Raw genomic sequence first — 287,601 nt, 5'->3', positions numbered from 1 at the left:
TTGAGGGCAGAGGGTCAATACCATTTGGAATGTATTGTGCCCAGACTCCTCCTGAAGATCTTCAACACTATCCACTAGGCTGAGTGGCCTCTTAAGACATGTAGTCTAATGTAGTCTTGTAAATTTCTATGTTGCACAACAAAGTGCACACGTTGATGCCTCACCATATAGTCCAGCTGTCTCAGTACTACACTAAATTAAAAGGTGGAATGTAGTATTGTGAAACGTTAAGATGACAGAGATGCAATATTTAAACCTCAGTGGAATGTGTGTACAATGCCAAAGTGAGAGTTTAAAAATACCTCCTATAAACAGCACTATAAGGGAATATTCCTTCCACTCAAAAAGACTTTTATCCAACTTGTGTGAATAACAAAGGCAAAAGAATATAAAGCCAATGGTATTTTTTACACAATTACTAAAACAGCTTTTTTTTATGACCACTAATCACAACCATCTATCAATTTAAAAGCTATTTTGCATGTGTTGTGACGTCCCAGGCATAACACTTATTTCCATTTTACAGAAGAAAGTTAATACCTACCTCAGAGCAGTGTTGTGAAGATATTTTTTTTAATGCTTTCAGATCTTTGCATCAGAAGCTGTAAGTGTAGAGTATGTTTCTAATTAGTTTCAGAAGGGATCTTGGATGGTTAGGGACAACATTATTAGACACCCATTGTAGTAGGCACTATCATAGAATCATAGAATATCAGGGTTGGAAGAGACCTCAGGAGGTCATCTAGTCCAACCCCCAGCTCAAAGCAGGACCAATCCCCAACTAAATCATCCCAGCCAGGGCTTTGTCAAGCCTGACCTTAAAAACTTCTAAGGAAGGAGATTCCACCACCTCCTTAGGTAACACATTCCAGTGATTAACCACCCTCCTAGTGAAAAAGTTTTTCCTAATACACAACCTAAACCTCCCCCACTGCAACTTGAGACCATTACTCCTTGTTCTGTCATCTGCTACCACTGAGAACAGTCTAGAGCCATCCTCTTTGGAACCCCCCTTTCAGGTAGTTGAAAGCAGCTATCAAATCCCCCCTCATTCTTCTCTTCCGCAGACTAAACAATCCCAGTTCCCTCAGTCTCTCCTCATAAATCATGTGTTCCAGTCCCCTAATCATTTTTGTTGCCCTCCGCTGGACTCTCTCCAATTTTTCCACATCCTTCTTGTGATGTGGGGCCCAAAACTGGACACAGTACTCTAGATGAGGCCTCACCAATGTCGAATAGAGGGGAATGATCGCACCCCTCGATCTGCTGGCAATGCCCCTACTTATACATCCCAAAATGCCATTGGCCTTCTTGGCAACAAGGGCACACTGACTCATATCCAATTTCTCGGCCACTGTAACCCCTACGTCCTTTTCTGCAGAACTGCTGCCGAGCCATTCGGACCCTAGTCTGTAGCGGTGCATGGGATTCTTCCGTCCTAAGTGCAGAACTCTGCACTTGTCCTTGTTGAACCTCATCAGATTTCTTTTGGCCCAATCCTCTAATTTGTCTAGGTCCCTCTGTATCCTATCCCTACCCTCCAGCGTATCTACCTCTCCTCCCAGTTTAGTGTCATCTGCAAACTTGCTGAGTGTCATCTGCAAACTTGCAATCCACACCATCCTCCAGATCATTTATGAAGATATTGAACAAAACCGGCCCCAGGACCGACCCTTGGGGCACTCCACTTGATACCGGCTGCCAACTAGACATGGAGCCATTGATCACTACCTGTTGAGCCCGACAATCTAGCCAACTTTCTATCCACCTTATAGTCCATTCATCCAGCCCATACTTCTTTAACTTGATGGCAAGAATACTGTGGGAGACCGTGTCAAAAGCTTTGCTAAAGTCAAGGAACTACACGTCCACTGCTTTCCCCTCATCCACAGAGCCAGTTATCTCATCATAATGTAGTACTTCAGTGTTTATTAAATTAGGTTCTTAATTTTAGGGTATCTTCTTTACAGCCAAATTAGTCCTCTAATGACAATCACCTCCACACACATTAGTTGAGATGTCAAACACATTAATGGTTTAAAATGAATTTGATTAAGGAAGTAGGGATTGGCAACACTTGAACTTGTAAACAAATACTTGTTTTCCTAAGGATGCTATTAGCAACAAAGACTGAGGGAAGAGAATAACCGAAAATGTCAAGTATAGATGCCACTCAGAAACAATAGCTCATTTAGGACTTGATCCTGTAGTCTTAACCCAATATTGAAAGTTTTGCCTGGCTACTAAAGAGTTTGGCTTCTCCCTTCCATGCATCCAGTTAGCTTGTACTTCTGCAGGACATCTTTTGTCCACCATTCTGTACTGATTCTTGTATTAAAAAGTAACCGGATGTCTGTGGATTAACTAGAAAACTGGAAAAAGTGTGAAGAGGTGCGTGCTTTATTTTCTACTTCAACCTTCATGCATAGAAATAATATGGTTTTAAAAAAGAGTGTAGCAGGAAAGGGCTTAACTCCCACTGACCCTGTCCCCACCCAGAACTATTTCTCATTTCTATGTCTTTTTAGATGTGAGAAGGTTCGCGTCTGCTAGTACTACGTCCATCAAATGTTCACAGTGCCAACGAGAGGCCTCAGATAGTTCTCTTGCTAGGGCATAAATGTTAGAGATACCATTCCTATCTCTGGGAGATTCCTATATGTGCATGAGAGGTACTAAGTTGCCTGATCTGTACACCAACACAGAAATAGGTTAGACAAGTAGAGTTAAGGTTTTCTGCATATTCAATGACACTGTGCCCCATAAATCTTTAGCTTTAATACTTAATGTTGAAACGTCCCTGCATTTTGATTATTGGATTGTCTGCTATTTTTAATAGTAATTTCTGCTTATTTTAAGATCACTAGTACATACAGTGTTTCTGGTGTTGCTTAAAAAGTAGAAGGGGAGGGACCCCACATATTTCTTCCATACATAAATGTCTTCTGCAGTATAAACCGAGGACTCTAATAATGCAGTTTGCTTTAAAAGGCAGTTAATTTCTATGAGGATATTACTCCACCAGAGGACAGCAAGGATCTGCTCACTATTAAAATATGGGGAAGAAACTGCCATTGTACTTCCAGTTAACCAAATCTTTTAGACTTTAGTGAACTCTGGGCAATTATTCAGAGATTTGTTTTTTAAAACTTTAGTTAGAAAAATAGAAATGGGAGCTAGCTATGTCATCTTCTCAAAGCTCTCGTAACCAGTGAGCATGGGTGAAAGTTAATGCTGTTCTAAACAAGGCACATTGCACGTGTTAAAATGCCCCATTTCATTCCTGGGTTTTGACTTTTGATAAGCAGAAGTACAATGTTTCGATGACTTAAAAGTATCTAAAATGATTGACCTGACAGAATTTAAGTTGCAAGTGGAGGAATGCTGGTTAACCAAGTCAAAGGATTAAAAAAACAGACTGCATGAGAAATATGGTAGATAAATGAAAAGAAATAGGCAATGTTCTATTGCTGCTAAATTCTGAATTTTAGGACAACTGAATTTGTTTTAAAGTAATTGAAATATCCAGGACAGCACAGAAACCACAGTACTTGGGAAAGTTTTATATAAACAATAAAAAGACAGAAATAGTTAAATTATAAATATTACCCAGTAAGTGTGTCTTTTTGTTAATAAACTTATCTATGCAAGACATTTATGGTCTCAATAGAAAACTTTCCCAGCCAAAGGGAAAAAAATCAGTGCTTAAACTCTGATGCTGATGTACATCTGCTGTGTTCATATGTTAAATCCTATTCATATTCTATCATGGAAAGATGAAATACTATCACGTAAGTGCACAACTGGTTGAAAATCCATACTCAAAGGTAATTACCAATGGTCCACTGTCAAACTGGGAGGATGCATGTAGTGGAGTCCTGCAGGGGGCCTGTCTTCTGTCTGTTGCTAGTCCACACTTTCATTAATGACTTGGATAATTAAGTAGAGAGTATGCTTGTAAAATTTGCAGATGACACCAAAGCTCTGCAAGCACTTTGGAGGACAGGATAAGAATTCCTACCAAATTAGAGAATGTTTGAAATCAAGATGAAGTTCAATAAAAAGACAAGTGCAAAGTACTCTAATTAGGAAAAATAATCAAGTGCACAAGTACACCATGGGGAATAACTGGATGTGTGGTCCTTCTGAAAAGGATCCAGGGGTTATAGTGAATCACAAATTGAATGAGCCAACATTGTGATGCAGTTGCAAGAAACAAAGGCTAATATTCTGAGGTGTATTAACAGGAATGATGTATGTAACGCAGGAGAGAGAATTGTTCTGCTTTACTTGGCAGTGGTGAGGCCTCAGCTGGAGATGTGTGTCCAGTTTTGGGCACCACATTTTAAGAAAGCTAGGGACAGATTGGAGAGAGTCCAGAGGAGAGCAACAGCAATGAGAAAAGGTTTAGACGACCTGACCTATGAAAAAAGGTTAAAAAAACCTGGGCATGTTTAGTTTAGTCTGATCAGGTTTCCCCAAGTCGTCTTTTCTCCAATCTTCAAATGTGTTAAGGGCTGTTAAAAAGAAGACAATGATCAATTGCTCTCCATGTCCCCTGAAGGTAAGACAAGTAGTAAATGGCAGCAAGAGAGATTTGGTTTAGATATTAGGAAACACTTCCTAACAGTAAGGGCAGCTAAATACTGACATAGGTTGCCGAGGGATGGTGTGGAATTCCCATCACTGGAGGTTTTTAAGAAGAGGTCGTTAGCCCATCCTTGACAGGTAATGTCTAGGTATAGTTAGTCCTGTCTCAGTGGGGGGGTGGACCAGATCATCTCTCAAGGTACCGTCCAGCCCTACATTTCTATGGAAGTTTGCCTATTTTCATGATCTCCATTGCAGCTGTTCTTTGGAAAGTTTTCTTTTTAAAAAAAAAAAAATTTTTTACTTAGAATTTAGTCAAAGTGCTTTTTAAAAAAATTTCTGCCTTCAGTAGCCAGTGCATAAACTAGGGTTTTAAATACAATAAAGATGAGTTGCACAGCTGTCGTTTTATTACAAAAGGCTATTTTGCTATTATAAACTGGACTGCATCTTAGAAAAACAAGGTGGCTGAGGTAATATTTTTTATGGGACCAATTTCTGTTGGTGAGAGAGAGAAGCTTTTGAGCTACACAGTGTTTCTCTCTGATCACTCGATTACAGACCTAAAAGTCGCAATATTACAACAAAAAGACTTCAAAAACAGACTCCAACGAGAGACTGCTGAATTGGAATTAATTTGCAAACTGGATACAATTAACTTAGGTTTACTTTGTGCAATGACCCATCCACTCCCAGGCTCTATTCAAGCCTATTTCCCCATGTTTATTTCCCCCACTGCCCCTCGCACGTTCCTGTTAACTGCTGGAAATGGCCCACCTTGATTATCACTACAAAAGGTGTCCCCCCCCCCCCCGTCCCCCTGCTCTCCTGCTGGTAATAGCTCATCTTAAGTGATCACTCTCCTTACAGTGTGTATGGTAACACCCATTTTTTCATGTTCTGTATGTATATAAATCTCCCTGTATTTTCCACTGAATGCATCCGATGAAGTGAGCTGTAGCTCACGAAAGCTTATGCTCAAATAAATTGGTTAGTCTCTAAGGTGCCACTAGTACTCCTTTTCTTTTCACAGTGTTTCTCGAAAGTCTTCTCTCTCTCACCAACAGAAGTTGGTCCTATAGAAGACATTCACCCACCTTGTCTCTCTAATATCCTACGAGCAACACAGCTATACCAACATGGACTGCACCTTGACAGCTAGAAAAAGCTAGAGCAGGTAATAAAGGGAGAAATGTGTAAAGTCATGGATGTACCTCACACTTTCCAGAAATAGTAAAAAAAAAATTTTTCAAAAGCCTGGGGTAGCTTTACACTTTTTTAAAAAATGTATGTTTACACACTGAGCAATCAGGTTTCCAGCACCCTCCAAAAGTCACAGCACTGCAGCCATTTATACACGTCTAATGATTTAAGAAAGGTTAATAGAACATCAGCGTCTTATGAACTATTTTCAATTACAAGTATCAGAAAGGTAGCCAAGTTAGTCTGTATCCACACCAGACTCCTCATTGTTTTTGTGGATACAGACTAACAAAACATTATTTTCAATTACAGTTTTTTAATTATCATTGAAATAAATGTTTTTTTCCAAAATAAAAATTGTTACTTACCCAATTCCTGCCAAGTATTTCAAACTCAGCAAAGAAACACTATACAAAAGTAGGTTTCAGAGTAAAAGCCGTGTTAGTCTGTATTCGCAAAAAGAAAAGGAGTACTTGTGGCACCTTAGAGACTAACCAATTTATTTGAGCATGAGCTTTCGTGAGTTACAGTGAGCTGTAGCTCACGAAAGCTCATGCTCAAATAAATTGGTTAGTCTCTAAGGTGCCACAAGTACTCCTTTTCTTTATACAAAAGTAGACCACAGAGACTTACATTCACAAGTGATATTAAGTATTTTATTATTTATATTCTGGTGGCACTCAAGAAGAACTAAAGGTCAAGTTAGTAGTAATAAATAGATTATCACACTGAAAGTAATTTGCCTTGCATATGTGAGAGATGATCCATATAAAAAGCGATTGTGAAGTCTGCTGGCACAAGTGACCGCTATAATCAATCCAGAAGAAGTGGTGCAATTGAATTAGAGTTAAAGCCAATCTTTTTTTTTTTTTGCATTTGTCTATAGCAAGAATACTCAAAGGAGAGAAATAAAAGTGATTAGTTAGAGTTTTGTCAGTGTGGCTCCCCCCTAGGGTGCATGTGCACCTCAAATGTGTGAGCTAGAAATCTAAATAGCGATGTCTGTTAGAGTAGACTGCTCTGTTGCTGCGAATGTCCTCATGCCTTCCCACCTGATGGCATAAAGGGCAGCATAGCCACAGCCATCCTTCATTTCCCTCTTACGGCCACCAGCAGCAATTTAGAACCAGGCTGTGTCTGCCTCCTACCTCTATGGTTACATCTACACTGCAATATAAACCCAGGGTTTGAACTCCGGCTCAAGCCTAACTTCCCTTCCATCTACACACAAATCACGCTAAGCCAGGACTCAGACCCAGGGTCCCTGGCCCCCATGGGAAAGCTTGAGAAGCCAGGGTTCAAGCTGTGGTGTAGATGCAGCTTCACTGGACTTTGGGAGTCCGCCAAAAGTATCCCACAAGCCCACATGCTGTCTTTGTTCATGGTGCAGTATGGGAAAACTTGACTGTCCAGAGGACAAAGAGCTAGAGTGGCCACATTTTGAGAGGGCATTAGGAAGTCTGGGATATGAGTGGTTGGACTCAAGTCCCCATAATGCAGTGTAGATGCTGGAGTGCCAGGTTGGGACCTAGGGTTCAACAATCCCTAACCTGCGGTTACAAATCAGTGTAGCTGCTCAAGCTCTTCATTAACAACCCCCAGGTCTGCTAATTTGAGTTCTGCTCAGCCTGGGCTTACATTGCAATGTGGACATATCCTTACAATTTATTTCTAATGAACAACCCAGGTAAAATTTCCCAAAAAATTATTTCAGCTTTAAAAAAAAAAAAAAAGATCCCTATTTGATTTTGGTACCCTGCTGCTTTAACATTGGCTTCAAAGTCTTCAGGATTTAAACCCTACACCTCCTAGGATGGCCTCATCCCACAGTCATAGCTGCTGCCTGATTTGTTCAGGTGAGAACCATGTGCCTGACCAATGTTCCCATCTGCTGGGACGTCTTATCAGGAACAAGAAAATCCACAGACACAAGGCTGAAGCTGTCTTCTGGATAAATCCAAGGGGCACTTCCAACCAAGAACAAGCCCAGTCGATTCCCATCAGTCAGAATGCCACTCTCACTGCTGGTAAGAGATCTGATTCAGCATCAACACATCAGAAGCCATGGTCCTCAAAGACCAGCTGAGCACAAATGGCTGCCCTGTCACCAATTCTTCCATTCCGACTCCAAGCCAAGGTAAATCAGAGCACCAGACGGATCTTTCTCTTCCACGAAAGGGAAAATGGAGAGGTCTAAGACGAGCCACTTGCCTTCCCTCTCTTCCCAGGAATTAATCACAACGCCTTCCCATACTGCTGGGGCACGTGATTAAACTTCTGCTCCTGAACCAGGACAGAGGAGTAGCAAGACAACCCCAGTACCTACATCCAGTACCAGCTACTCAACACAGCGATGACTGGTACCTGCAACAGTGCAGGCTCCGACAACTGAAGCCTTAGTCATTCTGGCTGACTCTGAGTTGGAGGATGTCACTACGTATCCAGTACCATCCGCAGTACCAAGAGCTCTTCAGTAAGTATCGGCCTCGATGTCTGAGGTAACTTCATGCCCTTGTATGGGAGCATGCAGAGGCACAGGGCACATGCATGCTGTCCCCCGCACCCACCCAACACACTGCTATAAAAAATCCCAACAACACTGTTATGCATGAGGCACGTGTACCTCTACAGTGGGATCTAAATGGACACCTACTCCAAGAGAAAAGAGTTTCCAATCACTTAACCCAATTTAATTCTCTAACTCAGAAGTAATTGTTTCTTTAACAGTGCTGTGTATAAAAAGAACAAAAATAATGAAGCAGGAAGCAAACCATGTCCGTCTGATGATGGATCACGACAGACACGTGCCAGGGATGCAGGTTACAGCAGAAGACCTCCACAGCTCGTTTTAGATATTTGATAAAAAAATAAATAAAATGTGATATCCTCAGATTTTTATCATGGGGTCTCAAAGATCTGATTTCTCCTTGTTAACTGACCCAAGGAGATCAGCCTTGTTTTCTCATCCCTGTTCAATAAGCAGGTTCATGCTGTAACCCGCAAATCAATTCCGGTAATGATAAGAAAGAATAGACTGGATACATACAAAGGCACTTGTAATATTACAAGTCAGACTCTTCATGCCTTGCCCCTGCACAGAAATGATGCAAAACTAATAAATCAGAACACTAACACTCTTTGTACAAATATAAATAGCTACACAAGGAAGGGGGCAAGGCAATGGAGAATCACACCCAAATTCAGGCTCTGTGGAAGATGTAACTAAATGATTAGATAGGAGAAAGGTCTGCAAGGTAAACTGTTACTAAAAGTGCTCCTGTTCCTTTGGTTTACACTCTCCAAGAGCAATCTGCACCATGTGCATATACAGGACATGGAAAAATTATGGGGCTGAAGATGATACCTATTCATGTCCCATATGAAACATTTGACAGGTTTCAAAGTGGCATGTCACCATAGCCTGGTTTAAACCACTACACTCCTGGGACCATGGAGTGCCTTAAATATACCACCATATATTCGGTTTAGCCATGAAGCGTGAAATGGCAACTGCTGCAAGAGGTAGAAAGTAAGGTCTTAAATTCTTTTCTTCCCAAGGTGGCCGCACAAACTAGTTTTCCTGAAACACACTTTTGTTAAGCACTTCCATAAATCCAGTGGGCCTGCCCAGCCACTGTTTTGTCCATTGTGTATAGTCCTTTGCCCTGCTCAGAGTGGAGGTGAAGTGTTACCAGCTCAGAACTGTAGCATTTTACACCCACCTTCCACAAGCATAAATGACTTCATAAGGAGCTAGGCAGTGCAGAATTGGACCAGAATAGATACTAAAGTGATATTCCTTTTAATCTTAACCAGATGTCCTAGAAGTGATAAGTTACAAATAATATTAAACATTTGAATTATAAACTAAAATTATTTTGAGGAATTGCAGGCACTGTTACTATAGACTGTATTCGTGAAATAATAACATTAATCCTCACAAGTAGGCAAGTAAGAATTACTTCACAATTTTATCATCACTTTATAATTACCATTCTCTGGGAAATTCCAACTATTCCATTTCTTTTTGTCCCAAATGGGAATAAAAAATTAAAAATTCCTGCAAAACAAAGTTTCTGACTAACTTATTTTTGGAACTATCAAACCAACCTTTTTGAAATGCTTTGTTTTTACATTTATATTGGTGTGAATGGTATCAGTATAGCATAATGGAAGTAGACCAAAAACTCAAACCTACTCTTCAGTGAGCAGTCCAGCCTCCCCATCAATACAATTCTACCTTTAAATTAGTCATTGTGCCACTTATACACATCCTGAAGGTTTGCTTAATAGGATTTAAACTGTTACAGTTTTCCCTGAAGAAAGGTATTTGCTATGATTGCTGCTAAAAAAAATTGCAGTCAAAGATAAGTTGGCACTGAAACAAAGCAATTGGTGATGTTATTCTTCTTCTTTGAGTGATTGCATATGTCTGTTACACTGCATGCATTTCATGCACCAGTGCTGGGGAGTTTTCCCTAATGGTACGTATAGGGCAGCCATGCCTGTGTCCTGGCGCATGCTTTATGCTTTGAGCCCAGGATATAAAGGAGCAGAGCCACCTCACCCATCCTTCAATTCCTTCTTACCATCTGTTGTCAGCACATGCTGTCAGCTCGTTCCTTCTGTGAACCTGCCATTAATAGTGTTCAGTTTTGGATCACCTTTTGCTTTCTTGTTCATTCTTTCTTTTTTCTCCTACTACTTGTTCCTGCCCTCAGTAGTCAGTGGACTCTGGGGCTCCACCCAGTACCAGTATCAGGGAGTCTATGCCAAGGTCCCCTGGCTCCAGGTGTTACAAGCCAATGCTTGTGAGTAACCCTAACTCTTGCTGTCTGAAGTGCCGGCATGAGGGTCATGTCAGGGACAGGTGTCCAGTTTGCCAGGGTTTCCAGATGAGAACTAAGCAGCAAAGAGAAGAGCATCTCTGGTACATCCTCCTGGAGGCCACCCTTCGCTCAGCATCAGAACCCCTCGGGGGTCAGCTCAAGGGAGTTCTTCTTTCACTCCGTCCAGGAGTGCTCCCCTGGCCTTACCTGCGGACAGACACAGGAGAAGATCCCTCATTGGAGCAGTCCTAAAAGAGGCACAAGTGCTCTGAGCACCCTCAGCCTCTGAAGCCTGAGAAGATGACAGCTTCATCATCAAAATCTTTGGTACAGGACTCCTCAACCACAGAGGCTAGCCGCTCGGGTACCAAAGGCAGAGCACGTCCTTCGGTCTGCTGCCACCATGTTCCAATAGCTCCCTCAGAGCAAAGCTGTTGACTCTCTGGCTCCCAGACCAGGACACTCTAGGCCAGCTGCTGCTTTGGCACAGGCAGTGGGGCAAAGGCCCAACCACCCCAGAGGCCTATACAGCTGCAAGGGATCCGCTGAGCCTCCTGCTACCACCCTTACCCATCATTCAGACACAGTGCCCAGCCAGGGCTGTCACACGTGGTGCACTCACTGGCTTCCATGTTGGGACCTGTTACAGCACCAGTAACTTCAGGTCTAGTACCACTTCCAGCAATCTGTGTGCTTGCCCTGAGACCACCAGTAACCACTCTGCCTCAGTGCACAGTGTCGATAGCCAGGAAGCCCCAGATATTGTTGCTGGTACCACAGGCCCATCACAGATCACAGTCCCAATCTCTAGCACAGACGCTTGGTACTTCTCTGCCCTGTTCTTCCAAGTACTTTTCCTCCTCCTGGGAGTCCCTACATCTCCCACTTCAGGGAATCCAGGGCTTCCTTGAGGGATCATCCCTGTACTTGTAGGCATCACCTGGACAAGAGTAGATCAAAGGAATACAGTGCCTGATCTAGGCACAATTGGCCTTTGGCGTCATACTGGCCCAATCCCTGGCCCTACTGGGTACTGAGGGGGATGCCTCTGGCATCAAGGCCTCGTCTCTGCTGCACTACAGAAATCAATATCAGAGAAGGAAAGTTTCCCTGCTTGGTGCAGAAAGTCAATCCAAAACCGGTACCAGGCAACCACTACACTTGTTGGATCATATTAAAGAAGTTCTGTATTAAAATCACAAATGAGTTTGATTCCCCATAGTTTAAATTCCAGGGTATTACTAATTAAGAGGTCTCTTGGTTTTTGGTTCTGTTTCTCTCCCTCTATGTGTGAAACTTGCAAGCTGCTAATTGTGTTAGTACATTCTAAGACAGAGTCTGTTCTCAAAGCAATTCACAGAGAGAGAGACTCAAAGCAATACTCTGTAACAACAGAAACAGCACCCAGAGACTCCCCGCCCTTTTGTTGTATTAACAATTGTGATTAAAATAGAGATAGAGGATGTATGTGGATGGATGCTTGGTGTGGATAATAACTGAATGATCAGGGAGGTGCCAGCCTAAGAATCCAGTGTCCATCGGCTGAAGAAGGCGTCAAGTGGAAATAACCAGAGGACCCCCGAAGGGCAGACTGGAATCCACCCAACAGCCTCAAGAATGGGAGAACCAAAGAACAAGATAACATCTAGCAGCACGGAGCCGTCAGGAATGTGCCATCTGCTGATTGATTCAGCAACAGCATGATGAAGCAATTCCCACAGACTGGCCTAGGAAGAAATTCCTATAAAAAGAGACTCTAAAAAGTGAGAACTTTGGGGTCTGATTCTGCAAAGCAACTTCCAGGAGCATCAGATGAGCATCTGACAAGGCCCTGCTCCCTCCTCATGTCCAGGCCACCTGGCCAGTAGCTTGGCATGAGCAACTCTAAGGCTGGTTACTATGATAACTACCTTGCAGAACCTGTGTGTGTGTGTGTATGAATGTGTGAATAAATATGAGATTGAATGGAATGTTATAGCTATAACTAACTGCTTACTATGATAACAACCTTGCAGAACCTGTGTGTGTGTGTGTGAATGAATGTGTGAATAAATAAGAGATTGAATGGAATGTTATAGCTGTAACTAACTGCTTACTATGATTCTTTCTGTATTCACAATAAATGTGGTATTTTGCCTTTTTCCCTTTAACAAGATCCTGCTGGTTTTTAATTTATTGGTATAACACACTAGCCTTGAGGGAGTAACTTTCTCTACCTGATATCAACAGGCAACTCGATGTTGCTACCAAGCTCCTTTGGGGCACAGAGGATTGGGACTACCCATTACCTGCTTTGGACAGGCCTACTTTGGCAGTTCAAGACCAGCTTCAAGAAGGTTCTAAAGTGCCTCCTTTGAATACTTTGTCCTTGTCACCGATGAGGCCCTGGTAGCAGAGATGTCTCTCCCAGTACTAGATGACTTTAAGTCCTACCAAGAGCTCTTGAAAAGGATGGCTATGTCGCCAGGGCTACAGATAGAACTTGTGGAGAAGAATCAGACGTTTTACACTTGAGTACAGCAGGGAAAGTTGCTCCCTCTATAAATGAGGCTGTTTTCCAGCCTACAAAGTCTTTATGGCCAACCCCATCATCTATCATGCTGGTGGCAAACCACAAAGAACACAAGTCCCATTGCAAGAATACTAACAGTTTATCAATGCCCCAGACTGGGGCTCCTTGGTAGTGGCAGAAGCAAATGAAAGACACCGCCAAGGTAGAGCAAAAGTGACTCCCAAAGAGGAGGACACAAAGAAATTAGATATTTTTGGTTGAAAGATGTATTCAGCTGCGGGATTACAGCTACATGTAGTGAACTATCAGGCCCTTTTGGCCCATTGTGCTCCCTTGAATTGGGATGATCTGTCCAAATTCCTCAACAAGCTGCCCAAGTTTCAGTCCCTCCTGATGGAATGTCAGATGATCACAAGGTCCGCTCTGCAAGCTTCCCGGGAGGCAGCAGACTCAGCTGTCAGAGTCATGGGGATGGTGGCAATGACATGCCACTCATTTCGACCTCAGCCATTGCAGATTCCAGTAGAAGTAAAACAAACCATTGAAGATCTCCCCTTTGAGGGCTGTGCTTCTCCTCAAAGATGGACAACGCATGATGCACATTAAAAGATTCAAGGGCAGTGTTGAAAATGTCCAAAATTGGGACCTGGGCGAAAATGCATTCCACATTAAACCAGACTGCAAAATGAGATGAAATAACCAGCACCCATGCATATCTGGGGTGAAAGCCTGGACCTATGGAAGTCAATAGGAGTTTTATCATAGTCTTCAGTGGGGTCAGGATTTTACCCCTGCTGAAGGAGCAGTGTGAAATCAGCAGTGTCAGCTGGCTTCCTAAGCACAAGCCAGAGATGTGCTTGAGGGGGCGCTCAAGAGCTCCTGGAAGCCTCTTGTTCAAAATTCTGCCACCTACATTAAAGGTAGAGATGATTTCCCTGCCTTTAGCTTAATCGCCGTCTGCTCTGAATTCTGTTAGCTCACCTCTGTGAGAGATGGCTTTTATCCTAGGGCTCAGAAAAACTTCTAAAGAGCCAGGGGAGGGGTTCATATGTTTGGGCTTTGGAATGTTCCTGATTGCACAGAGCATCCAGTAATTTAAAACCAAATGCTCACCCACGAACATTTTCACACCCCTTGCACAGGTGGATTTGTTTTTGTACATAAGTTGAGCACGGCTATACAAGTAGTTATCCTCCAGTGTATGGTTCAGAAACGAAATGTAAATGTTTCCAGCACGTGGCGTTTACTTGGCAAGTGGCCTTGGCTGCTTTCTTTGTGATTTGTTGTTTTTCTTCTATTTAATGATTTCCCAGCACCTCTACCAAGCTCTGCATCCATAGAACATAAGCCAAGATTGTCAAAAAGCAACTAGTGGTTTTGGATGCCCCAATATTTTGGTACCCAACTTGACAACTTATATAATAAAAGGGGCAAATCACAAGTACAAAAATAAATGAAAATTTAAAAGTAACCATTTTTGCTTCATTAGTGTCCCCTGTACAAACACTTGACCAGGGCCTTGCAAAGAGAGTTCAGCCAATTCCAGTAGAACCAGGCCCAGGCCCAGAAAAGGCCCCTGATATTTTCGTGGGTTATTTTGTGTCCTTGCTCTTTTGTTCTGTTATGAGGCCCTAGCCATCTCCATTTAGTGCCCTGAATGGTGTAGTCAGGGCCCCATTTAGTGTTTTGTAGATTTCATTGATATGCACCATAGATGCTGACTTTTATTTTTCCCCTGTGGTGCTCCACCCCCACTCTGCCCCTCCCCCCAAGGCCCTGCCCTCACTCTGTTTCTTCCCGCCCCTGCTTCACCCCTCCCTGAAGCCCCACCCTCACTCCACCCTCCTCAAGGCCCCACCCTCACTCCGCCTCTTCACGCCCCCTTCCTGAGGCCACCGCTCACTGCTCTCCACCCTCCCCCAAGCCTCCAATCAGCTGTTTGACGGTGACCCAGATCAACTGTTTTATGGCACCCCCGATTAGCTGATCGATGATGTTGCCAAACAGCTGTGGCATTCACTGTTTGTTTGTTTTTTCTGTGTGTGCTCCAGCCCTGGAGCACCCATGGAGTGGGCACCTATGAAATGCACAACAGAACAGGGGAGGGAGTACAGAGGGTATTTTAGAGAAGTTGCACAATGATAGTTTAGATTTGCCTGATTGCAAGGAAAAAATCTATGACAACAGAGCTAACATGGCTGCAGCACAGACCGGTTCAAAAATCGAATTCAGCAGGTAAATTAGTACACTTCTTTCAGTCCCTGTGCTGCTCACTGAATCTTGTTGGAGAAGCTACCACAATGGTTGTTCCCTCTGTTGTTCTGTTTTTTGGAATTGTTTTCCACTTCTACTAAGCATTGAGATGTGTTGCAAAATCATACTAGCCTTACATTAGATGCCAAAGCATGACAGGGCGGGAGGAGGCAAGCTGCCCACTACCAAGTCAGGCTGAGGGTGTTCATCACATTTTAGACAAAAATCAAGGCTTCACGCACTCTTACGCAAGAACTTAAATCGGAAGCTGATAGCTTTCAGTGTTTTTGCCAAGATGTGGCATACTATCTTATCAAAAATTAATGTTTTCAGCAAAAAATTGCCGAGTCCAGATCGTGACAGTCAAATGGCTCACCATTTACTTGATGGCCTTTGAGATGCTTTATCAGAATGATAGTCTTCTGGGTTTGTTGCATGTAAGGAAGCTGCTGTTTCACAGGTTGAAATGGTAGGAATAACCATGCAGTTCAAAAAGACATGATCGTGAAGGAGAAAAGTAATGCCAGGTGATCCTGCAAAGGATGAAGGGTCATCAGAGCCCTAAAAAAGGTTTTTGAATGTGAGGTTTTCAACTCCATCTTAGATGCAATATTAATATAAATGGACCATAGGATGCATAAGCGTGATGGAGTTGGAGAAAGGTTTGCTTTTTTGATGAGCCAGAAACTGCAAAGTGTTAGCAGCAAAACCCTAAAGCAGCATGCTCAAAACTTAGCAAGAGCTACCCTGAGAATTTAAACGCAACGTTTTGAGACCAAAACTGAATTCTTTGCAAATTTTTGCGAGCAAATCTTTAAGGATGACTTGGAAATGAAGGTGCCCATTGATCTCCTTAGCTGTATTCACTAAAAGTTTTTAGATACAAGTTTCTCTAACACAGAAACTGTACCGTGTATTTGTTGTTGTCTTCCTGTAACCATGGCTGCTAATGAAAGGAGTTTCAGCAAGCTAACATGAATCAAGAGCTATCTAAGAACATGCATGGGGCAGAAAATGTTAAGCTACCTGGCAGGCATTTCCACAGAGAACTCAGCAGCAAGGCGGATAGAGCGAATTAATGAAATTGTTTCAGAGCTAACTAGGTAGGTCACTTGTAAAAGTACTTAGTGATGATTGTGTGTGGCTGGGGGGGGGGGGGGGGGGGGTTGGTCAGAAGGCAGGGGAGGTGGGGGCATTTGACAAGCCTACTTCATTTGTAAAGCTTTGCTGTAGAGAAGACAGTCATTCATTACTTAACAGTGGCCTGTGTCTGTCGTGAAATCCCTGTCCCATAAGGCAATTCTGAGACTTTGCCTGGCCTCCTGCCATCTCTTGTAATGTTTCTCTCTCCAGTGTGTGCATGTTAAGTTTGTTATATTTATTCACTTTCTTATTGTCATTATTGTGTTGGCCACTCCAATGCAATCACACTATTTATTGCATTTTTTAAAGCCTCAGTTCCAAGAGTCAAGTGATTACATGGGCACCTTGGTTTTCATTTTAAAAGATTACGATGACTGATAGGAGCCAAGATTGCTGTGGCAGGTGTAATGTAATTTCATGTGAGCTGAAGTATCGTTGCTTTGGATCAGGGTTTCTGCTGTGCCAGAAGCAATTGGAGTGAGTGTGTATTATACAGGAGGCACTGAGAACTCTACGATCCGAGTTAACAAATTCACCCCTCTGCAGCTGATTTAGCAGAAGGTCTATGTGCTACTTCAGCCTTCAACTTCTAGTCCAGTTGCTGTGGGGCATATGCTGGACCCTCGGCACAGAAGTGACTTTCACCTGCAAGTTGCTACCACAACACCACTGTGACGCTCACTTCTTCCACCTTTTCTTGTCAGAGAGGCCTCGACTCAATCTCCAGATGTGCACACACAAAATTGTACGTGTAAAGCTTGTGTTTGTACTGTAGGAAGTCCAACGCCTGTGCGTACACCTTAAAGTACTGTAAAGGCAGTGCACACACATGTGTTAGTCTTTGCACATGCAAAATCCTTGTCTATACACAGGCATCCAACTAAAAAGTGCAGCTGGGGGTATAAGATCCCCTGGGAGAATAACATGAGGGGGAAAGGAGTCCAGGAGAGCTGGCTGTATTTTAAAGAATCCTTATTGAGGTTACAGGGACAAACCATCCTGATGTGTAGAAAGAATAGTAAATATGGCAGGCGACCAGCTTGGCTTAACAGTGAAATCCTTGCTGATCTTAAATACAAAAAAGAGGCTTACAAGAAGTGGAAGATTGGACAAACGACTAGGGATGAGTATAAAAATATTGCTCGGGCATGCAGGAGTGAAATCCGGAAGGCCAAATCACACCTGAAGTTGCAGCTAGCAAGAGATGTTAAGAGTAACAAGAAGGGTTTCTTCAGGTATGTTAGCAACAAGAAGAAAGTCAAGGAAAATGTGGGCCTCTTACTGAATGAGGGAGGCAACCTAGTGACAGAGGATGTGGAAAAAGCTAATGTACTCAGTGCTTTTTTTGCCTCTGTCTTCACGAACAAGGTCAGCTCCCAGACTGCTGCACTGGGCAGCACAGCATGGGGAGGAGGTAACCAGCCCTCTGTGGAGAAAGAAGTGGTTTGGGACTATTTAGAAAAGCTGGATGAGCACAAGTCCCTGGGGCCGGATGCGTTGCATCCGAGAGTGCTAAAGGAATTGGCGGATGTGATTGCAGAGCCATTGGCCATTATCTTTGAAAACTCATGGCGATCAGGGGAAGTCCCGGACGACTGGAAAAAGGCTAACGTAGTGCCCATCTTTAAAAAAGGAAAGAAGGAGTATCCTGGGAACTATAGGCCAGTCAGCCTCACCTCAGTCCCTGGAAAAATCATGGAGCAGGTGCTCAAGGAATCAATTCTGAAGCACTTAGAGGAGAGGAAAGTGATCAGGAACAGTCAGCATGGATTCACCAAGGGCAAGTCATGCCTGACTAATCTAATTGCGTTCTCTGACGAGATAACTGGTTCTGTGGATGAAGGGAAAGCAGTGGACGTGTTGTTCCTTGACTTTAGCAAAGCTTTTGACACTGTCTCCCACAGTATTCTTGCCAGCAAGTTAAAGAAGTATGGGCTGGATGAATGGACTATAAGCTGGATAGAAAGCTGGCTAGATTGTCGGGCTCAACGGGTAGTGATCAATGACTCCATGTCTAGTTGGCAGCCGGTATCAAGTGGAGTGCCGCAGGTCGGTCCTCAGGCCAGTTTTGTTCAGTATCTTCATAAATGATCTGGAGGATGGTGTGGACTGCACCCTCAGCAAGTTTGCAGATGACACTAAACTGGGAGGAGAGGTAGATACGCTTCAGGGTAGGGATAGGATACAGAGAGACCTAAACAAACTGGAGGATTGGGCCAAAAGAAATCTGATGAGGTTCAACAAGGACAAGTGCAGAGTCCTGCACTTAGGACGAAAGAATCCAATGCACCGCTACAGACTAGGGACTGAATGGCTAGGCAGCAGTTCTGCAGAAAGGGACCTAGGGGTTACAGTGGACAAGAAGCTGGATATGAGTCAACAGTGTGCCCTTGTTGCCAAGAAGGCCAATGGCATTTTGGGATGTATAAGTAGGGGCATTGCCAGCAGATCGAGGGACGTGATCGTTCCCCTCTATTCCACATTGGTGAGGCCTCATCTGGAGTACTGTATCCAGTTTTGGACCCCACACTACAAGAAGGATGTGGAAAAATTGGAAAGAGTCCAGCGGAGGGCAACAAAAATTATTAGGGGACTGGAACACATGACTTATGAGGAGAGGCTGAGGGAACTGGGATTGTTTAGTCTGCGGAAGAGAAGAATGAGGGGGGATTTGATAGCTGCTTCAACTAGCTGAAAGGGGGTTCCAAAGAGGATGGCTCTAGACTTCTCAGTGGTAGCAGATGACAGAACAAGGAGTAATGGTCTCAAGTTGCAGTGGGGGAGGTTTAGGTTGGCTATTAGGAAAAACTTTTTCACTAGGAGAGTGGTGAAGCACTGGAATGTGTTACCTAGGGAGGTGGTGGAATCTCCTTCCTTAGAGGTTTTTAAGGTCAGGCTTGACAAAGCCCTGGGTGGGATGATTTAGTTGGGGATTGGTCCTGCTTTGAGCAGGGGGTTGGACTAGATGACCTCCTGAGGTCCCTTCCAACCCTGATAGTCTATGATTCTAAGTACAGTGCAGGAGTTGGCACATACGAAATACAGGTGTAATGCCAACAGTCCCCAGTCTGTAGCGGCCGGGATCAAACACAAGACTTCTAGAGCTTAATGCATAATCCTCTACTGCCTGAACTGAAAGACACAGCTAGGGCATGGCTACACTTGCAGATGTAGAGTGCTTTGAGTTAAACCAGCCTTCAGAGAGCACAGTAGGGAAAGGGCTGCAGTCTGTCCACACTGACAGCTTCAAGCGCACTGGCGTGGACACATTTGCGGCACTTGCAGTGGCATTGGGAGTGGTGCATTATGGGCAGCTATCCTAGCATGCAAGTGGCTGCAACGTGCTTTTCAAATGGGGGTGGGTTGGGGTGGAGTGTGACACACACAGCATTCCACACTAATGGTTGCTTTGTCTCAGAGCAGATAAGCATGCCGGATGTCAGAAACAGAGTTTCCAATGGGCATTTCCACATTCCTACAACTGATTCCAAACAATGACAAGAGTGGCCACTTAACTTAAGGGAATTATGGGACGTTTCCGGAGGCTGAGCAGAGCGCAGTAAAGCAGCACCTCGTTCACACTGGTGCCGTGGCGCTCCAGCAGGGGTGCAGAAAACATTATTCCACTCGCCGAGGTGGAGTACCAGCAGCGCTGCAGCCGTGGAGTCAGAGTGCTCTACGTGCCTTGCCAATGTGGACGGGTAGTGAGCTAGGGCGCCCGGGGCTCCTTTATTGCACTGTAACTTGCAAGTGTAGCCAAGCCCTCAGCTAAACCTGTTGCAGGCCAGGCTCATCAATCTCTAGCAGATCTAGCCCCCGCTAGAGGGACACAGAGTGCCACTCCAAGCAGGCGTGGGTTACACAGGCACAGATGTGGGCACATGCTGCTGGGCACATCCCTAGAAGAGCTGCTGAAGAAATGAGTGTTGCTGGGGGCTGTTTAATGCAATGGAGGAAACGTGGATTCCTTTTTTTCCTAACAGGGTCTAGAGTATTGTTAGGGTGGTGCTGTTTGTACGAGTGGAGGTATTTTTAAAACAGACGTCAGAGGCAGCTACTGTGTCCATATAAGCTCTTGTAACTGTTTTTACAAATCTAAAGATGATTACTGTGCAAAAAGGAGGAGGCCAGTTGCTGAAAACTTAGCCCTAGATGTTACTAAAATGGCATCTCTCAGCCCAAAGCCATTGGCTGGCAGGCTGTACCCAAACTCCCTTACAAATAGAACAGATAAAGAAATTGTGAGTGAGGTTATCTGGGGCTGGCTATTACTCCTATTGTAGTCAGAGGACTGCCATTGACTTTATCTGGAGCTTTATCTTTATCAATCCTTTAGCTATTTGTCACTATTCTGAACCTTACTCCCTCATTGTGAGCAGATTAGACAACTCCAAACCAAGTTAATCAGATAGAGGATCTGAGGCTGCAGATACCTCATCTGCTATTGGCTGCCCAGTGTTACGTGGGCGCTTTCCAGTATGTGATACCCTCCCCTAGAAAGGCCAGGAAGGTATCAATGATAACAGCCAACCTGAGAGGAACCATTTCATATCCTGTGCTGAGCACACTAGTAAATAATTTAGAGCAGCTTCTAAACAAGAACATGAGAACCCTTATTACATAAAGGGCCTGTTTCCACAATGCTACGCAGGCACAACGCCCACTGATTTCTGTGAGATCTTTGCCCGATCCTGGTCTGCAATATTGGGTCCTACAAAGAAGAACTTGTTTAAGTTATTTAGAGGGTTAGCTCTAGATAGTGTGGTAGGGTGGATCATTCTGATCATTGTTTATTTTATTCAAGTCTGTGAACACCAGGTTGTTTCTAATGAATATACACTCATGAGTATGAAATAGTGAAAAGCTCAAGAGAATCTTTTCTGAAACACAAAAAGACTGGAAGGTGTTTAAGAAAAAAATCAAACTAACAAATGTTCACCTTTAATTTCCTGAGATAGTGTATCAAGCTGTGAACACTGCCCGTATCTGGGCAACTGATGAGTGTAGGCGGTCAGCATTACAGGGCTGATAGTCTCTGTTAAGCTGTCTGAAGCGGTTCATGAACATGGGTGCCAACCTGAGGGCAGACTCTTCGGAACCAGGGCACAACCCCCCGGAGTGGTTGTGTGCTTTATAATTAGATTTCACCAACCAAATATAAAGTGTGAACTCTTCAAGCACCATAATAGACGTGACATAGTCACAGATAATCCCCTTGAGCACTCTGGTCTATCTCACCACCCAGGCAGGGCTGGATTAAGGTTATGAGGGGTCTAAGGCTAGGGGGAGGGAAGGTCCTAAGTAGGAATTACATATTGCAAAATATATTATGAAGTCATTGAACATTTATCTATATATGTATTTACATATTTATTTATGTAAAATTAACAAGTTTGTTCTACTCTCACTGCACACAGTTCTTCAAACAGAAGCTTCTGAGTCAGAGGTAGCCCTAGGGATGCGACGCTGTTCTTCTCGTAGGCCTCCTTCCGCCTAGGTAGTGGGGGCTCATCTGCGCGAGGATGAACACTGCAACATTCCCCGTCCCGCTCACCTCTTCCAACCTTGTGCGTCTACCCTACTCTCTCCACACAGTGCAAAGCCAAGCCCTGCAGGTGTTTCCCCCCAAGCTATGGACTCTACACCACATACCCCATCTCACTCTGACTGCAGTCTGGGAGGCAGCCGGCTTTTGTTATGTAAAAGAAAACCACTCAGGGGTAAAATCCACTGGAGTACAGGAAGTAGTAATGGAAAAACTACATTGGGTGGCATTGTATTTTCGGCTGTCTTGCTCTGAAAGCTTCTTCCCAGTAGCTGAGGACAATGAATTACTGTTTTCACATTGAACCCAAATATTTATTTGTGGGATGATATCCAGTTTGTGTAGTTAGTCTCCAGTGATTCACCACATCAGGCCATTCTGTCACCAAGCTCTTCCACAATTAGAATAATAGAATAGAATCATAGGACTGGAAGGGACCTTGAGACGTCATCGAGTCCAGACCCCTGCACTCATGGCAGGACTAAGTATTATCTATTCTAGAATGTGTGATTAACAGCTCTGACAAGAGGTTTTTTTAAGCATGAGTTCCGTGTGCACCGGCCCCCAACGGTTTGCATTTGTTTGTTTTAAGCTTTCTGTAAGAAAAAGATAACAGCTAGAAATGACACAGATCTTTAGATAGTTGCCCAGTCATAATATTTAGCACTTCTGTACTATGTTAGCTCTTCAAAATCACTGTACAAACATTAAACAAACTTAATCTAAAGCCTTTCAGCTTTTGAATGACTAGGAGTTGACAAAACAGAGCTATTCCCTGTTGTGGTCTCTGCCCCCCTGAACAAAAAGACTTCATTGAAAATCAGCATCTTAAAAGGACCACTAAGGATCTTTCAAAAGAACCGTCCAACCAAGGCTGCTGTAGTGACGCCCTTGTTACATCAGGTCTGGTGTTTGTTTAAGGCTGGTGTAGAATGAAGGGAGAGCTTCCTGTTTCCTTTGCATCTGTAACTCAAGCAGACCTTGCTTTTTTCTTTTTTTTTTTTTTCCTTAAGTGCTCAGAGTTTAGGGGAGGAAAGTGAATGAGATTCTGCTTATACCAGGTATGAAAAAGCAGAAGGAACCAAAATCTATTCTTGTGCAAAAATCTGTTCTCCCTGAAGTCAATAAGGATAGACAGGTGTAACTGTCAGCAGGAATTGGCCTGTGTTCTCATTCCCTTCTCGAATCACACACATTTCATGCTTGCCCAACATTTCCCACCTGGGAAAGAAGTTAGTTTGAGTTGGGGCAGAAAAAGGAGGACTAACTTCAGGTTTGTTTAACTTTAAGTTTTTGGAGTGAAACTCAAAAGAAACCAAATGTGAGGTACTTTTTTGATGGATTGAACTGCTAGAGAACCAGCAAATGGACAGAACCTGCCTTTAGCCTATTCAGCCAGTCTTTCTATCATAGCCTGCTAAGAAGTGGATTTAAAATCCTTGAGGGAGTGTGATGTTATCTGATTAAAATATGACCATATAGATCATGGTTGCAACCACTGTCAGATATTTGCAGCAAATCTTGTACAAAGGTTGTCAAGTGAGGTGTCTATAAAAAGGTTATGATCTGCAGGGTATGATTATGCTGTCTGTATGCATGTATCATTTTTGTATTATAAGTTATATGTATTGGCTCTATACTTGGATTTCAAATGTTTGCTCCTGGGGTACCACCCACAAGGTAGCTAGCCAGCACATCTTGGAGGGACTATTCAAATTGAGTGGCCTATGGAAAGAACATTTAACTGACAGTGAACCATGGGAGATGCCCATCTACACTTAATGGAATTTCCTGCAATGACTGAGCGAAATTGGGTATGAACATGGGACTTGCCCATGTGACTCCAAACACTGTCTGGTCACCTGTGATTCTCCACTCGCTGTGCTGAGGGCTTTGTTTTGAAACTATGGGTGTCCCTCCACATGGCAGAAGAGATAAAAGGCCCTGGAAACTCCTCCATTTTGCCTCTATCCTGCTCCAGCCTCTGGACTTATACTAATGGGAGCATTCTAACCAAGGGACTGAAGTCCTTCCAATGATCTGGAAGCAACCAGAGATTTATCAAGCCAGCAGTTTATTCCATCACTGATCCAAGAACTTTACAATTACTGTATGTATTTGATTCCTTTAACCAATTTTAACTCTCACCTTTTTCTTTCTTTTTCTCTTTCTTTCTTTCTTTCTATGATTAAATCTTTAGATTTTAGGTACTAAAGGATTGGCATCAGCGTGATTTTGGGTAAGAGCTAAGTTAAATATTGACCTGGGTATGAGGCTGGACTTTTGGGATCAGAAGAACCTTTTATTTGAAGAGGTTAGTTTTAAAGAACCACTCATCTCTAAATTCAGTGGTTTTGGTGGTGATATAAGGACTGGAATGCCAAAGGAAACTGCTTTTATGACTTCTTGTTAGCCAGTGTGGTGAAACGGAAGTTTACTTTTGTTACTACTTTGGTATATCTTATGGAAGAATACCACCAGTTTTGAGTTGTGTTTGCCCTGTTTCTCAGCAGTTTGTCCTGAGTTTGGCATTCTCGGTCGTGGCCCACTGAGGCAGTTACAGGGAGAAATCTACAACATTGTGTGTTGAGCTTCCTCCAGTGCTTTTGCAACCCCTTAAAAGTACAAAGATGCATTGGCCTGTGGAACTAGGCTGAGCATAAGGAAAGAACTTGGTTGCCTATGCATCCCAGTACAGAAAAATACATCAAAGAAAAAAATTGGATTTCTTTGATTTTTAGTACAGTTCAATACGGTATTGAACACAGTGTATATCATAAATCTGAAGCCCCTCAATGGAAGGTACTGTAAAAGTTAAAGTACTGGTATGCAGAATGGGATGTTTTGTTTTGTTTTTCCTACAAATGTGTGGGAATTCGTTCCTTTTACATGGAAGGGGGAAAAATTCTGGCTGGAGCTTGCTAGAGTGTGTGCAGGTTCTGTGCAAGCTTCCCACCCTTCCGCTCTGGTACTGCCTCTTCCCCCTGCCCCAGGCACTCACCAGTTGTCCAGAAATGGGACCCAGCCCACATAGAAGATGACGGTGATGGGCACTAGGACCCAGGAGGCAGAGTCCTGGAGCTGCCTGCCAGCCTCAGCCGAGGAGAGGGACAGAGGGAGCTTCTTCACTCCCTGACAGCGGAGCTCTGGAGAAATTGCGGGTGGGGGGAACAGGGTGGGGGATAAAACCTGCTCAAACTACACCCACCGCTGGCATGGGTTCCCATGGCAACCGGATTTTTAGTGTCCGGTCACCAGTGTTAACCGGATACCTGGAGGTGTGTTTCTGCCGTGCGGGGAAACGCAGACAGAGGGAGTGGAAGCAACCGGCTGCCGGCTGAGCTCCTTCCAAGCCACAGTGGCTGCTTTGCCTTTCCTGCTGGCAGGAGTGCTCCAACAGGGCTGCATGAGCAAGCTCGCTCCCCCTCACCCAGCCCTGGCTGCACCCCCTGCCTGACCAGTAGGGCCTAGAAATAGGAGGGCCTAAGGCTATAGCCTTATTATCCTAATGGTTAATCCGGCCCTGCACCTAGGCAAACTGGTCTTTTTGATAGATGGTCCCTTACACCAAAAATCACAACAATATCCAGGTTACTTCCAGTCCCAAAGAACCAGTCACTTACCCCAGGTCAACTGTACCTTAGATCTCTCACCAATGACAACACTTGTGGCCAGTTCTGTAATAAACTAACTAAAGAGTTGTTGACTTGGAAGAAGAAGTAAGAGATTTATTTACATGGTTATAGCAGGTAAAGATACATACACAAATGAGTTACAGTCTTAGGTTTCAAAAGGTAATAGAATCTGCTGTAATGTGCAAATGCTATGTGCCCATTAAGGCTAACTCAAGCTAAGCAGCTTCGGGATCCCTTGCTTATGCTTAGAAGTATTGACCTCGCCAAATTCCAGGCAGCATAGTGATACATATCCTTCTGGTCACGGATTTTTATTCCCTTCTCCCAGCGTTCAAACTGTGATGGGACAAGAATTTGTACATGTCCCCTGTTCATGGGGGTAAGGGGAGCAATCAACAAAGTCTTTTGTCCACTGATGCTCTACAGTGGTTCATCTGGTATCTATAGGCTTGTTTTGGGCAGGAAATGACACCTCTTATGGAAAACTAGTATCTCACACCTGGTAATGCTTCTCTCCTGGTTGGGAGTTTCCAGTTTCATAGCAAACACTTTTATAGTTACAAAGCAAACATACTACCTTATAAAATGGATTAGAGGCATTATAAGTGAGATTAATGCATGCAGCAATTCACAAGCACTTCATAAAGTCCAAACACCTCTATAAATCTAACACCTATTTTAATAATACTAACACACAGGTGGGCCAGCCTCGTTTCCAGCTATGCATTTGTCAGTGTTCAGTGAGGCCTAGGGGCCTTGGCATGAGCTGGCAACTGGTCTGCCAGCATCAGAGTCTCATCGTCTCATTTGGAAGGCAATGCATACAGAGAAATCACACTGGTCTACTTCACACCACTGTTGTCTGGCCATTTCTTCCAGATGTACCCCTCCTCCTCTTTCACATCCCATCACTAGGGGAGAACAATTAACTTACTCTTTTCTCTCCGCTACAAGGCAACACTATAGCCTTTTCCTGATCTACACTGGCACTGTAGCCTGGTACAGTTCTATCCCATTTAAACTCACTCACGGATATGGCTGTGGCATTAATTGGTATTCCTGCACTGACACCTTAATTTTCAGTGCTGGGTAAGAAAGAGGAAATAGTGCATGGTACATTTATTTCTACAGGACAGGAAGAGTTCACACGTGTGCTCAAGACTCCATGTCAACCTAGTCACAGTCGTGAGCACACTGCTAAGGATCTGTGTTGGCAACCATGTCTAGTCTCCTTTTGAAGGATTTATTTTGTTTCAAAACAAAGAGTATCCACAACTGGACAGCTGACAACTGCATGTCCCCATCTCTCCATCACTGTGTTGTCATCTCCTATTTGTTCTTAGCCAAGGCCCAGAGCCTGCACGGGCAGAACCCTGCATCTATGCAGAGCCCTGGGATTGGGCCCAGGAATCCATCTTTAGCTACCTATCCAGGTACTTAATATGGCCCTCACTCCCATAGTATCTGAGCACCATTCCCATCTGAGGTGCTAGATCAGTAATACATGACAGCCCACTACAAAATGAAAATCTCTAAGCTGAGCCCACATACAAATTACACTGCCATTATGCAACTGTCAGGCTGACTTGCAACATTTGATTGGTCTCAATTGCCTTGTGGCCTGTGAAAGTCCAATATGGCTGTTCAGAATTAAATCTAACAACACTCACAAGACAATGAGACATACACCTCTCAAAACACTATGCTAATTTTACCCAAACACTAATTAGACAGATATCGTTTTAAAGCTTACATCTTAATAAGCAGTTCGTTGCGACTATGGTTTACCTCAGTGATGCACTACGGGGGTTCCTTTGGGCCCTGATCGTACTCCATTTAAAATCAATGCAACTTTTGTCACTGAGCATGGGAACAAGCCGTGGGATCAAGGCCTTTGAAGAAGAGAGAGGGTTGCGGGGAAGACTCAGGGCAGGAGCAGTAGGTTTGCCACTGCACGGATCCAAGGGTCACTGCCCCAATGGTCACTCTCCCCCCCTCACATTACCTATTGGGACCATGGGCTTTCTACAGAAACCTAAGTGTGCTATTTCCCATTGCCAAGGTGGACAAGAGCTGATTGGACAGAGAGTCCCGGTGTATATACACAGCATAAGAATAAAGCATGCTATACCTGAAGCCACCACACGAGAGTGGAAGTTAGTGAAAATACTGATTAGTTGCTTGAGCCAAAGCTAAGGTTGCCAGCTGTTGAATCACACAAACCCAAACAGCCTTGCCCTGCCCCCCATCCCTTACCCAAGGCCACACCCCTGCTCCACCCCTTCTCCAAGGCGCTGCCCTTCTCACTCCATCCCCCTCTCTCCGTTGCTCACTCCCCCCACCCTCACTCACTTTCGCTGGTCTGGGGCAGGGGGTTGGGGTGCAGGAGGGGGGTGCGTGCTCTGGGCTGGGGCTGAGGGGTTCAGAGTGTGGGAGGGGGCTCTGGGCTGAGTCTGGAGCAGAAGGTTGGGGTGCAGGTTACAAGCTCTGGGAGGAAGTTTGGGTGTTGGAGGGGTCTCAGGGCTGGGGGTTGAACTGCAGGAGGGGCTTCGGAGTGCAGGCTCCAGCTGGGCAGCGTTTACCTTGGGCAGCTCCCTGGCGGTGGCACAGCAGGGCTAAGACAGGCTCCCTGCCTGCCCTGGCCCTGTGCCACTCCCGGAAACGTCTGGCACGTCCATGAGGCCCCTAAGGGGGGACCAGAGGTCTCCGCGCGATGTCCGCACCCCAAGCAGCCAATGGGAGCTGCTGGGGCGGTGCCTGCCTTAGTCCTGCTGCACCACCATCCGGGAGCCGCCTGAGGTAAGTGGGGCCAGGGGGCACTGCACGCTGCCCCCTCCGTGCGCTGCTCCTGGAAGCAGCCAGCACATTCCTGCGGCCCCTGGGGAGGAGAAGGGAGCTCTGCACACTGCCCCTGCCTGCAAGCACCGCCCCTGCAGTTCCCATTTGCCGCAGTTCCCAGCCAATGGGAGCTGCGGAGTCAGTGCTCAGGGCACAGGCAGCACACGGAGACCCCCTGCCCCCCCCCTCAGGGGCCAAAGGGATGTGCTGGCTGCTTCCGAGAGCAGCACGGGGCATGGCAGGCAGGGACCCTGCCTTAGCCACGCTGCACCATCAGACTTTTAGCCGCCTAAAATCTCCTAGTTTGGCTTCAGTAGCCTCCGGGAGATAGAGCCCGATTCCAGGAGACTCCTGGCAAAACTGGGAGGGTTGGCAACCCTGTCCAAAGCCCATAGGGAGAGTGTCTCTTTGACTTCAGTGGGCTTTGGATCAGAGCCCATATTGGGCTTATATGGCTAATGCTGTACTAGCGATCAGCCTCCTACAATCACATTCACAATAACTGAAAAACAAATTAAAAAAAAGTTCAGGAGAGGTCATTGCCCTACTCGTCTGCAGACGTACCAGATTCTAAGTATTTTTCTTTTATGCACGTTCTTAATCAAGGCTCACAATTGGGCTCTTGAAATACCAATATTCTAAATGTGCTGAAGGCTAAATAGGAAGTATTGTAACCCAGGATAAATTGCAAATAGCTAGTTATGACCTTTAGGATGCTACATAATTTTTGCACAAACACAATAAACTCACATAAGCATTTCAAAGTATTCATTTTTAAATACAATTGCAATAAGCGTTATAGAACTGTTTTAAGGTGGAATTAAACTGAAGCCTCATCTATCCACTGAGTTGGTCTGGGATTGATTTTATAGTATTTGGGGAATTAAATTTAGAGGGACGCACAGGCTGAAATAACTGGATGACCAGTGCAAGACAGCTCAGTATCTGAAAACATGCAGGTTGGCTACTAGCTATAGGCAGAACCCTTTCCAAAAAGTTTCTGCCCTATGGCAAAATATTATTTTAGATCTACATGGATCCTCAATGAGAATTCCACAGGGAGCAATAGCTGGAAGTCACTGGACATTCCATGCATGTACAGAAGAACATAAGAACGGCCACACTGGGTCAGACCAAAGGTCCATCAACCCCAGTATCGTGTCCTCTGACAGTGGCCAATGGCAGGTGCCCCAAAGGTTATCATAAAGACAGGTTATCATAAAGTGATCCACGCCCTATCACCCAATCATAGAATATCAGGGTTGGAAGGGACCTCAGGAGGTCATCTAGTCCAACCCCCTGCTCAAAGCAGGACCAATCCCCAACTAAATCATCCCACCCAGGGCTTTGTCAAGCCTGACCTTAAAAACCTCTAAGGAAGGAGATTCCACCACCTCCCTAGGTAACACATTCCAGTGCTTCACCACCTTCCTAGTGAAAAAGTTTCTCCTAATAGCCAACCTAAGCCTCCCCCACTGCAACTTGAGACCATTACTCCTTGTTCTGTCATCTGCTACCACTGAGAACAGTCTAGATCCATCCTCTTTGGAACCCCCTTTGAAAGCAGGTAGTTGAAGCAGCTATCAAATCCCCCCTCTTCTTCTCTTCTGCAGACTAAACAATCCCAGTTTTCTCAGCCTCTCCTCATAAGTCATGTGTTCCAGTCCCCTAATCATTTTTTTTGCCTTCTGCTGGACACTTTCCAATTTTTTCACATCCTTCTTGTAGCGTGGGGCGCAAAACTGGACACAGTACTCCAGATGAGGCCTCACCAATGTTGAATAGAGGGGAACGATCACATCCCTCGATCTGCTGGCAATGCCCCTACTTATACAGCCCAAATGCCATTGGCCTTCTTGGCAACAAGGGCACTCTGTTCACTTATATCCAGCTTCTCGTCCACTGTCACCCGTAGGTCCTTTTCTGCAGAACTGCTGCCTAGCCATTCGGTCCCTAGTCTGTAGCAGTGCATGGGATTCTTCCATCCTAAGTGCAGGACTCTGCACTAATCCTTGTTGAACCTCATCAGATTTTTTTTGGCCCAATCCTCTAATTTGTCTAGGGCCCTCTGTATCCTATCCCTACCCTCCAGCGTATCTACCTCTCCTCCCAGTTTAGTGTCATCTGCAAACTTGCTGAGGGTGCAGTCTATGCCATCCTCCAGATCATTAATGAAGATATTGAACAAAACCGGCCCCAGGATCAACCCTTGGGGCACTCCGCTTGATACCGGCTGCCAACTAGACATGGAGCCATTGATCACTACCCGTTGAGCCCAACGATCTAGCCAGCTTTCTATCCAGCTTATAGTCCATTCATCCAGCCCATACTTCTTTAACTTGCTGGCAAGAATACTGTGCGAGACCGTATCAAAAGCTTTGCTAAAGTCAAGGAATAACATGTCCACTGCTTTCCCCACATCCACAGAGCCAGTTATCTCATCATAGAAGGCAATTAGATTAGTCAGGCTTCACTTGCCTTTGGTGAATCCATGCTGACTGTTCCTGATCACTTTCCTCTCCTCTAAGTGCTTCAGAATTGATTCCTTGAGGACATGCTCCATGATTTTTCCAGGGACTGAGGTGAGGCTGACTGGCCTGTAGTTCCCAGAATCCTCCTTCTTCCCTTTTTTAAAGATGGGCACTACATTAGCCTTTTTCCAGTCGTTCGGGACCTCCCCCAATCACCATCAGTTTTCAAAGATAATGGCCAATGGCTCTGCAATCACATCCGCCAACTCCTTTAACACCCTCAGATGCAGCGCATCCAGCCCCATGGACTTGTGCACGTCCAGCTTTTCTAAATAGTCCCGAACCACTTCTTTCTCCACAAAGGGCTGGTCACCTCCTCCCCACGCTGTGCTGCCCAGTGCAGTAGTCTGGGAGCTGACCTTGTTCGTGAAGACAGAGGCAAAAAAAGCATTGAGTACATTAGCTTTTTCCACATCCTCTGTCACTAGGTTGCCTCCCTCATTCAGTAAGGGGCCCACACTTTCCTTGACTTTCTTCTTGTTGCTAATGTAACCCTTCTGCCCGTCAGAGTTGGCAGCAACAAGGGCCGGGTCCAGAATCTAGGGTTCCATTCCAATAACACAATGCAAAACCGGCTCGAGCCCCCACCCAGTGACCTGGGACAAATATATACCACCCCCGCTGAGCGCCTCCAAGAGGCAATACTTCCCCTCTCGCAAGGACAGAGTCTGAGTGTGGCAAAGCCTTTTAATAACAGAGAGAAACAATCTGGCATTATGTTGGGGAAACACCACCAACAGGATTCATAACATAACCCATGAGCAAAAAACCCACCCCAAGCAAATTGGGGGGTGTCCTTTCCCTTTGGTTCTTGAGTCCAGCAACCCAAAATCACCCAAAGTCCCAAAAGTCCAACACCCCAAAAGTCCCTGTCCCTGGTCAGTGCAGCCCCAGAGTTCGAAAGTTTATCTGCAGAGTTTTACCTCCCGACCTGGGTGGAGATGGGGCGGGGGGGGGGGCTTAAGGGGCACCTTACGTGGTCCAAAGCTGATTGCCCCACCTCTCCATGGGGCTCCGCTCTGCTCCACCAGCCGTCCCACGAATCACTCCGCTCTGCCAGCCGCCCCCATGAGCTGCTCCAGGCATCCCACAAACTGCTTCGCTCCACCAGTTGCTCTGCTCTGCCAGCCATCTCATGAGCTGCTCCAGCCGTCCTGCGAACTGCTCTGCTCCAAGAGCCACTCTGCTCTGCCAGCCGCCCCACAAACTGCTCTGCAATATAGCTCAGGCTCCCCCACTATTTAACACAACACTCAGTGATTTCAGCTCTTAGTAAGTTTAGCTCTTTTGTGATTTCAGCTTGTAGTAGGGGAACCTCAGTGCTGGTGCACCATTGGCCCAAAGTGAAGAATCAAAATTAGCTCTGATATTCTACAGTAGAGAAAGGAGGAAATACAATTAGCATGTAAGGCCCTCACCATAGGACCCATACCACCAAATATTAATACCTATCCCCAGCCTCTCTACCTTCACTGGGTTTTGGAACCCATGACCCTTGCCTAGCGAGTGCTGCTTAGTTGATGGTGAGTCCCTCCATCATAACAAAAGGCCAAGTACAGTTCCACTGTCCTTGATTCACATAATCAGGATAATAACAGTTTATTCCTGCCCCAATAACAGAGAAACTGGGGCTCCTACAGCAGCCAAAGTGACCATCTAGGCAGGGTGGGTGTGCCTATGCAAATGCGATCAGCCCCTGAAGTTCTTTTCCACAACCCACCATGACTCGCCACCAGATGTCAGGGTAGAGCTCATCCTGACTCTGCTTACACTAACATACCTGAAGAAATCCTTCTTGTTACTCTTAACATCTCTTGCTAGCTGCAACTCCAAGTGTGATTTGGTCTTTCTGATTTCACTCCTAAATGCCTGAGCAATATTTTTGTACTCCTCCCTGGTCATTTGTCCAATCTTCCACTTCTTGTAAGCTTCTTTTTTGTGTTTAAGATCAGCAAGGATTTCCCTGTTAAGCCAAGCTGGTCGCCTGCCATATTTACTATTCTTCCTACACAATGGGATGGTTTGTTCTGTTACCTCAATAAGGATTCTTTAAAATACAGCCAGCAATCCTGGACTCCTTTCCCCCTCGTGTTATTATCCCAGGGGATCCTACCCATCAGTTTCCTGCGGGAGTCAAAGTCTGCTTTTCTGAAGTCCAGGGTCCATATTCTGCTGCTTTCTTTTCCTCCTTGTGTCAGGATCCTGAACTCGACCATCTCATGGTCACTGCCTCCCAAGTTACCCTCCACTTTTGCTTCCCCTACTAATTCTTCCCGGTTTGTGAGCAGCAGGTCAAGAAGAGCTCTGCCCCTAGTTGGTTCCTCCAGCACTTGCACCAGGAAATTGTTCCCTACACTTTCCAAAAAGTTCTTGGATTGTCTGTGCACCGCTGGATTGCTCTCCCAGCAGACAGCAGGGTGATTGAAGTCGCCCATGAGAATGAGGGCCTGCGATCTAATAACTTCCATTAGTTCCCAGAAGAAAGCCTCGTCCACCTCATCCTCCTGGTCTGGTGGTCTATAGCAGACTCCCACCACGACATCACCCTTGTTGCTCACACTTCTAAATTTAATCCAGAGACTCTCAGGTTTCTCTGCAGTTTCATACCAGCGCTCTGAGCAGTCATACTGCTCCCTTACATACAATGCAACTCCGCCACCTTTTCTGCCCTGCCTGTCCTTCCTGAATAGTTTATATCCATCCATGACAGTACTCCAGTCATGTGAGTTATCCCACCAAGTCTCTGTTATTCCAATCACATCATAATTCCTTGACTGTGCCAGGACTTCCAGTTCTCTCTGCTTGTTTCCCAGGCTTCTTGCATTTGTGTATAGGCACTTGAGATAACACGCTGATCGTCCCGCTTTCTCAGTATGAAGCAGGAGCCCTCCCCTCTTGCGCTCTTCTGCTCGTAATCCCAGCTTCTGGCAAACAGAGGCTAGGGACACCATTCCTGCCCATCCTGGCTAATAGCCATTGATGGACCTATCTTCCATGAATCTATCTAGCTCCCTTTTGAACCCTTTTGTAGGGCAGGGGTGGGCAAACTTTTTGGTTCGAGGGCCACATCTGGGAATAGAAATTGTATGGCGGGCCATGAATGCTCACAAAATTGGGGTTGGGATGTGGGAGGGGGTGAGGGCTCTAGCTGGGGGTGCAGGTTCCAGAGTGGAGCCAGAAATGAGGAGTTCAAGGTGCGGGAGGGGAATCAGGACTGGGGCATAGGGTTGGCGTGCGGCAGGTGGGGTCATTTCTCTGGCTGGGGTTGTGGGCTCTGGGGTGGGGCTGGGGATGATGAGTTTGGGGTGCAGGAGGGTGCTCTGGGCTGGGGGTCGAGGGGCTCAGAGGCAGGAGGAGGATCAAAGCTGGGGCAAGGTGTTGGGGTGCGGGGAGAGGCTCAGGGGTGCAGGCTCCAGGCGGCGCTTAGCTCAAGCGGCTCCCGGAAGCAGTGGCCATGTCCCCACTCCAGCTCCGACGCGGAGCCATGGCCAGGCAGCTCTGTGCACTGCCCCATCTGCAAGCACCGCCCCTGCAGCTCCCATTGGCTGAAGTTCCCGGCCAATGGGAGCTGCGGGGGGCGGCGCTTGGGGTGGAGGCAGCGTACAGAGTAGAGCCCCCTGGCTGCCCCTACACATAGGAGTCAGAGCAGGGTCATGCCGCTGCTTCCGGAAGCAGCGTGGAGCCATAGGCGCCAACTTCTCTGGGCGCCGGTGGGTGCTCAACCCTCCCCACCTCTGCCCCACCCTCTCCCACCCCTGCCTCTCTCTCATTCCAATCCCTTCCCCAAAGTCCCCGCCCCAACACCAGCCCCTCCCTGCCCCATTGGACTCCTTCCCCAAATCCCCGCCCCAGCCCCGCCTCTTCCCCGCCTCCTCCCCTGAGCGCACCATGTTCCCACTCCTCCTCCCTCCCCCCCCACAGCTTGTTACACCATGAAACAGCTGTTTTGCGGTGTCAACTGCTGGGAAGAGAAGCGGGGACGCTGCACATTCAGGGGAGGATGCAGAGGTGAGCTGGGGCGGGTGGGGGCGGAGCGGGGAGCTTGGCTGCCGGTGGGTGAGCACCCACCAATTTTTCCCCGTGGGTGCTCCAGCCCCAGAGCACCCACAGAGTCGGCGACTGTACGTGGAGCAGCCCCCAACCCTGCTCGAGCGCTGGAGCGGGGCAAGCCACAGACCCTGCTCCCCAGCGGGAGCTCAAGGTCCAGCTTCAAACAGCTGGTGGGCTGGATCCAGCCCACAGGCGAGAGTTTGCCCACTCCTGATTTAGGGAGATCAGCATAACAGAGCTCAAGGTCAGCCATCCAGATACAAGCTACAAGAGCAGAATTTGGCCCCTAGGATGGGCCGTGTATGGTCACTCCTCCACTTCATGAAGGAGAGACACATTTTAAGAGCTGCACACAAGAAGCTATTTGCACCACAAAGTAGTTTCATGAGTACTATAAAATCGAGGAACTATGCTACATATTCTTGAGCGACATTTCCTGGCTTCTTTTCTATTGTGCTTCTATCTAAAAACATCTCTTTATGAAGCACTCCTGTGACACATCCCCAGAGAACCAGGAGGAAAAGGCGAGGGAGAGAGAGGGAGGGTAAAGTCAGCAAGATAAACACAGTTCTTTCTCATTAATTCTGAGGAGATAATATTTCCAGCAGGCCTTGTTGACAGGAAAATCTTACTAACTTAGGCCTGTAGCAAGTGGGAATACAGGATGGTGCGAACGGAGGTGCTGGAACTAGGTGTGCTGGGGGTGCTGCTACACCCCAGGGCTTGAAGTGGATTCCATTATATACAACATTTACAAGTTTGGTTCAATGGCTCCCAACCCAGCTATGAAAATTGTTCCAGCACCTCTGTGTGCGAAATCAATACATGCATGGGAAGCCTTTTGACTTACAAAATCTTTCTTCGTTTTCATCAAGCTTAATTTCCTTGGATCTTTATCTAGGCTTTTGGTGTTCCAGAGCTTTGCAATTTTGATTGCCCAGATGCAAGAGCTCTGTGTCACTGGCATGATTTCATCATACTGCAGGCAAACATCTCTCTCTCTCTCTCTCTCTCTCTCTGTGTTTTCATGGCATAATAACATGCTTCACCGGACTGGGATTTTCAGGTTCTACTATGTTAGCTTTCCCATAGCCACCAAGCAAATACCATTACACCTGCAATTTGCTTAGTTTCTTCACCGTTGATAGTTCTGCCTCTTGTAGGTTTCAACAAGATTGAAAAGGTATAACAATGGGAGTCTGTTCAGAATGGTAACAATTTCCCCTTCCGTCTCAAAAATTCTGACTTTTAACAAGTTAGCCTTTATTGTTGAAACTAGGATGGGGCTTATTGAACTGTATGTTACCTAATATGTAAGCAATAAAAGTAAACTGTGAGCCAGATTGTTTCTTTGAGTAACAACCCCCCTTCCCCTGCTCCTACACACACACACACACACACACACACACATGACAAATGGAGCAGGAAAGCTGGAGATTATTCCTGTGTAGGTTTCCTTAGATCATCTATTGCCGGGCAGGGTTTGCTCCTCTGTGTAGCAAGCAGATGATTCCACTCACAGAAGCTATGGATGCCTTGAAAGATATGCACAATTTGAAGTATCTATCTGAGGCACAAGCAAAAGGCTATCAAGGCAGAGACCCTGTGCCTTTGCACCAGCCCAGGGCTCCTACTTCTTGTCCTCCCTCCAATTCCTACAAAATGCTGCTCCTCCACAGAGTACAGGGCCAAAGGACAACTACCAAAAGAGTGGCTGCTGCACACCCTTCTGCAGGAGAAGGTGCGAACCTCCCTGATCGTGCTGACCCCTGAGCTCCAAATCAGCCCCATCTCCAGTCCTTGTAATTGGATGCAACCTCTTCTGGAGAAGGGAGGAGATTATTTCAACCTGTTCTCTCCCTGAACAGTTACAGACCTAAAAGTCACAATTCTTCAACAAAAAAAACTTCAAAAACAGACTCCAAGGAGAAACTGCAGAACTGGAATTAATTTACAAACTGGACACCATTAAATTAGGCTTGAATAAAGTCTGGGAGTGGATGAGTCATTACACAAACTAAAAACTATTTCCCCATGCCCATTTTCCCCTACTGTTACTCACACCTTCTTGTCAATGGTTTAAAATGGGCCATCCTGATTATCACTACATACGTTTTTTTTCTCCTGCTGATAACAGTCCACCTTAATTGATTAGAGTTAGATCGTTACAGTTGGCATGGCAACACCCATTTTTTCATGTTCTCTGTGTATATATATCTTCCTACTGTATTTTCCAGTGCATGCATCCGATGAAGTGGGTTTTAGCCCAAATACATTTTTAGTCTCTAAGGTGCCACAAGTACTCCTCGTTCTTCTCCCTGAACAGTTTCCTTTGATATAGATTTCCTCTGGCATCTTGGATTTGTGACATCAGCAAGGTGGTGACACAATTAAAGCACTGTAGGATAAAAGCCCTTTATTCCCAAAGAGATTTGAAGCAGACTATATTATCTCAGACCATTCTAAACATTGCTATTCTGTGCACAGCAAAATATCAGGCAAATAGAGGAGGTTACTGGTAGAGCTATGCAGGAAATACATTTCTTCCCATAAGAAATTCTGACTTTTCTAACTTAGTTTCCATTCCGACTCCAAACAGGAAATCAAAACATTGAAGAGTTTCATGGAATAAAAATATTCTGGCAATTTTGAATCTGAAATATTGAAACAAAATAACTGACATTTCCACTCGAAACTAAACGATTCAATTAGTTGACACAACACCTTTCATTTGGATTCGCCCAATCCAGAAACTGAAAAATGTCATCGAAACTGACTTTTTCCGTGGAAAATGTCAATATAGATGAAACCACGTTTTCTGACAGGAAACTATTTAATGTGAAAAACTTCAACCAACCTCTACTGACAATAGAGACCCCCAGTAGCAAGTGTCTTCAGGAAAGACTGACTTCGAATTGCGGTCTCAAATATGAACAGTAAGTATTTTAAGGCATAAGACATTGGACTTTCCCTGCTTCCCTTCAGTGAGGGTGGTTGCAAGGGCCCAGCTTTCCCTCCTAATGTCCCACATTTTCAGTGAGAATCTACTTTTGTGTTTCTGTCAATATTTAAAGTTTGAGTTGCTATCAAAGGAATTTGTAATGGTCCTTTAAACACTCTTTTGAAATAGTGAACGCTATTAATTGTCGGTAACTCTTACTCAATGGGCGATGAGGGGGTGGTATTTAAATTCACCCCTGGGCAGAGAGGCAGCAAAAAGCCTATGCACCACTAAGTCTCACATAAACCTGTTTAAGTCATATAACCCTGATGTGGACCCTTTTGCACTGGGATGAATTACACCCATTGAGTAACACTTTGAAGCCAATGAAGCTATTCACAAGTGAGTGAGCAAGGCTGCAGAATCGGGCCCTGATATTGTATTTTGAGCAGTAACAGTGCCAGCATTTATTTATTACCTATTTTGAGATTCTAAGATAGGGGTATTTTTCTATCCAGTGAATCAAAAAAGAACTAGATAAGTTCATGGAAGATAGGTCCACCAATGGCTATTAGCCAGGATGGGCAGGGATGATGTCCCTAGCCTCTGTTTGCCAGAAGCTGGGAATGGGTGACAGGGGATGGATCATTTGATGATTACTTGTTCTCTTCATTCCCTCCGGGGCACCTGGCACTGGCCACTGTCGGAAGACAGGATATTGGGCTAGATGGACCTTTGGTCTGACCCAGTATGGCTGTTCTTATGAATATACTGACAATATTAAGGTTTTAAGGATTTTTCTTTACAGGTCAATGAGTTAGTAATACCTTTATGTAGTCTCTTTGACTCTCCTAGTGGGGATTCCCCAGGGATAATCTTCTTTTGCAGCTGTGGCTCCAAAGAAGTGGAAATTCCTGGAGAAGGTCTGCCAACCGAAGCCTCTGATTTATTATTTTTTTAAAACAGGCGGAATTTGGTGGGGAAGAAGAGAACACCTCTTTTATGGGATTTATCCCCAAGGTTCCTCCTTTCACACCAGGATATCTTCTTGGGTATGACTAGGCCTACTCATAGTGAGAATCTCTTTCATAAAGCTGTATAACTTTATTTTTTTTAAAGGATGTAAGACTAGAGGAATGTCATAATGTTATCCCCTACATGTCGGAATGTCATAATTTTGAAGTATTGGTGGATTGTTTTACAAAACAGGTCAAATGTTAGAAATAACAAGCGTCAGCTAAAATGGAATTTGATAACCCTAAAATACCATGTAAAATGGGTGAGGTAATATTTTTTTATTGGACCAGCTTCTGTTGGTAAAAGAGACAAGCTTTCGAGCTATACTGCCTTTTCTTCAGACTCGAAGAAGAGCTCTGTGTAGCCTGAAAGGTTATCTCACATGTTGGTCCAGTCAAAGATATTACCTCAGCCACCTTGCTTCTCTCATATCCTGGGACCAACACAGCTACAACGACACTGCAAACACATCACGTGTCAGTAAGAATTGTTATTTTGCAACAGAAATTGGCATTTTAAAAAAAACCCAATCACATGCATTTAAGTAAAAAAAAAAAGTATTAAAAGGGCAAGGTGGGATAATCTTTCCTGGCTGATGTAGTAGAACAACAGCTGGAAACTAAATTGAATCGTCTGTAGTATCAGAATCTGCATTTAATTTGTCAAGCTCTCCAGCCTCATGTGTAACTAAAGAAGTTGTGGAGAAAACATTTGTGATGGAAAGTTGTTGTACTCTCGTTGGGACTTTCCAGTTTGTGTGTGAGAGGGAAGAGAGGAGAAAATTATGACCTCAACTAAACAAAACAAAAAAGTCCTATTTCATGGGAAATGAATTGTGATGTTTCCAGGTATATGTAAATGGACACAAGGAAGATGACCTGAGGTTTCATAGGTAATGACATAGCACTAGTGACCATGGAAAGAATTAGATAAATATTTGTAGATTTTGATGAAGCCATGAATTTATTTTATTTTTTTTAAAAAGATGCCACAATCATGATCTCCCAACACTAATTCACATGCGTAACCTTCATTCAACTCATCAGTGAAATTCCCCACGGTGCAGAGAGCCAGTAGAAGGTCCTTTGCACCACTTAAGCCCCACACAGGTTCTGTGTAAAGGCAGCGGGCTGTTGATTGGTTGCACAGTGTATCTGAGGATCCTGTGTGGTGCAGGTGAGGGTCATAGACAGGCCAAAAGGCATGGAGGAGAAGAAGGATGACAATGAAAACCATGCAGTTTCTCAGTAAGGCATGTACACGCCTAACTGCTGTAGACTTGATGGCAGAAGTGAATTTTAGGAGGGACTTAAATGCGACAAGGAAGGTGGCTTGGCATAACAGGCTTAAGGATGGAGTTTCAAGCTTCAGCGACAGCATGGAAGAAGGTTTGAGAGAAGGAGACAGAGGGTCTATTGAGGCTGGGATCAGGTGGTTGAGGAAGGAAGCAGAGTAGAGGGCTTCTGGGGAGAACGATGAAGTATTCTTGCATGGAGATTGTGATGCTGGCAGGCGTGGTGATAGCTCATGCTAAGGCCCCACGCCGCACTGAACATTGATAAATGTATAGCTGGGAACCAGTGTGGCTTACCTATGGGTTAGTATAGTTAAAATAGATATTAGTGTCATAACAATGTGGGTAGTGTTTAGATATTATGGAATGCTTCTAGGATGCTGCATGTATTAATCCTACTTATATCTGTATTCCATGTTATAAAGTTACGTTGAGAGTTTGCAGTGTAAACCTCTATAATTGTGTAACTCAACAAACAGGAAAAGAAGCATTAAGTATGGCGTCTTCTGCACACAAGATGGCCCCTTGAAGGCAAATGGGGCACTGTGAAGCATCAAAGGACATAGATCCTGTTGACTGCATTCCTCACTCCCTCCAGGAAGGGGAGGCCTGCACATGAACTCATCCCATCAGCCTGGATTCTGGGGAGATAAAAATCCCTGACAAGGAGAAACTGGGTCTCTTCATGCGGTCTGGACTCTGAGGGGCAAAGATTCCTAAACACAAGCAAGAGATCCCTCTGCTGTTTGACATGGGACAGCCCTAAAGGACATGTAGAGCGGCTTATTATAGAAGCTTTTTTACCTTTTTAAATCTAAAGACTGTAATTCATTTGTGTGTGTGTGTGTTTCCTATTTTAACCCTGTAAATAACTCTCATTTCTTTTCTTAGTTAACAAATCTTTAGTTAGTTTATTACAGCATAGGCTACAGGTGTTGTTGTTGGTTTCAGATCTGAGTGCAATTGAGCTGGGGTAAGTGACTGCTCCTTTGGGACGGGGAATAAACTGAATATTGCTGTGATTTTTGGTGTAAAGTGACCATCTATCACATAGTCCATCTTATCTGCGTGGCAAGATAGCCTGGAATACCCAAGGGGACAGTCTGTGACTCCATAGTAAAATTGTTACAGTGCTTTAGGAGTTCCCACTTGTTGCTGGGTTGGTGAAATCTAATTACAGAATATAGACCCAGTTTGGGGTTTGTGCCCTGGTTTTTGACAGTCTGCCCTGGCATTCATGGTTGTGAGCCACTCGAGGCAGTGTGACAGAGATACAGGACAGAACTGCATGAAGCAGGACCTTGAGGGTAGCCAGATCCTCCGTTGGCATAAAATCAGCACCTATTTGATCTGGCCCAAGAAAAGTCAATTCAGTGTAATGAGGAGCCAACGATAGGGTGGGGCAACATGGTTGAAGTGAAAGGCGAGATATGGTTTTGACAGTAGCATTTGCAGGGAGTGGGGCTGATGAGATTAGTAGCCAAGGAGATGGTTGTAGTAAAGGCAAGAAATGATTAAAACATAGACAAGTGAATTTCTGTCCAGAACAGAACGGAAGGGGCTGAAATTTGTAAACATTGAGAAAGAAAGAGCAACAGGACTGGGCCTCAGACACGACAGTAAGAAGAGATGTGTCATGGTGGCTTTAATCTTGGCTTTTACTGTTCATTACTTGCATTGTGGGAGCACCCAGAGGCCCCATTCAGGATCAGAGCCCCACTGCACCAACAGACTATATGATACAAGCCTTCTCCCCTTCAAAAAGAATTTGTTGACTCAACATAAACAAGAAAAGTGAAAGCTTATATCCTACGCATAACCTGAGCTAACAAAAAGTATACCTATGGCACACACACACACACACACACACACACACACACAGAGAGACCCTAGAAAATGGACAGTTCAGGTGTACTTTCCTTTTTTTACACCTCATGGGTACCAATAATGAAGGACAAGCACTTAATGCAAAACAATTTCATTCATCAGTACAATAATTTGCTGTTTTTCGGGATTTATTTACAGTCTTCTAAAAAGGTCTTCCTTTTAATACAAATAGGGAAGTGTGGAGTATTAATTAATACTTAAGAGAGTATTAATTTCTCTCAAATATGTTAGTTCTGCTGTGAATTGTTCTCTCTCCTATACTGATTTTAGTAAACAAATGCTTAAGGGAAGCATAGTCTATTGGACCAACGACAAGACTGAGAGTCAGGAACAGCTCTGCGCTCTAATTCCCGCTCTGGCACTAACCTCTGCTGTAGTCTTTGGCAAGATATCTCCCACCAACTTTAGCTGGTGGTGTAAGTGCTCGGCACGTTTGACAATAAGGCCCTACTTGCCTCAAATTGGGCAACCAAAAATAGAAGCACTCCAAATCAGAAGGCACTTTTGAAAATGTAGGCCTCAGCCACTCTCTCACTCTCTCTCTTTAACAAATATTGAGATAATGCTCGCCCTACCTGATAGATCTGTAGGATGAAATTCACCCTTGTGCAGAGTGCCAGAATGAGGCCAGATAGGGTTTAAGCAGTGCATAGCCCTTGTGTTGGCCCTCTGCACAAACGTTAGAAGTGGGCCTGTGACCAGGGTCCTAGTGGGGAGCCAGCTGTGGTCTCTCAATTAGGGTGAACTGCAAAGAATGGGGAAGACAATCCCCAAAAAGCTGGTGGATATTCCAATACTTAGATTCACCAAACCAGTTCAAGCATCTTCTTTATTACCTTATTGGTTACTCAGAAGTCCAAACAACACAGTAGCCTAAAAGTGATTCAGCCTCAGGCCCCCATCCAGGTACCCATGTCAAATATGATGAAAATTTCTGTAAATCTTATTTCATCATATAGAAGAACAGGTTCTACCAATCCCAAAGCATTGGACACATTACCTCCCAGGTTAATGAATGTTTCAGATCTTACCCAAACACGCTACAGCCCATTCTTATTAACTAAACTAAAATTTATTAAAAAACAAAAGAGAGAGAATATGGTTAAATGATCAATATACATACAGACATGAGTTCAATTTGTTGAGGTTCAGATTCACAGCAGAGATGGCGAGCTTTGTAGTTACAAAGAGTTCCTTTAGAATTCAGTTCATTGGTCAGAGTCCAATATCCAAATCTCATATTCAGGGCATACCAACATAACTGGGACCTCAGTCTTGCGACTCAAACTTCCTCTGATGAAGTCTAAGCAGATCTGAGATGACAGAATCAGGACCCAAGGGCCTTTTTATACAGTGTTCTAGCATCCACTTGACCACACAGTCCTGGTTAAACAATAGGCTTTTGATGTAACCTTTTGCTTTCTAAACACCACCAGGTTTCAGAGTAGCAGCCGTGCTAGTCTGTATTCGCAAAAAGAAAAGGAGTACTTGTGGCACCTTAGAGACTAACCAATTTATTTGAGCATAAGCTTTCGTGAGCTACAGCTCACTTCATCGGATGCATACTGTGGAAACTGCAGAAGACATACCAGTAATTTGTTACACAAAGTAACATAGGGCAATTTATCCATTAGGCAGTCTATTACAAACTTCAAAGAGACATATAGACAATGACATTATTTTATCCAAGATTCATCCAAACGTTAATATTCCCTTTTGATCTCTGAATCAATAGTTATAGTGACAGACTACGGGCAGCATCTAAGATACACACAATTAGTATTACTTCTAACAATATAGGTTTGCATTTCAAAGTTCTAGCCTATTTAGCATGAATGGTCCTAATTATCATTCGCATACCTTTCTAACGTGACTTTAAAGGTGGGCTTTGGGTCATTCAGCCTGCAAGCTGTTTAACCCTTTCTAGCCATGCATCACAGGGCCAAATTCATCACTGGTGCAGCACAAGGGAAGTTCACAGAGCTGCAAATTTGTCCCAGTATTTGGTACTTTGCAGAAGAAAAGCACTGTATGAGTACATGCTAAGTGTTGTCATTACTCATAATGGAGCTGCAGACATTTTTTTTTATTAACTTATGAGTGATGATCTCCTCCGACATTTTTATATATTTAAGAGTGTGTATGTATACACCCATCCACGCACACATACCTAGTCATAATTTACACACTTGAATGACAGCCATGACTGAAAAAATCTTGCAGCTAGAAAAATGTATTCCCAGATTAACTAGACATAGTCACAGAAACAGAACTAGATTTATATGTAAACACAATGTTCCACCAGCGTGACCCTGAAGAGCCGTGCACAATGGGGCAAAAATCACATGTAGCAATACAATCAAACTTTTGGATAACAAAACCCTCCACTGACTCTTCCAGAAAATTGCCCTTGAACAACCAACCCAGGGCCATCCCAGCCACTGACAAAGCTAACAACAAAATCAAATAGAGAAACATCTAGACAGAATTCAACCTACCAAAAGAACAAAAGAAACTCTCCAAAGAACAGGAGAGCATAGTCAAACAAGTTGAGATACAAAAGAAACTATAAACTATTACTGATCATGAGACAAATTAGTAAGAGATCACACTGTACATTAGCAATTCATGCTGAAATGTATTGGAAAGACTTATTCAATGAACATATGTCATGCAATCATATACTAAGAAACATTTATATGTGAAAGAGTAAACTTATTATTTCAGTGTTTTATTCACTCACACTGGATCTATGGAAGAGTGCGTGGGTTTTAAAATCTGCTATAATGTAAACTGCAGTATCTACGTGGTATTTAATAGAATAAATTAGGAGAGCATTTTAAGCATGCAATTCTCATTAAAATTATCACCTGTCACCCCGTCTCTACAGATTAGAATCAAGACCTCTTGGCCAAGATTTTAAGAAATGACTCATGATTCTGAGTGCTTCAATTTGTAAGTCCAATTTGAGACAATTTAAAGGGCTTGATGTTTAGGAAGTGCTGAGCATCAGCCCTTTGAAAATCACTAGCGCTTTGGAAGGTTTTGGCCCTAATTTTCAATTTTAAATATCTAATGTGTAAATTTAGTACTCAGGAAAGGCTCCAGAATGACATCCCTGGCATAAGAAACCTTCTATATCCAGAAAGAACCAGTAAAATATGGAAAGCAGCATGCAAGCTTCCCCATGCCAAAGTGCCCAGAACCTGCTCCAGAAGAAGCATTACGATTATTATTAATTATTTGTAATGCTGTAGCTCCTAGGAGCCTCAGTAATGGACCAGGGCCCCATGTGCTAGGCACTGTACAAAACACAGAACAAAAGCCTGTTGGAAAGTAATTTAGTCTGCACAGCAGTTCATTCCTTGGCCACTCTGTTGAAACTACCATTAAGGGTTCCAATAAGCGTCTATTTCAGTAATGGTAATATGGAGACCCCTGGCCACTAGGAACCCAGCTAAGATAACCGGTGACCAGGACCCAAATGGAACTGATGACCTAAAACTGAAGCTACCCCTAGCCCATTGCCTTGAACCATCACATTTTCCATTGTCACTTCTATACAACAAATATATTATTTTATGGTCAAATTGCGTGCGTCTTTTCTCAGTTTTGACTCCATCAAAATCAATAGGAATTTGTCCTAGGGGAACTCAAAGTACAGGCTTAAGGATTTGGGTCAAAAAGAATAGCAGATTAAAAACAAACACACAAAAAAACATATATGAAAGAACTAGTTACACAATCATGTTTAGTCAGCTACATATGAATACCAACCTACTCTCACCAGGTCATGTTATTGCTTGAATGTATCACACAGTATTAAACTCACCTCTGTGCAGAAGGCTAGCACAATGCCGATGCACCACTAACTCCTCAAAATAGGGCTTAAGTGAGATTTAAGTGGTTAGGCTGTGTGTTTGCCTGCTACACAGGGGCAAATTTCACCCATGCAAAGAAAAGTGGAAGGCTTTGGAGAGGGGACAACCCTAATAAGAGTAGCACATAAAGTATCAGAAGGATCAACAGTAACAATATCTTACTACAGAAAGGCTCCAGACAGCATGGATAACCACCAGACTATGCTTAAATAAGCGAGAGTTTTCTCTGAGTTGAAAGGTCTCACAGAGACACTGCTTGTTTTAATAGGTTAGTTGAAAAGTCACTAGAAAAACGGGTTTCAGGCCTGACAGCTCTATCAAATTTCTGCAGGACCAGCAAGGGTGGAGACGCTGCGCCCTCTGGCATCCTATCCTGCCAGCACACCTCTGTTCCATAACAAAGACGCAGGACTGCAGCAGCCAGAATTATGTGCTGAACCTCGTACTATCAATAAAAAATGCCACCAAAGCAAAAATATATTTTACTCAGTCAGAACACATGGCAAAAGTTGCACTGATGGACTTCCAATGGAGTCCACTAAATTCACATGCCACAGACCAGGGGGCAGGTGTTGCCTTCAAAGAAAAACCCATGGGAAGGTGAAGGCACTCAAAGTTCTTCCAAGTTAGAACTCGTGGAGCTGGCACTCTGTGTTCCCCTCAGGGCAAAGGGTTTATGGCCTAACAAAGGAGTAGGTAGCAAACCTCATAGTTCCAAACCCCAGCCCTACAGATCCATCCGTGGGAAGAGACACTCCCTCTATTGTGCTCCCTGAGTCTCCTTTCCCTCATGAACCATCTCCCTCTTGCATCTGCACTTTTTCCTGCCTAAGAGGAGGCATAGAAGGTGCATCAGCATTCAAGCAGATTTGAGGAGTATTACTACCACATGGAAGCCATCCTAGCAGTTGAGTAGAACATACCATATAGAGTAGCTACTCCTCCCAAATCCAAGGTGTCTAACCCAGGCAGAGGTTGCATGGAGGACCATAGTGGTCTCAAGAGAAGAGGGACAGCAGATAACAGCACCACCAATCCCCTTTCACAAGCTTTTGTGCAGACTGGGATTACCTAAAGCAACATTAACTGCCAGCCAGGTTTGGTCTAAGAGCCACCTGGAGTGGGGAAAGCAAACAACTATCCACTAAACTCAATTCTCCATTTCAGAGGAAAAGTCCAAATGCAGCTCTCTCAAACACAGCGTAACGCCTTCCCAGGACAGCAATATCCAGGCCATTTGTGCCCATGCCAGAAATGATACTCCTCCTAGCTAAAAAGAGCCTCTTGATGCCGACCCTAAAGTATAGTGATAGTAATAATACTTGGCACCTATCTAGGTGCCCTATATCTTCAGAGTGCTGTACAACCATTAGCTAATTGTGTGGTGAAGAAACACCAGTCAAGATGGGAAATAACTTGTTTAATTTTGTAAAGGTTATCACCAGTCATGTCACCTCCCTGAAGGATGCCATTAAGAAGTGAAATGGAGGCACATGTCAGCACCACAGTACTGAAAAATTATTGTGCTCTTCTCTTAGTACATAATGCTGTCATTAAAGCAAATTCCACAGGGAATGAAAGCACACACACCACAAATGCCTCATTGTGAGACAATAGTAGCATGTTACCGAAAGAGTCATTTTGTTCTAGCACTGAACGAGGAACTTTATTAGAATAAACAAAAAATATAGTTTTATGCCTAAAGCTACAAACTCTCTCCCACTCTCAGCTTCCCAGCACAGCTAATATCTCCTGTAGTAGGAAGCCAGATTTAAAGAAATAGTAAACATTCTTATACCCCTGGAAGCCATTTAAAACTGGCTCAAGTTCCCACCTTTATACTCATTTTGGGGTTCACCAACTCACCCAAAGATATCAACGTCAACATTATATCTATTGCCGAGCTTAAATGTGAAGTCCATTATTTTCTTTGCAGATTACCAAAATCATCCACTGGTCCGATATGCCATTTCCAAGCCACACACCCTCACATGTTGAAAAGATGTGAAATTCTATTTTCGCCTAGGACAATGCTGGTGTTTATCTGATTATTTATACTGGGAAATATATGGGCCAGAGTCAGAGTGGTAGGAATGAGATCTGTGTCAAACATGCTAAAAGCCAGTGCTACATGCTGAGGTTCTGAGTTTTTGTGCTATCAGCCTGGCACCAACTTACATTCCTGAGTACCTGGTGCCACACCAAACTAGGTTCCCCCTAAAATCTGACCCTCTTTCTCCAGATCCACTCATCATACAGATGTTGTCAATGCACGACTGGAGGGGGTGGGCAAATGGGCCTCAGATCCACTTCAGTGCTCTCTCTGATCCCCAGAGCTGCTCTAAATTCTATGCTAACTAGTGCCATTCTGGGAGCTGGGGGATCCCTGGAACTTAGCAATGCCTTGCTCACACCCCTTTGCCACATTCCCCACCCCTTCAGATGTCCAGGGCCACCATAAATGTGGCTCTGTGCTGCCTGAAGATTCACTTAGGCAGGGACAATCCAATCCTCAAGGTGCTGGATCCTTTGGCTTTAAGGCCACTTTGCACCAGTGGAGCAGTACAAAGCAACTGGAGCAGGACCCAATATATATCTTTATCATTAGTTCACTGATATGTTTGTGTATTCATGCCACTTTGATGCAATAAGGCTCAATGTATTATTTATTGAAACCTGTTGGAGGGGGCCAGAGCAGGCCCTGGTCTAACCCCCCCCCCCCCCGCCCCCTTAGCCACATCTACAAATTCCACAGAGCCCCTTCTACACAGTACATCCACACAAGAGCATCATGTGCTAATGAGAGGCAGTGTGTGAGGTTCCATTCTCTTATGGAAGAGCCCTGTAGAATTTAATAAGGATGAAGCTGGTAGGGTTCCACAAAAATGTAACTGGGCTCTAAGAAATTGCTCTCAAAAGCTACAGATTTTGACAGAGAATGAGATCCTTTCCATAGGTGTTTGTACCATCTGATATGGAGAACAGTATCCCTACTGTAGAATTCTACAGGGTGGTTTAAAAAAAGAAAGGACATCATTCTTCATTATAATTTGTAGAATTTTAGAGTAACTGCACTAGAGTTCTACAGAAGTGTAACAGGATTCTGTAGATTTCATCATCATTAAATTCTAAAGGACTCTTACATCAAGCTAGAGGTGGCATACCCTACCTCCATGTGGTCCCTCTTTTAACAGAGGGGACATCCTGGGGCCCTGCTTAATGTAGCTTTCAGGCAGGAAAATTAAATGAGGCTGGCAAGTTTCACTTTTACTGCTAGCCAGTTTCTAGTGCATTTTATGTTCTAGGTTTCATTAGCACAATGCTGGTGTGTTTAGTTTCACACCCCTGCAAGGGAAAGTTCACATTGTAAACAAAGTAATCCCATGAAAACATTTGTCTTCTTTTTGGAGTCCCATTCACTCCCCTGCAGAAGTCCAGTGCAAGATGTGTGTGCCACTTGACTTGTACTGAAGAGTTCAATCCTACACCACTGAAATCAATGGGAGAAGGCCCCAAGTCCACAAAATAAATGGAGCTAAAGTGGTGCCTACAGCTTGTGTGGGGCTGCTGCACAGGAGTAAATTTCAAACACAGTGTTTTGTAATGCACACCCTCTGAACATCTACATTTTGGGCCTAGGATTAGTTATCCGGGTCGCCTGTAAAAACAACAATTTAAAAACAGGGGAGATACTGAATGTAGAGAGTTTGTTCTGTGAATTTCATTTACCATGTTTGCATTTGTCATCCTCTTTGCTTTTGCAGTCCCTTGTGGTCTTGTCTCTCTTTAGAGTCCAGTTATATTTCACTCACAGTAATGAAGGAGAAAATCCTTCTTGACTACCTCGTTCCAGTTTTCAGGCAAGTATGGGAAGAATGCAGACCACATTTCAACAGCACGCTGCTATTCAAACAAATGCATGCTTGATAAGACGCAAAGAATTAACACGCCCATGTTTACCACTTGGTATTATTCTCTTGGGAGCTATAAGAATTGTCCTGAAGAGTGCAGCTGCATAATCCCTCTAACTCTTTAAGGGTACAGTACGCTCCATAATATGCTAGAAATACAGTAAACATCTCTGTTGAGATGCTGGTTAGAAGGATTTTAGATTGACCAGCTAGGATGATGAAAGAGCAAAACACTGAGAGGTGACCAGATGTCATCTGTTCACAGGCTGTAGGAAGTTTAAACCAGGAAACGTCTGGAGAATTCGAAGGAGGATTTCAATACTATAACAACAACAACAACAAAAAGCTGCGTTTCTAGATCCTATTTTCCCACTCCCCCATTGTCCTTTATGGTTATCTTTTTTATTCAGAGAAACCAAAGGGCTCACACAAAGCTCTCCACTCTACTTAAGCCTGGGTGTGGGTCTGACATTACCCAGGGTACAATCTGGACCGATGAACAGCTGTGTTCCCTCCATTTTCCAACCTGGGGTGCCTTGTACACTGCTTCGCTGTGAGAGTTACCGCTCCTGGTCTGCTCACACACAACCTCCAGCATGTAAGTCACTCCCAGCTATACTATATGAGTGCTATAGCCAGCCACTCATGAATTACACTGCAGAGTAACACCAGCAAATTCCTAGTTCCAGACTTTCCCCCAGAAATGTGCATCTTGTACCGCGCAGCCCCCTCCTGGAAAACACAAGCGCATATAAAGTCCATCATTGTATTAATAGAAAATGACATGCACAGATCCTGTTATCCCAAATGGAGTTCCCCAAACACTTCAATCCAAACACACTGGTTTAGATAAAACAAGTTTATTAACTACAGAAAGATAGATTTTAAGCGATTACAAGTAATGAGGCATAAAAGTCAGAATTGGTTACAAGAAAATAAAAGAAACTCAACTAATGGTTAATTTAACAAGTGAAGTGGATTGAAAGCAAAGTCTCTCTCACCACATGTTTCAGCAATCTTACTGGGAGAGTCTCTTTCCGACAGGTTCACTCCCCCAATCCAATGATGCTTCCTTTGTTCCTTTGTGTTGTCGATGCTGTGGGTAAAAGATGAAGGGAGATGATCTTTTGGGGTGTCTGCTCCCCCTTCATGTAGTCCCTTCTTTCTTTCCCTTCTTTTCTTTGAGAAGCATCCCCAGCTGAGATTCAGGAGACAGAAAGTCTGTATGGACAGGAACCCCCAGCTGTTTCTTTGTCAAGATGTAGATTTTCACCCACATCCTCTTTCCTGCCAAAGAATGGCCACTTTATGAGTTTTACAAGGCACACTTTGTACAAAATTTATTATAATCCTGTAGAAGGGGTGAGCATGGGGTACAGACTGTCACAGTGAGGTCGTGCAAAGGGTAGCCTGTGGCAGTAAAGCATCTGTGCCTTTCCTGTGGATTGCAGAGGTGATCTCTGCATTCATATAGTATAGGTCAGTTAGGAAAGCCTCACTGGGGGAGGGAAGAGATAGAGAATCTATAATTGTGCGCGTTCAGCAAGATCAACATCTTGTGCAAGTATTGTGAAGGGGCCCAAGATCATTGCTCCAGCCCAGGGTTGGCAGCTGCTTTTTCTTCCCCAGCCTTTTTAGGGTTCACATTTATAAAGCCCAGTTGCTCTAGCGCTAAGGCTGTCTACACTGACGATTCTCGCACTACTGCTCCAGCACCAGTGTACCCAGGCCAGGAATGGTAGGAGTGCCAGCACACCACAGACACCACTGCCCTTAGCTACCACCTTGTTGTCTAGCCTGTGCCCATCTATGCCAGCGCTCCCACCAATGCAAGCAGCAGCAGAGCCACATTGATGCTAGAGCACCAGTTGGGAAAATCAAGAATATCACCAGTGTAGGCAAGGTGTCAGGGTGCTTCTACACTAAACCGTTCTGTACCCACCTTCCAGAAGCAGCACAGGATGTACAAGTGCCTGCAGTGGTGCCAGTGCAGACAGAACCCAGGCGCTGCCAGCATCATGTCACTTGAAGCTGCTCAGACCAGGTTTTCATGACACTGTGCCAATAAAAACCAGAACCCCACTCCCAGGGAAGTTTGTTTGAGTACTGACTGAGCATACACTAAGGCATAACTGAGTAGGGACCTCATGATTTGGCCCAATAATAATTATAGCAAATAAATACAATTTTTACCATGTTCCCATCCGCTTCAGTTGTTTGTTACACACACCTGTTGCATCTGGTTTTAAGTGCAGCTTATAAATTCTTTGAGGCAGGGACTGCCTATTGCTATAGATTAGTACAGCAACTGGTACAATGGGGTCACAGCTGGGTGGGGCCTCTCGGTGCTACTGTAATATAAATAATTATAATACAAGATGTCCAATTGGACAGCACCCAGGGATTGATCCTGAGAGGTGCTGAGCATGAGCAATGATCGCTGAAGTCAATGGGAGTTGCTGCTCCTCAGCACCTCTCAAATAAAGCTCTAATGTAGTTTTTATAAAGTCCATTATAAGACACTATTTTAGCAACTACAGTACCAGGAAAATAACAGGCAGAATTAGAGGAACCTTCTGCTTGTGCCTAGATGCTTTGGCTGATTAAGCTGCAAGTCAGGTTTCCTAAAAAAATTATGATGCTCTTGAGTGTAATGTACACAAGTCCATTTAAAATGTGTAGTGAATGATGGTGGTACACATTTTTAATAAGTTATTTTTTAAACGCAAGGCTTCTCTGCCATATAGCTCTGAGGAATCATCAGTCACAATCATATTTCAGGATCTATACAGAGCCCACAAATATGGAGTAGGTGAGTATGAAATGACTATGCTTAAGGTTTTATTCACATGCATGCTGTAGATGTATAGCACACCGAGCTTCATTATAACTCAAACTGAATCATTACCTGAATTCTAAACTTGCCTATTGAAATTCCAGTTCCATTCTCTGTGGTATCCCCTAATAAAGTACGTGTCATTCACTGTCTAATGCTTCTGGGCAAAGCTCCGTCTATTAAAAAAGGAGTTGAATTTCCTATTTAAATAACTGGCTACAAATTGCCATTATAATAACAGGTTGGCATAAGAACAAAAGAGGGTTAAAATAAACTGAACACATGTGATACACAGTGGTACAGAGTATGAGTGCTCAGACTACTGATTATAGGAAGAAACCTGCTATTTACGTACTCCATGTAGTTTCTCACTGATTTCCTATATTTTAATCATTTGTTTCGTTCTTCTCTAGAATCCCTTCTCTTCACACATGCTCAATGCAGTTCTCTTAAAGCTCCAGAGTTTTCTTCTGTTAGTGTTGCTTCTAATATAAATAATTACGAAGACTGCAAGCAATACGGGGCTTGTCTTCCAGAAGAGCAAATATAGATCAAACTCCAAACAATCTATCCTGACATCAAGCCATTTCTGATACCCTTACTCAGGTTTATTAGTACCTTAACCCAGTAACAGTCCCACTCAAATGAATGCAATCATTTATGCAATAACATGCTACTCTACTTGAGTAAGGACATCAGAATCTGGCGCCTAGAAAGCAGGGACTTGCAAGATTCCAGGGAGTGCACAAACAAGCTGCTATTACTAAGGATATGTTAGAACCATAATTGAGACCAACACATCTAAGTGCATCTAGCGTTGTTCACCCTTAGGAGCATGAGTGCTCTGAATTAGCTCTGAAAAGTGGTTTACTCCACACGCTATGAGAGTGTTTGCACAACTAGTTCAACTTTGTGCTAGTGTGGATAGAATTCTTTAATCAGAATTCATCTATCCATCCTCTTGCTATAGTAGGCCTCTTGCTATGGAGAAGCTTGTGCCCAGATGAGCATTTCCCAACAGTTATACTCCTGTGACACACAGGTGGTTAAAATAGTTTGAAAATACCCTGACAGAATAATTCTGGTAAGTCTTCATTCTATTTTCTCTAATTTTGGGAAATACTTTTAAGTCATATGCTGGGAAAACTAGCTGAAATGACTTCCCAAACGTGGAGAAAATAAAATGCTTGCATAATTCCGCTAAATTCTTAGGGGATGTACCTCTGTTCCCTTTCAGACAACCACATGAGGCAACAACCACCAAGGAAATTGCAACAGAGTAAAAGCAAACTGCTCCTTTTTAATATGGCTAGGAATCCATCAGTATCAAGCTTTCAAATAGAAAGAGTCCTACTTGTAAAATATCTAAAAAGAAACTTTTAAAAGAGCTGTTTCCATTGGCTATATTGTCAATTCTTTGTTTTATTGTTCAGTTGTTTGTTGGCCCTTGACAATTTTATTTGGAAATTCATTAGAAGGGATTCAGCAGAATTCTACCAACATTTACTTTCACTAGTTTTAACGGATTTGCCTTTTCTTTGAAGCTTTAGGAGGTTGTTCTCTTGATTTCCTTGTGGCCTCAAAGTTGAAAACCAAAAGAAAGTGAATGGCAAATTAACTTTTCTTCTTACTTTAACACTTTAATTCTTCAGTTATTTCAACATAGTTGGTCCAATTTTCTATGATCTCTTCCTGTTTTTTGGATGGTGTATATGTGTCGTGATCCATTAGCTACTTACAGTGTCATGCAAGTAGAGACTTTTCTTTAGAGAAACACCAATGGAGAAAGGTGTGATGGTGCCCCGCATAAGGCTTTAGGGAACTATGCTTATGAATATATATATATGACATAACTGGAATATGTTTTACGCTATATATGCCATGTAGCATATCTATGTAAAGGTTATGATCTACTGAATCTATTAATCCTATTTGTATGCATGTATCATTTTTGTATTTGAAGTTATTAATATTGGCTGTGTACTGTCTTAATTTTTAAGTAATCTTTGTAAAGATTGGTCAGTTGTATGTTGTATGTTTGGTTGGTTTCTTGAGAGAGGAATGTGCAAATTAGGTGCTCAGTCAAGAAACACTTAGCAAACAATGGATCTTGGAATGCTCCAATCCACATAAGAACTCTACTTGAGGACATTCAAGGAAGCATGTGGACCATGGCTGCTACCTGTAAGTTCTGAGTCCTGCATGGACATGTGACTTGCCTATGTGACTCCAAAACTCTATCTTGGAGCTGGACTTTGCATAGGAGAGAGGAGGGGGTCTCCACCCACAAGAGAAAGTCTATTTAAGCCCGTGGGAGACCCCTTCATTTTGTCTTCAGCGGGCTAAGGAGATAGCCTCTCCACCCCTAAGGATACCTGAAAGAAACTGAAACAAAGGACAGTAACTACAGGGGGTGTGAGTGATTGCTGGACCCAGACTAGAAGGAGTCTAGTCTGTAAAAGGAAGCTTACTGGAATTCCTCTAAGGGTGAGGTTTTTATCTGTGTTCAGAGTTCTTATTGTATTAGACATAGACTTGCGTGTTCTATTTTATTTTGCTTGGTAATTCACTTTGTTCTATCTATTACTACCTGGAACCACTTAAATCCCACTTTCTGTATTTAATAAAATCACTTTTTACTTATTAATTAACCCAGAGTATGTATTAATACCTGGGGGAGGGGAAGGGGACAAACAACTTTGCATATCTCTCTATCAGTGTTATAAAGGGCAAACAATTTATGAGTTTACCCTGTATAAAGTTTATACAGGGTAAAACGGATTTATTTGGGGTTTGGACACCATTGGGAGTTGGGCATCTAAGTGTTAAAGGCAGGAACACTTCTTAAGTTGCTTTCAATTTTTAGCCACCTTTGTTTTATCAGCTTATAGCTAGATAGATAGATATACTTATTTAGAACTAGACTTTTTCTCCTTCTGCCATCACTATTCAGTCAACTTCCCCAACACCACAACCCTCTCCAGTCCACGCTGCTAAGTAATCATCATCTGAGCCTACTGCTCTGCCCCACTTCACCCCACTATTTGAATCCTTCCACAGGCTGCCTATTTTCCACTGCATCAGATCAGAAGTTTTTTATCCTCACCACATGGACTCCACAAATGTATTGCTCCCTACTTATAGACGCTTATCCTTTTTTTAGAGCTTCCCCCTTTGTTCCACCAATAGGGCCAACCACTAAGCTCATATTTTTTGCTTCTAACACAATCATCTCCAAATTCATGCTTCATCTTATGCATTAAATGTCCTCTCTGAATTAATCCATAAAGCTCCTACGCCTTTCCTCCAGACCCACTTCTACTCTGGTGCTTACAAGAAGCCAGCCAACCAGTGAGGGTAATCAGGGATACCCCATTTTAATTTATATATTAAAAGAGAAAAAAATAAACATACCTTTCAGTGATTTGGAACCATCACGCTGTGTAACTGCTAGCCTATGAAACGGCATGATCTCCTCCCCCCACCTTACTCCCATTATTTATCACACTCAGTTGTAAGTAGATTCAAATTAGTTTGTCAGCTTTTGAGGATGGGTACCCTAGCCGTGAGTGTGTTCTGCTCTGTGTGAATTCCCATTCCCCACCCTTATTCTTATTTCTTTCCTTTTTGTCTGGGAAATAGGTCATTAAGAGTGTTTTGGCCAATATATGCTGGGTAGCATATAATATTAATAATGTGTATTATCTGCACCATATATACGTTAATATGCATTAAACACAAATAGTATAGAGTTATATAGGCTAATTTGCCCTATATGTTTATTATAATCCTGTTCTCTTATGCTCAGTACCCCATAACACCTTGCATTAGCTGAAGTGAGCTTTGGCATAAGCAGATAGGAAACTTGTCAAAATCAAGATACATTTGTTCTATGTCTCAGTACAAACTAGGGGAGTACTGTCACAGACCAGTACCTGAAATGCTAGTATCAAAAAAAAAAAAGAAAAGACCAGAAACAGAACAAGAAGTTAGGGAACTAGAACAAACTGGTTGAATTTTAGTGACATGTAAAAAGATGTGTAACTTGTAAAATCTTCATATAAATACCATCGGCTGACATGTGTAACATTGGGAGCATATTCTCTGCACAAGGTGAATGTAACATCAGTGCACAAGACGGCTTTCCGGAGGCTGGTATCATGTAGAACCTTTCTCATGTACTGTATTATTATTGTCATGGAAATAAACCTGACTGACATTGTTTATTTGTTCTTTTCGAGTATATGTCATAACAAACCGAACTGTGGTCAAGCAATTACCTATACAATTTATCAACAAGTGTCAACATATTTAAACCGTATTAGGAGGATGGGCAGAGCCAAGATGGGGGAGGGAGGAGTATTTTTATGCTGGATAGTATTCATGGCTCAAGCAGTTCTTTGATCTACAGACAATTGCAATGGTGGTTGAAGCTGGAGGGTCTGCTAATTCAGTGCAAAGCGCTACATGTATCCCCAATTCCCCCTTCCAGATTTCACCGGAATCAATAAGGTTCTGCCCATGGATGCCTAGAATGCTCCCTGAAATTTTGGAATTGATTGGATTCAGCATTCAAAAGTTATCACATTACGAAAGGACAGACAGACACACCATCATTTTCTATCTGCCCAGTTCACACCCCTGGGCCTCACACTATCTAGATTTAATGTTTTCAAAAAAGAAAGCACAATTTCTGAGCTCCTCTTATTTGGGTCTAAAGCATTTCAAATTCTAGACAGGCTGAATTAACATCAGGGTCTCAGAAGTGACATATTTTACCAGCAACACCCAGCAAGTCCTCCTCTGAAGTAGAAATTTTTATTTCTTTCATTTTTTAGAATAATTGAAGACTGGATCTCAAAAGCTGTCAACAACATTTTCACTCTAGTACAGCTCTACAGTGCTCTGTGTCCTATGAACTAGAAAATTTTCCTCCCTGATGCAGCCGACATACTTAAAAAGGTTTGTTCACATGAATGTTTCAGAACCTTGCAGTACATTTTAAAATTAAATTTTAATCATCCCAGGAAGTTTAACATAAAAACACCAAAATGATGGAACTCTCCAAGCTTTCCTTTGAAATCTTAATACCCGAGACATTCTATAGTTTGATTCCAAATGGTCTTGAACTAGGAAAGAATAACTTAAATCGTAGCTGACATTTCATGGAAAACTTTGCAAACGTATATCAACAGAACTGGCTCCAAATATGTCCTCTGTTTTATTCTTTCATTTAGATTTAATTTTATTTTTCCTGACCACTACTGCTTTAAGGATATTTGCAGTAAGACAGGATCTTTGTCTGCTCCTGACTGCTTGCTGATTTCCCACTTGAAGTCATAATTCTGAATTTCTAACATCATAATCATGTCAACAGCAACTAAGTATGATGTTACAAACAAAAAGAGAATTATGATTTCAAAAGGGAAACAAGCAGTAAGAGAATGAAGAACTCCTAAGCAACAATTATACTGTTTTTGTGCAATTGTCCTCAGTAAAAACAAAATAATAAACAAATGCAACTATGTGGCTATGTTTTTACAGTTAAAGCACACAACTAGGACCAACAACTGCCACATACCAATTACCATTGTGACATTGCTACCTTTATATTGGAAGCTCTTTTGGGCAGAGTCTGTCTTTTGCTATGAGTTTGTTTAGCATCTAGCAAAGTGAGCCCCAGTTTTAGCTGGGGCCTGTAGGTGCTGCTATAATACAAATTACACACAAAAAATGATGTTAAAAATCATTATTAAGGTTGCAAAGTCAAGCACTCAAAAGTTAGGAAGTGCCAGAATTGAGGTTGTCTGTGCAACCTTCATTTGGTCACCTTGTGAGTCTGCATTATAATACATTTGTTAATTACATGATCACATACTATTTTTAACACAGGACCCTGGTCCCATTCAGTGCACAGGATGGACAGTGCTCAATTAATGAGCTGCTATTCAATATTTTATTTAATCTTCATTGTTCCATGTCTGGTCCCAGGTCTTACTTACTGCACACTATTCAAACCCTGTTCTGAAAGACAGAATTACTAATTTCCTCATGGATAAGATAATGATGAGCCATAACAAAGCCCAGGTGTTTCACAAATATTGAATGTATCTTCACAAAATCTCTGTGAGGTAAGAGGGTGATATTATCCCCATTTTACAGACGAGATGCTGAGGCACAGAGAAATTAAGATCAAAAGTATCCACTAAGTTTGGGTGCCCAATTTGAGACACTTAGAACCTGATTTTTCAGAGTAATTAGCATTATAAATCCTTTACATATTAAAGCACAGCTCCCGTTGACTTCAGTTGCAGGTGTGAATACTCAGCACTTCTGCAAATCAGACCTCAGGTCTCAAGTTGGGCACCCAGAAAATAAGGAACCCACAATTAGTGACCACTTGTGAAAAGTCTGGGTTAAGTAACTTGCCAAGCTTCACACAAGAACTCTGAGGCAGAAGCAGGGAGAGACTCCAGTTCTCCCGGGCAGCATTCAATTGCCTTAACCATGAGACTCTCCTTTCTCTTCCTGCAATACCCTGCCTCATTCAGTACACACCTTACAACTTCTACAAGAAATGAGGCAGGGGCCCACACACAAGTCTCCTTCGCTATAGAATCCTGATTCATGGAGCAAATCCATCCTGTGCACTGAATGAGGCTGGGGCCCTGGGGAAATATAGCACTCTTCTTCTTCTCATATCCTTCCACAACAAACAATCATAGTTTTCCCAGTGTTGGGCAAATGATATAGCCTGGTCTGCAGCCCTTGTGAGATCATGGTGCACAGTTCTTCCATGAGCTGGCAGACCAATAGATGTTTCATGGTTTGTGTTTCACTACAATCACATGTGCATGGGTCATTGGAATAACCCCCTTCCACAAATTGTCTTTGACCAGCCAACTCTTGTTTGGAGGTGATTTAAACCTCTCCAGGTCAACCAATCCTTCTCCATGCCTGCGTGAAGGCGCTTGGTAATGTTTATGTACATTTTGACATCCTCATTGGGTATTTCAAGCTGTGTGTACCACATTTCCAGTCATGTAGCTGTCAGTGATTTTTTTAAGCATTTCTGTTGCAGCATTTTTTTTAAGCATTAGGAAGCTTTTCTCCAATTTCGGGTGGCTAACTGCTGTGGTGTGCCCTTGTAGCAGATGTCTGATATCTATGATCTTTCATAATTGTTCCCTCTTGCTTGTGACCACTCTCCTAATATCCAGAGCAGTGATTCCAGCAAGCACATAAAGGCTGTTCGCATTTGTTGGTTTTAGTCATCCTGTAATGTAGTGGCAGCTGTCATTCAGCACAGGATCCAGTTTCTTTGTATGAGCTGATCTTTCCCACACTGGACGTGAGTATTCGGCAATCAAATAGCAAAGTGCAACTGAAATGGCTCTTAGTGTTGCTGGGTTGGTTGCCCATTTTGAATTTGCAAACTTCCTAAGTATGTTGTTCCAGATGCTAATTTTCCCTTTTGTCATCTCCACATGTGCCTTGAAGGAAAGAGAGCATGGTCTAGCGTCACTCCAAGGTAGATAGGATTCCAGCCGTGGTCATTTGATACCTGATTCCAGATGATGCTGAGTTGTCTATTGGCCTCACAACTCTGAAGATGGAAGAGACTCCCTTGTGTTTTGGCTGAGTATGTGCACAATTGGTTCCAGGTGTAATAGCCTGAGAGCCTGGACAGCACCAACATTAGCATAGCTTTGATCTAGAGGAGATCCTTGGCTTGGGCAGCGATGCATAGGTCATTAGCATAGATAAGACTTCTTGTGCTGAGTTGGGTTGGTTGATCATTCATGTAGATGTTGAAAGATACTGGCAAGAGTACACTCCCTTGAGGTAGGCCGTTTTTCTGTTGTCACCATCAGCTCCACTTCCTGCATTGTTCAACATAAAAATGTCAGTTCTCTAGTAGAGATTGTATCAGTCATGAGGTGGTGTGGTGATCTTTCATCATGTTGTATATTTTAGAGAGGAACCTTTGGTGATTCAATGCACTGTATGCTGCTCATAAGTCAACAAACACAGTGCCTGTTACCATACCCTTTTCAAAGCTATCCTTGATGTATTGAGTGATGTTTATCACTTAACTGATGCATGACTTGCCTGGGCAGAATCCAGCTTCCTCTGCGATTAGGTGCTTTTCAACGAGAAGTGAGAGGCGGTTTAAGATAAGAGGCTTTGCAAGTGACATAGTAGCAGGTCTGAAGTTCTTCGACTCCACTGCATCCTTCCCCGACTTCAGGAGTGCCGCAACCTGTGCTCATCGTCAGATCTTGGGTCCTTTGTATGCGACTGGGCGTGTCTTAAACAACTTGATTCACCAGTTCTTTGTTGGTGGTCCGAAAGGTTTGATTTGTTTGGTACGAATGTCATCTAGACTGGGGACTTTGCCATTCCTATGGGTGTTAATTCGGAGGTTAATTCGATCACTGTGTACTGTGCCCTAAAATTATAAGCCTCCTGGTCTTCTTGCTGCTTAAGCCATGACTTGGGTTGTTTGTTTGATTCCTTGCCATTTTCTAGGAGTTGGTGTGTCACCTGGTCTGCAGTAATGTTGTAGTGTTGCTCTGCTTTTTGGGGGGCCTAGTTAAGCTTCCAGATGGTTATCCATGCTTTCTTACTGCTGTGGGTCATGGCCATGCTCTCAGTAAGATGCTGCCATGACTTCTGTTTTTCCTCCTTTAGCGCAGAGACCAGTTCTTTGCCAGCTGTGATGGTATCCTCAATAAATGGGTCTGCTTCAAACTTCTGCTTGTATTTTGCGTACTGATCCGATAGCTCAGACGTGAGTCCTGGCACATAATTTGTTCTGCAGCCTAGTGGAATATGTTTCTTTGAGGCAGTGCACCCCACATTGACAAACTGGTCATAATTTTCTGTATTCGTTCGATTTTTCTTAGAATAGTATCAAAGTTGTTGGTGAAGCCCTTCCGTTCCACTTTCTTAAAATTAAAGCAGCACTGAATTGGCCCTGAGTTCAGTATTAGGGCTCCAAGAATAGAATGTGAGCGTGTAATTAAAAACTGTATCATAATACAGCATGACAGCTCCTTGTCTCTCCTCCCCGCTGATTCCTTGACTCAGTCTCCTTTTCTAGCCAGTCCCAGTCACCTCCTCCCCCTCAGCTCCTTATCCAATTTCAGTGTTGACCCTCCCAAGCCAGGTGGCTCCCAGTTCTCTCCACCTACAGTCACTGGCTGCCAGTACCCTCTGCCTCCAACTCCCAGTTTCTCTCCCCTCCTTCAGTCCCAGACTCCTTGTCCCAATCTACTCCTTTCCTTCCCACGTAGTCCAGCTTTTGTCCCCTCCACATTCAAATAAAACAGCTTCCTCTTCCGCACACCCTGGATTCCAGTAGGGGGAGGGGGTCACAGAGAGCACAGGAGAGACAGGCGTCCTGCTCTCCGTTCCTCTGCCTGAGCCACTAGGAGCAGTAATTATAGGAAAATCCTTCTAAGCCCCTGGTAACCATGGAGCATTCTCAGTCTCTGTGGGGACAGTGAATGGAGAATCTAGTTACAATAGGAGCTGTGAGAGGCTCGAGCATGCTCAGTGAGGACAGAATTTTCAGAGATTTTTAGCTGTTAAAGTCTAACAAGTATCTACGGGATTTCTCAAAGCCTTATAACTGGACTACATTTGGGCAGATTTTCGCAGCGATGGCAAAAGGCACATCCTGGACACAAAGGCTACTGTCCTGCCAAATTTCATGTCTGCTCCAAAGCATGTGAGCGGTAGAGTTTATCAAAGAAAACAATACAAGATTTTTAACCTGGGTAAAACAATGATTTTTTCCCTGGCCTTGTTCTTGGAAATGGCTCAAATGTTCTGGCTGAAATTTTCCAGAAAAAATTCAGCCTGAGGCAGACACTCAGCCTGGAAAACTTAAGCCCAAACAGTCGATGTCTAGCAAAGGTATAAGCAACTGAAAACTGGGTCTTATCAAGGGAAGTATCCGGCAACCTTAATAGCAGGAAGTGCTACTAGCCTCTCCTAATTCCATTTGTGGTCTCAGACAAGCCACTTAACTAGTCCACCTTAGTTTCCCCACAAGATAAACACCTGTCAAATGGGCCTGATTACCCATATTCAGACTACTACCATGGAGTTTCCACCAGACTGTACTCTTTGCGTAAAGGTGTGTGAGTGCATGTGTGTTTGTGGCATGTTTCCCCCTGCCCCCCACCATGAATAGCATGTTGAACCTCTTCCTCTCCCCCCATCCTACAAATGTCAGATGGACAACATCATCCTCACTGAAGCCATGTACCTCTGTACTTCCTTCCAGGTCCCTGTGGTGTCTTGTCATATTGTCAGATGACCACAAACCAGCCGCTGCCCTTGATATCTCACCCTTACCCCTCACAGTGTGGAGGTGGAAACTGGGCAAAGTGATGAAATAATTCAGCGTTACTTTACCCAGCACAAGTTCCACAGATTTCAAGACGGGGGAAACCAAGCACTGCACCCAGCAATGGCCATCTCAGAGCACAGACCCCAAACACTGCAGCACATCCATAAAGGGGGTTCTGCAGGGTTCAGGAACAAGGGTGAAGAATGCCTTCAAGAAATCCCTTCCACTCCTGTTCCCATCCCAGATAAACTGAGATTTCACACATGGAGACAAAGGGGAGACCACCCCATATTACTTACACATCAGTAGGTTGTTATGAAGATATATTAGTTAATGTTTGTACACATCCTTCAATTATGTAAGAGCTAAGTATAATTCTTGACAAAAAGACCAGAAGAAAATATATATCTGCCCATTGAAATGTAAACACTCAAGATTTAGAAGGGATGTCAATGTGAGCAGCAGCTCAGCACCTCTGAGAATCAGATCACTTTTATATACATTAAATCTAGGCATCAACATTTTTGGCTATGGCGAATAAACTATGCATTTCAGTCTTCCATTTTCTTTCTTAACTACTGCCACATATTTCTGAGATTATGTTTTAAGTTTCTCTCCACTTTTATCCCAGATCATTTTCTTGAGCAGCAAGACTTTATATGCAATTTTCCAAGACTACCTTCATTGCTACCATTTTTCTCCTTTTAAAGTGCAGTTGTGCACTGAAACGTGACTTTAAAAGACAGGCATTGTGCATTTGTATATTTATTGTCTCTGGATGCACTTGCATATCAAATGTACTCAGTAGAACTTTTGTCTTAACTGCCAATTCAATCTGGGCTCTGAAAATCAAGCTAGGTACATTCTCTCATGGGATATCATCAATAATAATCTGTTATTCTTTCAGTTACACCCGTGCAGAAGTACTGTCATCACACTGCTCCTTCACTGATGTCTGCACAACCCCATTATTAATCTCATTATCTGACTGGTCCTGTCACTGGAATTTCGTAAACAATTCTGTTGCTGTTGCACAAAGAGAATAGAACCAACTTCCCTCTCTCTTAGCTGTGGTGGCTGTGCAGGGCTAACAAGAATAGAAACCCAGGCCTTGTCTATACCACACATGCTCTGCCAGCAGACCTCCCCAAGCCTAGATGTAGCTTATGCCAACAGGAGTTTTTCTTTCAAATGACATTAGCTATGCCAACAGTTGGCATAGCTGCATCTACACTGGGGATTTTGCTAGTTATATTGACTGGAAGTGGGGTTTTTTTCACCCCACTGACATAGCTATGCTAAAAAACCTTCTAGTGTAGACTTGGCCTTATTTTTGTCACTAAAGACAGCAGATATGCTGAATGCACACAGGAGACAGATTGATGACTTGATTGGTGACTCCAGGCTTGTCCTCACTGCAGGGTTAACTCGAGTTATCACTTGAGGGTTGCCCCTGACTTGAGTCTCATCCACACACAAAAACCCTTAACTCCTGGGTGATGGCAGTTTTTTTACTCAAGTTGGCTGGCCAGTCAGTGGGTATTATAGGCTATGGCTCATGTTAACACATTTTATCAGCTGCTAACGCAGACATCTGTGTAGCTCAGGTGTTATTCGGCTAATTTGAGAGGAGTTATTTTAGTTTATCTACATAGAGTAAACATTGCACGACAGAAGGTGCCAGTTTTGCATAGTCATGTTTCAGACTAGATCCACACTCTTAAATTGCCTGAGCTTCTTGTTTGGCTATATCTTTAATTTTCCAGATCTCTTTAAATCCACACTCCCCTCTGTATTGTATTAACTGACCCACCACATTTCAGGTTCTTTCCAAACATGCACATGGCTGCCTAATGTCTCCTCCAGCTCATTGTATTCAGGGTGAACAAGATAGATGCTCCCTACAGCAGCCTCTTGAGCATACCGCTTGTCACCATCTTACCACTTATATCACCCTCTGGTCTCTATTATCAACACTTTTTGTTTCAGGTAAGCAGAGCTGGTCGGTTGAAAAATGAAGAGAGGAAAAATAAAGAGTCATAAAAGTTATCAGAATTTCTCCCCCTCTCCTCCACCTCCCCCCCCCCCCCCCCCCCCCCCCCCCCGTTTTCAAAATCTTCCCCAATCAGGCACACGCACAAATAAAAAGGCAAGGGGAGAAGATGAGAATGTCATGAAGAATTTCACTTTTTTCTATTTTTCATCAACATTTTCTGTGCAGCTCTACAGTGGAGGATTTCTCAATCCATATATACTAATAACCTTATTGATTGCTGTATCATACTGCATGAAGGACCAAGCTTTCAAGTTTCACACAGTGAACTCAGTTTGGTTATCTTTGTCAGGTCAGACTCCGGCAAACAGAACAAACATCATGCAAGTAGTCTTATGTATTGAGTCAGACCATGGACTGAATGGACATAATTTCTACTTTGCAGCCAGCTGCATGATTTCTTCCTTATTTATAACCCTGAGGGGAACACGCTCAGAGATACTTTAGATGTGAATGCAGACACCTGTGATTTTAATTTGCAACTAATATAGCATGCTTGCATATTTATGTATTTCTAACACACCCATCATGTTAATAACAGGTGCCATACACTTAATTAAGAATATCATTTCCATCTGAAAAGGACTATACTCTTCTTTGTTTTATGCTGCTTTCTTAAATGAGTTTATTCCTGTATGCAATAGGAGACATATCAGGTCATCCTGCAGTCATTGTTGAAGGCGGGCCTGTACAGAGTGAATACTTACATAGACAGGTGGCCTGTCTAAATTAGCAACATTTGCACCAGTTTAACTACGCTGATGTAGTTACAGTACTTTGAGGCAAATCCTTACCACAGACACACAACCCATGCAAAATGATGCTTGCACCAATGTGATTTACCTTATTAAAGGCTTGTGTAGATTAGGGACATTCGAACAAGTATAACTACATTTGCCCTTGTGCAAATTTCTCCAATCTAGACAAGCCCCTGCGCTCATCATCCTGAGCCCTGGTGGTGGGGAACCCTACAGCAAGGACTTTCCAGCCAGCTGTCAACTGAAAATTGTTCAGGCAACTATAACTGTTGAGTTTGCTACTATCTCTCATCCTTGACACTGTCACCATTTTCAATTTTATGTCAAAAGAGGAGTAGAGTGAATAAAGGAAATCCAGACTGAGTCACCAGCACATCAAGGAGCCCAGTCTTGAATTGTTTGGGCATTCAAAACTCCAGTATTACAAGGAATCCCTCTGATAGGTCAAGTTTAAACTTGTTTTCTGCATTTGTTACTAATCATATTAGAAAATATTGATAAAAATTGTAAAGCAGAAGCATCTCATATTTGCCCATGGTTCGCAATTGGAAATAACATGTTAGCCATCAGTAAACGTAACCTGAAACTAATGCAGATCACGTTATACTAGTTATACTTCTGTATGCAGCCTTAGGCATATGGCTGTCTGACAACTGCACCCCTTGTGTGTGTGAGATCCAACCATTTCTTAAGCCATTGATGAAATTATCCCCAGAAGAAAAACTCTTGTAACAGGTTGAGTTAACAGAAATACATGAGGTTCAAGACAGCACCTCAGACACTATTCTGGTGTCACTAGCTGTTTTCATGGAGGACTGATGGAGATAGGGAAAGTTTGAAGACATAAAATTCCATGGAAGATGATCATTAATAAAGGAAGAACACCTACTTACATTTCTAAGTGTGGGATAAACTAAAAGACTGTAAACCAGTGGTGGGCAACCTGCAGCCCGTGGGCGGCCCAGCAGGGTAATCTGATTGCAGGCTGCGAGACATTTTGCTGATTTGACCGTCCGCAGGCACGGCCCCCCGCAGCTCCCAGGGGCTGCGGTTCGCCATTCCTGGCCAACGGGAGCTGCAGGAAGCGGTGGGCCGCAGGAATGTGCTGGCCACTGCTTTCCACAGCTCCCATTGGCCAAAAATGGCAAACTGCGGCCACTGGGAGCTGCGCTGGGCCATGTCTGTGGACAGTCAACGTCAGCAAAATGTCTCGCGGCCCACAATCAGATTACCTTGCTGGGCTACATGCGGCCTGCCGGTTGCCCACCACTGCTGTAAACCCAAATAAATAATCCATTCATCATTCCTGTGTGGTAGATAACTTCTACAAGAAATGCTTGAAAAATGTTTTGTTTTCATATTTCAACAAAATTTTGAAAATAGCTGATTCCTCCTAACTATGATCTTCATTTAGGGGATGGGAGAGGGAGGATGGTTTCTGGTTAAGCAGAAGAGAGTCAGAAGGTCTGGATTTTACACTTGGCTGTGCCACTGACATCCTGTGTGACAATGAGCAAGTCACCATAAGTCTACACACAGCACAGTAAGCCCTGGTCAGTGGGATTCAGGCTTGTGGACTTAGTGTTTTTAAGTCCATGCTTGAGTGGTCACACTAACACTACTCTGTAAACTTGGGTTTATCATTGCTGGATCTGGGTTTCACAGCTTTGCTTATGTGTCTGTACTGTACTACACAGACCTTCTGACTCGAGTCTGCAGCTTGACCTACATTCACACTTCAAAATGACAGCGGGGCTTGTGCTCTGACCCACTACCCTTGCAGGATCCTAGGACCCAAGATGTGAATGCTTGCGGAGTTGACTTAGACTAATTTGTGTGTGGACTGAAAGGGACGTGGGCTCAAACCTGAGTTAGAGCCCAGGCTGCGTGCAGTGTAGCCATACTGCTCTCTCTGTGCCCCCACCCCATCTGTAAAACCACGTTAATAGTAGGGCTGTAAATTCATTACAGTTAACTCAAGCTATTAATGCAAAACAAATTAACTAGATTTTAAAAAGTCACGATTAATTGCAGTTTTAATCACACTGTTAAACAATAATAGAATACCAATTTAAATTTATTATAAATATTTTGGGATGTTTTTCTACATTTTCAAATATATTGATTTAAATTACAACACAGAATACGAAGTACAGAGTGCTCACTCTATATTATTATTTTTGGTTACAAATATTTGCACTGTAAAAAAGATAAACAAAAGAAATAGTATTCTTCAGTTCACCTCATACAAGTACTGTAATGCAATCTCTTTATCGGGAAAGTACAATTTACAGATTTAGAATTTTTTTTTTTGCATAACTTCACTCAAAACAATGTAAAACTTTAGAGCCTACAAGTCCACTCAGTCCTACTTCTTGTGTTCAGCCAATTGCTAAGACAAACAAGTTTGTTTACATTTATGGGAGATAACGCTGCCTGCTTCTTATTTACATTCCCTGCAAGTTAGAAGGGCGTTCACATGGCACTGTTGTAGATAGTGTTGCAAGGTATTTACCTGCCAGATATACTAAACATTCGTATGCCCCTTCATCCTTTGGCCACCATTCCAGAGGGCATGCTTCCATGCTGAATTTAAATTGCTGTTCTATTATTGTTTAACAGTGCGATTAAAACTGAGATTAATCGCAGCTAATTTTTTTAATCTCATGATTGTGTTTATTGTGTGTTGCGTTTGACAGCCCTAGTTAATAGCATTCCTCTACCTTATGGGGTGTGTTGTGCGGATAACTACATTGAAGATTGTGAGATAATCACAGAGACCACAGGGATGCCTTAGACAGATGTTGGTGAAGTCCTTTAAATTCTTTGGGAGGAATGTGCTATAGACAGGGTTTACAGTGTGGAAACGAAATGCACAAGGATTAAGTGACTAGCTCCAGACCACCCAGCGAGTCGCTGGCTAAACTGGGACTGAGGGCTCTGGAATTCCTAGTCCACCAGCCATCTCTGCAGACCACGCTCCTTCTCCGGGAGCCACGGCCTGGCAGTGGAGCCGCAGGGTTACACTCTGGGAGCCTGAACGGGCTTATGTAACCACCTCAGGACCATGTGGTGGGTACTACACCCAGACTCCACCTTCCGCCGCTGCCTCCCCCCAGCGCACAGACACAAGGAGGAGGAAAAAAACAGAAGGGTGGAAAGGAGGGAGCTGACTTAGACCCAGCCTCCTCCTCCTCCAGCTGCTGGCTGGGGCTTTTGTTTTCTTCCCAGCTCGCTATCCCCCACACGTGATTGCTGTGTTATGGCAGGGCGAGTGCACCTATAACGACTGCTAACACTGCCCGAGGAGAGGGGGGGAGAGGCAGGGAGCCAGGCAAGGCGGCTGGGGGGGGGGGGGGGGGGCGATAAGTAGGCAGCGAGCCATCCATGCACACACAGCCAGGGGGAGGGAGGGGAGGCAGCATGCCAGGCAAGCCACCGCTCCCTCGCCCTGCCTGCTAACCCTTCTCCTCCGCAGCCTGCCCGAGAGCCGCTGCCTCGCCGCGGTGACTGCCTGGGGGAGCGGGAGGAGCGGGGAAGGAGCGAGACCCGGACAATGGCGGCGGCGGCTGCCACCAGCAGCCCTGGCAGCGCTAGCAGCACGTTGCAGCAGCCGCCGCTGGAGCCCTGCTTGAGGAAGCCGCAGCAGGCGCCGCCGCGCATGGACCCCCGGCGCAGGCAGGCAGCGCTCTCCTTCCTCACCAACATCTCGCTGGACGGCCGGCCGCCGCTGCCGCACGAGGAGAGCGGGGCAGAGCCGAGCGGGGGCGCCGCCAAGGCGGCCGCCGGCAGCGCCAGGACTCGGCACAGCCTGGGCGCCTTCCAGCCCCCCGCCGCGGCAGCGGCTCCGCAGCAGCCGGGGGGCCACTGCGGCAGCGGCCGGCTCTCGAGCCCCCCGGGAGCGGCTGGGGAGCCGCCGGAGGAAGAGGAGGAGGATGCCTTCGCCAGCGTGCAGGTGCCGGCAGCCGCCTTCCTGGGCTCGGGGACCCCCTCCGGGGGGGCCGGCGGCAGCAGGGGCCGCCTCAACTCCTTCACTCAGGGAATCCTGCCCGTCTCCTTCTCCAGACCCATCCCGCAGGGCTACTGCTGCCTGGAGCAGGGCGGCCCCGGCGCCTTGGAGCTGCAGAGGTCCCGGTAAGCGAGCCCCGTGCACGCCCCTCGCCTCCCTGCGCCGAGCGCGAGTCCCCGGGTGCGGCGTGCACAGGGCACCGCGCGGGCCGGTGGGTGACACTTGCACGCGGGCAGGCGACACTGACCCCTAAAGGTGCCAGAGGGGACGGGGACCCGGACCCGGAGCTAACTCCGGCCAGGGTGAGCAGCACCCAACCTCCGGGGGTGGGGTGGGGGTGGGGGGGCGCTGCGGGCTTTTGAACTTAGTCCAGGTCACCTTGGCAAACCCATTAGTTCTGGTTTCAGCTGGGCCAAGATCGTATTGTTTATACAACGCCCCCTTCCCCGCTGAAGTTCTGTGTGCTACCGATTAAGATATGTGCAGTTAACGCTTGTTTCAGGGGCTGGTGCCCCGTGCTCAGGAGACCTGTCAATGCACATTTCCTGGCATGTGAACATCTGTGCAGCGGCCAGGTTAGAGAGCAGATCAGATACAGGGTTAAAAATAGCTGTTGATAGACTGTGTTAATCGTTAGGGTGTCATTGGGTCGGTGACAGCAGAAAAGGCCTGGCTGCTAAGTTATTGCCTCTCCTTTTTCCATTAATGGGTAGCAGGCATTTGTCTGTTCTTAACATTAATCTGGCATTTTTAACAAGCTGACCTGAGTAGCAGTGTTAGTTTGTAGGGTTCAGACACAGATCTGGATTTTGAAATATTGATCGGTGAGGTTTCCCTCCTCCCTGTCTAGTGTAAGCATTCTGTTTACCTAATAGAAAGATTAAGAATTGCAGTGTTGTAGTAACCCTGTTGAATAAATGAGCCATACATGACAGTTCTGTGCCATTCTCAGTTTAAGCGCACATCATTCCTTTAACCTCCATGAACATTTTCAGAGTTGAAGCATTTTCTTTTAGCATGCACATTGAGCAGATGCTCAACAGTTAAAATATTGTCATTTGACAGTGTCTGGGACCCAGTAAGGTGAGGGATAATGACAGTTATACTGGTGTAAACTGCAGTACCACAATGGAATAGGTAAACTTCTTGTAGTTGTGGCAATTTACGTCCCATCAGCTGGAGGCACCATGAAGAGAACAAATAATTATTTTAGTATATGAATGTGGATATTTATATATGTGTACTGTGGATTTAGCTGTGTCATGCTGATTAATGCATTCAGTGGTAAATTAGCAGGCAAGTTTTTCAAAGTTTCACCCTAAATGGTTCAGGTTTAAACTCATATGTATATTCTTGCCAGATATCCTTTTTTTATACTTAGTGCAACATTGGTTTTCTTATAAATAAATCCAAAGTCTTACCCCCTTGTTTTCTCATTTGTGTAAATGCAATGGACTGAACCTATCATTCTGAGTGCTTTCTAGACAGACTGCTAACACAAATACTATTGAAAGACCCTGCTCCAGAGTCCACTTTCCATTGACTACAATGATTGGACATCAAAAAATACATGAAAGAAAAGAGACTTGCTAACCCCTTAAGCAGGCCCTTTATCTACAGACACCACTTTTTCTTATGGTGAATGTCTTACCACCTTGTGCCACTGGTTATTAGTTTGCCCTTTTAATGGACTCTCCCACAGAGAAGAATCTCGCTTGCTTAAATATTTCTAAAGACATCTACTAAGAATACTCAACAATGTACAATTGTATATGTGCATTATGGAATAAATGTATCAGAGATACACAATAATCCTCATTCGCTTAATATTCGCTTAACAGTCTCCACGTAAAAGAATAAATGGGCACAAATCAGACGTCAAGAATTATAACATTCAAAAACCAGTCAGAGAACACTTCAATCTCTTTGGTCGATCGATTACAGAACTAAAAGTGGCAACTCTTCAACAAAATAACTTCAAAAACAGACTCCAACGAGAGACTGCTGAATTGGAATTAATTTGCAAACTAGATAGATTAACTTAGGCTTGAATAAAGACTGGGAGTGGATGGGTCATTACACAAAGTAAAACTATTTCCCCATGTTTATCCCTCCCCGCCCCCCCCACTGTTCCTCAGACGTTCTTGTCAACTGCTGGAAATGGCGCACCTTGATTATCAATACAAAAGGTTCCCCCCCCCTCCTGCTGGTATAGCTCACCTTACCTGATCACTCTCATTACAGTGTGTAGGGTAACACCCATTGTTTCATGTTCTCTGTGTATATAAATCTCCCCACTGTATTTTCCACTGAATGCAGCCAATGAAGTGAGCTGTAGCCCACGAAAGCTTATGCTCAAATAAATTTGTTAGTCTCTCAGGTGCCACAAGTCCTCCTTTTCTTTTCGCGGATACAGACTAACACGGCTGCTACTCTGAAACCTGTTAATATCTTAGGTGTCACAGTGGAGTAGGGAAGAAACTGGAGGCAGAAACTGTGCTTCTCCAGACCAGCACAATTTCCACTCCTACATTCCCCATTTGTTATGCTCACTTTTCTTTTTACGAATACAGACTAACACGGCTGTTACTCTGAAACCTGTCACTTCTTTCTATTTCTCCCATAGATTTAGCTAAGTAGACTTTGACTCTCATGCTTCAACAGTTTATAAGGGTAATTGATCGTAAAAGTACCATAGGCTGCTGTAGAAACAGCCTTTTAAGGGTTAGCTTTAGTGGAAAAATTGGAGGTCTACCAGATGAAAGTTGTCTCAATACTGTATACCCCCTGTCCTTGATTTGATCTGAATTATAGTCATAGCTTTCTGAGGTCCTTTTACAGATGTTGATGCAGAGGTAAGCCCCCAATAAAATAGCTGCTGGTGATGTACCCTATCGAACCCAAGCTTCAGTCTAGTTCTAGTCTTCATCTATAGTTCCTCCTTTGATAAGAGTTTCTCCATTTATTTGAAAAAGAGATGTTCTGAGCAGTGCTCTGTTACTGTTCAAGAGAAGATTTTCTCCTCACCCCTGTTGTTCTCCTTACTGAATAATAGTTGTATTAATGCTCCTGTAAAGGCTTACTCGAGTCCCAAAGATCCTTCTTATTTTTCATTGCATGCACATGTTGACCCTATATTATAGACGGGACATCTTCCTCCCGGCTGAAGAGATCTGGATGGGACTTCTTCAGATCTCATCTGTGTCACTCCTTAACTGGACTCCTCTGATCTTCCTGCCAACCCCTTACATCTCTTGTTTTGCAATGTTTCCCTTCTCATTTCTGTATCTGCTTGGTTGTTTTATTTCCCTCCCCAATACATACAGCTTTTTATATTAGCTTGCTTGGAAAAGTTGGAGATATAGCAAATGAAAATTGTCCGTGGCTGCATACCCGCTTATTCAATCTGCCTTGTAGACTGCATTATCTAATCTAATAGGTAATCAAGATTTCTTACGCTAGGGGGAATCCCCACAGATCAGGGTTTCATAAACCAGCTCAGTGTTTAATGCTGCAAAAGCACTGGTTATGAGGCACCTTGTAGGTTTCACTTTATTCTGCATACAAATAGCAGAGTTGATTATTGGAAAGTTGAGAGAGAGAGAGCGATCTGAACATCAGCTCACCCAATATACGGTACCAATCAGGTATTGGCCCTCTCTGAGTTCTCCATGTGCTTACGTGGTGCACCCAGATTTATAGATTTGAAGTTAGAAGTGTTTTCTCATGCAGTTGCTTCTTCTTGGGCTAAATTAAGCTCTGGTGTAAGTGGGATGCCTGGTAAATTTGGCCCTGGGCTTTGTATCACTTGTGTGCTCTTTAGTGGCAAGTTTTCCCTTCAGTTACACCTGTGCAACCATGCTGACTATAGTGAGATTGTATGGATGTAATCTAGAGCAGAACTTGGCCCACACTGAATATATTGCCATTATAAAATGCACATGGCACCTTTCAAAATATCTGATAAATAGATAATATAATTATAAAGCAGCACCAATTTGACTACTCTAGCTTGCACACAGTGCATAAGGTATCCTTTCAGAGGTCTTATATAAGCCTTAGGCTCAAGTATAGATTATGCACAATGAACAGCCATTAGACTATCCTTACTTACAAATTATCCACTAGGTCCTACTTTTACAAGAGAGCTACATAACAGATAAATCATATGCATGCACACTGCTGACATAAGCCCAAGCACAGAGTTCAAGTGAGACCTTCTGCTGTTCAGTTAATGGTGAGGAAAGAGCCAAATGCTCTGCATATGGCCTTCCACTATGAGCAGGATGACAAGGAGAGAAAAAAAAAATCACTGAAATTGCCCCAAGACAGTCATTAGCTCACCTGAAGGAGAGTCATTAGGCAGTAGCTTTCAGTGATGAGAGTATAGGGATTAGAAAGGAGTGGAGGAGAGTAAAATAAAGTGTTCAGAGAATTTCTTTGTATCTGCTTTCTCCCACTCCCCTTGTGGCAGACTTGAGTTTGATCTGTCATTTGAAAGACTAGTTCTCTATGCTTAGACGTGCACTTTGTTATATAGTAATATGAAATTACAATATCACACAAGACATGCTATATGATGTTTTTGTTTTCAGTTAGTTTTCAGAAGCCATTGTGAACATATAATCAGAGTTTCCTGCCTTTTTTGTTTGTGTTAGCAGTTTCAATAATTGCATACTAGTTTATATTTAACAAGGTTATCATTAATGTGGTTTGGGTTTCTGCTGTACATTTATTCACAAGAAACAAACTGTACAAGAACATGGAGCTGCTTGCTGTTTGGAGGCTGATATATAATTATGTGTATACAAGAAAAAAACTCTAACCCTGATTTTAAAGTTGGCACATAGATGCTGAAATTCAGATTAACTTGTCTGGTGCCTAAGTTATTATTTATTTTAAATGATCTGTTAAACAGATGGCTAAAAATGGTAGACCACTTGAGATATAGAGCCAGATACTGCCACCCTTACTCATGTAAGAGCACCTCACTCTTCTGGTAGTCCCATTGGGCCTGTTTATGGAGGAAACATGAATAAAGGTGGTAGAATCTGGTCCTGAAACAACAAATGTGATTGCTTTTCACTTACAGCTAGAGCATTTACCTCCATAGTTATTTATGAAAAATAAACATTGATATTTTGTTTGGTGATGTTGCCCTCTGTTGTGTTAACTTCAGTGGAGTAATTGCGCCAGACAGTAGGGCCCTCTCATAGTTAAAGGCAAAACCAAACCCTTTTGGGGGACTCAAATTGTAAGAGACTAGCATATAGATTCTGTTATTCTTGAGGATTGCTGGCATTAATGACCAGATTTGAGATTTAAACTTCACTTTTCATCACATTTGCCTTTCTCATCATAGTAGGATGAGGGTAAGGAATCACTTCTTGGACAGCTGATACTGGAAAAGGAACAGAATGGAACAGATGCCAAGTAATTGAGCATTGTTCATTTAAAGAGACACTCAAGTAGTTCTGGCCTGAAATTTAATTTACTTTAAGAAGGTATATTGTCCAACTAAAGAAAAATCACATTTATTTCCATGTTTTAGTAGCTATCCGGATTATTTTTTAACATTAAAAATCTAGTTTACTTTTCATTATTTGAAGTTCACCAATATTGTTTATCTTCCAGCTCACTCAGTTTGGACAATGCCGATAGGAGTCACTTTCACACTCAGGTTCTCATGAACTAGCACAGTGCTCGGACGTTTGAGTAGCAAAGTCATGAAGTGGGAATATTTTAAAAACCAAACAAAACCAGTTTAAAACATGAAAGTGTTTATTAATAATGGCATTGGTCATTTTTAATTTACAGACCCTATTTTGGGCCTCCACTAAGTAATAGTCCCTTAAAAAAGATGGGTAACATCGTTAGAAATTTAGATACTCACCAAAAAAACAAAACAAAACAAAAAGCCCTGGGTGAGTGCTAGAGCTGCAACAACCCATTAGGGGGCTGTTCAGGAGCTGAATCCTGGAGTTCAGTTTGCAAAGGGTTGGCAGTGAATCAAACCTGTCATGTTTGCTTGAAGGTTTGAATTAAGTTAACTTGAACCTTGCAGCGGTTCTCAAACTTCATTGCACTGTGACCCCCTTCTGACAACAAAATTACTACATGACCCTGTGTGGGAGTGGGGCCAGAGCCGGAGCCTTAGCTCCGCCGTCCCGAGTGGGGGCAGAGGGGGCCTGAGCCCCACCACCCCGAGTGGGGAGGAGCCCAGGCTTCAGTCTAATGCTGGCTTGGCAACCCCATTAAAATGGGGTCATGACTCACTTTGGGGTCCTGACCCCCTGTCATAAATATAAAGGGAAGGGTAAACACCTTTAAATCCCTCCTGGCCAGAGGAAAAACCCTTTCACCTGTAAAGGGTTAAGAAGCTAGGATAACCTCACTGGTACCTGACCAAAATGACCAATGAGGAGACAAGATACTTTCAAAGCTGGAGGAGGGGAGAAAGAAAGGCCCTCTCTGTCTGTGTGATGCTTTTGCCGGGAACAGAAAAGGAATGGAGTCTTAGAACTTAGTAAGTAATCTAGCTAGATATGCGTTAGATTCTGTTTTGTTTAAATGGCTGATAAAATAAGCTGTGCTGAAGGGAATGTATATTCTTGTTTTTGTGTCTTTTTGTAACTTAAGGTTTTGCCTAGAGGGATTCTCTGTATTTTGAATCTGATTACCCTGTAAGGTATTTACCATCCTGATTTTACAGAGGTGATTCTTTTACTTTTTTTCTTCAATTAAAATTCTTCTTTTAAGAACCTGATTGCTTTTTCATTGTTCTTAAGATCCAAGGGTTTGGGTCTGTGTTCACCTATGCAAATTGGTGAGGATTTTTATCAAACCTTCCCCAGGAAAGGGGGTGTAGGGTTTGGGGAGGATTTGGGGGGGAAAGACGTTTCTAAGTGGGCTCTTTCCCGGTTATATATTTGTTAGATGCTTGGTGGTGTCAGCAATAAAGTCTAACGGCAAAAGGTAAAATAGTTTGTACTTGGGGAAGTTTTAACCTAAGATGGTAAAAATAAGCTTAGGGGGTTTTCATGCAGGTTCCCACATTTGTACCCTAGAGTTCAGAGTGGGGAAGGAACCATGACACCCCCAGTTTGAGAACCGCTACTTCGAGGAATCCCATAACTCCTTAGTACACCTTACACTGCTGCGTTTGAGGGAGGGTAGATTTTCTAGTGGACTCCATTTCCCCAAGGTGAATGGCCTCCTCCTCCTCAGTCTTGAAGGAACAGTGCTCTTGTGTCCAAGTCTATGCCTTAACCCCAGGAAATTTGGTTTCTGTTCCCAGGTCTGTAATAGAGCTGCTGTGTGTCTTTGGACAAGTTCTGTGAAGCCTGATTTTCAGTAGTGCTGAGTACACGTAGGCCCTTTACCTCCATTTCCTCCTCTGTAAGATGGTGATCGTACTTGTGTATGTCACAGGATAGTTGTTTGATTAAATCAATATTTGTAAAGTGCTTTGAGGCTCTGGGATGAAGAGTGTTATACAAGTGCAAAGTATTATTTGTTGCACCTTTGTGCTGAAGGCAATAACCCAAAAACTCCTCAGGGGTTTTCAGGAAGGAGTCACCCCGCTTCCTTGTCTCCATACTCATGGGAACTCTTCCTATCCCACTGTAGCAGCTACAACACTAAGACCAGGAACAGGGATGGTACCTCTGAAAATTCCAGAGCAATTAAATATAGAAAGTTGAGCCCCATAATAAATGATTGCTAGAGAACCCCTCTGAAGAAAAAAGAAAAGGCACCTGAGAGACTAACAAATTTATTTGAGCATAAGCTTTTGTGAGCTACAGCTCACTTCATCGGATGCATTCTCACGAAAGCTTATGCTCAAATAAATTTGTTAGTCTCTCTAAGGTGCCACAAGTACTCCTTTTCTTTTTGTGGATACAGACTAACACGGCTGCTACTCTGAAACCTCTGAAGTAGTTGATGGTCACCATTTAGGTACTGGCCTCAACTGAACTACAGAATGGAAGAATATTTCAGAGTGGCACTGCTCTCTACCAAGGTTAGTTTTGCGGACTTTCATTGCCAGAGAAGCATATGAGAAGGCAGCAATGGTATGTAAAATGACTGAGACAGCAATTGAGGTCAGACATAGCTCTATATTTTTTTCATTACAGCAGTCATGTATACATAAACTTGAAATGCTCTTTTGATGTACAGCAGTTGAAAAGCTGTCTATAAATTTGAGTTTCATCCAGCAGTCTAGGAGAAATAAAAATCAGTCCATCCATAATACACATTTTGTAACTTCCTTTCCCTTCCATATTTATGGGGAGTGCATTAGGGGATAGCTAGGGGAAAAGTTAGACAAACCACTCCCATTTTATTATGCAAAACAGTGCTATCAAGTCAAACAGTTGTGCTGTTCTACTAATGAGCAGCAAAGTTTATTTTAGTGTAACAGCTATGATGCCCCAGCTGATATACACTGCCAGGGTAATGGACTATATCAGTTTCACAAATGCTAATAAGATAAAAGACTGGAAATTAAGGGTAATAACCACATCCTGTAGAAAAGGCTCCACTCCACCAAATTCCAAAGCTTTATTAGGGCACTTAGTAAGGGTTCAGTTGTCAAACAAAAGAATGACAAAAGACAGGAAAAATGTACAACACTCAGTTATTGTCAAGTCAGTATGGGAACTAGAACAGATTCTAGTATATGCAGCCATTATAAATCAGACTGATCTCTTTATTTAGCCATTACAGATTAAAAAAAAAATCATGGGAATTTATATTAATTCATTTCGAGATCATTTAGAATTAGGGCAGTCAAGCAATTAAAAAAATTAATCACGATTAATTGCACTATTAAACAATAATAGAATACCATTTATTTAAATATTTTTGGATGATTTCTACATTTTCAAATATATTGATTTCAATTACAACACAGAATACAAAGTGTACAGTGCTTACTTTATATTTATTTTTTTATTACAAGCAGTGATGAGCTGCCAAAATCTTAACAACTGGTTCCCTCCTCACCCCATGAGGGGTTTGTTGCCCACCCCCGCCCCCTGGGACTCCTGCCCCATCCAGCCCCCCACGTTCCTTGACGCCCCCCCCCCAGGACCCCTGCCCCATTCACCCCCCTCCGCTGACTGCTCCCCGAACTGGGCAGGAGGGTCTCGTGGGTCACCATAGTGGGTGCCCACCCCACCCCTAAGAGCCAGAGGGACCTGCTGGGGGGTGAGGTGGGGAATCCCGGCGGTGCTTACCTGGGGCAGCTCCCAGGAAGCATCCGGCAGGGTCCTTCTGGCTCCTAGGGTCGGGGGAACGGCAGCTCCCCCCACTGATCACATCAAAAGCGGCGCCTTAGGCGCCGACTCCGTGGGCTGGAACACCCACGGGGAAAATTTGATGGGTGCAGAGCACCCACCGGCAGCTCCCCACCCTGCCCCGCACCCAGCCCCAGCTCACCTCACCTCTGCTCCACCTCCTCCCCTGAATGCGCCACCCCACTCTGCTTCTCCGCGCCCCCCCGCCTGGCTGCCCACGAATCAGCTGTTCGGCGGGAAGCCTGGGAGGGCTGGGAAGGAGACGGCAGCTTCCCGCTCAGGCTGAGGGTGGCGCAGGTGAGCTGGGGCGGGGAGCGGCTCCCCTGCGTGCCCCCCCCCCTCCCCGGTTACCTGCTCCAGCACAGGCGGCCCTCCTCGCACCCCCCCTGCCCCGCCCCAGCTCACTTCCGCCTCCCTGGGCCTGAGTGCGAAGCCGCCACTTGCTTCTCAGCCCATCCTGGCTTCCTGCGCAAACAGCTGATTTGTGGGAAGCCTTGGGGGGGGGGGCGCGGAGAAGCAGAGCGGGGCAGCGCGTTCAGGGAAGGGGGAGGAGGCGGAGCGGAGGTGAGCTGGGGCTGGGGTTGGGGTGGGGAGCTGCCGGTGGGTGCTCTGCAACCACCAAATTTTCCCCTTGGGTGCTCCAGCCCTGGAGCACCCATTGAGTCAGCGCCTAGAGCGCTACTTTTGGCCGGTTAAATTTAGAAGCCCTTTTAGAACCGGTTGTCCCTCGCGGAACAACCGGTTCTAAAAGGGCTTCTAAATTTAACAACCGGCTGTAGTGAACTGGTGGGAACCGGCTCCAGCTCATCACTGATTACAAGTATTTGCCCTGTAAGAAAAATAGAGTATTTTTCAGTTCACTTAATACAAATACTGTAGTGAAATCTCTCTACCATGAAAGTTGAACTTACAAATGTAGAATTATGTACAAAAAACTGCATTCAACAATAAAATGAAAAATTTTAGAGCCTACAAGTCCACTCAGTCCTATTTCTTGTTCAGCCAGTCACTCAGACAAATTGGCTTACATTTGCAGGAGATATGCTGCCCGCTTCTTGTTTACAATGTCATCTGAAAGTGAGAACAGACATTCACATGACACTGTTGTAGCCAACATTTCAAGATATTTACATGCCAGATGAGCTAAAGATTCATATGTCCCTTCATGCTTCAACCACCATTCCAGGTAACATGTGTCCATGCTGCTGACGGGTTCTGCTTGATAACAATCCAAAGCAGTGCGGATTGACACATGTTCATTTTCATTATCTGAGTCAGATGCAACTAGCAAAAGGTTGATTTTTATTTTTTAGTGGTTCGGGTTGTGTAGTTTCAGCATCAGAGTGTTACCATTTTAAGACTTCTGAAAGCATGTTCCACACCTCATCCCTCTCAGATTTTGGAAGGCATTTCAGATTCTTAAACCTTGGGTCAAGTGCTGTAGCTATCTTTAGAAATCTCACACTTGTACCTTCTTTACATTTTGTCAAATCTGCAGTGAAAGTGTTCTTAAAATGAACAACATGTGCTGGGTCATCATCTGAGACTTCCATAACATGAAATATATGGCAGAATGTAGGTAAAACAGAGCAGGGGACATTGAACTCCTTGGGGGATAGTTGTGTCACAAATTTAATTAACACATTTTTTTTTAACAAGCGTCACCAGCATGGAAGCATGTCCTCTGGAATGGTGGCTGAAGCATGAAGGGGCATGCAAATATTTAGCATATCTGGCATGTAAATATCTTGTAATGCCAGCTATAAAAATGCCATGCAAATGCCTGTTCTCACTTTCTGGTGACATTGTAAATAAGAAGAGGGCAGCATTATCTCCTGTAAATGTAAACAAACTTGATTAGCTGAACAAGAAGTGGGACTGAGTGGACTTGTAGGCTCTGAAGTTTTACATTGTTTTGTTTTTGAGTGCAGTTATGTTAAAAAAGAATTCTACATTTGTAAGTTGCACGTTCACGATAAAGAGGTTGCACTACAGTGCTTGTATGAGGTGAACTGAAGAATACTATTTTTCGTTTATCATGTTTACAGTGCAGATATTTGTAATAAAAAAATACACTTTGATTTCAATTACAACACAGAATACAATATATATGAAAATGTAGAAAAACATCCAAAATATTTAATAAATTTCAATTGGTTTTCTATTAACAGTGTGATTAAAAAGGCAATTAATCACGATTAATTTTTTTGAGTTAATCGCATGAGTTAACTGCAATTAATTGACAGCCCTATTCAGAATACATAAGAATCTGATAGAACCACTGTTGATCAAACAGTGTTGGTATTTGGTATAACTACTCACGGGTGGATTTGTTAGCTGACAAAAGTGTAATAGCAGGAACATGGCAGGAGCTGTGTTTATACTGTATACCTACATTCTCAGGTAACTGTAAACCTTTATCCTGCAGCCTCAACTCTATGAAAGTTTGTGGCTACCCCATATAATTGCTTATCATATCAAGGTTTAGTATGTGTGTGAAAGTATGAGAAGTGTCAGGGGAAGGGAGGGATAATTGAAGAAGCTCTGACAGGTTTGCATATGTAGCTTGTGTCTGATGCCTCCATTCCCACTGGTGAAGTTTCTCTTTGCCCTCCTCTTAGTAGCAGCTAGGCTGGTTCTCCTTGTTTCCAGATGCTTCTTTGCAATGAAGTTCCTGGAGATTGGTAGAAGCAGCTGGAAATGAAGAGTGGCTAGTACCATGGGGCCAGCCAGCTCTCCGTGGACCACAGTTTGAGAACTGTTGTCTTAAACTGACAACATCAAGAGAGTTACAGATGAGGGTGATTTTTAAAACTCGCTCACTCTAGTTGAGACTATACCCTAATATCTCATATATGAAATTCACAATTTCCCTTTCTAAAAAGTTAATAATCCTCTATAATCCAGTGAGTGCCTTGTTTCTAGGAAATAATACTCAAACTGGATTATATCTGATCTTTTTTCAGAGCAGTGAGAAATTTGGCTATAGGAAGTCAGAGTGGAAGAGATGAAGTATTTAAAACTAAGATTTTAACAACAAGTCAGAGCCAAGTCTTGACTTCCTTGACTTCATCTGGAAATCAGTGGGACTTTACCTGAGTAAAGACTAAGAGACTAAATCATGATTTCACAATTTAATCTTACACCTTTGCATTTAACTGTAATACTGACATTTGTACACACACTGACTGATCCCATGACAGACATGTCATTACATACAGTGGGCCAGATGCTATGCTCAGTTACACTGATGTCAGTGGAGTTAATCATAGATATGCATTGATGTATCCAAGTGTGGAATTTGGTCCAGTCTTGCAAGTGCCCTTTGCATAGAGCTCCCGCTGAAGCGAGTGGGAATTCCGCAAGATCAGGGCTAGTAATACAACAAGTGCAGTTAAAGAAAACCAGACATGTTTGAGTGTAAAACAGGTACTACAAGCATGGGTCAAGACTATGCAACTTTCATTTTTCTCTACCACTCTGTTGTTACAACTTTGGCTGCCTAATTTTATAAACTTGCACTTTGGATAAACATCTTAATCTTTGTGTGATTATCTGAATGGGTCTCAGTCTCCAAATCTTTTGAGATTCACCCTCCGCATTTTAAAAATAGGCTTTCCTAAACATGTCTTGGGTGGTGTAAGAAGGTTTGTCTCTTAACGCCCATATCCTGAAGACTTACCTTTATTCTTAATGTTACACAGTGCTCCCTTGTTTAGAATTAAGCACATAGGTAAGTTGTTGCAGGATTGCGGCCTTGCCTGAGAATACCCTGCCAAATAGAAAAACTTGGTGCCTGTATTGTTCCAAGTTAAGACACTAAATAAAGAATGATAAAGTCATTTTTGTAATTGTTAATTGTTAATATTGCATTTTGATGGTTGTATGCTAGTGGTTTGTAAAACTCCTAATACTTCCTAAATCAAAGACTATTTCAAAAGAGTAGGCTTTCAAATGAACACTGTTAGGATAAATGAGAGGAACATTCAAGACAATAGTGCATAGATTTACAGTTTGAAGGCTGTTTTCATATACAAAAAAGCTGGAAACATTAATAAAGAAAACTTTAGATTTTACATAACAGAGGAAAATTTGTAGAAAGGACACCTTATTTATTTCTATTGCCTTGCCTGGCACTTTGGTCATGACATAAGATACTTGAAAAAAATGGAGAAGGACAAAGTTATTTAGCCATCCTTTCTCCTTCACTAACCTGCAAATAGGACATAGAATACTAGGACGTTTTTTATACTTAGTTGTACAACTCAGTTTACATCACCTGCCTGTGAACTGCAGTAGGTTCCAGCCACCTTCCAATTTGTACGTGCAGCTTGTGGTCATGTTAGTATGGGACATATCCCCAAATTCTTTTCTCTGCAGGGATACTTAGAACATCAGAACAGCCTTCCCACAATGTGCTTGCTGGTGAAGTAATGGGTTAAATCACACATTCCATTAGGACAATATAAAAATTGCTATGTTGTCACCATGGCATTTTTAGTGCACAAACAGCACAATTATGGCCACCCTGTAACAATGGGATAATGTGATGTACCTGCTTATTTTGGGCTTGATTGAGCTTATTAGGCTTAAGTAGAGGGCAATTCAGAATCTCACCACTCTGAGGAGCTCTGGGAGATACTGATGGTTCACAAATCCCCCAATACACAAGCTGAGCCATCCAGATGATGATCCCTGCTCCATCCAGTGCACCTGACCCATTGTGTGTGTGTTTGAGGGGGGGAGACTGTGATGCTCCTGTTTCTCCTTACCCCCAAAACCAATCTGCACCATCTGGGGGCATATAGAGGGGTAGTGGCCTTATCCCACCCTATATCACACATTTCAGGCTTCTAAGAACATAATGTAAAACAAAAGGTAAGTTGAAGTTCTGTTTTGAAAAGCTACTCACCAGCTTTGCTTCCCGTACATTTTTAGTCATATCTGCTTACTTAAATGCCAAAAAGAATTTACTTCTTTTCACTTACTTTAGTCCTGCAAACCCAACATAGCTAAGGGAAATAAGCTGCATTTGATTCCTGCAGGCACATCTGCAAAATTATTTACTAATTTAAAATCATTTACACCTGTGTAAACCCATGCACAGCAACAGTTGCTCATGTGCCATTGAGTGCGTAGTCTGACAAAGGGTGTTACTAAGAGCTTGTTTGGGCTGCAGAATATGTTTTCTAGTATTGATGCATGGAAGGAAATAACCCAGTTTCACTTTCAGAGCTCAGGTGAAGTTTGCAGAACTGGCAGCTAGAAAAAAACTTCATTTTCCCCTGAAGTGCTGAAAATAATCAGACAACATAGAGCAATAAGATACTTTCCAGACAGAATAGGGAGATGATAGAGGAGTAGTCTTCAGATGCTGCAATGATGAGTATGGGATAAAGACCTTCATAGGTGAGTCCAAAATGTGTGCTCATGAGCCACGTATTAAAGATCTGGGAGGCTTATTGTCTGCTTTTAATAACCTAGAAAGAGCTTATGTTAAAATTCCTAACAAAGGCACAGTTATGTTTTTAAGAAGTAGCTCAGATGACTATTGAGTGTCTTTCATCTTTTGTAAAAAGAAAAGGAGGACTTGTGGCACCTTAGAGACTAACAAATTTATTTGAGCATAAGCTTTCGTGAGCTACAGCTCACTTCATCGGATGCATGTAGTGGAAAATACACCTTGTGGGTGTCTTTGGAGCCCCTTAATTCTGCTAGATTTACTCACACAAAGCAAAAACCAGGCTTGTATTTAAACAGTACCCCAGCCTCCTTCTGGAAGGGATGTATGAATGATTAAGAAAAACCTGATATAGAGTTGGAAATTGTTAATGGCCTCTCTGACTGCTTCAAAGACCATAATCACAATAATAAGTATCCCAAAGTGACCTTTCTTTCTCGTAGATCAGTTTGAAAAGTCCATGTAATTCTTTGTGACCTTACATTTGAATGAAGTGCTTTCATGTTTTAAAATGCCGTTGCAAGTACCACAGAACTCATGAACAACTTTCCAAACAATGAACTGTCTGCATACATTTGATTTAAGGGGAAATTTTGATAAGGGGATTTCAGTGTTAAATTAAAAAAAAAAATTAGGGCTCAGAATTAGAGGACCAAATTTTATCATTTATACTTTTACATCCCCATTGGTACAAGTCTTCAAATAGTGAAGATATTGACATGGTATAACTGAGGGAGGAGTTTTAATGAGTAAGTTTAAAAAATAAAAATATATTTTGACTGTCCCTTTAAATGGGCACTGTGAAGGATGTTAAGACAAAATTGTTCTTTACTAACCTTGTGTTTTTAAGTTAAGAGATTGTAAGCGTGATGCAGATGGACAAATACTCTGTGTGTTGTTATTGCATACAATATATTGACATTTATAAGAAATACTCTTCCTGCAGGGTTCAAAGAGCTACTGTTCAACTTGCTGCCTGCACCCATGAGGATTCCCATGCATGTGTGGGGGTTTCCATTTGGATCAGGTTGTAGGACTGTGGTCTATATTTGGGGCACATGCTAGTGTTCAGGGAGGAGCCCAGACAATTTTTTAAAAATAAAGTCACTCAGGATTATAACTGAAATTTAAATGTAGTGCTTTTGGGGGAATAGAGCGATGGAAGAAACCTTACCAGCAACTCTATGTTGCATAGACCAGGACAGTATGAAAATAAGAAAATCTCTAGACAAAGAGCTAGGTCCAAATTAATTTGATCAGCATGTAACTTACACCGCTACTTCTTCCTTGTGACATTCTGTGCACCTAAAGCAACCCCCTGGCACCCCCATACTTACCATGGTGATATAATTATGATTTATATGAAGTATTCCTTATGATGTATCATTCTAAAAGTCTTGATCTGTTGAACATTGATATCCTTCATTTACAGGGTGGCTTAGGTGTAAACGAGACTAGAATTTGGTCTGCTTTTTCAAAGATGCAGTAAGTAATATTTCAGGCCTCCAAGTGACTACATATCTTGAATATCTTTTTGTATAAAGGGACATGACAATATTTGAGGATTAGGGTATTTTTAATGTATCAGCGGTGAGTTTGTAATGGATATAGTTATTTTGTAGCGTGCCTAAGAGTATTTCAGCTCTCAGTTTGTTTCCTGTTTACTTATGCTTTAGAAAAGATGCAGCTCTTGACAGTCTTCCTGACCCCTCAAATTTTCATTTCCAGCTGTAGGCAAAATGCTGGTAGTGATGATTTGCTGTCACTTTCCCACCCTCCTAATTAGGAGTGCACTTTGTATTATCAAGACAAAGACATCAGAAAGGGGAACAATTAAGGCTGGAATTTCCTATGGGACTTAGGAACTCACAATTTGGGCACACCTAACACCCCAAGTATCTTTGAAAATCCCACCCTAAACCAACAGGCATCTTTTGTGCTCCCACTTATCCACTTGCCATTCCATAATGTAACTGGAATATGTTCCATATGTGAGTAGCTAACAGTGATGATCGTAAGCTTGATCCTGCTTTCATTGAAATCAACAACAAAATTCTTGTCAAAAACAGGGAATAGGCTGGGCCCTGTATGCTGTAATGACTTTCCTGTTAGCCTATATGTCTGAGAATTTTCAGAGGGGAAAAAACATTTATATCAGTAGGTCTTTAAAACTATGATTTCTAGAATTTTGTCAGCCAAATTTTGAGGCGATGTGTAAGGTGGTAAAGGTTTGATTCCCATAGATCTACTTGCATCAACTTTCTGATATGCAAGATAGTTTAAAGCTGGGGTAATTTACACACTGGAGGAGTGTGACAGGTTCCTTGGGGTGCAGCCTGGAACTGGGGGACTACTGAGCCTTCTGTCTTACCAACCTGGGCTCCCTCTCACACTGTGATGCTGTGACAAGCTGCAAACCCCTCCAGGTCCTGCACTGACACAGCCATCCACAGGCAGGAACATACCCAGATGAGTTACATGAATCCTTTTGCCAACCACTCATGAACCAACACTAGAGAGGCTCCAACCAATTCTCCCCAGCCTAGGACCCCAGAGCTGGACCATCTTGCCCTGGTCAGAAGCCTGACCAGTGCAAGTTTATTACCCAGTCTGCCCCTCCCTGAATGTGTAGAGGACATACACCAGTTTTTGTTCTCTGAGCAGATTTTCCATGCACTTCAAGCAATACACTGTTTTAGGTAAAAATATGAAACAGATTTATTAACTACAAAAAGATAGTACGCATACAGATTAAGCACTTAAATCTATTTATAAAGTGGATTACCTAAGAAATAAAAGTAAAAATGCAATCAGAGTTCTATAACCTAGACAGGATTTGAATCAAGCAGTGTCTCACCCTGATAGCCAATACAAGCAGGTCACAGATCTTCCATACACAGACTGGAAATCCCTTCAGCCTGGGACCTCCCGCCCCATTCAACACCTGGAAACACATCTGGAGAAAGACTGAATTGGGGGAGGGAAGACAAATGATGATGTCACTTCCCCTTTTATACCTTCTTCCAGCTTGCTGGAAAGATCTTTCGCTGTGACATGAGTCAAATAGCCTCCATTGTATATGTGCTATTTCTGAGAAGTTTCCATTGCATACAGTTCCTGGGGTAATCCTTGTGAGTGTGTGTATTCCCCTTAATGGGCCATCATCAGTTTCTGGCTGCCCCATCGTTATACCTGAAAGACCGGTGGTTGTTTCCAACTTCACAACATATTTTGGTAACACATAGAAAAATTTCATAACTTCACATACAATGATAGCATATACAACTTAACAGGATATTAGTGTTCAACACATCGAAACTTTTAGAATGATACATCATAAGGAATACTTAATATAAATCATAATTATATCACCATGGTAAGTATGGAGGGGCCAGGGTGTTGCTTTGGGGGTACAGAATGTCACAAGGAAGAAGTAGCGGTGTAAGTTACATGCTGATAAATTAATTTGGACCTGGCTCTTTGTGTGGACCTTTACTCATGTTCAAAATTAAGCAGAGTAAGGCAGCAAATGGGAGTAAAATTCTCATTGGAAAAGGTTTTTACTTGCTTTGTGCAAGCGTCAGGGACTGCACTAGGTGCAAAGGAGTGGAAAATCAAGCTCACTTGGCCTGATTCTCTCTTGCCCTGCACATTGTGTAAGCATTTGCATCAATGCAAAGTGACAGCATTTTACACACATTTTCACTGGTGTATGTTGTCACACTGTCTGGAGTAACTCATGAGCATGAGTGCCAACCTGTAATTAGATTTCACCAACCAAGTAACAAGTGTGAACTCCTAATGCACTGTAATAGCCTTAACATAGACCAGAGTGCCCGGTCTATGACTCTATCTTACCACCCAAGCAAGCTGGTCTTTGAGATGGATGGCTCCTTTATACCAGAAGTCACAATCATAGGTTACTCCCAGTCCCAAAGGACCAGTCGCTTGCCCCAGGTCAGTTGCACCCAGATCTCTCAAGGACAAGGCTTGTAGTCAATCATGTAATAAACTAAAGATTTATTAACTAGGAAAAGGGGGGGGGGGGAGTTATTTACAAGGTTAAAGCAGGTAACACACACACAAGAGTTGCAGTCTGATTCCAAAAGATAACACAAACTTCTATAAGCAAATTCCATATGTCTTTTAGGGCTAACACAGGCAAAACCGCCAGAGGTCTTTTGCTTATGCTTAGTGATTCTTGCTCCTTTGGAGTCCAAGCAGCAAAAAGAACCTAGTTTCTCCTTGTCAGGGTTTTTCAATCCCCTTCCCCCTAGAATTCAAGCTGATGGGATGAGTTCATGTGTAGGTCTCCTTTTCCTGGAGGGGGTTGAGAAGTGCAATTAACACTTCTTTTTTTTCTTTTGATGTTTCAAAGGTTTTCTCATTGGGAAGAACTTAACATCTTCAGTAGGAAGCCAGCATTTGTATTAGAGAAGGCTTCTCCGCTGTTTGAATTACACAGAGGTTTACAGTTAGGGTGACCAGATAGCAAGTGTAAAAAATCGGGAAAGGGGTTGGGGGTTAATAGGTGCCTATACAGGAAAAGCCCCCCCCCCCCCCCCAATCGGGACTGTCCCTATAAAATCAGGACATCTGGTCACCCTAAGTGGAAACTCAATATAACTTTATACCGGGGCTACAGCCGTTGTAAGTGAGATCAATACATGTAGCATCCAACAAGCATTTAGCCAGGTCTAAACATATTCTTATCAATTTAACATCTATTTTAGCAATAACATACAGATGAACCAGCCTGGTTTCCAGCTATGCATCTGTCAGTGTCCAGTAAGACCTGAGGCCTGGGCATGAGTTGGCACCTCGTCTGCCTACATCACATACATGACTACATGTAGTACAGGGCACAGAGAATCAGGTTTTTTGAGTCTAGGGAGAGTCTGAGTTCCATGTTGGTGTAACTTAATCCTTCAGGGCCACATCATAGACCTCCTTTAGTCTTTTTTTACTTATGTAGATTCACTTTTGGATTTGGTCCCATGGGTGTGGGTACAAATCATTTACCTTTAGTATTTTCTACTGGAAGTCACTGGTTGTCATCTTCCCCAGTGGAGCACTTTAACAGATGCTGAAAGGAGACCTTGGCTTTTGCCTGTCAGATTAGAGTAGTGTGCATCTATTTTAAATGGTCCAGATGTTACTCTTCACATTTTCATTTGATAGTATAATAGTTTGAATTTAAATAGAATCTCATTGTTCCAGTCTTTCATGAGAAAAAAGTTCTTCCTATGGGGATTGTTGTGAAGGATGAAACAGGAAAGAAAATTCAGGAATTTTTGGATCACATATGCTGGTGTCAATGGACAATTTTGACTGATGTGAAGGCTTGTTCTTGAACTCAGCACAGTTTGAATCTTGTTCTCCGCAACTTAAAGAAGAAAAAACATGTAATGCGTGGGAAATAGTGGTCTCTGTTCTTGATGGGCTTTTAGCTCTGGTAAAGTATATCAAACTTCACTTTCAGGGTGAAAAGGGAATTAAATGGTCAGGCAAAATTCTGCCTCTATAGACAATATTTTTATATATTCAAGGACCCCACAAGGCAGAATTCTCTCATTTAGTCAAACAAAAGATCTTCAAGAAAGATGAAGATACAGGTTTCCAAGTGTGGCAAATTACAGTACTGCCTCCCTCCCAGCCACTTCTGTTTTACTAACACCCATTTATTTACACTTTTTATCCCTTTTCCCCAGGCAGATGTAAACTGAAATTGGCAAGTACATTGATGTTTGCTAGCGTTGTATCAACCAAAGATTTTTTCCCCCCAAGTAATGTCTGTTGTGAACCTCTTATTTGTTCCCAAGTTAACTGCTTTTGGTTTAGGTTTAAACTTGTCTTTATTTGTACTCCCTTTTGGGGTGGTTAAAATGAAATAGACTTTATAACACAGCAGTATATTAGATGTAAGTGTTTGTTTGTGGTGATGTATGCTGTAGACCACTGAAAATAAATTTGTTTTTCAAGGATACAGTCAACTAAAATTCACACTCCACTCTGAAAATGTTTTACCTATTATTTATTTACGGTAACATCTTGGAACCCCAATCATGGGTTAGGGCCCCATTATGCCATGCGCTGAACAAACAAATAGCCAAGAAGATAGTCCCCTGCCTCAGACTTATAACCTAGGAATCAAAAGGATGGAACAACTGGATGAAAAAGATGTTTTGGTCAAAAAATGAACAGTTTAGCAGAAAAACAGAAGTTTTAGCTCACCGCATGGCTAACCAATGACAGAAAAATTAGTCCATAAAACAATTGTTACATATCAAAGGCAGACACTAGCTATAGTATTGGAGTGCATAGCGATCATTGTGTTTTGTCTACACAAACACAAGCTCATTACTTCTTGTAAAGTACATACTCTGAGAATGAAGGCACCATATAAAATTCACTCCTTTCAGAGCCAGAAAAGTTCTTTATTGTTTAGGCCTCAACTTGTGAAACTAAAGTGGACTAATTGAGTTTCACTGTACATTGTAGGGAAAATATTTATGTTGAGTTTTTCTTCTAATTTGAAACAACATGATAAGTTTAGAAAGAATTTCCTCAGACTGCAAGGAATCAAGATCAGGAAAGAAAATGCTATTGAAAAATTGTTTTACTTTTTCTAGTTAGGCTGATTTATTTATTTTTTTAAACAAGCTGCTGTTTTGTTTTAAAAGAAAATAAAGGCTGTTACAGACAGAAAATTGGAAGTTTAGAAACAGCAATTAACAGAAAATACCCGAGAGGGAGGAAATCTCCAAATTCTTTTTATAACCCTGGCAAAGGTAACTGAGATGATAGTCTATTAGCATCTCCCATTTTATTTTGTTGAACTTGTACAGCCTATTACACTGGTGTCGGGACCAATATCATTTTCCTTTCAACTTCAGTGCTGAGTGCAGCTAGAAGAGCAATTCATTGCTGTGTGAATGCATTTGGCATGTAGACAACAGGTGGTAAAATCCAGGGATCAGTGTACAAATTCTTTGTCCCTCTGCTATAAGCCTCTCTTTAGTCTTCTTGCTGATGCTTGCTTTCAATAATGAAGCCTGATTGCCGGCACATGGCATATTTTGCCATCAGATTTTTCTTGTTGACATTTTCCTAACTACACTATTGGAGTCTGAACGGCTCTGCAGAATTTCTTGGAGCATGTTGGCAGGACCAGAGTTGTTACTGTAAGTTTTTTATGTATTTTACTTCAAACAGTGCTGCATATTCACACTACATTTGACCTTGTACCTTACAAGCAGGGACATTTGTTACATTAGTAGGTAACTAAGCACAGCTGATAAGGCTTGCTAGCTGCTAAAACCAATTTTTTACTCTTGAGACTGCTGAAATGTTATAAATCCTAGCTCAGATTCTAAGTAACTTTTCTAATGAGCCACCCTACAATAAAGGGTGGCAAGTTTGTGGATATATATGGGATATCTAATTGAAAAGATGAGAAATTGGAAAAAAGTGTTAAGTCTCTCTCCCATCCCTTCTCCACACACAAATTATTCTAGCAAAATAATCCATATAATAGGCCTGATTTTACCCTTATGTTGGTATAAATCAGGAGTAACTCTGTTGAAGTCAAGTGTGGGTGAGAGGTAAATAAAGTCCATGCATTACTGAACACAATCCTTTATATGGTGTAATAATGCCTGCAGAATATGCCTTTTGTCCTTTTACTTTTAAACAGTTACTCACATACATGGGTATAATTTCATAATAAACTGAAAAATATGAGTAACAAAAAATCTGTGCTACAATCATGCAGCTCTTGTACTTATAGACAAGAGAAGAGGGACATTTATAGAATGCAAAACACAGATTATCTTTTGGAAAGAGTATTATTTGATTAATTGCCTACTTGACATCCTTTGTGCAGATAATGTATTTGCAACAAGAGTTCATGCCCTGTACAAAGTTCTTGTTTTGTTTGTTTACTATTTCTCATTAAATTGTGAAATCAGTGCTGGCACAGGTAAAGCTCTAGCTTGTGTTTGACTCATTGATATGGTATTATAAATAGGAAACTATGCTTTGTGTGCATAATCCAATTAAGCAATATTTTTGTTGATCAAAAACTTTCCACCTTATCCCAAAGCTCTCCTACCTGTGGTGAAAGCTCCTGTGTCTGGGGGGAAGTGTTTTGTGACACATTTAAAATGGACCTCTTGCCCCGTGCACAGTTCTTATAATGCTATAAGCTTTACCAGTGAACAAGTGTCTCTTTCTTTTCTGCCTGTGTTTATTCAGCTTGAGTCTGTGAAGCTGAATACACTGTTAAAGACACAAGTCAGATGATCTAAGCTGGGTGGAGTTATAAAAGATATGCTTCACATTTAAAAAAAAAAAAAACTATCTTAAGATATAGCAGAATTGTTAGCTATACATTGAGAGGCTACAATGTCTAGTCTGCCATTTTAATTAAGTGTAATAAATATAGGCACACTTTCTTTATTTTTAAAAACCTGTTTAAAAGTGATCTGTTGAGTGCTAATTAGTAATGTGAAACTCAGTTGTTTTGGGGGGAGGGAGGTGTAAGCTTGTTGAAAAATATTTTATAAAAAACAGTTGTGCAAAAATCATCCTCTTTGAACAGTTAACACATGCTCTTAACTGTGCTCATGTCAGTAGTCTATTGACATTCCCTTTTTAAGTTAGTCTGACTAATGTAGGGCCTTAAAGTTAAGCAGATGCTTCACTGTTTTTGGATCAAGGCCCAACTCACTAAAGTTTTAATAACATGAGTACCTGAAGTCAAGGGGAATAAAGATACTCACATACTTAAGTCATTGCTGGTTCAGGCCAAAACAACAACTTTTTCAGTAACTTCTGAAATGCTTTAAAACCTTAAGAGTTTGGAGTGGCACCATCTCCCTGCTTTGAGAGCTCAAAAGAGATCATTCTGCCCAGCTTCCAAAAGAAAGAAAGAATGAATCTAACTACTATAGATATTAATACACACAACACTGAATATGGCCAGTTTCCTTTACTATTACACTGATATTTAACATTAAAGAAAATATATTTTTACTATGGTATTATGAAATTATCAGAATATTGAACAATACTTAGCTCCCATGTAAGTCAATGACAAAACCTCCCTTTATCTGAAATAAGAGCAGGATTGAGGTTCTTGAGAGAAGTGGTAGAGGAGAGAGAAATCAAGTGTCTTGCATCCTCTTCTCCATAATGTGTTAACATTTAAAACGGATACAAACAATACCATAGCAATTTTTTGGAAATAGTTCATTTGCTTTAGGTGTTTATTGTCTATCTGATGCTCGCTATTTAAAAGAGGCTTTTCTAGGTCATTCGCAAAGGTCTGAGAGAGCACTACCGCAGAATTTGGGGCAGGGTGTGATGTGTATGGAGTAGTTAATGAGGTTATTATTGTTAGTATTTTGAGGCCTGGTTTTGAAACCCTTTCTCATGCAATAATCCTTACTCAAGCAAGCAGTCCTGTTGCAGTATTAGGCATCTGATATTTAAACACCTCTCTTTCCCTTACACATACACCCACCAGTATTCCTGCTTTGCAGCACACAAAAGATATTTTTTAGAGCTCTTTTAATTCTTTGCACTCTTTGCTAATCATCTGAGAGTAAAGTTGTTCAATATGTAGCTACTCTGCGTGCAGGAATAGTTGTTTCCACATTTTTCCTTTTTTTATAAGTGTGTTTTTATTGTAGCAGTTGCCTGGTAATCTGCACAAAAGTTAAGGTTGCACAGCCGTTTCTATTTTAATCCCATCTTCAGGTGTTCATAACTTTCTGAAACATCCACCTTTTAGGCTTAGTGGAATTAGAGCAAAATCCTTTCAGTGGTTTTGAGGGAATTTAAATTTTTTTTTTTTTTTACTTTTAAATTTCTAATTGCATCTCTCTCTGTCCTACCTACACACACGTCTACAGAAAAATGGCTATTTGAAGTTTGGCATAAACACAGTCTTCGTTGAGAGTTAGTGTTTGTTTGTCTTGGGAGGAAAAATAAAAATATAAACATTGGAAAAGTGACTTCTGAGTATGCTCAGTAGGCAGCCAAGATTGTAGTAGAACTTTCTGAAGCCCCCATGCCCTTTGACATCATAGGGCAAATTTTCCATGTCACCTGGTCTGATCAGGGGATGGTGCAGGAACAGGGACTGCTGCTCATACTATTTGCAGAAGGGAAGTGTGTAATACAGTGTTGCCAGCTGTCACATGGTGCACTTACTGCTGCTGGCACCTCCTCTGGTGGTGTCTCTCCCATCAGTCTCTTACCCTACAGACCCTTTTTACTCCAGGAACAGCAGCCTCTGCTTTCTGACTTGGCCCTCCGGCCAGGTCACCATATGACTTCTCCTTCTGGGAAATGTAACAAAGCCTTTCCCAGACAAACCACCGCAGGCAGTCCGCTGCATGGCCTGTGCCACATCCCCAGTGGCTGGTAGAGGAACCTGGGCCCACCTTCTACTCTGGGTTCCAGCTCAGGGGCCCTCTGGTTAGCAGCCAAGGCCAGCACTGCTATTCCCCTGAGCCTTCTCCTACCTGCCCCCCTCTTTGGGTTTTCCAGCCTCCCAATGCCCTCCTCCCAGGGAGCAACTGTGGTCTGTGGACAACCCTCTGTAGTCCCAAACGCACCTCCCTGCAGGGAGTGACTACAACCTACCTTCCTGCAGCCCCCTTCTACTGCCAGCTCCTGGGCTTTACAATAGGCCTACCTGTTCCTGCCCAGCTAAGCCTGTTCCCTATCAATCCCCTGCTCCCTCACTCCACCTCCAGGTGCAGCCTGTGGAGTTAATTAGCCCATCTTAACCCTTTCCAGTCTTGTGTGGGGTGTGAGTTGGGGTGATTGGATGTCTACAAGTCTTACGATATTGGGTGTATTTCTTAAAGCCTCAGTTCCAAGAGTCATGTGACTGAGATTCAGTTTTCACTTTTTTAAATACAAAGCAAGTTTCTAGCCTTCATGATTGCAGAAAAAAGCCTGAAAAAACATGAACTACTAAAGACTCAGATACTAAAAGGCAAATAAAGCACCCAAAATTATTTATAAAAACCTTATTTTTACAAATTATTAATTTTGCGTTCTCTTTCTTTTGCCTTTGGACTTCTGAGCCTCTAGATTGCACTCACTTCATATTTTCAAGTTTTCCCCTGCAACAATGAGGGCTAGAAACTTACTTTTGTTGCAGTATTTTGTATGTCCTAATAGGGTCAAATTCTGCCATCAGATACTTATGACTAGCCATTGATTTTTCAATCAGTGTTATGGTCAAGTATCATAGAATTAAGGTCCTAGCCATTCAAGTATTAACTTCATAACTCCAGCTTTTGTAGAACAGTAGGGTTGGAGGAAAGTCAGTTATTTGCTCTAATGGGTCATGAGGATTTATTATTGATTTCAGACCAGTTTTTCATTTCGTATACACCTTTCTTTATAAAACTATGTGTACACACACCCAGAGCATTGAATAGGTATATTTTAGATATCAAAATAAATATTTATTTTAAAATGAAGGGCTCAGTCTGGTGAAAACTTAATGCATATTTAGTTATTCAGGAGTAGATGAATGATCTATGAAATAGGTGTTAAAAAACAAACACTTAGAATGAAAGATTGCTCTGTCAAAGATTCAACGGTCCAGATGAAGGCTGACAGAGCTTCTCCTCCGGTTCTCTAATCCTTCAGGAAAACCAGAGAAGACAAGAAATTACATTTTGAATGTTAATAAAGCCAGAAATGCCTTTTTTTCTCTCCCCTGGAAAAGCTTTCAGGCCTTATTGTTTAAAAAACAAAGACTGAGGGGGAGAGAACTTTCAGAGAAGGTAAAGTAAGGGGGGGGAAATGGAAGGGATTTTTTCTTTTTATTATTTATTTCCAGTATCTCAAAAATTGCTTAGGAAACTTTGCTCAATTGGGCAGAGACCAAGCATGGAAAATTTCAGATGCAAAGGTGAGTGTTTTTAGTAAGTTATGAACACATGAAAATATAGGGGAATGGTAATGGAATGTGTTTTTTCAACCTCAAGTACAGTGTAGCAGCTGCTATCAGCATGATTGCTCTAGAAAATGCCTCTTATTTGATGCTTGTCAGGGTGTTTGTTTATTATGTAATACAGCAGAAACCTTCTGTACATTTTCTGAATAACTGTTTTTTACAGAACTGTTTGTGAATTGTTACTGTTTATTTTTAGGAGGAGGGTAGGAGACGGGTCTGGCACAGGGAGCACCAAACTGAAAGTGAGAATCATTATGTGAGAAAACAGGAATTTCTGCTGTTTGAGAAACAGACTGCATATTGGAAGATCGTACAACTTGCTCAGTTTAATTTACAAACAAACATCAGGCTGGGTTCACTTTTTTTCACAAGCTTGTGGAAAATAACCAAAGGAATTGGATTCAAAGTAACTCTTCCAAAGCAAGACAGGGAAGTTAGGGGAACACGTTGTGATGTACTGACTAATGTATAGGGGTACCATTGGGTGCTATGTCTGCTCACACTGCCTTTTAAAACCCAGTCTACAATTGGAAATTGAGCAGTTGCTGAAAGTTATTTTCAGTAAGAGGTCTGAACCGTGCATGAGTGGTTGGGACTGATTGCTTGCCCCACACTTCAGCAATCACCTGCCAGCGCCATAGGTGGGGGTGGGTCCTGGAGGAGCAGTTCATCCCAAAAGACTGGTTGAGACGCATTCAAAGGGGAGTCTTAGAATAAAGACATCCTGGTCCCTCTACTTTTTCAACTGGGAAATTTCTCCACCCAGTGGTAAGGGCCTGCCTGCATCCAGTGAATATTTGTGACCTCCTTGCAGTCCCTGTTGAGGGGATCATTACACCTTTCCTTCCCCCCACCTTGCTCCACCAAAATTCCCAAAGAGCCCCTCCTGCCTTGGTGCAGGTTCCCTGCCCATTTCCATCTCCAGGGACCCTCCATATCATCTTCCAGGAAGAGCAGTGAGAAAGTGCCCTGTGAAGCACAAACCCAACAAGAGGACAAAGTCAAAGCCCTTCTCTGGCTAGTCAGAGTCCAGGCCAAAAATCAATTTTGACTACTCCGGTCTCTCCTTGGTAACTCCGGTTTTAGGGGACTCTCCTTGTTTCTTCCTCCACAGAATGGGGTTACTTCAGACTTCTGGTTGTTTTCTGTGGTGAGGGTGGGTTATGTCATAGAAATTTCTATCTTCCCTTCCCACGTTAACCTCACTCCTGTCCTTGGATCAACACAAACAGGGCTGTGTCCTATAGACTGCAGCTCCTTTTTGTGGTAAAAGCCATGTCGTCCATCCCCCAAAATCAAAGGAGGCAGGAAGTTTGCTCTTAGTACTTGATAATGCACAAACAGTCAGGAGGACAGACTTGTTTATCCTTAATTGTTGAAGCAGTTTGAAAAAATATCAGAAAAATCCATTTCTGCATTAGTTTAGTTTAACTCTGCAGTGAAAAGGAGGCATTGTGTTTGTGATGGAGCCTCTTCCTCAAAGTTTTTAGCTCCTAGTTGATATTTGAAAGAGCCATCATCCAGTAAAGTTAAGTTGAGGGGTGGTAGATGATAGATGAGGACTACATATAGTCCAGATGTTGTCCCCTATGTATGAACAAACCTTTTTTAACAGTAAAGGTGAAAGATTAGCTCTTTATGGTCTTCAGTGTCCTTATAATATTGGGACATAAGCATAAAAGAAAAAATAGGATAAGTGAATATTAATTAAATCTGTCATTAATCAGTTAGAACAGTCTGTGAAAATCAGCTTGCATTTCCAGTAATTCAGATTTATGCAGTCCTTTTAAACATCATTGTACTATGACACTAAGGCAACTAATTAAATTTACTATACAAAAATTACTTTGGAAAAATAAAATTTTAAAGAACATTTTAATGGAAATAGCGTTCTTTGGTGTGGGCACAAAAGGCAGATAATTTATTATGACTTCCTGTTAAGCATCCCCAGCCATTTTCTGTTGGCTGTTTGTAGATCAACATGGACTAGATCTTACTTATCGGAACATTTTCTCTGATTTATTCACAGATGTTTAAAAGTTTTTCTTTAATTCATTGCACTTTGTTTGAAGGAAGATGTCCATGTACAGTAGCCGTGTGTTGTGCAGTACTTAATTCAATATCTCTTTAATTTTTTCTCAAGAAAAATCTTCCAAGATCTAAAAGGTTTCAGAGTTTTGTGATGATGGCTGAAATGAGAACAGTAGTGTCTCACCCTGCAAAGAAGCAAGCTGGTGAACAATTGAGTCCATAATGTTTCCTGCAATCTAGGCAAAACCCATGCTTCTGCCACTATAGATATGTTCAGTGTAGTAGTGTGCTTGGGTTTAGTTAGCTCCATTGAGGGTATGAGCACACACATTTGTAAAAGGGAAGCAGCACAGTGGTGCAGGGGTTCAGCCCAGAGGGTCAGCATTCAGGTCCCAGTTCTGTATTCCTTGTTCATGTTGAGTAGCACTTAAGCGAGTAGTCATGCTGACTTCAGTGGGATTACTAGTGTGACCAAAGGTTCTAGAATTGGACCTTAAATTCGGAACTGAGGATGCGATACACAAAGCAACTTAGAGGTAGGCACCTAAGTCTGTGTGCGGCGCCACTGATCCACAAAGTACAGGGTTAGGCAGCAGCCAAGCAGGAGGTCACCTTGCCTAACTTTCCATAGTAAAAGTTCCCTAGGTGCCTAAATTTTAAATCCTGGGGCACACATGTAGCCACCTCCCCCTAGGCATGCATGATCCAGATGCCTATTTCCCACCTAAGCCCCAGAGTGATTCACGAGCTGGGGAAGATAGATATTTGGCTGCCTCAGTCACCTGCAGGACCCAATCTGCTAGGCAACTGGCGAGCACACCTACCGGAATGAGTCCCATTCAGAATCCATCCAGAAGAGGAGAAGGAAGTGGTGCCACCTTATAACTTTTAGCCCAGTGGTCAGAATTCTCACCTGGGGCATGGGAGATCTGGGTTTGATTTTTTCCCCCCACCCCACCAAAGTGGGAGGAGGGATTTGAACAAGAGTCTCCCACGTCTCAAAAGGGTGCTTTAACCACTGCACTACCAGATATTCCGATGTGGGGCTCTGTCAACCTCTCCTGTCAAGCAAATAATGTGGATAAATAATGAGTCATTGGAGCAGGAGAACTGGATGTGGGGGGTCTCACATTTCCCAGGTGGCTGCCCTAAACACTGGGCCACAGTCTCTCTCGTTGCTCACCCGCTCCTGTAATAGACCCATAACTTCTGGCTGAATTACTGAAGTCCTCCAATCATAATTTAAAGATTTAAGTTACAGAGAACCCACCATTTAAACTATATCCCACACTGCAGAGGAAGGCAAACCCCCCCCCGCATCCCCCAGGGTCTTTGCCAGTCTGACCTGGGGGAAAATTCTTTCCCAACCCCAAATATGGTGATCAGTTGAACCTTGAGCATGTGGGCAAGACCCACCAGCCAGACACTTGCGAACGAATTCTGACACTCAACATTGCAGCACCTAAGTACCTTCATGGATCCCACCCTGAGAGCCCTAGAGAACCCATTAAAAATGGGAAGTAGCATAACTACTGTGTACAACTGGCTGAGGACCAATGGTGTACAGGGATGTTACATCTACTATCACGCTAGGCATAGGTGCCGACTCAGTGGGTGCTCCGGCACTGGAGCACCCACAGGGAAAAACTGGTGAGTGCTCTGTACCCACCGGCAGCTCCCCGCCCCGCCCCAGCTCGCCTCTGCCTCCTCCCCTGAGCGCGCTGCTGAGTCTTCCTTCTCCCCTCTCCCTCCCCGTGCTTTCGCGCAGCAAGTGGTGGGAGGGAGGGAGGAGGAGGAACACAACGCTTTCGGGAAAAAGGCGGGGCCGGGGCAGGGATTTAGGGAGGGGTCCAATAGGGGCAGGGCGGGGGGGGCGTGAGCACCCACCGGCGCCAAGGAAAGTTGGCACCTGTGACACTAGGTCATTGAAGGGTTTATGGCAGCTCAGAAAGTTAGCACAAAAAATAGTCCTGATTAAAAATTCAGTGACGTAAAAGCTACTGAGAGGAAAATGTGCGCAAATATAGATGTACAGGAGAAGTTAGAAATTCTGGATATGCATAGCTCTTGAAACTAAAGAAAATATATGCTAACTAATTTCTCTTAACTATCCTGTCTAATAAAAAGTTAATCAAAATGATCCAGAAATAAATTGTCCAGAATATAATCCATAATTAGTCAATTTATTCACTTTCTGAATTTTGGAGTTTGTAAGGAGTTGCATTTGTTCTAAATATAAAAATGACAGCCCTTCAGTTTAAATTACCTTGGTCACTGTTATCACTTACAGCCTTCCTCCCCTGCTCTCCTATCCTTTCCCCTGCAATATTTGAATATTATGGCTCATTTATCTCGAGTAAAAATAATTTCTGTGTTGAACACACTTCTCCTTTTGATTAGATCAAAAAGGGGGCTCCTTCTAAGCCCTTCACTCCCAGCAATGAGAGCCTACCAAGTAGGACACACTCAAGTAGGCAACCTGATGTCAGCAATTCTTCCTGTGCAGAAGATTGTCATAGGTTAGAATGGATTAGCTGAAATTTATTCTGGCAGTGAATAAACCTCAGGTAGGGTCAATTGAATTCCTTTGACTGTTTACCAAAATTATGAAGTTGAAAGTCTGATCTGAAGCTAATTTCCTGATCAGCATGGTAATTAGAATTCTGGATGATAATTATATTTACAGTAGAGAATATATACTAATAACATATTCTCTGAACCAAATCACTGTTTCAGAGGGTGACAGCAGTAACATTAACTGGATAAGTTACATCTGATAATTGTCTGGTTTTATTTGCATGAAGCAGTCAGCTTGAAGTATTGAAATGTAGGAGATAATATGAAATTCCTAAGCGTGAATTATAGTAGTTGTGTATTTGAAAGGTACTCTGATGAGAATACATTAAGGGAAAAAAGCAAAGTATTACATTTAATGTCTAATGCTGTTTGATCTTTTACTTCAAAATACTTAGTTCAGTGCATTCTAGAATAGAACTTGTTTGATGCAACACAAGGTCTGGGGTGGGGGGAGGGGGTGAAATCTGTTGGAGATTGAAAAGAAGAATGATAGTTACCTGTTTTGTTCAACTAATTTGTTTCAGGTTGTAACTAGGCATTTCAGTTTCACCATTGGTTTTTCAGTATAAAATAGAACCTTCAAAATTGAAAACCAACTTGTAATACGGTATATAAAATGTGAGTACCAAAAAAATCGAATGGGGTTCTCTTGAACTAAACAGATAAACATTTCGAGTACTGAAAAAAACAAAACAAATAAAAATATATGTAACAACTGAGTGTTCAGTACCATACCAGGCTCAGAGGTAAGCAGAGATCTTGTAGGTAACTAACCTAATTTAAAGCCCTGTTGGTCCTAATTAAATTAGCTGTAGTGACACTCCTTGGGAATGCTAATGAATTAGAATAAGTATCTCACCCTTTATATACTGCAGTTACAAACCATATTCCCAGATGAACACACTTCTAGCAGGAGTTTTAACATACATCCTTTCGCCGGTTTACTAATCTACCTAGCCCTTTAAAAATTTGACTCCCCAGCTAGTACGACAAACTTGCTACTGACCTAAACATAATTTTGAGTAAGACATGTGGGGAGGGATAGCTCAGTGGTTTGAGCACTGGCCTGCTAAACCCAGGGTTTTGGGTGTCCTTGAAGGGGCCTGTCATAAATATAAAGGGAAGGCTAAACACCTTTAAATCCCTCCTGGCCAGAGGAAAAACCCTTTCACCTGTAAAGAGTTAAGAAGCGAAGATAACCTCACTGGCACCTGACCAAAATGACCAATGAGGAGACAAGATACTTTCAAAGCTGGAGCGGGGGGAAACAAAGGGTCCTCTCTGTCTGTCTGTTGCTTTTGCCGGGACCAGAGCAGGAATGCAGGTCAGAACTCCTGTAAAGAGTTAATAAGCAATCTAGCTAGATATGCGGTAGATTCTGTTTTGTTTAAATGGCTGATAAAATAAGCTATGCTGAATGGAATGTATATTCCTGTTTTTGTGTCTTTTTGTAACTTAAGGTTTTGCATAGAGGGATTCTCTGTGTTTTGAATCTGATTACCGTGTAAGGTATTTACCATCCTGATTTTACAGAGGTGATTCTTTTACTTTTTCTTTAATTAAAATTCTTCTTTTAAGAACCTGATTGCTTTTTCATTGTTCTTAAGATCCAAGAGTTTGGGTCTGTGTTCACCTATGCAAATTGGTGAGGATTTTTATGAAGCCTTCCCCAGGAAAGGGGGTGTAGGGCTTGGGGGATTTTGGGGGGAAAGACATTTCCAAGTGGGCTCTTTCCCTGTTATTTTTGTTAGACGCTTGGTGGTGGCAGCAATAAGGTCCAGGGACAAAAGGTAAAATAGTTTGTATCTTGGGTAAGTTTTAACTAAGCTGGTAAAAATAAGCTTAGGGGGGTTTTCATGCAGGTCCCCACATCGGTACCCTAGAGTCCAGAGTGGGGAAGGAACCTTGACAGGGCCATTTAGGGATCTGGGGCAAAAATTGGGGATTGGTCCTGCTTTGAGCAGGGGGTTGGACTAGATGGCCTCCTGAGGTCCCTTCCAACCCTGATATTCTATGTGGGTAGAACATTGAAATATGTCCTCTTAAAATGAAGAACCCTTTATGTATTTCATTAAGCAAAAGCAATAATAAAATATCCCCTTTCAAATGGGGAAACTGAGGCACACTGAGGTTAACTGACTTCCAAAAGACAATGCCGCCAAGTCTATGGCAGAACCAAAAGTAGAGCCTAGGCAACAAAAGCAATTGTATTGAAATGATCTGAGATGCTGTGCAAGAAACTCTGTTCACTCCCAGTTGTGATGTCTCACTCTCTTGAGAAATAGGAGCTGGGACTGCTTGGGAGGCAGAGCACTTAGGCTCAAAGTGGGAAAGGAGAAAGCCATATATCACACTATAGCAAACTCCTCCAAACTATAGAAAGAAGCATTCACAGAAGAATTTGCTGTAAAGAATGGGAGTAACTACATAGAACACTTGAGAGGAAAAGGGAATTAGAAAGACATAGGGGTCTTGGGAGAAAACCTTTATACTGATTAGGTTGTCCACATACACTTTATCCCTAGTTTTCCCAACATTAGTGAAATGGCTAACTTGGGGGATTGTTTTAATCAGGTAGATGTTTCTTTTTTATAATGAATTTAGAAAGTGACTTACTATGGCCCTGATCCTGCCAAGTGCTTCACCTGCATCTGTGCTAAGCCCCACTGGTAATAAAAGTCCATCTGAAGAGAGCAGTTTGCAGGATGGTGAGCTACATTTTTCTGTCAATAATCACAATAGGAGTCTCCCCCCCCCCCCCCCCGATATTTACTACACATCTGCAAGGGATACAAAGACACAGCTCTGTTATACAATATTAGACTCTAGAAGTGTGGGGTTTTTTTAAAAGAAAGTCAGACCTGGGACCAAATTCATTGCTTGTGGAAAGGGCATATCTCTATTTACTTCTAGAGTCCAAAAGGAATATGGAGGTAAATGACTTAGATCTCCTATAATAAGTGCATTTTATTTTAAGGTAGTTGTCAGTTCTGTGCAGCCTTATCAACCTGCTAATTGTGGGTTACTTTAATTTTTTCTACATATGTTTTGGGTAATTTCATTTTTACACACACTCCCCTTTCCTCCCAAAATCATTTTTATTTCCTACACCAGTAATTCCATCCATATTTTAAAAGTGCTGTTATACTCTGAAAAGTAACATTGCAGGGCTCTGTTTTCTATATCTTAGGGTATGTCTACACTATGAAATTAGGTCGATTTTATAGAAGTTGATTTTTAGAAATCTATTTTATACAGTCTATTGTGTATATCCCCACTAAGCACATTAAGTCGGCGGAGTGTGTCCTCAATTCCGTGGCTAGCATCGACTTATGGAGCAGTGCACTGTGGGTAGCTATCCCACAGTTCCTACAGCCTCCTCTGCCCATTGGAATTCTGGGTTAAGCTCCCAATGCCCAGAAACATTGTCGAGGGTGGTTTTGGGTACATGTCGTCAGTCGCCCCTTTCTCCATCCCTCCGTGAAAGCAACAGTAGACAATCGTTTCGCACCTTTTTTCCTGGGTTACCCGTGCAGACGCCATACCACGGCAAGCATGGAGCCCGCTCAGCTCACTGCTGCTGTTGTGAGCATTGTAAACACCTCATGCGTTATCCTGGAGTATATGCAGAACCAGGCTTAGAGACGCCAGCACGAGGATGATTGTGATGAGGACATGGACACAGACGTTCCTGAAAGCACAAGCTGTGGCAATTGGAACATCATGGCGGCAGTGGGGCTGGTTGATACAGTGGAACGCCGATTCTGGGCCAAGCAAACAAGCACAGACTGGTGGGACCACATAGTGTTGCAGGTATGGGATGATTCACAGAGGCCGCGAAACTTTCGCATGCGTAAGGCCACTTTCCTTGAAATTTGTGAGTTGCTTTCCCCCGCCCTGAAGCGCAGGAATACCAAGATGAGAGCTGCCCTGACAGTTGAGAAGCAGGTGGCGATAGCCCTGTGGAAGCTTGCAACACCTGACTGCTAGTGGTCAGTCGGGAATCAGTTTGGAGTGGGCAAGTCTACTGTGGGGTATGCTGTGATCCAGGTAGCCAATGCAATCACTGACATTCTGCTATCAAGGGTAGTGACTCTGGGAAATGTGCAGGTCATCCTGGATGGCTTTGCTGCAATGGGGTTCCCTAACTGTGGTGGGGTGATAGATGGAACACACATCCCTATCTTGGCACCGGACCACCTTGCCAACCAGTACGTAAACCGCAAGGGGTACTTCTCAATGGTGCTGCAAGCACTGGTGGATCACAAGAGACGTTTCACCGACATCAACGTGGGATGGCCGGGAAAGGTGCATGACGCTTGCATCTTTAGGAACTCAGGGCTGTTCGAGCAGTTGCATGAAGGGACTTTCTTCCCAGACCAGAAAATTACCGTTGGGGATGTTGAAATGCCAATGGTTACCCAGTCTGCTCCTTGCTCCCATGGCTCATGAAGCCGTACACAGGCAGCCTGGACAGTTCAACTATAGGCTGAACAAGTGCAGAATGGTGGTAGAATGTGCCTTTGGATATTTAAAAGCTCGCTGGTGCTGTTTGCTGACTAGGGTAGACCTCCACGCAACCAACATGCCCATTGTTATTGCTGCTTGTTGTGTGCTCCATAATATCTGTGAGAGTAAGGGAGAGACGTTTATGGTGGGGTGGGAGGTTAAGGCAAATCGCCTGGCGGCCGATTTTGAGCAGCCAGACACCAGGGTGATTAGAAGACCACAGCTATGCGCGCTGCGCATCAGAGAGGCTTTGAAAACCAGTTTCATGACTGGCCAGGCTACTGTGTGACAGCTGTGTGTGTTTCTTCTTGCTACAAACCCGCCCCCTTTGTTGTTTTTAATTCCCTGTAAGCCAACCACCCTCCCCCCCTCGATCACAGCTGGCAAAGGAAATAAAGTAACTATTATTTTGAAACCATGCATTCTTTCTTTCTTAATTTAAAAAAAAATGAGATAACTGACAAGGTAGCCCAGGTGGGGTGGGGTGCGGGAGGAGGGAAGGACAATGCCACATTGCTTATTGTAGCCACACTACAAATCAAAACTGTTTGAATGACAGCCTTCTGTTTGGGCCACCCTCTGGAGTGTAGTGGCTGGGTGCCCGGAGCCTCCCCGCCCCCGCATTCTTGAGCGTCTGGGTGAGGCAGATATGGAACTTGGGGAGGAGGGCAGGCGGTTATACAATGAGTGCAGCGGGGATCTATGCTCTTGTTGGCATTCCTGCAGCTCCAACAGATGCCTCATCATGTCCGTTTGCTCCCCCATTAGCCTCAGCATCGCCTCCTTCCTCTGCTCGTCGCGCTCACTTAATGCTTTCCTGGCCTCTGCCACTGAATGCCTCCATGCATTAAGCTGTGCCCTATCAGTGCAGGAGGACTGTATGAGCTCGGAAAACATGTCATCGCGAGTGCATTTTTTTCGCCTTCTAATCTGTGATAACCTCAAGGACGGAGATGATAGGGGGAGCATAGAAACATTTGCACTTGGGGGGAGATAAAAAGGAAGAGTAAAATTTAAGATGATACATTTCTGAGAACAAAAGGGAGACACTTTCACAGTGAATCAAGCAATTCACAGCACATGTGCTTTAGGTACAAGGTCGCATTTTGCCTTTTATATTGAGCGCCTGCTGGTATGGTGACACATCACACATGGCTGGGCAACAAAATTTGGTTTCCCGGCAGCCATGGTAAGCCTTTTGGTACATGGGGTTGACTTTTTCTGCCCTCATAACATGTGGGAATGGTTTCAAACTGCAGCGCCATCCTTTCCCATAGCAAGCAATGCCAGTTGGGTTTCACATTTAAAAGGAGAGGCTGCGGTTTTTGGGTGGATGTGCAGCACACGCCTCCCCCCACCCCACTGCATGGCTATTCTCTGGGATGATCCCTTTACCCCTCCCACTCCGCGTGGCTATTCTCCGGGATGATCCCTTTTAGCCAAGCGCAAACAACCCAGCATGAACGGGGTCCTTTTACTGTTCCCTTACAAAAATTCCCCTATTTCAACCAGGTGATCATGAATGTTATCACTCTCCTGAGGCTAACACAGAAAGATAAAGACTGAATGTTGCTTGAATGCGACCAAAACCCAGGACCATTCGCTGCCATGCTTTGTGCTGCAATGATTCCAGACTACTTGCTACTGGCTTGGCGTGGTAAAATGTCTTACCGTGGAGGATGAAATAAGGCAGCCCTCCCCAGAAACCTTCTGCAAAGACTTTCAGAGTACCTCCAGGAGAGCTTCATGGAGATGTCCCTGGAGGATTCCCTCTCCATCCCCAGACACGTTAACAGACTTTTCCAGTAGCTGTACTGGCCGCGAATGCATCCCAATTCTTCAGGGCAAATCAAACATTAAACACTATTCCTTTTAAACCCTGTACTGTAGTTACAAATGTGCACTCACCAGAGGTGCCTTCTCCGTCTTCAGGGTCGGGGATCCCCCCTTGGGAAGGTATTGGCTCCAGGGTGATGAAAAGGTCCTGGCTGCCGGGAGAATGGATTCACTGCTTGCCTGCTGCACATTCTCCTCCTCCTCCTCCTCCCTGTTGCGTGAGACTACCCCCTTGCAGGTGTCCACGGACAGTGGTGGGGTAGTGGTAGGGTCCCCCTTAGAATGCCATGCAGCTGATCATAGAAGCGGCATGTATGGGGCTCTGACCTGGAGTGACCATTTACCTCCTTTGTCTTTTGGTAGGCTTGCCTGAGCTCCTTTACTTTCACGCGACACTGCTGTGTCTCTGTTGTAGCCTCTCTCCACCATGCCCTGTGTGACTTTGGCATATATATTAGCATTTCTTCCTTTTGATTGGAGTTCGGCCTGCACAGATTCTTCTCCCCATACAGCAGTCAGATCCAGAGTCTCCCTTTCGGTCCATGCTGGAGCTCGTTTGCGATTCTGGGGGGACTGTATGGTTACCTGTGCTGCTGAGCTCGCCACGCTGACCAAACAGGAAATTAAATTCAAAATTTCCCGGGGCTTTTCCTGTGTACCTGGCTAGCGCATCAGAGTTCAAAGCGCTCTCCAGAGCGGTCACATTGGAGCACTCTGGGATAGCTCCCGGAGGCCAATACCATTGAATTGCGTCTGCATTACCCCAAATTCGATCCAGCAAGGTCGATTTTAGTGCTACTCCCCTCGCTGGGGAGGAGTACAGAAGTCGATTTTAAGAGCCCTTTAGGTCGACAGAACGGGGTTGGTTGTGTAGACGCATTCATTTTAAAATTGACCTAATGCGGCTAAATTCGACCTAACCCCGTTGTGTAGACCAAGGCTTAGTGTATTCCAAATAGAGACTCAGGAGGTAAAGTTCATCCCTGTGTTGAAGACCATAACAAAGTCCACCTAGTTCAACTGTACCCCATGATCTGGTCTTGTATTTGCCCATTATTTTGCAAGATAGCCTATTGTTGCAAGGCAGGTAAACCCCATCACCCCTTTGGGTACTACAGCCGCACAGCCAAGTGCAAATAACCACTCCTCTCAGCGCAGCATGACCTAATGGTCAGAAACAGTAGGGCTGTCCTTAGATTCAGGGCAGCATGGCCTAGTGGCCCACATCAATGAGGTACCTCCGTAGGTCAGGGCAGTATGGTCCAATGGGCAGAGTGGGGGGCTGTTCTTGTATTCAGGGCAACCTGGCCCAGCAGCCAAAGCTAGAAAGCTTACTCCTCAGCACAGAGTGGCCTATCCTAGTGGCCAAGAAAGGGGTGGGCCACCACCCAGGGGTGGGTTGGCAGCCAGGCCCTACCTACTCTACCAGGTCCCAGCCCAAGGGACTATCACCATAACATGTATCTACCACTGGGTCAGTTTGGATCCTTCCAAAACACACTCACTCCATTCCCAGTTCCACAATCAGATCAATGTCTGATTCCCCTGGGCTACTTCCTACTCTATCTTCCTGCTCCATAGTCCGCAGGTCCTCTGGTTCTCCAGAGTGGTCAGCAGGTGACGTTCCCAGCAACTCCTTCACCTTGTGGGCCTCCACAGACAACTGAGTATCTGCCTGGGTCTCGGCCTGCCTGGCCTCTGTGGTCTGGGGGTCTAACTACACGCAGGCAGGAGCCTGCAACACACATCTTCTCTCCTCCATGGCCAGCCCGAAGTGAGCTGAGCGGCTCCCTTTTATACTGTGGTTCCAGTTGGAGCATTCCCAGCTGGGGCAAGTGGGCATGGATTCCTTAGCCCAAAGTATGGGGTTAACCTCTTTCTGTCCAGTGCCGGGCAGGTATGCCCCATCACATCTATGTATGTGTCTGGGTTAGTTCCCTTTCAGTTATAGTTATGAAATAGGTGACTAGGCCTTAAAACACATTGTGTCGTTAGGATGTTAGTAACAAGGATTCCATTGTGTTATTTTAGAGACCAATTTAATATGAAGCAGTCATTAAAAGTTTTTGGTAGAAATGAATGTGATTTAACTTAATTTTTCTCCTAGATTTAAAACGTAGTTGGCAATTGAACAGATAGTCTATGCTGGAAAGTTGATGTTGGGGCTGTTTGAGAGATCATATAAAAGTAACATCATCTTTTACTGTTACAGCTTTGGATGTTTGTTTACACTGGTGCATGCTAATTAAATTGTTTTTCAGTATAAGTAAGCCACTGGTTTCTTTCAGAGTATTTCTGGAAGTTTTAGGTGGATCAGTTCTGCTTTTAGTGGCATGTTTATTGGCTTTTCTTTTTTACTTGTGAAAATTGTTAAACTCCATATATATTAATTATTTAAGGTTCTTTTTATCTAACTATATATGGTCTCTTATGAAATCCCAGAGTTACTTTGAGAAAAGATATGGAGTGCAACTTTCAGCTGTGTGGACTTACATAGTCAAGTAGTTTAGTCCTGAGTTTTACCTACTTAAAAATTATTATAATTTGGCAAGAAATATGATCTGTATTTGATTTTTTTTTAAATCCACCTTTACTTAAATGTGAAAATTAGCACTCCCCTCCCCGCCCCAAAGAAAAATTGCCTTAATGTGTTTTGAGGCATACTAAAAATAAAAACAAGAAATACATTTTGTCGGTATCTGTGTGCCTTGAGTGCCTTTCTCAGCTGCAAAGATTCATATAAGGTAGCAGTCCTCTTCAGGGGTGAAAGGGAAGTACTTTTAAAAATGTTTGTCACTGTACTGGTTACCTCCATAGCTTTTGTTTTGGTTTCATGAATGGCAGCAAGTGTATTACAAGCATTCCTTTCATCAGTATAGCCAAGCTGGTGTTTGTATAAATGCTAGACAGTCTCAGGGCTTTGATTCTTCTCCGACTTACAGTAATGTAATTCCATTGACATCATTGGAGTCACTGCTCACTGATACACTACGTAGGGCTGCAGTCCAGTTTTAGGTTTTGGCCAGCTGTTACCAACAGATACATTGCACCACAGCCGAGCTAGCTAGATGTTAAACTAATGCAAACAGGAAGCTTATCATTTCTTCACAATGTAGTCAAGTTCAGAAAAAGAATAGTGCACTGAAAACCTCAGAACAAGTATAAATGGAGTAAAATAAAATCTTTTGCTTTATTATGGAGTTGCAGATCACAAGGTTTGAGTTCCATTCACTTCCCTCCATTTTGCACTTAATTCAAGGATTCTCAGTCCCCTCCATGTCACAGTCTTCACAGTGGGGTGTGGCAACTGGAGGCCGACCAGGTCTTTGCTCTGAGCCTGGGTTTGGGATGGCCCTCAGGAAGAACTCCCCAAAATTCTCTCCAAGAGGTACACATGGCAGACTCCACGGCTTTCTTTGTAGCAGAGCTTTCACCAGATTTTTAACTAAATGCCTCTGTTTCTTTATTAGCACTGAGGTTTTTCTCCTCAAAACAGCTAAAATAAAAAAAAACAACAACAAAACTTTGCTTCCTGAAGGATTGGAAGGACAGCATGTCCCCAAATCTGCCCTCAGCAATATCAGATGAACAGCAGGACAGAGTGAAAGCTGCTCCCAGCCGGCATTTGAGCTAGGTCTATGTTGAGATGCATGAGCAAGCTACAGTGAAACCCTTGTTGAAAGACAACTTTATTAGGACTTAAAGTACACAGATCAAAATCATGACAGGAATCTGCATATTGCCAGAGAACATAAGTATGGACGTGCTCAGAAGTCAGTTGTATAAGAGATTCTCATGGGTTTCTTGCAGTATGTCTGTGGTTGCTGACCTGTCTATCCAAAAAAGTTTTGGGCTTGAGCCCTATGGTTAGGTCATCTTGAAAATTTGCTTCAGCTGACTTTGCCATGACTTAAGACCTTCTTAGAATAAGTGATTGTAGTTCCTTCCTGTCAGCTTCTCGGCTGATGGTTTAGGCTGGTTTGCATATTGGTTCAGGATAGGTCCCTCTTACAATAGGGTGTGTATATGTGTGTGTAATGTGAGAGGAGATTCTGGTTACAGTTAAATCGGGTCTGAGAACTAAGACCTGAGGGTTAATGAAAATGTGACAAAAAAGGAGTGTTCTGTATTGAAAATGCTTCTTGTTGTAGCACAAGCTAAGCATACCCTACCAGATGCCCAAAAAAGCCACAATCAAGGAAGAAGGCCATACTGGTTAAAGAAACAACCTGGTTTAGAGGGGGAAGTAAAGGCAGCTGTGTATCAATATGTAGCTATAACAAAAAATGTAAGAAGAAGGAAGTTGATAGTCATTAATATAAATCAGAAGTTAAAATTAGGACATTGATAAGGGATGACTAGGGACACAAGGAGAGGTCTTTGGCCTGCAGAGTTAAAGACAATAAGAAGGTTTTTTTAAATATATTAGGAATAAAAAGAATCCTGAGAATGGTATTAGTCCATTACTAGAATTATTAATGATAATGCAGAAAAGACAGACATGTTCAATAAGTATTTCTGTTCTGTATTTGGGGAAAACATATTATATAGTCTCATCATATAGTGATGATTATACTCTTTCCATTCCACTAGTATCACTGGAGGATGTTAAACAGAAGCTACTGAAGTTAGACATTGTCAAATCAGCAGGTCCAGAGAACTTGCATCCAAGAGATTTAAAAGAGCTGGCTCTGGTGCTCATTTGGCCATTATTGTTGATTTTCAATAAGTTTTGGAGCACTGGGAAAGTTCCAGAAAACTGGAAGAAAGCTAATGTTGTGCACGTTTTTAAAAAGGGTAAATAGGATGACCCAAGTAATTATAAGCCTGTCAGCCTGACATCGAACCTAGGCATGATAATGGAATGACTGATAAAGGATTTGATTAATAAAGAATTAAAGAAGGATAATATAGTTAATGCAAATCAACAAGTATTTATGGAAAATAGATCCTGTCAAACTAACTTAATAATTTTTTTGATGAGACGACAAGTTTGGGTTGATACAGGCAGTAGTGTTGGACATAATATACTCAGACCTTTTGTAAGGCATTAGATTTGATACCACATAAGATTCTGATTAAAATACTAGAACGCTATAAAAGTAGTATGACACATGTTAAATGGATTAAAAACTGACTAACTGATAGATCTCAAAATGTAACTGTAAATGTAACAGTAAATGTGGAATCATCATTGAGTGGGTCTATTTCCAGTGAGTTCCGGCAGGGATTGGTTCTTGGCCTTATGCTATTTGATGGTTTTTATCAATGACCTGGAGGAAAACATAAAATCATCACTGATAAAATTTGCAGATGACATAAAAGTTGGGGAGTTATTTAATAATAATTTAAATAATAAAGAGGAATAGTCACTGCTTCAAACCAATTTGGTAAACTGAACACAAGCAAACAATGTGCATTTTGATATGGGTAAATGTGTACATCTGAGAACAAAGAATGTAGGCCATACTTCCAGGATGGGGGACTCTACTGGAAAGCAGTGACTCTAAAAAAAGATTTGGAGGTCATGGTGGATAATCAGTTGAACATGACCTCCCAGTCTTATGTTTCCAAAAGAGCAAATGTCATCTGGGGATGCATAAACAGGAGAAACTCAAGTAGGAATAAAGAGGTTATTTTACCACTGTATTTGGCACTGGGGCAACTGCTCCTAGAATGCTGCATCCAGTTGTGATGCCCACAGTTCAAGAAGGATGTTGATAAATTGGAGTGGGTTCAGAGAAGAGTCCCGAGAATGATTAGAAAACATGCCTTATAGTGATTGAGCTCTTTAAGTCTATCTGTTCATCTTAACAAAGAGAAGGTTAAGGGATGACTTGATTCTTGTCTTTAAGTATCTACATGGGGAACAAATCTTTAATAATGGGCTCTTTAATCTATCCGAGAAAGGTATAACATGATCCAAGGGCTAGAAGCTGAAGCTGTATAAATTCAGACTGGAAATGAGGTATACATTCTTAACAGGGAGAGAAATTAACCATTGGAACAATTTACCAAGGTTGTGCTGGATTCTTCACCACTAGTAATTTTTAAATCAAGATTTGGATGTTTTTCTAAAAGATCTGCTCTAGGAATTATTTTGTGGAAGTTTTGTGGCGTGTGTTATATAGTGGTCCATTCTGGCCTTTGAATCTATGAGTGACTCTCCCTGATTCAGGAAGGCTTCAGAAGATTTATTCTCATATTCTGATGTTCTGGAAAGATAATGCTGTAATGGCGTGGATTTCGGTATTTCCACCTGGAATATTGATCCCCTTTTGAATTTGTTGAGAGACCTGAGATCTAAAGTGGGTTATTTGGCTTTTTTAATCTTTATACTACAAAGACTCTTGGGCCCTTTCAAAAATATCTGTCTCTCCCTGGAACTAGTTCTGTTATTACAAAGTGTAGGAGATGGACTATCTTCTGATGCTATGAAGGGTCTTGTTGATAGGTGTGGAAGAGAGTGTTTCTCTAAGAAATCCCAAAATTTCATGTCAAAGCTCTGCTACAAATTGTTTGACTTGAATAGCACTTTTAAATTGGTATGTAGTTAGTATTCTTGAGCTTTTGAAGCTATCTTTCTGGAGAGTTCTTCAGTCCTAAACCAGAGCTTAGAGAAAAGATCTGATCTGCCACCATTCATCATGGAGATGAGGAACGCTCCATGTGAAGGCTGCCTGACATGGAGAGTCCTAGAATGAAATTCACAAGTAAAACAGATTTTTCCCTTTCAACCTCTTCATTTTGTTTGAAAAATACAGCATATGCTCTCCAAATTTACAGCACTTACTCTTTGAGTAAAGAATTATTTTTCTGAGCATTTACAAGTAAATCTGTATTGGCTTAAATTAGTTTTTTTAAATCAATTTTAATTAATTATTTAAGAAATTTAGCATCCATGTCAGTCATTTCTTTTTTCCAAGTGATCATAACTATAGAATAACTGAGGCTCTTCAAACTTTCCATGTACTTAACATTAATTGAAGTCTTGCGCATAGGCTATACTTGAAGGAATTAGGTTGTAATTAAGCTATGAATCATAGTTTTATCTAATTCTTTTTTTGGTATTACATAGGCGACAGACTGGGTCAGGTCAACAACTCAGGTAACTCTTAAATAGTACAATTCCAACATTGCTGGTAACTCAAGCAATCATCTCTCTTCCTCTTTAGCTAATTTGCATGCAACAGTTCTGTTGGTTGTAACAACTGGTATAAGGAAGACCAAACATGTATCAAGAGTTCTCAGTGGTAGACTACTTGGCCCAGTTGTCACTGCTGGGGTTTCATGACTGCATGCTATATCTGGGCATCAGTGCAAGAAGTGCTCCCCATGGCTCTGCTGTCTTAGGTAGACAGCACACCAAGGTAGCACTGTCAAGGAAGACTGATGCAGGGGTTGCCATCAAAGTACATAGACATTGGGCCTTTGGCACTTGGCTCCCCCGTCCCCATTTTACATTGTGTCAGACCTAACACGGCCCTTCAAAGCAATATCAATTGTATTTTAAAGGCCAAATTTGCCAGTATCCTCTGATCTGTGCTGCTCTGATGATGTAGAACAGCTGTAAACCCAGTCTGCCTTGCACATGTGCTCTCGCTGCTTTTCTCTGCTCGGGTATACTGATGAATATGCCTACTTAAAAGTGGTTGAAGGTTATAACTACATATCTTCATATCATTAGAAATATCACTTGGAAGAATTCTTTTTGGGTCTCTCTTTTAGTGTTCATGTATGAAAATTTTAATATTTTTTTTTTAAAAACACAAAAATTCCAAGACAAAAAAGCTACATTAAGATGGACTTAAAAGTGAGAGACTGTGTCAGTAATTTAAGGATAAAAAACGTTACAGGGATTTATTCATTTTTCCCAAACCAGGGAATTCAGAATTAGGGGTACACTTTAAAGAAATCTGTTATGAAATGGAAATGCTCAAGAAGGGTACCCAAAAACTCTAACTCTATCCCATAGTAAAGGAGCATGCAAATTGTTTTTAATGTGTTTTGTCAAATCAATTTCAATTAATCTGGACCACAAACACTAAAATTCCCTAATCATAAAGTTAGGCATTACTACAGGAGAGAGTTAAGGTTGTTTGGCTTTCTTAACTGTTTATTTCCTTACATTAACATCTGAATTTCTGTTACATGTAACCTTAACTCTTAATTCTATTCTGCCATGAATTTATTTAACTTTGGCAGAAGCGTAATCATTCAGAGTTGCCTTTACCTACTTCCGTGTCTTAGAACCCAATCCTACAAACTCTTTCTTAAACAAATAGTTCCACTGATTTCAGTTCAGCTGCTGTTACGAGAAGCGGTTCTCAGAATCTGGCTCTTAGGTTACAGTGCAACTGCTGAATAGACATAAATTCTCATCCTAGTACAACAGATAAGGATTAACAAGCAGAGATGGCACAGGGAAAATCGGTTTGATTTTGCACAGAGAAAGGCTATTCTAGTAAAACATGGACCATATAAAGAGGAAATAAAGATGAGGGATTTGTATACCCTTTACAAAGCTATTGTTTTGGAACTAGCAATGGTGTTTATAGGACAAATGATTTATCATGTGATTTTGCTCCTTTTGCTAGCTTTGAATGTCTTTGATGTCTGCACAATGATGTCGTCTTATAAGATGCTGCATGTATTGTAGTAATGGCTTTTCTGAAAAAGATAGCCACATTAATGTCCTGAGCTATTGAAAATGTATCTTTGTACACAAGCCTTGCCCAATAGTTCCTGAAGAACTAGCAAAGGGTACAAAAAACAGTGGGTTTTTTTTTATTTAGTCCCTGTCACAGAGTGGCTGGCCAGCTCCAGTAAAAGAAGCAGGTCCAGCACCCCCTGTGCCAGAACAGGTGGCCCCACTTTGGCCAATTAAGAGGGCAGGGCAGTACCCTGGATATGAGAAGGGAGGATCTGAGGGAAGAGGAGACTAGTGTGTTGGAGAGACCCAGTGAGTCAAGGAGATTCAGTCAGGAAAAGGGCAGGTGAGAGCTGTCTGGGCATCAAGAGACTGGAGAGGGTCTCCAGGGAAAGCTGCAGTGAGTAGAAAGCTCTCTGCAGGCCCTCACTGGAAAGAAGGAGGAATTATCAGGGAGCCAGTAGAAGGGCTGTCCTACTGACCTTCCTGAACCAGAGCCAGTGCTCGGAGGCTGGAAAGGGTTTGGGGCTAGGAGGCCAGGGGTGGGGCTGGCCTCCTGATCTTCCTGAGCCAGAGAACCATGGCCAGAGAAAGCTTGAGAGGGCTGAAGGGTGAGAGCCACTGAGGGAGATGCCTGCTGGCTCTCTGAGCTAGAGAGCTGAAGTCTGGAAGTGGGGCATGGCAAGAGTTCTTGGAGCTGTACTGGAGAGTGGGGGTGTGATGAGAGTAGCTGGGGCTGTACTTGACATGTTGCACGTACTGTTTGGACAATGCTGGGTAATTCTGGCCTATGATAGTGGGGGATTTGTTGTGATTTATATACACAGGACTTTTGTAATAAATTAACCCTACAAGTGAGTGAGAGAGATATTCAGAAAGACTTAACGGACTATTTCTGGGGACTCTGAAGCAGGGAAACTGAAGCAGGCATGTCCTGTTGCAACATGCAAGAGGAAAGTGCTCCAGTAGTACTGCCTTCTTACAGTCCTGTTTAAATTATTCAACAGACAGTAAAATAAAATAATTTGTAGAAGTGAATTAAAAATGCTTTTGGCTGAATAAATGACCAACTGTATGTAATGTGTTATATACATTTTAGGAGGCTGAGGGATATTTTTTGAAGCTCTAACTTCTTGTACTGAAACCCTATTCCTAGCGAGTACTGTCATATGTCTCGTTACAGTTGGGTCATGGTCAGCAGTAGGAGGATGGGTAACAGAGGCTACTGCCTGCAGAGAAAAAACAATAGGCTTCATGCAGCGGCTAGGGAAGATAAAGACAAACTAGGCCCCAGACCCTAACATTTTGGGTTTCCCTTCCATCAGAGCTGCAGGACCCCATCTTACCTAGTGAGAAACTTCCTCCCGCTTCAAACACACTGTTTTTGTTTTTGTGTGTGTTTGTTTTTGTTTGTTTTGTTTGTAAATCCCACTTGGACTCAGAACCACACTTCTTTCAACAAGTCTGAGGCTGAACTGATGAGCAGAAGAGGCCAGTACTGTTTTGAGCATCCTCACACAATTCTACTGTATCTCCCTTCAGTTTACCAGAACCATTTATGTACTCTGTGTGTGTAATAAACAGATGCTGCTTTCACTGACTTCAGTGGAGTTACTCGTGATTTACATGGGTGCAAGTTCAAGAAGAATCATGGTTGATCTACCCTTAAATTAGGCTGACATAGCTACTTCTATGTGGAAAAAGAAATCACACCCCTGACTGAGAATACATATGCCAACCAAACCCCCACAGTAGGCACAGCTATGTTGACAAAAGAGTGCTTCTGTCAACATAACTAACTTCATTCAGGGAGGCGGTGACACCGACAGAAAACCCACATCTGTCTCTGTAGGCTGAGTCTACACTACAGGGCTATGCCAATATAGTCTCCGTAGTGTAGACACAGCCTCTGATCCATCTATCAGACACAGATTATTCTGGTTAATTGGAGGGACTTGTGGTACAGTTTTCTAGAGAGAGTGCTTGTGTATGTATATAATTCTACTAGGACTTCTCTCCATTTATCAAAATCTTTAATGTTTAATATGTATGTGTTTAGTATGCTCACATACTGTACAGAATGGGTCCAGTGTATTATGGGTTACTCTGGTAGAATTTTGTGAGCTACTTCAAAGCTTGTGTCTAGACGTTCAGCACTGGGAGAGGATGAGGGCTAGAGAAGGAGAAAATGGTTTGGATTGCAAAGTAGGTGAGGAGGCAGGTTCAAGCACGGGAATGTTTGGGAAGGTCCCAACTGGGAGAAGCATTCTTATAACTGGGGGCTGAGGTTAGTTCTGTCTAAGCTGTTTCCCACCCTCTTCTTTTAAACTGGAAAGTCTCAAAAACTTGCCCTGGAGGAGATGAGGGAGAGCAAACAGGAAAAATGGCACTGTTGAAATCATCTCCAGACTTTAGTCTACAGACAGTTAGGCTAATCTAGTTTCGCAATGCATGCCTCAACAGGAACAGGTTGTTGAGTCAATGTTGGGCATTCATCACCACAGTCGGATAACTGCTTTCTCTTGAATGAGAATATCAATGAGACCTCTTTAATGTCCTGTGCAAAAAGTCATGTTCCAAACCATAACTTCATCCTGCACAGAGGTAGCTATTAAGCTGAGTTATCTTTCAAAGCATGCTTTTTTGTATTCTGTGGTTTGAATTACTGTTTCTTGATTAACAAAACAATTGATGTAATTTTCAAAATACGCTGAATGTTCTTTGGGGTTTTTTTAAGCGCTCAACTGCAGCTGCATTCGAAAACTACTAAACAGTTTTAAAGATCTGAATCATGCGCTGGATTTCTTTCCAGGCTTTATGGGTGACTAGGCAGCTCTTTGTAGTTTTTATTACATATGATTAATTACAGCTCTTGCATCAGCCTGTCATGTTCCTTCCTATCGCTTTGGGTGCCTCTGGACAATTCTCCTTTTTTTCAGAAGCTTATTCAGGATTTGTTTTCCTATATTTCTCTTTCTGTAATGTTAGATGAGTAGAGACCAAAAACTACCTTCTATTATATAATGATGCGGATACCTGGATTTTGTGAAACATCCTTACATGCTGATAGTGTTGTTTAATGGCTCTTCTTCCATTCTTCAAAATCCTAGGAGCTAATAGTGTAATGTCCAAGTCAATGTTCTTTAATTGAGAACTCCTCTTCAATGACTTTTTGAGTCCTCGCAGCAGAGAGTACATTTAAATCAAACCTGCCATGTCTCCCAGGAAATTGGGCAATTCTGGTCCCTCTAATAGTCCCAAAATACAATATTTTAAACTCTGGTATAAACAGTTAACAGCTCTGACCGTCCAACCCTGCTGCTTCTCTGGCACTTGTTTTCTCATATTGGTGCTGGTCACTACAGAAATGAGATGAACATATTGGACACCTGAACTATGACAATCTCAAATTGACATGATTTCTTGACTCTTGACCATTTTTCATCATTGTTAATCATTTGAACACTTGCTTATTAGAATACCTGCAGCTTGTCTATGGCTGTTGTACCTATCGTGGGATTTCAGTAGCAGTGAACACCCCAGACAAGGATAATTTTATGAATAACAAATTATATACATATTTGTTCATACAAAGTCCGGCCTTTTTTTTCCAATTCATATATAGCTATTGGTTTGGTTTAAGATGCTTTAATCATGGATTCTGGAGGAGCTGTACCTGCACCCGCACCTTTTTGTAAGCCCCTCTGATACCTGTTTTTAAAAAAATCCCTAATGCATGATGATGCTCCTTTGAAGTCCATGAGAGCTGCACCATTAACTTCAGCAGGTTTAGGATCACACCCATAGTGAGTGTGGTCTAGAAACCAAGAGAGTGGGATTTTTCTTCTTTCAAGCAACACTGCCATTCTTATCTCGTAGTTCAGATGTGAACTTCATGGCTCAATGGCATCTCTGCTGTTGCTTCTTAAGGTTTACTTGTACATCTGATTGATGTAATTGATCTGTGTGTATTGCAGCAATTGACTACTCAGATATTTTTCTGAGAATGGTAAATTGTTTAATGAATCCATTCTTGCAATGTACTCACATTGGCATTGTCAAGTAGAGTGAGAAGTTGACTTTACTGAGAGCTGTGAGCAGAATATGGCTTTTTTTTTTTTTTGTAACTGATTTACTCCCTTCATTTACGTATTTGTATTTGTTTTAGTTATTGAACGATATACTTAATAACTCCTTTTTTTTTTTTAAGGACCAATCATGTTTTGCGTGGGGAACAACAGACAAGATATTTTTGGTTTAAACATTGTTATGTGGAATCAGGCAGCTGGTCACTGATTAATCCAAAGTGCAAATGGGGCCATGAGCTCCTTTAAAAATGACAATTTAAAACATTGGCCAACCAAACAACTTTTTAGTGTCTTGCCCAGATTTAGTATGCTCATAGATTTATAGATTCCAAAGCCAGAAGGGACCATTGTGATCATCTAGTCCAGCGGTACTCAAACTGTGGGTGGCTTAGACTTGCTGTGGCTGAAGCCTGAGCCCCACTGCCTGGGACCAAAGCCGAAGCCCCAGGGCTTCAGCCCTGGACGGTAGGGCTCAGGTTACAGGCCCCCTGCCTGGGGCTAAAGCCCTTGGGCTTTGTCCCCCCATCCCCCAGGCCAGTGGGGTTTGGGTGGGCTTAGGTTTCAGTCCCCCCTCCTGGGGTCATGTAGTAATTTTTGTTGTCAGAAGGGGGTCACAGTGCAAGTTTGAGAACCCCTGATCTAGTCTGACCTCCTATATAACAGAGTCCATAAAACATCCCCCAAATAATTCCTAAGAACATATAATTTAAAAAAATCATCCAGTCCTGATGTAAAAATGGTCAGTGATGGAGAATCCACCACAACCCTTGGTAAATTGTTCCAATAACTAATTGCCCTCTCTGTCAAAAATTTACACTTTATTTTCAGTCTGAATTTGTCTAGCTTCAACTTCCTGCTATTGGATTGTGTTATACCTTTCTCTGTGAGATTGAAGAGCCCATTATTAAATATTTGTCCCTATATAGACACATATAGACACAAATCAAGTCACCCCTTATCCTTCTCTTTAAATAGATTCAGCAAACTCAATCTAACAATCTATCACAGTCAGGCATGTTTTCTAATCCTTTCATCATTCTCGGGGCTCTTCTCTGAATCTTCCCTAAAGGCCTGTCTATACTGGCACTTTACAGCACAGCAACTTTCTTGCTCAAGGGGGTGAAAAATCACCCCAGTGAAAAATCACCGCACTCCCAGTGCTGGTAGCTACGCCCCTCCTGGAGGTGGTTTTTTTAAAGAGCGCTGAGCTTTTACATTGCCAGTGTAGACTAGCCCTAATTTATCAACATCTTCATAAACTGTGGCCACCAGAACTTGACACAGTGTTCCAGCAGCAGTCACACCAGTGCCAACTACAGAAGTAAAATAACCTCCCTGCTCCTACTCGAGATTCCCTTATTTATGCATCCCATGATTGCATTAGCTCATTTGGCCACAGCATCACACTGAGTTCATGTTCAGCTGATTATCCACCATGATCCCCAAATCTTTTTCAGACTCACTGTTTCTGAGGATATAGTCTCCCATCCTGTAAGCGTGGTCTACATTCTTTGTTCCTAGATGTATACGTTTATATTTAGCTGTATTAAAATGCATACTGTTTGCTTGCCCCTAGCCTACCAAGTGATCCAGATTATTCTGAATCAGTGACCTGCCTTTTCAATATTTTCAGTCCCTCAACTTTTGTGTCATCAGCAAACTTTATCAGTGATAATTTTATGTTTTTTTCCAGGTCATTGATAAAAACGTTAAATAGCTCAGGGCCAAAACTGATCCCTGTGGGACTGCCCAGGAAACACACCCACTTGATGATGATTCCCCATTTACAGTTCCATTTTAAGAGCTATCATTTATCCCATTCTTAATCCATATTTGTCATTTGTAGGCTGATGTAATGAGCTGAGAAGGAATAGGTAGCCAAGAAGATTTTTTCAGATACATGTTTAAGGGAAATTGCTGCCATGTGGCAAAAATCAAAAGGCTGGATATTGGCACTTTCTGCTAACGTGGGATTCTGGGCAGCAACATTTTAACAAGGTCTGGATTTCAGAACTATGAAGTTATCCTCCCTCAAAAATTGATATGAAACCCTTAATTCCAGGCAAGAGAATATGGTCCACTCAGCTACATATGGCAATATTTACTTAGGCCCCATCTACACAGCAGCATATTACTATGGGAGAAATTTGGCCAGCTAAATCGAGCGAAGGTGTTACCTTGCATCTACACTAGAGAAAATGGCTGAGTTTAGGTCAGGCTTAGCTAGCATGTGTTAGCTAAACCAGAACTAAACTCGACCAATTTTCCTAGTCAAGAAACCCTTTAACATTTTAACTAATGTATTTTAATACAGAAGTGTAGACAAGGCAAGTCATATTTTAGCATGAGTTAGCCAGCAGAGGTGAACCTATACTAATTTTAAACCATGTTAACTAAAGGCTGGTTTACACACAAACTTACACCAAAATAACTAAATCTGTTTAATTCACACACTGTTGTCATTTTAGGCAAGTGTGCATTTGATCATTCTTACTTCAGAATAAGTGTCCTATTAATTTTTTTTCTTGAAATAGAACATTTTTATTCCAAAATAAGTTTCCGCATACAGTCTTGCACCAAAATGACAATGTGTGAATGAAAACAAATTATTTTTGATGAACATTTGTGTGTCGACCCCAAAACACTTTAGTTGACCAGTTTTAAAATGCACCATTTTAGTTTGTACAAATAAGCTCTAAGTGTGAGAACTCAGAGGAAGAAAGTTCTAATGTTAGAAATCAACATTAAAAAAAATAAGTACAGGTGATTAGAAAGGCTTTGTCAAATGCAAATAAAGTCAAATGCCCCCATTTGCAGCATTATTTCTATAGTTTACCATTTCAAAAGCTTTATTCCTTTAAAAAAGTCCTTTTTTAATGTTTGTGCAACACAGGATGTGGGTTCGTTCACAGAAGATAACATTCCTTAGTTGAAAGAAAAGGAGTACTTGTGGCACCTTAGAGACTAACCAATTTATTTGAGCATAATGAAGTGATGAAGTGAGCTGTAGCTCACGAAAGCTTATGCTCAAATAAATTGGTTAGTCTCTAAGGTGCCACAAGTACTCCTTTTTGCGAATACAGGTTAACACGGCTGCTACTCTGAAACCTGTTCCTTAGTTGCTGTTTCTAGTATGACATTCAGTTGTGAAAAGGCTTATCATGTTGGCATTTAAGTGATCATAATTAGGCTTCAAAAGTACGTCCCCTTGATGAATTGGAGGAAATTCACACTCAATGCTATTGTTTCAGTCTGTCTGGATACGACTCAAAGCAGTACATCTTCTCAAGGCTACCTTCACATCCAAATGGACTATGTTTTTTCAGTGAAAGCTCAGATTCTGCTAGGGAACCCATAATCCTTGGAATTTCTTTGCTTGAGCATTTGTTATACATAATATTCCGCTGTAAATGTAAGGAATGTTACTGCTGTAGCTCATAGTTTGGCTCACTTCTTTTAATCTCTCAAACTACTCTGCAAATTACACAAATGCACTGCACTGTGAACAGCAGGGAGCTGCATTCCAGGACAAGTATGAGCAGAGGCTACTTATTTGCACAAGTAGGGTAAAGCACTAGGAATAGTCCTCCACACTGGACAGAATTTAGTTGCAAACTTTTTATTCTCAAGAACACAAAGTGAAAAAGGACTAGCAATGGGAAGAAAATGGACATGTCTATGGCTTTGTCTTGAGTAGGGTTTAAAGGTACGACGTTAAATCATGGCTCAATCTGACACAAGGCCTCTCAGAAGGGGGGCCAGGAGGGTCATTTGGCCTGGGCCTCAAGTTTAAAGGGAGCCTCAAATTTAGACACTTGTTAATTTTTTGGCATTTGATAAGTTTCGCAACTTGTTTTTATGCGCATCCCTATCGGACCAAAATGTGAGACACACTCTCAGCTTAGAACTGCAAATTTAAGCAAATAAGAGATGTGATTTGGTAAAAGACATAATTTTTTTTTAACTGATATAGATTTTATCATATTAAAGAGTTTAAAATGTTCATAAATATTAATAAAAATATATCGGTTCTGATGGCACAGGATTACACCCTGATAAATATGTCCTCTCAGATCAGCTGATTATATAAACAAACCACTACTAATGGCTGGTGCTGGATCAAGTGCATGTTGAAAGGTAGAGAATTGTTACATTTTAGTGTCTTTATAGTTTTACATCTAGTTGACTAAGGAATTATTTGTGTGTGAGAATTCCTCATTATTATCTTCATATGATATCTAAAAGAGGTGACTGGTTGGTTGGTTGAGCCCTAATTTGGGAGGTTAGCCATCATCATAGGCTTTTGTAGTCTATAGGCCCAGATTCAAGGTGAAAATATGTGGGGACAATCTTGTACAGTGAGTTTAGTGAGGACACATGTTTGAAATTTTTGGACACTATGCCTCTGTATGTATCTGTGTCTGTATTTACTATATATATGTCCTCCCTTTGTCTTCAGCTCAGCCTGTTATATTATACCTTGCGTGCTTGAGTTTTGATTCAGTGATAGGGATAATAACCTGTCTGACGTGTTGAAGCACATAAAGAACTATCACCGTTCAACTATGGGACAGGAGCGTTTGAATGGGCTCACCAGGGTTAATATCAACTGTGACTTTGCACGAAAGCTAGATTTTTTTTCCTTACCCCCCCCCCTTTTTTTTTTTTTTTGGTGCCTTATTTTGTTTTCATGTGTTGTTACAGTAATTGGCTGGCTAAGTACTCTAAAACTGTACTCAAGATTGTCTTGAAACTTGCTGTCGCTCAGGGGATGCAGGGTAAGCTTAGTGGTTCATATTTGGGGTCATTTAAGCTAGGCATTCGTTAAATACAGATCTCCTAAAAATTATGTATTTATAAAGTCACCTGGTTCTTAGAACCGCCCTCCCCCCCCCCCCGCCCACATTTGGGCTTATGCTTTTGTTCTGATCCTTACCCACTTGGCATTTGTCTTAGCTAATGCACAGTACCCACTGCCCCTTTGGGGAAGCAATATTTTAAAAGTTATTGAGGGCGGAGTGACTGCTACACCGTGGGTCAACCCAGAACCAATGAACCTAAGAGAGTAAAATGTGTATGTGCAGCAAAACTAGTGATCTGTCACAAGACAGATGATTTGCTGTCAATCTGTTGTCACAGTAATTGGCTGGCTCAATGTGATGTGCTCTGGCCATTGAACCTGAGCTGCATCCATGCACTGAGTTCCAGCTCAGCTGTCAGCTTTCACTGATGTGTGTTGTGCGTGTTCCTTGCTCTCCGCCTGCATTCTGCTGGGTCTCCTTATGGATGTCCAAAATTTCCAATTTCAGAGCAATATTTTAAAGTGCTCTAACATCCACATGCAGACTCTACTTCTAATTGAAAAATATTGTCAAGGAAGTCAGCATTAATTACAGAGAGAAGGTGAAAGATTCCAGTAAGCAGTTAGAGTAATGTAATCATGACTCTTGATCTTCAGCTATTTCCTGAACAATGGGATGGAGTACGATCAAAGGAAAGCAAGTCGCTAGGTCATTTGATCAAGGGGTTGCCTGATACACAGTATCTGCCTTCATGAGCTACTCATAATATTTTCAGATTTTGGGGGGTTCAAAGATAAGGATATTGGGGGCAGGGTCAGAGCAGTGTGGGGGGGGGATGTTGTGGGGGGTGGAGTCGGGCAGTGGGTGTGCTGATTAGCAGGGTACAAAGTGGTGGGCTCTGCCACCTTGCCAACCTTTACCCCTTTGATCTGTGTTTTGGCACAGCTACTGAGGGGCCAGCGTATCCTAGGAGACGACTATTGTTAGAGTAAGGGATCATCCAAACACTATGGGTTTTTTTTTTTTTTTTTCAAAACCCAGTTGGAAGACTAGTTTTCATGAAGAACGGGGTTTCCAAAAACTGGGTTTTCAGTGATCCCTTGATGAATAAGAGATTGTCCTCAAAGGGACCTTTATTCTCTGGGAGCTCAGAAGTGCTGATGAAGCAGAACCATCATGGGGGAAGGGGGGGGAAGGGCAAGGCAGGGGAGAGTTGGGCACCTTCCCTTCAGTGACTTAGGAGAGAAGAGAAGTGGTGCCACCTGACCCCTCCTCCACAACTGCCCCCATCCTTCAACAGTTTCTCCCCATGGCAGCTCCACTAGGAGCTCCCTGTTCAGGGGAAGTACCCAGAATCCCCTCCTTCCCTGTGCTAGGGGAAAGGGGGAGGTCAGAGAAATGTAGGGAGGAAAGGAAGGGGCAGAGCTGTGCAGTGGGTGCTCCCCACGTTTCTGTCCCTCATTCAAAACATGCCTCCCACTGACATTACACCAATCCCTGCACTACTCCTGCACCCTCTCCACAGCACCTCAATCCAGCAGGCTTGGGAAGAGCGCTGCCCCCGTTGGTCCTAGTAACTTGATGGCTGTGCGGCAGCACCCTCCTTAATGCAGTATTGGAGTTCCCCTGCACTCCCTGTCCTGCTCTTATTTTCCTTCTAACAAAAACAACACTCCTCGTCTGTGCTATAGAGTAAATTCTGTCCTCTTAAGTGTTAGGCTGTGATTTTTTTTTTCTTTATTTCAATCTTTTCATGATAAAAATACAGATCAAAAAACTGAGAGTAAAGGAAATAAACATATGTAACCTTGACAGCTGCATTTCATCAAAGGGGTGTCTGGCTCAACAAAGAGAACCTCCTTGCTACGTATAGAACCTCATAAAATTAACATCAGAATTAATGAGATTTATGACAGAATTAATGAGAGCTCATTTTTAAACTGCTATTTAGCACCTACTACTGCTAGTTTTACAATCTTTGAACTAAATATTTAGATCCACCCCCAACAGCAGTGAGACACCAGGGGACAATAATTGCCCATACATATGTGAAAACTGGAGGAAAATAGCGTTTGGAGGGGAGCGGAGTGTGAAGAGAAGTACAATGAAATGCATTCCTTAGAGCAATGTGAATGATAGGAAGTCAGTTTTGATTCATAGTGATATGAATATAGGTCTACACTATCTTCAACAAAATAAATGATATGCTGTCCTTCTGTAGGTATTTAAACCCATTGAAGAACGGAATCTGGAAAGCTAAAAGCAAGTTTGGGTATAAACTGGGGAGAGTACTGTGGCATGAACTCAGTGGTTGGCAACATAAAGATTCAATTTTTGTTTTGATAGAAAAGATTTTATGAAATGGTTTATTTATGATAGGAATCAGTTTGGATCTCCAAGATAAGTACGACTGAACAGAGTGAAACCAGTCTAATATAAAAACATGTGGCTCAGGTCATTCAACAGTGTGGCATGTTGCCCTTAAGAAACAAGGATTTATTTTTTTTTAATTTAATCAGTGGTGATTATTTCTTTTCTCCTCAGGCGTCGGTTGATCTCCCAGCGCTCGTCTCTGGAGACTTTGGAGGACATCGAGGAAAATGCTCCACTACGGAGGTGATTTTATACACTGTCTGTATGTCTGTTTGCCTGTTATGTATAATAGGAACAGATCATGCCGCCCTTACTCATATTGAGCAATACCTTTCTCAGGGAGTAAAACACCCAGGACGAAGAGTATCAGAATCTGGTCCATACTGTTTATCCTCCTTTTTGTAGAACAAGGTGGTAGATAGAATCTGACTCAGGTTTAGACAGTAAGAAGTGACCGTATAAATTGGATGGGTAGAGAATGGAAGGGCACTTAGAGCTGTGATTGTCAGTGCTAGGATTCATTAGAGCCTTAATGGTGATGAAATCATCATTATTTAACAGACACTTTATTTTTTCAAAATTGAATTTAAGCTTTTTGTCACTCTCTCTCTTTTTTAATTATTATTTATTTTATTTGTGCATGTGTATTTGGGGTTTTGTTGTTATTTTGAGGTTGGTGGTTATGATACTGCTTGTTCTTAGGTGAAAATGCTCAATTGTGCTCTTTCATTATCCAGCACACTAGCCTTTTCCCCTTAAGGAGTCTGTTCCCACCCCTTTTGTATCCTCCGCCTCATCATGTTAATCCTGCAGCCAAGAAGAGATGGCTTCTTTTTGGAGACTGCCGTGTGATTGTACGACTAGTCCCTAGGCAGTTGGCCAAAGTGATGCAATCTGCAGCGGGAGGTTTAAAAATTAAAAGTATACAAAGAGATCCAAGCAGAGAGTTAAGCTTCTAGTTCAGCTATTCAGTGAGGCAAAAGTTTAATTTTAAAGTTCTCTTTAGCGTTGGGACCCAGTAATTCAGATGGCATATATTGGTATTTACCATATTACCTTGCTTATCCATGTTTTGCTAATATGTACAAAAAATAGCTGTCTGTCCCCACCTCCCAGCAAAAATTTAATAGTAGAGGCTATAGCAAGTTGGCCTATTACCAGTACAATTATTTTTACAAAGGACACCTAGCATTTATGAAGTGGTCTCATAAATGATTCAGATGGAAACACAATTGGCAAAAGAAATAAACAAAGTGCATTTGGTGAAGTGGAATTTTGTTTATTTACTTGCTAATTCACAAAATCACCTAGGGTTGTATTACTTTTGCAATGGAATCCCTGCCACAGTGGGGATTTTCTCTTTCAGTGGGGAGTCAGGGGAGATGTTGGCATGGGGTCGGGGTGTCTCTGGAACTGCTGTCAGGGAGCAGGTGGAGAAGCAATATAGCTCCTGCAAAGGTGTGTAGTGTGTGGCTGGGCCCTCTGGCCTGTTCTGCAGGTGTAGAGCTAATGCCCCCCGCCACCACCAGGCCCTCTAATAGAAGGATCTACAAGAAATTCACTGCACCTCACAGGAGTTCATCTCCAGATGTGCTGGGTATTTGGCTGCCAGTAGGTTTGGCTACTAACTCCACCACTAAAAATCATATGAAACTTTTGTTGAAAGTTCAATCCTAGCCTCTCCTGTGTTTTGACAGGCATTGCCCACGTATCCTGGAAAATCCACTACCATGCTTGAGCATACATGCACCATAGCTGGCTTTCCAAGATACTTTATGTACAGGCCATCTAACAGTATTCAGGTTAGAACTCTTAGGGCAAATCCCACTCTCCTGCCTCAACTGGCATGGAGCTCTCTTCCTGGAGTGGAACCAACACAATTCCATTGCAAAGAGAGGGAGGATTTCTGGATCTCAAACAGGTTTAGTCTCCCTCCCCACTGAGGAGCAGATCTCCCTGCATGTTTCCACGACGCTGGGATTTGAGACCAGGGTCAGCTGGAGGCAGGGCTGGTGGATCTGCTACTTATACATGGATACAATGGCCATTCTTTCCCTTGTGTGATGGTACAGGCACCATGGAGGCAACTCCAGCCTGCAGGTACAGAATAGTTCTGCTGCTCTTTCATCATCGGGGAAAGATCCTTTCTTCTTAACTCCTGAGGAACATCCCAGTGCATAGCCTGGCTGCTCAATTTACGATTTGGGCCTTAATGCATTCATTCAGGGGCATGAGAGTCTACATCAAATAACTTGGTAATTAAAACAAAAATCGACAGAATGTACTGCTGTTTCAGTCCATAAAGGAGTGTCCTGGTTTATTTTTTCTCCTATTGCATTTTATCTTTAAAATTACCATTTTTAAGAAAAAATGTTGGGGGGGGAAAAATTGCTTTTAGAACTTCTGAGATTTTTTTCCCTAAGCAATTACTTTATCTATTTGTTCAAATGTTTTATAACTTATCACAGAAATAACTGACCTCTGTAACAAAGGGAACAGGAGAATCACTCCAGTAACAGGCAGATGACCGATTGCTGCACCCTCTTTTTTTAATTTTAACTCTAACAGAAGCCTTTTAACGTGGGTGAGGAGGACCCAAAAATGAAAGCGTGTAGACTGCATCTTGAGTCATTCCAAGAATTCAGCTAAAGATTTCTAATTACTAATCATTCCAGAAAACTGTGTCAAACATACCGCAGCAAAGTCCGAGAAGTTGTATGTTGCTGAGTTTTTGTGGAGTTTGTGTTTTTAATTTTAAGCCTTCTCATTTCCAGACTTATTGTCTTCATCATTCCTGCTGACTCCTAAAACAGGGTGACTTGAATCATTTGTCTGGTCTTTCCTTCCTGTCATTGTGTTGAGACTTCTCAGCTGTCCAGCAGGGAGCTGACTACATTTTTTTTATTGATTTATTTTTCAGATGTCGGACTCTGTCAGGTTCACCCAGACCAAAGAATTTTAAGAAGATTCATTTTATCAAGAACATGCGGCAACATGATACCAGAAGCGGCAGGTACTGCACAAGCAAAGTGTTCTGTTCAGAAGTTCGGGGCGGGGCCACAAGGAAGGTTAGAGTACATTTAGCACCATTACACAGCAAAATTAACCTTTAGAAATTACTATGTAACAGTCAATAAAACCCCATTAAAATTAAAAAGTTACTCTCTAAATGAAGATGCGCACTAGCTTCTTCAAGTGAATTACTAATCGATTGAATTGCTAGTCAATGGATTTTTAAGACCCGATCTACTTTACAAAAAGAGTTGTGTAATAGGAAAGTACTTTTAAAACTATTTTTTTACAATAGTTTAAAGCTAACCAGGTTTTACCATCATGTTGGACTGAGCAGAATTTGGTTAAAACTGTCCCTTAAAACCATTTTTGACATTAGAGCCAGATCTTTGGGTACGCCTAAGCTCTGCTTGATACATATAAGCCAGGAGGGATTGGGGGGTTTCCAAAGTGGTCCCCAGAACAAGTTACAGGAGTAAGGGGCATAAAGCCAGCTGGCCTGTTAGGGCAGTTCTGTGGAAATGGGGCTGAGGATCTGGCCCCAGATTGCTGGAGACATAGGATTCCCAGAGAAAGAGAGATCAAGAGAATTGGTAGTCTAGGAGATGGAGATCCTTTTGCGGGGGGTAAGGGAGTTGTTTAACTTTGCAGGGGAGGAAAATGGTGGAATTGGAATTCTGGAGAGGAGAGCAAAGGGAATTGAACAATGGAATGTGAGCAGAGAGAGAAAGAGAGCTCTAAGAAGAGGCAAAAAAGGATAGCACTGTCAAAAGAAGAGAATACAGATAAGGGGGTGAAATATAGTGTTATTGCCTCTGTCAAACTAAACAATAAATATGATGAGTTCTGTGTCTACTCTGATGGGTTCAGTGCAAGATTGGGCCTCCTGTACTTGAGATGTGCAGTAGGATAGGAGCACCTGGAGTGGCTGAGTTAAAGGCAACCCGAGGAAATCTCCCTTTACATGGCAGATGCTTGGAACTTTGTTCAAAGGAACACTGGGGGAGTGTGTTCAGTAGTAGCCCTCACTGCTGCTTTGTAAAGGCGCAGCATGTATGCACGCCCACACCATTCCAGATCCCAGCACGGGTATGGGGAGGGACAGAGCTAAGGCTGCATACCCCCATGACTAGTCAGATTCTCACCCTACGCTCCAGGGAGTACTAGATATCTTGTGTGAGATGCTCCTTTGTACTCCTGTAGGGATGGTAATACAAGAGGATATGGTAAATGTACAGAGATGATCCTGGCTTTCACATTAGCAAAACATGGACCTTTATTCCAATACTTTTCATCCAGTCCACATGGGAGATTAATCACTCTCTGATGAAACCTATCCATTGATAAAAATATAATTTCCATGTGTTTTGCCATACAGATATGCTTCTGAATGTGTGCCTCATGGCTTCACTCAGACTCTTCCTTGAAAACCTAAAAATCAGTATCTGTATGTGGGAGGGGAACTAATAGACTAAACTTTACCATTAAGTCCACCCTGCATGTGTATGCTACTCCTGGGGGAATTCTGCATCTCTGCGCATGCACGGAATTCATATCCCCCGCAGATTTCTTTGTTTCCCCACAGAAGAATTGCTTTCTGACGGGGAAGCAAAAGGAAGCCACAAGAACAGTCATGCGACCCTCCCCAGCAGTATGTTTGAGTGCCCAGGGAAGCCGACAGAGAAGTAAATTACTGTGGGGCAGGGGACGGGATTGGGGAATACCCAGCTGGTGGCTCCTACCCTGCACCGGGCTCAGCTGCTAGTCCCACCTGGGCTGGGGAAGACCGGAACCCCCATGCATCCAGACCCCCTCATACCCAGACCCTCCCACCAAACTTCACCCCCCTCCAGAACCCCACCTGCCAAGCCCCACTCCCCCTGCACCTGGACCATGCCAATAAGTCACCCACACCTGGATCCCCACCTCACCAAGCCCCAACCAGCTGCACCTGGATCCCCACCCCACTAAGCGCCACTCACCCAGCATCTGGACCTTCCCACTGAATCCCCCACATCCAGACTCCCCTGCTGAGCTCTATCCCCACCCAGACACACCCCCCGCTGAGCCCAAACCACCTTCACCTGGACCCTCCTGCAGAGTCCCAGTGTCGTTGCACCCAGAACCCCCCAACAAACCAATATGCCTCCAGATCCACCCCCCGCCCCAACCCCTGCATCCAGATCCTCCACAGAGCTTCCCACACCCAGATTGCCTCACATAGAACCCTCTCAACCCACACCTGGATTCCCTCCACACTTGCATCCTGCCAGGCTGAGCCTGCCTGCCCACACACGGTGCCCCTGGCACAGAGGGGCAGGACCCTGGGGTGTTTCTGGGGCAGGCCCGGTCCTTGCAATGTGTCAGGGTTGGGTGCAGCCTCACTGCTGAGTCCATGTCCCAGGGGAAGCTACAGAGTGATCTCCCCCTTTGTGTAGCCAGTGGCCTGTGCTCCTCCATGCCATGCTAGAGCCTCCACATTTATTTGACAAATAAAATTTGCAGAATTTTAAAATATTGTGTGCAGAATTTTTAATTTGTTGGTGTAGAATTTTTAATTTTTTTAGTGCAGAATGCCCTCAGGAGTAGGATGCACAGCTCCCATGGCAGTCAATGGGAACCATGCACACATGCGTGGAAAGAGTTAGGCTTATAGCATGTAATTTAGCCCCATGGAGACTAGACAAATGTAAATTCTAATTTAATACTGATTAGTGTGATCATTGTCAGCAAGAGTCTGATAGCTTTACTCACACTGAGTAACACATTTCTCTGCAACTACTGCCACTGAAATAAGACCACTTGTGATGTAAAGTGCTACTCAACATGAGTAAAGATATCAGAATTTGGCTGTGTGTGATTATAGTTCCTTTTAAACTTAGCTTTTGTTGCAGAGACTATTTTGTATAACAAAGTGGTTTTGCAGGCTCATTGTTAGTGTCAAACTTTCAAAAGCAACCTCCAAACTTGCATCTGTCATTTTATGCATAAAGTAGTGCACTCCAGCAAGATATAGTTACATGTACAAATTAGAAAAGTGCCTGCATACCTGTGGTGTGCATGTAAATGTATTTTGTATCCCTGTTATGTGTGCACAAAAACTTCGCATTAAAAACTCGCTTATGAAAGAGTGAAATTTGGTCCACATGCAGTAATCTATGTCAGCCTGTATTTTTTCCAACAATTGCTAAAGGGTTTGTACAATATGCATGCAGTATTTTATCTTAGTTTATACACCAATAACATGTCTGATAAGAAAACTAAATATTTTTCTTGTTCAGAAAACAGTAAGTTTTGTTTTTTGCATACTTTATTATCTTTATTGGCAGATGCACTCTTGCAGAGTATTTCCATAATCATATTAAAGATCTCTTTGTCTAGAGAGCACACCAGTAAACAGAAGATACATGCATTTTGAAATGCTGTACATCATACAGACAAATAATCAGAGATATTGGTTAAAAATAAAATGTTGAGTCAACACGTTCAAACTTGGTTTCCTCAGGTTGGGCTAAATCCACCTTTAGGCATCCAAGGAAATGACCTGATTTTCCAAAAATGTTAAGCACCTTCAACTGTTGTTGAAATTAATGGGAGTTCTGAATGCAAAGCACCTTTGAAAATCAGATCGGTCGGTCTATCATACTCCTCTGGCTTCCAGCACTGTAGTATCTGAGCACCTCACAGTCTTTTATGTTATATATTCATCATAGGGCGCTGACTTTTGTTTTTGCCAGTGGGTGCTTTTGAAGAGGTGTGTGTTGGCGGGGGGAGGGACACTCAGTCAGTTTTGGGGGGAGGCTATTTTCAGCATATTTATACACTTCTTTCTTATTCTAGTTATTGAATGTGTCTATCATTGGTATCTTTACTATTTTAATAATGATTCAGTTGGTATGAACTACATAATTACATTATCATGAATTACAGTGTATTAAGTTCTTTGCAATCACCTATAAGCTGTCTTCACTAATGTCCCAGTTTAAAAACGTTACGTCTCACTGTAGCTTTCTGGATTAAACTGTCAGCAATCTTTTTTACACGTAGGTTCCCTGGTATTATTTTGATGCACATTAAAGACAGCTACATTATTCAGTTGCATCTGCCCCATTAATGACTGGAGATAATTTTTAGGTCTTCTGAAGCCACAGCATGAGCATTCAACAGTTCAGGATGATACAGGCACAGTGAGAAGAATTCTTATGCATTTGCAGTACTCTGGAAACAGTGCTTCCAGAGTATTGCAAATGACTCCAAGATCTCTTTCTTGATGGGTAACAGCTAATTTAGGCACAATCCTTTTGAATATGTATAGTTGCGATTATATTTTGCCATGTGCATTACTTTGCATTTATCATTGAAGTTCATCTGCCATTTTGTTGCCAAGTCACCCAGTTTTGTGAGATCCCTCTGTAACTCTTTGCAGTCTGTTTTGGACTTAAGTATCTTGAATAATTTTGTATCATCTGCAAACTTTGCCACCTCACTGTTTACCCCTTTTTGCAGATCATTTATGAATGTATTGAACTGCACTGATCCCAACCAGTACAAGCCCCTCTATTTACTTATCTCCATTCTGAAAATGAACCATTTATTCCTACCCTTTGTTTCCTGTCTTTTAACTGGAGTGCCTGGGAATGCTTTCAGAGTGGTAACCATGTTAGTCCGAATCAGCAAAAAGAACAAGGAGTACTTGTGGCACCTTAGAGACTAACAAATTTATTTGGGCATAAGCTTTCATGGACTAAACCCACTTCATCAGAGTGGAAAATACAGTAGGAAGATAGATAGATATATATAGAGAGAGCATGAAAAAATGGGGGTTGCCATACCAACTCTAATGAGACTTATCAGTTAAGGTGGGCTATTATCAGCAGGAGAAAAAAAACTTTTTTTTTCATGTTCTCTGTATAAATATATCTTCCTACTGTATTTTCCACTCCATGCATCTGATGAAGTGGGTTTAGCCCATGAAAGCTGATGCCCAAATAAATTTGTTAGCCTCTAAGGTGCCAAAAGTACTCCTCGTTCTTTTTTGGAATGCTTTCAGGATCATCTAAGGATCCTTAATTTAGTTCAATGACAAGCCTTTTGTTATCTTAATCACCCTTTCTCTGTTTATAAACAAACTCCCTGCCCCAAGGGCAGAAGTTGTTAGCAGCACAGAACTCATCACATTCCATACTCAAGCTCTGATTCCTGGGTGCTGAGCACCCACTCTTTTTTTTTTCCGTGGGTGCTTGAGCCCCAGAGCACCCACGCAGTCAGTACCTATGATATTCAGCCTCACAACAGCCCATGCAGTGGGGAAGTGTTGTTGTTCCTGTTTCACAGATGGGGAACTGAGGTACAGAAAGGCTAAGGGCTAGATTCACAAAGGGACTTAGGTGCCTGACTGCCATTTTAGGCATTTAAGTCCAACATTTTAGGCATCACTGGGATCCTCAAAACCCCCACTCAGCTGCCCCCTAACACTGTAGGCACCTACATTACCTGCATGCCTAAAGTTTCCACTGGTAAAGTCCCTGTGGCGCCCAAGTTTCCGCCTGTGGGGATGTGCACAGCTGCTTGAGTCCTGGTGCGTCCCAGCTGCTCAACACCACAGCTCACACCTAAGCCCTATCTCTCTTGTAGGCCCCAAACCAGTAGATGGATTCGGAGCACACCTAACCAACACAAAGATGGCTAAGGAAGGCAGGTGGTGGGTGGGTGGCTGTACCAGGATACCCAGAAGCCCAGTGGTTAGGGCACTCATATTAGGAGACTAATTTTCAAATCTCCACTTTGCCTGATTTGGGGCAGGAACTTAAACCCATGTCTCCCATATCCCAGGTGAGTGCCCTAACCCACAGTTATTGGTTATTCTGGGGCTGGTCTCCCTCTCTCCTGTTGAAACTGTTCCACTTTGTATCAATAATGAAATACTCGTAGAAGACTGGCTCTGTAGTCCGACGGTTAGGGTTCTCCCTGAGATCTGGAAGACCCAAGTTCAGCTTGCATTTCAAACCAGGCAGAGCAGGGATTTGAAAACAGGTCTCCCACCTCACACTAAGGGCCTGCCCCTGGGTTATATAATAGGTGGGGAGCCTGTCTCTCTGGTTTTTCTTGAGGAAGGGCTGACCTGGGTTAGGCGCCGAACTCCAGGAGAGGGTTCACAGCTGTGAATCCTGAAAAGAGTAAGGTGTCTGACTCCTTTGATGAGCTGGGGCTAGGCTGCACCTTTCTCGTCAACACTTCCTACTGGCTAGAATTACTGTCACAATCCGGGTGCAATCCAGATCAGTCAGGGGTTGTCACCGCCTGCCCTGTAAACCTGAGCGCTTCAAAATGCTGTGCTACAGTGATTCTCATCTGAACACTTCCAGACAGCATACAAGCATGCACTGAGTGTCTTTAAGCAGCTCTGACTCAGCAGTTCTGATTCCATTTGCTCCTTTTAGAGAGATACTACCAAGCAGCTTGTCACATTAACTGGAGTTAACAATCAAGCACAGCACGGGTTTGGTTTAGATTAAGAGTAAAGCAAGTTTATTAACAAAAGGAGAAAGGATTTTAAATGAGTTCAAGTATAAATAGAGCCCTACCAAATTCACAGCCATGAAAAACATGTCACAGACTGTGAAATATGGTGTGTCGTGTCCCATCCGCCCCCCCCCCCCCAAAATCTGGTCTTTTGTGTGCTCTTACCCTATACCATACCGACTTCATGGGGGAGAGCAGAGTTTCTCAAATTGGGGGTCCTGACCCAAAACGGAGTTGCAGGGGGGTCACAAAGTTATTTTAGGGGGGATCGTGGTATTGCCGCCCTTGCTTCTGCGCTGCCTTCAGAGCTGGGTGGCTGGAGAGCGGTGGCTGCTGGCTGGGCGCCCAGCTCTGCAGGCAGCAGCAGCGCAGAAGTAAGGGTGGCAATACCATGCCAGGCCATCCTTACTTCTGCACTGCTGCTGGCGGCCACTCTGCCTTCAGAGCTGGGCTCCTGACCAGCAGCCGCTGCTTTCTAGCTGCCCAGCTCTAAAGGCAGCACCGCCACCTGCAGCAGCGCAGAAGTAAGGGTAGCAGAACTGCAATCCCCCTTAGAATAATCTTGCAATCCCACAGCTTCTTTTTGGGTCAGGACCCCTAAAATTACAAAACCATGTTTCATGATGATGGTCTCTTTCCTGCAATTACCTCCCCCTGCTGTCGTGATGGTCCTGTTTACCTTCTATGTAATTTGCATTCCCATTGTCTGTGTATTTTGGAGATGCCTTCCAGGTGGCAGAACCACATTCCTTTGTCTGTGGTGGAGTAACTTTAGACCTATCTGGTAGACACACTTTGATAACATAATTTCCAATATGTCTGCAATTTGGAATTTGTTCTCTGTACATACATCATGCAGTAATATTAATGATCCGTGTGGTGTTAGTTTTCTATTGATACCTTACATGTTAGCTTTTAGATATAGGTTATGACAGCTAATTGGGGTACATTCAACTTGTCAGGCCAGCTGGAACTCACTGCCAGATACCAATAAGCTCCTTTGTAAGGGCATAGAACCTAGATCTTGCAGAGCCTGTGGTGGCCAATAGTCCCACAGTGCCACCAGAAGGCCCTGCAGAGGCACAGCTGGGAAGCACTGTGGAAAATAGGCACCGCAGGAAGTACCGCCCACAAGACCTAGGGTGATGGTAGCCTGCAGCCATCTGATTGGCCAAGTGCCCCTGCTTTATTCCATGGGTTGCCCCAGGAAGTTGTTTGGGTAACCCACACAGACCTTGGCCTGTTACTGTGCCGGACTTTGCCTCAATTCCTGATGTCTGACTCCTGCCTCATGGTTCTAACCGGGTACTGCCCCTGATCTCCAGTCTCTGACCCCAGCATGACTCTGATTCTAACTCTTGTTTATGGCACCCAGCCTTGCAATTCCTCTAACTCCAGCCCAGTGACTGCCATCCATAGTGGGAAGACCTCAGCACAACTGTGACTGCTAGGCAAGACTGCCTACGCCCCATTCCCTTACATACTTACAAGTACCTCTTGCATTGGGATGCTGTTAGGGTTACAATGACCTGGAAATCCAACAGCTACTCGCTAAATAAACATGAGGTGCACCATCAGATTCTTGTATTCCATTTTCCTTTAGACACAGTAACCACATATAGGAATCTGTATCATGACATCCAATCTAATCTAAGAGACGTGCAGAATCAATGGTGTAATATCAAGGCAGAAGAAATCCGGGGTTTTGCTGACTGGCATGAGACCAAAGACTTCTCTGCTGCTTTGAAAGACATATATCATCCTATACACCGCCTCCCTCCCCCACCCCACACACACACAGACACATGGCCTTTTATGAGCATGGGTGGCTTAACACTGACCACTTTCAAAGGAGAAATCCTTCAGAGGTGACCACAGCATTTCAGTGATCTTCTGAACACACCATCCAACATTATAGATGAGGAACTAATAAGAGTAGTGGATCAGCCAACATATGACAACATGGACGCAGTCCCATCCCTCAACGAAGACCACACTGTAATTAGTGCCATGAAGAACTGTAGGGCCCCCGGATCTGATGGCATTCCTGCAGAAATATTCAAATGTGGAGGTGAGAGCTTGCTGAGGCAACTGCATAGACTATTTCTCAATATATGGAATACTGAAGATGTACTGCAAGCCTTCAAAGACACCACCGTTGTCACCATATACAAGAGAAAAGGTAAGAAGTCTGACTGTGGCAGCTATCTCAGTATCTCGTTACTCTCCACCGCTGGAAATGTTCTGGCCAGGGTATTCCTGTCGTGTGCTGTGCAATGTCGCTAATCGCACGCTATTGGAGTCGCAATGCAGTTTCAGGCCAACGTGAGGAATGGCAGACATGATATTTGTAGCTCATCAGATGCAGGAGAAAGGCAGAGAACAGAAACAGGACCTTTACACTGTCTCCATCAACATGTTTAAAGCATCTGACGTTGTCAGTAGAGTTGGACTTCAGCAACAATTATGTGAGTTTGGTTGTCCAGAAAAATTCTCCAACATTCCGAGGTTACTTATGACAGAACGGTTGGACGAGTCTGTGTAGAAGGTGTTCTGTCTGGCCCATTTCCTATCACTAATGGTATTAAGCAGGGCTGTGTAAGTGGTCCAGTCCTGTTCAATCTCTTTTATGCAGCAATGCTTGATGACTCTGCAAGAGACCTGAGTGCCAAGATCAGCATACGTTTTCGGTCCTCTGGCAAATGTTTTCAACCTGAACAGGCCACAATCTTTCCTGAGCTCTTTGAGAAGTTGTTCATGAGCTGCTGTATGCCGATGACTATGTTCTAGAAGCACATACTCAAGAAGAGATACAATTGATTCTAGACAGATTTGCAGAGTCTTGAAAAAGGTACTGGCTGGCAATGAGTCTGAAAAAGATAATAGTCATGTATCAACCAGCACCAGGGAAACCCTACACCAAACCAAAAATCGCCATCAGCAACACACAGCTGAACTCTCTTACAGACTTCTGCTATCTTGGCAGCACATTGTCAAATGATGCTACTATAGGCAAGCAGCTGACAAGATGCATCAACAGAGCCAGTTCATTATTTGGCATACAATCAAGCAGAGTCTGGCAGCAACACGATATTAAGCTTCAAACCATGCTAACCTTTATAAAGTGATTGTGCTGTCCAATTTGGTGTATGGGTGCAAGACCTAGACCTGCTATAGGCATCACATCAAGCTTCTAGAAAATTTACACGTATGACACCTGTGTGGCATACTCGGCATTAAATGCCAGGATAAAGTTACCAGTAATGAGGTTCTGGAACACAGCCACTCCACAGAGATTGAAACCATGCTCATTGCTTCACATTACACTGGGCTGATCATGTGCTAAGGATGATGACACCAGACTGCCAAAGCAGTTGCTGTACGGAGAACTGAAAGTGAGTAACCTCACACAAAGTGGCCAGGAGAAACACTTGAAGGACACACTGAAGCATAACTGGAAGCAGTGATGCAGGAATCTATAGCTGGGAGTTGTCAGCAACAGTTAGATCATCCTGGTGAGCAGCAGTCAGTGATGGGATTACTCAATTCAAGATTCATCTCCATATGGATCTTGCGGTACAGAAGCTGAGTGACACAGCTGAGTGGCACAGACACGGCAGATTCGGTGGCACAGACTTTAATCCCTTTCCTAATACTGAGTTTCATATGAGCTCAATGCAAAAAGGACTGCCACTCACTCAGCAGCCATATTAGCCACAATCATACTCACAAGACATAATACCATCATCAGTGGTCACGAAAGACACCAGCAACAAGTGGCTAGCTTAGGTAGCTTCCCATTGCTTGCTGGCTTTTGTGATTCCTTTTCTTAAGCGTCTAACTATCCCCATGCTTTGTACAGGGAGCTTAGGCACTTAACTCAAGGCTGACGATTCCACTGGGTGGCAGTACAGCTAAAAATTGAGCATCGCAAAACTCGCACCTGACTTCCAGGGTCCCAAAAGAAATCTGTGGTGAGTCCGGGACTTGAACCCCAGTCTCCCAAGTCATAGGCTATTATTCTAACCACTGGACCATCCTTCCTCTGACCATAGGCGCCAACTTCCCCTCTTTTCCCTGGGTGCTCGGCCCCTGCCCCGCCTCTTCCCACCCCTTCCCCCCCCCATTCCAACCCCTTCCCCATAGTCCCTGCCCCCACTCCGCCCCCTCCCTGCCCCTATTCCAACTCTTTCCCCAAATCCCCGCCCCAGCCCTGCCTCCTTCCCTGAGTGCGTGATGTTCCCGCTCCTCCCCCCATCCCAGAGTTTGCTAATGCCGCCAAACAGCTGTTTGGTGGCGGCCAGGTGGGAAGCACTGGGAGATAGGTGGAGGAGCGGGGATGTGGCGCGCTCGGGGGTGGGGGAGGAGATGGGGCGGCGGGGGAGGGGAGCTTGGCTGCCAGTGGGTGCAAAGCACCCACTAATTTCCCCCCCCCCCGAGTTATTCCCCGCAGCGTGCCGCGTCCCCGCTCCTCTGCCTACCACCAGGCGCTTCCCACGGCACTTACGCTCTCCAGGAGGGAGGGGGAGGAGGCGTGGCAGGGGCGGCGCCTCATGGAAGGGCTGGGGTGGGGTGGGGGTAGCGGGGGGGCGGTGTCAGTCATGCGGCCCTCAGGCCAACATACTAGTCCTCATGTGGCCCTTGTAGTGATTTGAGTTTGAGATCCCTGGTATAGAGCACCTTCCCCACAATTCCTTAAAGAACTACCCAATGACTAACTCTTGTATGTTAGTCAAACCAGTTTCTACAGATTCATAATGTATTTCTCATTAAAGGACGTGGAAGAGTAGATGTTTATAGTCTCAATCAAACCTGGCTGGAAATTTTGTGACCTTTTTTTTGACAGAAAATGGCAATTTGTTGAAACTGAAATTGTTCACAGGACCAGGGTTGTCTCAACAAATTCCTCAGTTCAAAACATTATTTGAGAAAAAGTTTTGTTGAAACATCTTGATTTGACACTTTCTAATCAAATTCTGTTTTTTAGTTCAAAATGACTTTGTTTCAGCTTTTAAGCTAACTATTAGTAAAAATTCTGTTTTAAATAAAAAAGGTCAAATTGCAATTTTCATTTACTGGAATCATATTTTTTTCAGATTTTAACTTTTTGTCCTGTTTTGGGATGGGAATTTATTTATTTTTATCAAATTTTGAAAATTTTCCCAAAATGGGAAAATAATTTCCCACCCAGCTCTAGTCTCAAACAATTGTGCATTGTCAAAACAGTCTTTGCAACTGCTCTAAACTATAGCACAATTAGTACCATTTTTGTGTGAAAACATAAGAATTAAAGAATAAAACCATCTCTTCGTTGTTTGATCCCATTCGTGTATAAGCGGTTGGGTTGTATTGTCCTTTTCACAGCAGGCTTCTATTATTAGTGCATTTATAAACTTGTGACCCAGAGGTTTCATTTTCATATTAGTCATATCTAGCAGAAAAGTCCACCAAAGTAGTGATATCAGCTATCTAGTCCATTAATATTTCTCTTGGCTGCTTTGTCAATGAAACTAACAAATAATGGGAGAGTGGAACATGCCAGAAAAGCATTTTCTAGAAGCATTACGTCAGTGTGGAAATTAAAATTGCAAAAATTCCTGAGGGAATTCTGCACCAAGAAAATAAAAAAATCTGTGCACAATATTTTAAAATTCTGCAAAATTTTTCAAATTTTATTTGTCAGTAAATAAATGTGGAGGTTCCAGCATGGCAGTAGGGAGTACAGGCCACTGGCTGCACAGAGGTGGGAGATCACCCTGCAGCCCCCCTTTCGGGACACAAGACTCAGCCATGAGGCTGCACCGGACCCTGACACAGCCTAAGAGCTGAGCCTGCCCCAGAAACATCATGGGGCTTGCCCCTCTACGCCAGGTGCACCAGGTGTGTGCAGGCAGGTTCAGCCCAGCAGGATCCAAGTGTGGAGGCGCTTAGCTCAGCGGATCCAGATGTGGGGTGAGACGGTTCTGTGTGGGGCAATCTAGGTGCGGGTGGCTCAGTGGCGGATCCAGGGAGAATCTGGTGGGGTGGGGGTCTGGATGCTACCCTTTCCGCACTGCGCCTTCCTCTCCCCACTCTCTCCTTCCCTTATCCCCCACCCCTCACTCCCACATCCCCCTCCTCCTGTCCCATTCCCCTATCCCATCACCCTTCCTTCCCCACTGCATGTTCCCATCATCCTACCCTGCCCCCCTTGCCCTGCCCCACCTCATGCACTCACCATTGTACAGAAAACAGGATTGTGGCCATGCAGGGCACCCAGCACACATAGAAGGAGAAGACGACAGGGACTAGGACCCAGGGGGCAGTGTCAGTGAGCAAGAGCAGCCACTCTCCCTCACCCAGCAGGAGAGAAGCTGTTCTGTCCCACCTCCTCCACTCCCTGCCTGGGCCCAGCTTGCAGGGAGAGGGGCCAAGCAAGTCAAAAACAGGCCGGCCTCCCCCCCGTTCCCAGCAGGCCAAGCAGAGCAAGTCCTGGGCAGATAGGCACTCGCAGAAATCGGGGGAGGGCAGTGGCAACACAAATAATAAAAGGTTCTGAAAAATCTGACCTTTAAGGAAAAGTTAAAAAACTGGGCATAGTTAATCTTAAATAAAGAAGACTGGGAGGGATCTGATAAAGACTGCTACAAAGAGGATGAGCATCAATTGCTCTCCATATCCACTGAAGGTAGGACAAGAAGTAATGGGCTTAATCCGCAGCAAGGGAGCTTTAGGTTAGATATTAGGTAAAACTTTCTAACTATGAAAGTAGTTAAACTCTGGAGTAGGCTTATAAGAGAGATTGTAGAATCCCCGTTGCTGAAGGCTTTTAAGAACAGTATAGACAAACACCTGTCAGGGATGGTCCAGTCTCAGCACCTGGGGCTGGATTTGATGACCTTTCGAGGTCCCTTCCAGCCCTGCATTCTATGGTTCTATGAAAACCTCCCCAGACAGCATGGCTAGCGTGTCCGTCCGTTCTTTTTGTAGGGCAGCAAAGCCACAACAGTTAAACTTAATGAACAGGAGCTGGAATACTGGACTAAGTCTAAGCGTATATCACACGGTTCAGCTTCCTAGAAGGTCTCGGAATTTTGTCAACACGGTAATTTCCCTTGGCAAGTGCTTGAGAAAGAGAGAAACAAATTTTAATTCTTCCTCTTCTTTAAATCAGCTGAGTTGCTTCCCTTTTTGTCCAGAAACATTGGTGCAAATTTCACATCTCTCAAAATATTTCTCCTCAGGAGTAACTCAGTTTTTCTGGGAATAGGATAGTTGCCTCTACACCTTCCTCTCCAAATGCACATTTATGGGGAGAAATAAAAGTCATCTCCCCTTCTTGCTTGGGTCATCAGACAGATCCAGAAAAAACAGGATTTTGTTGCTTTTGAAAATGGTCTCCTTAGCAGTTTTGGCTGTCTTTATACCTGCTGCTTATATCAGGATGGTCACCTTGTGAAGTGACCAAGGGGTTACATGCCCTGGGTAAGAGGCAGGGGTGTCCCAACACTGTGAGGATCTGGAACTGGCAGGGAAGTAAGCCTCATTCCCGTGGAAGTACTAGCCCTCCACACTGCTGCTGTGGCCTCCCTGGCAAAAACCCCTTGGCAGCTGTGCAGTGGCAGCCATGGAACAGATTCAGCAAGAGTTCATACTGCTTCAGGCAGCTCACCGTCAGATTTATGAAGTGTCCAGGGTCAGCAGAGGATGACATTGGTGGGGATTAGCTGTTCATTCCTGCTTCCCATCCAGTCCCAAAACCCTGCAGTGCACCAACCCCATGAAGTTCTGGTAAAGGAGCTTCCTTGAGGTCTCAGATAAAAGAGGCCATTACCATGGAGACAGAACACACCCCTTCTATTGTCTCCAGGAGAGCTTCGTGGGATCAGGCTCCTACTCTGTTTATGGAAGGAGAGGTGACACCTGGAGCTCAAAATTGAGTGGGAAAAGTAGTTTTTTCCTCAAGTTGCCCTGGAATTACTGTGCTGTTACCTGTTTTCTTCCTTTTCGATCCCTAATTACTCCTGGGGAAATTCTGCATCACTGCACATGCTCAAAATTCATGTCCCCCACAGATTTCTTTACTTCCCCACAAAAAAATGACATCTGACGGGAAAGCAAAAGGAAGCCACAAGAGTGGTCACACGCCCCTCCCTGGCAGTGCAAGCTGGTTGGTTCTGGCGCCTAAAGCAGCCGATAGAGACATAAATCAACACCGGGGTGGTGCTGGGCAGTCGTGTGTGTGTGAGAGAGAGAGAGAGAGAGAGAGAGAGAGAGACACTGTCCCTCTCGCTCACTATTGCAGCACACTTGGTGTGGAGGGGCAGGGCATCGGGGTGTTTCTGAGGAGATAGGCGTGGGGCAGACTCTGTCCCCTCAGGCAGAGTGGAAAGTAGCAGCCTGCCCACTTAGTGAATTGTTCCCATTGTCTTTGTGAATTCCCCCAGGAATATAAAACAGGTGGAAAAGTTTTAAGGCTCCTTTATGTAGCCAGAGTGGTGTAAAGGACTGTATGGCCTTTTAAATATGGTGCTTTAGTGATTAGAACTGGTCTAAATTTTTGGACTGAAAAAAATTCCTATCAAAATGTGACAGGTTTCAGAGTAACAGCCGTGTTATATTGGTCAGTAGCCAATATAAAATGTGAGTTTGATTCCCTAGCCACACTGACCATAGGGTTGCATATATTTGTTGACTAATAACTCAAAATAAATGGTCAAACCTAGCTACATTATATTAGGCAGGATGGTTTGGGGATTTCCTCCAAAGCTCCCCACTCCCATTCTTCATCCATTGTACTGTAGTTTAAATAAATTTCAAAAATAATTGAAACCAGAAGTGATTATATTGCATTATTCTGACAAATAAAATATGCAGAATTTTAAAATATGTGCAAAATTTTAAATTTTTTGGTGCAGAAATCCCCCAGGAATACCGAATATATATATTACGTTTTTCTTGGTGAAATCCCATTGTATAATAGCCATCTCTACATGTGAAGGCATCAGTTTGGTTTTCTTTTAATATCATGTTTTTTTTCAGGGAGGAGTGGGGCGTTGGTGGAAAAAGCTGAATTTCCAGAAGCAGCTGGGGGCAGGGAGGGAGAGTGTGTCTGGGGGGTATTGTGGTTTTCAGAATTCAAAGATGTTTTCTGATGTCAGCCTGAAATACTGTGCCAAGCTGCATACATCAGCAAACAAGGCTTTCAGTGAGTGAGGGAACTGCTCTGAGTAATAAAATCGTTTGGCAATAAGCAGTGGTGAGCAGAAAATGAATCTCATGCCAGCTTTTGTGTTTGTTGACTGTCTTTCTCAAATGTGAAAAAGCATCCATCTTGCTTTATAGCTGACTTTAATACCATTAAGGCATCATATAGGGTAAAGTGCTGTCTTGATGGCAGGTAAGCTAAGAAGTATTTTGGCACCTAGACCAAGAATGAGATAATACTCTTATGCTGTAAGAAGTCCTCCCACTAGTATGTAGTTGGTTATTATTAGAAAACATTTTTGCATTTGCTTAGTATTGCAGCATAAATATTCTCTTCACTTCTTCAAATACATTTTTTACAAAAGAAGAAAATATTCCTGCTATAATGGAATGTTCCAGGAGAAGAAAGACTAACCTCTCAGCCATAGGCGCTGACTCTGTGGATGCTTCAGGGCTGGAGCATCCACGGGGGAAAAAATGGTGGGTTCTGAGCACCCAAGGGCAGCCCCCCTATCAGCTCTCCCCCCCAGCACCTCCCACCCTGTGGATCAGCACCTCCCCCCTCCCTCCCCATGCCTCCCACCACCCCAGAACAGCTGTTTTGCCGCGTGCAGGGAGGCTGAGAGGGAGGGGCGAGGAGCACGGATACAGCACGCTTGGGGGAGAGGGCGGAACTGGGCGGGAAGAGACGGGGCGGGGTGGGGGCAGACAGAGGCATGGTGGGGCCTTGGGGGATGGAGTGAAGTGGGGGCAGGGCGTGGGGCAAAGCTAGGGGTCGAGCACCCCCTGGCAGTTTGAAAAGTCAGCGCCTGTGCTCTGTTATTCAGGATCCCTCCAGGTGGGTGCCGAGAACAGCATGATGCAACTCTCTGGGCAACATAAGTGTGCTTCCAAATATTGGGGAATCGTGTATGCCATTTGGCTACTGAGGTGGTGATGCTTTAGAATAGCACAATTGCTGAGGCCTTAGCTGTAATTTTAATTAAAATATCTTACGTTGTAGCCCTGTAGATGTACATGGTACTTTACTGACACTGAACTAAAAATGGTCCTTGCACTGAGCTTATCACCCAGCTTTGACCAATGTAATGCAAAGAGTAAAAATGCAGGGTGAAATCCTAGCCCCACTGAAGTCAATGGCAGATACATCAGAGAGGGGATTGGGGTTTGGAGTACAAAGCACCAGTGATATACACAGGTGGAAGCCAGGGTGCCAAGTAGGTGTTGGCAGCATTCTGAACCAACAGGGAATTTTTAAGGTCAGCATTTTATTCCTTGGTATAGTACATTGCACTAATCAAGCCTGGAGGTCATAAGTGCACAGACCACCATGACAAACTCAAAATGTGACAGGATGAAGCACAGTCTGCTTGCCAACCACAGTCCTATTTGGGACTATGTAAATGCAAACTAGGTACCTTTTAGAGCACACCAGTGGGGTCCACACAAGGCAGTTAGAGCATTTTACAAATCACACCCTTCTAGCATGCTTTGCCAAGTGCCATGTAGGGAAGCCCTCAGTGTCCAGAAGCACTAAATAATCCAGTATTAGTGAGGAAAGTGGAGACATTAAAAAATGCCAGATCTCTCTCTTTGATGAGATTACAAATTTGCTAAAGGTAACAGTGTTCATGTAGCATACTTGGACTTCTGTGAGGCATTTGACTTGGTACCACATAATGTTTCAACTGCGACTCTAGAATGATACAAAATCAACATAGCACATATTAAAAGGAACAATAACTGGCTAACTGATAGGTCTCAAAATGTAATTGTAAACAAAATAGTCATTGAATGGTTGTGTTTCTAGCTGGTCCAGCAGGGATCTATTCTTGGTCCTACTATGCTATTTAACATTTTATCAATAACATGGAAGAAAACATAAAATCATCACTGACAAAGTGTGCAGATGACACAAAAATCGGGGGAGTCAGAAATAATGAAGACAGATTGCTCTGTATCTCTTGGTAAACTGGGTGCAAGCAAACTGTACATTTCAATATGGCCAAATGTAAAGTCATGCATCTAGGAACAGAGAGAGCAGGCCATACCTCCAGGATGGGGAGCTCTATCCTGGGAAGCAGTGACTCTGAAAAAAGACTTGGAGGTTATGCTGGATAATTAGTTGAAAATGAGCTCCCAATGTGATACTGTGGCCAAAAGGGTTAATGCAATGTTTGAATGCATAAAGAGTGGAATCTGAGGCAGGAATAGGGAGTTTATATTCCCTCTGTATTTGACACTAGAAGTTTGTGCAGTTCTGGTGTCCACAATTCAAGAAGGATGTTCATAAAATGGAGAGGGTTCAGAGAAAAGCTGCAAAAATTGTTAAAAGATTGGAAAACCTGCCTTATACTGATAGACTCAAGGAACTCAATCTATTTAATTTATCAAAGAGGAGATTACGCGGTGACTTGATCATAGATTATACCTACATGGTGAACAGAAATTTGATTATAGAGGACTCTTCAATCTAGCAGATAGTGGCATAACAAGATCCAGTGACTGAATGTTGAAGCTAGACAAATTCAGACTTGAAGTAAAATGTAAAATTTTTTCAGTGTGCGTAATTAACCACTGAAGCAACTTAACAAGGGTTGTGGTGAATTCTCAATCATGGAAACTTTTAAATCAAGAGTGTATGTTTTTCTACAAGATATGCTTGAATTCAATCAGAAATTAATTCAGGGAAGTCCTATATGGCCTGTGTTATACAAGAAGTCAGACTAGATGATCACAAAGGTCCTGTCTGGCTTTATAATCTATGAATAGTTGTCTGAAATTTTTTCGTGTCCTGCTTCTGATCAGTGGACCTAAATCCATTTAAAATTAATTGTTTTCCAGTCTTGAACTGGTAATAAAGGATCATGTTAAAATGCAAAGGAGTGCTTTACTATTCTTTTAAACAAGAAGAATTACTGATATTATAATCAGAATACATTTTTTAAAATGTTATGAGGTTTTTATAGTTCTCTACTGATCTCTCTCAAAGAGCACTGTTTTTAATTGTATTTGAAATTGCCTGAACTATGATTTATAACTTGACATGTCAAGGGTAGATTGATTCAACCAATACCAAGTCTATGCATTTCATATTTTATTACAAATACAGCCTATCATCAAACTTCCTTTACCGTACAAGTGAAATTATTAAATAGAACCTCAGTATGGAACTTGGGAGATTCAGCTCTTTTAGCTGTCTATATGATGGGTAGGTGATGTGAGGCAGTGTAATTCAGGTTTCCTGTAAATCATTCAGTTGTACAGTATTTTTCTATGGAACACAACACCAAGCTCTAAAAAGAGAGGAAGGAGGAAATTGTCATTGATAGAAGCTTTTAATTGCTAAATGCCTGAATGCTAACGCTTGTTGTTCTTTGCTTTGTGTATTGCTGTGGTTTTTTTTTTTTTTTTTAAATTTTAGTCTTTGATTTTTGTTTGTTTTTTTAGAATAGTCCTTATCAGTGGCAGAAGATCCTTCTGTAGCATATTTTCAGTGCTGCCGTATCGAGACTGTACCCAAATCGGGTATGTATATTTATGCATACTACCTCGTCTCTTTGGGTCATAACAGCATATATAGTACTGAATACAGACAATAGGGCTGTCATTTTTAAATATCTACCCCCAAAAGAGAAATATTTGATTTGTGGTATAGTATCAGGTTAAAATCATATTTTTAAATCACAGATTTCCTTATCTTTGTTATAATATCTTAGATTATTAAAACTGAAAGAATTTAAAAAATCCAGTTTACTAGTACAATTTACCATTTATACTGTTTGTTTTTCATGCTTCACTCCTCTTGGACAATGCGAATATTCTAGACACTATTACTTTTATTTATAGTCAGCTTTCCCTTTCTGGTTCTCCTACACTAGAACAATGCTACAGTATCTAGTTTCCAGCACTGTAGAGAAATGATTGAATTCAAACAAAAGAGTGTTTTAATTTAACTATTTCATTAAAATGGTTTTAAAAACTGTATTCAATGACTGAAAACACCCGTTGTAAAAATGGAGTCAAATAACTTCTAAACCATGGGCCAGATCCTCAGTTGGTGTCAGTGTCTTTAGTGGAGCTATGTCAGTTAACACCAGCTGAGGATCTGGGCCAATAGGTTTGTTATTTTCCAAAGATACAGAACGTGCAATGCACGTCATTCCAGACTGAAACCATGTAAGTGAAGACATCAGATTAGGATATGTGAAGTGGGGTAACTTAATGTGAAAAAGGAGGCCTACAGATCACTTTGGGTCAAATTAATCCCTTTTCTAATATCACTAAAGTACATCAGGGATGAATTTGGCCCATTGTTTTCACAGTTAAGTTTTTTAGCATTACTGTTCAGCGTTTGAGTAATTCATAGCAAACTGTTTTGTGTACAAAAGAAGCAGATACCATATGGTGAAATTGGTTCAATTATCCTGTCTTTGAGTAAAAAATTTTCTTTAGCTAATTAAACTGGAAAGATGCATCAAGCAAATCTTGAAACATTAGTAGTTTACGTCTGTAGTGCATTCCAGTGCATTTACGATCACTGGAATGTGGAATTTAACTGCTATCTCAGAGAGCCGAATATGCCTTTGAAAGACTGAAAGCAGGGGACTTCTGAATTGCAGTGATAATGAGACAGACTACATCCCCAATATGATTTCAGCATGTTATGTCTTGCACAACATTTGTAAAGCAACAGGGAGTCGAATGAGGAGGCAGAAAGTGCTACGACATATCGGTCCAGCCCTGCTTCCATTGTTAGGAAAGTGAAGACAAGAGATGCCCTCTGTCTATCAGCTGAAGCAACAAAGAAGGAGGAAAACAATTAATTAACATCTCCTTCAAGTAATGGCTGTTGTGAACCATAACTGAAGCAGTATATTCATTGACTTCATTGCCAATTTGCAGACTGTGTAATTCTTGATTATTGCATCATATTTTCGTGCATGGTAGAGTGAGGATGAGACACAAGTACTCTTTTGTGACAGGATAATGATAGCATTCCCTTAACTTCACTTTTGTGTATCACTCATTAATATCCATCTCTAGATTTCTAATTCATCCATACCCGTAGCTAGGTGCTGCTGGTGTCCTGAATACTTACTTTGTGTAACCATTGCCAAAGGGCATTAAAACCCAAACTAATTATTCCTGCAAATATTTTAGGTATTTTCAGTTAAAACCAACCAAATTCAAACAGGAATGAGAATTTTGTGCATGTGGTGGAGACAGCTGCAGCTCAAGAGTTGCTGTGATGAGCATACAGCAGTATTGCTGTTTGCCCTTCCTCTCTACCTCTTCTCAGACTTCCAGGCTCTATGGCCAGAGAGGAATTCTGGGCAAAGTTATGTTTTGGGGAAGGTGCCAGTCCCACAATATGAAGGCAGAAGAGCTCTACTGTATTTACACTGGAACTTAAACTGTATTAGCAGAACCATTTTAAAACAGGATTGAAAAGTTGTTCCTTCTAACACAGTTTCAGTGCTCTTTGCCTGGCCAGTGTAGAACAGGCCTAACAGTGTTCAAGAATCGTGTTCTAGGCTAGGGCCTGTCTTAACTGGCTTTATAACCAAGTGAAAGCAATTTAGTAGGAAGCCTTGTAAAACAATATTTTAAATGGTAGCACTAATACAGTTGAGCATCCGTGTATACGAGGATCCGAGAAAACAGAGGAGGATGAAACCTGGGATAGCACCCCACATCACCACCACTAGCTCTGTTGTGCTGCTCCGAGCTAGTAAAGAACATGACAGGTTTCAGAGTAGCAGCCGTGTTAGTCTGTATCCGCAAAAAGAAAAGGAGTACTTGTGGCACCTTAGAGACTAACAAATTTATCTGAGCATAAGCTTTCATGAGCTACAGTTCACTTCATCGGATGTAGCTCACGAAAGCTCATGCTCAAATAAATTTGTTAGTCTCTAAGGTGCCACAAGTACTCCTTTTCTTTTTAAAGAACATGAGACACACATGGTTTCTGAAGGAAGACTGTTCTAAAAAGAAACCAAAAGATTGACAACATTACAAAATAGTCTTTTCACAATCTGCTACTTCAGGAAGCAAGTTACATTGTAAGTGCTGGCGCTGAAAGAGGGAGAGTGCATGTCAGGAAAATGGATTTTCTCCAACTCTTTACGTTTTACTGTTAGGACGTCAAAGAGATGTCAAAGAGAACTTTCTTGGTGTCCTCTTTTTGCGAATAATGCTACAGAAATAATATTTAGGGCCTTTTGTCCCCAAAGCATTTTAAAAACATGAAGGGCTAGATTATCACTAGCCTTAGCACAGCCATGCAGGGGAATAGGTGGGAGTAAAATCTCTCCTCCCCACTCAACAGCCTACTTAAGTTTGCCCACATCTTTGCTCCTTTGCATGCTGGATGCTCCTTTACCCCTATCTCCATGAGCAAGTGAGTGGGGATAGGGGAAGAGCCGTGGCTCTCCTTTTGCGTCCACATACCAGTCAGGAGAGCTACTCAGGTGAACGGGGAGGAGCATGCAATACCCTGGAGAGTTCTGAGAGGTATTGGGCCTCTCTACACTGTTGTTTATGTCCAAGCAATCTTCTCTGAGATCCTTCCTGTGCCACAAGCAAAGGAAGGTGGAAGGCAGAAGATTCTGGAAGTGAATCGCTGGCTAGGTAAGTGGTGTAGAGTGGAGGGCTTTGGTTTTGTGGACCATAGGTCCACATCCTACAGGGAGGGGGGGCTGTATAGTTTGGATGGCCTCCACCTCAGTAAAAGGGAGACCAATCTCCTCGGGGATAGGCTGGCTAGAGCAGTCAGGAGGGGATTAAAGTAATAGCAAAAGGGGAGGGTAAAAAGAGGGAAGACATGAACATTCAGCACAAAATTGAGACGTGGAGAACAAAATTAATCAAAAACCAAAAGGACATGAGGAGAAGAAAGTCTTCAATTGCCTATACGCTAATGCTGGGCTCCTGGGTAACAAACAAGAAGAACTGGAATTGTTCATTTATTAGCAAACATTCAATCTAGTTGATATTACTGAAACCTGGTGGGATGATTCACACAATATCAATCTTAAAATCAATTATCCTAACCAATTTAGGAAGGATCAAATGAGCAGAAAGGGCTGGGGGGGGGGAAGGTAGGGGAGTGCCACTCTGTCAAAAATGGTGTTACCTATTTCTGAGTTACTGATAACTTGGAAGAAAATTATCTTGAATGCTTATGGATCAACATCCTAACAGATAAAGCACAAGACAGGGTACTAACTGATGTCTGCCTGAGACCACCAAATCACAGTAGAGAACAGGATGACCTTCTCCTTACACATTTATCTACAATGTGTAGGGGGAAAAATTGAAGTTCCCCATGATCTCACAATTTCAGTGACTTATACCGCCAGTACTAAAATATTCTTGGAATTTCTAAACACTGTAGATGACAATGTCTTAACTCAAGAAGTGTTGCAGCCAGCATGGGGGAATTCTATATTAGACCTTGTCCTAACAGATAAAGAGGAACTGATCACAGAACTAAAAGTTAATGGTAGCTTAGGCACCAGTGATTAAGATCTGATCACACTTACAATGTGCAAGCAGAATAAAGTCCAGACCAGTAATATAAATAGTTGGTGCTTTAATAGGGCCAATTTCACTAAGTTGAAAACAATTATGAGGAAAATCAGCTGGGAGGAAGAATTTAATCAGAAAAATGTGAATGATAATTGGGAATCATTTTAAGAACACCTTACTTGATGGCCAAAAAGCCACAATCCCGTATTAGAGGAAGAAGGTTATGCTGATTAAAAAAAACAATCTGGTTTAAAGAGGAAGTGAAGGCAGCTGTAAAATATATATAATATTTTCCTTTGTCAGAACTTGGTATGCAAGGCAATTTAGATGAAGTCATCATCAACCTCAGGCACACATTTCCTGAATGTTTATCATTCTGTAGACATGGTGAACAGGAACTCCATCTATTCTTAGAAAGTAAAAGAAAAAGATAAATGTTCCTTGCTTTACTTTACCCCTCCCACACAACAAAAAAATTAATAATAGTGCTGTGGAAAATTACAGATTCATAGGCTTTTTTTCTCATATTAATTTTGTTCCTACATAGTGAGAAATTTTCGAAGTGTACACATTATGTAATGCCAGGAGTATAAGCTTCATTGTTATGTGTATTTTTGGCATGATATTGAGATTAAGCAGGAAACCTCATTAAGGTGGTAGGATTTATTTTTCTTAGATTTCTCTTATATTAGGTAAAATATCAAGGCAGAAGCTGAAAATGCTGAGTCCTTGATGTGCTTAGTGAGAGTACACAACACAATTGTAAGGGACTTTGTACCAGTTTCTCAGATTCCTCTGTCAATACACTGTAGCCATAGTTCTTGTTCCAGTAATAAGTGCAATTAGGAAGTGAAAAACTGGAGCCCAGTTAGGTGGGCAGACTCAGTCAGCATGTCAAGGAAAGGCTTGTTGTTGGTATGTCTGGCATCTGTTCCTTGCCAAAGCTGTAATTACCCTTATCCCTGCAACAGAATCAATAAAATGGGAGTTCTTCACTGTGAAGGATGAGAACAATATTTTACTTTGGATTCCCATGAATTTGAAGTGCTGTTGTTTTCAGGTTAGTCTTAATTAATCTGTAATGGTCTGGGATCATCGAGTATATTTACTCCGAACCATATCCCCCAAAGAGTTTACATTTCCAAATAAAATTCACTTATCAGGCACCTGTTGTTGTAAATAGACTTTTTTTTCTTTTTAGGTTTCTGGGAGTCAGGTTAATATTTAATTGACTTTTAAATAATTCACTGAAATGTTCAGCTAGCAGTGTCATTTAAAGAGCAAGTGCACAGCAGGAATCTTGCAGCGGGTTTTATAGATCACATCCAGGCATATATTTTAGAATCATTCAAGAAATGTTTCTTTACTGAAGCCAATAATGTGTGATTTATGGACTGCTAATCCATGCTTAAAATGCATGTGGTAAGAGTTTCTGCTCTGATTTTTGTTTATTCTGATTGTTTATTCTTTCCTATATAGGGCAGAAATAATCAAAGCCAGTACTTATCCTATAATAATTTTTCCATGGGATCACAAGTCACACAATGATGTTCCAGGAAAAATGCCATGGTACTGCCGTAAAATGCAGAGAGGGAAAATAGCACATTTTCACTACTTTCACTGTAGCTCCCAAATAACCAGCATGTTGAACTCTGAACCCTGTCAAAACTTCAGATTTAATTTTTTACATACAGTAGGTAAATAGCACCCACCCAGCACCGCATTTCCTGATACAAAGTGCACAAATAAAATGTTTGGGGCCTAATTTTCCTGGAACTCTTATGTAAATCTGGGGTAACTCCATGGAAGTCAGTGGAGACAAAAAATAACGTATGAAGAGAATCAGGACCTAAGTGCAGCATTATCCACTAAGGTAATGTAAGAGACCCTCACTTTGGCATGGAAGGTAATAAGTAAGATTTTTATTTTAACAACATCCCTTGTTTCCCTTTCCTTTTACTGGAGAGAGTGTTTAGAAGAAACCCCCCTCTCTGACAGTCTCTTAGATGATATGAATGATAGTGATAACTGTCCTTTTGAGGAGGAAAAAGAGAAGAAGTCAGTTGAAATGGTTGGAGCTGTTGTTGTTTCCAAGAAGACACAAAAAAATTGCAAAGATAGAAAATGCAGCTTCTGGTGTTGACATTCACTTGCAATTGCACTGCTGAAACAAACACAGGCATAGCACATCGTTTTATCAGCCACTCTGAGACCTGGCAAACTTGTACTGGTGTCGGGCTGTTTAAGTTGCATCTTCAGTACAGGCTTATGGCAGTGTTGCAAAATATACAGATTTAGCTGGCTAAGCCGGACTCTCATTATAGAACAGAAGGCAAAAGAAAGAGGGATAGGAAAGGGAAACAATAAGGTGGGAAAGGTAAAGGACACAATGGGGCAGTGACAAAGTCTCACTCCCAGATGGTGTTTGGGATTTAGCCAGAGCCCATGGAAGCTGCAATGTTATCTGGGTACCCTCTCTGCTCTGGTCTGGTCAAGATCTCTCTCAGGTTCAGGCAGTGAAAGCCAAATGCTATCCTGGTAAATCCCAGGGTCTCAGAAAATATGGGGGGGATGGCAGCAATGATGGTGAAGGTTGCTCCTTTCTGTTCTTTGATCTTTCAGTCAGCCAGCATCGGGGTAACCAGCTTTCTTCCCCACCCCCCAAAGTTTCTTTTTGAGGTCCCCAAAAGGGAGTGATGGGTGGAATAGCCCACTCTTATTATTTTGTCTAGCAATTAGGACTAATTTCCGACACACCAGTTTGGGTTCATCGATTACCGGTCCAACACTTTTCTTGTTTACAGGTATAACCCTAATACAATCCTTGAATTATATCAGTAGCCTTTTTGTTTGGACTAATTCAGTCTGTCTTCCTGTGGCACTTTTTTCACAGCCACATTTATCGTTATAGGTTATTGTGACACTTCATACTTTTTTTATCCACTTTCACACAGTTAGGCTCACAAGTGGGTTAGACCGACCAGGCCCCAGTCATTTCAATAGCGCTACCACAATATAAATAATAAAAACACAGAATTTGGAGCCTTAGAAATAATATATATAAGATTTTCTGGGGGGCCAAACAGTGGCAGTTTGCCACTGAGCAAAGTAAAGGGGCATCCCATGAGGCTCTTGGTGAGGAACAGAGCCTTAACAGTTACAGTCCCTCTCTGGTACACAGGGTTGCTGTAGAGACTGTGCCTAAAGAACCATGGAGTCTATCTCCCCTGGTGTGACTGGCCCACTCAGCAAGCTGTATAGGAAGAAACAGCCATGTTTCAGCTCCTCCTCTACCTGCTGTGAGGCGATGTAATCCCCAGGTGTTTAACTGTGCTCTCCTGAATGGTGGGATTGCTGAGTTATAGTGCGGAGAGACTCCTTGCACACTTCCCTAGTTCTCTGCATCCCAGTACAATGAACTTCTGTAGTCTGGCCTTGCATTGATAGTTCCAGAAAAAAAATAATCACAGAATGACTTTGCCTAGGCTCCAAAAAGGTTGTTTGGTTGGGTTTTTTTTAAGTGTGTCTGGCTCAGCAGGGAGCCTATAGCTAACCCATGTGAGTCCTTGGGGCCTCCTCTGCCATTCGGCCCTGCCCACGCACATAGACTTGCATTGCTTTAGGTCTTGGTAATGGGCAAAAGAACAATAGTAGAGGGTAGCAGACTGAGAGAATTACGTGCTCTGAATAAGCACTGTTCTCCGCAGTCCTTTATTACATGGGAGAAGGACGTGCCTGCACTAAAGTGGTCTCTTCATTTATATGTAAAGAAGAACATGCCCAATATTTTAGACCAGTCCTCTCCAGAAAAAGGAATTAAGTTCTTTCTAGCCCAAGGGCGATGGGTTCCAAACAATAATATTTTACCACTATGTCTTACAAAGCGAGCAGGCAGATATTACCTAAAAGTATACGTCTTTGGGAAAGGAGAAGACTGAAAAAGTGTAAGTGACACTTTCAGAACAGTACTTAATTTTAAATGGGATGGGAATAAATGCACTGTAGTAGCAGGGCCCCAGGGAAGTACATTCATTTTAGTAAAGTAAAAGTGCCAGAGAAGATTGAGACACCATTCCTCATTAAACTTCAGCTAATGTTTAGGAAACATTATAGTTTATACTCTTGTTAGCTGCCCCTGATCTCACCGACAGAAGAATCAGTTCCTCTTAAGTCTCCAGGGCTACATTTCTGAAAGACAGCTGTGCTGATTCTTTAAAGTATGCCGGCTTGCTCCTTCTGAACGTTAGCAAAGATACCTAACTTTGTTTTGTTCCTTTGACTGCATTAAATAAAAACTGTTCCTTGGGGTTTGTTTTGTAGTCAGAATGACATAAGTTCCTCTATAGTCTCCATAATCTTTTTAGGAAGAAGACTAGAGTACTTTCATATTATTTCAAATAATTCATCTAGCATCTTGGGAATTTTTTAACATATATTAATTTCAAATGTATTTGTTTAAAATAAAGTTTTTATGTTGGGGAACTAATGCAGTAGGGTCTTAAATACCATAAAAATGATAACACATACCGTTTTCTCCTTTTAATAGAAAGTGTTCCTTTAAGCCTCTTATTCCGAAGTGCACAGAACTTAATCTGGTGCTTCTGCTAGAATGTTATTTTTATATAATTGTTCTGATCGCGCAGTAAAATATCAGGTAACAAAATGAGAATGTAGCATTGTACTAAGTTACATTCACTTAAACATTTACATTTTTACAACGGGTTAAATACCCAGTACAAAGTCTTGCTTTTTTATAGAAACACTTTATCCAGAAGGTGGATACATTTTGCTGTTAATAAAAGTTTATTGTAATTTACGGAGCGCTTACCCCCCTTCCCCCCCCCCCCCCAGTTTTGGGGGAGAATAAATTGAATGACAGTTTGCATTGTGGACAGAAGGAAGCAGGACAGGGTAAACTCCCTGAAGATTCAACCGTACAGAATATGAAACATCACAAACTAAGGCCCCATTCCTTTAGTCCCAAGTCCAGTGAGATGCTTCACAGTGGGTCTCATCTTTAACACCGCTATGTAGACTTTCCAGTTGTTTTGGCCGCTAAGGCCCCAACACAGCAAAGAACTTAACTTGAGTAGTCTCATGACTTAATGCTTAACTTGAGTAGTCTCATTGAAACCAATCTAATTAGGCGTGTGCTTGAAGTGCTTTACTGAGCTGAGGCCTATAGTACCCTTCCTGAATAGAGATGCTTAAGCATGTGCCTAACGTTAAGCACATTTTAAAGTTGCATTGTAATTAATGAGATTTAAGCATGTGTTTTAAAGCTAAGCCCAGGCTCAAGAGCGGAGAACTTAAATATGTGCTGACGTGTTTTCAGGCCTATGTAGGGATCAGGTGGGCAAATCCCAGAAGATAAATCCTGCAGTTGCAGGGAAGCAGTCATTTGTGGATCTCCTTACCCTACACTTTATCCTCTTCCTTTTCTTTTGGTTATGAGACAGATGTGTTATGATTCCCAATTCCAGCATGGTCCACCTTTCTTTGACTCACTCGGGGTTGGTTGGTTTGGTTTCTGTTCTGTATGGGTAAAACATAAACTATAAAGTTTTATAGAATTTTTAGCTATAAAGTATTTTCAGTAGTATAGTGCAGTGTGTAGAAGTTGTCTGATCTGAACTGTCTGTAGTGTATGTTTTATTAATTTTATTATCTTATTTCATTTGTCTTTGGTGGAGGGTAGCAATAGACAGTGTTTCTGCTCCCATCTTAGGAAAAATGTGTTTATTAGTGGCTTCTGTTTTCCAGGGATATGAAATTAGAAGGACGTTGTGTGCCTACTGGAGGAGTGTGTTTAAAAGAGATAATTGGTCTTGAAGGTGTGGAACTAGGGGCTGATGGGAAGGTAAGAATGTTAGCTTATTAGATCTAATTTTATGATGAAAATGTAAAATAACCAAAGCCAAGTTCAAATTACATGTTGCATTGTAATCTACATAATGTAAAAGAATAGGGTACAATGCGGTACATACTGTATTATTATAAAATGAATGAAGAAAAAAAAGTGTGCAAGCTGTCAGTGCAAACCAACTAGTTTTTTCCTGAAGAAATCATCCTCTGGTCATAATTAGGGCTACAAATTATTAGTAAATCCAATAGCACTGCTCTGTCCTCAACAGATCACGTCACAGTGTATTGACTGGTGTTAGAAAATCATGTGTTAGGCGATTACAAACAGCATTACAGCTTCCTTTTTTATTTTAGTGAATCTTATACGTAAAATATAGCCGTAACTTTACTTCTGTGCTGTGTGAATACCTCAAAAATCCACAAATATTTGCTTGAATAAAAAAAAAGAATTCTGAAACTTTGGGGAAACAAATTTTTAAGCACAGAGAATATATGACTCAAATGCAAGTATTTGTGCTGAAAACCTAGTTCAATTGATACACATCCAAGGAGTAACAGAAACAATACCTTGCTATTTATTTATGATTTGTATTGTGGTAAGGCCTAGATGCCCCAGCCTCATTGTGCTAGGCATTGTACACACACATAGCAAAGAGATGGTCCCTGCCCCAGAGATCTTACAATCCGTGACCTATATGCATAATCAAAACTAAACACTGCTCACATTTTGAATTTGATATACACACAATGAACTGCTTATAAACAAAAAATTATTTTTTGAAATTATTCCATGATTAATTTTGAACAACAAATACATTTGTAGAGCCCTTCAAATCCATGGCTATCTGCTTTATATCCGTGGATATCTGCATCCGCGGACTGTTTTTGTGGATTGAATACGGATGCAAATTTTGTATCCATGTAGGGCTCTATACATTTGAGAAAATAATACCTGCGTCCTGTTAAATACGTAAGTAGATAAAAAAGGAAATTAATCAAATAAACTATTCACTGCAAATCCTTCATTCATCTTTATTCCACGTTGATAAACAACAGATTACCTGCAGCATACCAGTGTTTAATATCTCCCACGCTAACCAAGATGTTAGGAGGAAAAGTAGCTTCAAAAGCATTTAATCCTGAAACAACTGATACTACTGCTCAAGCAAGTTCACTCTGGTCCCAGCGGTGCTGGAGAACCTGTACACAGGAATGCTATTTCAGGAAAGAAATTGTGGAAATCTGCTACAACTTTCCTAGGAGGGGGAAAAAAAAGCAGGTGAGGCCTTATCCAAAATCTACTGAAGTCAATGTAATCCTTCAGCTGACTTCAACGGACTTTGAATTAGGCCCTTCATTAGGATTTGGTAAATATAACATACCTGCTTTTTTTTAAAAAAGGACATAACATGTATGCAAAAGCTTTTCAGGGTGGATGAACTGATCACACTGAAAGGAAAACAAGTGGCTGGTATTAATCTGTGATTAACTCAAAATCCGAAACATAAAAAATGGAATTTGATGGTAAATGCCAGCCACACTGCATGGCGTCCCCAATTTCAAACCCGATCACATCAATTGGATCCTATTAAGGCTGAGTTGTGTGATTAACTATGTGCCTATTCTGGCTCTTTCTGTCTAGACTGTATCTTACACACAGTTTCTATTTCCAACCAATGCCTTGGGAACACGGAGAAACACAATTGACTCCACCTCCTCCTTCTCCCAATTTCGCAATGCAAGCCATCGTAGCCTTTCCTTGGCAAGAGCTAACAGCACGCAGGGGAGCATTGACACAGGTAACTTCATATGAGTTATTTATTTTAATATCCCTTCTCACACTTGCTATAGGAAGTTCTTAACACTGTTGTTTGCTGGGGGGAATTTTTTTGCCTTTTCTTTTTTTTAAAATGAAGCAAAATTCAGTCTCCAAACAAAGTAACGGGTGATGTAGATTGTGGAAAAAACCTTTCTCTAGTTGCCCATACTTTGCTTAGCCAAATTGGTTTAAAGTTCATAGAATCTCAAACAAACAATATTACTGTGGCATGTAGCCCATTACCATCTTCGCACCCACCACTCTCACTTACTGGGACTCTCTCAGTGGCAGTCTTTTTTTTTGATCATCATACATAAGGGCCAACTTTGTCTCTAAATTACTGTGGAAGAAACAGATGTTGGTATCAAAGTCATAGTTGTAAAAATCTTACTTGTGGCTTTTTGCATTATGGATAATGAAGGCCGCATCTTCAATATCAGAACAAACAAGGCGATGTCACCTTTTTTCTCCCACTCTCCCAAAAGTAGCTATATGTTTAGGGTATCTTTACATTTTACCTGAAGCAACTCAAAAGGTCTGTATTAATAGGAGAAAAATCAAGGCAGATGCTTTATCATATTCACTTGCTGATTAAAAAAATTTGAAACTCTTCCCCATGTCCTTGATCTGGTTTTACCACGTGTACCTCTCATCTAAGTATGGAGGGGTGTGTATACTGTAATGTGAAGATCAGCATTTAGATGGCAAACTTATGACTCATGGCTACACTATGTAAACTCACAAAGAGTTGTGAATTCAGAGCTTGGAGAACTACAGATTATATTAATAAATGGTAGGTTCAACATCTTTCTTCAAATTATACTGTCATTGGAGCTTGGGGACTTTACATTCACCACAGCTTTAATGTATACATGGGTTTGTCACACACTTCTGTGTATTTAAAAGGAATGGCAAGCAAGAGAGTTTATGATTTTCAAAGGCCTAAGAGAAGCAGGCACCAAGCTATTATTCAATTTCAACAGGATTTTGTTGCCGCTATCTCCCTTAGGCTCCTTCAGAAGTCCCAGACAGAGGTAATTTTGTCCATTGACTGAAAACTTGCTTGCTGCATATGTTAAGTCTAAGACATTTCTTGATGCAGTTAATTGTTCAATCACTTTTTTATATGTTCTTTATAGGCAGTGACCTGGGAGACTATATTGACTATGACCCAAATCTTTTAGATGATCCTCAGTGGCCATGTGGCAAGCACAAGCGGGTTTTAATATTCCCTTCATATATGGTGAGTAACACTTGATAATAGAGTAGTTAGTAGGTACATTTTGATCCTAGTGGTTAGGACTTTGAAATCTCCTGCTTAAAATCATCACACACCATTTATACCTCCTAACAGCAGCATTTTGGAATCCCTTGCTCTAAATGACGAGGGACATGTAAAAGTAGGTCCATGTGGGTGTTATAAAAGTAAAAGCTTTTATTACTGCTTAATTTCATGGATATTTTAGATGTAAGTCTTGTCGGTTAATAATGCATTTATTCTACTCCGTCTTTCAGTGGGTTACTTTTATTTCCTCTCCTTGGCACTTATTTCTCATGTAAATGTGATATCTGTTGCTCTTAGTTTTGTATGAAGCTGCACAAACAGCGCTGTGTTTTTTTATTCCTGTCATCGCTAGGGCAGAACTCTGGTTTCCAGCAGGTTCTTTTACATTCTTTGACGGTGTTGTATAGGCTGCTCTCTGTTTTGGCATGGGTTGCTCTTTGTAGTCTCAAAGTAAGAAGGAAAGTCCCATCACTAGCATAAGCCTTATATTTTCCATGATGTCCAAAGCTGTAATAATTCAGGCTCATAATTCTGCCCATCTCAGTATTTTATGTGAGAAGAGAAATGGTTCTGCAGCCTTCTGTTTCTTTTTAATTGCATCAAGTTTACATTATCCTTCCTAGAATTTGGTGCACATCTTTTGATTGGGGGGGAAGTCTTGCAACGTGCATTACACAAGAGTGCGTGTGCCCATGCACGGGGCATCCAAAGAAGGTGAAACAATAGGAAAAAAATTAAGACTCCCCCCAAAAAAGGCAAGTTTACATTTATAACTATGTATTTGGATAGAGCTGTATGGCTTGAAATCTCAGAAGAATTGATCCATAACAGAAAGCTATTGGGTCAAGTATTGACGTAGCTCAAAACAGGTTGTCTTGATACTAGTACACGAGCAGCTAAGCATATGCTGTGTAAAGTTTCTTTTTTCCCCGACCAGTCTTTATTTGATAAACAGGATACAACTGTTCTCTTTCCACCCATTACTTCTTCAAACTAACACGTTGTGTGCTCCAGTCAGAAGTGACGTCTGCTCCTCACTGCCAGACGTTTTGCAGCTACTGCATAGAATGGTTTGATTTAGTTCTGCCGCTCCCTTTGTGATGACAGATCTGTCCCTCGAAGGGACAAATGTAGAATCTCCTCTGCTTTACTTCCTGCTATTTTCACTCTAGGAGCTTGAGAGGTATTTTGGCTCGCACCTCGTGGCTAGTGAAATCTAGTGGGGAAAATACTGGATCTGTTTTGAGATACCCTCTCTGCCAGGGACAGCGAAGCAGGGAGGTGTCAGGGATGGGACAAGGCCATCCCAGTGATCCTGTGCTGCTACAGCAGTCCCTTGGCACTATTGCAGATGGACATAAGTTAGAGCAGCCTACAGGGGCTTTCCACCAGGCACTGAACTGGCACCTGGTTGTCTGAGATATCAGGGGAGTGCAGAAATTGCATTCAGTCACTTTGGGCCCTACACTGGGTGCCGTTCAGCCAGATCTGGGAATCAGAACCCTGGTATATATTTTTAATATACACACACTGAGAGCACACAGATATAAAATTAATGCTGGAATATGGTGTTTTATAAAATGCCAGTAAACAGGATGTTACACTGGAAACGTGTTAATTTTATAGAATTAAATTAACATCGCTCCATGTGGCATGATTTAGGGGGATGACTTGCCTGAAAGGATTGCAGAATCTGGCCCTTAGTTTTAAACATTGCACACATTTTACTAACTCGTAGGCAGGTCTTTGAATGGTAATAAGTTTCTAACAAGAACTACCTGCATTTTGTGCTGCCTTGTCCTCAGATTTATTAAACTAGTAAGTGTTCAAAATGGCTTTTAATAGAGGGAACACATCCCCACTGTCCTCCATCAGTTCAAGCCTCTATCTGAATAGGAATTTCCTGTATACATGCATCCTACACATACATGTATATATCCACTGTGCTACAGGCCCAATTTCTGATTGAAATAACAAGTCATTTAAGATGGTTCGTTTGTGTAACCAGACAGTGATGTACAGACTAGGGGATAGTTACTTGACTATTTTTCCCCCTACAGCGTATTGGGGGATTTGCTGCCATGTTTTAGAAATGGATGAAGTGTCTTGAACAGAGGAAAACTGCACCTGTTCATTGTGAAGTAGATTCATTAGAGGGCTGCAATATCTCATTTGTGATAGCTATCTTAGATCTTTGAATGTACTCACTTTTTCTCCCCCCGCTCATCTCAGAAAGTTGCTCTAAGCACCCAAGACTTGGTTCATTTCTCATGTCCTTTCTGGTCCTAGTAGCATGCCAAAGTGATATTTACTTACATGTTCTTTTATCTTACTGGTTATTCAATCTCCTCCCTTCCCCCCTCATCTTTATAAAGCTATGTACAACTTCCCTGCAGGCAAGCTGTTTGAAAATGGTCATGAGTGACATAACCTCTCACCTCCCAAACTGCCTCTTCTGCAAAAAAAAGTGTGCACAGTACAGGCATGGGGCCATACATTCATCATAGCGTCCAAGTATCTGTCACCTATTGTAGATTAAGATGCTGTTTTGTCTGGAGATTTCCGAAAGAGTGTATATAAATAACAAATGCTTTTTCACTTCTTTGTACAATGAAGCTGGGAAAATGATACCCATTTAATTAGCTCTCTGTATAATTCATAGTATAGTCCGTATAGCCAAACCAAGTGATATGGTAAAAAGATGTGAAAAATAGCTTAAAATCCAATAAATGAAGTTGGATTTGTACAAATGCATGGAACAGGAGACAGACCACTATTGCAGAAATTACAAATGGGAGGGCAATTTGGAGACAGTCTGGTAGTTCACAATGCTCTGTTAATATAGCTGACTGTGTTGGAAATTTGATTCTGAGGATGCCTCGATAGCCTTAAGAAAGGGAAAATGCTAGATGGATGGTGTAAAAGCTTTATTGTGCCTATTTTTAAACATAAAGGAGATATTACTCTGTATGCTGATTATCACCCAATTAAGCTGACGTCACATGCTATAAAAGCGTGGGAGAAGATTACTGAAAAGGATCTGTGTAGAATGGTTGAAATTTGGAAATGTGCGTATGGATGCATGCGAGGAAGAAGCACAGTGGAGGCCATATTTGTGCTACAAATCCTCATGGAAATGTTTGGAGCGAAAAGACAGCTCTTGGTCTTTGTGGACCTGGAGAAGGCATATGATCATTTACCAAGAGAACTAGTTTGGTGGCATTTGTGGTGCGCCAGAAAGATATGTTCATCTTACCCAGGATATATATGATGGTGTGACTACCGTGGTCAAAACTAAATATATATATATAGCAGAGACATTTCAGTAAATGTTGGCCTACATCAGCAATCAGCGTTGAGCCACTTTTTGATTGCGGTTGTCACGGAAGTGAGAATTTATGAAGGGAGAAGCCTTGGAATAGGTTTTCACTGATGACTTAATGATGTGTGTGGAAGATTGACAACTTTGAACTGGCAACATACTTTTGAGCCGGATGGGCTTAGAGCAGCTGTTCTCAAACTTTATTGCACTGCGACCCCTTCAAAAAACAAAAATGACTACACAACCCCAAGCCACACAGGGCCCCACAAAGCTAAGTTGCTTGGTCTTTGGCTTCATCCCCTTGCAGTGTGGCTCAGGCTTCGGTAGGGCTGGCATTAGACTTGCTGGGGCTCAAAGCAGAAAGCCCAAGCCTCGCCACCCAGGGCTGAAGCCCGAGTCCCACTGCCCAGGGCTTCGGCTTCAGTCCTGCATAGCAGGGCTTGGGCTTCAGCCCTGTGTGGTGGGACTTGGGGTTCAGCTTTATGCCCTGAGCCCCCGTGAGTCTAATGCTGGCCCTGGCAATCCCATTAAAATGAACTCGTGACCCACTTTGGGGTCCCAACCCACAGCTTGAAAACCACTGGCTTAGAGTGAATGTTGTAAGACTGAGGCTCTGAAAACTGAGGGAGAAGAACTCTGCCTGTGATATTCTTTATGGTGAGAGCTTAGAATAGGAAAACAATTTAAATACCTAGGATCAGTGGTTGCTGATGATGATGTCCTCATGAGTGATGCCTGGCCTTGTACTACAGCTGCTTGATGCAAATGGTGGGAGCTGACCCCAGTTTCTGTGACAAAAAGATGCCAATAAAGATTAAAAAAAAATAGTGTATAAAACTGTAATTCGACCCATCTTAATGTACAGAACAAAGACTTGACCAGTCACAAAGAAGGAAATTATTATGCTCTCCACAACGGAAATGAAGATGTTGAGTTGGTCAGATGGTTTGACACCCCATGGGAGAAAATGAAATGAGGGGCCTAATACAGGTTGCCCCAGCTGAAGACAAGTTAAGAGAGGCAAGGCTATGTTCGTATGGACATGTCCAGCAGAGACCCAAGAGTTATGATGCTAGGATGGCTCGTGAAATGATTGTGGACAGAAGACAACCACATGGGAAGACCAAAAACTTGGTATATGGAATCAATATCAGTGGACCTTGGAGAGACCAGTCAGCACAAACGCCTGGCCTACTATCATGAGTTTTGGAAGAAGGCTATAAAACTCGCTGATCCTGAATAGGGAAGTAGAAAGAAAGAAGAAGAGGATGCCTTGATATTAGATAGCAACACAATCTACATAGTACAGCAGTGTTTTGCTTTGAAGAGCTATCTATCCTGTTCTGGGGAAATGTGCTGGAACATCAGCATTGATCAGAATCCTAGCCCAGGCAGAGCCTGGATCAGAGGTATGGTGAAACTTCAGGCATTTAAGATTGGCTGTGTTTCGAAAAAGTTCTCTGAGAAATGTGTCTAGCTGCCTCCCACCACATATATTTGAAACTGCAGAAAATTCAACTTCTTCCTTTTGGCATCCTTTCTTTCCTCTTTTACCCATTGCTACCGTTCCCCACTGTGTTCCCTACAACCTTCTTCTGATTCATAGATATTAAGGTCAGAAAGGACCATTATGATCATCTAGTCTGACCTCCTGCGCAACGCAGGCCACAGAATCTCACCCACCAACTCCTGCAATAAACCTCTCACCTATGTCTGAGCTATTGAAATCCTCAAACCATGGTTTAAAGACTTCAAGGTGCAGAGAATCCTCCAGCAAGTGACCCGTGCCCCATGCTACAGAGGAAGGCAAAAAACCCCCAGGGCCTCTTCCAATCTGCCCTGGAGGAAAATTCCTTCCCGACCCCAAATATGGCGATCAGCTGAACCCTGAGCATATGGGCAAGATTCACCAGCCAGATACCCAGGAAAGAATTCTCTGTAGTAACTCAGATCCCACCCCATCTAACATCCCATCACAGGCCATTGGGCCTATTTACCATGAATAGTTAAAGATCAATTAATTGCCAAAATCATGTTATCCCATCATCCCATCTCCTCCATAAACTTAGCGAGTTTAATCTGGAAGCCAGATAGGTCTTTTGCCCCCACTGCTTCCCTTGGAAGGCTATTCCAAAACTTCACTCCTCTGATGGTTAGAAACGGTCGTCTAATTTCAAGTCTAAACTTCCCGATGGCCAGTTTATATCCATTTGTTCTTGTGTCCACATTGGTACTGAGCTTAAATAATTCCTCTCCCTCTCCAGTATTCAGCTGTATGGCCTCTGTTACTATTGTGTGTCAGGATTTTGCCTCTAAAACTATTGACTGTCTAAGCCAGTGGTTCTCACACTTATTGAATCACGCCCCCTTCTGCGTGTCTGTAGCCTGCACGCCTCCACACACAAATACTGCCCAGCCAGAGTGGAGAGCAGCGGCTGCTGGCCAGGGGCCCAGCTCTGAAGGCAGCACCATGTCAGCAGCAGCACCCAAGTAATTCTTTTCACAGCAGACTTACCACCACCCTTACTTGTGCGTTGCTGCTGCTGCCACCCTGGGGCTGACTGTTGGAGCCCCACCGCCGCCTCCTGGTGAGGGATCTGGGTAGGGAGGAAGGAGAGCCTGAGCCCAGGGTCAGGGACTGAGTGGGGGGGGGAAGGAGAGCCTGAGAACCCAAGCTGCCTCCTGGTGAGGGATTGGGTAGGGGAGAAAAACCCAGGCAGCAGGGCTCCGGCTGTCCCCTTATCCACTCCCCTCACTTCCTAGGTACGCTCAGCCCTTCTGCACGATCCCCAGCCACCCGGGGCTGACAGTCAGAGCAATTTAAATAAATAAATAAGGTGAAAGCGCACAGCTCGCGAGCGCGCCTCCCTTGACACATTCCCTTGCCTCCCTTTGGAGGCACACCCCATTGTTTGAGAACTGCTGATCTAAACACATATCTTTCGTTAGATGGGCCTTAAACTCCTGTACCTTGAAAATTCTCACTGCACCACTGGAGCAGTGTCAAATAAGTAGCTTACCAGGAGCGTGTTCTTTGGTAATCAGGATCTTAGTCTATACTTTAAAATTGCATTTTCCATCCTTTCGTTCTTGCAGCAGAACCCAGACAGTAAGGTCCCAATGGTGGACAGTCCAGCTGAATTGCGGGTTGGGGGGAAGTTGGGAATGCTATTTAGCGTCTCTCTCAGAAGTTCCCATCAGCAGACTCCTGTGTAGCCCAGCCATGGTTTATGGCTGGCCTTCTCTGGCAGAACTGCTGGGATATGGATGTAGCTGTATTGCTGTCTACTCTCCCCTGGGGCTAAATCCCCCGAGTGCAGAGTCCCTCTAGATCTGAAGCGGTGGCCGAGAAGGAGTTCTGCAATTATAATTCTGAAGGGTAGTTAGTGCCATGCTAGCTATCTAACCTAACAAATTGAGAGAACTAGTGTCCAGCTTGAAGCAACAATTTTCTGGGCTTTTTCTTATTGATTGAGCAAGATTGGTAAGTCTCATTTGATGGTATAAGGTGTTTTTTCTGTTTCCAATTCTAAAGCTTAGTAGTTACCCATCTATCCTTGAGTACTTCATTTTGGCAATTAAAAAATGAAAGTTAAATGATTATTGGCAACCTGCTCCTCAGCAACTGGAGTCAAAACAGCAGAGTGTATTATTGGTCAATACAGTTCTGTTCTGCAGAGGTGGCCACAGACAAAATAGAACTTTTGAGGAAAATTTGGCCCTGTGCTACCCTCTTAATTTAATAGGGGGTACGGAGGTCCACAGAATCTCTGGGTTCAAGCAAGCAGTGCTCCATCTGAACCTGAGCAGTCATGATGGGGTCTGGAGTCCCCATGAGCCACACACACACACAAGTTGGGAGCAACTAAAATCTACTGTTCTAAGCAAATTATGCGCAGCCCTTAGTCCTAGAAAGTTAGCAGCATGGCCCTCAATTTTGGACAGTGCTGCTATACTAAGTTTCCAGAACAAGTGTCAGGATTTGAGTTAGAAAAAAGATTGCTATCCCTTATTATTAAGGCTACGATTTAGTCATGGGTATTTTTAGTAAGAGTCATGAACATGTCACAGGCAATAAACAAAAAGTCACGGCCCATGACCTGTCCATGACTTGTACTGTAAATACCCCGAACTAAATCTTAGGTGCTTGTGGCGGGGTGCGCTCTAGTGGATGCTGCTGCTGCTCTGGGGGGGCCGCTCCAGTGGACGCTGCTGCTCCTGAGGGAGGCAGGGGAGTGCCCAGGGCCCCCCTGCCGCTCCCGGACCTCTGCTCCAGGGCAGCACCTGGGGCCAGCTGCCTGGGGCTGCCTGAGCAGCGGCTGGCCCCAGGGCCACCCCAGCTGCTCAGGTTGCCATGCGGTCAACTGCATCAGCCGCTGCAGAAGTCTGGAAAGTCCCAGAATACATGATTTCTGTGACCTCTGTGAAAGACTCACAGCCTTAGTTATTGTAGAGTGACACTTGAGTCTAGTTCAAGTAGCATGATCGTAGACCATACCGCAATAATCTGCTGTAAACATGTCCGAAAAGATCACTTGGAGGGTGGCGGAGAATTATGGTAAAAACAGCTCAAATGGTATACTGCTAAAACTATCAGAGCTCTGATGTAATGCAGATCAGATGCTTGGTAATGAGTTGCAACAAAGCCTCCAGGTTGGTTTCCTGCTGCACGAAATAACATTTTCTGTAGCTTTCCTTCTCCTCAACCTTTGATTTTTGCTAATGGTCATTTACTATGACTGTGGACAGAGGCAAATTCAGAATGTACAACTGTCCCAAGCCACTGAAAGGCATGCACCTTTGTGATAGAACACAAGATCTCCTTTTCAGGATTCCTTAAAATAGCCTAAAACACAGTAGTAATTAACATAATCATTCAACTGTTTAAAGAGGAGAGAGATTAACAATCATGACATTCTGCAGGTCATGTTTCCTGGCTGAACTCCTCATTTATGCAGGGTCACCAATGTTTCTTTACCCTTGCAGTAAGCCACTGTATGAGTTATGCAGACTGGTTTTTACAGTGATTCCTTTATAGTAGTAATGAAAGGAATCTCTATGACCACATTTAAAATTCTCAAGTCACCTGTGTGAGTGTCACAGTCAGAGCCACATAAGCTATTTGATGTCCATAGGGCAGAATTCCACAATGAGTACACAAGAGTTTAGCAGGATGCAAGAGGAGGAGCTGCAGAAGTTGGGACAACCTGCTAAAAATATTGTCCCCCATTAGCTGTTCTGCTTCAGTCAATCCTAAACCCCTTAGTGAAGAGGGTTGGGAAATCCTGACCTCAACCCAAGTATATTATTAATTAGTGCTGAGCTATGTTATTTTCGACTATCAACTCTCATGGTTAAAGCAAAGAAATGGGCATCAGGAATTCTGGGCTCTATCGCCTGTCCTACTCCTGACTTGCTGAGTAACCACACACAAGTTACTTGCGCTCTCTACCTAATTTTCCCTGCCTGTAAAATGGGTATAATATCTACCTCAAATGGTTGTGGGTTACAATTCTTTAAGCAGTTTGGGCCTGATCCAAATGTCTGTGGAAGGACTCCCATTGAGATCACATGAAAGATGTTGGATAATTGTCAAGTATTATGTTGTATTTGGGTTTGTTTTCTTTGTATAAAGTATGCCATATAGAAAATAAGTGTGTCTTTGGGGCATAGCAGATAAGGCTTATAAAAGAAGGTTCTGGTGAGTGGGTGCCCTCCAACCGGTTCTAAAACAAAGGCTGCATACTGTGCAGAGTCCAAAACTCCACTCTCTACTGACTTTATTAACAAAAAGCAATAAGAAAATTCAGTTCAGACCTTCTCCCCTGACTTGGCTGCCTCTAGGATTTCTCTCCCCTCTTTGTAGTGCTACTCCCACCTCACTTTTATCCAGGCAAGGCAAGGAACTGCCTGCCTCAGAAAATAAGTAAATTCTGCCTAACCCTTTCTGAGCAGGATCAGCCTCTGCTGAGGTTAGGTACAGGTATAACAAAAGTAAATAGCCAGAAGCTGAAGGTAGACAAATTCAGATAAGAAATAAGATGCACGTTTTTAAACAGTGCGTGCAGTTAGTTTTTGGATCAACTTACTAGGGGTGTGGTGTATTCTGTTACTTGAAGTCTTTAAAAGCAAGATTTTGATGTCTTTCTAAAAGATCTGCTATAGCTCAAACAAGTTAGGGGCTTGATGCAAGAATCACTTGGTGATATTCTATGCAGGAGGTCAGACTAGATAATAATAATGGTGTTTTCTCACCTTACAGTAGAATGGGCATGTTCCCAGCTAGGCCAGCACATTACACATCTGAGAACTTTATGGAAGGTCAGCATAGCAGATGCCTTACGGTACATATGAGGCAACTTTGCAAACCTGGCATACAATTCAGGCAGTAACTTTTCAAGCAATGAGCTGTTTAATCTCTGGTGTCCCAGAATTAAACTACAGTATGTACACAAAGAGGGCAGGGATAGACAGAGAAGATTTATTTGATTTGTTTCTTTGGATCTATCTTGCTGGCAACTTGGTTAGATGCTAAAGCTGCGGGTTGGCCTAGAACCTCCCTAGTAACTTGTCTCATTTGTTGGGCATGCAGAAAAACTCAAGATTGGCTTAACGTGCCAAACGAGCATGCATCCTGGAATGAATGTGTGCATGGTTCTCAAGGTAATCGCAGGTTTCTGTTGTGCTTGCTCTGTCTAGCTGAATAGACGATTGCCTGCCAGGGTAAATAGCTACCATTTCAAATGCACTAACGCCAGCCCATCTGTAAGGGTTTGCACAAAGAATGCATAATCAGTTGCTTAGCTTCACTACAGTAACTCATCTTCCAGAATACTGCCAGTGGCGGGAATTTACGGGAGAATGTGTGGAGGGGGTGTTTATGGGTGGAGAGGGGGAGAGGTTTAATTGGAAGACTTCTCAATGCGCTTTTTCTTTTTAGTTCCCTCCGATAGCTATACCTTATTCATCCTTTATGGCTTCTAAACAAAGGCAGGAAAGATTACTACTTACTCCTCTGCTTTCTCCTTTAGCCCTGGTCTACACTGAGGGGGGGGGGGAAATCGATCTAAGTTACGCAACTTCAAATTTGAATAACGTAGCTGAAGTCGACGTACTTAGATCGACTTACCATGATGTCTCCACTGCGGTGAGTCAACTGCTGCCGGTCCCCCATCCACTCTTCCTGTGCCTCTCGCAGCGCTGGAATACAGGAGTCGATGGAAGAGCACTCGGGGATCGATTTATCGCGTCTAGTCTAGACGCGATAAATCTATCCCCGCTGGATCGATCACTACCCGCCAGATTGGCAGGCAGCGAAGGCATACCCTTAGAAAGTGTAGTGAGAACAGAAGGGCATACAGGGCTTTTTCTAGGATTGTCATGTTGCCTTCTATATGAATAGCTGATTAGAAATAAAAGGATAATTACATTTTCCTCCATACCACTTGTTCGTTATCTGAAAATAACCCAAATTTATACTCCTCTTCAGGTGGCGTAGGCTTCCATAAGGATATAATATTGGTAGGCTTAATCTTTTAAATAATCCTCATGGGCTGTGAGAACCAAAACAGGTTTACCAATTGTGCCTGCCAGTGGTGCATCTTTGCCCCCCCTAGCATTGTCTGGGGAGGAAGCCAAAGATTAATCCATTTTATAACAAAACAGGAATCAGAAAAGATATGTTATCATTGGCTTGATTGGGAGGCAGACAGGACACACTATGTGGAATAAAAATTGTATTAAGATGATGTTTAAAAAAAGTGAACAATACAGAGTTTAAGCGTGGAAGTTTCTGGTTATCAGGGAATAACGTACAGATTATCAAGGGGTGCAGAGTTCGGTTTAAAATTGGATGGCATAAGGAATACATACCTGCAATATCCCCGATTTTGGGTAAAAAGGTTAACAGGTTAAAGCCCAGACATTGAGATAGGAGGGTATGTTGCTCATATAATGGCTATGTTCAGGTGTGGAGTATAATGAGTGGATACGATGATGAGTATGGATTGACCCTCATTTGGCGAGATTTAGCGTTCAGTGAGTTTATGGTTCCAGTTCATATGGTCCAAAGGAAAAAGTCTCTCGCTCCCTTTCTTGTAGTCGATGCACCATGTTGTTCTGGCTCACGCCTCCTGGTACTGTCGGTGGTCGGTGATGTGTTTGGTGTAGATGTCCCTGGACCATTGGATGGTGTCTGAGATCATGAGGCGCCGCCTGAGCCATCTACATAAGTGATATACCCACATACCGTGGTGGGGTGATCAGGCAGGAGGCCAAGTACCTGTAGCGCTCAATACAGTTTTCTCACAACAGATGCATGCCCTGGATTGTATGTTTTGTATTTTTATACGTTTCTGTACTAGACTTTGAGAGCAAAGAAGAAGTCTGGCAGATCAGGACCAGCCATTCATTGCCCCGTAATTCAGTGAGTTAGAGTTTCTCTCAATCATGTCCATTATTCAAGTGAAAACAGTTTAATTAAAAAAAAAAAAAAAAAAAAAAATCAGGAAATCTCTGTACTTTTCCCACATGAATGTTTGAGCATTACTGATTTGGCCAACAAAGTAGTGACAGAGGAATTTGGGAAGATCTTAAAGACAGGGGGGCAAGAGAGGCAGTTTTCTAGATAACAGATTACACTCTGGCATCCCCCTCAATAGTCAAGAGTTCTTTTAGAATCATAGACTCATAGACTTTAAGGTCAGAAGAGACCATTATGATCATCTAGTCTGACCTCCTGCACAACGCAGGCCACAGAATCTCACCCACCCACTCCTGGAACAAACCCCTGACCTATGTCTGAGCTATTGAAGTCCTCAAATCGTGGTTTAAAGACTTCAAGGTGTAGAGAATCCTCCAGCAAGTGACCAGTGCCCCACGCTGCAGAAGAAGGTGAAAAAAACCCAGGGCCTCTGCCAATCTGCTCTGGAGGAAAATTCCTTCCCGACCCCAAATATGGCGATCAGCTAAACCCTGAGCATGTGGGCAAAAACTCACCAGCCAGATACCCAGGAAAGAATTCTCTGTAGTAACTCAGATCCCACCCCATCTAACATCCCATCACAGGCCATCAGGCATATTTACTGCTAAATAGCCAAAGATCAATTAATTGCCAAAATTAGGCTATTCCATCATACCATCCCCTCCATAAACTTATCAAGCTTAGTCTTGAAGCCAGATATGTCTTTTGCCCCCACTGCTCCTCTTGGAAGGCTGTTCCAGAACTTCACTTTTCTGTCACATAGGGAGAATCTCTCACTGCTTGGTTACAGCAGAACTCCTTTAATAACAAAAAGGAGAGGAGATCTCACCAAAAAGAAGCTGTCACAGAGATATTCTTAAAATTATTCAGATAGACTAAACATTGCTTTTATCTGCTTACTAGCACTCTAAGCTAAGTTCTACAACCTTGTATTACATTGAATTCCCTGCCATTTAGGCTTATGTATATATTTAAAGAAAGATGGGATGTAATTGTCTATTTTATTAGAAACGTATAACAGAGGGACTTCAAAAAGGACACTTCTGGTGCAAATTCTGAAGAGGCAAAATAGTTAAACTTGAAAGAAAATCAGCAGTGTGCTTCAGAACTGAATAGAGCCATGCACACAAAACTCAAGTTCATTAAATCAATTACTGTAATGATTTTGCTTTGTCCTAACAAGAATACTTATTAACTGGGCTCCATCCACCCACATATTTGGAACTCATTTTCCACATGTCATTTGAAAAATGATCTTAACATGTATTTTTACTTTTGTGGTTGTTTGCTCTGAGCAGTTGTCATTCTGGATTTCAGTTCACTTGTTCTGACAGAGCAACCACAAATTCTGTTTTGCTAGTTCAGATTATTTCCCCAAAGTCGCCATTTGATTTTTTGGAGTGATCTGTTAGAGATTACGATAACTAATCCATTTCTACTGATCTGTTGTAGACTACCGTAATTGACTATGTGAAGCCATCAGATCTCAAAAAGGACATGAATGAGACCTTCAAGGAGAAGTTCCCTCACATCAAGTTAACCCTCAGTAAAATAAGAAGGTACTGTGCAGAATGACATGCAATTTAAGCCTGCCACAGCATGCAACTAGAGTCACATTTTAGTGGAATTGTTGCCATTGACCATTAAGGAAATCACAATAATAACTGATTTTCAGAAACAACGACCTTCAAAGGCACAGAATAAATCAGACGCTTGCTTTGACTCGTAAGCGGAGTAAATAAGACAGGGAAGTCTAGAGTCTGTTTCTGGATATAGAATTCTTGCCAATTAAGTAAAAAAAAAACCTAAAGGGATGGTGGATGTGAGCTGGACAGCCACTATATTCAGTGGGCCGTGACGATGACAGAAAATCTCAGAGCTCATGGTACTAAAAGCTTAGTCAGACTTTAAGGAAGGGGGATATTAGATTCTGTGTGTACCCAAATAATGCAGCGACACGGTAGGATTGGGTTAGGAAATGTTGAGATAATAGACTGTGATAGAGATGACCCAGCACTTACCATTTTAGAGATAGGGTTTCCCTTCTACTCAGCGTTGCAGGGAAGATGTAATAAGGAATTGGTGCTTATACCACTATTTCCAACACAGCAGGCTAGAATTATGACTTCACTGTCGGATGCAGCTGAAGGAGCTGCTCATTTGAGAGGGAAACACTTTCATTTGAACCTTCAAATTATTATTATTTGCTAGTCCCCAGAGCGTACTTGATACTTTGCAGAAGTAACGAGGGAAGGAGTACCGGAATAGTTTGAAGAGCTTACCAATTAAATGTGACAGGATACAAAATGTGTCAGACAGAAAAGGGGAAAGAGGAGAGAAAAGGGCAACGATTACAGTAATTTGATCGCAGCTATTCAGTAAGGCATGTGTATCTTAATGGTTCTGCTACATCATTTTTAGTGATTTAGTAACTTGCTTCTCATAGCTGAAACGCCAGAGTGAATATTTATTGCGGGATTTGATTTATATTAGATAATAGCAAATAGAAACAGAAAGATACCAGCCGTATAAATTGCACTCCCCCACCCACCCAACTCCTGTTCGCTTGCGCATGAAAGTCCCTCACAGGAAAGTTGTTTTAAAAGAAAGCGTCTCTTGCTTTAATCTGTGAATTCTGGGTCAGCTCACACAGCATGTCTGTCTGTGTTCTCTTTCCTCAGCCTAAAGCGAGAGATGCGCAAACTGGCTCAAGAAGAGTGTGGTTTTGAGGAGCCCACTGTGGCCATGGCCTTTGTCTACTTTGAGAAACTTGCTCTCAAAGGGAAACTAAACAAGCAGAACAGAAAGCTTTGTGCTGGAGCGTGTGTCCTACTAGCAGCCAAAATTGGCAGTGACCTCAGAAAACATGAAGTTAAACATCTTATAGATGTAAGTATCCTTCGGCTGCTAGTGTTTTCCACAGCAGAAGTTCCCAAACTCTGGTTCTGAGAGCTGGATAACAACATGGTCTTGGCAGTCCTCATGGCTTCCAGTTGCTAAACCAGATTCAGATTTAGACAACAACTAAATAAGTCCTTCATATATGTTGTGTGTGCGCACGTGCAATTCTGATAGATGCGCCAGGGAAGTTACTTCATCACAAGAGGAAGGGGGTGGTCAGTGCAGTCACAACTGGCTGGGAAGGTTAATCAATGCGACTAAATGGCTGCGAGGTCTCCACGAGACACTAACACAACATGGTGTGCCTGATAAAGAAATTTGAGACTCCCCCAATCATATAACTCTGCTTTCATTCAGCAAATTCAATTTTCAGGTGATAGAATGCTATTTCCATCACAGCACTTGATGAGTGAATCACCTTCTCCAGAGTTAGGTGTTCTGTCTTCTGACCCTTTCCATAACTAGGTTTTAATTAAATAAGAGAGGGAAGAAAATGTTCTAAGGCTCTAATACAGAAACTACTTAAATGCTGAGCTTGTATAACTACAGAAGAGCTGAACTAGAGGTCGAGGGCCAGATCCTTGGCTTCAGCCAAACAACACATGGTGCTTGACCCAAGGGAATTCAGGAGCGGGGAGGGCAGAAGTGGCTTAAACCACCTTTTATGTCAGCTTGATTGAGAACATTGAGCTAGTTTGGCAGTCCTCTTAAGTTAGAATAGCCTCAGGGCAGCTGAAAAAAAAGACTGCAGCAGCAGCTGAAGATCTGGTCCTGGGACAGCTTCCCCTCTGACGCTCTGACTGAGTGGATAGTGAGCTTCCCTTTAGGCTTGGTTGTTCACTCTATCAAAGTCAACAAAAGTCTACCACATAGTCAACAAAAAGTGAAATGGGCAGGTCAGAAGTGGAAAAAAAATCAAACCCCAAAACAACTGACTGCATTCCACTAGTGTATAAATCCAAGAGAAACAGAAGAACAGACAAATTATAGCAGAAAGCCACCTATGAAACCAGTATCTTCTCCTCTTGGGGGTAGTGCAGCTTCCATTCTTCATGGTTTGATTATTGTTGCACGTGTCACCTTGTGCCTCTGAGGTATTAAAAGGCTCAAACAGATTTAGTATTAACATGGGAATAATTTTTTTAAAATTCCTTTTTCTCCCCACAATAGCGTAGTACAACATACCGTCTCAAATCACAACAAAAACCCCACAGTCATCAGCTGAGGACTCCTCTTGTGAATAGATGTAATTAATAAAATTATCTGGCAGATGTGATTATTCTGTTAGGAAAATCACCAACATTTGTGTCAAGCTTTTGAGAGGGAGTATGTGAGAGCAGTTGTGCCTTACCTCCCTCAGAGCCTGATTTCATAGTTGTTCATGGCTCAATAGTCACTGCAAGAAAACCAGATTTAGTTTTTCTGCTAAAAGAAAGAAATGGAATGAATGAAAATGCCACTTGTGCACCATTTATGGCTTATTAAAAAAAAAAAAAACACACACACCTGTTCAGGTGAGTTTCTTAAAGTGAACGAACTGCCCTTCTAGTAAGAAATTAGTATGATTTGTTGGTTCTGCTAGCTGGTCGCCTACGGACTTATTTATTAAGCCTCAAATTGGACTTTTTTTTTTTTTAAACTTATCTGTGTTACAGAAACTGGAAGAGAAGTTCCGACTGAACAGGCGAGAGCTGATAGCCTTCGAATTTCCAGTGTTAGTGGCCTTGGAATTTGCTCTCCATCTGCCTGAACACGAAGTGATGCCACATTATAGACGTTTGATCCAGAATTCCTAGCACAGGCTACCCTTCCAGGAAGGGGTCTTAAGACTGTTTCTATTCAGCATTATCAAGCTGTAGTTACTACTGGAAATGCAAAAATAGGACTCAATACCAAACTTCTCTCTCTCTTCAAATACACAATTTTTCCAGCAGCAAATGGGGAACACTGCATTGAATTTCCTAAGACTCTCAGACTAAATGAATTCATGTAGTGTTTACTACTCAGAGCAGGTGAGGAATGAGATGCATATTAATGAAGAACTAATAACTGATGCCGGAACTGGGGGGAAAACAAACTCTTACCACGGGGACCAAAGGAGTAAAATTAGTTACCCATATCAGTCATGCAAGAACAAAAATTAAACGACAGCCTCCATTCCCATCTGTCTTACAATCATCTGTTCACTTTGCAAGCTAGTCAAGTGCATTCTTATAGTGCTCTGCTACAGACTTGCTCCGACTTACAAAATGACTTATTAACGTTGTGGAAAAGCTTTTAAAAAAAGATATCTTCACTGTGTCAAAAAGAGTGTGCCAATTTATTTTTGTACCTGCTATTGGAAGTGCACTTTTTCCTGTGGGGTGCCTGTGTGTGTGACATTGATTTGGTTTTGGTCCACGTGGGCTGGTTTGGCTGTTTGAGAGGATATCATTTACTGATGCTGAAGACCAAGGGGACTTTCCGTGTTTACTTCTTGAAAACGTAACTACTGGAAAAGTAGTAAATGGGATCATTTTTGGTCACTTGTTTTTTATCCCTGATTTTTCAACATCTTTTATCTTTCTGAAGATTACACTACAACTGCAAGAGATGAATCAGCAGCTGACCATATGTTTCGGTCTTGCATATGGTAAAGAGGAAAGCATTTAGTTTGTGATTTACATGTAATAGTTTTTAAATGTCTTGTGTTAAGCCACATGCATATTTTTAACCTTCGCACTTTTCCCACTGTGGAGATGGTTAGACTTGCACTTTGTAGTGTTGTATTTCTGTGCTCTATGTTAGAGTGCATAAGCAGCACATTTATTGTGCTACATCTTAAACAGTATTTTATAAAATCAAGAGTAGGGCTGAGCAGTATAATTGGTGTCTTAAGGCTTTGATAGGGGAGACGCCTCATGTTGGTAAATTTTAGTTTTTAAATATAGTTGACTGCAAAATTTAATCAATGGCCATTTAAATTGTTACATACGGTCCAGTACCTTTATAGACATTGCAGTACTGGAGTTTTAACAGTTTGTTTTCTGCAATTTACATGGTTCTGGCTGGACAACCAGAAAAGCTGGACAGAATCACTCTAGCTCTCCAGTATTATATATGCTATGCTCACATGCTGAAGGACATGTATTAAAGAATTAAATTATTTTTATATATCTATCTATAACTGATGCCCAACCTACTCCAACTGCTGATCCACTTGATCCCCATCATGCCTGACACAAACTCCAATAAAATCAAATACTTAACCTCTGTGGTGTACAAAAATTAATCTGAAAACAAATCTCAGCTAGGAAACTCCAGCTGCAGCTTTATCTCTATATGTTGGCGAGGGTTTGTTCGTGATATGGAAATGACAAAGGAGTGGGACAAACAAAGATATAAACACACTAATCTTTGCTTTCACTTATTTTAAGCTATTTGATGTTTTCCTCAGCTATACCAGGAATCACCTCAGTCAAAGGTCCTAACAGAAATGTGAACCAGTCTTTTTTGTAGCCCTATCCCTTTAATCCTAGCGTGGCAACAAGAATAGATGCCTGAAAAGATTGCTCTGTAGAACGTGGAAAGGTCGTAGAAAAAGAGTTAGGATGAATAGGAATTTTGTTGCTCCTTCTCCATTTTAAAAGAGTTACTTACAAGTATCTCAAAACTGCAATAAAACGTCCTCTCTGTAGACTGTATATAAAAACAAAAGTAATTAGATTCCAACCTGATTTGGAAAGAGGGGGAGGAGAGAGAATGAAATGGTGCCTCTAAGATGTGCTCCAGCATTGCTGAAATCCCAGCATTGCTCATTCACTGGAAAGACATGACACGAGGTTCCCCCATCAGACATGCTACTGTTCCTTGATTCTGCCAGCCTGCTCCATTCTTTTAAGGAGGCAAAGAACTGAAGAATGCAAAAGGCCTGTGCAGAATTTGTTTTGTAATGATTACATTTCAATACGCTGCCTGCTTAGTCAAGTAGTAGGCCAGTGTCAGATGCACAGATTCACAAACCAAAACAAGGGTGGCATGTCTAAAATTAATCCTTTCAGCCTTGCCCGGGTCCCTTTAATTTAAATCATGTATGTAAATTCCAGCTTTTTTCACTAAAGAGCTTTGTTGTTAATAATGGGACTGTTTAAAAATACAAGGAAGTCTTACCTGTGTATAAAAACTTCATTTGCCTTGAGTTTGGTTTTCATATTGCTTTATAGTTTGGCTGGGAGAAAGGGTATTGTAACTGCAAAATACTGACTGAAGGATGACAGCAGTCACGAGAGATGTTATTGAATCATATTTTCATGTCTATTGTCTTTGCTAATGCTACCTAGCCCAGCTCTACAGTTTACATAGGTTTCTGGGGTGAAATCTGATTGCTGGAGACTTTCTGCTTTTATTTGGAATAATGTTGAGCTACAGTTTGGATGTTGAATAAATATTTAAAAGATAAAAATGTTGCACTGTTCACTTAGGAACATATAAAGCCATATTGATACTAAACATCAAAGCACAAAGCTTGGTCAGTATAATTATGGTTAAGCCAAAGGATTGTATTTCCCCTTTCTCTCCCCAGGCCTGTGAAGAGGCAAGCTGAAGTGATAAAGGAAATCTGTACCAAACAAAAAATTATGATTGTTTGCCTTTGTTTTGTACGGAAATGACAGCCGATTCACAAAATTTTAGTTTTGATTTAAAGTGGGTCAGGAAATAATTCATTCCATATCATTCATAATATTTTGGAATTATGTAACATACACTTTACCATACAGAGGTTTAAATAAATAAAAAAGCAGGTATGTTCCCCCAGTAACAGCAAGTAAAACTATTCAGTGCTATCACTTGTGTGTTGAAGAGGGGTTTTTATTGCAGTTGTCGTTGTCTTCCTCTGGGACATAGAAAGCTACTTGCTTCTGCTGCCATTTCTGGCATCTTCTGCCAATTTTCTGTTCTTCTGTAACTTGCAAGAAGGAGGAAAGAAAAGCAGTCACAACTAACAAAACCTTCAACCCCAAACCCATTGTCAACATAGAAACATGAACTTACGTAAGCCCTAATGTTGAGCTTCTTCTAAACAGGTGGACTTTTTTTACACTGTTGACTTCAGCGGGGCTCCAGGCTGGCACAGTGATCTGCTTGCATGGAACGTGTAGCGGGACTGTGGCCTTAATGGCGTTTAGGCCATCCTTAGCTCTTACCTTTTCACTTTAGTGTAAGGAGTTTGCATGAAGAAAATCCAGTGTACAAAAATCCAGAAGTATGCACACCATAAACCTTTGAAAACGGAATTTATTACTGTAATAACCGCCTGAAAGGGAGGTTAATATATTTGTGAATAATGGAGATCATTAGTAAATGCCTGGATGGCAGAGCTGTGCTGCTGAAGAGCAAATACTGGGTTTTCAATAACAGGTGTTAGCAAAACAAGACTAAAGGGAAATAGTACGCTATGAAAAATTGCCAGGTGTCAGTAGAGCAGAGAAGAAAAACTCCCAGGGGGTAGCAGTGAGAGAGAATCCTTCTGAAAGCAACAATCTGTCAATATTTATGAAACAGGAGTTATTGAAAATGAGTTTGAGATGGTTTAAATGGCTTTGAAGCTGCAAATGGGATGGTTCTAGTTCAACCAGAAGGTTAAAAAGGCTCAGACACAAAACAACTCTCTCTTCGGCTGCCGTCTACTCTCTGATCTAGGAGTAGGGTTCCCAGCTCACACAGACCTACGTGTACTAGCTCTCATCTGATCTAGCACACCAACAGTAGTAGTAGTGTAGTCGCAGTAGCATGGGGGCGGCAGCATGTGCTAGCTGCCCCGAGTACAGACCCCACGGCTAGGGGCTCGGGGCTGTTAGCATGTGCTGCCACCGGTGTTACCGTAAGGCACTATTTTTAGCACGCTCGTTCAGATGAGAGCTAGCACAAGTATGTCTGTGCAAGCAGGGAATCACACCCTTAGCTCGTAGTGTAGAGTCTAGACATAGCCTTATTCCACCTGTGTGACCTATAGTACGTCTTGTATTCCTACCCCCAGAGTCCCTAAACTCTTAAACTCTTGTGGCAAAATGGATAACGTGAAGTGAAAAGTGTACCAGGCCTGATCCAAAGACTACCATTGAGTTCAATGGGCTTTGGATCTGGCCCTTTATAGACACAAGGCTGCCAAGTGTCATGCATTTCCACAGCTCAGTTGAATTTGCACACATTCAGCTGGACTGTAGGAATGGGCTCTAACTGCATCTCATGGCCATCTGAGGCTGCTGTGGATCCTGCCTGGTTGAGCCTGCCTGACCCACACCTGGTGTGCTTGGCACAAAGGGGCAGGGCCCCAGGATGTTTCTGGGGAAAGCCCAGGCTTTGTGCTGTGTCAGGGTCAGGTGCAGCCCCACCACTGAGTCAGTGTCCCAGGGATGGGGCGGGGGGGGCTGCAGGATGATCTCCCACCTTTATGCAGCCTCTGCTCCCCACTGCTGCGCTGGAGCCTCTGCATTTATTTATTGACAAATAAAACTTGCAGAATTTTAAAATGTTGTGTGCAGAATTTTTAGTTTTTTGGTGCAGAATGCCCTCAGGAGTATAACGTCGTTTCTCCAGCTCTTATATCCTGTGGAGCAACTTCCCTCTCGGTCTGAATCTCTCAGCTTCCCTGCAGCACCTCAGTGATGTGCCGGAGGCAGCAATCCGGAGTCCCTCCCTTGTTGAAGTGCCAACACCAAACTGCCAAGAAGACTGGAATGATTTCCTCCCCTTCTGGTGATACTGCTCTGGACATAAGGATATTTTAAAAGGGTAGAAATGTCATATCCTACGAACAAGCAGACCAGTTTCAAGAGAAGCCTTGAACGAAAACTGGGGGGGGAGGGGTTTGGCAACACCTTTGGACTGGACTAATTGCACCAAATGGCAAAGATATTAAAAAAAGATTTCCACCAGAAGATACCTCTGGCCCACTCCACAAGCCTTCATACCATCCTACCCATGTTTCCAGTTACACAAACCAAACACCGTGCTATGCTATCCACATGTTCCTGGACAAAAGTTTTGTGTCAGTTATGAACACGTATTAAGTACAACAGAACAAAACAAGTAAAAGCCTGTTGCCACTTCACTCTGGTTAGGAGAAGGATACTTGTTTAAATTGAAATACAAATGAATAGTCCCAAAATTCCTCCTCTGCAACACATTCCTCCCTTCCCCTCCGGGCCACAGAGTTTGTCACAGGCTATGGGATGAGGAATTTGTGTGGGAGTCCGCTATTCAAATGTTGACAGCATGTTACAGTGACAAGTATTAAGCGCAGAGTATCCGCTTTCCTCTTTTATTGCTGGTAAACTGCAACAACGCAGCATGCAGAAACATGCAGCATGACAAGTACGAGCATATATTTATGGAATGGCCAGGGAAAATACTATCAAATGCTACGTTTGAGATCTAATGTATGCTGGTTAAGAACATGAGAATGGCCATACTGGGTCAGAACAAAGGCCCATCCAGACCAGTATCCTGTCTACCGACAGTGGCCAATGCCAGGTGCCCCAGAGGGAGTGAACCTAACAGGTAATGGTCAAGTGATCTCTCTCCTACTATCCACCTCCACCCTCTGACAAACAGAGGCTAGGCACACCATTCCTTACCCATCCTGGCTAATAGCCATTAATGGACTTAACCTCCATGAATTTATCCCGTTCTCTTTTAAACGCTGTTATAGTCCTAGCCTTCACAACCTCCTCAGGCAAGGAGTTCCACGGGTTGACTGGGCGCTGAGTGAAGAAGAACTTCCTTTTATTTGTTTTAAACCTGCTGCCCATTAATTTCATTTGGTGGCTCCTAGTTCTTATATTATGGGAACAAATAAAAATAACTTTTCCTTATTCACTTTCTCCACACCACTCATGATTTTATATGCCTCTATCATACCCCCCTGTTAGTCTCCTCTTTTCCAAGATGAAAAGTCCTAGCCTCTTTAATCTCTCCTTATATGGGACCCGTTCCAAACCCCTAATCATTTTAGTTGCCCTTTTCTGAACCTTTTCTAAAGCCAGTAATCTTTTTTGAAATGAGGGGACCACATCTGTATGCAGTATTCAAGGTGTGGGCGTACCATGGATTTATATAAGGGCAATAAGATATTATCCGTCTTATTCTCTATCCCTTTTTTAATGATTCTTAATATCCGGTTTGCTTTTTTGACTGCCGCTGCACACTGCGTGGACATCTTCAGAGAACTATCCACGATGACTCCAAGATCTTTCTCCTGAGTAGCTGTAGCTAAATTAGCCCCCCATCATATTGTATGTATAGTTGGGGTTATTTTTTACAATGTGCATTACTTTACATTTATCCACATTAAATTTCATTTGTCATTTTGTTGCCCAATCACTTAGTTTGGTGAGATCTTTTTGAAGTTCTTCACAGTCTGCTTTAGTCTTAACTATGTTGAGCAGTTTAGTATCATCTGCAAGCTTTGCCACCTCACTGTTTATCCATTTCTCCAGATCATTTATGAATAAGTTGAATAGGATTGGTCCAAGGACTGACCCTTGGGGAACACCACTAGTTACCCTTCTCCATTCTGAAAATTTACCATTTATTCCTACCCTTTGTTCCCTGTCTTTTAACCAGTTCTCAATCCATGAAAGGATCCTCTCTCTTATCCCATGACAACTTAATTTATGTAAGAGCCTTTGGTGAGGGACCTTGTCAAAGGCTTTCTGTTAAGTGCACTATGTCCACTGGATCCCCCTTGTCCATGTGTTTGTTGACCCCCTCAAAGAACTCTAATAGATTAGTAAGACATGATCTCCCTTTACAGGAACGATGTTGACTTTTGCGCTACAATTTATGTTCTTCTATGTGTCTGACAATTTTATTCTTTACTATTGTTTCAACTAATTTGCCTGGTACTGACATTAGACTTACTGCTCTGTAATTGCCAGGATCACCTCTAGAGCCCGTCTTAAATATTGGCGTTACAGTAGCTATCTTCCAGTCATTGGGAACAGTAGCTGATTTAAAGGACAGATTACAAACCATTGTTAATAGTTCCACAATTTCACATTTGAGTTCTTTCAGAACTCTTGGGTGAATGCCGTCTGGTCCCAGTGACTTGTTGCTGTTAAGTTTCTCAATTAATTCCAAAACCACCTCTAGTGACACTTCAATCTGTGACCATTCCTCAGATCTGCCACCTACAAAAGACGGCTCAGGTTTGGAAATCTCCTTAACATCCTCAGGCGTGAAGACTGAAGCAAAGAATTCATTTAGTTTCTCTGCGATGACTTTATCATCTTTAAGTGCTCCTATTGTATCTCGATGGTCCAGGGGCCCCACTGGTTGTTTAGCAGCTTCCTGCTTCTGATGTACTTAAAAAACATTTTGTTGTTACCTTTTGAGTTTTTGGCTAGCTGTTCTTCAAACTCCTTTTTGGCTTTTCTTATTACGTTTTTACATTTAATTTGGCAGTGTTTATGCTCCTTTCTATTTACCTCACTAGGATTTGACTTCCACTTTTTTAAAAATGCCTTTTTATCTCTCACTGCTTCTTTTACATGGCTGTTAAGCCATGGTGGCTCTTTTTTAGTTCTTCTACTGTGTTTTTTAATTTGGGGTATACACTTACGTTGAGCCTCTATTATGGTGTCTTTGAAAAGTGTCCATGCAGCTTGCAGGGGTTTCATTCTAGTCACTGTACCTTTTAATTTGTGTTTAACTAACCTCCTCATTTTTGCATAGTTCCCCTTTCTGAAATTAAATGCCACAGTGTTGGGCTGTTGAGGTGTTCTTCCCACCAAAGGAGTGTTAAAGGTTATTATATTATGGTCACTATTTCCAAGTGGTCCTGTTATAGTTACCTCTTGGACGAGATCCTGCGCTCCACTCAGGACTAGATCAAGAGTTGCCTCTCCCCTTGTGAGTTCCCGTACCAGCTGCTCCAAGAAACAGTCATTTAAAGAGAAATTGTGTCTCTGCATTTTATCCTGAGGTGACATGTATCCAGTCAATACGGGGATAATTGAAATCTCCCACTATTATTGAGTTCTTTATTTTGATAGCCTCTCTAATCTCCCTTAACATTTCGTCGTCACAATCACTGTCCACTGGTTACATTTATTCAAGATAATTATACCAAAAAAAATTGAGAGAACTGCAACATATATTACTTCAATTAACAGGTGAATGCCATATGAGCTAATTTAGAAGTACCAGTCACCTAAAAGGGATGAAAGATTAAGTGCGAAGAACATGTGTAGAAAAATTGCAGAAATTAATGGTCTGAACCTTTGGTGGGAGGATGTCTCACAAAATCATATCTCTAGATGAAAACAACAGGAGTCTCTGGATTTCCTGTTCAGATTTTATATTTGTAATAAACAGGCTTGTTTAATTTTTTAAAAAATTCAGAAAAATCAAACACTGATGTAGAACCATAATAGCTGTAAAGTTCAAAAAACTATTTTTCAAATACTCAAGAGCAAGGGGGAATTGATGGCTCAGGGACGGGTAATTGGATATAAAGCTTTTGTTTCTTAATTGTTCTTATGAGTGAGCTGTTACCATCTTGGGCTGTTCAGTAGTCTACCTGATATTATTTTGGTGGTCTCAGTCCATTTCCCAGTGGACAGGTGGCCATATAAAAATGTGCACACAGGAATGGCACTAGTTGGCATTCTTTGCTGAGAAACTAGGGGTGTCTGGGCATGGAGAGCGAACCATCCTCTTGCCTTATGATGACCCTTTTAGATCAGGGATTGTTCACATTAGTGGAGAAGCTTGTAATGCTGCTAGAACTTCACTTTTCTGTGAAGAATATCACACTCCAGGGTTATCAGTACATTACCTTATAGCTAGGTATTAGTAGTGCCTAATCGCCATACACAGCCCTTGCTCTCCATTGGAGAAGATAGTCAGTACCAGTTTGGATCTGTGATGCAAAGGTGTCGGCAAACTGTATCTCCCCCTTGTCAAACAGCATTCCACCTGCACAAATGCCAGGAGTTACATCTATTGCAGGAACTAAGTCTTTTGATATGTCATAGAATCTTAGCTAGCCAGTTTGCAGGCCACACCTGTTAATTTCCAGAAACATAAGTGATTCCACCATGATATGTGCTCTCCTGTGTTTGGGGACGCTGGCATATAATGAATCGTCCCCTCCTTCTAAACAAGTCACATTTCTGACTGGTACTGTCCCCATACATATAGTTATGGGGAAAGGGAGAAAAAGTGCTTCAAAGTCACCCCTTCCCAGAATTTCAAGAAATCATCTCCCATGCATGGCCATCTCTTTTTCAGGTCATATGTCAGGCACCATAGCATGGATGCAGCCAACAACATTAGAAGGGATTTTTCCATTGCTGTAGAAACATTACCTACCTGAGTGAGGGTAGCTAGGTAGATGGAAGCATTCTTCCTTTGACCAACCTACATCTACACCAGGGGATAGGCAGGCACAGCTACAGCACTCAGAGGTGTGGATTTTTCACATCCCAGAGCACTGTGCCTATGTCAACCTAAATTTTAAGTGTAGACCAGACCTCTTTCAGAGGTAGGAGAAAAGGTCAAGCCTCTGTACTTCCAGACCCTCTTTCTTTGCTCCATCTATGGGCCAGTCAAAGAGACAAGCTGACTCTGTTTAACAGATTACTGAAGTAAAATCAACACCAATTTAGCTTCCTGCTCTGAACTTCAGAATAATTCACATATTCATACACTGAGCCATGATTGTCATCTGGTTTGACCTCCTGCATAACACGGGCCATAAAATAATAGCACACAGAACTTCCTGCAACAAGCCTATAAATTCTGGTTCAGCTAGAATGTATCTTTTAGAAAGACACACAGTCTTTCTTGATTTAAAGATTTCGAGTGACAGAGAATCCATCACAACCCTAGGTAAGTTGTTCCAGTGATTAATCAACCTCACTGTTAAGATTTTGCATCTTATTTCTAGTCTGAATTTGTCAAAGAGTTCTAGGGGATTTAGACACAGTTCTTCAACTGAAATGAATGGAAGTGATGTCTAAATCCCCTAGCCTGCTTTGAAATCTTAACATAAACCACATCTATGCTACAGGGACTATACCAGCATAGCTAAGTGTAAACCAAACCCTAATTGACTCTGGCAGGAATCCACCTTTTCTCCAAGCTGCCTTGAGAGATCCTTACCCAAAGGATGACAAAGACATGAGCCCTATAGAGGGAGAGAAAAACACTTTCTATTTGAAGAAAGTAGCAGTTCAACTCATACGGCCTGAAACAACAAGGTGCTGACCTCCCACTGAAATCCCTGAGACTGGGTATCAGAATTAAACTAGAGTCATGTGGATGGATCAAAAATGATCAGGCCTTGTTTACTGCTTCATTCTATGTCAATCATTTTTTCCCCTTAGAACTACTTTTTAAGCATTTGTCCTTTGTTTTCTTTTTCAGTAACCTAGAGATAAACAGAGAGGACATGGTGCTACGTAGGGAGTCGTCCCAGTCAGCCTTTTTAATTTAGTGCTTCCAGAGCTGTGGGCCCCACCCATCTAGCATTGTCCGATTTATTTTAAAAACCAAAGGCTGTGGCCTTTAATGGAAAATTGAGTTCTATTCAGATCCCCGTTGTGTCCCTGGATAGAAAAATGGAAAGTTTTAGCTTAAAGCTGCTGGAGGCCAAAATGTGAATGTTTAGTGAAATTAATTGATGTTTGTCCATGCTAATACCAAGGAAGTTGTAGTTTGTGACCCAGAGACGCCACTTAGCTTGAAAAGTGATGGAGGGTGGGATACAGGTCTCTGAGCCCATGAAGGGAAGAGGCTGAATTATTCTTTTCCAACTGCATTAAGGATGTTGGAAAAGACAGGTTGGCTTTACCTCTACCAGGACAGCACATTATGCCCCTGGGTACCATAGGCCTCATGAATTCCCATCTTACAGTATTTTGTGGGCAAGTGGAATGTGCAGCCTTTGATGCGAGAGGAATACAATACCTAAACTGGCCTAAAACTCTCAGCCTGCTCTCCAAGGCTGAAGAGCATTCTGTTGGACTATGCTAGCTGACTCTTTACTCACTTCCACAGGAGCTTGTGAAAAACAGAACAGGAGCAACCTGGATTTCACAATGCATAGAACGTGGGTGTTTACTCTGGAGACCTTGGGACCAGACTCTGCCCCCTCCCCACCCCACTCCTGGGTAAGCACCCAAAAGCTAGCTTTACCAACTAACTGAACATTCCCTGTATAGGGGACTCTCCAGTGGCATAGGTCTAATGTAGTGACTACTATGTCCCCCCAGTCCCCACCCTCAGCATAGCTAGGGAAAAAGAGTTTTTAAAATAACCAGCTGCTGGCACAGTTCTTGTCCCCTTAGGGTCATGGGGAGTTATAGTGGTGTTCTACCCATGAACAGAAGAACAAGTGAGGATGCTCTTGCACCAGGGGCAAATCCACAACCACAGCCAGCTACAGGACTGGGAAGAAGTTAACCTGGCATGAGTTTCCTTGTCCCTTGCATCTGATTCTGTGCTGAGTACAGCTGGAATTGTCTCCAACAGACCTTTCAGAGTTGCTGTTTTATGGCGGATTTAGATGCCTTTGTCTACAGACCTTAAAATTATAGGCAAGTTTTCTTAACATTCTACTTCTAGAACTGCTGAAAAGACACGACTGTGTGTATTACTTTCACCTGCGACCCAGGATGCCTTTAGAAACAAGGAGCCCAGTTCTATTCTGATCTATGCTGATGTAAGTAAGAAGTAATCCCATCCAGGTCAATAGTATTCCACAGGTGTAAAAATCAGTGTCAGAGGGGAAGCATTCCCAAGATGTTACATCACAGCGCCTCCTCATTGCTTTAAGCAAAATGCATAAGCATGAAGTGTTTTGTTTTGGGATTTGTTCTATAGCTCTTTATAGATAATCTAATCTTTGATCAATGCTATGTTCTTATTGTTATCAGGACATCATATAATTCATGGAGGTTTAGAAAAGCAGGTGTTTTAATCTACCCACTCGTCAATAAGCACTAACACATAGATCAGTTGTACGTTTATGTGGAATGAAAGCTGATAAGAAGCATTTCAGAAAGATAGAGATGTGAGCCATTGCCTTTAGAATACGTTACACCGACATGCGATAGGGCAATAAGTGCCTTAGAAATGCCTTAGGCATTCTGAGGCTGATCTTAAGTAGGGAGAACAGTGATAGAAGGGGCTTGTGACCCCACCTGAATGACCCCATTCCCTCATCCTCTGGCCTTATCTAGGATAGGTTATGGTGGAAGCTGTTGGTGCCATCAGCAGTTATGCTGGCTAATTTCACCCTTTTTACTGTGAATTTCTCTGAGTTGCTTCTCCCCTTACAGAATGTAATTCATTGTGTCTGCCAGTACATATTTGCTTTAACAAGCATTCTCCTGAGATGTATAGACATTTCATCTCTTTTCCTTTGATTGCACTGACTGCAAGAAGTTCAACCACCACTTCTGCTTTTCATTCCATCGCTTGATATTCAGACACTTTGCAGAACTGATCTTTTGAAATAAGATAAAAATTCTTCTCTATTGTTTAACCATTAATTTTTTCTTACAATGGCTATCTGGGTTTATTCAAACTGTTTCTTAAAATAAGTTTCATGTCCAGCTTCACAACAAGATGTTAATGGTATTAATGGAGGTCTTAAACTGACCACTATGTAGCTGTCATGCCTCCTAAATCTGTAAATCTATTAGAGATCAGTAACATACTGTGAGTTTTGAAGCATGAATATGAATAGATCCCACCACAGGGATTAGACTCAGACTTTAAGGCCAGAAGGGACCATTATGATCACAGGCCACATAACCTAAACCACTCACTCCTGTAATCAACCCATAACATCTGCCTCCTGTCTTGTGGGGAGAAGGCCACAGGACTTGTCTACACTAGATTTTTTTTCTGAAAACTTTCCATCTTTAGTGTCATTGGTGTAGCACCATAGGTGGTATCAACAAGTGGAAGTCCTACTGTAGACATATCACTGGGGGCTGCCAGCATTTTAACCACAGTACGATGCAGACCTGCACTGATCCAGGTTTTAACAGAGCCAGTTGCTGACACCTTGTCTACACTAGAGCTTCAACCATTGCTATCAGCCATGGGGCAGCATGAATGTTAGCAATACTTATTAGAATATAAAGCTATTAAAGAAAAAAAATCTAGTGTAAACCCCATCAGAATTACTCTTGTGGAAGAGTCCTCTAGAATTTAGCAGGGGACAAAAACAACGTTGTTCTGTGGAAGTTTAGTACAGTTCACACAAATTGTTCTACCTACCTATAGAATTTGATAGGGAATGCTGAGGTTCCTCTCCTCCCCCCTTTAAAAAAAAAACATCCCATTAAGTTCTATAACAGGAGTAGAATTTTTCTATTGCATTCTGAGACGGTTAAAAAAACCAAACACTCTAGAAAAAAATTTACGTTTAAGTTCTATCAGGTTTTTCCCAGGAGATCAGGATAGCTTGAACTCCAATTCACCAAGGAATTTGTCATGAAGTTATTCCACCAAAGAAAGAAATCTTTGAAAGACAGGCTTTCACATCTATGGCTCTTTAGAAGAAAACTCCTCGCTCCCTTTTCTGTAGGCAGAGGTGCAAGTACTTCCAAAACTTTTCAAAGGCTTCATTCCCACACTCATGAAATTACTGTTCAGGGGGTGATATGGAGGCGCAACGCAGTTCCCTCTTTGATCAGCGTTCATTATTCTGCCCAGCCTAGCTGAAATGGTAGTGAAAGATGTTTGCATTTGTATGAACATCTCTTTAAGAGAGAAAGTTAATTGCTTTCAAAGCACTTTACAAAGGAGATAGCTGGGACAATAGAGTGGAGGGTATGCTTATAAAATTTGCAGATGACACCAAAGCTTGGGGGGGTTGCTAGCACTTTGGAGGACAGGATTGGAATTCAAAATGATCTTGATGAATTAGACAATTGGTCTGAAATCAGTAAGATGAAATTTAATGACGACAAGTGCAAAGTACTATGCTCAGGAAAGAAAAGTGAAATGCACAAACACAAAATGGGGAATAATTGGCACCGCAGAAAGGGATCTGAGGGTTATAGCGGGTCACAAATTGAATGAGTCAGCAGTGTAATGCTGTTGTGAAAAACAAACAAACATGCCAGGCTGTATTAACAGGAGCGTTGTACATAAGACATGGGAGTCAATTGTTCCACTCTACTTGGCACTAGTGAGGTCTTAGCTAGAGTACTTTTTTGGGCACCGCACTTTAAGAAAGATGTGAACAAACTAGAGAGAGTCCAGAAGAGAGCAAAAATTATAAGTATTTTGGACTGTGTTGGAATTGCAAGCTATCCCTTTAAGCTTGGGGGGGGGGGATTAAGGGGTCCAGTTCTGCTTGCGGGCTAGGGGGCTCTGCAGAAAAGCCTATCAGTCAGTCTGGAAAGAACCAGCATAGAACAAGGTGGGCTCAGTTGTGCCTCTCTGGGGGACTGGGGCATAGGTGGTTTGGCTTAGTGGTCACAGCTGGACTGGTGTCAGCAAGTCAAGGATGGTTGTGAGGCAGTAATCAGTGAGCAGGGATCAGGGTAATGGTGAGAGCCAGGATCAATATACAAGAGTCAGGACTGGAGTCAGCTGGTGTCAGAGAATGGAGATCAGAGGTAGTTACCAGGCTGGAATCAGGAGGCAAGATTCAGGCTCAGAATCAGGCTGGGGTCAAAGACTGGAAATCAGCAAGCAAGGTGAGGTGAGGAAATCACAGAAAGCCAGAAATCTGCATGGTTGCCCAGACAACTTCCTGGGGCACACTCCAGGGTTAAATAGTGAGCATGAGCCAATCAGAAGGCACAGGATGCTGTTACTCTGGTCCCTTTGGGCAGTACATCTCGATGTGCCTAATCTCCACAGTGCTCCTTGGATACATTTCTGCATGACCTGCCAGTGGTGATGTGGGAATGTCAGCTGCCCCAGGCTCCACAAACCTGAGTTCCAATCCCTCTGTTGTAGAATCCCCATCACTGGAGGTTTTTAAAGCACAAGTTGGACAAACTCCTGTCAGGGATAGTCTAGATGTACTTAATTCTTCCTCAACACACAGGGATGAATTACATGACCTCATGAGGTCTCTTCCAGCCCTACATTTCTATGATTCTATAAGTATCACCACTGCACAGATTACGCTCGTTTTATGAATTGGTAAATGGAGTCCCAGAGAGGTTAAGTGACTTGCACACAATCACCCAGCACATCAGTGCAATAGAAACAAGGTCTTCTCCAATTTTGCCCATTCTTGTGATTTTAGCATAAGGCTTGTGATATTTGATGTCACTTAAAGCCCAACCTTCTGCAGACAAGCTATTATGTGAGTGAATGGCAGTTTTTATTTTTTTTAAAACCTGGGGGTTAGCCCTGGTGGTTGTAGAGAAAAAGCCTGAGAGTGCAACCCAAGTGCACCCTAAAGGCACAGAAACCAGAAAGAAAAAAAAGTTTAGGATTCTTTTTATCTCCCGATTTTTTGGGGCATGACTCATGATTTTTGGAAGTTTGATGTTAGCAGTACTATGACTCCTGGTCCAGTGGCCTATCCACTGAACCACACAGCCTCCCTCCCAGGGACTGCTGGAGCTGGAAGGTTCTTTGTCAGAAAAGGGCCGGGGCGGGGACAGCAAATGGAGTTAGCCTGTGTTCAGCTGCAGCTGAGGCACCTTAAAATGCTGGTAGCTGTAAGCTAGCTATAAAACATGCCCTTTCAGAACACAACCCATTCAGCTCTCCCCTCCACAATTGTAACATTCCACTTTCACTGTAATTGAACTGTACAGAATCCTGTTGTATAAGGTTCCTTGCCCTCCCTTTGAAGATAGAGGATTTTCTCTTTTGGTTACAGCTTGTCAAGTCTTGAGGCTACAACCATCTGTGTTAATCTCTGAGCAGTCCATTCTTATTCATCATCAATAACACGTCCAAGGAGCAACCATGCCGAAGAAGCTCTGTACTGACAAGAAACAAAAACTGCCTGGCTGAGGTTTTTCACTTCCATGTCTCGCCTACATTCTAACTCTTCGGATACAACTAATCAGAGACTTTAAATGAAGAGGTCACAATAGGCTCAGCCCTGAATGATTTAAAAAAAAAAAAAAAAAAAAAAAAAAAAAAAAAAAGTTTAACTCCATTTTCAAATGGGTCTTTGTGGGAATGACTTGCAGCTTGGGCTGTCTGCCAGCCTGAAGAGAGATGGCAGAGAGAAGAATTTTGATGCTGGTTTTTCCATGCTTTAGTTTTTATTGTGACTCTCACATTTCCAGCCGTCCTTACATTTTCCTATTAATTGCTTTGGCTCATGCGTGTTCCTGTAAAGCTGCTACAGATCGAATTGATCAACAAGTGGCAAACAGGCCAAGGCAACACTTGCATAGTCAGATGTCGTTTTCCTTCCTTTGCCTGTGCTCTAGTGACAGTGAAATGAAGCTGGCACTTCCGGCATTAGATTCTACAACAGCAAGCAAGTAAAACATACACTGAGTTCCTTTAGTTGAGGTCTGATCACATGAAGTGCTGAATACCTCCTGCGAGTTGCTGAGAATCCTTAACAGCCACCGAAACCTCTTTGTAGGGTGGTATCCTTACTGAGAGGAGGGGTTAATTCTTTGGAAATATTGTCAGTTCTTCTATTAGTGCTCTGAGCTAAATTAATTTGATAAGTTCCTGTGGCTTTGGAGCAGCTGCATAGAGCATCCTACATTTAGGAGGCAAAGGCGTGCACTCGGGCCTGTACGGACTACTGGAACAAAGACAGGACTCCTTGTGAGAAATTCTCCATGGCTTGTTTGAACTTGAGTCCAAACTGACTGACCCACTGATAACAAGTAAACCACATGACAGAAAAGCAACAGAATTCCTGCAGGTTTTCACCAGCTCCAGAGCCCCTCTCTCCTTTAAAATGAGAACACAAGGAGCATGTGTGTTTCATGAGGTCCAGGACTCTTACCAACTGACATTCATAGCACAGCTTTTCCCTCCACAATGCAGTCACAGCTTAGAGCAAAAGATTATCCTCAAGCTTTAAAATGGGCATCTGTAAGCCATTAAGACATTCCAAATTAGCAGCTCTGTTCTGCTTCAACTACAATATTCTTCATAGAAAGCTTTAAGCCCATTGCTAATCTGCCTGGTATTAGTGATGTTAATTCCTTTTCCATCCATATATGATAGAAACTATAAAAACAGTACTCCTCTCTCTTTCCTTTTGAGTATGTTGTAACATTTAAATCGTCCCCCTTTCCTCTTATGCTGTAAATAGAGATGGCCTTGAACCCACCTCTCAAATCTGTAACATCCCCTTAACCAAGCAACTGGTATAACTAACCTCTATCGGTCTCCTAGGAGCTATATTAGGGCAGGTTTATTGGGTACAATCTTCTCCTTTTGCTGACTTGGGGTAAAGGTTACTAGATGCAATTCCAAACCACAAATACTAGTCAGCCCTTCTCTAAACAAACATTAAACAGCTAAACAGAGCTAAGAGCTACATTTAAATATACAGCTCTGACACGAAGCTTAACCTTTTATTAACACACCCATAGAATGGAAGTTTCTGTCTGTACAGCACCAAAAGAGCCCTTACTCCACCTCTGGAGTCATGAGCTGAAGCCAACTTAGAACGTGCAACAAACTATTCTTGCCTATGCAAGCTTTTGAAACTATTTGCATCCGCCACCCGAGGCCTAAGTTACCTCATCTGTATAATGGCAATAAGTTTGCTTCTTTCCTATGGGAGTAGTATGATGCTCCACTGAGTAAGAGTTATGAAGTATGTTGAATTATCAGAAGCAGTCAGTAGAAAGGTAGGAAGAGAACTCAGAACATTCTTGGCTCCCAGAGATGAGGTGTGTTGACAGAGAAGGTTGACACTCTTTTACCAAGCTTTGCATTTCCCTGAAGTGTTTGGAAAGAGGTCTAGGCCACTTTGGAGTAATTCAGGGGATGAAATAATTGTGTGCGTCTCCTCTCCCTGCGGTCTCAGGGACCCCGTTCACTAATTACATGTAAAGTGAGGTAAATACACATTTCTTTGTTCAGGATACTTCTGCCTGAACAGAGCTGCAGGATTTTGAACATGTGCTAAGAACATTGTACAGGGGGATTTCATAACTTTACATATAATGTTGCTACATACATTTCACCATGATATTACTGACCAGCAGTTATCAGTTTTCAAATGATACCTCAGAAGGCATATTTTGCTCAAAGATTATTACAGTAGTGTGTAGGGCAGTGTTGGGCAACCTGTGGCCCGCATGCAGCCCATCAGGGTAATCTGATTGCAGGCCACGAGACATTTTGCTGACATTGACAATCCGCAGGCACAGCCCCCTGCAGCTCCCAGTGGCTGCGGTTCGCCGTTCCCGGCCAATGGGAGCTGCGGGAAGTGGCAGCCACCACCTTCCGCAGCTCCAATTGGCCGGAAACAGTGAACTGCGGCTACCGGGGAGCTGCAGGGGGCCGTGCCTGCGGATAGTCAACATCAGCAAAATGTCTTGTGGCCTGCAATCAGATTACCCTGATGGGCCACATGCGGCCCACAGGCCGCAGGTTGCCCTCCATTGGTGTAGGGTGTGAATACAGGAGTGCTTTTGGTCACAGTGTGTTGCCATTTTAGCCATACATAACAGATATAACATGATCAAATTTAACTGCACTTTACATGAGTTTAGCAACAAAGCATGAGCAAAATATACTAAGCTTGCACAATTGATTTTCAAAAAGACTTACCAATCATAAAATTTCACCTTGCGGAAACCAAGCCTAGACAATTTCAGCCCCAGAAGTGAAGTTATACATTACTGAAGTCCAGGGGTTAGTACGGAAGCAGTTACACAACTTTCACCTTAGTGGACTATGACCAGTGCCTGGTATAATCCCATCTTGAAAGGGACTGAAAGAGTCATGTACCTATGGCACACTCTAATCAAACAGACTGTGATCATGCATCACAGTTTTAGAAGCAAAATAGCTTTCTATCTTGTGGTACAAAACCGTTCCAGTCTCAACTATTCTCTTCACCATCACCCCCTCGCCCCTTTCTAAACAAAATGAGCTTGCCCATGTGCTGATCGTCTGAAATGGGATTAACATTTCACACTGATCTGTTGCCTGGTTTACAGCAACAGATGATCTGCTTGAAAGCTGCTCATTCAGCTTCTGCCATGGGCTAACCATGATTTGCTATAACATTTTCTTCCACCTACCCCCTCCTTCGGTTTACAGACAAACCACAAAAACAAAGTAGAAAGGACTGTTCTTCCTATTAGTATTCAGCACAGCTCCGAGTCACTGATTGTTCTGCAATACCGCCAGCACCCCTTGTGATGCTTTGGGGTTTCACCCAGTCCAGCAAAGGGTTGGCTCACTGCTTGCCTTGTAACCCTGGGTGCTGTGCAGCTTTGGCTGAGCCCTGACACCAGCACCGTGCTCACAGCACAGTGGCCTCACCCTGGCTGCCACCAGCATGGTTACTCCTTACAGAGTGACACTAACAGCCCTTCCAGTCCCATGTCTCCCTTGCAGTGACCTCTCACTGATAAGTATGCTGCCTCCAGAGACAGCGCACACACCAGCCTGTTAGTCTAGCTGAGGATTCCACCCTTCACTTTAATACACAGCACTGAGATGGTTTTGGAACAAAACACGTTTGCTAACAAAGAACAGATATTTAAGTGATAATAAGCAAAAAGAGAAGAGACAGCTGTGGGTGCAAGTAAAACAAATCAGAACACGCTTTCTAGCGACTAAAACTTAGCTTCAGCATTACAATCTTCATTTAAGCAGGTTTATCACCTAGAGTCAGTTCCAGCTACTGAGTTTTCAGGCCAAGAGGGTCCACTTTTCATGAGCTCACAGGGCACTGCTCACTCTTTGTCCCCTAGGTGATGGATACTAAAATGGCTCTCTCTTTCTGCTTATATATCCCAAAGTCTATTGTCTTTGTTTCAAGAGCCAGGAAGGCTTTGGGGGGGGGGGGAGTGGGAGGGGGTTGCAGGCTCCATCCCCTTTCATGAGCATTAAGTGATCTAGCCCCCCCAGCCAGGCTCATTTAGCTTGATAGCTTTGTTTACCTCAGATGTAGATGTACAATTTCATTGTCCTCCAAGATATTACCTGGCTCAACTTACATTGGCGACACAGGAAAAACAGGAAAGACAACATTATTTTGTTTAACACAGGCTGATCTTATGCACTGCTTGCAAAACACCCTTTAAGAATATATTTCCAGCACACACTTATAATTCTTTATACTCCTCCCACCCATACATCACACAATAATATTAATGCTCAGCATGTTACCGGTTTGCATGTGATATCTTACTTGATCCCTTTTAGATACAGATGATGACAACAGTGTGTTGTTGCAATGAGTGCATCAGGCCTGATGTGAGTTATATGTTGTGCCCTATGCCAGTTGGCATTGAGGGACTCTCTGGTTCAGACCCTTTTAAATGCTTATTTCAAATGTATATTACACACTGACTTATTATCAAGGTCCCTTTTTATTTGTTTGGGGCAAGTGAAGGGGATTATTGATGTTTTGGGAGGAGAGGGGAAATAATTATATTCATGCATCATGTTGTGTCCTAGGTGAAATTCTATAATATGACTCTCTGCCTTTCAGTAAATATGTTAATAGGCTCCTTGCTTTTGCAAAATACTTGACCTGAACAAAAGTGGTGGTAATTTGCCATGCAGGAGGTTTCCAAGTCTGCTATAAACTCATGCTTGTGGAGACTAACACACCCTCACTTCTTTCCCATCACCGGTAACAAGGTGCAAAGATCACTGGGCCATAGGCAGCAATGACAGATTAAAAGAAAACAGAAGTGCTTCAACAGTAGAGGTTATATTAATTTAGCAAGCACATTAGAATCCATAAAGCCTCCTGCTACAAATTTTCATGATAACAAAAAATCAGGTACAGAAAATTGTTTACCAGGAGTGCCCTTGCTGGCTGTATCATAGTAATGTTGTTATAACGATCTTGCCCAACCTCACACAGAAAGTCAATAGCAGAGCAGGAAATTGAACCTGGATGTCCTGATCCCAGGCTAGCTCATCCTTTCTTTATGAAACCTGCAGCGCAAGGCAGAGGTGGCACCACAATTTGCCTTCCTGACGTGGTGATACCCTCCCCAGCACAGCTGCCCCCACTGGTGGAGAATAGAGAACAAATTGCACCACCGGCACTGCAGGAGTTAATCAAGCTCATCAGTTTTAAACCAGCCTTATTTTTTAAGCAATCGCCTTTGAAGTTCACCTGAGACATGAAATTTTGCAAGTTGCCTTGTGTAATGACAGTGTTCTGAAAAAGTTACTAATGATCCGCTCTCCCTTAAAGAGCCCTCTTGTACCCCCACATTCCCCCTGCAGCCCCATGTCCTTCCTTGCCAAGGACAAGACAGGATGCCCTATAGAGCCCAAGCACATTAACTAGCTGATTATGAGAAACCAGAGGTTCTCCCACAGACTTAATGACAAAGGCATCATGATACATTTGGACAAAGATCAATGCCACAGTGCTTTTACAGGGAGCAAGTGCCCCGTTACTCAGATTGGGGTGGTTATTGTATGATGTCACGACAGGGCAGAATTAGGGTTGTTTGGGTGCTTTAATTGTGCATTTCTTACCTTATCATGTTTGGATTTCTTTTAAGTGTAACTCTAACTCTGAATTTCCAGGGTTTAACAGGTTTTGTTGGGGGGGATAATTATAACATCCCTGTAGTGTTCTTTTATCCTTAAATTACTGATATGTACTCTGAAAATTTAAACTCCATCTTAACATAGCTTTTTGTCTGAAAATTTATATTAAAGAAATTAATTCCATGGGGTGGAAGAAATAAGGAAAGACTCGATATCAGTTCTAGGACTGCTGAGTGGGACAATCCCCCTCTAACCAGAGTAAAGGTTGTTGAAAAATGAGAACATTTTTTCATGGAAAAATTCACTCCCCTTCTCCTGCCCCAATCAAAGTTTAGGTGTCAAAATTCAGAAATTTCTACTAGTTCTAGAGCTGGCTGGAAACAAAATGAACTTTTTCTTCTTCTTCTTTTTTTTGGGGGGGGGCGGGAGGGAGAACTTGTTCAATTTCCCCCCATTGAAATTCCAAAATTTGGAAAGCTTCTACCAGCTCTGATCCCAATGCTTTCCCTGTGGATTCTAGTGATGCTCACCAAAGCTTGAGCTTATATTAGCAGCTGAAAGGAACATTGTCGCATGGTTTAGGCCTGAAATAATGAGGAGGGCCCCCTCTGGATGGAGTAATTTTTACTCAAAAGCTGGTTATGCAGAACAAGAAGCTGGCTACACAGATGAGCTCAGTTCTCCTCCTGAAAGCCCCCTGTAACACCACATCCCATACATACATTATAAGCATTTGCATGCATGCACGTACCAGAGAATGTGTATAACACTATGTCCCGTCCCACCCCACCCCACCCCACCAATGTGCTGCCCCTTCCCCATGCTCTTTGTTCCATATGACACTTAGGCCCAGACTCCCTGATTTTCCCTTCCCCAGCAATACTTACCCACTCCCATGGAAGGCAGCAGTGGGTATCCTTTCTATCTCCTCTCAGGGGAGGAAGATACTCTGCCTGTACATGTAAACAGCAGACAGGAAACTAGACTATTCCCTCTTGCTCCCTCCAGTGTGGTCTGCTTTTCAGCAGGTGCTCTGATTTTCCCTCATCTGCTGTTAGAAGTTCCCAGAAAAAGGAGGCAGGGACTATTGAAGCTGCTGCTATAGCTACAAACAGCTATGCTTTGGGGGCTAGAAACAGTTTCCATTTTGCTCTCTCTTTCACTGGCTGGAAGTGGGAAGGAAAACACACTGGTGTCCCTCCCATGCTGAAAGTCCGGCAGAGGGGATGTCCTGCTGCAGTTAGGCCTATTGTGGGTCTTCTTTGAAGTTTCCCTGTAAATGCTATACTAGGCTTTCATGTCTATTGACGCTAATTAATCCCAGATGGAATTTTACCACATTTAGGAAGTAAAAAGCAACTTGTTTTTACTGCACATTTAATGCTGGGGTGTCTCCTCTGCAGCAGTCTGGATAGTACAGGCCAAATTAGCTCATCGACAGTGACACCTGTGCAAAATTCTCTCCTCCCCCACCCACCCACCCACACCACAGCCAGCCAGTTGGCACAAGTGTACGTGATTGGAACTTAGCAAACAATTCTCTTGCTGCAGGAGAAGAGACTCAATCCAGCTCTCCCTCTTGACCCTGCAGAGCAATTTTAATTACTAAAGTGAGCCAATATGATTCTGAAGAAAAAGGTTGACATTCAGCCCCATGCAGCTCTGGAGTTCCACTTAAATCTATTTTGACTTAAGGACATATAAGGCCTTGTGCTGGCCTTCTGCACAGGGGCCAGTTTCACCCAAAGACAGCAGTTGAGTGCCTTTTTAAAGCTCCTTTACACAGCAGAGCTAAACATTAATATGAAGTACTGTTTTGTTTTTTTTAACTTGAAACTGAGGATTTTTTGGTTACCATTCCCATGTGATGTTGGAAATGCAAACACAAGAGCATGGCACCAGCACATGGAAATGAAAGGGATTAAACCAAAGTGAAAGTAACCAGCTTAGCTTGTTAAATACCAAAGAACAAAAATGGGTGAGTTTCACACTGATGAAGACTCCAGTTTAGCAACCCTAGAGGCTGAAGTCTGCCGGAGACCAGGTTGCACAGACAGTGATAAAGCAAGCTTCCCCTACGCTGCCCAGGTCATGGGCCTCCAAGACAACCTCCGGGACTAGGTCAGTCTGCAGGCTGACTCAGCACTTGGTGTCTCTACTGAGACAGCCAGCAAAGGTACAGTTATATTGGGTGTTTTTTGATGGACCCCTGTCAATGAAGCACTGGACTGAGATGAACAGCTCCTTTCAGACAGGGCACTATACATACATCCCTTTTTTATAGTTTGTAATAATCAGAGTTATTCGGGGTAAGCTCGAGATTGTGGCTGGCCCGTGAAAGTTGTATAAGAGGAGATGTGCATAAGGAGCTTTTACCCGTAGCACAGGATCCAGCCACAACTGCAACCCCTGTGCTCTCCTGTTATGCAGACAGCACTCCCTGCAAACCAGCTGCAGCCATTAGCCATTGCAAAAGGAGCAGGGAGGAGGCCTGGCACTAGCGCCATTGTCCCCTTTACACTGACCGGCAGAGCTGACCAGTCATGGAGTGGAGAACCGAAAAGATGGAGCCCAATCTGCATTCTGCAAGAGCACAATGCCTCTCGGAGCTGCTTCTGGGGCTGTGCAGTCTGCACTGCCTCTAGATCCATAGATTCCAAGGCCAGAAGGGACCAATGGGATCATCCAGTCAGACCTCCTGAAAAGCGCAGGCCAGTTTGTAATCCATTTCATGTTGATTTTGTATCATTCTAGTTGCTTAATCAAAATGTCATGCAGTAGCAAGTCAAGCGCCTTCTAGAAGTCTAAGTATATTAAAACAACACCTCTGCCTCTATCAGCCACACTTACAATTTCATCAAAAAAAGATATCGAGTTAGTTTGACAAGATTTATTTTCTGTAAACCCCTGTTGCATGGCATTATATTCTGCTCTTTTAATTCAAGTCCCATCTCAACCCCTCCATTATTTTGCCCGGGATCAATGTCAGTCAGGCTGAGAGGTCTATAATTCACCAGGTCAGCTTGGGGTGGGCCCCTCTCAGTTTCTTCTGTTGAAGTTGTTCCACTTTGTATAAGTAATTAAATAAGCAAACTTGGGTCTTCCACATCCCAGGAGAATATCCTAATTATCAGTCAATCTCTCTCTCTCTCTTTCTCCCTGTGGCCCCATGAATATTTATTTATTACAAAATGGAATAGCTTTGACAGGTGAGCACCCTTCCCCAGAATATCCAGTAGTCTGGTGGTTAGGGCACTCAGATGGGAAATCCAAGTTCAAGTCCCTGCTCCAAATCAGTCAGAACAAGGATTCAAAGGCAGGTGAGCAAGTGTCCTCATTGGGGGGGTATTTTGAGATGTACCTCCCAACCCCCCAGCTTGGAAGATTCCCAATCTGGTCACCCTTGGCTGCTTTTTGTGTGAGGCCCCATCCAGTAGGCATGCTCTGAACACTCCTACTAGATTGGGCCCTGCAGACAAGATAGGCAGAGGAATGCATAGTTTGAGAATCCTGCTGACACTTAGATGTGAGCTAGGGTGCGCTCTGCACTGTCATGACTTGGGCAGTTTTGTGCATGCCCTCCAGCAGAAATTTAAGCACCTAGGGGACTTTGGCAGCAGAAATGTAGGCACCTAGGGAATTTAGGTGGCAACTAAGCAAGGGTTTGGAGGATCACAGGTGTGCCTAAATATTGGACTTAAGGCACCGAAAGGCCACTTTAGGTGCCTACATCCCTTTGTGGATCTAGTCTGTAGAGACTCTTAAAAATCTCAGCCTACATTTGCAAACATGAAAATTTCAAGCAGACTTAAAGTGACTGGGGAATGGAATTATTTCAAGGCTTTTTGGAATTAATTTCTTTCAACTTCTCATGACATTGATTCAAGGTTTATAATCTCTGCTTCCTCTTAAGATATCTTAGAGACAACCCACAGCTAGCAAACAGTACCAAAACAAAGTCCTCCCTAAAAAAAAATGTACAATGGTCAAGAGAAACCTTGCATAAGGAGGAAAAAAATAATAATACACACACACAGACTGAGTCAGTACAATAGATAGTAAGATTTATTTGTTGATTTCCCATTCAGCTAAGATTTATCTGTCAATCTGCCACAATTCCGAAAAGGAATGATCTCCAGACGCCCCATGTTCTCACACACCGTGCCAATCCAGACAACGTGACTGGAGACCTGCATGTGGGAACTTGCCTTTTACAGGACAACTTAAAACAAAATCCATGCCCACTGCTATTTGATTCATGGCAGTGCCTGGATTTTCACATTGTTTGGTGTAACCTGCTCTCAGTCTCTAACAAAAGCTCTGGGGAATCCAGTGGAGAACACGACTTTTCCTGTTTCTGCAGACTAGCAGGGGGAGTTCAGTTCCTTGCGTGAGAAGGTGCTGCTGAAAAAGGTTCTCACACTGAGCTGTCTAGAGACACAATACGGTTTTTCCTTTGCAGCGTCAATCAGAAATAGCTCTCATCCTATACTTTGAGGCAAACACTGGTAATCATCAGACCAACTATGCTTCTCCTTCACCAGTGCTATTAATAGCATGTTGTTCCTTCTGAAGAAAGACAAAAGAAGAATGAAGGGACCTGGTGTCTGATCACATTTTTTCTTTCTGCTGCTGCTGCTTTATTTTTTTTCATTCTGAATTTTCTGAGCTACAGCTGTTTTTTTCCAGTTGGGGGTGAAGGCGTGGAATCCTCATTGTTTTCAGTTATGTGCCCATCCTTTCTGTGTAAACAAGCAGGGCTTCTCCAAGTGCACCAAGCAGAAGACTGTAAACAAAGCAAGGTGTAACTTCAATACTGATCTAGTACACACACTTGATAGAAGGGCAAACGGCAGAGCATCAAAGGAAAGGAGGAAGTCTGTTCGCCTACATGCATGCGCTTCATCAGGGTGACATTACAGAACCCCAGCATTTTTCATGATGATACATTTTTTCACTCAGAGTGCTAAGAAACGGCTGGAACCAGAAATGGCTTGTTTCTTCAGATCTCATTGAGATACTTCCCCTCCAACACTTTAGAGATGGGTGCATATATGTAAATATATAGACACAAATAGCTGCTTTATTTATCAATGTTAAAATAATTGCACAGGCATATATACACTGAAGGGAGGGAGGGAGGAGGAAGGCTTTGAACCTCATCTGCTTATTGATATAAGTGCTGACTTCCCCTTAGCAATTTCTGTTTGTCTTCTAACTTGAAAATGGAGTTACTGCTTGACAAAAATGGAAAGGGAGATAAACTCCCATGCTTTTGGGAAATGAAACAACATCTAACTGAGGAGGTTGTGAAGAGAATTCCACTCTGCGCAGGTTATGCTGGACTAGCTGACCAACAGAAATGCCTGCATACTTCTGTCCACTTACAGAAGACCTGGCACACTGAACTGTTCTAACTGGAGCAGTGTGTGTACCAAGGCATATCCCTCTCTCCTGCCACAATGACGGCTCTGTTGTTCCCTCTCTCACCCTTGTCTTGGGAGCAGCTAGCGTTGGAAGCAAGGTTCCAAAGCTATCAGAGTTCAATGGAATTGTCTTTGTTTATATAAATGTCAGTCATCAGCCCGTCCATCTTGTGCAATAGTCAGTAATCCCCAAATCTCCTCTGAAATCACATCCAAGAGGAATATGGTAGATTGCTGGCTCGTCTCCACACTATTACAACAGTGAAAAGCTAAATGTAACAACTTTGCATTTTAGCCTCATGGCTTAGTTAGCTTATGAAACAGCAAAGCTCCTTATTAAACTTTATAAATAAAACAAGCTTCTCTACAGGTTACTGGTAAGAGGGCACTTATTTATGTTATTCAAAAAGTATGTATAGCTGACAAGGTTGTCCGGACATTAATAGTATTATAATGACTTAAATATTAGTGTCAGTGAATTGTTTATAAACACCATCATTCCCATTGTTCCCGAAAGATGCAAACTTTATATAACAATTGTACAGTATACTATTAGTACAATGATACTATTGTGCAGTATAAAGCCCTGGAAGGGTAGCTGCTAAGGAGATGACAACTTTCACATTCAGAGACAGTCCACTTTTGGCTATGGAACCATCATTAAGAAGCAATGAACTGTTAGAGGTGCAGGCTTTCCGAAGAGATTTAAAACCAAGAGCCTGGTCACTTATAATCATTATAAATTCATGGCACTTTTCTCAGGAAACCATTAGCCTACATTTCCCGCCTACATTTCAGCTCCAGTTATTAACATCTATCTGCATTAATTCCTTCTGAAATTACAATTGGATAATATGTTCTTCTTCTTTATCCCTATAGGAAAGTCCTATAGAGTTCAATAGGGATTAAACCAACAGGGTCCCATAGAAATCACACTGAGAGAGAAAGAGTACTTTCTACTTTGTATAGCGTTTTTAATAGACAGTTTAATAGAGAATCAGATCTCTTCTATAGAATTCTATAGATTGGCTTAAAAATTCGATAGAGAAGATATCAAACTCTATTAAGCACTTTTCCACAAGGGCACTTCCTGGCTAGCCTACTGTGTTAACTGCTGTCTGTTCTATTTCAGAGGTGGCTGCACTTCAGCGATCAGTAAAAAAATGTGTATACCAGGAGAGCTACCATATCTGTAGCATCAGTACATAGTAAAGTGATTGTGGGTGGTTTGGAATGAAAGGCATAAATGTGTGGTTTCTATTATGATTTCTCTTTGTGTATTTATGTATTATCACTTATCAGTCTTTATCCTCAGCCGTATAACATGATCTCAGATACACCTCACTAAGCTTTAAAAATATAGATACTGTTCCCTGCATGGGAATATAGTAGCTCACTCTGTGTGCTGCCCTTTACCAATCTGGCCATCAACCAAGAGAAGAGGATGAATGTCCTTGCATTCAGCCTCTTCCAACCTTGGACAGCGGTTGCCAAATACCCTAGTTTTGCAGTGGCAGCACGGGATACCAAAACATCCACCACAACACTTTCTAACACTGCCATTAGTTCACCTGTTGTTCACGCCAGGCACTAACTTCCTTGTGCATGTAAAAAAGACTGGTGAGGGCCATAAAAGCAGGAGGAGTCCAACACTGTCTCTAGAGAGACAGAGTCAGGGTTAGATTACCACGAGACCCTTAACTTTCAAATTTTTCTGATTCTTGGAATGTTCAAAACTTTTTCTTCAAAACTATTATTCTTCAGGCTCTAAATCCTGTATCTACACCCATTATCCACAGATCCTTCTGAATGCTGGATTTTATCCATATTTCCCCTTCTTGTCTCCTACTTCATCATAATCCTCTGGCTGAGGTTAAACAAAATTTTCTCTCTAATTGTTACCAACACACTGCTTTGTGGATTATTCACAAGAGTATAGTAGTAAAAACAGGTTATATCTGAAATCTGCTCCTTTGCTTAAGTGTACCAGTGTAATGTATAACCACCAGACTACTGAGCTAGCAGAAGCCTTCATTTTAACTGCAAAACGGAGTACTGTCAAGTAATGTACCCTCAACCCTGGATTTACCTTAAATTTAAAATATGGTGAACCCTTTGGATTCTATTAATTATGGCATGAGAGTTAAAAGCACCACACTGTCACTGAGAAACTAACACACAAAATGATAGCCACTGTTAATGTTGGACCTACACCAAAAACCCCTGTGGTTTGTGATCTTATGCTTGCTTTGCAGCTGCCGTAATCTAACAAACCTTATTCCAAAAACTCTGCTGAAATCCCTGATGCTGCTGGTGCACATGCCGTAATGGAAGACAAAAAATAATTTAAAAAAAAATCAGCTTTTTGAGTTCTCAGCAATCTAAACGTAACTCTGGGCTAAGGTCCCAAACACAGTTTCTTTTAAAATATGAATTTGTTACTTGTGTATGGTAAACACATAAACTTACACACACATATTGCATACATATAAATGTATATAGGGTGTATCGTGTGCATATTGTGTATGCAATTATGCATGCATTTATACTGTATCTGTATGTACACACAAATACATATACACTGTATGCATGTGTATTATATATGTCAGTGTATGCCTGTATATATATCATAAATATGCAATACACACACACACACACACACATATATATATATATATATATGCATGCTTGCGAATGTCCTGGGCTGGGTGTGCTGCTGTTTTCTGCCTTTGGCAACACTTCAGCAGGATGTACTGAGTTACATACATATGGCACAGAAGTGACCTCCTGCAATTGCAGAAAAATACAAAAGATTTATTTTGGCATTTCTTTAAAAAAAAAAAAAAAAAACAGCCCAATTTGAATTTAAAGTCTGCTTTCTGCAACTTGTTTTAACCTATGAGCTGTAGCCGAGAAAAAAGCAACATGAGAAATTGTTTGGGGAAAGAGGGTAGAATATGAAATGTCAGCTTTGTGTAAATGTATTTTATATACATTTCACTATAGTTTTTCAAGGTCTGTTAGTGAAAAGCTTCATGTACAGAAAGCTTTAGAAGCAATGGATGCATGTTGGGGGAGGAAGTATTTTAATACTTTGACTGTCCATTGAAGAGGTCACATTTCACAATGATTCTCTGCCTTGGTGTAATCAAAGGCATTAATATATAAAGATAACTAAGAAAGAACCAAATACAGGAAGGAAATGAGTGGTTCGTTGACTTGGAAATTCTTTAAAACAATGAAGGAAAGTCAAGCACAAGGAAAACTGGATCGTTTGTGGAAGCAGGATTATTTTTCAGTTACAATGGACACACAATCGCAGTTGTATGGTACAGACAAAGAGCTTAGTCCTTCATTCACTGAAGCCAATCAGAATTTCTCTGCGGACTTCAGTGAGAGTTAGATCAGATCTCCAAAAATTTCAAGGTAAGATGAGAATGAATATCTACATAATACAGACTGGAATTAATTTTCTAAAGTAGTATCTAAGAGACTAGTCCTGTTTGTGTTACTCACATTGGGTGAAATCTATCCCTTTATGGACAGTCAGCACAAAGTCCATGCACCTCAAGTCCCCAAAATTTGCACGCCCATGTTTTGCATGGCTTAAAAATTCAAATCAGTGTAGTTGTATGCACAGTAGCTTGATTGGCTGCATTCAGGTGGTTAACAAATGCAAATCTGAGATTTTAAGTGTACAAAATACTTAGTCCCACAATTTTGGGCCTAACATCATCACCACTGATATCAAATCTTGAAAACAGAATACGGTAATTTAATTCACTGCAAAGCAGATTCTCTGTGGCACCAACCATACTATGAGGAAAACAAGAAGAGCCCCGTCTAAAGGTCTGTAAAAGTGAGAGGCTTTGGACTTTCAACGGTATCTCCATTTCTTGAGATACACTTAGACTCCCTTGTTTATTAATTAATAATAATAATATTTCTATTGCAGTAGTGCCAAAGTTATGGAACAGGACCCTATTGTGCTAGGCACTGTACAAACACAGAACCAAAAGATAGACTGTAAGTATTGGGGCAGGGACTAAGCATTGATACCGTTCAATAAGAATTTTGATTTGGGAGATTCTAAGTTTGTTAAGCAAACTCTTTATTACCAAATCCCATGTACTGCTTTGGACGGAGGTATGTATTATTTATTGTTATTTCATTTTATTCTTTGTATTCGCAGTCCATGCTATGTTAGGCACTGTCCATGGACACCCACAGGAATAATACAATATTGGTCAGAATGTCAGAGTTCCTGAAAATCAGGACTTCTCTGTTCTATTCCCAGCTCTGTCACTAACTCACTATGTGACACTGGATGAGTCATTTAACTGCCCTTTGCCTCACTTTATCTAGATTGTAAAATGTGTGTAGTCAACAATATCTCACAGAGGTGTCATGAGGTGTAACATCTGTAAAGAGTTTTGAGATTCCCCCGAAGAAATTCTGTTCTTTTCAGATAGATTATTATACTGTGCCCATCACCATGGTGTCTGAACACCTGGCTCTCCCTCTGTACAAAATATTTTTGCTACTTGTCAGACTAGCCTTTTAAAAAGCATTTCTAGGTAAAATAATGAGTCTTGTGAAGAAATTCAATAGAAACTTCAAAATAACCACACAAATTTCAGGAAATTACTTACCAACAAACTGTTCGTACATTAACAGTCATGCCAAAGATGAATGGTGATAAACCAGCTGTGGTAACCTGTAAAATCAACAAGAAGAGAGGATTTGCCTGATCTCATCATTGAAAGTTGCAACATCTTTGTTGAGATTAACTTTGTACAGGTGCACTCACACTAAATATTTGTTTACCCCCAGGTCAGTAACCCAGCCATAACACAGATGTTCGGTGGGAAGGAGAAACCCATTGGGATGAAGAATCTGCTCATCAGGAAGCTACCACTTCCATCAAACACCTCCTTACTGATTTATGACCCTCCGGGGAGCACACAAATTATGCAGTCGAGTTTCCCGCATTTGGGGAAATCGCAGGGGTCAGCGCACCCACAGTGCAATGGATGAGCCTCACCCTGGGAAAACCACCTTTGTGATCATGGTATCTCCCCTGCCAGGTAAGTATATGCAGGCACATCTCCTTGCCCTGGCCAGTAGAAGGAAGGGGCAAAAACTATTAAAAGAACCTTATCCTGGAAGTGACCTAGCACTTAGGGAAGCAGGATCCACATGGCAAGCCAGGAGCAGCAAGGACACTGAATAAAGCAGAGACCACCGGGGACCTTGTGTGCAGAGCAGGCTGCAGCAGCAGCCAGGGAATCACATCTGGAACAGGATGTGACTGCAGGACATTGCAGCTGGGTTCAGGTCTGCGGAGAACTTGTGGTGAAGCAACAGAGACTGGGCAAGGAGCCACTGCCGAGGGGCCCCAAAGAGCGATATCACTAACTAATCCTGGCCAGGAAATCTGTATTCTCCTATTTGTCTCTAGCAGAGACTGAACTGGAGAGACATGCCAGGCATTGGGCCTGAGGAGCCCTAACCTTCTAGCAGACTGCCACTGTTTAAGCCACAGTACTTAGGGTATTGCAACCTTCCCCTTCCTGCCAGCCCTAGTAAAATACCCCTTCATTTAGCCACATGTCCGAATCATTATTGGGACCTAGCAAGGGCCTATAGGATGTAGCATCTGAAGGGCCTTCAACTCTTGCCTCTGAGCAGGGGTACACCCAGCACATCCCTAGAACCATCAAGGTTTAGTGTGCCAGAGCACTAGCAGCTGTAACAATTACATCAGGATGGAGTAAAGGTGAACAAGACTTGAGGATGATAGGAGATAGTGCAATGTAAATTCACGTCTAGTGCACTATTGTGGGGGGAAAGGCCAGTGCACTTTTGATCAGCAAACACAGGAGCATCAGGCTAGGTCTTCCACAGTAACCAAGCTGCACTCAGGGTAGTCTAGGAGGATGGGGCAAAGGTGATTTTATGCCACCTTTGCAGTGGTCTGATCTCAGGGATAGCTGGAAACTAGGCCAGATCCAATGTATGAGTGAGCAGTCTCCAGGCTTATCCCTGTCCCCCCAGGGCCCCAAAGAGCTGTTCTGACAGCCAGGGATGTAATGATATCCATATATAATCAATGGCTCTTTGGCCATGCTCTCTTTTCCCCAAACACTCCGCCGACAAATGGGTCAGGTGTCAAAGCTGCTATGCCAGCCCTCTGCCATGTGAGGACTCCCCATACTGAGAAAAAAGAAAAGGAGTACTTGTGGCACCTTAGAGACTAACCAATTTATTTGAGCATAAGCTTTCATGAGCTACAGCTCACTTCATCGGATGCATACTGTGGAAAGTGTAGAAGATCTTTTTATATACACACAAAGCATGAAAAAATACCTCCTCCCACCCCACTCTCCTGCTGGTAATAGCTTATCTAAAGTGATCACTCTCCTTACAATATGTATGATAATCAAGTTGGGCCATTTTCAGCACAAATCCAGGTTTTCTCACACTGGAAATGGCCCAACTTGATTATGATACATATTGTAAGGAGAGTGATCACTTTAGATAAGCTATTACCAGCAGGAGAGTGGGGTGGGAGGAGGTATTTTTTCATGCTTTGTGTGTATATAAAAAGATCTTCTACACTTTCCACAGTATGCATCCGATGAAGTGAGCTGTAGCTCACGAAAGCTTATGCTCAAATAAATTGGTTAGTCTCTAAGGTGCCACAAGTACTCCTTTTCTTTTTGCGAATACAGACTAACACGGCTGTTACTCTGAAACCTGTCATACTAAGAAAGAATCCATCCCCACACACAGAGGCAAGAATCCTCAGGCAGCCAGTTAAGCTGGTTTTAAAGTTGCTTTGTGTCACTGGTAGAACAAAGCAGGAGAACAGGCCCCAGATCTTGCCCACCATATTATGGAGCAGGATAGTATCTATCCCTGACTCTACAGCCCCGCTGCTACCACAGCTGCAGTGCTGCATTAAGTCCTGGGCACCTCATTGCCAGACCAATAACACAAAATGGAAGGTTTCAGAGTAGCAGCCGCGTTAGTCTGTATCCGCAAAAAGAACAGGAGTACTTGTGGCACCTTAGAGACTAAAAAATTTATTTGAGCATAAGCTTTCGTGCATCCAATGAAGTGAGCTGTAGCTCACGAAAACTTATGCTCAAGTAAATTTGTTAGTCTCTAAGGTGCCACAAGTCCTCCTTTTCTTTTTACAAAATGGAAGGAGTTCTGAGAACAGTGACAGAAGTGATTAGGGAGAAGAAATTGATTTTCAATGAAACATTAGGATAAATAATGTCAATAGAAAAGAATGGCAAGGTGACAGTCCACAAATGCAAACATTGAAGGGTGAAAGGGATTATTTAGGGTAGTACAGCAGGGTATAACTAAGAGTAACAGGATGAAGCAAAATATTTAGACGGTTATCAGGAAAGACTTCCTGACAGTAAGATTTATTAGCTTGTCTAATTGTCTCTCAAGGGAGTACTGGAAACCCCAGCCTTAGGCTCATTTAAAACTTGACAAAACACTAGCATAAGTGCAACGAGGAGCATGAAGCCATTTCAGAGCAGATTCTGCTTCACAGTAACTCTGAGTTACATTATTAGCCCATATCGGTTACATTTATGTTATCATTGCCCTTTAAAAAACAGGCTCAGACCCCTAAGTCTGTCTGAGCTGTGCTCAGCACAAGACCAGCACCAAAAGGAAAGGTGGCTCTGGGCCATCTCTCCACTCCCTGTCCTGAGGCCAACTGGGGACTGAACCAAGTAATCCAAATTATGTCAGCTAGAACAGTTTCATGGGAACCGCGATGCTGGTTGGGAACTATCCGAGCACAGTGCACCCCAGCCAGGTCCTCTTCCGCCCCCTGCCCCTGCGAGATGGAGGGAAGGAGAAGAGATAGCTATTCTGGCTTTATGCCACCCAAGAATTGCTGTAAATTAGGAAAAACTCCAGAAATTTCCGTTTGTATCGCTGGAGCAGTGCAAAGAGGACAAAGCCAGGGGCGAGCATTTGACCCAGCATGTATAGCATTGGGACTTCAGGTTTTCTGCATGGAATTATTGTAATTAATATGGCCATATGTATCTCTAACTGACATAATCTACCTGGCCATCTGTCTTAGGTGTTTCTAAAGAGCCTACACCTTAACATGGGCAAAGCTGTAAAGCATGAAATTAAGAGAATAATTAAGCCGCCTCTCCATGAGAACATTTCACTACAAAACACCGATATAAGGTCAAAACTCACTAGTTATCTGCGTTTTTCTCTCCTTTATAGCCATATGCCAACGAAAATGCAAATAAAGCCCCCCACCAAAAACAAACAAAATCAGAAAAGGTCCTAACTATAGCTACACTGCAGGCTCCAAAATGCTGCGTTGTTAGCACGCAAATGAGATTAGTGGAGGGTGGGACAGTTCACCGTTCTCAGAATCACTGCTTGAGGCTATCTGCAGACTCAGGAAGACAGAATGCAATAGTTTGCGTGCCATTCACATTTGGAAGGTTATCTTTGCAACCAGTAGGGCTAGAAACTTACCGAAAAAAGAATTAATGCCCAGATGTTAGAGAATCTGAGTATGTTATGCAGGTCACATAAATACAGCAACCAGGCTGGATATATTTGGATCCTGCAAAATCTAAGAACCTGCACATTACTGTAATGGGTTTGATTTTGATCTTACATACGTTGGTGTAGCTTTATTAATTTTAGTGGAATTACCCCTCATTACTTAAGTGTGAGTGAGAGTAGAGTCAAGTGTACCGAGCTTGCATTACACTAATGCTGGGGTAGTAGACTGAAAAGTATAATGCTCATTCCCAAGCATGTACATAGAAATCAGTATAGGATGGATGCTGTGATAGTTACAGAACTACTTTTCTCTTAAAACTGTTTGCTATTCTTTCACTATCAGGAACTAAAGTGTCATTTTTTAAAGTGACCCAAGGTACGGTTATGTCACATTTGAGTTGTGTTTACAGGTAACTTGACAGGAGGCCAAAAAAGGGAAACAGATAAATGACAAACTCGTTGAGAACTGTCCTTATTAAAAATATTACACTATTCTACAGTAATCACCCCAAACCTCTGCACAAACACTACTGTAAGCTGTAGCCTTTTGGACAATTACTGTAGAACGCTTGTATTTTTTTAATTATATAAGAATATCTTGATGCATAACAGAATCAAAATGTCTCTGAGAGCAGAAGTACTAAGTGTATGCAAGAAAAAAACCAAAGAAAAAAACATTCTGCACAAAAATTTCCAACTTATCTTTTTCATTTTAAAAAAAGGAAACGTTTGAAAATGAAAAACAATTTTTCAGGGAAGTAAAGCACGTAACTTGCTCTATGGTAAAATTGGGAACACATGGCTCCAATCCAGAAGCTAATTTTTCTTTTACTAAACTTAAACGAAATGTGTTGAGCTGTTTTTAATTTACATGTACATTTATTTATACTTATGAAAAATGCCAGAAAAAGGCACCTTTATCCACATGCTCTAGGTGCCCTTGACATAACTTTAAAAATGCATCCTAAGTGTACCAGTTTAGGATTGCTCTCCATAATCTCCCTTTTCCCCTAAAATAATTATGGCACATCTTGTAATACTTAGGAAAGAACAATTTCTACCCATCAAAGCATTTGCGTCACCTGATGCTGTTATTGAAAAATAATTTCAACTCCTACCCACACGAAAAGGAAAAAAAAAAAGCTTTCTTTAAAAAGCAGTCACTCTAAAGAGAAATAAGATCATTAGTCACATGTGCCTCAGTAACACAACTTATTTAGACTTGATATTTTGATCAAACCTACCTATCTCAATTCCAGCTATTTCTGTCATTCCAATTGCTGATCTATCTACATGCAACTTTACATGTAGGCAGAACAAACTGCTCAGGAATAAAGACTACAGTACGATTAATACATATCACTAAACAGTGTTTGTCAAAGTCTTAACTAAAAACATAGTCACATCCTCTGGAAATGTTGTGAAACATATAGGTACAGCATCCAAAGTGCCTGGAAACTATCCCTTCCTGCTTTCAGCATGTTTTTAAGGCCATCAGTTTGCTTCCTCCTACGGTCTCTTGTATTCTCAGATAAAATAGGGTCATATACATCAATTACACTTTGTATTTGCAAATCTGCTTTTGTGAATTCATGAACCTTGTTCATTTGCATCCTCACATCACTCATCATTGGCCCGTATGACCAAGTAGAGGTCAGCAATGACTGGTTTTAAAAGGAGCCCCATCCAGTCCTCCTCATCAAGAAAGATGGTATTCATGGCATGGCAACTGAAGAGTAAAGGGGCAACTGTGGAGAGGGATCCTCAGAGGTCCGTGGTGGTGTAATGAAACATCCCTACCATTCATAAAAGGAGATTTTGCTTTTAAAGAGATGTTTCTGTGGTCTCCATCTCTACAGTACCCAGTCACTTCACAAATGTTAATGAATTAGGCCTCACAACCACCCCCCACCCCCCCCGGCAAATAGGGAAGTATTAATATCCCATTTTACAGCTGGAAAAACTGAAATACACAGAGTTGAAAAGCAAGATTGCATCTTGCCTAATGCACCGGTGCTACTGTGATTCTCAGGATCATGACTCATTCCTTGGTTAGCTTCTGGGGCAGTGCAACTAGGTACTGCCCTTTAGGGTAGACGGTAAGTTGACAATCTAGCCCCAAATGACTTGCCCAAGGTCTCTCAGACAGTCTGTGACACAGCCAGAAATTAAGCCGAGATCTCCTGATTCCCACTCTTGTGCCTTATCCATGAGTCCATTTGTACATTCTGGAGCAGGAAGGTAAAAGGAAAATCCTTAACCTTCTGAGAATTCACTCCCTGAGCATCAACCCTGACCAACTAGTCAGTTCTCTCTCAATTATCTCTAGGATGTTCTCGAGCTACAAAATTTGGATCTGAATTTTAAATACCCCAAAGTTTACAGATGTTCAGATCCAGGGTTTTCGTTTGGCCCATTATAAAGGTAAGGGCCATTTGGAAAATTCAGATCCGTAACCGGTTCAGATTTTACTGTCTTACACCAGAGTTCAGGGATGTATGCAAGATTTTGGTTTAGACTTATCTGATTATTTAACATGGCAATATTATTTCATTATAGCCTCTAAAAAGTACTTATTTCCTTTAATTCACCACGTTTGTTAGCAAACATAATGTCACAGTTCTCACCAGCTCTTACAGCAACTGAATATGGAATAATTTATAAAGAATTTTCCTTAGTTTACTTACCCAAAGCCAATCCATTTAACCTCACTTCCCCAATCTGCCAAAACTTCTATACTATTTTGAAAATATGTATTTTGCAAAAGACAGTGTTTTGAAACAGCCTTTCAAGTTCACTCACTGATAAAAATAAATCTTCCTGTCTATTTACCATCAGTGTCATCTTCTCCAAACAGAGAAGACAAAGGTTCTGATGTACGTAACTTTTGTTTTCATTTTATTGGTGGACTTGAAGCAATGTCAGGCTCTTTATAGATATGGCATTTGTTTCACCAGTCTTCTGTACCTATTTTTCCAGCCTCTCAGGGCCAAAAAACCATCAAGGGAATGGATCAGTGCCAGTGCCACTGGAAACAGTTTAATCAGATTAGTCTAATAATATCAGTAGTGCAAAAATCACTGCATGCAATATCAATACTGAGGACTATTCTTTTACTTCTTCAGGGAGACGCATTGAAATAGTGTCCCAGACTGCAGGATTATTTCCAGTGCATGCATATCATGCATATTTGAGCACCTGCCTTTGCATGGGCAGTCAGTTACCTCAGTTATCAAAACAAATTGGGTATTTGCACCTAATTAAATACTTGTTTTTATCTAAATGTTGGAATTGCTCACACACATCTAGGAACAGAAATGCAGAGAGACCTCAGTCCTGTCTATTAAAATATTTTATACATGTGGCCCTAAATCATACCAACAACATTCAAGATGCTTAAGACTTCAGCTTCATTGTAACAATTGAAAAGCTAATATACAGAGACTCTTCCCTGGGAGATGCAGATTCTCATCAGGGTATCAATCTTGTAAAAAAACAAAGAACATTAATGATACTTGTCAGCATTTAACATTTGTACTGTACTGAGATTCTCCCGAAAGCATCTGAGAGCATAGGCAGGTTATTTTGCTTGTCTCTTGTCATTTATTCAAAGACTTTCCTATAGGTTGTTTTATGCTTTTGATGCTTCATGTTGGGTCAGAAGTTTATTGCAGTGAAAATAAAATAGCTTTATTTTATTCACTCTAGGATTAGTGTCTTACCAGTGTAACTAGGGGGTTTGACTTCCAGGCTCTGTTTAGATACTGACGGCTGACATTACTGCCTTTGGGTCACTTTGCATGTAATTAGTTGTGCTTTTAGCAATCTCTTTGAATTCACCATCCTTATGTTAATAATTAATAACGTACAGAGAATGAGAGAGCATCAGAAGTAAGGAAAGGGCAGGAGAAGGGGGAACAGCTTTTCTCTGCGAGGGTGGAGACATCTGAAAGTGGGTAGGCAAATGTGAAACAAAGGTGCTCAGAGCAAGTTTATAGAGGCAGGTAAAGCTAATGCTTTATGTGACTCAGAACAAGGCATGCCATGATACTACCTACTCCCTCCTCTGCCTGTCCAGGGTCTTCAATCACAGGGTCGTCAGACACTCCTTGGGGAGCATCTTGGTAGCAGCCCTGCCTTCCCTCTAGCAGCTCCTATGTAAGCTGCACAGGGACATGTAGAGTGGTGAGCTCACACTCCTTCCCTCCTGCTGAGCAGCTGCTTAAGGGCTGGGCAGAACGTAGTCATTATGCTGTCAGCACACAGATTCATTACATCACCTGCCCAGCTTAATGCTGTCATGTGCACTGAACACGGGCCCGTTTTGCTCTCCAGCCAATCTACCTGAGAATGAAACACTTACTGCCAGTGTGTTAGCTGCCGTCTAAAGACCATGCTATGTTTGGTGTGCTGGCATCGGTGTCACTGGGAGCAAAAAATGTTGGGCTTCCCCCAGGTCTCTAATACAATGTTTCTCAACCTTTCTGATACCAGAGACCGGTTTGCTCCCTAAACTGTGTCAGGGAGATCTCAGGGACCGACGCTGGTCTATGGACAGGCCGGTGAGAAACCCTGCGCTAATACATTTCACCTCAGATAACCTGCTTCCCTTGCTTGATCCGCTGATCTTTTAAGGACAGAGTCACAACTTTTGGAAGCGATAGTTTCCAGTGCTTCAGTGTTAAGGCATTGTTTGTATTACTTATGAAACAGGTGGCTCTCTGATTGCACTCACGGGGCTGCTCCACACCTTAAACAGTTGGGTTAAAGGGCATATTTTGCCCATGTGTTTATCCTGGGGGACCATTATAGCCCAGTAAAATCCTTTCCAAGGATCCTTCCTACTACCTTGCCATATGTGTTTAATACATCTGGCTCAAAATCCAGGGGAAAGGAGACTTTATAGGGTAGTGTGGGGTTGGAGAAATTCTGCCCTGACTGCCTTTCATCTCATATCTGGAGGGTGGCATTACCATTTTGAAATACTGACATTAGGGAACCAATATGGGGTGTCTAGCTTCCAAAAGTTTTCCAGATTGTGCAAGAAATGCCCTCTCATCCTGACTGTCAGTTTGTTTGGGAGTTTAATGGGAGCACTCTGGGTTTCCCAGTACTTTATCCCCAAATTCTCCCTCTAATCACAATGGGAACTGTCTATCCCGGAGTACTCCTTTTTCTTGTTTGACTTTGTCTTGGTGTCCCTGGAAAACGCCTCTCATGTATCTATACAGGATTGGGGAGGACACGCAATGGCTTTTTCTGGGTTGAGATTTCCCTGTCCAGGAACCTGGAGGAATCTTCTTTGGCTAATGCCTACCCTGCACAACTTTCCCTGGGTTATATTTTGATTGGTGACCATGAGGGCAGGGGAGTATGTGCTATTGTTGTTCTTCCTCCTCTTTCCTTTGTCTCTAAGAGAGGTTATTTGTGTCATCTCCCTGCCCTGCTTGGAAGTGGTCTGGCCATACCTGACAGGCCCCTAGTTCTCTTCCATGCTACCCGTTCTTCTGGAGAAGGACCAGTGTTATATCTGTCATGTGGGACAGGTGCAGGAAGAACTTTGTGTGGGCCTGGGCTTTGTGCTTGGAATATGGAACACTCCCAGCACCCTTGCAAGCTATACACCTCCCTCCACACCCCACCCCTTGCATTCTACAACATGTGGGAGAGCAAGACTCCGGCCTTCTCCCAGCTGCTGCACTTAGCTTTGTTCTCCTTTCCTACTCCACTCAGCTAACGAGCAGTTCTAGGCAGCCTATCAATGGCTTTTAACAGCCTTCCATCACTAATCTGCTGAATGATGGCTGTTAGTGAAGCTATCAGAGGCTACCAAGGCCTTTCCCAGCGTTTCTTATTTTAGAAGAGGTTTTCAGTACGTGTTTAGGCCACAGGGTTTGGACTGGGGAGATCTATCTCCTTGTGCTTGGCTGTTGCTGTCTGCCAGTGATCTTGCTCTGTAGACTGTGTCACTATCTTATTAGTCTGCTCCTGTAGCTGAGTGATGTGTGATATACATAGTTAGACAGCATTCCCATTCTGCTGATTTATTATCTGCCAGTCTTTACTTCCCATCTTGGATATTATTATTTCTTCAATGTCCATCTCTTTGTTTGGTATGTTTCATTTGTTCTCATTACTATCTCTTTGCTCTGTGACCTGTTGAGACAAACTTACAATAAAACTAAGGCCCCAGTTCTACAATGTTTCCAGAATCAGGGCTTTAGAAAGTTAAGCCAACATTACCAACCTACTCAAATTCACTCAGCACCTTATCTTTTAAGATTTATATTTTATATACAGTGTTTGCTTCTTATTCTGGAAGAGCATTTGAATGCCAGAGAACTGCTCAACTGTTTACTGATTTCACAATTATTATATGCTTCATAAACTAGTTATATAGTGCTGAATTCTGTCTTTATATTATTTTTTAATGCAGCCACTTCTAGAATAGAACACAGCAGTTGTTTAACGGAACACAGCAACACTACGAGTTAGATCAGAAAGTAAAGAATACCTTATCTTTTGACTGTAAATGGCTGATTTGGAATTTGGGCAGAGCACCTCTCCTTTTTAAGCAAAAGCACCCTTATATCTTTAATGGTCAAATATGATCAAGACCATACTTTTTTCTCATGTGAAAGTCTACAACTGTTCATATATATAGTGTAAAAATATATATAAACACACATAATGTGATAATAAGTAACTCACTAATTTTCAGGGTAAGGTGACTGAAATATTGCAAGTATGTCATGACTCACTTTAATTACTTCTCCCAAAACAAAAGACGTCTTGAGACTTTAACAAAAACCTTTTTTCTCTCATAAAACTCGAGACTTGGTTGAAATTGTGGTAGCTATTTCTTTTTGGACATCAAATATCCATCCCACCCTACCTTCTCTCTTGTACATAAACATCAGACATCCTGTAATAATACAGAGAAAACCAAAACAAGAAGCATACGGTATCTGCTACTGATGACAATGGCCAAAACACACATTCCCCCTTCCTATGAGTAATGTGATTGGTGGCACTACACCAGAAAGCTTCGGCATATAAAATGCAGAGCAGTTATAGTACTCAACTCAATTTTAACTCTGCTTTGGTTTGTGTTAAAAGATTTCCCTGAAATGTGACCACTGCATATGTAAACCAGACAGTGATTTTTTTTTCACCAGTTCAAAGAAGAAAAGAGAGAACTTTATGCATACAAGTTCTCCATGTGGTCTGCTTTGTTGTATAAAACTGCTTTCAACCAAGATTCAGACAGGTGCACAAGTATATCCTCTATTAACAAAGCCTGCTTAGCGGAAGCCTAGGAGCACTGGAGAATCCAGGCAACAGTTGAAGTCTTGTCAGATGAGGACAACCGAGGGCACTGACAGACTGGAAATAGTGAATTTCATTAGGCCCAACTAACTTTGTCTTTCTTTGATTTTATAAGAAGATTATTTTTCCATTCTTGCTGTTGTTGGTACATGCACATTAGACCAAGAGATTGATATTCTTGCATTTCAAGACTATGTAATCAATTCCCAAGGGACAAAATTCATATTTTCAATATGTCACATTGTCAAAAAACGCTTTCATTAAAGACTGATGTGTTGCTATCTCCAGTGCTCAGTGAAGGACACCATATAAGACGTTATTTTTTCTCCACTGTCACTTCAACACCCCAAAATGTCCTCTTTTCCCCCAATTTCTTCACATTAACTCCAGATGCCTCAAATTGCTGGTGTCTCTCTTCTCGGACAGTTGAGCCCAAGAAATTAGTAGGGATACCTGATTTGTCCTATTAATTATTATTATGGTTATTACATTTGTATATAGTGCAATAGGTGTGCATGAAATGATAGCAACAAAAAAAAGTAATATGTTCTATGTGCTAGAATGATAGGAACTGCTGTAATGGAACAGACCAATGGTTTGTCTACTCACATATCCTGTCTCAGGTACTGGCCAATGTAAGAGGTTTCAGAAGAATGTATAATCCTCTCATAATGCATCTAGCTGTGCTACAGATGTATTCTGCAGAGGGAGGGAGATTTCTTCCTGACCCTAATTTGTGTTCACTTTTTGCTCTGAAGCACGTGGTTTGCTAGTCCTTGTGCTTTTGTCCTAGACAGAATGTCATACAGGGTCTGTTCCTGCTCCTATTGAAGTCAGCAAGAGTGTTGCTACTGACTTCACTGGAGCAGGACTGGACCTGCAAAATGTACAATCCTCTCTTTAATCCTACTAAATTGATTGCCTCAATATCATTCATTTTATGTCCTGAATTTCACAGGTTAATTACGCAGTATATTGAATTGAAGCAGCATTGCCTTTTAGCTGTTTGAAAATTACTGCCTTCCAGGTTTTATGGAGTGACAGGTTGCTCTAATGCTCTGCTGCTGTGCGGTACTGCAGTAAAACACACTTGATCAGCCCCAGCCCAGCCCCAGCTAGGGTGTTTGCATTCTAAGTGGTTCTTCACCTCAGTCTCCAGACTTTCAAGGTTACAGAACAGGAAAGGATCAGCATAGGAAATGGTGATAGCCTAGTAACAAAAAAAGTAAATTAAATTTTAAGAAATGCTCATCCCAAAAGAAGGTGGCCACCCACTAGAGCTATGCAAACAGCTTTACAGGTAGAGCAAAGATCAACTAATGGCTGGCTTTTTGTCACTTCAGTTTCGGCTTGGACAGTTTTGGTATATTGCCCTGTCACAGGGTGGACTGGCCCTTTAAGGGGCTTTGGGCTCAGCCCCAGCTGTTCCTAGGTTATGTGCCTCACACCTGGCAGAGGCCATACGTGAGGTCATGTGCCCCGCAGATTTGCCACTTAACTTGTACTGAGCATGCTCACATGGACTGAGTATGCTCAGTAACTCTGCTGAAGCCTGCTGCCTTCACTCTGCCTCCCTTCCCTCCCACCCCTCGCCCCCGCACTGGCAGGCACAAGTCTCTGCCCACCGGTGATGGGTTTGGCCTTGGGATGGTGGTTGGGTCATCACCTGATTGTAGCCCAAGGGTGGGACTTTATATAAGAGGGTGAGACCAGGGATAAGAAAATTCTAATAGGGAGACATGGAGTGGACCTAATAAAACACCTCTGCTGAGAGAGACACCCTGGGACTGATATCCTGCTACAAGGATAAAGAGACAGCAGGGAAAGGGCCTGTTAGGGAAACAGGGTCACACTGGGCAGGAAGCTCCCTGAATCAGCCAGAGGTAAAGGCCTGGCTGGAGCTATCTGAAGTATAGGTAACCAGACAGTAAGTGTGAAAAATTGGGACTCTTTTTTTTTTTTTTTTTTTGGGGGGGGGGGGGCGGGGGAATATAGTTGCCTTTATAAAACAAAGCCCACAATATTGGGACATTTGGTCACCCTACTGCAGTAAGAGGCAGGAGCAAAACTCTTCAGAGGAACTTAGGAGCCCTGCTGGAGCATAATGGATTGGTGAGTCTGGAGAAGAAGGACTAGAAGATCCTAGTTTTGAGTTAAACAGTTATTTTATGTTAAACCAGACTCTGAATGGAGGGAGCAGTACACCAACATCAGTTGTGCTGGTTTGCCCTCCTGAGGAAGGGGGGAAACTGAGACAGTGTCAGGGTCTGACACTAAAGGAGATACAACCTTGTTACATGCCTCCAAATTTCTGCAAAGGCTAATACCCGTTTCATACTTGAAATGTAATTTTTCTGCATCCTTTTCCCTCTCACCTCCCCTAATGGCATTATGGAAAGACTGTGACTCTAACCATTTAGATCTAAGAAACCCAGTCTTCCGTAACAACAGAAACTGGACTGGGGAAGAATGGGAGCCTTGCAGACGCCTGGATTCTACCTTCAAGAAAAGGAGTACTTGTGGCATCTTAGAGACTAACCAATTTATTTGAGCATGAGCTTTCGTGAGCTACAGCTCACTTCATCGGATGCTCTGAAACCTGATTACTCTGAAATCAGTTTACTCTGAAACCTGGATTCTACCTTGCAGCTTTAGTCATAGTTTTAAAGAGTTCTCTTCCTTACCCTCTGCTTTTCCTTTAAATGAATAGGGAGCCAACAGTGGTGTGTCCTACAGAAAGAGTTGTAAAGACTTAGTGAAGGGTTTAAGAATGGGGGTGAACTGGCAGAGATGGTGTGACACAGTGGGAATTTTCTGTAATATTTTTGATGCCTATGTGTGCCTTGGTTTCCCACTGCAATTTGCATTGCTAAAAGTGCTCAGTCTGCTCTTTGGGGCTGTGCAGGACATAAGGTGAGGGTGTCACCTTGCTGTCTGGGCCGCAGTGAATAGGGCCATTAAGGGACCTACTGAAAGTGATCAGTATCAATGCAGAATCCCAAAGACAATGGAAAAGCCCCAATGCCTAACCACTTACACCAGGAAACAATAACCAAGAGGAAGAAGGTTTCCTGCCATCATCTCTCTGCAGGAAAGCTGAGCAGAGACCCCAGCTTGAGAGCAAGGAACTGAGATGTGACAGGCAGGGAATAAAGTTTGGGCTCTGGAAGAAGCTGGCTGCTCTCTCCTGGGATGGACAAAAGAGAGAGAAAAAGAGCACCTAAGATGGAATCCACTACAGGTTGGCTGGTGATTTGCTCGGGCTTGACCAGTATGGACTATGCTTTTTCCTCTATTCCTCTACACTAGCCTAACAACTTCCGATGCAATGCTGTGTCCCAGGTGACTAAAAAGCTCTACTGTTTTGAAAACACTGCTTGGGTGTCACGACTGCACGATGTGCATTAGTCCCTGAAGAGTGTACAGTTGGACTGACCAGACAGAGCTTGCAATGGGAAGCAGGAGTGCTGGAGCCCAGCTGCTCAATCTAGGAGACAGTGAGGCTGCGTGGCCAGAGGGGAAAGTAAGCTGGTACAGTCCAATACGCTGTGCTGGACCGGACCGATTTCCCCAGCCTGGCGATTTAAAGGGCCCGGGGCTCCCTGCAGCGGGCCAGAGCCCCGGGCCCTTTAAATCACTGCTGCAGCCCTGCGGTAGTGGGGCAGAGCTCGGGCAGTGATTTCAAGGGCCAGGGGCTCTGGCCGCTGTGGAGAGCCCTGGGCCCTTTAAATCGCCACCCAAGCCCGGCTGCCGGAGCCCTGGGGTAGCGGCAGCAGGGCTCGAGCGGCGATTTAAAGGGCCCGGAGCTCTGCTGCAGTAGTGGCAGCCAGAGCGCTGGGCCCTTTAAATCGCCCCTGAGCTCCCAGACGCCTCTGCAGCTGGTAGCTCCGGGGGTGATTTAAAGGCCCCGGGGCTCCCAGCCACAGCGGAGCCCTGGGGCCTTTAAATCTTGATTTAAAGGCCCCAGGTATTTAAAGGCCCCACCTCTTCCAGTTGAGGCCATGCCCCCTGCTCAGGACTCTAGTGTACCGGTAAGTCCTTTAAGTTACTTTCACCCCTGTGCATGGCCCACCCTGAAGGAAGACCTTTTGGGGGTCTGCCATGCTTCAGGAGTTTCTCCAAGAGACTGTTTAAAAGCTGGGCATAGCAGAGATCCTGTGGATCCATGACTGATGTTAAGGAGGAGTGAGTTCTACGCCCTAGAACATGCCATCACCTGCAAATAGGTAGATGTCCTCAAATTAAAGAGGAAGATTAAGAAGAAGAAAAAATAACTCCGCTCATTCCTCTTGTTGTACACATCTGTCCTATGTACACAAACGTTCTTATTACTACCTCCCTTCACCACTCCTGCCTCCAACTGCTTGTTGCACCCACTTGCCAGGCCTGGAGAAGACCAATGGTGTGTTTAATGAGGTATCCTCTCTCCCATAGAGAATGCATCAGCCTCTCATACTATACCTAGTTATGTTGAAATTATAAGCTTTTTTGGACAGGACCTGTCTTCCAGTCTGTGTTTGTACAATACCTTCTATACGGGGACACTGATCTTGATTGGGGCATCAAGGTGCTACCATAGCACATACAATAATAATGCTGAGAAGACGTGTCTTTAGTTAGGCATGATTCTTGGAGCAGATCTTGTATAATTCGTCCTAATAGCATTCATGCATGACACACACTTTTGCCACTGTAGGTGGGATCCCTAAAAGGTGAGGGCATTATAACTCAAATATCCGTCAGGCTGAAGTTAAAGAATGGGATCATAAACACAGCTATGGGTCTAGTGGAGGGCTATTGCCATAGCTCTGCCATGTCCAGGGCAAAGCTATAGCACAATACAATTCCCGGTAGGGTTGCCAGGTGCCTGGTTTTCAACACCAAAAATCCAGTTACCGCAGGTTGGGGGTGGAGGAGGTGCTGGGTCATCAAACCCCTACCAGCCCCTGTTCAGTCGGGGCTGCATCCTACCTACATCTCGTGGGCAGATAGGCAGGCAGACTCCATGTCAGACAGCAGCTCCATGTCAGACAGCAGCTCCCAAGCAGAGGGAGCCCAGGCGGGAGTGGGGGAGGGAGATGGAGTGGATCCAGCTATGAGGAAGGGGAAGGGGGCAAGCAGCGAGCGATGGGGGGAGGGGAGGAGACTGGAGGGGAGGAGAGGAGCGAGCAGTGGCCGGGTTTGGGAGAGGCAAAGAAGGGGGGGACCTGGAGGGAAGATGTGGAGTAGGGGCAGGGTAGGAGGGTCTGTTTGTCAACAATTAGAAAGTTGGCAATCTTAATTCCTGGTAGCTACAAGTACTGCAGCCTCACTGTTTAAACAAAGTTTTATTGAAACTGTGGAGCTTACAGCTGTTGAAACTGTCATCTGATGTATGAGTACTGTACTAAACACAGCACCATCTGGGAGAAGGCTGTGTGACATAGTAAGCAGGATAGGCCATTCAGAATTGGGAGGAGATCCTTCACAGCCTTCCTAGAAATGATTTAAAAATACAGGGCCAAATTCTCTGCCGGCACAGCTCCAGTGAAGTTGAAGATGTAATGATACCACAGTCAATAGAGTTATTCTAGCAAAGACTGTGGCCTAAGCTTTGTTCAGTTCTGGAACCTACACAGACCATGGATCACATTAATTTGTCTGCTGAGGAGAAAATTGTGGAGAATTGCAAGTGCAAAATTTCACCAAAATATCCATTTTCATAAAATTCCATGAAGTATAATCTTTGGTGAGTTCTAGTTCCTTTTGAGAGAGTCCTCCATCTCTGTACATAATCCTAGTCACCTGTCTAGCTAAAATTTAATTTTCCCAGAATGGAAACACACACCTTATTTACCAGGGACTTTGTTTCAATTTATTGCTATGACTCTCATACTCAGGTCAATGACAACAGATATCTGTACACACAAAACTTTGAGCGGGCGTGTATAACATTCAAAATGCTCTGTGCTTTAAACCTCCACTACACCCTTTGCCACACCCTAACATTTTAAGCAGAGACTCAAAGAGCTTAGCTTGCTTAGCCCAAACAAAAGAAGGCTATTGGGAGATATGATTGCTCTCTATAAATACATCAGAGGCCGGGATAAATACCAGCAAGGGAGAGGAGTTATTTAAGTTAAGTGACAATGTGGACACAAGAACAAATAGATATAAACTGGCCATCAACAAGTTTAGGCTCGAAATTAGAGAGATTTCTAACCACCAGAGGAGTGAAGTCCTGGAACAGCCTTCTAAGGAGAGCAGTGAGGGCAAAAAAACCTAAATGGCTTCAAGACTGAGCTTGATAAATTTATGGAGGGTAATGTTATGATGAGATTGTGTACCACGGAACGTAGCTGATCTGCGACTGCTAGTAGCAAATATCTCCAACAGCAGATGATGGGACACTAGATGGGGAGGGCTTTGAGTTACTGCAGAGAATTCTTTCCCAGGTGTCTGGCTGGTGGGTCTTGCCCACATGATCAGAGTATAACTGATCACCATATTTAGAGTCAGGAAGTAATTTTCCCCCAGGACAGACTAGCAGAGACCCTGGGGGTTTTTCATCTTCTTCTGCAGCCTGGGTCATGGGTCACTTGCAGGTGTAAATGGTGGATTCTCTGTAACTGGAAGTCTTTACTGGAAGTCTTTCAACATAATTTGAGGACGTCAGTTACTCAGACAGAGGATACGGGTCTATTACAAGAATGGGTGGGCAAGGTTCTGTGGCCTGCAATGTGCATGAGGTCAGACTATATAATCATGATGGTCCATTCTGACCCTAAAGACTATCAGTTAAATGGGTATGGGCACAGGGTTTTTATGAAGTGATATAGGTTCAGAGATCATGAAAAATATGTATGCCAATCATAATCCTGTTCTTACAAAATATAGTTGGTAGTTAATTCTCTGAGATTCAGGCATGAATGCAAAAGAAATCTGACACAAACCATTTGCACCAAGATTTGAATGAAAACTTCCATTTGTATTTTTTTTTATCAAGTTCAAAGACTTAAAATAATTTTAATCTGTGGTCTCTCATGGGACTAGTCATATGCTTAAATTTAAGCACATGCTTAAGTGTTTTGCTGGATCAGCGTCAGAGTGCGCAGCATCTTGCAGGATAAGGGCCCCTGGAAGAGGCATGCCCTCAACAAATCCCACCCCCTCCTCTCATTACTGATGCTTTGATCGGCTTGGCATTCAGAAATATTGCCGGCCTCTACCAAGCCACCTGTGTTAAAATATTTCTTTAACTGTGAAAAGCTAGAGACAACAAGCAACAGGGGTGCACTGTTTTGTTTCTGATTTCACAGTATGCATAAACACCTTAACTGGCTGATGTCACTGTTTCACAACTATTGAATTATCATATTTCTGCAACACAGAACACTCTGCGAGGGAGGTCAATATTATTGGCAACAGCACAAGAAAGTTAAGGATGCATAATCTGGTTTTTAAAAAATCCATTAACCAAAATAGCAAATTTCCATCAACCTCTCTACCCTCTCCTGCAAAACACACATTTGGGAATATTTAAATGTGTGTTAAAAGTCCATTTCCTACTATATTTCCCATCTCATGGCTCCTTTGGGAGAACCTAATTCATGAACAAACAATTCCCAGACCAGATAACTAATTTCTTTGCTGACCTCTTTCCATATAACCCGACAATAAGAGAACTCCAGTCTCTGTATTGCCACTTTCTGGTGGTGTTTATGCTGCTTTACCGCTGATGTAATGGAAAGAAATTAACATGCTATCATCATCATTATTTATTATTATGATGATGATGCTAAAGACTGCAAGGAAAAGTGGGGGTTCTTGAAAGTTTAAATTTTCCATGAAAAAACAAAGTGCCATATAATCATTGGGTGCATACAGAAGGTTAAAAAAAATATTCTGTCAGGAACCATCAATAATTTGGTATTTTTTTCAACACTTCCAAAAATGTTAATACAACTCAACTCATTCTGAATAGTGTCTCTCATACACACCATCCCAGGCATATTACAGAAGAGATGCTGTCTCTTGGGACTGAACTGTCCTTGGACTTTTCATGCATGTGAGGATAGAGACAAGCATGGACAAAGCGTCTTGTTCCAGCCCCCACCACATTCCCCCAGCAAGGACTGGGAACAACAGCCCTGCAATCAAGGAAGTGTAAGGATTGTTCCCTCCTAGCACCTTCGAGGGAGCAATTCATTGTAAACAGAATGGGTAGGAGACAGGGACCTACCCCACTCCCCATTATGTCAGCCCACAGGGCTAGCCAGACATTGGAAAGTGAGCAGGCTGCATATGTCCCCTGTACATTGGGGATTTCAGGGATAGTTTGTACGCCTGGAACTCAAGCAATTCATCTATGCTGACTCTCCAGGGGCCATGTGGCTCCACACGGACCCCAAGAGGGGCAAAGTACCATAATCTGGTTCTTAAATAATAGAGGGAAAAGAAAATTAAGAAATGCAGGCAGTGGTTGGGGGGAGGGGTGGGACTTTTTCAGAGGAGATTTGGGAAATAGCTGGATAGGTGACGAGCCAGAAAGATACAGGAGACTTGTTCCAGGTGGCAAGAGCTGCAACGAGCAGTCTCCTACCAACACTGGTGAGGTGTGTCTGAAGAAACAGGGATTTAGAGAGAGAGACAAGGGGCCTGATCCCAAGAGAAGTTGATCACCTGAAATACCCACTGAAGTCAATGAGAGATGTGGTCCCTCTCAGGCTTAGGCTTGAAGTCAGTGAGGTAGTCTGGAGAAATTCCAGCCTGAAATGAACGGGGGGCCAATGGAAGAGAAGTGTGATGTGGTATGTTTTGCTCATTGAATTCCTTTCAAATGTATGTTATAACTCAGATACCTTTGAAATCTTCAACGTTAGCATATTATTTAGTACTTAGTCCTCCATCCTTCTGGCATAGATATTAGCAGTGGAACCTATTTCCAAGCCAGTACCTGTCTTCTCCTTGCCACTTACACTCATGATTCATTGTTCAGCTTTAGCTCTCCATATATAACTAACTCAGGGAGACTAAATAAAAAAAAGGGTCAGTGGGGAGCTATTATGCATAGGAACCAATAAGCTCAGTTTCCTCTGCAATTCAAAACCGTATCAGCTTCTGACAGATTCTCTTTAAACTGTGTCATCCTCTGCTGCCCTTGAATATATGAAAGGAGACATGGTGTGTATATGGGAAAGGGCAGTAGTTGGGGTAGAAGGTACCTAATGGTGTCATATTTCAAGCTAGCATCTATGCTCCCTGGAGGTTATCTTGCATTTAATAAAGTGTGCAGTGAGCATTTCAAATGGATATGGTTATGGCTAAATGAACAGTGACCATTAAAGAGCATCTCTTCTGCCCAACCCTCAGGATTTATGTCTGCTCATACAGGAAAAGTAACTTACAGTACTGAGCACAGGTTAAAACTTGCACCTTGCTTGTATGACAATGCTGCACCAAGTAGCGGTGTGTAACTATATTCTCCTACATGCTTCCGTAGTTAGCTATATATCAACACCACACCTAAAACCCATATAGCCACGTGTGTATTTTATATGGATGCTTACTGTGTAATTAATAACTTTGACACATCCTTACAAAATATGAAGCCCTTTAACATATGTATTAAAATTTTCCATTCTTGAGAGATTTCAAATCCCCAAAGATTTCAGTTATTCTTATAAAAGGGACTCCCTGTTATAACAGTATTTTAAATGCCCAAGGGCCATACTCCATTTAGCTTAATGGTCATGTTATACATTGAGGGGTTGTTATGGAGACTGTTCTGAAGTATTCCTAGAAATTTCAGTGTATAATTAGTGGTGGATGCTACAACACGACTGTCAAGTTATCTCCATGGAAACAACCAGAAAACCTATACTTTTTTGGTTGCAAGAAATGATCTGCATCAACACTGCTTTTTATAGACCTTAAAGATTCTATTAAGGGCTCACTGATTGCCTTGTTTGTTAGTTAAATTCAGCTTAGATATACAGGGTAAAATTCTCTCTTTGATGCACGTGTCTAGCTCCCACTGATTTCAACAGAAGTTACCTATGTGCCATCACAGATGGAATATATTCCATACAAAGTAGATGGATGACATTATCCCTATGATTAGTAAGACTGAGGATGATATATATGTTAGAGATGGAAGAAGTTAATTTTCAAAAATCTTCCTATTTTCCCTGTAATCCCTTCTTCTACTTGGCTCTTCTCTGCACACCTGAAGCCTTGAGAGCATGGAAACTCACTCTCTAACTGAAAGGTAGACACGGCTCACATCTGTGCCACTCAAGGCACCTGGCAGAAGAGGCTGATGAAGAGTTATACAAAATTCTCTCTCTCCCTCACATTCTGGGCACATCACTACACAGTTCTTCCAGATCAGGGAGTGAGGTTGGGAGCAAGATTCTTATACTTTGCACTATACCATGGCTAAAGGTAATATATAGTACAGATAAAACTCCAGTCAGAGTTTATTCAGTTCTTGTATAAGCAATTTGATAAGTTCCAAAACAAGGAAAAAAGGTGACCGTCAGCAAGAGCTGCTCTTACGTTAGTTTGAGTATACCTGTACACCAAGTATACTTTAATCTGTAACACTGACTGGTCAAGTGCAGTATAACACAACATTATTTTGTATAAGCTTTTACACAAGTGATCACACAGGGCCAGTCTGTGAACGCTTTAGACCCACTGGTGGGAAATTTGTTACACCAGTGGTTCTACTGACGTCACTAGGACTGACCCATGTGCATCCATTACCTTTGAAAGGACTTCTTCTGTGAGTAACTACATATCAGCAGGAATAAGGGGTTCACAACCTGACCCATAATATTTTACAGTGTTAATTCAGCTATAGAGCTAAACAACAACTAATAGCACAGCAACAGGAAAATTAAGAGGAGCGAGAGAAAGACATTTTAGGGGAGGTTCAAAGACAGTGAAATGTTGATAAGGCAGAGTGATTCAGAAATCTTTGTCTTGCTTTCCTTGGTACTTGAGCTGCTGTTCCAGATGGCTGGAACACCAGCAGAGAATGCCTTTGGCCATTAGATTGTGTGAAGAAATGGAGAGGCAGCAAGCAGAGCTAGATTTTGGGCTTCATGAAGCTCATGGTCATGGGCCCCCCAGGTCTGGGAGAATCTTGGCTTTCTTCTAAAAAAAGCCAAAGCACGGTAATAGCTCCTTCCTGTTTGTTAGGGTGACTATATTTCCCAAAGGGAAAATGGAACACTGCACGGGGCTGGCCCGAGCCCTCCCCTGCCCCACCCCCTGGAGCTGGCCCAAGCCACTTGCCTGAGCCCTGCCTGTCCCCCACCTGAGCTCTGCCACCCCGCCCTGTGCAAGGCTGGCATCTCCACTCACCCCCTCACATGTTCCTCCTTACTGCACCTCACTTGTCTGACAAAAGTGGGCATTTGTCCCATTTACTCTTGTCAACTGATCAAGTCAGCAAGACAATTGCACAAATGCCAAATTTTGCCAAAAAAGTCAGGACGCCCAGGACAGGGCTTAAAAAAAGGGACTGTCCCAGCCAAAACGGGACATATGGTCATCCTATTGTTTGTAGATAGCCTTCAAATGTAAACAGATATCATCCATTTTCTGGAGCTGAAAAGAACATGGATCTGTGCTACACTTCCTCAGCGTGAGTCTGTAAGGGCATAAAACACACACGTACAAAGCAAAGTTATTCATTTTGGGGTGCATCCTAAAGAACCAGCTCACTAACCCTCTCCAAACGCTTTAGGCTGGCTCTGTGCATAGTGCTATGATCACACCAGGCTGGAGTCAGTTATATTTGAGGTGAGAAAAGCAAGATATTGTTCCAGAAGCCCCCACAAAAGTACTAAAGCCATGTCTGGCAGCCAGTATGAGCCATAAGAGGGATTGGGGAGGGGCGTAGAAAGAGACAAGGCCCATGAGGTAACCTGGGGCAAATATATCCAGTGATAATGAATAAGGAGCTAGTACAGCTGTCTGATGACAGGGGTGATAGGATTGTGCGTCTTTTGTGTGTGAAATAGCTAACAGCAGCAGTCTGCATACACTGCAGCCTGTAGAGTTGGGATCTGGGGAGACAGAGAAGGCAATTACAATCTTCAAATGAGATTACAGTAACTCTTCGCAGTCAGAGTACAAGAAGTCAGTAGAAGAGCCAATGCAGTTTGACTTCAATTGGATTATATTCATTTTTTTATCCTTGGGAGGAAGGAGAAAGAAAAGGAAGCATCCAAAATCTATTCCCCATCCTCCTCTTCGCAATAGACTAATTCAGTTGGGACCTTCTGGGTAGAGGCCAAACATACAACAGTTCACCAAAATATTAATCAGATAGCTGTATATAATCTGACATGCTTACATTCCCATAAACTCAGAGCATTGATCAAATATAGCACTGAGAAGCAATGACATTATTCCTCCTAACTCAACAATTTCAACTGCGGCTGTCGCCTAATTCCTAGAGACCCCAACATGTTTAATCTCTCAATACAGATTAACAGCTCTAATCTAAATAAACCTCACTGACAGCACTATTAGAGCTCATTAGAGTTCTCACCAGATGTTTCAGTTTGTGTATACGAGTGACTCTGGTTTTTCATTCCAATATATGACCCATGATACGAACATATTTTGTGAATTAAAACATGCAGTCTCAACATATCTTCAAATTCTTGTTCTTCTGGGGGTAAATCAATCCAAAGCAGAGACAAAAGATTCCATCTTTGTACATCTTAAAGGTAGTTTTTGTTTTTATGGACACTTCTCAATGTTTCTCATGTGTCTATACAGCTATGACTAATACACACAGTATTTGCTTTTACACTGAATGTGCAGAGTGCATTTATCAGTATGAATATCACAGAGTGTACATGCAGACTGATCCTGAGGTACTCAGCAATGCGTCAACACCAGAACTGTCAACAGTTGTTACAGTGTGGTTGTAGCCACGTTGGTCCCAGGATAGTAGAGAGACAAGGCGAGTGAAGTAATGTCTTTTATTAGACTGACTTCTGGGCCAGACCTGCAGAAGAGCTCTGCTCAAAAGCTTGTCTCTTTCACCAACAGAAGTTGATCCAATAAAAGATATGACCTCGCCCACCTTCTCTCTTGAACAGTTGTTCCAGACCAAAGAACCTGAAAAACCTCCTGTGGTGACTAAGTTGCTGCAGACAGTCAAAGTATATTAAAAATCAAGTTATGCCCCCTAGTCCATATTTATTTTCTAGCCCCTAGAAAATAAATAGACAAGGAAACCAGATACGTAGATTGCATAAAGAACGTCTCACTGTATCTGTAAAGCAGGACTCTTTAGGGATCATGGATGGTATACTGGTACATCAATGCTTAAGAAGAAATGTATCACCAGTCACATAGGTACAAAGCATCCGAATGGAAAACAGATCCTTGATTCTCTGAACCTCTTTCGGGGCCTGGGCTGCTATCAGAGGACTACAGCACTCTCCTTTCTTGGCTAATTCTCAAGACAAACACATTCTGGCCTGAACTGCTGCTTCTTTCCAACTGCTGGTGAAAACTCCAGTCAGTCTGAGAGTTTAAGGGGATGACTTGGGGCACAACTCAGTCCAAGAAAAATGCTCGTGTGGGAATATAATGCTGCTGCTGCTGCGATCCAGTGGAGGGGGAGGGGAAAACTTACAACCATGGCCACATCTCCGTCATTTTATGTGTCTAGTTTTAAATAGTTTCTATTATTTCCTATTTACATTAACTTTCTTCCCTTTTCTCTGTCATTTTTAAAAGAATATTAAAAGTGTGGCTAAAATACATTTTACAATGTTAGGTAAGGCTAATCTGAATCTGCCACTATGGTATCTTGTGCTGTGATCCACTCAATCCTCACGTGCTGGCCAAGGTTGGCGACCTCCAAAGGACACCTAGCTGCCACGGGAAGTGGTGCTGGTGATTCGGTAGGTCTCTCTCTTCCAAATGAATCGATAGTTAAACCAATGTCCTGCACAATGTTGGATGGCAATACGATGCCATAGGAGCCATCCTTCAGATGAAACATCAAACCAGAGTCCTGAGCTCTTGTGGTCATGACATATCCCATGACAATTTTATAAGACTTGGTGTATTAACTCCACTGGTCTGGCTAAATTCCAGTTCAAGTAATTATATTCTGACCATCCGCCCCTCGCCCCTCACAGAACTATTGGTATAAAATAGTCTTTTCTTCTTCTTCCTCTCCCAAAACTGTTGGGTAATATTTCTATATTTTGTTAAGCAGCTGCTGAGTTGCACCCTAGAGATGGCTGCACTTCAGCAGTGGTCTGTGTGTATTGCTTACATACCTCAGAAGGGTACTGTGAGGCTTAATACCATGCTGGTAATGTGCTTTGAGACTCTTGGATGAAAGGCACTACAGAAATGCAAAGTACCAGTTGTATCATTATTAATTGGAGCTGGACATACCACATGTACCTGCGTCCTCTTTATAGTCAGGACAAGGCATATAAATGACTATTGAGCAACAGTATAGACATTGCAATAAAGGTTACAAAAAGGTAAGAAAACTCATTTTCTCCTTTAAATAGCTATTTTGTTTTGGATAAAAAAAACTTTAATGCAAACAAACTTAACCTTTATGGGCTGATTTCAAGAAAACAAACATTGACTAAATGAGCATGAAAGTTTAGGGCTATATCTTTAGCTAGTGTAAGCTGGTGAAACTCCTTTGACAACAATAGCATGACCATATTTTGTGAAGGCTACATCTAGAGCTGGCTCTGAACAAAGCCCCCAAATCTAAACATCCCTGAACTTTGGGAAAGCTTTGATCCCGATACAGATTTTGAGGCTCTGACCCATTTCAGCTGAGGAAGGCCCATGTCTGCTTTACAATAACATCTCCCACTACTTCTCATCCTCCTGTCTTTTGATACTTCATAAACACTACACGTAGAATCTGTTCTCCTTATGCACAATATTAACTAACAGGGTTCGCTATTCCCATGTAGCATGCACCTCTGCCAAGTACATAATATTTCAACAGCAAGCTTTAAATCAATTGACTTGCTACCAAAGAACAACAAGAAGGTTAAGGCACTAAAACCTCCACAGCCAGACTCTTCCTAGAGCTCCTAGGAGAAATTCAAGCCAACAAGAAATGCCATGGGATTAGCAGAGTTTTACTGAGACAGACTTCAGAAATACTTAATACAAAAACAGTGACACTCCTTTCCCACAGCCACCAGAACAAAGACTGAGGAGTCATTTATTGCAACTTGTAAACAAATGTATTATACAAATCCATTAAAAAAGCAGTTTCATTCATTTTAGTGGGAAAAACTTGAGGACAAACTGCTCAGGGGAGTTGAGGCTTCAGAGTATCACACATGGTAATGATTAAACTGGGTAATTTACATATAGGAAATGGGAGTCAGACCAGCTCTTCTGACTTTATATACTGTGGATAGTTTAACAGTTAAGCCATTAGCTACTCAATGCAAGTATCACCCATTTCAGGTTTTTGGTTTTTTTTAATTAACTTTATTGCAACAGTCACCCAGGGAAGGGTCATTTTGTAAACTTTTCCTGTACATTTCACGTGGTATAAATAAACTTGCAATTAATCAGACATTGTTCTTCAGCGCAGCAGAGAATGGAGTTTTGTTCACTTTCACGGGGATGTCATAGTATAGCTCCCTCTCTTGGCAAAAAGCATTGCGCTACTCGGACATTATGTGGACACTTCCCCCTTCTCTGGATGGGGGGTAATATGGAGGTTACTGGAACCTTGTTGTGCCCCTGTGGATCCTTACTGCTGTTGCATAAAAAGTAAGACTGGTTCATCTGGGTCTAGAATAGCTCTGAGCAAGAAAACACATCCCCCTCAGAAGGGGACAGATGGCATCAATCAGCACAAAGAAAACAGGATAGGTGGTTTATTTAAAACCCCTTGTTCACCCACCACTCTTTCAGTTCATTGTCAAAATAGCCCTTGATACGGTTGCCATCAGATGACACGGGGCCAAATTCTGCCCCCATAGAAGCCAAAGGGAGTTGTGACATTGGCTTCTATGGGTCCAGGTTTCGGCTTTGTGGTTCTGAAAACCAGTGCTTCCGGAAAGGAAGAGACAACACGGGAAACAATTGCTGGCAGACACCAATGTCGTTCTCAGCAGCAGTATCTCACTTTCCACAAGTGGTATTTCTTGTATCTAATTGCAATGCTTGGAGCCAGTAGGTCAGATTCTCAGTTGGTATGGCCCATTATTTTGGGGGTAGTCACAGGTGACTGATACAGGCTGCCTCAACTCTGCTATGTGTAGGGATGAAATAGACAGATGCACCTTGTGTCTAATTAGAATGGCTGGGGGAAGAACAGGGATATGGAGGTTCAACTAGCTCACAGTTTACCCACGGGAAGTAGAGATCCTCCAAGTTCAGCTGATGGTCTCTCTCTTACCTTTGCAAGGAAACTCCAGGCTGCATATTGCCAAGAGGATGTGATGCTTTTTAGCTTCACTGTGTGCAACATCAGAAAGAATCCCAACAGTCCACTGTAAAGGGTTGAAAAAGCTTCCATTATTAAAGAGAAATTCTCTCAGCTTCTATTAGCCAGAATCTTACAGGTTTCTTGGTATCTCTTTTCCTATTACAAAACTAAACAAACAGGTAGTGTTGATCAAGAACTGGAGTAGGTGATTTGGTAGACAAAGAACTTATTTTATGTCTAAAAGACCCTGTTTTTTTTTTCCAGTCAGGGGCTGCAGTATAAGTAAGAACATTTTATGAGTTCATGCTTGGTCTTTAATGGGTGCCAAAATGCACTAGCATAATCCATGCTCTACAGGTGACTGGAAACATGAAGTCAAATTCTGATGTTCCAATGGCTCTAATTCAAATCATTCAAGATTTCAATGGGAGCCAGACATATACATTTGGCCCATATTCTCACTCAGTCCAACTTCTGTGATTGCTTGAGCTGAAACAACCACTGGAGAATTTCAGTTTCTAATATTGCCATGTTGCTTAACCTTCCTAAAGACATAAAATTCAAATTAAAATGTCAAATGTATCTTCAATTATGGTAGATAAAAATAAATTAATAAATCTGTTGGGGAATAAGACATCCTGATGCTCTTAACTGACAGATGAGGTGAATTCATAGAATCATAGCATTTAAGGTCAGAAGGGACCATTATGATTGTCTAGTCTGACCTCCTGCACAATGCAGGCCACAGAATCTCACCCACCCACTTCTGTAACAAACCCCTGACCTACGTCTGAGCTATTGAAGTCCTCAAATCATGGTTTAAAGACTTCAAGGTGCAGAGAATCCTCCAGCAAGTGACCCGTGCCCCATGCTACAGAGGAAGGCGAAAAAAACCCAGGGCCTCTGCCAATCTGCCCTGGAGGAAAATTCCTTCCCGATCCCAAATATGGCAATCAGCTAAACCCGAAGCATGTGGGCAAGACTCATGAGCCAGACACCCAGGAAACAATTCTCTGTAGTAACTCAGATCCCACCCTATCTAGCGTACCACCACAGGCCATTGGGCATATTTACCGCTAACAGACAAAGATCAATTAATTGCCAAAATTAGGCTATCCCATCATATCATCCCCTCCATAAACTTATCAAGCTTAGTCTAGTCTTGAAGCCAGATATGTCTTTTGCCTCCACTGCTCCCCTTGGAAGGCTATTCCAGAACGTCACTCCTCTGATGGTTCGAAACCTTCGTCTAATTTCAAGTCTAAACTTCCTGATGGCCAGTTTATATCCATTTGTTCTTGTGTCCACACTGGTACTGAGCTTAAACAATTCCTCTCCCTCTCCGGTATTTATCCCTCTGATATATTTATCGAGAGCAATCATATCTCCCCTCAGTCTTCTTTTGGTTAGGCTCAACAAGCCAAACTCTTTGAGTCTCCTTTCATAAGACAGGTTTTCCATTCTTCAGACCATCCTAGTAGCCCTTCTCTGTACCTGTTCCAGTTTGAATTCATCCTTCTTAAACATGGGAGTCCAGAACTGCACGCAGTATTCCAGATGAGGTCTCACCAGTGCCTTGTATGATGGTACTAACATCTCCTTATCTCTACTGGAAATACCTCGCCTGATACATCCCAAGACCGCATTAGCATTTTTCACAGCCATATCACATTGGCGGCTCATAGTCATCCTGTGATCAACCAATACTCAGAGGTCCTTCTCCTCCTCTGTTACTTCCAAGTTATGCATCCCCAGTTTATAACAAAAATTCTTGTAATTAATCCCTAAATGCATGACCTTGCACTTTTCACTATTAAATTTCATCCTATTACTATTACTCTAGTTTACAAGGTCATCCAGATCTTCCTGTATGATATCCTGGTCCTTCTCTGTATTGGAAATACCTCCCAGCTTTGTGTCACCCGCAAACTTTATTAGCGCATTCCTACTTTTTGTGCCAAGGTCAGTAATAAAAAGATTAAATAAGATTGGTCCCAAAACCAATCCCTGAGGAACTCCACTAGTAACCTCCTTCCAGCCTGACAGTTCACCTTTCAGGTTGGCCCTTTAACCAGTTCCTTATCCACCTTTCAATTTTCATATTGATCCCCATCTTTTCCAATTTAGCTAATAATTCCTTATGTGGAACCGTACCAAATGCCTTTCTGAAATCGAGGTAAATTAGATCCACTGTGTTTCCTTTGTCTAAAAAAATCTGTTACCTTCTCAAAGAAGGAGATCAGGTTGGTTTGGCACAATCTACCTTTTGTAGAATTCACAGAGCCATTTAGGGTTAACTAATGACAGGGAAGTGAAGGGATTCAAAGAACTGTTTCAAAAAGATTTATGCAACAAATTGTGGCCTGGCTAGTGCAATGGACCAGGGGCATAAAGGGTTGCAAGACATCATCACTAGCAGCATGGGAGAGTGTGATGGGGTATTAACCCTCACACTAGCCTTAAAGGGGCTAATGAGGCTGAGAAGGGGCCAATTAACCAGATAGGCCACAGCTGAGGGGAATTAGGTGGCCTATGTAATTCCCTGAATAATGATGGAGCCCAGCTACGAAGGGACAGGCAGGGCTCATATAAAGCCAGCAAGCTAGCAGCAGAAAGGGCTGCAGTCAGGGAGCCTGAAACTACCCTCTGGACCTTAGAGAGAAAGGAAGGGAATAAACCTAGGTGAGATGATATAGGGAAAAAGGGAATAAGGTTTAAACAGTGCAGACTTTGGCTTCTGATTAGAGGGTCCCTGAATTGGAACTCAGAGTAGAGGATGGGCCTAGGTTCCCCTACCAACCATGGGGGAAGGGGCACCGTCTGGGTAGTGAACGAGAAGACTGCCAGAGACAGTTTGTATGATACCTCCGGGGCGGACAAGCCACAAAGGGAGAGCACCCTGAATCGCAGAGAGAGAGAGAGAGAGAGAGAGAGAGAGAGAGAGAGAGAGAGAGAGAGCGAGGTATGCAACAAGTGGCAGAATGGGCTGCCAGACCTGGAACAAGCTAATCCCTGAGCAACCAAGAGGAGGTGCCCTCGTGGTGAATGACAGAGAGCAAATGTGCTCATGCACATATGTGGGAGAGTGTACAGCTGCACTGGCATGGGTGTACACTGTACCAGTTATAGACTCAGCACAGTTCGCTCCCTCCCTGGAGCAGCAGGAAGGAAGATTGTGACTCCCCAAGTCATGATCCCCCCGCTGGGCTGCTCCAGGGACAGCATAACAAAGTGCTGCCCCTTGTGGAAAAACCAGGATTTACCCCTACATGTGTATTTCCGTATCTTGATACACCAAACAATGGAGAGAGTACTGTAACCGCACAGAGGAAGGAGTTAATGCAACCTTATTCTATTGAAGCATAACCACAAAACCCTGAGGCTACAGCTGGAGCTAGTGATGTCAAGACTTATGGCCTGCAATTAGCAGATATTGCTATGGTGTTAATACAGATAGGTAGGGGAAAGGACAGTGCTAAATACCTATGGTGATACTCTATGTCAATGGTTCTCAAAGTGTGGGGTGTGCCCCCTTAGGGGGGTACAGAGGAACATTCAGGGGGGTGCCTGGTAGGACTGGGGCCAGGCCCCACGGGGGGCAGGGAAGAAGCACCATGCTTCCAGCCCCATTCCATCCCCAGACCAGCTCTGCCTCCAACCCCATTCAGGCCCCAGTCCTAATCCGCCTCTAGGAACAGCTCCACCCTCACTCCCTCTCTGCCCCCATACCAGCTCTGACCCCAGCTGCAGCTCCACTCTGCCCCCCCCCACCCCCAGAGTCAACATATAGGGAGCATGCAGGGTCACACTCCCCCACAGATTTCTTGGGGGTGCCCCTGGCGGGGACACCCAGCAGCAAGGAGACAGCACTCTCCCTGTGTCCCTACAGCCTGGGGAGGTGTTTGCTTTGCAGACCATCCACTGAAGTGAGTCTGGGGGTAGGGAGGCAGAGCAAACAGTGGGCCCCTAGCAGCAGGGAAGGCGAAGCAGCCTAAGGGGTGCGGGGGTTGCTCAGCCAGCAGATAGCTGCCCGGCTGCTTCCTCCCTCCCTGAGCTGCCCAGGCACACAGAGTGCCATTGCCAGGGAACATGTGGCCTCTTCACTGCTGGACATCCACCCCAGAGGTACCAATCTGGGGGAAGGGCATGTGACCCCACACTGCTGCCCCCTGCTCTGGCCCCAGCCCAGCTCCTCCCCCATCCCCAGTTCCGCCCCCAACTCCATCTTCAGCTCAAGCTCTGCTGCTGAGGAAGGCTTGGCTGTGGAGTATTGCGGGGAGGGCACAGACAGATCCCATTAATGGGGGCGGGGGGCATGACTGGAAAAGGTTAAGCACTACTACTCTATGCTGAAAGATTGTAACCATCTCTCAGGAACACTCCTCTGCACCAAACAAAGGGAGGCGTAGCTTTGTGCAAGGAGAAGCCCAGGAACATTTCTTCTTAAGACACCTCTTAAAAAGAAATCTTGAGGTAGATAAAATGCCCACTAAGATAAACGGCAGGTATATTGCGGATGTTCTGCTTTTAGGGCAGTTTACACCTCAGAACTATTGTTCCAGGCACTCTGCACACTCAAGCTGACATTGCTGCATTGTTCATACTTTGCATTTGTGAAGGTTTTCTTCAGAACCATAACAGCTAGACACTGAGGCTACGTCTACACTAGAAACTTCAAAGCGCTGCTGCGGGAGTGCTCCCACGGCAGTGCTTTGAAGTGTGAGTGTGGTCACACACGAGCACTGGGAGAGAGCTCTCCACCTCCACGAGGGGAATCGCTCCGAGCGCTGGGAGCGCGGATACCAGCACTCGGAGCCTGTCCACACTAGTGCTTTATACTTAGGTTATGTCTACACTGCGCACCTTACAACAGTGCAGCTGTGCCGCTCCAGCCGCACCATTGTAAAGTACAGTGTAGCTGCTCTTTGTCGCCAGGAGAGAGCTGTCCCAGCGACAAAATAAGGGCATGTCTACACTTGCCATTTAAAGTGGAAAAAGTCCCTTTTTTGCACAGAAACCATGGGAGCGTCTACACTTGCCAATGACTTTTTGCAGTGAAACTCAGAAATTTCACCTCAAAAAGAAAAGCACCTCCACGAGAGGCATACAGCTCTTACCAGTGATGCTTTTGCAGTGATGTGCAAGTGAAAACAGGTTCTTCCTGTTTACACAGCTTTTAGCCTCCAGGGATATCCCACAGTGCCTAGGTGACCACTCTAGCCTGCATTTCTGCTGCCAGGTAAACAGACACCCATCCCTCCCCAGGAACTTTGAAACTCCCCTTCCTGTTTTCTTGCCAAGTGCTCACTTATCTGGACAGGTAACAATGTCTGCTCCATGGAGCAAACTATCCCCTGCTTGGAGCAATGCTGAGCTACTGGAGCTGGTCAGTGTTTGGGGAGACGAGGCTGTGCAGGGACGCAGGATGCGCCACAATCGCCCCTCCCCCCCCCCCAACCTTCCCACAAGGCCCATCATCAAAATGGAGAGAGCTGCACTATGGGATAGCTGCCCTAGAGCACTGCTCTCATTGGCAATGGAAGTGCTCCTAATGTAAACACTCTGATGCCTGAGGAAGGAAGGAAGTACACAACCAGTGCTTTACTTTCACCGGTTCCCTATCACCAGTGAAACTTACAGCACAAAAACTCTGCAAGTGTAAACATACCCTCAAACCACCCCCAACAAGGGGCGGTAGCTTCATCACTGGGAGAGCATCTCCCGCTGACAAAGCACTAGCCAAACCAGCACTTTTCGTTGTTAAAAATATTGTTGTGGGGGGTGGGGGGGGAGAGGGGCTTCACACCCCTGAGCAACAAAAGTTTTAATGACAAAAGTACAGTGTAGACATAGCCTTACTTTTCAAAAAAATGAAAGTGAGAACCCAGAGAGCAATTGAGAGGTCTGCCCATATTCCCCAACTATTCCTCTGGTCTAGTTGCATTCTCTAGAGTCTTTGAAACTGGGTCTTGTCTACTGGATGAGAAACCACATAACTATTGTGGAATAACTCCATGTGAACACTATATTCTGGGATAAAAGTGACTTGATTACAAAATAATTTCTTCTCTCACAATAAAGTCACTTTTAGTTCAGAACCAAGCATCCACACAGGGGAGCTAGTTCGGAAGAGATCATTCTCTCTACCCCCACCCCACACCATGAAAATCAATTGTAGCATCAGGAGCGTGATCATTTTTCACATTATGTCAACCCTTTTAATAGGTAAATAAGATCAAATAAAGAAAATAAGAAAAGTCCCAAGAAACATCACAACTATTTTTTAACCACTTAGCATGAAAGTTGAAATTCAACCTAAAAATATTAATGGATCTAGTGGACAAAGAGCAGAAGATTAAGAGAAGACTGCAAGTTTCAGCAGAGTAAGGAGGTCTAGAATAAATAATGTAATTCTCACAGGATAACATTACTAGGCTGTGAACTGTTGCTACTCAAAATTGTTACAGCCTTCACCTTTTACACGACTAACCCATTCTGCCAAGTAACAAGGTGTACAGGCAAATAAATCCATGCATACTAATATAGTGCTGAAGACTAATGCCTTGTAATCACCATAAACAGCAAGTTTTACAAGGCCTAATCCAATCTGGGATGCGTTTGAGAGATGCTAAGATAACACGTAGTCCTGCCATGAGTGCAGGGGACTGGACTAGAAGACCTCTCAAGGTCCCTTCCAGTCCTACAACGCTATGGTGTCTATCAAAGCTTTGCTATGGTATGTAAAACTATTTTAATGGTGGCTAGGAACACTCATGGCCATACTGCACATACCTATGCCCCCTCCCCCTCTGATGAAACAACCCCTGGCAAATTTGAATCTCAGGACCTCGATGGCATTTCAGAGGAAGTCAATGCTCTGCAGCTTTACTGCCTTGTGCCAAGAGAGACTATTGTATCTAACTCAGGTTTTACAAGTGTTTAACTGAGAGTCAGCGTTGGAAGTTGACAGAACCAATTATTCTAAAAGCATTCACACACCCCAGTATGGAGAGGTTACCTGGCACAGCAGCTGCTGTGAAATCTGTAGAAGTACAGAAATGGAAAGTCCAACGCACTGAAGAGATCACCTGAGGAACAAAGGAATATGCTCAGTGGAAAACTGGCAAAAATACCCATAGTTACAAACAAGTAGGGAACAGCAATTAAATAGTCATTACAGTATTAGTTTAACATTCCTTTACAGCTGCCTGACTCTTTAAATTACTAAGATTTCCACATTTATAGTGTTATTAATGATTCATTCCTGACTTTCTCAGTTCTAGATGGTTCCTGCCTTTTGTTCAAAAAGGGGGAAGGGATTGTAGAAAATGTAAAAGTATTCTTGGCTAATACGTTTCTAATGGCACATAAATGATTGTGTTGACACTGCAGTTTCCAATGACCAGGCATGCACCACATTCGCTAGTTCTACTGGAGGGCCCCCAGGGGTGAATTTGTTTCCACTGAAGTCAGTTAATTCTTTTAGTTCCACGCTGTGCAACAGGAAACATTTACATGTATTGGCTGCTTCCCTCTCTGGAATTTGAACTCTGTCACAAACAGCAAGTCAGGAGGTTTAAAAACGTTCTTCCAAATATGAGCAGAGTAGCGCTGGTGAATATTTGCATTTCCAGGAAGTCTGACCCATAGAGCTCTCAGGAGTGCCTAGTGTCTGGAGTTCTCTTACCTCCAAGCTCTACAAATTCTCTAAGTGTTTCCCTTCAGTTTTTAAAATGTGTGCCTATTTCACTGGGAATTTCTCTTTCATAATTCCTGATGGGAGGACACAGCAGGCACAGTGGCTTTATAAAGCACCAAAAGCTCCCACTAACTGAAGAGCGGTACCTGTTCATTTCTTAAATGCTTTTTCCTTTGTCTTTCTGACTGGTTGAATCTTCTGTATAAAGAAATATGGACAGGTTCCACCATCACTGCTTTGACTAGTAAAACACGAATTTGCCAGAAACTGGAAATGGGTGACAGGGGATGGATCAGTTGATGATGACTTGTTCTGTTCATTCCCTCTGGGGCACCTGGCATTGGTCACTGTCAGAAGACAGACTGGGCTAGGTGGACCTTTGGTCTGACCCAGTATGGCCATTCTTATGTTCCCTGTTCTAATATACCTCACCTCCCTGAATGATTACTTATTGTTGGCCCTTTGGCCACAGTGAAGGACTAAATCCCACCATGGGCTGTGATGGAGGGGAGAAGTGAATAGTGAAAAAAAGAGATCCCCTTACTCTATGTGCAAGCAGCAGAGTGAGACCTCTATTTAGCATTGAGAAGAGCATGAGGAAGGAAACCCAGCATCCAGGCTGGCTGGTAGGCCTTGGTCTCAAGGGAGCAGTCTACCAGCTAATCCTTGGGACTAGTCCCCAGTCAGCTAAAATGCAGGCTATAGTCTGCAGTATCTGTTAGTCAGGGTCCCATGCTGCTCTTTTGAAAAGGACAGGTAAGGTCCTTATGACAGTCCATTAGATGCAATTAAATATCAGTGCATAGATATCACAGTGACAGGCTCCTTTCCCCTCGCCTCTCTGAACATTGTATCATGGCCTAGATGGTCCTGATCCTACTCCCAGTTAATTCAGTAGCAAGCCTCCTAGTGGTGCAGGATTCAGCCCTGTGGGAGGGCCTGACACAAGTTTACTATGGTTCTTTTGTCATGGCCTTTGTACAAGCAATTCCATGTGGTTTTCTTGTTGACTCTTCAAGATTTTGCACCAGGACGTAGAGTCTGTTCTTAAACTGCATACATTAAAAAAAAAAAAAAAAATCAAACCAGAACCCTAAAAAAATAAATGTTACCACATTCTCTATTCACTTTACCTGCTGGATGGGACACAGAGGCCAAAAGCACCACACTAAAAAAAGAAAAGACATATACTTTACTACAAATTGAATACAAAAGTTATGAACAAAGGAGGGTACAAACAAACTGCCCACAAATGGACAGTGCACCTAACTGTTCATTAATGAGTGAAGTTCTCCCCCTATGCAATGGGACAGCACAGGCCTCTGTATCACTCATGTCATCAAAATGGAGCTTAGGTGGGACTACAGTGCATAAGCCTTGAGCTGGCTCTCTGTACAAGAGTGAATTTTGACCTTGTGTGTGCAGACATGATTTGTGGACATGATTGTGGTAACTGCATGCGCAAATTAAGCATCCAGTTCCACATGTGTGTTTGTGAAAGCACTGTGTTCCCATATTTGTGAGTGTCACACTTAGATGAAATGTCACGTAGATGAAAGGAACAAGTATTCATGTTACAGTTAGAACATCTATAAAGAAAGAGCATACTAGTGAAACTCCTGGCCTCAGCAGAACGAGCAGCATTTAGTTTTCTTTTCTAAAGCTATTTACTGCTGAGTTCCAAACACACTCACAACACTGGAAGGGGAATTTTAAAGAATATTTATCAATGCACGTTTTCATGCATATATAAATTATAAAATCAATCAGGGCCGGTTCTAGGTTTTGTAGCCTTTCAACTAAGATTTGTGAGGCCCCAGCCAGACTTCTAAGACTGGCATAACCAGAGCCAACACCACAAAACTAAAGGGTGAAGGGACTCCCAATCAATACTAATGTCTCTCCTGAAAAGCACCCTGTTGTTCAGTTAATATCCCGTCTCCAAGGATAAAAGACTACAGAATTATTGGTCCTTCACCATGTGCAAAGATTCTGTGGCTGTATGGCTTCAAAGAAGCTATGCTTCCAAAGCCAAGTTCTAGCTGCTTCCAAACTGGAACAATACAGCTGTCCATGATGGTCACTGGAGGAAAAGCAACAAAGATGGAGGGCAGCAGTTCAGCCAGAGGTCAGGCCATGCCTTTTCCTGACTGACCATTAGTAGGCGCTGCATTTATGAAAGTGAAAAGACATGCTGAAGGCATCACAATTTCCACCAATTAATTGCCACGGTCTCCTGCAGTTCCAGGGCAGATCTAGGATAGTTGCAAGGTACCAACCCAACCACTAAAGCCATGGAGACCTGCACAATGAGAAGGAGTTGTGGCTGCCAAAGACAGGGCCTGCAGCAGGGTCTTACTAGAGTTCAATGAAGCATGGAGCTTTTCTGCCCGGTGCAGGGCATACGTTGATACTAAGGTCCCAAAGGGTGTGGAGGTGAGGGTCCTGGCTCTGAAACCAGTAGTGCAGCACACAAGGCAAAGGGGGAAATTACATGTAAAGGATATGGTCAAGTGGCTTAGGCTTAACATTTTCTTCAAAGTACTTAAAATATATATAACCTGGCGGAAAAGGTCCAAAGTCTAAATATCTGTATTTTTAACAAACCACTGTTTTGCCACAAAGACATTAAAAAGTCAACGTTTCTAGATTGCTGGACACACAGTATGTAATTCTCTGCTGCTGCCTCCAAACTAGATACCCAGAAATAAACCCCAATTCCACAAATTTACTGACATTATCAATTCTGCTGGTAAACATAGCAAAGGAAGTGACGGCCTGTTGCTTGTTACTCAATATGAAACACAACAAGGGAATGGAAGTACAAATGAAGCTGCATCAACAGTGGCAAGAGCTATGGCTGTGCTACAGTCCCCGTTTTTACTTTGTACATATTTTACTGACAAGATTGTGGAGAGTAGGAAATGTGTATATGTTTGCCTCGGTAAGAAACTTCATCTGCAAGCAAGGGGAACTGATAACCCTTCGACATCCCAGGCTCAGATCCAAAGAAAACAAAAATCTTACTGGGGAAAGTGGCAGCCTAAGCCAGTGGGTTAAAACTGCAGTAAGCTGCACTGCATTTATATTCTCAACCGGGCATTGGTAGGCATCTTGTGGCACTGCCTGAAGGAAGCTGGGGCTTCCCAAAAAGACAATTTAGGACAGGGAGAAGAAGGAGTAGAGGCACTAGATCGCCACAATTTTTCCAAACCCACAACATTTTATTTTGGGCTGCACCTTGTATGCTTTTCTGTCTGATTATGGAGCGGTTTTGTCAGCAAGAAAAGCAATTTATGCCTGCAAAGCTGCCTTTCATCATTGCAAAAAAATCCAGTGCAGCTTTTTGTGCTCATAAATGAGAAAGCCTAGCAACTCTTCCTAAAGCCACTTATAACGTGGGTGTGCACTCTACAGGCTTTACACATTTTTCTGTCAACACACTTGAATCAAAACCTGAAAACACCCCTCCCCTTCTATGTCCTAGGTTTCTCTTGGTCAGAGACTGTCTGTTGTCTGGCACTTCAGTTTCACGGACAAACATCCAATAGATTAAGAACAACAAATTCAGCCTTTGCTCAGCCTATGGAATTGCCATCATTTCAGGTTTTTAAGCACAAATTAGACAAACATTTGTCAGGTCGGGGTGTATTTAACCCTTCCTCATCATGGAGGGTGGTGGACTAGATGACCTCTTGAGGTCCCTTCCAGCCCCACGTTTCTAGGATTCTGTGTAAGGAATGGCACACAGCCACCACTCCACAGGCGAAAGCTTGACAAGGAATTGTGACTCATTGTTTCTAGGAGAAGCAATTAGTGCCACCACTTTGCCAGGTGCACATTACTTTGCCCTCACACTGCACACCCTGCCAGCTCTGCTAATCACAACATGGGATGGGGAGGAGGATGGAACCAAAACTGCACCCAGTCCTTGCCCATCTGCTGTGGGGGAGAGTACCCAGCATGCATTCCCACCTCTTTACCCACCCCAACCAACACTCCAGCCAAGAGGCAGGGAGCACTAGCATCAGCATGTGTGTGAGCAGGACTACCGCTGGCACTGTTAGGATAAGCCACAACCTGCCATGCATTTTTCTTTCATCCTATGCAAGTTCAGCAGATAGCCCTCCAGAGATAGTGCTTCACTATCTCACTACATGTCCTAGCACCTCATTGCTATCTCAGATTTGAAAAACTAGGGAGCTGCAAGAGTCTTTTCAAATCTGCAGTCTAAAATTATTTGCAACTTGCCTTCTGAACAACAGCAACAGAGGCAGACTGTGGCATTTTTCAGATTAATTCTGTGACGCACTCTATATGATTTTATGAAAGTATGCTGATGAGTGTGAATATAATGTAACTAAAATATGCTTCATGCAAAAGGTCTCTTGTAAGGTATCATTACAAAGCTTATAATCTACTGAGTGTGGTCATCCTATTTGTATAAATGTATCACTCGTGTATCTGAAACTAGAAATATAAAATATAACTCTGAGGGCCTGTTGTAATTATGCGAAGTGTGGACCATTAATGGTGGTTTGGAATCTTGATGGCTCCCATCAACCAGGACAATTAACTGTGGATGGCTCTGTTTGCAAGCAGGTCTTCTTGTGAGTCAGGCTGGGAGGAATGAAGGCTTGGGTCTTACAGTGACATGTGATCATGTCACCTGAACTGGAATCCATCTTTAACCTGGTGTTTTTCCATTGAGAAGAAGTGGTGGGAACTCAGAGGGACAGAGGATTCCTGCCTTATGCAAAAGATATATAAGTGGGTGGAACAGAACAAAGGGGGCAGCCATCATGAGAAATCCCCTAGCTACCACCTGAGCTGGAACAAGGGCTGTACCAGGGAAAAGGACTGTGCCCAGACTAAGAAGGTGTCCAGTCTGTGAAAGAAACTTATTAAAGCATCTCTAAGGGTGAGATTTTCTGTATTCAGTTTTATTACTGTACTAGACTTAAGACTTGTGTGTTTTATTTTATTTTGCTTGGTAATTCACTTTGTTCTATCTATTACTACTTGGGACCACTTAAATCCTACTTTCTGTATTTAATAAAATCACTTTTTATTTATTAATTAACTCAGAGTATGTATTAATATTTGGGGGGGGCAAACAGCTGTGCATATCTCTCTATCAGTGTTATAGAGGGTGAACAATTTATGGGTTTATCCTGTATAAGCTTTATACAGGGTAAAACGGATTTATTTAGGGTTTGGACCCCATTGGGAGTTGAGCACCTGAGTGTTAAAGACAGGAACACTTCTGTAAGCTGCTTTCAGTCAAGTATACAGCTGTTAGGGGACGTGGTTCAGACCTAGGTCTGGGTTTGCAGCGGGCTAGCTCAAACCAGGCAGGGCACTGAAGTCTAAGCTGACAGGGCAGGAAAGCAGGAGCAGAAGTAGTCTTGGCACATCAGATGGCAACCCCCAGAGGGTTTCTGTGATCCAACCCGTCACAAATTCCCTGTGATTTATCTTCCATGTGCTGATTAAAATAACAAGCCCACTTTAAGTCATGACAAAATAGGGCAGATAAGGACTGGGGATTATACAGCTTTTGGAATTAGCTCTAAGTCAGTTTTGCTAGTAAACAGAAGACTCAGCATTCCATACAAAATGTATATAATATTTCCACCATTTTATCAAAGTAGGTTCTTAAATATTTAAACTGTATCTGTCACAGTCAACACACCACTCATTTTTTATGGGGGGCATGGTGGAGGGACAATGACCAAAGCCCAAACACATAATAAAATGGGAAGGGAAGAACAAAGGAAAAGGAAAAGGGGTAAATATACAACTGTTTGCTAATTGAACCCTGCTATCTCTCTCAGACCTCTCAAAGTACTGCTAAATTTGAAAGCAACAAGATGAGTTAAAGCCCATGGAGAGGTAGTTGTGTCCTGCTGCTCTACTCTAGAGCAGCAAAATGCCCCCCTGAAGGGGACAGGACAATAAGACTGAAGATGATGATAACTGGTTATGAGGGAGGCCCTCAAAATGGTCAGCTGGAGTACCCAGTCTTTGATATTGGAACCAAACTTCCCAGCTTTTAAAGATGAACAGTTTCTATCTGGGCTATGTGGCTGACAGATTATTTGTAGACTGGTAGAAGTGAACTTTAATAGGCTTTTCTATAATAGTTTTAAGAAACATCATATAAATGGTGGTCAACTTTCTGAGAAAGATATTTTAAGTGATGAGGTGTGAGAAATGCCATATTTTCAAAATCCGGCAACTCCTTTTTCAGACCTATCTCGTTCTGGAAAGTCCTCCTCCATGTTTCTAATGCCCACACTAAAGACAGTCTCCCAAAAAATTCATTCCAGATTTTATACAAGAATCAGTGCATGCAGGGACAGGAGGCATTAAGATATTTAGTTTGTTTCAGTTACACTCTTGGCAATACTAGATGGAGCAAATATTTGATCTTTTAAAAAAAGAACTTTATACTAATATATTAAAGCCATCCAATAGCTTGGTGGGAAATTTTTAATCTGCTCCATCCAGCCATCATCTACAGTAAAAGTGCAACTTTGTTTTCATAACCAGGCAGTAACACTTTCATCTGACCCTGTTACAGCAATCACTGTCAAGTTGTGTTCACACGGTGGCTTTTTCCTGCACAGCCATCTGTAAACCGTCTGATCAGGGTTAGATAACATGAAGATACAGGCACCAGCAGCATCAGTACGCAGCGGAGGCTGCCCCTTTCCCCACCATCAGTACAGACGCTCCCTGGGTTACACAAGACCCGACTTACGCAAATCCGCACTTACGGAAAAAGTTCTGTAAACTAGAAATAGGAGGGGGTTTTTTGTTGGGGTTTTGTGTGTGTGTGTGTAAGTAATGGTTGGGTAGACATTTCTGACTTACGCAAAATTAGAGTTACGCAGGCGTTCCAGAACGGAAGATTGTGTAAGTCGGGAAGCGTCTGTACACAGCGGAGCTACTAATCTAATAGTGTGAAATTTCCTGAAGAGTGCTACAGTAGACAAGGCCAGTGAGAAGCACCACACATTCACAGAACCTGGCATCTCAGAAGACTGAGACCTTGTCTAGACTAGGATACAAGGTGTGTTGTTAGCTAACACATGCTAACTAACACATTCTAGAAGTCTGGGGTAGACAAGGCAGTGTGTACTTTAACATTCAAAGTTGGTCAAGCTTAATCCTAGGCTTCCTCACTGGCTTTAACTTGATCACCTTAACAAGGGTGACCATATTTCCCTATGCTGAACATGGAACACCCTGTAAAATTACTTGTATTCAAGCAAGTTCAACGGCAATCAGTCAGAACTATGCAGTACAAACATTCACATTAACATCAAGCTGACTGAGCCCCTGGTAAAAAGAAATACTGCGTAGTTGGATTCTTTTATTTATCTTCTTATCTTTAAGGCTGTAGGGTTCACACAGGGAGGGGGTGACACACACTCCCATACACCTCCCCATTGTGTGAGAGGATAACCGACCAACCCCACCTTCCCTCTCTGCTGTCCATGCCTGGCTGGAACCCCAGGACAGACCCATCTCTCCTGTTACCCAGCGCCACGTCTTCCTGAGGCAACACCGGAGTGGGGACATGCAGGGTCACATGCCCCCCCTTCCCAGATTTCTTCCAGGGTTCACACCGGAAGGTGGCCAGCAGCAGAATTTCAGCACTGTGCAGGAGGGAAGGGATGGGAGTTGCTTCCAGCTGCTGGTGAGGGGGGGGGGGAGACCTAGCCCATATCTTTGCAGAGCTCATCTCTTTTAACCGCCCCCCCCCGCCCCTCCCCAGTGGCTGGAAGTAGCTTGTCCCTTCCGGCCTGCACAGTGTCGAAAGGCAGCTAACAGCTCCAGGCTGCTGCTGGCCACCGACATAACCCAGCTGCTTCCTGTGCCCCAGCTACAGCGCAGACATGAAGGGGTTAAGCCTCAGGGTGCATTGTGCACCAGGGCCCAGGGAGCCTGACTGCAGGGGCTTTAGCGAACCCCACCAGAGAGGTGGCTCAGCGGGCGAGGGTGCCTAGAGGGTCAGAGCAGCCCTGCACTCCCTGGGGGCAAGACTCAGGGCAGGAGGGAGACAGGTGAAGAGGGTGCTAAGGCCCTGCCCGGGGGGCTGCTGTGGAGCCTGCAGGTTTGGGTGCGAACAGGCTGGAAATTGCTTCCTGCTCACACACATGCTGATGCTAGTGCTCCCTGCCTCTTGGCTGGAGAGTGGGTTAGGGGTGAGTAAAGGGTCTTGGACTTTCCCGGGGTACTGGCCCAGCCAGAGGCAGTGGGGGAAGGAAGGAGCCTGCTGGCCGGGCTGTTGGTGAGCTGAGCGCTCTGACCAGGGGCTGGTTCTCCGCACAGTACTGGGAGTGGGACATGCCCCACTGGAGGGGGATATGGAGGAGCAGTGGGGCTGGGGAAGTGGGGCAAAGTGACAAAACAGGGAGAAGACAGTGAGAGGGGGAGCGCATAAACGCCAATGGGCAGCAGAGGTGACATGTTACCAGCTGCCGCCTGGCACCTGCCCACACTCACCAGCCACTGCAGCTCGCAGCCAGTGCCAGCCGGAAATGGGACAGTGGGCGGTGCCCTGCTGGCTGAGAGCTGACAAGCAGTGTGGCTGCGCTGACGGACCAGCAGGAGGAGTGGCTGGCCCCATGCGCTTTAGCTTGGCCCCACCACTAGCCCTGTACTTCCACCCCCATATCGGCTACTGGACACCCACCCCCCACTCACCACTGGTGGGCGGGTGGCTGGTGAGCAGGGATCCTGCCAGCAGCAGGACCCACCAGCACTGATGGGGGTGGGTGGGGAGGGAGGACAAAAACGGGCAAATTGTCCGGACACCTTAAATATGGGACTGTCCCTCAAAAAATGGAAAGTCTGGTCACCCTAAGATTCTTAACATCTGTTAATGGCAGCTATGCCCTAGGTTGACCATAACTGGCTAACAGTTTTAAACAGGTTTCAGAGTAGCAGCCATGTTAGTCTGTATCCGCAAAAAGAACAGGAATACTGAACTGGGCTGTAGCCCACGAAAGCTTATGCTCTAATAAATTTGTTAGTCTCTAAGGTGCCACAAGTCCTCCTGTTCTTTTTACGGTTTTAAACAGCACTTAATTAAAATGTTCTAGTTAACACATTTAAAAAACAAAAAAACACTTTTCCCTGGTTTCAACAAGGCCTAATTGCCATGGAACTGAATGTCCCTTTAAAAAACCAAACAGAAATCCAGAGAGCCAAATCAAAGAACTGTAAGTTTCCAACCACCTGCCTCCCTTCTAATCAAAGAAATCAAACCAGCTGTTTTCTAGCATTTGCTTTGTATCAGCAACTTCCAAGCACAGATGACCTGTAAAGCCCTGGATAATGAAAATCTTTGTATGATGATGCTTGTTAACATTTGCTGCTTTTGAGAAGCTGAAAAAACACCTTGTCTTGATTCACACATTTTCACCACCTCTAAAGAAAAGCTTTAAAACTGGGATGCCGGCCACAACTGAAACATCTGATCTTACAGCTCCTTAGCTACAAGCGCTTTCTTTTCCAACATACAAACAGTGACTGCCCACAAGCACTGGGTTAAATAAAACAGTTTTATGCTATAAATCCCCCAAATCTTCCTCTTTCTTATATTTGATTTGGCTGAAAGTTCTCTGGGGGGCGGGAGGAAGCTCTACCTAAATTATATGGCCATGGAAAAAAAGACCATGTTAAGGCTTTAAAACAAGCCTGTGAAATGATGATAATTCTCAGGTAAAATGGAACTCCACATGTCTACTGGGCACAGCTTCAATGGAATTTCACCCATTTACACAGCAGAGAATCTGGCCCTAAATTTGCAACCCAGGCTGTAAAATTTCAGATTTGGATCCAAGACCTGAATCTAAGATTTGGGCCCATCTGTAGTTTTCAACTAAATGACAATGGAGATTCATAGTTCATGCATGTGCTAATTACAAGGAATAGGATTTTATTGCTTGCTTTACTTTTCCACCTCATCATTACACAATAGACCCATTTAGGATGTTCTAAGCAGAACCACTCAGTCAAGAATTAATAGATTATTTTTGTGCATAAACAACATATTTGCAGTTATGTGAATGAACCAGTGTTCAAAATTACAACAGATGTCTGTCTCCATCAAAAATTTGCTTTTTACTTGAGAAATCTAGGAGAACAGATTGATTGCCTTAGGACATAAAACTGCATCATGCAAATGGATACTCATACAGTATCAGTGCATGCTGCATTGCTAGATTTTCTTTGGCACATACAAAACCTGCATTAATAGCCTACTCCAGCTCACCTTATTCATGCAAATTGGAAAGTTTTATCTGACTCAGGTGAAGAGGACCGGACCCTGCTTTTCAACTTTATGTTCACAGAGTTACAAAGTAAAGGTAAAAAGAAAAGGAGTACTTGTGGCACCTTAGAGACTTACAAATTTATTTGAGCATAAGCTTTCGTGAGCTACAGCTCACTTCATCGGATGCTGAAGCTCACGAAAGCTTATGCTCAAATAAATTTGTAAGTCTCTAAGGTGCCACAAGTACTCCTTTTCTTTTTGCGGATACAGACTAACACGGCTGCTACTCTGAAAAGTAAAGGTAGTCAACTAAATGCCTTGGGTCTATCCCACTGATGCGTCTGTATAAGGCCCAATCAGGCAGGCACACACCCACACAACACATTTTCATCTCCAGTCATTCTTTCATCTGGTTCTGCTCCTAGTTCAAGTTCTTGATTTTATTTCCCTTTCAATGTCATCTTTCTCTAGCACCATCTAATAGTGTGCATGCATGGGGCTCACCAGTGGTCAGAGAGACTCACAAGCAGATGAAGGCTGCCACAGTATTATTTCCCATCCCTCAATAACAAAGCAAAAGTAAAAATATGGATGTGCTTTGTGCCTGTCTCTAAATATCACTTGGTGTTTGTCACAGGCAGGCAAAAGGTGACTGAGGTCAGCATAGGTATGCAGAGGTGAGCAGGGAGGTTTGATTATAGAGCCCTACATGTCTTACTTCAGATAAGGACTTGCAAAAATCCAAAGACAGCCATGCTCACTGACTCCCCTTGGCTATGATTTGATACATCCAGTTAATGCCAACAACTAGAGGTCTGAATTATCTGTCCCATAAAAGCACCAATTTTAAAACTCACAGTTACTGCCAATGCTTTTTGTGTGAGATGTGTCTATACTTGATACCTCCCCTTTGGTAATAACTGGTGATGCTTGCTCTCCTCCAGGTTTGCTTTCATCAAGTCGTTGTCTCAATATTACCTTTGGAGATCAGTGATCACTCATAGTTAACATAGTTACCTTTTCAGGTGTAACTTGGCATGTACACCCATTGTCTCACCCCAAATATTCTATATTTTTATAAAGGTACATTAGATTTATTTGGTTAGCAGGAGCATCAGCTGTGCTTCTGAAACAAGGCACTGTTGAAAATGGAAACATCTACCATCTAAGAACAATCACTGTGTATCAAAAGCAAATTCATTTTACCTGAATACATAGTTTATATATTGTTGGTCTAAATCACTAGGGAGAAAAAAGAAAAAAAGAGCTCTATCAGTAAAGCAGTCTAATGGCAGCACCTTCTAGCTAGCAGTGATGTAAAATATCAATATGTTAATTAAAAACATATAAATGGTTTGAACAGTATTTCAATTTTATTGCTCAGTCGTCCTTACTAAGGAAAAACTCCCATTAACTTCTATAGAAGTTTTGTCTGACTAAGCATTGGGCCCTTAAGGTATGTCTACATTGCAGTGTAAGCCTGGGGTTCAAACTCAGGCACAAGATTAACCAGCCTTCCACCTACACACAACTCTCACTAACCCAGGGCTCAGACTCAGGGTCCCAGGACTCCAGGGGGGTGAAAGGTCTGAGCCTGAGTCAAGCCGGGACCCAGCTCTAATGCTTTGCAGTATAGCTGCAGCCCCACTGGACTCATACTCTGGGAATCCACCAAAAGAATTCCACAATCCCCTGGGATGACTTTCTTTGTCCTCCGGAAAGGCAAGTTTGGTGGACAGCCAAATTTTCCCACAATGCACCATGAACAAAGGTCTGGAGTAGCCACCTTTTGGGAGGGCGCTAGAAAGTCTGGCATATGGGTGGTTGCACTCAGGCCAACATAATGTAGTGTAGATGCTGGAGCCTCAGGCTGGGACCCAAAATTCAACAACTCCTAATCTGGGGTTACAAATGAGTGTAGACACTCAAGCCCAGGGTCTGCTAACTCGAGTTCTGCTAACCCTGAGCTTACACTGCAGTGTAGATGTACCCTTTGTCTTTAAACACATATAGCAACCAGTCTGGAAAATAAGTTTCAGTCTAACCATATTATAATACAGTAAATATGTACATATCCTGCAGCCACAGGCACCCATATTCATATATGCTACTGCAGACTAATGACAGGACAAAGATTCAGGCCGACTTGATTTCAAAGGAGCTACTCACATGAGTAAAGTTACGCAAGTGCTAAAATGCTCATAGGATTGGGGTCCAATTTTCAGAAGTGCTTAAATGATTAAGGCACCTAAATCTCATTGAAAGTCCATGGATTTCAGGTACCTAAGTCACTTAGGTGCTTTTGAACATTTTGTCCTGCATCTGTTATAATGGAAAGAGAGGGAAAAAAAGATAAGTGCAGACTCTGCAGCACTCAAGCTTAACACAAGCCAATGTTTTAAAAATAACTGTGCCAGGAATCAAGAGGTACGTTTTTCTGAATTGGGTCATGATTCATTAATGATGTACTGTTTAAAGTGAATTCAAGCATGAGTTAGCAGTGTTCATCTTAGTGCTGTATACAATACACTTAGGTGTAACATAAGGGTGACAGTCAACGCTGTTCATTTTATCAGAAAAAGTTACTATTGGTCAGTTGGTAGCCATCAAAGAAAGCTAATCTATCAAGGGTCACCTAGTTTATCTCGATAAGGCAGAGTAGAGAGGCCTATAGTTTACCTGTCCTCTAAATAAATGTCTACCCTTCTGTGATGGCCATACCTTTCCTTTAAAAAAGAAAATATAAAAAAAGTTACCTTAAGGAACTAGTTTTCCACAACTTGTGAATGACTTTGTAAACCCCTGTAATTGAAATGACATGTGTAACTGGTCTAGTACACAATCGTTCTGGTTAACGTGCTGCATTTGACAGTGGTACACACAGATATTTGTACCAGCATGGCACAAAGGATGCACACAATTGCTAACCAACATAACCGTTCTTGAGGGCACATCTACACTGCAATAAAAGACCCATGTCACAGCTCCTGCTGGCACAGGTCAGCTGACTCAGGCTTGTGGGGCTTGGGCTGCAGGGCTATAAAATTGTAATGCAGTCTTAGAGCCTGGGCTCCAGCCCAAGCCCAGATATCTATACTGTAATTTTTAGCCCCACAGCCCAAGCCCCAGGATCCTGAGTCAGCTGATCCGGGCTCTGAGATTCAGTGCCACAGGTTTTTCATTGCAGCATTCCTAAGCATTCCTTGTGCTTTGATCTACTCCCATTTCAAAGTGAGTTACATCAAAAATCACAATATGTTTCACAGAAGCTACCTAGAGACTTTCTAATGCTGATGTCTTCTGAGCCCTCTTGCTCATATGTCCAAGAGGATGGAATCCCACTAGGTTCAGCAGGTTGAAATGGCTCTGCAGGCAGACGATGTCTAGCATTTGCTTCCTCACCATATCTATGCCAAATGCTCATGCTAGCTGCATGCTGAGCTTCTTCAGGATCTGGGCTACTAGCACCTTAATATCCAGAAGCAGCAGGGCTCTGACTAACACCCCAAACTGTGAAAGGAAAGAAGATAGGAAGGTAGCCTTAAAGTACAGTGCGTGTCTGTAGGGTCCACGTGGACACTTAGTGTCTGGCCAACTACTGTGGAAGAGGTTGTCACAAGGATGTCACAGGCAGCCCTCACTGCCAGACTGGCACCTCCTCCTGGTCATGCTGGGAATTAGCTCAAGGCCAACCCACCCATGGTCTGCACATCAGCACTCTGTCTTCGCTCCTGCCTACAGCTCCTCTCACAGCATCCTCTTCTCAACTCAACCCTCCAATAGGTTGTCATCTATGTTTCCCCCTTCCGGGAGGTGGGGGAACAGGTATCTCTGTCCAACAGTCCAGCCACTTCCCCAGTGGCAAATTGGGGGACTAGGGCCTGCCCACTACTCCAGGCCCCAGCCCAGGAACCCTGTAAATAGCAGCCTCCTGCTGCTCTTCTGTCAATGCTGCTCTATTTCCTCAGGCCACTTCCCCATGGCCCTAGCATCTTCTTCACCCTCACCTAAAGGCACTCAGCGGCTCAGTCCCAGGAGCCAGCCACTGCTCTGTCCAAGGTGCTTACAATTCTCTCAGCCCTCTAGGGATGCAGTCCTTACTCCCTGGACTCCCAGCAGCAACTGACCCTGCTCTGCCCTGTGGCTCTTTTTATATGGGACTACTGGGCCCTGACTGGCTGTTCCTTGCAGCCTCTCTCCTATTGGCTGCTTCCTGCGCAGCCTCTCCAGGGCTGTATTAACCCCTTCTCTGCCAGTGTGGGGTGGACGCCCCATCACACAGATTAACACCATAGCTTGTCCCAGACTAGAATAGAGTCTCTAGGCACTATACAAAAATACTGTAAGAGAATCTCTGCACCAAAGAGTTTATAACCTCAACAGACAAGGCGGAAAGGAAGTACTATTATCCCCATTTTACAGATGGGGAATTGACACACAGAGAGACCAAGGCCCAGATCTTCAGAGGTATTTAGGCACCAAACAGGAGGATCTGGGTTTGAGGGACTTGCCCAAGGCCATCCAGCAAGTCTATTGCAGAGCAAAGAATTAGCTCAGGTTTTCTGAGACCTGGTCCAATGCGTTAGCCACAAAACCTCCCTTCTAGGGGTGGTGATTTTAAAAGGTGTAGATGAATCGGAGACTGGTTAATCCTGTGTTTTTAAATTTTGTCCTTTTAAAATGTGTATGTTTTATTGAGTTGTGTCAATTTAAAATTAGATTTTTATATTTATTGTTTGTACATAATGACCCATGGCTAAGACCCTTTATATGAATACATGTATTATTATTAAATTATTGCTACTTTCCTGATCTGCAGATTCTCCAGGCTTGACTATTTAAGCTACCATGGAAAAAGTGGGTCACTGACATCAGATTTACTATGCCAAAGCTAATTATCCCACAATTTATCCAAACTTCAGAAAAATATCCAAATACCCATAGAAAAGAAAAACCACAGTTTAAATTAAAAAATGCAAGAGGATTGTATACTCACATACAAATATAACCCAAAATTTCATCACCCTTCCTCCGAGAGTATGTTCGGCACAGATTTTCAGTATTTTAAAATACTATCTGCCAACAGACTTTTAAAATAAAATCAGCCCAGACCACAAGCTATTAGTAAATGTTTTCCACGGAAGATCTATTAGTGAGCACAGCATCAAAACCCTACAAAACCACCACTGCTTATTAAAATTATATGTGAATTTTCTGATCCAGAGTTACCATTGACTGCCATACCTACTTTCCTCTATTGTTGTTTTCAATTTAAAAAGCTACAAAGGCAGGGGCAGGGGAGTTCCTATTTTCTGCTGTGCAAGGCAGTAGGACACTAAACCCTTTCTTATCTTTCATCTAAGTATTTCTTCTCCTTTCTATCATTAGTTTAAATTTCCCTGTCTTCACAAAAAGGCCATAATTTGCCTGCTTGATGGGTTTATTTTCTCAGACAAGTTTTTCAAAACTTACCAACACAGATCAAGTGAATTAGAGCCCAGAAATAGCCATCTGGATCAAACTGTAACAGAGAACATCTAAATAAATAAATGCACGTGCATGTAAATATGTCCACCAATACTTCTTTTGTATTTGGTTTCACAAACCAAAAGCAATGGGAACTGCACTATAAACTACAACACATTAGGAGAGATTAAAGATTTCTCAGAGATTCTCTTAGAGCCCAGAGGATCATCCTCCCTCAGTCTATCCTGACTTTATATTCCATGGACCAGCCCCTCAGCTGGTAAAAATCAGTATAGCTCAATTGGCTTCCACGCACTGATTTGAATAACCTGAGAATCTAACCCCCATAATCTCCACTCTCCGCTGACAAACCCTTGCATTGCAGCTACTCTTCTTTAAGCAGAGGAGAAGAGACATGACTCCCTCAGAAACCTGTCACAACCAATTCTCCTAAATTAGCGTAGCAGATGGGGGACTGCTGCAGAGTACTGTAATGTGTTCCTTCCCACAATAGCCAGTCATTCCGTCTCACTAAGGGTAACTCTACACAGCCAAAAAGACCTGCAGTAGCATGTCTCAGAGTCAGGGTCAACTGACTCATGCTTGCTGGGCTTGGGCTATGGGGCTAAAAAATAGCAGTGTAGATGTTTGGACTCAGGCTGGAGCCTGGGCTCTGAGACCCTTTCTCCTTTTTGGGTTTCAGAGACCCAGCTCCAGCCCGAGCCCAAATAGCTACACTGCTGTTTTTTAGCCCAGCAGCCCAAGTCAATTGACTCAGGCTCTGAGACTCACTGCTGCAGGGGTATTTTTGCTGGGTACACATACCCCAAGATTCTCAGCCTCTGCAGGCTTGTACCAAGAGAGACCATATGACTGGATCAAAGAAAGATTGCAGTGCAGACCACTAGGTCTGCCCAAGATGTGTACCTTCTCTTACAGTATCTAAATAAGCTCTCTTTCAGTACACACACACACCATAAATACAAAAAACTTCACTTTGGGGAAAAAATGACAACTCCGACTACTGAGATTGTGAGCTTTTGGGAACAGGGCCCCATCTTTTTATTCTGTTTGTGCAGTACCTGAATAATGGAGTCCTGGTCTATGACGTCTATCATAGATAGATGCTCTCCATGCTTCTATGGCCATCTTTGCATCTCACAGTCTATAATTTATCCTTACCACACAAGTGCTATTATCCCCATTTTATAGATAGGAAACTGAGGTACAGAAAAGCAAAGTGATTTGCCCAAGATCACCGAGGAAGTCTGTGGCAGAGCAGGAAATTAAATCTGGGTTTCCTGAGTCCCAGGCTAGCACCTTAACCACTGGAACATCCTTCCTCAAGACTGAGTCTCTTAAAAGCTACTGCAATACAAATAAATAAAATAATAATGATCATATATTATGTTGTTATTAGGGCTGTCAAGCGATTAAAAAAATTAATTGCGGTTAATCACACTTTTAAACAATAATAGAATGCCATTTATTTAAATATTTTTGGATGATTTCTACATTTTCAAATTTCAATTTCAACTACAAACACAGAATACAAAGTGTACAGTGCTCACATGATATTTATTTTTAATACAAGTGTTTGCACTGTAAAAAGACAAAGAAATAGTATTTTTCAATTCACCCAATACAAGTACTGTAATGCAATCTCTGTCGTGAAAGTTGAACTTGTAAATATAGAATTATGTACAAAAGTACTGCATTCAAAAATAAAACAATGTAAAGTTTTAGAGCTTGCATGTCCACTCAGTCCTACTTCTTGTTCAGCCAATCGTTCAGACAAACAAGTTTGTTTACATTTGCAGGAGATAATGCTGCCCGCTTCTTGTTTACAATCTCACCTGAACGTAAGAACAGGCATTCTCATGGCACTGTTGTAGCTGGTGTCGCAAGATATTTACGTGCCAGATGTGCATGCTTCAACGACCATTCCAGGGGACGTGCGTCCACGTTGATGATGGGTTCTGCTTGAAAACTATCCAAAGCAGTGCGAATGACGCATGTTCATTTTCATTCTCTGAGTCAGATGTCACCAGCAGAAGGTTGATTTTCTTTTTTGGTGATTCGGGTTCTGTAATTTCCGCATCAGAGTGTTGCTCTTTTAAGACTTCTGAAAGCATGCTCCCTGCCTTGTCTCTCTCAGATTTTGGAAGGCACTTCAGATTCTTAAATCTTGGGATGAGTGCTGTAGCTATCTTTACAAATCTCACATTGGTACCTTCTTTGCATTTTGTCAAATCTACAGTGAACTTGTTCCTAAAACAAACAACATGTGCTGGGTCATCATCTGAGACTGCCATAACATGAAATATATGGCAGAATGTGGGTAAAACAGAGCAGGGGACGTACAATTCTCCCCCAAGGAGTTCAGTCACAAATTTAATTAATGCATTATTTTTTTAACGAGCGTCATCAGCATGGAAGCATGTCTTCTGGAATGGTGGCCGAAGCATGAAGGGGCATACGAATGTTTAGCATATCTGGCACATAAATATCTTGCAATGCTAGCTACAAAAGTGCCACGCAAATGCCTGTTCTCACTTTCTGGTGACACTGTAAAGAAGAAGAGTGCAGCATTATCTCCTGTAAATGTACATAAACTTGTTTGTCTTAGCAATTGGCTGAACAAGATGTAGGATTGAGTGGACTTGTAGCCTCTGAAGTTTTACATTGTTTTGTTTTTGAGTGCAGTTATGTAACAACAACAAAAATCTACATTTGTAAGTTGCACTTTCAGGACAAAGAGATTGCACTACAGTATTTGTATGAGGAGAATTGGAAAATGCTATTTCTTCTGTTTATCATTTTTACAGTGCAAATATTTGTAATCAAAATATACACTTTGATTTCAGTTACAACACAGAATACAAGATATATATGAAAATGTAGAAAAACATCCAAAATATTTAATAAATTTCAATTGGTAGTCTCTTGTTTAAAAGTGCGATTAAAACTGCGATTAATCATGATTATTAATTTTTTTTAGTTAATTGTGTGAGTTAACTGCAATTAATTGACAGCCCTAGTTGTTATAAAACATAAGAGGCCAAGGAGACAGTTCTATAACCCTTCACAAAACTGATTGTGAATTACCTTAGCACACAAGCAAAAGCCATGCAAATATATTCCCCCAGCCTGGAAACAGGACTCCCAAATACCAAGGTCAAAGACAGCTGACAAAACAGAACCCACCTGCGTGTCAAACAAAGGAAGGCACCCTGCTGCGATTAGGAGGAACAGCACACTGTGTGAAAGAAAACAAAGACCTATAGCTTGTAACCCAATCCTGCACTCTCAGATCAGATTGGGAGTTTCCATTCACTCTCACACTGACATCCCTTCATTTTTACATAGATTATCACCTTTTCCACCAACAGGAAGGTATTTTACCTATTTTCCTTTGTATTTAACAACAACAAAAAGAATTTAATCAGCAGAAAAGAATACCCATGCAAAATATACACGAGTTAATGCTGTGGACAGGCTTCGTGCTTGAGAATATTAATCATATTGTGCCAGATTCTCCTTTACCATCCAGCCCCTTCATACCACTCCGGCAGCACAAAGCGGGTCAGATTATGGTGATAAATGGACAGCAAAGAGTTCCACTTGTTGAGGGGAGTACCCTGCTGTCATAAACCCAGCAGAGGTTGCACCTGCACCAGCCACTTCTCACCCCACTCCTAGCATAGGGAGCACACTGGGGCCATGGTGGACTGAGGGTGCAATGGAGAGAGGCTCTACTATACCAATCCTCTGCTAGTGTAAGGTCCCTAAAACTGCTCTTACTCACATCAGGGCTGAGTCAATTGCAGAACCAGGTAGCTAAAACATGCTCTTTGACAGAACCCTTCTCCCCTGCTCCAGGCAGAGCTCAGATGCAGGGCAGAAATAAGCCTGTTTTCTTTGATTGTTGTAACCCTCATCCCTCCCTATGTATCCCTTCCTTCATTTGTTGTCATCATTTTTGAAGTTCACCTAATTCAGAATGTAAGCATTTGGGGCCAAAGTTCGTGGCTACCTTTATTTCTGCAATGCACCGTGAAAAGTTAGGAACTCTGCATCAATAGTAACAATAATGAATAATTGTTTTGCAGTTAGTTTTCGAGGGTTATGAAGTGCTTTTTGGTTGTTGTTTGTTTTGTTTTTTTAAACGGGGGGCTGGGGGCGGGGGGGCGGGACAGCAAGAAAAACACAGGCATGCTTGATGGAAATAATCCAGTGATCAAAACACACGTATAACAAGATCACTGGGAAAAAACACCTAGATTGAAAAAAGTTATAACACATCAATGGACGTGTTGCTTCTAAGCAGCATAAATGTTAAACCAAATCTTCCCTGATTAGGGGTAAAGGGGCAGCTGAACTCTCCAGCTCCAAAATAAAGTGGCTAATCTACACTCTAAGGGGTTGTGTGGGAGGGAAGGAGCACTTGGCCTTCTGAATGACTGGCTTTTCTATTTGTTATTCTCCCTCTCTCCTTTTCAGAGGCTAAATTTATAGGGGAAACCAATGAAGGACCAGATTCTTCCACCTAGCTTGAGAAAGGGTGGCAGAATTGGGCCCTACAATTTTCATAAAGGCCATTCTTGAGTTACTTTAAAGCTTCATTCTTTTGCTGTTTATGATTATCCTTTGGAAGCTTAAACTTGAAATAGGTTTCCTTTCCAAAAACATTTTTTGCCTCCATCACGTGCATGCAATGGTTTGTTAGTCATAATCACTTGCCTTCCAGCAATGCCATTTATGTTATACAAAGAAAAAAAAAATCTATTTACACAATTGTTTTTAGAAAATGAAAATATATAAAGATAATTTAATTACATAAATGTTGCAATGTGGGCCTACTGCTGCCCACAGTAATGTGTCTTCATTTATACATTGTTTTGATGTTCCATTACCTGAAGCAAATATAGAAACCAGAGCCAAAACCAGTGCAATTCACCCCATCTGAGTAGCTTAAAAAACTTACCTACAGATTTTTAGGAGAGAGGTTTGCTGTATAAAAAGAGAGAAAATGTGCTCAAAAGATTTAAAGTGACTGATCACTGAAAAAGTAGTCATTTTTTGCATTAAGATGGGAGGTAGATTTCAAACATTTTCTCTGGTGATTCTAAATATTTGCTATACATAACAAAAATTCAGAACTAATAATTTAATAAAACAAGTTCCTCATATGATGGAAAAAAGTCTCCCAACAAGGAGTTAAAGCCATTATAGAACATTCCAACCGGCAAATAAATTGGTTCAGACACTGACAAACAACAATAAACCAGCCATTGTGCTTGACTGGGACACTTATTTTGCAGTAGAATGAGGATTATAGAATGGCATAAACCAATCTCAGAACTGAATTTTCAGCATACTGGTCATCTTAACCTGAAACCAGATATGAATTTCATACCTGGCCTTTATCTTGGAGTGAGCCAAAATCCTAGATGTCAATACACCCAAACTTTGGCATGCGCGGATCAAATTATACACATTTGTACAGTCTTTGAGCTTCAGTTTTTTTAGTGGCAGCCAGTGCTGGCTATTTGTCTTTTATTCCACATATCACAGATGTAATTAATGGAAGATTCCTTTCAAACTAGAGGAGGCTTCGTGTGTTGTGAAGTGCTTGCCTGGGCCACTCTACACAGCAAATCACACAGATATCTAATAAGCAGGATCTCCAATACATCTTAAGAGACAGATCCCACTCCTGTTAAAGGAAATGGGAATCTTTCTCCTGACTTGAATGGGAATTTCACTCCATAAGGGTACATCTACACTGCGTTTTAAAACACATGGCAGCAAGTCTCAGAGCCTGCGTCTACAGACATGGGCTCGTAGTTATGGCCTTAAAAAAAAAAAAAAAAAAAAAACTGTGTAGACATTGTGGTTCAGGATGGGGCTTGGTCTCTGAAGCCCACCCCCCTTCTTGGGCTTCAGAGCCCCAACTCCAGCCCAAACCCGAATGTCCACACAACTGTTTTTAATTCTGTAGTGCAAGCCCTATGAGCCCGAGTCTGCAGACCCGGGTTCTGAGATTCACAGACATGGGTTTTAAAAAGCAGTGCAAACATACCCCATAGCATCTAAAACTGCGTGGTTCCCCCCCTGAATTTCATGTTCAGATGCGATCAATTCCAGCTGTGTATAGTTCACATGAGACTCATATCATTTATCACATCACTATACACACTGTACCGGCAAGATTTAAGGGGCCCAATTCTCCTGCCATTGAAGTCAAAGGATCAAGTTCTTATATCTGGCATAAAGGAGATGGGATTTTCATTTTCAAAAGGAACAAGTCATCAGGATCAAACCAGTCTTAAAAAATACAGATCAAATTGCCAATATACATTTAAAGAATTTCCCTAGCCAAGAAAAAGGTCAATAGCTTGATATTTGCTGACAGTGAATGCTGTCTCTGAGACTCACTGCAGTGCAATCAGTGCAGACAGGAAAGCATGCAGGACTAATTTAGGCAGAGGTGAAAGTAAGCCGGTACGCCCCAGTGCGCCGTACTGGGGTGGATCGGCTTCCCCAGGTGCAATTTAAAGGGCCTGCGGCTCCCAGCAGCGGCTGGAACCCCCGGCCCTTTAAATTGCTGCCAGAGCCCTGCTGCCGGAGCCCTGGGGTAGCGGCGGCAGGGCTGGGGTGGAGATTTAAAGGGCCCGGGGCAGTAGTGGTGGCCGGAGCCCTGTCCCTGGAGCCCTGTCGCCGGAGCCCTGGGGAAACGGTGGTGGGGCTCCGGGGATGATTTAAAGGGCCCAGGGCTCCACCCGCTGCTACCACCCAGGGCCCTTTAAACCCCTGCCAGAGCCCCCGGCTGCTGCTGTTACTCTGGGGAGGGGGAAGGAGGCACTTGCCGGTACAGGGTGGGCCGGGGCTGGCTCTGACCCCCACAGCTCCGCCCCTTCCGCCCGAGGCCCCGCCCCTTCCGGGGACCAGAGCCGGCCCCAGCCCAGCCCCGTGCCAGTAAGTCCCTAGACTTACTTTCACCCCTGAATTTAGGTATTAAAAGAAAAACAGCGTCCTGTTATAGTGCAGTTACATTACTGGAGCTGGCCTTTCATATATCGATTACCTCTTTCTGCACAAACTTCTGGAATCCACAGGTTATAACTTCTGCTGCATTGTGGACAGTAAGGAACACAGGAATTGGCTGCCACCGGAGGAGGAAAATGACATTCAGAATTAGCACCCTATCTCTCTACAGTAAGCTGTTCTTATTCATTTTCCTATATCTATCTATTGATACAGAAACTTGGGTGTTACTTAAGACTAAGGCCTGGTCGACACTGGGGGGGAGGATCGATCTAAGATATGCAACTTCAGCTATGAGAATAGCGTAGCTTAAGTCGACGTACTTAGATCGACTTACCACGGCGTCTTCACGGTGGTGAGTCGACTGCTGCCGCTCCCCTCGCAACGGTGGAGTACAGGAGTCGACGGGAGAGCACTCGGGGATCGATTTATCGCGTCTAGACTAAACGTGATAGATCAACCCCTGATAGATCAATCGCTACCCGCCGATCCAGCGGGTAGTGTAAACCTGGCCTAAGGCATTGTGGGTGCCATGGTTATACAGGTTTACCATCAGTTTCTCCTATGGAGAATTGCCATAAACTAGGGAAGAAGTATAGAACAGGGTACTCAAGCAGTACTGGAATTCTACCTTCAACCAAAAGGACCCAGAGGGGCCTCTTGCTGCTACTCCAATTAAAGTAATCAAGAAATAGACAACAACAATAGTGATTAATCTGGCTCCAGGTGAAGTCAACTAGATTGCAGGTGCTCAGCACTTTTTGAAAATCAGGTGTGAGGTGCCTCAGATTGACAGCCAAAAACTGAGGCAACCCAACGTCAGAAAATGTTGATTTTAATTCTCATAATACTCACATGAGAGTAAATATTAATATCCACAGATGGGGAAAACAGACTCGGAGAGATTAATTCATGTTTGTAAAGTGCTTGAGATCCACTTGGATGATAAACAGTGTACGCACCAAATACATCTTAGATTTTACTTTGCAAAGAAGCCTCAAACCCATTTTTCTGTGTTTTGTTCTTCTTTTCCATATAGCTGGACAAATTGTCCCTATTAAAACATTCCTAGCTATAATGACAATTCAGATGGAGGAATGAACATATTTACACAATGATTACTTTAGACACCTTTAAATTAGCAAGAAAATGGGAAAAAAAACCCAAGCAAACAAAAGCACATGTAGACAGCAAATTGTCAGCTGCTCTTTCACTGGCACTGAAAACCTAACAACAAGTCCTGACCCCACAGCTGGACTTGGACTTCTGATGCCAAATGAGAAAGTTAAAATGAGACCATCTAATATAAGAATCCTGAGCTAGACACAATAGGAAACTCTAGAAATAATGATATCCAAAGAAAGTTGACACCAGAATTTACATTCTCCCTTTTGTGGAGCCAATTTACTACTTTTTGTGTGTGCTATTGGCTCCTTCTAGAGTCAAAAGAAATGTGTTTTAGAGCCAACAATTGCTCCAATTTGCCCAGCTCAGTTAACCGTCTCCATATGTTTATTATCTTTGATGTGAATATTTTTTTAAAATGTATGAGTGGCTTTAGTTCTCATGAACGGAAGGTTTACTGGCTGGGACCAGCCAGTGCGATTAGATTCTGTGCAGACTTCCCCACATAATTCTGTCAATGTATCTCAGTCCAGACGCAAGCAATCCTCTTCCAGTTCCAGACCTGTCCTGAGCAGAGAGACAGATAGTGTTTTTTGTGACGTGCACAAAGAAGAATAGAGAGCCCAATACAATAAATAATTATGAGTGTACGTTGTTCACTCATAAGTGTTGGCAGGATTGGGCCCTTGGTGTGGAAATTAATTTCATTTAATTTCTACTTGGGAGGTAAACCATTGGATCTAAGAGCCAAAGATACTGCTGATGAGAGCAGGCCCAACTCCAGTGAACTGTTAAATCAATTTTCCTTACATCTGTATTATATGCCTATAGTGGACATTGAAGCATGCATTCAGGAGTGAAATTGTTTCAAATACATGGGCCTACACACCAATTAGGGTCCATGAACCTAATGGGATTATTCACATGAGTAACTTTCTCATGTGCCTAAGCGTTTGCAGGATTGGCCCTTAAATCCCCATTTGTGCACATCACAAAACCAAGTATGACTGGCAGCTTCAGTTCAAGAGAGGTTAGGACATGGACCACTAAGATCTGTGCATGGACGGGAACCTCATTGTGTGGATCTCTGCTCTCCTGCACAGAAATGGGCTCAACCCTTCCTCTCCCCACAAAAGACATTCCCCTCTTTCCTGGATGTCCATGTATCCAGGCAGTAGGGAAGAGGTGGAAACTGGGTAAACCAAGGGAGGAGTGGGTGAACCAGGGATCTGACTGGGGAGGACTTACTCTGTACCTCCTCCATCCCTATGGAATACAGGCAGAGAAGACAATACAGCCTGAAGCCTGGGGATGCATTATTGTTTCCTTTTAGCCCTTTCCTGAAGGATCTGTGGTTAGTCACAGCCAGGGGAAGCCAAATGGATCTGCTCTAATGAGGAGACAGAGAGGCCACCATTGTAGGTGACCAGGGGTGAGATTCAATCTGCAGGCAAATGGCCCCAGTTTCCTGAACAGCCACTGTAACCCACAGGGGATGAGATTGGGCCCCACAGCCTTTTCCGTGGCAGTGAGGGGCCCTGCCCTTCACCCTCCCCACCCAACAAGATGAAGTAGAGGTGTATCACTGCAAGCAGATCCTTATGGAGATTTCTCTCCCCATCCCTGCTGTGGGTTTTAATGCGGGTGTGTATGATCTGGCTGTGGAGTTGAAGAGTGTTGTCTAAGTCTGGACTGGGATGCATTGACAAAACTCATAGGGAAGTTTGCACAGCATCTGATCACACAGACTGGACAATTCCTATAAAATACTGCTATGGGTTTTTTTAAATAAGGTCCCAGGATTTTCAAGAACCAAAATACTAAAGGCAATTTAAACAAATGATATTAAATATTACTTAAAGCATACTTGACCTCACCTAGATCTTCACTGGCCTATTATGGTTTAAATGACTTTATGAATCCATTCAATCCCTTAATCTCTTCCCAAATAAAAAATCTGCGATTTATTTTTTCAAACCCTATAATGTGTCAAAAATATCCTGTAAAAGGGACACAAACCTTTTCCACTGATCTCATTGTGCATCTCATTTGCAATAGAGGAAAACAATTAAAAAAAACAGAGTTAGTAACTCCTCCAGAAACTTCTGTTTGCATAATAAGGCAGATTGGCGAGGCTCTATTCTGCAAGATGCTGAGCGTTCCTGGGAGGTGCTGAGTCCTCTCAGCTGTCACTGAAGTCAGTGGGAGTTCAGGGTACGAGGTACATCTCAGTGGTGCTCCACACCTTGCAGGATCAAGACTCTAATCTCTAGCAGTGTTAGTCCTTGCTTGTAGAATATTTTCTTTACGCACAAAGTATAGAGAATCTGGTTATTCATTTCCATTGGTGTGTTTCTTACCAATCTAGATAATGCCCTGGAACCTGCATAGATAATGCCCACAAAAAGCACTGAAGCCGGGAGCCATGTCAGTACTTCAGACCTTAAAAAGAATGAAAAATACCATTATTTACCACATTCCTTTTACAAATGGCCATTAGCAGTAGTTGTTTATGGTGGACAATGTAAAAGGGGTTTCTCAAGCAAAGCAGTACATATTTAATTCAATGTTTTACCCCCATGTTCCCACCCCCGACTTACTTAGGAACGCTCCAGGACAGAAAAGAACAAGTTAACCCACCTAACCCCAAATTTCCCTTTTACAGAAGCAGCAGTTGTGCTCCCCAATATATATCTCCCCAGAATACTTGTTTAACTTCCATTAACAACAATTGTTCGTATTGATTTTAACAGACAGAAATTTTCATTTTAATTGGCATCACTGATGCTCAACAGAAGTTGGAAGAACTGACAGATGAAGGTATAAAATGGCCTGTGTGATGCATATGTGTGTGTGTATATATATACACACACACACACACACACACACAGGATGTACATGTTTATTCCTCAGCTAGATCTGCAAACATACTCCTCCTACAGGTCACTTAGCCCCTGTGGGATTTGCCTCTTGAGTTTTCAGAATGACATACCTTTGACTAAGCCAAACTCCTAGAGGCAGTTTAACAACTAATATGGGCGAATGAAGTCATTCCAGCTTGAAGTAATTGTTCTTAGTCATGTTTTGTGCTGTGGGCTGAAGTTTCACCTTTATGAAGAGTCTTCAAAATTTGTTTTCTTCTGCAAGTCTCAGAAAGTAGGGGAGGAAAAGCGCCAAGCAAGTGGTTAACTTCAGTGTGAGTGATATCAAATCCTGAATAAGAGGGTAAAGCGGGAGCAACTAAGGGCCTGATTCAAAGTTAATTGAAGTAAATGGGGTTTTCCATTGATTTCAGCTGGCTTTGGATCAGGCCTAACAGATCATGAAGTTACTCCAGAATATTTGTTTTTTTAAAGCGTAGAATCCTAGTTCTTCCAAAGTAACACAAGCCCCTGGTTTACATCATGTTCATGAATTGTGGACAAGAGCCAAAAAGTGCAGTTACATGATGCAAAAAAAAAAAAAAAAACCCTCCATTGAAGAATGTGAAATTAAAATGAGCTGAAATGAGGATATATGTGCAAAGATTTATGCAAATACAATGGAAGAAAAACATAAACATCATGTTTCATTTCCTTCTGCACATTTCTTTTCATATATGATTTTGAAGATACTTGACTAAAAGCCCAGGAGAGCTAAAAGTCACAGACATAGAAATCCCCAGGCTTTCTTGTTTATTGGGTAGTTATGATCACTTTGATAGGAATAATGCACCTTTTAAGGCTATTGACTTCCATTTAAATTTTGCCTGAATCAGGATCTGAACCTACTGTAGTGTATGACCAATGAGTTCATATCAGATGCCCACCTAAAGCAAACTATGCCATTGGAATGGAGAACTCTGGGAAAATAAAACCCCGCAACTTGAGTACTGGATTCCCATTTGGAACATAAAAATAAAAAAACCCTGATCGCCATGTGAAGTTTCAGGAATTCCAGAAATGTTTATATCTCCAATGCAATCACAAAATGCAGTGGAAAAGAATTTCAAAAGCAGTTCCCAGGATGTAACAGTAGGTTCTATGCTGCCAAGAGGGAACTTCAGCGCTGGAAAAGAATGCCTGGATATCTGATGTAATGTTTCATCAGCAATAAGCACTCCTATATGCAGGCCAGTCCAATAGTCAGGTTCAGTGTAGCTAGGTGGGCTGGAGAGCCTGGGGCTAAGCCAACCCTGATTACAGGATGAGCTCCACCCGAGAGGAATCAGGGATTCCAGTATAAAAAGTGCAGGAAGGTGCAGTGAAGGGGAAAAACATCAAGAAGCTGTAGCAAAGTCCGCAAAAAGTGCTCCAGGCATGGAGGCATGGGAGACACCATGACCAAGCAGGGAAGTGACTGCAAAGCTTGTCAGACAGGGAGGCCTCACGAGGAGAAAGAGAAACCTGGAGTTGTGTAGACTTATGAATGGACTCTGTTTTTTTGGGGGGAGGTTTGGTTTTATTTACAGTTTATTTTATATTAATAAGCCCGGTCCCTAAGGATGGGTATGTTTGACCAAGAAAAAGCCTCAAGTAAAGTTTCTTTGAATAGCCCAAGAGGGGAAACTGAAGAAGGCTGCCTGTAGTGTGACCATAGGCCAAGAGAGGGCACATGGGAGGCAGCTGGTTGGATTACACTGAGGCCTGGTTTATGCTACAAGGTTAAATTGACATAAGCTGCCTTGCGTCAACCTATCTGTGGAAGTATCTTCACTTAAATTTGGCTCCTGCTGATGTAAGTGCCTCTCTACACCAATTTAGTAACACCAGCTCTCTAAATGGCGTAAGGTCACATGGTCGACGTATTTAGGTCGATGCAGTGTCAGTGTAGATACTGTGTTGCTTACGTTAACTGTTACTGGCTTTCAGGAGCCGCCCCACAATGCCGCACACTGACAATACAATCGATACACGTGCTCCTGGTAAGGATGCACACCACCAACACAAGGAGCCAACTGTGCACCCACACACAAGCGATTTAATAACTGCGGTGACTGTATGCTGACATAAGTTAGGTCAACATAATTCTGTAATGTAGACATGGCCTGAGTCACTTGTACTAACATGACTGACAGCAGAACACAGTGACATGCATACAGGGAAGTAAACTGCTGTAACAAAGACAGGAAAGGAAAAGGCAGCTGCCTGGCTGTTAGGATGTGATCCAAGGCCCACTGAAGACAGTGGAAAGACTCATTAACTACAGTGGGCTTTGAATCAGATCCTTAGAGCTCTGCATTTCTCTTTGAGTGAATGCAATATGAATCATAGTCTCTTACTCCGAGTAACTATGGAGATATGCATAGCCCCTAAGGCTAGGAACATCTCCAACTCTCTTCAGAGCCCTTCTTGCTGACCCAAGTTCCATACGGAGTTACAAATCCAGCCTTTTTGCAGCTAGGAGAATGGTGACTGTGGTGGCCTTGGGAGTTGGGGGGAGATAAACTGTAGCTAAAGAAATCTTGCTGTAAGCCACATGCATTATATAACTCAGTATCTGCTGTGTTTTAGCTTTTATAAAAGATATTTCTTGGGTTCAGGATCAGAAGTACATGCAGGAGAAAGGGATATTCCAGTGCAAAGCTAATGGGGCTACATTTTTCAAAAGCACCCTTTAAGTTTGGGTGCCTTACTTGATGCGCCTGTTTTTTCAGAGGTTTTGAACACAGCTCCCAGAAGCATCACTTGGAGATGTGGACACTTGGCACCTCTGAAAAGCAAGCTTAGCTGTCTAAAGATGGGCACTCAAAAATTAAAGCCACCCAGAATTAAAGAGTATTTCTGAAAATTTGGACCTAAATGTCTTACACCAATTGCAGTACCTAGCTAAGGGTACAGCAAAATATGAGACTTCATACAAAGACTGGAATATAATTACAGTGCTTTGAAGAATGAGTCCAAAGCATTGGCTATGCCTAGTTATTTAATTTAGTCATTAACTAATAGTTAGAGAAAGCCTGCTCCATAAAACTATGGAGAAATTCTCTCAACTGTTAATCTCTCAGGGGTTGTTAGTCTCATTTAGTTCCCTATATCAGACTGACATCTAGTGGATGTAAGGTTTTGTTTCCAAAACATACAAAGCTGGTCAAATTTTTCCATCAAAACTTTTTTTTTTTTATATATAAAATGGCTCTTCAACAAAATCCAAAGTTTTCATCTAAAATTTTCTTCAACCTTTTTCAGGGTTTTCACTGAAAGAAACAAACATTAGAAACAAAAAAATTTCAGTTTAGTTTTGGGTATGGCTTTAAATTTTTCAACAACCCATAAAAACTCAAAGAAAAAACGTGACAAACAATTTTGATTTTGTTTTCATCAGGAAAAAAAATCATTTCCAAATGAGGCCTGCTTAAAAAAAAAATTGAGAGGATGTAACTTATGCCTGCATCCCTTCTGGATTTCCAGAATATATTAAGGGTAAAGAAAAATAATGCATATAGAATAAAAATTTGTTAATAATTGTAGTTACCAACTACCACCAACAAAACAAGGCTGTTCCCTGAAGGGCCTGATCCTGTCAATGTCAACGAGAGTTTTGACCCAAAGTATTCCCACTCTAGCCAAATTGCTTATAAAAACATATTGGGACAAATTCTGTTCCCATCTATGTCCCTGCAACCTCTCTGAAGTCAGTCTAGTTACTTGGGCACAAGTGAAAGCAAAATTCAGCCCATTACTTGCAAACGAAAGGATTCCATTCAAAATTATGAAGTCCAAAGGTACAATGCCCTATTCAAATTGTTTGGGTCTCAACACAAAGTGCGCTATCTGAAAAACCTATCAACTAGTATCACCATGAAAATTTCACTCCTTTATCAAATAAAATAGATGTATCTTTTTAATTACAACCAAAAATATGTAAGTCAAGTAATCTGTGATGCTACCACCTTTTCCTACTCACTCTTCATGGAAAACTGAACCTCCACATCACCCATGGGTTATATCTCATGCCTTTGCTAAGTGGAGTTGGTCTGTTTGAAAACTGTACATTTATACTCTGAACTGTGCTCACTTTCCATCTGCTCCTACGTGGCAGCTCAATACTTTCCTCTGCAGCAAACCTAACTGTGTCATAGTCCAACAACAAAAAATAAATATTAGACGTATTGCAGAGTTCACTGTACCTTGAACTGCAACTGATCTCCACCCAGCCCAGCTTCCAGGAGACGTGGAGCAGAAATCCACCAACTAATGTCTGCCACCTGAAACAACACAGAACAGTCACTCTGGTGGTTTTTTTAAATATCACAAACCATATTTCCCATAGTGAAGTTAGGTTTCCCCCATATGTGGCTTGGCATCTTTTCTTGTAGTGCCTCCTACCCCTGGAATGTCAGCCCTGAGCCTGTACAGCAGTGGTGGGCAACCTGCGGCCTGGCAGGGTAATCCACTGGCGTATTGCCAGACAGTTTGTTTACATTGTCACAGCCACCTGCAGCTCCCAGTGGCCACGGTTCGCCATTCCCGGCCAATGGGAGCTGCAGGAAGCGGCGGCCAGCACATCCCTACCGCCCGCGCCACTTCCCGCAGCTCCCATTGGCCGGGAACGGTGAACCACAGCCACTGGGAGCTGCAAGCAGCCATGAAAATGTAAACAAACTGTCTGACGGTACACCAGTGGATTACCCTGACGGGCTGCAGGTTGCCCACCACTGCTGTACAGCATGCAGCCCTGCTCTTTTCTTTTAAAACCTATCTCTCCACCCCATCCATCACTCTGGCTACTGCCCCAAATCTAATTGTATTCAAATATACTTTATAAGGAAGAAACTGACCACATTAAAAATTAGCACCCTTGCTCTCTTACATTATAACTTTGGTCCTTCCACATACTCTCCCCACACCCTTCATTTATGGTCTCTTGCTCTGGGTTCAAGTAGATTGTAGGCAGGGATCTGTCAGTTTATTTGTCTGATAAGCACTATGCATGCTAATCATACCCAAATGCTAACTTTCTATTCCATTATATTATAGAAGGGAGAAGGGAAAAGAAAACAGTTAAATAAACAATATTTTGGGATTGACCTTCCTCTTTGTCTTTGTATGTTGTTGGGGGGAGGGTTGTTTTGGTTTTGGGGTTCTTTCTGTCCATCTGTTTAAGTTTAAATCCTATAAACGCTATTGGATCTAAGGCTTCAACAACTGGCTTCGTTTGGATCATTCCTGGCAATAAGCACCAGGGATACTATGTGTAGTATCTGACTTCACATATCAACTCGAACATGACTATTCATGGTAGCTCACACTAGGCCTGGACTGAAAACTCCCTACAGCACAAACTGTACTTTTTTCTATATAGTGCCAAGCATACTGTCAATAACAATCAAATAACAAATACATAGACGGCCCACAGCACTCTTTAATCTGTAGCTTCTAGAGAGAGCTTCTTCATAACTGGCTAGTTTTTTGTTCAAATCCAAAACCTCCTGGATCTGCCACTATATTGGTATTTCACAATAACTAATAACACTCTACCCTATCAGAAGAGCCTTCTCTATCCTACCAGAGAAACAGCATGTGAAATCATGAAAAGACTGTGAGGGAATTTATTTTAAACTATAAAAAGAAAATCTGTATACTCAGTGCTAGTTTTATGTTCCACATTTCCTTTTCCTTTGGTTTAACAGAGTTTTTTTTGGGGGGTGCAGGGTTTGAATACTATTTGCTTTATATTCAGTAAATGTTTAGTGTACTGTGCTGTAATGCGAAACCATTGTAACCTGTGTAACTGTTAGACACAAAGGTTTTGTTTGCCTGTTAGTCCTTTCATTGTTAAGCGGTGTGTTGCAAAAAAAGAAAAGAAAGACACCATCACATGCAATTCACTCTACAGCAGTGGTGGGCAAATGTAAACAAACTGTCTGGCGGCCTGCCAGTGGATTACCCTGACGGGCCACGTGTGGCCCGCGGGCCACAGGTTGCCCACCACTGCTCTACAGCCTGATGCTGGTGGAAAGCAGATAGATTACTGCCCACAGGGAACGTTAAGAACAATCAGTGCAGCTACAACAGTTCACTTTCCCTTGTTTAGATGAGGGGCGTACAATAATGTAAAAGCTGGGTAAGCCGGATGTTCATCAGGGGCTTGATCCTGCTCCCATTCAAGTCAAACTCCCATTAACATTAATGGTGCAGGATCAAGTCCCAGAGAGCAAACGCACCTCTGGTACTGAAGATAATCCTACAAGGTACAGAGCACCCACCACTCCTGTTGAAGTCAATGAGAGTTGAAGGTCCTCAGCACCTTGCAGGAGAGAACCCTACATTAGACAGAGAACACAAGCAATGACAACAGACCTATGGCAGGGTTAGATGGTGAGGATAAGGTGCTTTTCTCCCCTGCTCACTTACTCCAAAATCTAAAGCGATAACATGCAAAGGCCTTTTAACAGTCAGCATTTACCAACCATTACTACACCAAGATAGCCCACTATTTCCGTGTACTCAGGAAAGGAAATAACTGCAGCAACTCAGATAGCACAGTGTGGTAACTGCTAGTGAATGCTGACTTTTAATGAGGACTTACCATATTTGTCTTCTACATACTCCCCTCACACACACTTCATCCCAGAAAATATGAAGTATTGCGGGGGGGGGGGGGGGGGGGGGGGCGGTGTGTTTGTTTATACAGTGCCTAGTACAGTGGGGTCCTGGTCCATGACCAGGCCTCTTGAGTGAAACAGTAGTATAAAGTAATTTGTACACACATTGACAGTAGAACAGACTCCTGAAAAAAGATGTCATAACTCTTTTTTGGATTAATAGACCTCCCAGGCCTCAAAGAAAATGGAGATTCATAGGGGTTCATCACAGTCAAGAGGGGAAAAAGACAGAAAAAGTTAGGTAATGGTCCACGACTTGAAAATATCCACTCTGCATAAACACTATTGGCAGGTCACATATGCCAAGAGAACAAAAATGATGGTGAAATCCTGACCTCCATTAACATCAATGGACGAGGATTTCACTCAATGTCTTTTATAAATTGATGACAGCAGTTAAAGTAAATACAGCTATCTTGGCCAAAACAAAAGGCTTGTCAGAGTCACTGCATAAAGTTGTGATTTGTAATACTGTACAGAATTACAATTAAGAAATGGGCTGAGCTTGAAAATAAAGTGTCCTTGTATTTGTATTAGCCTAGATACAGATTCGTCTTTAATTGTTAGCATATTGGAAGAAATTAAATGAATCACATATGCACATAAGCCAAAATCAGTACTTCTTAAAATGGTGTGGGAATCTTATAATTGCTATTTTCCTAGATTAAAGTATCAGGCCACCATGAAAACTAGAACTGATGGAGAGGCTGTTGACCTTGTAAACAGATACTTTACGAGGATGACATTAATAATAACATAGACAAGTTAACAAACACTTTACTAGGGCTCCATGGAATATGTTTTCTAGACAAGAAAAGCCTGTAATGACAGGAGATGCTAAAGTTAGCTTCAGCATGGAACAGCTAGACGTTTACTGATTAGAGTCATATTTCAAACAAATGTGTTTTTCAAATGGTACTTACCCTTGAAAAAGGGTAGGGTAGGTGAATTTCAGGACAGACAGGACATACTGGAAAACAAATACAAAGTTAATGAACATTACCCATCCATGGTATTATAACATTAACAGACATTCACAAAAGTAACGGAGTACAAGAAACTTCTACAGAAAAAAGCACGAGCAAGGAATTCTAAAATCAGTGCAATAGACACACATCCCCAGTGCAGAACTGTTCTTAGCATTTCAGATGTGCTGGACCCTGCCTCATTCAGTGCACGAGTTACATGGCATTAGAGTAAATAAAGGCTGAGGGCTGCACATTGAACAATGGAGAGAAATATAAATATTGGACAGCTGTCACATTCACTGAGCACCTTCCACGCTGCACATGAGGCAAGGATCTGGAGGAAAAAAAATGTGACATGTAATTAAAACTGTATCATATTGCACGCTCACCCTGGGGCAGAGGTAAGGTTGAATGGGCATGTTAACTTTGCCATTTCCTGACGATGAGCGGTGCACTTCGCAATCTCAGTGTGGTTAGTATAGCTTATTTGCATATAATATTAACTAGTGTTTGGAAAGTGCTTTGGAAATGTAACATGCTACAGAAGAAGCATTAATATTGTTTCTTTAGAATGTTTTAGCAGATCAGTATGTGTGGGATGTGGATCCTAGGGTGATTGCCCACATATGTGCCTCTGCAAATAAGGAGCAAAAATCTACCCACACTTATGCCTATGCAACACCGAAGTACTTGCTATGACCAGGTTTATAAACACCATCCCCAGTAAAAGGGAGAAGGAGTTAAACTTTCTCAGAAGGAAGGAAAAATACCTGCCACACCCAAAGATGCTGGAACTAGGGGTGCTGCTGCACCCCCTGGCCTGAAGTGGTTTCCATTATGTACAGGGTTTACAGTTTGGTTCAATGACTTTCAGCACCCCCACTATACAAATTGTGAGCCAGCTGCTGGCCAGCCCCCAAAAGGGATAATACAAGCTGTCTGTGCTAAAGGGAGGTGCAGGCAAATGGACCATATTATTAAGAAGTAAGGCTTTGGGAACTAGCAGAGATATTTACTCCCTGTAAGGATCATACTTTGCTTAGACAACAGGCTAAGAAGATTCTGCCTACAGGGCTCAGCACTGAACAGCATGGAGGGTGAGAGACTCTGATCCTAGACTGTTCAGGGACTGTGAATGGTCCTTATGTTCCCTGGAATAGTGAGAATGGCAAGAACTCTTGGGGATGTTTAAATAAAACTCTTGATTAAGATCTAGTGCTGGTAAGCCTTAGCGTTTGAACCTGAAATTTGGCTGAACCCTAATGATCATTTTGGGGCTTGCAGTGGAATCATATGGAGTAATTTTTGGCTCTGGGCTAGGACTCCAGCCATGCTCTTTTACAAGTTACCACTTAGAGCAGGGGTGGGCAAACTTTTTGGCCCGAGGGCCACATCTGGGTGGGGAAATGGCTTGCAGGGCTGGGGCACGGGGTTGGAGTGCAGGGTGTCGGAGGGGGTGCGGTGTGCAGGAAGGGGCTCAGGGCAAGGGGTTGAGGCAGAGGAGGGGTGCGGGGTGTATGAGGAGGCTCACGGGAGGGTTTAGGGTGCAGGAGGGGTGTGGAGTGCAGGAGGGACCTCAGGTCAGGGGGTTGAGGTGCAGGAGAGATGCAGGGTGCAGGAGGGGGCTCAGGGCAGGGTGTTGGGGTGCAGGAGGGGTGCGGGGTGCAGGAGGGGGCTCAGGCAGGGGGTTGGGGTGCAGGAGGGGTGCGGGATGTGGCAGGGGGCTCAGGGCAGGGAGTTGGAGTGCAGGAGGGGTGCGGGGTGCAGGAGGGGGCTCCGGGTACGGGGTTGGGGTGCAGGAGGGGTGCCAGGTACGGGAGGGGGCTCAGGGCAGGGGGCTGGGGTGCAGAAGGGTGTGGGGGTGCAGGAGGGGACTCAGGGCAGGGAGTTGGGGTGCGGGGGGCAGGAGGGGTTCAGGCTCTGGCCTGGCGCCACTTACCTAGAGCGGCTCCAGGTGGCAGTAGCACGCACCGGGGCCAGGGCAGGCTCCCTGCCTCCCTGCCCCAGCCCCGTGCCACGGCCGGGGATGAAAGCGGCCGGCACCACGTCCCTGCGTGGCCCCTGAGGGTGGAGGGGGGCGCAGAGAGCTCCGCATGTTTCTCTCACCTGTGGGTACCTCTCCCGAAGCTCCCATTGGCCACGGTAACCCATTCCTGGCCAATGGGAGCTTTGGGGGAGGTACCCACAGGCAAGAGCAGCATGCGGAGCCCTCTGCTGCCCCACGCCCACGGGCTGCAGGGACGTGGTGTGGCCACTTCCCAGAGCGGCGCAGCGCCACGGGGGTGGCAATCCCGAGGGCCGGATCCAAAGCCCAGAGGGGCCAAATTCGGCCCATGGGCCATAGTTTGCCCACCCCTGACTTAGAGCCTCACTGACGTTAACAGGGGACATTAAGCATGTGAGTGGGCCCAGTTAATCTCATCTATCTCAGTCAATCCAGGTTGGGTTTCCTAGGTATATCATTATTGGGCATAATGTAATGCAGACGTGTTACTGACATTTTAATAATATAGAGTCCAAAGATATGTTTCTTTGGTTGAAACCACAGGCTCCAAACTTAACCAACATATGTATGCAAAAGATACCCTCACCTCACATATACTACTCATGATTCTTACAAATAAAAATTACAAGTAGAATTGTAGAACTTAGAGAAGTGAAAATCTATTTGATCACCCAGTCCATTACACTTTCTATCCACGTATCCACTTGACCAGTATGTATTCTAATATTGGGCATCGAAGGTTTCAGATATGTTTTTATGTAGCTTGCCTCGCAGTGAAACTAAATGTATACTCCAAGCTAACTTTTTAGTTGTGATGTGAATAAATATGCCTGCTACACATTTTTTCAGATGAGTATGTGAATAATTGCAACAATTAGGTCGTACAGGTGTAAATGAAAGTAGAATTTAGCCCTAGGGATGACATTTAACTAACGAACCTATTGGTGCATGAGCCAAAAAAGAATCCAGCTTGCAGTCTTAACAATAGTTGCTCTGTAATGCCTTCAGGAGTATAGAGTAGCAAAAAACCTATTGGCATAATCTTGGAAGGAGCTGAGCAAAACTCAATACCCATTGCCTTTAATGGGCATGGAGGGTATGAACCTCTTGCAGGAATTGGCCCCTATATTTTGTTACTAAAGAAATGACTTCAGTACACACTGGGAGGAGGTCTGAGTAAGAAAGTGGCATTTTACAGATACTCTGTTCAGAGTTGATATATGTCTTGGTTTAAAGCACAAGTGTCTTTCTTCTTTGCTCTTGTTCATGCAGTGCCTGGGACAAATGTAAATGCCTTACTCTGATTATCTTTTAACTTTCCTGCATTAAATCCATAAACAATTTTTAGGTGCGTGAGGGAGCTTTGTTTATCTTATCTAAAATATACTTACCCAAGCACTTTCTGCAGCCCAACACCATTTAGATACAACAAAGCTGCTGTTTTGGCCCCTTTCGGTTCCTACCTGCTACATCAACCCTCCTTGACATTCTTAATAGAACGTTTGTGTGGGAGGAACTCAGAAGTTGCAGGGGAGAAGGGGATGATTTTACATTGGGTCCTCATGAAAAACTACATTTCTTCATGTCTCCCAAGAAGTTCCACACACCTTTGTTGTACAAACAAAGGTGTCTCTTCTTGCAAAGTATCTGCACCAGTGCCACAGAGGCATCCTCTAGCAGAGAAAATAAGAAGAGGTTACCATAGTTTCCCCACAGTTATGGGACAATCAAAATGCAAACTCTGGGATTGATTCTGATCTCACTTGTGTCAGTTTTACCACTAGAATTCCACTGGCTTCAGTGAAATTACTGCTAATTTTCACCATTCTCATTGACAGCAGAATCACAAACTCACTGATGCCATCAACCCTGGGCTACAGGAATTCAAAATAAACCTGTGAAACTCAGAATGTGGAATTAAAACTACATAATACACAAACTCAGGTACTTAGCGAACAAATAAAACAGTTCTGGAATAAGTTTAGGCCATAAAAATTCTCATCCACAGTGTGCACTCTGGCATATTTTTCCTTCTATTTCTTCATGGAACTTCTAATGACATCAATGAGAGAGCACAGTGGAAAGTAGATTTTTGCCCTGAACTTACAGTTTAATGAGGCTATAATGAATATTAAGCTTTGCTTAGCTACCATGATCACCCTTTAAAACTTTGGCAGTTTTGTCTTGGATCAGGTACTTTGGTGTTTATAGTATTCCCTAGTGAATGTTGCAACTACAAAGCTACCATTCTATTTTTAATGGTGGCTACTGTGCCTTCTGGTATACACTTAATCCTATGTTGGAAAGCGTAAGGACTACGTGATATGTCAGGTCTTTACCACCTCCGCTTTCTATGTTTGCCAGGCAGCTAATAATGGCCTTACAAGAATATTAAACTAACACTATCAAAGCAATAGAACTACTGGCTCTGTAGCTAATATTTTTTGTTTGGATTGTAAAGAGGCCCTCCCTTCGCTCTTGTCAGTAGGCAGGATATTGGAATTTACATACCTTGAAAATGTTGCTTGTTTTCACATCTTTGAAAATGGAGCCAGGTGAATGAGGCTTGGATGTGCATGAAATCATGGACAATCATATCCCCACAACAGCAAATAGAAACCCATTAGAGCTTTAGCTGAGAAGCTGGGATTTCATTTATGTTGCAGCCCTAATTTTGGAGGGATTGGCGAACTTTTACTAATAAGTATCATTCTCAGTTTTGTGCTTTTTTTTACTACTGTCAGTGTTTGTCTGCCACTGTAAGTTAACGGTTACTATATTTACAAGCCTTACATTGTATTGAAAGGATACTCTCAGATGTGAGAGGCCCAAAATTAGACTTACTGGAATTTAAAAAAAAAAAAAAATTTTTTTGAGAGGATTTTAAACATTTCAATTCTTCTTATGGGGTAGGGGGAAGTATCAGCAAAACATCACTCATGAGCAACACTAGAACAATAATAATGTTTAAGGATTACATTAAGAAACCAGGACCCTGGTTCTAATCTAATGTACACACCTATAATTCCACTTACTTCGGTGCAGTTACTGCTGCTTTACACTGGAATAGGTGAAAAGATAATGAAGCCTCATGTTTCAATTTCAAGCTTCCAAAGAAGTTTTTAAAAAGTGAGAAGAAATATAAAATGGCAGTCACACTTAAGTGAAAGTACTGTACAGTAATCATAACTGTAATTAATACTTGTTTAATTCTTCCCAGCCCCTTTCCCACACTGAGCCACTACTTCACTCATTTGTCCAAGGCTCTGTTCTCTGCCTTACAGTAACTTTGTAATCTGTGCATTTACAAATAGCCCCTAATGCCTCCTATCACGTTCAGCTTTTCCAGATTTTCCTTCGACCTAACTTTCCCCCTCTCTGCTTTCCGGGGGCGGGACAGAGGTTGGGTATAAGGCGTGAAGGAATTGTTCGATTTGAAGGCTTCTTGCCCCTGGGCTGTTCTTTTAAAGGGAGATACAGCCGCAGAGATGCATCCTGTTAATATGGGGTTTCTATTGGGTGTCTCCCTCAGATAGAGGGGCTGGAAGTCTCAACAATACAGGGACCCCTTCCCGATTCCTCTGTCTGTGCACAAGGACTATTTACCAGGAGAAAGGGGTTTTGTATGCAGCTGACTATGACCAGCTGGAGTCTCTCAATTCTCAAGAGAAACTGAAAGTGAAATAGCAGCTCCTCCTCTTTCAGCGGGCAAGGGAAGATGCTGAGAGGAGAAAGAAATGCAGTTAGCCTTCCTGCTGTCAGATCTGGGAGAAAATCCAGGGAGGTGAATTAAAAAAAGGAATGCTCAGGCAATCACTCAATCAGTCAATACAAACCAACTTACAGCTCCCTCGTCCTCACCTTGTTGGTGAAATAAGAAGCCAAATAGAAGAGACAGAAGGACAGACCAGCTGCAGGTCTCTTTAAATACATCTGTCACAGCATTTCCCCCGTCCGGGTGAGGAAGATGGGGCACTGCTTCTTCCCGCTGTGATCAACTGGAGACAGTGCTCAGGAAACTGCCACCTGGAGTGGCTGCCATGACAGAGACACGTTGCTCTATGTTTGCTCCAATAGGCACAAGAACAACCTCCTGAGGCACTGCCTTCTTAAAGGGGCGATGCTCCCTCTTGCCAGAGGAAACCCATTCCAGAGACGAGACACACAGATGTGCTCACTCTCCCCACCACCACCCGCACACACACACACTTCTTACACTTCTGTTGTTCTCACACTCACGATTCTCTCACACTCCAGCTGATTGTGGAAAATAAATGCCTACAGATTTTAATAGCGAATGGTAACCTTTCCGTAGGTTGTTTTTGGGAAACCATCGCAAAACCACCCTTTGGGAATTAC

The 287,601-nt window shown here is 42.8% G+C and overlaps 2 protein-coding genes and 1 pseudogene across 15 annotated transcripts; 1 reads left to right on the top strand and 2 right to left on the bottom strand.

Annotated features, from left to right (window-relative positions):
* Window positions 1-69,448: 69,448 nt before the first annotated feature.
* On the top strand, window positions 69,449-180,869 carry CABLES1 (Cdk5 and Abl enzyme substrate 1). 4 transcript variants are annotated; one of them, XM_037892747.2, is made up of 10 exons: window positions 69,450-70,204; window positions 127,866-127,937; window positions 130,615-130,707; window positions 149,865-149,942; window positions 159,711-159,807; window positions 161,455-161,611; window positions 162,771-162,874; window positions 176,173-176,279; window positions 177,402-177,609; window positions 179,277-180,869. In XM_037892747.2, the coding sequence occupies exons 1-10, from the start codon at window positions 69,627-69,629 to the stop codon at window positions 179,415-179,417; spliced, it is 1,635 nt and encodes a 544-aa protein (XP_037748675.1). In that variant the 5' UTR covers window positions 69,450-69,626; the 3' UTR covers window positions 179,418-180,869. The 4 variants fall into 4 exon arrangements, with proteins under 4 accessions (XP_037748676.1, XP_037748675.1, XP_037748677.1 ...); XM_037892749.2 differs by lacking the exon at window positions 69,450-70,204 and adding an exon at window positions 70,316-70,381; XM_043539743.1 differs by lacking the exon at window positions 69,450-70,204 and adding an exon at window positions 84,612-84,790.
* Window positions 87,545-287,312, bottom strand: TMEM241 (transmembrane protein 241). 11 transcript variants are annotated; one of them, XM_043539747.1, is made up of 16 exons: window positions 287,104-287,312; window positions 281,193-281,239; window positions 277,792-277,869; window positions 273,044-273,125; window positions 269,599-269,676; window positions 267,496-267,521; window positions 265,716-265,767; window positions 262,515-262,563; window positions 259,799-259,844; window positions 258,249-258,284; window positions 247,885-247,919; window positions 246,071-246,140; window positions 239,023-239,116; window positions 211,358-211,422; window positions 182,805-182,880; window positions 182,293-182,560 (listed from the first exon to the last, which is right to left on the bottom strand). In XM_043539747.1, exons 1-15 carry the CDS (start codon window positions 287,173-287,175, stop codon window positions 182,814-182,816), a joined length of 897 nt encoding a protein of 298 aa, XP_043395682.1. In that variant the 5' UTR covers window positions 287,176-287,312; the 3' UTR covers window positions 182,293-182,560; window positions 182,805-182,813. The 11 variants fall into 11 exon arrangements, with proteins under 11 accessions (XP_043395679.1, XP_043395685.1, XP_043395683.1 ...); XM_043539744.1 differs by lacking the exons at window positions 182,293-182,560; window positions 182,805-182,880 and adding an exon at window positions 87,545-90,228; XM_043539745.1 differs by lacking the exons at window positions 182,293-182,560; window positions 182,805-182,880 and adding an exon at window positions 137,716-139,275.
* On the bottom strand, window positions 211,666-211,800 carry LOC114018814 (annotated as a pseudogene).
* Window positions 287,313-287,601: the final 289 nt, after the last annotated feature.

Source organism: Chelonia mydas, chromosome 2 (assembly GCF_015237465.2).
Source record: "Chelonia mydas isolate rCheMyd1 chromosome 2, rCheMyd1.pri.v2, whole genome shotgun sequence".
Taxonomy (NCBI): Eukaryota; Metazoa; Chordata; order Testudines; family Cheloniidae; genus Chelonia; species Chelonia mydas.
The sequence above is the reverse complement of the archived record's forward strand: the minus strand, read 5'-3'. Positions and strand labels throughout refer to the sequence as shown.

Excerpts from the sequence above, each read along its gene's own strand:
- CABLES1 (XM_037892747.2), top strand. The coding sequence starts at position 69,627 with ATGGCGGCGGCGGCTGCCACCAGCAGCCCTGGCAGCGCTAGCAGCACG. Across the intron at positions 130,708-149,864 it reads CATGATACCAGAAGCGGCAG|AATAGTCCTTATCAGTGGCA; the intron begins GTACTGCACAAG and ends TTGTTTTTTTAG. Across the intron at positions 177,610-179,276 it reads AAGTTAAACATCTTATAGAT|AAACTGGAAGAGAAGTTCCG; the intron begins GTAAGTATCCTT and ends TCTGTGTTACAG.
- TMEM241 (XM_043539744.1), bottom strand. The coding sequence starts at position 287,175 with ATGTATTTAAAGAGACCTGCAGCTGGTCTGTCCTTCTGTCTCTTCTAT. Across the intron at positions 265,768-267,495 it reads TCTCTCCTAAAAATCTGTAG|TGTGCTGTTCCTCCTAATCG; the intron begins GTAAGTTTTTTA and ends TCTTTCACACAG. Across the intron at positions 246,141-247,884 it reads CTCTGTGTCCCATCCAGCAG|GTGATCTCTTCAGTGCGTTG; the intron begins GTAAAGTGAATA and ends TTTGTTCCTCAG.